The sequence below is a fragment of the Phyllostomus hastatus genome, unplaced genomic scaffold (genome assembly GCF_019186645.2).
Source record: "Phyllostomus hastatus isolate PE091 unplaced genomic scaffold, TTU_PhHast_1.1 phas_scaffold_28, whole genome shotgun sequence".
Lineage (NCBI taxonomy): Eukaryota > Metazoa > Chordata > Mammalia > Chiroptera > Phyllostomidae > Phyllostomus > Phyllostomus hastatus.
Window position 1 is genome coordinate 8,526,529 of NW_025334022.1, and position 282,384 is coordinate 8,808,912.

Consider the following 282,384-nt stretch of genomic DNA (forward strand, 5'->3'; position numbering starts at 1 on the left):
GCACTCACCCCCTTAAAGCCTTCCATCTGGCAACCATAAAAATGTTTTCTGTATCGATGAGTATTTCTTTTGTTTCTGCCTGTTTATTTTGTTTTTTAGATTCAATATTCATATACATGTATTTATTGCCATTTTATTATTCATGTTTTTTATCTTTTTTATTCTTGTTTTAAAGAAGACCCTTAAATATTTCATATAATATTGGTTTGGTGGTGATAAACTCTTTTAGCTTTTTCTTTCTGGGAAGCTCTGTATCTGTCCTTTAATTCTAAATGAGAGCCTTGCTGGGTAGAGTAATCTTGATTGTAGGTCCTTACATTCCATCACTGAACATTTCTTGCCAATTCCTTATGGCCTATAAAGTTTCTGTTGAGAGATCAGCTGACAGTCTTATGGGGACTCTCTTGTAGTTTACTAACTGCTTTTCTTTTGCTGCTTTTAAGATTCTCTCCTTGTATTTAATCTTAAGCATTTTAATTATGATGTGTCTTGGTGTGGGCTTCTTTGTGTTCATCTTCTTTGGGACTGTATGTGCTTCCTGTCTTTGTATGTCTATGTTCACTCTGCTAGGAAGATTATGCATGCTTGATCAAGACATAAAGCTTCTGGTTAAAACACCACCAGAATGGACATTTATTGTCCTTGCTTCTGTGTCCTGCTTAATATATTTCCATCAGCTGGAATAACGAATGTCTCTCTTATTAAAATATTTTATCATATAATATTCACATACAAAATATATACAATAATATAATGAACACACATTTATTCACCACTGTTCCTAAAAAAATAAAACTTTTCAAATATAATTGGCAACTCCCTATTTACCCTCTCTCTTATTTACCATTCCATTCACTTCCCCTCTCTCAAGAAATAACACCCTGATTTTGAAGTTTATCATTCCCAGGCACGTGAAAGCTCTTTCTTTCATTTCTGTTAATCTGTATTCATCAGTAATTTTAAACTTAGCACAAAACTCACCGTTGCAAATCTACCCCAATTTATTGCACCTCACAAATTTCTTTAATTTCTTTTGCCCAGCCTTTCATCTTCACTGTTTACTCTGTAATTCAATCCTTTATAACAGTACACTTCCTTTATGGGCTTCCTTGATCCCTCTAGTCAGCCCTGCTGTCTGTTCTGTTTATTCTGAAGAAAAAACATAGTTGACTTTTAAGTTAAAACAGTCCTGAATTCAAACTCTGACTCCATCACTTACTAGCTCTGTGACCTTGAAAAATCAACTCTTTTTTCTGGACTTCTAGTTCTTCACCTATGAGACAGGAATCACATGAAGTTTTCTGTGATGATCAAGTGAGATGGTGTATTGGAGTTTATCATTTCCATGCATGTGAATGTCTTCTTCAATGTATTGAAATCCATAGCCATCATCAATTTCAAACTTGTAGGTATCGATTTGGGTGCTCACACTCATTTGTTTCATCTGTTAGTTACATATTGTCTCCTGGCAAGCTATAATTGCTCCATGTGCATAAAAAAGGCCTGTCTTTCCAGAAAAGCTGTATGCTCATGAAAAGCAGAGAGGGAGTCACATAGAATGATAATGTAATTTATTACCCAAACCAAGACATTTTTGAGAGAGGTAGGGTGGCTATTAGCAATTGCAGTGGGTCCCAGCACAAACCTTGACTGTTCTAGGGTAACGAGGATATATGGTCACTCTAGTCATAGATCTCTTCAGCCCAATGCTAGGTAGGGAGTAAGTGCTTGTTCAATCAATACTGTACAGTAGAATTGAATGGCTTGCAGCCTCGGCAGTTAGCAAACATGGCTAATCTTGTATAGCTCATCCCTTCCTCCCTTTCTCTCTTGCATGCCCTTCTCCTTATTCAGCTTTATGTCACACCCAAATGGCACACCCATCATCCCAAATTAGCCATTATTAAAGCCATCCATTTGCAGGGCTGCAGCTAAAATGAATTGTGCTATTATTTCAGTTACAGCAATGAATGGTCGAACATCAAAAGCCATTTTGATTTTGCAGCAAGAAAGCAATCAATTATTGTGTCCAAAGCAGTGTTCCACTTTTTGTTAGAAAGTAAAATCCTCCCTTCATACCCAGTCATACACACACACTGCCTTAGGCCTCCCTTCATGATGCTTGAGAGTCCAGGAAAGGGAAGGACACATTCCTTCTACTAGTCTGGTACAACTTACCCTATCAAAATCTGGGGTCTTCTTGTATTTGAGGCTGAGGTATGAGGCTCCTCCTGGCCTCTGCCACTTTTCTCTTTTCCCTATCTTGATCCATACAGACCTGGTTAGCAAGCCAGCCTGGAGTAAGGTCTTGCCTCAGCCCCCTCCACTGCTTTGCTTACCAACAGTGAAGGCTGGCTTGTCAGAGGCCAGCCATGAGAGACCCAGCCATCTCATTTCTGGCCCTTTCTTTTTGAGTAACATAGTTCTCTGGACCACCACCTCAGTTACCCATTGCAAAAGTTGTTGATGGATGATAAAGTCTTGAGACAGATCATCTTCCAGAAAACATCTACATCTTTACTGCCTTGTCTCAAAGGAGTGATCTAAGCTCCCAGGGTAGATTGGGAGTGGGGTGATGGTGGAAACACTTCCTGGATTGAGTATTGATCACAAGCCCTTTCTGTGGTGTTAAATAATGACGATGGTGGTGAGGCTAATAGCAGGTACTGGCTTTTGAGAATTTGTACTGTGCTAGACATGAACTAAGTGGTCCAGGCCTGCACAACCATGGACTGCTGGAAAGATTAAATGAACTAAGATATTGCAGTCCTTGAGTGTGTATTTCCTGAGGGCTGCATTGAATCAAGTGCTGTGAGCTCTGCTACTTTTCATCACATCACAGTGCAGATCTGCTGCCTATAGTCAGAACTCCTCATTGATAGCCCCATCTTCCTGTCACCCCACTTTGCTTTAGGAGCCAGGCCTGAGAGTAAGACTCAACAGGAGTTTGTGAGGTGAAGCAAATTTCTCAGGCCCTTCTCCTCATCAACAGGTAGTAGGGAACTGGGATCACATTCATTTTCTGAAATTATAGAAATCATTTGCCTGTGCCCAGTGACAGAAATTACACAAGTCTCAGCCCTTCCCCCCAAGCCCCAGAAACAGAACTGTGTGCAGACTGTCAGTCTCATGCCTCTCTTCTCACATCCTTCTCCACCACTCTTAATCCTGCATTTCCCAATGTATGTGTGTGCATAGGCATGAGAATGCATGCTCACACACACACACATCCTCCCCACACACACCCTAAAGAAATTTTCTGGTGAGTTCTTCTTAAGAAAAAATGGGCTGCAAGGACAGAAACAGTTCTCAGGCATCAGTCCCAAAATAGTCACCAGCTAGCATATAGAGAATTGATCTATATATGCATTGGCTATGGGAACACAAGCAAGACTGTAAAGTATTTGATCAATGTTTTTGTTTATGTTTTAAACCTATTCTTACCATTACCATGAATTGGGTGAGTAGACATATTCTCTTCATTTGCAGGTGAGAAAACAAGTATGAGAGATAAGTACCTTGTCACAACTGTGTGACATATTAGAAAAGGTACTGAAATGACAAGTGTAGTCTTAAAATTTCTGATTTTTTTTTTCACTGTTAAGTCATCTCTGACTTGAGAGTACTTGTTTATTTGTTCTGTTGGGCCAGGAAGATCCAAGAATTACTAGAGTCTTCCAAGTAGCATCTGATTCACGTTCAAATTTGTATTTCTCTGTTCCAACCTTTTATCTCCCAATAGGGAGTGACAACCTTCGAAATACAAAAAGCTGTCCTTTTAAACAGCTATGATTTTTCACAATTTAACAGTAATACAAGCTTATTTCAGACATTTAAAAAGTGAAGACAAGCAAAAATACATACAAACTACAGTCCCACCACCCAGAGACAACTACTGTAAGCATTTTTTGTATTTCCTTTTTGCCTTTTTCTTGTGCATGCTTGTCTGCACAATGTGTACATATTTCATACCATATCTCCTGCACTCTAAGACACATATTCTTCATTTCTGAAATCAAGATGCATCTTAAAATGGATGTCAAAAGTGACTTGGAAATGGTCAGGCAGCAGAATCCACTGTGATATTGTTGTCATTGCTTATGTATGTGCAGACTTAGCTGGGCATAGAGGATCTCTGTTCATCTGATTGCCAGCTCAATTGAGTTATTTACATTGGTAGTACCACTCATGGTTAAATTTTTAACTTAAATTTGGATTTCTTCCTAATTGTCACTTAAAATGTCCTCTAAAAATTACACTATGATGCACCATTGAAATGAAAAATTTTTGTGTCTGCAGAAGATTGCCTGTCATACTCCAGATGATGCAATTAAAGGCAATAGAAATGGTCAAATCTCTTGGAATAGATCATGCAATTTTCAAGACAAGGAAAGATTGGTATGACCATTTCATGCATTGTGAAGGACTATTATTCAGGCATTGAACATCTATTTGTCAAAAGCTTTTGAGTGGCTTTCAAGAGAAACTGATTTCTAGCTAATGTAATTGAATTGAAAAAAAAAAGAAATAAAGAAACTATGAGTTTAATTAAACAGGAAAAGTAGAAAAACTCTACATGCTCTGATATAATCTTGTCACATCATCACAAGCTGGGGTTATGAAAAAGAGCCACAGAGCACCACAATATGCTGCATCACTGCAAATGGTCAAACATAACTCCAAAAAATCTTTACATTCTGAAATGTGAAGAAAGCTTAGACTCTACTTTGTTGGTATTACTGAAGAAGAAAGTGTTATATAATATATAATTCTATGGATGTATGTATGTTACTGTCAACAAAATAAAATTTAGATATATTAAAGTACTGTTTCCTTCCCCCAAATGATGAATAAACCAATGTCTTATAATCCACATCATCTCTCATTGGAAAAAATAGTTGGAATTATACTCTATGTACAGTCTTGGATTATGCCTTTTAACTTAATACTACATCATGAGCATTTTGAAAATTTGAAAATTTGAAAACATGATTTTGTGGCTTGCTATTTTTTATTATTTGACTATATCATAATTTTTAAGCATTCCCTTATTATTGGACATTTCATGTGATAAAGGACAGTGAGATCAATAGACCTATATTTTATCAGGAATTAGTCTAAAAACATAAAAATTGTTAAGTCTTGATACATATTGCAAAAATGCTTGCTATATATTGCAAAAATTATAAATTGCAAATTTACAATCTCACCTTCAGTGAATGAGAGTATATCTCCATCACTACATATTTTTCAAAACTGGAAAAAATAAGCTGTTGCTAATTTGACAGGCAAAAAAAGATAACATTTCTCTTATGTATAGTTCATTTATTACTACCAGGGTTATACACTTAAAATGTAATTATATATGCATATATATTTAATTTTAATAATAATATATGTATAAATTTATATATATGCATTTTGAATATGCTGATATGCCCATTTATTAATTTACGATGAGAAATGTAATTGTTAAATAGCTGAAAATGCTTGAGTAAGCAGATCAGTGAATTCTTTCCCTGTAAGCAAGTTGCTTAGGAAGCCAAATAAATTATCAAAAAGTTGCCTGGTGAGCATAAAATCAGAACAAGGGGATTTAGTTATCACAAGAGTATTCTCTCAGATTAGACAACTTGAAGTACTCTCATCAATTATAGAGCCAACTTTGCCAAGGAACCCATAATGTTGGGTTAACTTGGCCAATATCATTCTCTTGGATAGTTTTGGCTGGTAGCGATCATTTCTTTGATTCTAAGTGGCCAACTATTGTACTTTCTATTCACTCCAAGAAATGTACTATACAATTAATTTGGCTTCCTCTTACAGAATTACAACTGTATTCTAGTTCTGGCTCCTTTAGATTTGTTTTAGATCACCTTGAGCAGAGTTTTAACGGTTCCCTAAGTTTCCAATCACACATTTACAAGAAATTTCCTGATTGATTTCTAGTTGTCTTGCAGGTGAATTTTACTAGTTTAACTATCAGGTGGCAACTTTATTTGCTTCTTGTGGAAACGGGTAAAGTGTATATAGGGACCATGATAGAGCTGCTGCTCCTCTCCTGTTGAGATTAGACCTTTTTCAACATAACAGATTTCTGCCTTCTTCCCATCTCCAGAATAACCAATACTCTTTCTCATTCCACACATGCTATAACATACTTAATTCCTGCCCTCATTTCCAAAAGACTCATCTATTCTTCAAGATACAGTTCACATATTACTTCCTCTAAGACTGCATTCTTGAACCACCTCCATCCCAAAAAGAATACATCTCCACCAAACCAGCATTGCAAGACATGCTAAGGGTACTGCTTTAAGAAGATGAAGAAAAACAAAGAGGCAGAGGAACACAGGTACAAAAGGAAAAATAGCAATAAATATGTACCTATAAATAATAACCTTAAATGTAAATGCATTAAATGCTCCAATAAAAAGGTATAGGGTAGCTGAATGGATAAGAAAACATGACCACCATATATGCTGTCTACAAGAGACTCACATCAGACCAAAAGACGCACACAGACTGAAAGTGAAGGGCTGGAAAAAATATTCCAAGCAAACAGACATGAAAAAAGTGGCATGGAAATATTTATATCAGACAAAAAAGACTTTAAAACAAAAGCCATAAAAAGGGACAAAGAATGACACTACACAACTTGAAGGAATAATCCATCAAGAAGATATAACCATGTAAACATGTATGCACCTACATAAGAGCACACAAACATATGTGGAAAATCTTGGAGGACTTCAAGAGAGATATCAACAGCAACACACTCAGAGCAGGGGATTTTAACAACATATTGTCAACAATAGATAGATCTTCCATGCAAAGAATCAACAAGGATCTTGTGACATTGAACAACAATCTAGATTAATGGACTTAATTGATATATATAGAACCTTCAATATCAAAGAAGCAAACTATACATACTTTTCAAATGCACATGGAACATTTTCAAAGGTACACCTCATGGTAGGACACAAAACAAGCCTCAGCAAATTCAAGAAAATTGAAATCATATCATGTATCTCATATCAGACAACATACAATAGCTTTTGAGTTCACAATGGTTTGAAGCTAGAAACCAACCTCAAGGAAAAAATGCAAAAACATTCAAATTCATGGAGACTGAATAACATGCTATCGAATAATGAATGGGTTAACAATGAGATCAAGGAAGAAATCAGAAAGATTCTGGAAACAAATGAAATTGAACATACAACAACCCAAAACCAGGAGAGAGAAGATGGCGATGAGGTAGGAGGGAGAAGATTTGACTTCCTCCAACACATGGGAGAAAAACCTAGCTGATCTACAGAGGAACAGAGCAAACAGCCAACAGTACCCCAGCATATATGAAAATAAGAGACCAAAAATTATAGTGGACACTGAAAAACCAGATGGTAAGGAGAGTGCTTCAGGTCAATAAGGTCCCAGGGACCAGCTCTGGAACCAGGGTAGCTGCAGCCCCAGGCCCGGTGCCTACCCCAGGGTCTGCCACATAGTCCTTGGGAGAAAGCAAAGGTCAACTGCTCCCTCCCTCCCTGGCCATTCAAGGTTTAAACATCACTGGGAGAGCCTGGTTGCTTGAAGTGGCAGAGAGGGGAAAAAGAACAAATTGGCACACACAGGGGCTGTGATCACCCGCAGAATCTGTGGATGCCAGCTTGGGAGACTTGAGTCACCCAGTGATGGGCACTGACCCAATAGTCACTGGTCTGGCTGGAGAATTGGGCTGTACAGAGTGGCAGGCTTGAGTAGGAGGAATTTCTCAAAAAGAAAAACTGTTTGGGGAATACACTGGCAACAGCCACTCAGGCTCCTCCCCACCCAGCTGGGCAGCAATCCTGAGTTGGCGGAGAAGTTTGTGCAGAAGGCCCTGTGCACCCCAATACCATTAGGAAGGTTACGAACGCGCATATCCTCGGGACCAAGGCAGCCTGGCCCAGAGCACGTGCTGCACCCCAGACCACAGCAGTAACCCCTGAGGTAAAGAGCACTCTCAGGAAGATCTGAATCTGACGTCCAAGGTAGGGGGGAGAGGCATCAGGCTAGCTTTGGGGAGAGTGGATGCAAGACTGGCTGAGTGCAGATCCTGAAGGGAGAAGAGCCATACCAGTTGCCCCTCAGCCTACTGCAGCCAGCAAGACCAGAAAAACTGGTTTGGCCAGTTTGAAACCAACAAGAAGGTGTTTTTTTTTTAAAGTAATCTTTTATTTTTTAATTTTTATTATTGTTTTATCTTTCAATACCTTTTTCATTTCTTTCCTTCTTTCTTGTTTTATTCCTTCTTCCTTTCTTTCCAATTTTATGTATTCTTTCTTTCTTCTTCTGCTTTTTTTAAAATACCCACAAGTGAAACCAAAAAAACCTAGAACTGTGAAAAGACCAGAGTTGGACCCAAAGAGGGGGCATCCTAATAACTGAGACAGTGGGACAAAATTCACTTTGCTATTACAGAGAACCTGCAAGTTATTGCATATTTGTATTATTTTTTTCATTATTCTTACATCTTTTATTTTAATAGTATTTTTGTATTCCTCTTCTTCCTGTATAGTATTCTTTGCCTGGCTGGTTATATTGTATCATTTGACAGGTTTCCCCTATTCTTCATTTCACAGTCCTAATTTACTGTCCTTCATGTCACTTGTGTTCCTTTAGCACACTACTAAAGGTCCTATACTCCATATTCTTGTTATCCAGATCACATAGATTCTGTCATATTATTGTTGCTCTAATACTATTGTAAATAATACCTCTTCCATACAAGTGTAAATACTACACAATACCCTTCGCAGATCATTGCCCACATCAGTTTCCTAAACTCTATTATTGTAGTGGTTAACTCTGTTCTTTCACATACCACATCTTTTTACTATCCTTTACTCTCACCTTACCTCAGAATCTGATGTCCCACAACCTCACTGCTTTCTAGATCCAACTCACAATACTTCCCTCCCCAACAAGAGACTTATCTTTTTTCCATCCTTTCGAAGAAGTGGCTAGTTGAGTAGAAGATCATGCGAAACACTATACATAGCCAAAGGATCTCCTATCTCTTCTCTACAGGCTGCTACTGTAAATATCATAGAATAAATACTCTTTTGCTGTTTTAAACCATTTTGCCTTCCCCCTAAAACTGATCACAGAAAAGAGTAGGTAGAAGTGGTGAACACCATGTTACCCACTGAAAGAGGAAACCCAACAACATAGGGACCACCAACAGATAACAACTGAGGAAGGTGAAGGAGGGAGTGGAAACAACACAAACCTCAATCCAGAACCTATCTGAAAATACAACTAAATAGTGGAGAAACTACCCAGTACAAACAACTGAACAAGAGCAAGAGAGAATCCTCAAAACCTTCTACACACAGAAGAATCAACTTCAATACAACCTGCCCTCAAAATCACAAAAATATACAAGAGGTGCTTGACAGAGTAACCCTCATTTAAGCAGCTGGTGGGAAGGACCAACTAAAGAAAGACTCGACAACAATCAAAACACAAAGACAAACACAGACCAATGTAAATGACAGCCCATGACCAGTGAGCTCAGGAGATCAAGAGGACTGAAGCACTGAATCTCACAGGTATTCTATCACAGAAGTTCACATCATAAACCCAGGAAGCCAGACAAGATCAATTTAAGAAGCAGAGGCTAACAAGAAGAGTCTCACAAACAATGGGAAGACAAACAATCCCCAAATGAAAGGAAAGGAGTAAGGCTCACAAAGAATGCTAAATGAAACAGAGGCAACTCAACTAGCAGATATTGAGTTCAAAGCAATGGTTATCAGGAAGCTCAATGAGCTCACAATGAGCTACTAGAAACTACAGGGAAGCTGCAATGAACTCACTGAAAACTATATCAACATGAAAAAGGAAACAGAAACTATCAACAAGGGCCAAGAGAATAAGAAGAATACCATTTCTGAACTGAAGAACACAGTAGAAGGAATCAAAAGCAGAAACGATGAAGCAGAAGATCAGATCACCAATTAGAGGACAAAGTATAAAAAAACACACAGAAAGAGCAAGAAAAGGAAAAGAGCTCAGAAACAATGAAGAGGCATTGAGAGAAATGCAAGACAATATGAAACATAATAATATCCATATAATAGGGATACCAGAAGGAGAAGAAGAAGAGCAAGGGATAGAAAACCTGTTTGAAAAAGTAATGATGGAAAACTTCCCTAATTTGATGAGAGAAAAAGCCCCACAAATCCAGGAAACATAGGGAGTCCCAATCAAGAGGAACCCAAAGAGGCCCAGTTTGAGACACATCAAAATTAAAATGGTAAAATTCCAAGACAAAGAGAGAATCTTAAAGGCAGAGAGGGAGAAAAAGAACAGAACATACAACGGAGCCCAAATAAGGTTAGCAGCTGACTCCTCAATGGAAAGGCTCCAAGTCAGAAGAGAGGTTTTCCAAGAAATATTCCAAGTAATGAGAAACAGAGGTTTGCAACCAAGACTACTTTACCCAGCAAGGCTCTCAATCAAGATAAAAGGCCAAATAAAGAACTTCCTAGACAAAAGAAGTCTAAAAGAATACACCCCCACAAAATCAACCCTGAAAGAGATGATAAAGAGACTGATCTAAGGAAAGGAAGGAAAAGAGAAACATAGAGAGGAACACAGGTATGAAAATGGCAATGCACAAGTACCTATCAATAATAACCTTAAATGCAAATGGATTAAATGTTCCAATAAAAAGACATAGAATAGCTAAATGGATAAGAAAGCATGACCCACATATATGGAGCCTACAAGAGACCCACCACAGGACAAAAGACCTTCAGAGACTGAAAGGGAAGGGCTGGAAACAAATTTTCTGAGCAAAGAGAGGAAAAATATAGCTGGGGTAGCAATACTAATTTCAGACAAAAAAGACTTCCAAAAAAGGGCCATAAAGAGAAACCCAGAAGGTCACTTCATAATGCTCAAGGGAAGAATCCACCAAGAAGACATAAACATTATAAATGCATAAGCACCCAACATAGGAGCATCCAAATACATAAAATCTTAGAGGACTTCAAGAAAGATATTGACAGCAACACAATTATACTAGGCAATTTTAACACCACACTGTCAAAAATGGACAGATCTTCCAAACAAAATATCAGCCAAGATATTGTGGAATTGAACAATGCTCTAGATGAAATGGACTTAACTGATATGTACATAGCCCTTCATCCCAAAGAAGCTAAATACAAATTCTTTTCAAATGCACATGGAACATTTTCAAAGGTAGACCACATGATAGGACACAAACAAGCCTCACCAAATTCAAGAAAAGTGAAATCATACCACAGATTTTCTCTGACCACAAAGGACTGAAACTAGAAAGCAACCACAAGGGAAAAAACTTGAAACACTCAAAATTATGGAGATTTAATAGAATGCTATTAAACAATGAATGGGTCAAGTATGAAACCAGGGAAGAAATCAAAAAGTTCCTGGAAACAAATGAAAATGAACTCACAACAGCCCAAAATTTATAGGACAAGTGAACACAGTCCTGAGAGGGAAGTTCATAACAATACAGGCATACCTAAAAAATATAGAAACATTTCAAACAAACAACCTAACCCTATGCCTACAAGTACTGGAGGAACAACAATGAAGACAGCACAGAGCAAGTAGAAGGAAGAAAATAACAAAGGTCAGAGCAGAATTAAATGACGTAGAGACTAAAACCATGATTGTAGGTGTCAATGAATCCAGAAGCTGGCTTTTTGAAAAGATACAGAAAATCGACAAGCCTTTAAGCAGACTTATCAAGAAAAAAAGAGACAGGACCCAAATAAACACAATCAGAAATGAAAGAGGAGAGATTACAACTGACACTGCAGAAACATAAAGGATTGTAAGGAATTACTAAGAAGAACTGTATGCCAAGAAATTTGAAAACCTAGGTGAAATGGGCAAATTTCTAGAAAAATACAATCTTCCAAAACTCAATGAAGAAGAAGCAGAAAGTCAGAACAGGCCAATAACAGCAGATGAAATTGAAGCAGTAATCAAAAAAGTCCTGACACACAAAAGCCCTGGACAGGATGGTTTCACAGGAGAATTCTACAAAGCATTTAAAAAAAGAGCTAACCCCTATCCTTCACAGACTATTCCAAAAAAATCCCAAATGATGGAAGACTCCCAAACTTTTTTTGTGAAGCCAACATCATCCTAATCCCAAAAGTAGATAAAGACACAACAAAGAATGGAAACTTCAGGTCAGTATCACTGATGAACATACATGCCAAAATCCTCAACAAAATATTGGCAAACTGCATACAAGAATACATTAAAAAGATCATACACCATGATCAAGTGGGATTCCTCCCAAGGATGCAGGGATGGCTCAATATTCACAAATCAGTAAATGTAATACATCACATAAACAAAAGCAAAGACAAAAATCACATGATCATATCAATAGATGTGGAAAAAGCATTTGATAAGAAAAACACTCAGCAAAGTGGGAATACAGGGAGCATTCCTCAACATAATAAAGGCCATATATGAGAGACCTACAGCCAACATCATACTCAATGGGTAAAAACTAAAATCTTTTCCACTAAGATCAGTAACAAGGCAAGGTTGTCGACTTTCACCACTTCTATTCAATATAGTATTGGAAGTTTTAGTCACAGTGATCAGTCAAGAAAAGGAAATAAAAGGCATACATATTGGAAAGAAGGAAATAAAATTGTCATGACATGATAGTGTACATAGAAAATCCTATAGTCTCAAACAAAAAGCTCCTCAACTTAATAAATGAATTTGGCAAAACAGCAGGGTAAAAAGTCAATATCAAGAAATCAAAGGCATTTTTGTATACCAGCAATGAAACAACAGAAGGAGAAATCAAGAAAAAAAATCCCATTCAATATAGCGAAAAGGAAAATAAAACACCTAGGGATAAACCTAACCAAAGAGGTAAAAGATGTGTATGAAGAAAACTACACAACATTGAAGAAAAAAATCAAGGAAGTCACAAATAAATGGAAACATACACCAATTTCATGGATTGGAAGAAATAACATCATCAAAATGTCCATACTACCAAAAGCAATTTGGACATTCAATGCAATACCCTTTAAGTACCAATGACATATTTTACAGACATAGAACAAACCCTTCAAAAATTTAAATGGCACCATAAATGACCCAGAAGAGCTGCTGCAATTTTGAGAAAGAAGAGCAAAGTAGGAGGGATCTCAATTCCTGATGCCAAACTCTATTACAAGGTCACTGTAATTAAAACAGCCTGGTACAAGCATAAAAAGTGGCACATGGACCAGTGGAACAGAACACAGAGCCCAGAAATAAACCCAAGTCTCTAAGGCCAATTAATATTCGACAAAGGGGGCAGCAACATAATGGAGTGAAAATGGTCTCTTCAACAAACTGTGTTGGGAGAACTGGACAGCTACATGCAAATAAATGAAACTCAAGCACCAACTTACACCATACACAAAAATAAATTCAAGGTGGATAAAAGATTTAAATATAAGCTGTGACACCATTAAAGTCCTAGAGGAGAACATAGGCAGGAAAATCTCATATATTTAACGCAGCAACATTTTACTGTTATGTTCCCTAGAGCAAGGGGCTTAAAGGAATGAATAAATACATGGGATCTCATCAAAGTAAAAAGCTTCTGCACGGCTAAAGAAATCAGTATTAAAGTAAAAAGAGAACCAACTGTATGGGAAAACATATTTGCCAATGATACCTCAGACAAGGGTTTCATCTCCAAAATATATAAAGAACTTACATGACTCCACTCTAAGAAGGCAATTAACCCAATTAAAAAATGGACAAAGGACTTGAACAGACACATCTCCAAGGAGGACATACAGAGGATCCAGAGACACATGAAAAGATGCTCAGTATCGGTAGCTATAAGGAGATGCAAATTAAAACCACAGTGAGATACCACTTGACACTGGTCAGAATGGCCATCATAAAGAAACCAACAAACAAGTGTTGGAGAGGTTATGGAGAAAAAGGGACCCTAGTGCACTGTTGGTGGGATTGCATTCTAGTACAACCACTACGGACAGCAGTATGGAATTTTCTCAGAAAACTAAAAATCATTCTGCCTTTTGACCCAGCAATTCCACTGCTAGGATTATATCCTAAGAACCCTAAAATATCTATCTAAAAGAACCTATGCACCCCAATGTTTATAGCAGCACAATTTACAATAGCCAAGTGTTGGAAGTAACCTAGGTGCCCATCAGTAAGTGAATGGATCAAAAAACTATGGTATATTTACACAGTGGAATTCTATGCAGCAGAAAGAAAGATGGAGCTCCTACCCTTTGCAACAGTATGGATGGAACTGGAAAGCATTATGCTAAGTGAAATAAGCCAGGCATTGAAAGACAAATACCATATAATCTCACCTTTAACAGGAATCTAAACAACAAATCAAACAAACAATGGAAATATAAGCAAAGACTCTGAAATTGAGAACAGGCTACTAGTGACCAGAGGTGAGAAGGGAGGGAATTTCAGGTCAAATGGGGAAGGGTTTACACGAATAAGTATAAAGGACACATGGACAAAAACAAGGGGTGTTGGGAATTGGAGGGAGATTGGGAGCACTGGGAGGGGGGTGGTCTGGGATGGGAGTAAAAGACAGAAAACTGTACATGAACATCAATTAAAATAAAATAAAATCTTTACAAAAATAAAAGTAAATAACAAGAGACTCAGAGAAGAAAAAAAATACAACAAAACCTATGGGACACATGAAGGAAGTGCTGAGAGTGAAGTTCATAGCGATACAGGCCTACCTAAGAAAGATAGAAAATCTCAGATAAACACCCTAACCCTCCATCTACAAGAACTAGAGCAGCAACAACAACAAAAAAAACCCAGAGTTGGGAGAAAGAAAGGAAATAATAAAGAGCAGAGCAGAACTAAATGACATAGAGACTAAGAGCGAAATAAATCCAGGAGCTAGTTATTGGAAAAGATAAACAAAATTGACAGGCCTGTAATAAGACTCACCAAGGAAAAAAGAGAGAGGACCCAAATAAATAAAATCATAAGTGAAAGAGGATAAATTACTATGATACCACAGAAATGCAAAAGATCATAAGAAATTACTGCAAACAACAATATGCTAAGAAATTTGACAACCTGAGTGAAATGGACAAATTTCTAGAACATATTATCTTCAAAAACTGAATCAAGAAGGAGTAGAAAGCCTGAATAGACTAATAACAACTAGTAAAATTGATGCAATAATAAAAAAATTCCCAGCACACAAAAGCCCTAGACTGGATAGCTTCACAGGTGAATTTTATCAAACATTTAAGGAAGAGCTAAATCCTATCTCTCTCAAAGTATTCTAAAAAATTCAAGAAGAGGAAAGACTCCCAAACTCTTTTCATGGAGCAGTATTGTCTTTATTTCAAAACCAGGTAGACACAACAAAGAAAAAACTTCTGGCTAATATTGCTGATGAACATAGATGGTAAAATCCTCAACAAAATACTAGCAACCCAGATCCAGAAACACATTAAAAAGAACATACACAATGATTAAGTGGGATTTATCCCATGGATGCAAGGATGGTATAATGTTCGCAAATCAATAAAAGTAATACACCACATAAACAAAATGAAAGTTGAAAATCACATGATCATATCAATAGATACAGAATAAGCATTTGATAAAGTACAACACTCATTTATGATAAAAACGTTCAGCAAAGTGGAAATAGAGGAAGCACACCTCAACATTATAAAGCCCATATATGAGAAACCTACAGCCAACATCGTATCCAATGAGCAAAACCTAAAATCTTTCACCCTAAGATCAGGAAGAAGACAGGATGTCTGTTTTCACCATTTCTTTTTCTTTTTAACAGTATACTTCCTTTTTTAAGATTTTATTTATTTATTTTTAGAGAGGGAAGGGAGGGAGGAAGAGAGAGAGAGAGAAACATCAATGTGTGTTTGCTGGGGGCTGTGGCCTGCAACCCTGACTGGGAATCGAACCTGAGATGCTTTGGTTCACAGCCCGCGCTCAATCCACTGAGCTACACCAGCCAGGGCTGTTTTCACCATTTCTATTCAACATAGTATTGGAAGTTCTAGCCACAGCAGTCAGGCAAGAAAAAGAAATAAAAGGCATTCAAATTGGAAAGGAGGAAGAAAAAACTGTCATTATTTGCAGATGACATGATAGTGTCCATAAAAAACCCTATAGGCTCCACCAGAACACTCCTCAACCTAATACATGAATTTCATAAAATAATAGGATAAAAAGACAATATTCAGAAATCCAAGGCATTTTTGTACATCAACAATGAAATATCAGAAACCAAAACTAGGAAAAAATCCCATTTACTAGAGTATCAATAGAAATAAAATACCTAGGAAGAAACTATACCAAAGAGGTAAACAAACTGTACCTGGAAAATTACAGAACTCTGAAGAAAAAAGCTGAGGAGGCTACAAATAAATCAAAGCATATATGGTGTTCTTGGACTGGAAAAACTCACATCATTAAAATGTCCATACTACCCAAAGCAATCCATAGTTTCAACATGATCATTATCAAAATAGTAATGACATATTTCACATATTTAGAACAAATGTTTCAAAAAGTTATATGGAAACAAAAGTGACCCCATTTATCTGCGGTAATTTTGAGAAAGTAGAAAAAAATAGGAGGGATCACAATATTCGATATTAAACTATATTACAAAGCCACTGTAATCAAATCAGTCTGGTACTGGCGTAAGAACAGACACAAAGATCAATGGATCAGAATAAAGAGCCCAGAAGTAAACCCATGTCTCTATGGTCAACTAATATTTGACAAAGGGGACAGGAATATAAGATAGAGTAAAAATAGCCCCTTCAACAAATGGTGTTGAAAGAACTGGAATGGTACATGAAAACAAAAATGATACTAGACCACCAACTTATACCATACACCAGAATGAATGGAAAATGGATAAAAAACTTAAATATAAGTCACAACATCATAAAAGTCCTAGAGGAAAACATAGTCAGTAAATTTTCAGATATCCCATGTAGCAATATTTTCACTGATATATCCTCTAGGGTGGTGGAAATTAAGGAAAGAATACACAAATGGGACTACATTAAATTCAAAGCTTCTTCATAGGTTAAGAAAACATCATCAAAATGAAAAGGGAACCAACTTTATGTGGAAACATATTTGCCAATGATACCTCAGACTAGGGTTTGATCTCCAAAACATAGAAAAAGCTCACAGAACTCAGCACCAGGAAGACAAACAATCCAATTAAAAAATGAACAAAGGACACAAAAAGACTCTTCTGCAATAAGGGCATAGAGAGGACCCATAGGCATATGAAAAGATGCTCAGCATCACTAGCCATCAGAGAGATGCAAATTAAAACCTCAGTGAGATGCCACTTCACACCGGTTGGAATGAACATCATTAACAAATCAATAAACAACAAGTGCTGGTGATGTTATGGAGAAAAGGGAACCCTGGTGTACTGTTGGTGGGAATGCAGACTGGAGCAGCCATTGTGGTAAACAGTATGGTATTTCCTCAAAAGACTAAAAATGGAATTGCCTGATCAACAAAACAAAAAAAGCAAGCAAAATATAACCAAATACATTGAAATAAGGAACAAATTGACAGCAGAGAGGAGGGGCAAGTGGAATAATGGGGGAAGGGCCATCAAGGAGCATGTATAAAGGACACATGGACAAAACCCAAGGGAGTAGGTTCAAGGGTGGGAGGCAGGGGTGAGTAGGGTAGGGGTGGCATGGTGGAGTCAAAACGGAGACAACTGTACTTAAACAACAATAAAAAATAAATAAAATGGAACTGCCTTATGATCCAATGATTCCACTGCTGGGATTATACCCTAAGAATCCTGAAACACCAATTCAAAAGAACGTATGCACCCCAATGTTCATAGCAGCATTATTTACAATAGCTAAGTGCTGGAAACAGCCTAAGTACCCATTAGTAAATGGATGAACCAAAACACTGTGGTACATTTACACAATGGAATTCTATGCAGCAGAAAGAAAGAAGGAAATCCTATCTTTTGCAACAACACAGATGGAGCTGGAGCCTATTATACTGAATGAAATAATCCAGGAAGTTAAAGACAAATACCATATAACCTATTAGAGGAACCTAATGAACAAAACAAACCAGTGAGCAAAATAGAATCAGAGGCTTGGAAACAAGGAACAGTCTGACAGTGACCAGAGGGGAAGGAGATAAGGGCACAAAGAAGGGGAAGTGTCTAGCAAGGAACAGGTATAAATGACCCATGGACATGGACAACAGTGTGGGGACTGACTGTGGGAGTGAGGGGTGGGTGGGGCAGGAGAAAGCAACGGGGAAATATGGGGACAACTGTAATTGAACAACAATAAAAAAGGGCAGAAACAGCAAAAAAAAAAGCAGATCAAAATTTCTCTTGTCTAACAATGAATCTTTAGAAAACTAATTTACTTTTATTTAGCCATACTTTGCAGGAAAATGCCAAAAAAAAGGAGAAAAACACCTGCAGGGGAAATTTAAAAAAAGTAAGGCTTCTGTATATCCTCCAGAATGTTATTTGAATGCCATCAATATTACATATGGTTGGGGCAGGTGATGGAAACCTCAGTCCTTTAAAAAGTCTTTTAAACTAAAGAATGTGAAATCCTCTCTAGCTGGATACTTAATCAACAAATAACCTAGAATTGGATGGAGATAAAATTCTCTAGTCCACTGGCTTATTTATCATTAAGGTATAAATATCTTTCAGTTCACTTCTAGTGCTCAATAATCTTTTCCGAAAACCCCATTTGAACTCCCTAAGGTTTAGGATTTGGAAGAGAAAAGGGCTAAGTAGGAAGCTGTCCACAGAACATCTACTTTCTCTCCTGGTAAATCACTGCATAAAACCACATATCCTCTTGGTCTCATTCTTAGCTCCTCTCTGCCAGGTATAGGATCTTGAGTACTATAGATGCAGTTATAGTTCCACCATCACATAACCTGTGTGCCCTGTGAGGTTGTGTGTGTGGAACTTCCCTTAAATACAACTTAGGAGAGGTAGGGAAAAAGAAACCTGCTGGAGTACTTTGTCAGAAGTTAGGTTTTTTGTTTAGAGTGAACCAAGAAGACTGTTTTCTCCTTAAGCCTGAGCAAGACAGAACATCATAAACTAGGGAAGAATTTTGAGAAGGCAGAAATATGTAGACCATTTCAATCTCAACTTCTCCTTACAAAGAGGTAGGAGCATTGGATAAGAATGGCAAACTTAAGACTCATATCTTAGACAAACTGTACACCTGAAAGGATGATCCCAGAGAGAGAAGGTATATTAAGACAAAAAGGAGAAGGTATAGATGGATGTTGCAAACTACGAGGAATCCAAGGTCATGGACAGCCAGATGTACTAGTAATGCTGATAAGGCAAAGTTTTGAATGAGAAAGTAAAACAAAAACAAAAAGTCCAAGGCATTGGGGCTGCTCAGTTAGTAGAATGGGGCTACTGATATCTTTTTTGTCCCCAAAGTATATTTAGAATACAGGATGTTACAGGCAAGGGAATCAAGGACAAGCATTGAAAGAGAGGAAAGGGTTTAAAATTCTTTCTCCTAATGGGTATGCAAAAATTAAGGGGCATCCAGGCCATGGATATATTTGAAATGTCAGATGGGAGATTGCTTCTAAAACATCCCTGGAGTTGACCATGTAGATTAAACTCAAAACACAAAGACCTCAACCAGAAATGTAGCATCTATCTGGGGCCCCCAAAGAAGGAAAGGGCCAGAAATTTTAAAAATTAGTGCCTTGGGAGAGGTTATGTTGGTTCCTCAGTGAAAAAGAGCCCCAACATGAGGACAGGAAGAAAATTGAATGGAAGAGCTACACACTGTGAATAAAAGGTCCTACCTAGTGAGAAAAATCTAATGGAAGTGTGTGGGAAGGACTGATTAATTAACTGACTTGTATGAAGTCATATAATTATAAATCCCCACAATTATATTACAGTGACTCCAGTAGGGGCAACCTTTTGTTTCATAGCCCTTGAACACCTGAATCAACAGTGTATGCAGTACTCCTTCCCCCTCCATATGAGACTACCATCCAAAATTGACTGGAGATTACTGATCATAAGTGAGCATACGTGAAATTATACTAAGCCAGGGATATGTGGAATGAAAGGTGCAGGGAGAAAACAGGGACCTCAAGGTGGAGAGTCCATTTTTGAAACTGCTGATTGGCCACTCAGGTAAGAAAGGCATTATTAAAAAATATTCATATCAATTGCAGCCTACCCCTTCTTCCCAACATATTGCAGAGCTCCTTTAGACTACAGAAATATTACACCTGGTATTGGCAGAAAGACAGAATAGCAACTGGTCCAGAATAGCTTCTGGATATGTGGTCCAGAAGACAGCTGAAGCTGCAAGTTGGATGCAGAATGTGAGTAAAGAGTGAATGTCATAGATCCTATAAAGGGACATATCACAAAAGAGTCAATTTTTATTATATTGTTTGACCTAGTATGTTTGAAATATAGTAAACTGGTCAATACTATGACAAAATATTTTGGCTTGACAGTTCCTGATCCCTTAAATATGGGTGGCATTTCATTTAGGAAAATATCTGACCATTGCCAGAGGACATATAAAGCTGAGAGAGATACTAAAAACAGTTTTTCATAGTTCTCTTGACCTTTTTCTCAGCCTTGGGTTGATCTGTCAAGTTTTATTCAAATTGTATTTTCAGAGCCTTTAGCTGTTCTTTGAAGTGTTCAGAGAGGCAGTGGGCTATAGGGGTATGACCCTGAATTACATTCAGACCATCTGAGTTCTATGAAATGACAGAGCAAGGAAAAAAGTAGCTTAACCTCTCCAAGCCTCAGTTTACCTGCTCTGTCAAAAGGAGTAAATCCTCTTATGGCTAGTGATATTGAACATTTTTCATGTCTATGGGCCATCTGTATGTCCTCCTTGGAGAAGTGTCTATTCAGGTCCTTTGCCAATTTTTAATTGGATTTTTCTTCCTGGTGTTGAGTTGTATAAGTTCTTTATATATTTTGGAGATTAAAGTATTTTCCAGTGTATGATTGGCAAATATGTTCTCCCATACAGCCAGTTCCCTTTTCATTTTGATGATAGTTTTTTTAGCTGTGGAGATTTTTTTTTAATTTGCTATAGAGCCCCACTTATTTATTTTTCCTTTATGTCCTTTGTCCTAGGAGATATATCAGCAAAAATATCACTATGTGAGATATCTGGAATTTTACTGCCTATGTTTTCTTCTAGGATTTTTATGGTATCATGACTTATTTTTCCATTTTTTGTTTACTCTGGCATATGGTATAAGATGGTGCCCTAAGAATCCAGAAACAGCAATTCAAAAATATTCATGCACCTCTATGTTCATAGCAGAGCTATTTCCAATAGCCGAGATTTGGAAACAGCCTAAGTGCCCATCAGATGAGTGGATAAAAAAAAACACACACAAAAAAACTGTGGTACATTTAGGCAATGGAATACTATGCAGCAATAAAAAAGAAGGAATTCCTACCTTTTCTGATGGCATGGATGGAGCTGGAGAACATTATGCTAAGAGAGATAAACCAGTCAGTGAAGGACAAATACCATATGATCTCACTTATAAGTGAAAGCTAATGGACAAAATAAACTAATGAGCAAAACAGAACCAGAGGCATAGAGTCATAGAACAGACTTACAGATATAAGAGAGGAGGGCTGTGAAGGGGGAAAATTGGTGTAACTGTAATAGCATAAACGATTTTTTAAAAGGAGTAACATATCATCTACCACACAAAGTTGTTTTGAAAGTTAGCTGAGAGAAAATGGATGTGTTTTGTAAACTAAAATGCATGTTATAAATGTAAGGGATTATAAATTTATCATCACCATAGGTCAGGGTCAACAATCTTTTTTTTAATAAAGAGTCAGATAGGAAATATTTTAGGTTTTGTGGCCCACAAAATTATGTCACATATTGTTTTTGTTATTGTTGCTTTTGATCACCTTTAAAAATATAAAAACAATTCTGAGCTAATAGGCCTTACAAAACAGGCCCCTGGCCAGATTTGGCCTGTAAAATGCAGATTACCAACCTCTTCCCCAGATTATTGACATACCTCTGGGCTGATGATTTACCTTCTCTGTATTTTGTAAAGTTTCCCAGAAAGTCTACTCTCTTGACTGTAAGACAATAAGGATTATCTGAATCTTTCCATTTTATTGATATAATAATATTCACACAACATAAAATTCTCTATTTTAACCATATTAAAGTGTACAATTCAGTGGCTTTTAGTACATTCACGATGTTGTATGACCATCATCACTATATAATTCCAAGACATTCTGAGCACCCCCAAAAGAAACCCATACCATGCAACAGTTGCTTTCCTTTTCTCCCTTCCCCCAAACCCTGGTAACCAACAATCTGTTTTCAGTATCTATGAATTTGCCTATTCTGGACATTTTATATTAATGAAATCATACAATATATGACTTTTTGTGTCCAGTTTCTCTCATTTAACATAATGTTTTCAAGGTTGATTGATGTTGTGGCATGTATAAGTATTTTATTTCTTTACATGGCTAAATAATATTCCATTGTATGAACATCTTGTTTAGCCATTCATCAATAGATGGATATTTGAGTGGTTAGACTTTTGGATATTAAAATAATGCTGATATGAACACTTATGTACAAGATTTAGTGTGGGCACATGTTTTGATTTCCCTTGGGTATATATTTAACACTGGAATTGCTGGATCATAAGGTAATTCTATGTTTAACATTTTGATATGTGGTTTCCACAATGGCTGTCCCATTTTACATTCATTCCAGCAAAGTTTGAGTGTTCCAATTATTCCACATGTTCACCAACACTTATTATTTTCTGTTCTTTTTTAAATATAGCTACCCTAATGTTTGTGAAAGGGCATCTCATTGTGGTTTTAATATTGATTTGCATTTCCCTAATACCTAATAATGCCATGTGCTTAGTGCCTATTAGTATATCTTCTTTGAAGAAATGTCTACTCAAATCCTTTAAATTGACTTGTCTTTTTGTAGTTGAGTTGTAAGAGTTCTTCTGTGTATTCTATGACCTAGACCCTTGTATGTGAGTTGCTCCTCTTTTCCTTCTTTCTGAATTATCTGTCTTTTGACAGCTTGATTGTAATGTCTGGATTTCTGTCTCTGAATTTATCCTTCTTGGAGTTCTTGAGCTTATTGGTTATGTATTTCATTGCATTTGGGAATCTTGTCCATCACTTCTTCAAATATTTCCATACCATTCCCTATCTCTTTCAGGGACTACCATTGTGTATATAATGGTACATTTGATGGTGTTTCACAGGTCTTTGAGGCATTATTCATTTTTTTTCACTTTTTCTTTATGCTCCTCACACTAGATAATTTCAATTGTCCTATATTCACTATTCTTTTTCTTCAAGTTCAGATCTAAAGTTGAACTCCTCTAGCAATTTTTAAATTTAATTGTAGTTTTTAACCTGAGAATTTCTGGCTCCTTTTCTAACTTATATCTCTTTATTCATATCATATATCTGGTAAGATATCAGACTCATCATTTCCTTTATTTATTTGTACAAGGTTTCCTTTATCTGTTTGAGCATATTTAAGAGCTCATTTAAAGTCTTTATCTAATAAGTCCAGAGTTTGGGCTTCCACAGGGATGGTTTCTATTTTCTTTTGTCCTGCATATGGGCCCTACTATTTTGTGTGTGTGTGTGTGTGTGTGTGTGTGTGTGTGTGTGTGTTTAATTTTGCATGCCTTGTATTTTTTTTGTTGAAAACTAGACATTTTAAATATCATAATGCATCAATTCTGAAAATTATGTTGTCCCCTTTGTGCCTGATTTTCTGTTGCTGCTTGTTATGGTTGCTCTGGTTTGTTTGTTCAGTGACTTTTCTGGATGTATTTTCTGAGTTCTGTATATTTTTTATTGTATATGGCCACTTGTATCAGTTAAGTTAGCTTAGTGGTCAATTAGTGACTAAGAAGTAACAAAGTTCTCCTACAAAGATTCGCTCTCCCCTCTACCTGACTAATTATTTGCCTGCTTGTCATTACCTTTGATAAGTTTTCAGACCTCCAGTATATTTTATTCTAATAGCTGTGGCTACTTGTTCACTATTTTTATGGAAGGATGCGTCCTTGGATTTCCCTACTCCAAGTTTCACTTACTACCTGAATCTATAATTTTAAAGAGAAATATGAATCTTCAAATATATGCAGTTTTCTGGATTGGATAAGCCATCAAAATAATGGTATCATGTAACAAACTTGGACTCAAATCCTAGCTTTTTTATTTGTTATACAAAACACCTCTCTGGACTCAGTTTCCTTATCTGATAAATAGGAGGAATACAACTTACTCTACCAGGTTGTTGTGAAAATTAAACAGTACAATCTAGCTCACTAGGATAGAAATACATGCTTTACAAAGTACTATTTGGAAAGAGTATCACACTAAACCATTATGGATCATTACTATGTTAGCTTTAATTGGTATCTAAGGAGAAGATAGATGTTGTGAGAAATGTGACAAAGGACAGGTAAAATGGATTAAGTAGAGGAAAGCAACTTGGATGCTATCTTTATCTCCTAGGCAACTTGAGAAGCATTATAACATTGCCTAGAGGCAGGGGTAGAACAACAAGGCAGGAAAGACAACATTTTACTTTATAATTTTGTCTTAGATCAGTTCAGTGTTTACCACTTATAACTTAGCTTCACAGAAAACCTCTCAAACATACAAAAAAGCACAAAATAAGTAAAAGCAAAATCTCCTTTCCTTATTAATACCTCATTTGATTTCCTACTTCTCCTCCAAAAATTTCCTTACTTGTCCAATTTACAAATATTTCTTCATCTTTAAACTGACATCTATCTGTATCCTATTTTGGCATTAAATCATAAATTGCTTTTGTAACATTACAGTGTTAACTTTTCATGTATGTCAAATCAACTCATTCTCTACTGCCCCTCCTTTATTGTATGTACTATAATCTTCTTGAAACTGTATTTTGACATGTACTTATTTGTATCTGTTATAGTACTCAACACAGTGTCATAGTAGGTACCTAATAAACATTTTTGAAATATTTATAGCATCATAAAAATCTCTATCACAAAAAATAGATGGAATTATCTCAGCATATAGATGCCAAGGCAAATCATTTGAGGGAGGATTAGTTCTCTGAGCTCATTTACAAGCTTGACATGTTTCAACAGAGGGCACAATACTAAGAATGGAGCATAATTCTTGACCCAGATCTAAGAAATTCTCTTTCAAGAAGAACCTTCTATCTCCAAGTCCTACTTCTCTCTATTAATTTAGGGCTACTTCCTGCTATATCAAAATATCTAGAGCTCTTCTAGCCCAAATAACCCTGGTTTCAAAGTTAAAGTGCTTTGATGTAGCACCAGAACATTGTGTTGATTCTCCATCTCATACCTTTTAAGAAGCAAGGGAAACATTGCACATGCCCATTCTCCACAGTATATCCAGTCAGTTACCTCTGGAATGCTTCAGATCACTCCTTTAGTATCCAGGTTGTCAGAAAGTGATCATTAATTATAGGGACTCCTTCCCAGCCTCTTGGTTTCCTTACCCCTCTTGATTATATAGGGCAACCTGGCCCATTCTACAGAGCTTCTTCCTGCCATCATATTATTTACCCTTAATTATGAAAGCTTTTGCCTGGAAAGCTATGCCAAAGGTTAATGTGACTTCTCACACACCCTCAGATTCACTTTACTGGAAATAAACTCCCCAGAATGTTACTTAGATAGATATTTACCTTTATAACTTGAAAAGTTCATGTTTATGCTAGGGTCTCTGGGTGAATCTTACCATTGTTATTTTTCTTCTGTTGCCTCCCACCAGTCACAGCAGCAAAAAAGATCCAAAACACATTGAAATAAAGTAGGTCACTGGGATGTAGGGCTTGGCCTTCTGAAGGGCATGGATTTTTCCCTCCCATTTTTTTTTGTCACTGGACACTGGAAAACCAGGACATGGATGGCTCTCTAGGACTCTTTCATCTTGAATTTGAATGAGGCTGGCCCATGCTGAATCAATAATGATATTTGCTTTATGCTTTCCATACACCGTAATATGTTGCTCAGAGCAACATTGCTATTAAAACATGGGCTGGAGGGAAGTTTCATTGTATTGGAAGGGCAGTCACATTTTCTTTCCAGTTTAATTTTAATTCAAGATTTTAATTTAGCATTGTACTTTCTCTGAGGTTTGAAGTTTGGGAAAATAATGGATGGTCCACCATAGTATTTCAGGAACCAGATGGTAGCTTCTCCAGAGATGCCTCCTTCATCTAGAAGAACAAAAATACAAAAGTTTAAGTTGTGTCCTAAACATGGGAGAGCCATAGAGCTGGATGGAGAGCAAAGACTGGGCCAAAGACAGGGCCTGGAAGACTGGTTCAAAAGTACTTCCTCTGGGAAGATTTAATGGTTCTTTCTTTTGTATTTCCAGATCATTTAAAAATAAATGAAAATGTTACTTTATTTTTAACTACTCAATTAATATATGAATATATTCTTATTTTAAAGAATTCAAATCAGCCCTGGCTGGTGTAGCTCAGTGGATTGAGCGCGGGCTGTGAACCAAAGTGTCGCAGGTTCAATTCCCAGTCAGGGTACACGCCTGGGTTGCAGGCCATGACCCCCAGCAACTGCACATTGATGTTTCTCTCTCTCTCTCTATCTCCCTCCCTTCCCTCTCTAAAAATAAATAAATAAAATATTTTTAAAAAAGAATTCAAATCATGCAGAAAAAAAGATAAAGTCTTGCTTACCTACTTCTCCCAGAGGTCCAAATCCTTTCTCTAGAGGTTACAGCTGTTAACAGCTCGGTATATCTCCTTTGAGACTTCTTGTATGCACATGCAATCATATGTATGTATACATACACATACATTGAAAACATGTAATTTTTAACATTATAAATAATATCACACTGTATATTTCACTCTGCAACTTTTTTCCTTCTCTAAACCAGTGATTCTCAAATCTTAGTGTGCATCAGAAACTCAGATTTGTGGTTCCCAACTCCAGAGTTTCTGGGATGAATCCCAAGAATTTGCATTTCTAAAACATTCTCTGGTGAGCTGAAACTGCTAGTCCAGGGGCTACACTTTGAGAACCAATGCCTTAAGCACTATGTCTACAGATCTATCCATGAATACACATCATTCTTATAATTGCTGCATAGCATTCCATAATAGCATGTTGTATATACTTCTGTGATGTTTATCATGTAAAAGTATAGTTAACAACCATTTCTGCCACCATTTCCACCATCACTCTGACACCCACTCACAATAGAGTGTACTCTGTAAAAGAAGAGATTGTATCTTTGGTCTTTATAGCCCTCATAGAAGCTGGCATGTAACATGTACCAAATAAATTAAAGAATAAAATAAAGAATGGCCAACTGATATGAGGGGCTATTTGAAGCTGGGTTTGCATTTTAGGGGAGGTCCAGTAAGATATATGGTCACTAGACAACTTGTACTCCCTTTGAACTCTGATGGGACACTGATATATCAGTGGGAAGAATGTATGCATGTTAGGGTGGGGGATAAGGAATGTATATTTGAGGAAATAGCTTGTAAGGTGACATATATTTCCCACACCTCTTCCTCACTGTTCTACTACCTACTATCTGTCCATCTGCCTTGAAAAGAAAAGAAGTGGCTATATTAGGGTAAGATAAAATGTGTTCCTCTGTGTTCAGAGGCTAGTAATTTGCTGGTTACATGTTACCAGGCTTAGATATCACTCATCTTGCACTTTAGTATTCTCATCTGTAAGATGAAATGGAAATGGAAAAGGATATTCATTTCACATTTTGTATTTAGCACTTTTCATTTGAGAATCATAAAACATTTTTATTACTGTGGTCCTTACCTCTTTTGCCTCGGGCCTGACAGTTTGCCATCAGAGAAACATTTACTAGAGTCATATGCAGATACATGACATGTCTCCAGTGGACTTGCACTATGTCTCTCAGTCACATTTCATTACTAAGGTGTGAATTACAACCCTCTGCTTTATAGACGATATAATTAAAATCATTTATTTATAATATTACCTACTGCTAATGTGGCATCATGCTAAAATTTGAGGTCCATACAAAAATTTTAAGGTGAGCCCTGGCTGGTGTGGCTCAGTGGATTGAATGCCAGCCTGGAAACCAAGAGGTCATCAGTTCGATTCCCAGTCAGGGCATATGCCTGGGTTGTGGGGCAGGTCCCCACTTGGGGGCATGCAGGAAGCAACCACACATTGATGTTTCTCTCCCTCTCTTTCTTCCTCCCTTCCCCTCTCTCTAAAAATAAATAAATTAAATAAAAAAAAATTTAAAGTGAGATTTCTGTTCTCAAGGAGTTTATAGTTAGGTGTAAAATTAGACATTTACATATGAAACACTCAAGCAATATATGATATATGATTAAGTGTCAAATTGTATAGTATAAAGCAGTGTTGTCTAATACTACCAATGTGGCAATTGAGTAACTGAAATGTGACTAGTCAGAATTGAGGTGTGTTATAATGTAAAATACACATTAGATTTCAAAAACTTAGTACTGAAAAAGAATGTAAAACACCTCATTAAGAATTTTTAGATCTGAGATGAAGGAGAAGTAAATGAAAGCTACACTAAACTATTCCCAGGACCAATATGGATTTACAACTAAATTGTAGAGAAATCAATCTGAATAAGAAACTGAACGACAGCTTGAGAGAAGACTTATAACCAAGGACAGACAGAAGCAACCACTTCAGCACAGTGAGACTGCTAGGGAGAGTGGAGGAGGTGCAAGAGGGCTGGTTGGGTGCCCATGGGCAGTGGCTGAAGTTTCAGAGGGATATTTCAGAAGCCAGAAGATTCCCCCTGAGAAGTGTGGGGTCCAAATCCCAAATTGGACTCCCCAGCATATAGCACCAGAGCCAGAAAGGAGCCCAGATAACATCCACCTATGAAAAGCATCAGGGTTTTTGTCTGTCAGATAGAGATGGCGGGAAAGTCAGAGAGCTTCTTAAAGGGCCAACCCATAAAATTTGTCTTGCAGCCACTTACACTGGGCTCTGGCAGAAGGAGACCAGAGTGGACTAGAGATGCTTGAGGACATTCTGGGATTGGTGGCTCAGGGGAAGAGAACTGCAGGAATAGCTGCCAGTATCCCTGTGCTCTGTCATTCCTCATACTGCAGAAGCCATCTTTCTCAGGCAGAGCAGTCTTCTTCAAATGACAGCAGCATGAAGGGAAACAACTACCTCACCCACAGGAATTACTCTGCTGCACCTTGTGATGCCTAACCCAGGCTGTTGATTACACCTTGAGGTTCTATCATTGATTAGTTTAACAACTAAAGTGGCAAATAGAAAGAAGTAACTAAAATGGGAAGACAAAGAAACAGACCCCAAATGAAAGAACAAGAGAATTCTCCAGAAGAAAATGAGATGATACAAAGGCAAGCAATTTATAAGATATAGAGTTTAGAGTAATAATTTTAAAGATGCTCAACAGCATGAAAAAAGACACAAAATTCATAAAAAGGACTAATCAGAAATAAAAAATGCAGTATCTGAAATAAATAATACACTGGAAGGAATAAACAGTAGGTTAAATGAAACAGAGGATCAAATCAGTGATTTTGAAGACAAGATAGAAAATAATATCCACAAAGAGCAGCAAAAAGAGAAAAAAGAATTTTTAAAAAGTGAGGAAAACTTAAGAAACAATTTGGACAACATGAAGCATAACAACATCCACATCATGGGAATACCAGAATGAAGAGAGAGCAAGCAAGGGATCAAAAATCTAATGGAAAAAATAACTGAGAAGTTCCCTAATCTGGTGAAGGAAAAAGACATTTGATCCACTCATTTACTGATGGGCGCTCAGATTGTATTGGAAGAAACCTACGTGTCCATCAGTAAATGAGTGGATAAAAAAAATGTGGTACATTTACACAATGGAATACTATGCAGCAGAAAGAAAGAAGGAGTGCCTACCCTTCATGAGAGCATGGATGTACCTGGAAAGCATTATGCTAAGTGAACTAAGCCAGGCAGTGAAAGACAAATACCACATGATCTCACCTATAACTGGAACCTAATCAATAAAACAAACAAACTAGCAAAATATAACCAGAGACATTGAGATAAAGAACAAACTGACAGTAATGAGAGGGGGCAGGGGAGAGTGACAGTGGGGGAAAATAGGGGAAGGGTTGTCAAGGAACAGGTTTAAAGGACACATGGTCAAAGCCAAAGAGGGTAGGATCAAGGGTGGGAGTTGGAGATGGCTGTGATGGCAGGGGGCAGTGTTGGGGGGGGGGATGGAGATGACTGAACTTGAATAACAATTTAAAAAAGAAATTTATACCTGGTCAAAAAACGACCCACAAGTCCAGGAAATGCAGAGTCCCAAACAACTTGGAACCAAAGAGGCCTACACCAAAACAGGTCATAATGAAAATGACAAGGCTCAAAGACAAGGAGAGAATCATGAAAGTTGCAAAAGAAAAGCAGTTAGTTACATACAAGGGAGAACCAATTATACTGTCATCTGATTTCTCAACAGAAACATTTCATGGAAGAAGGAAGTGGTATGAAACATTCAAGGTAATGAAAAGCAAGAACCTACAACCAAGGCTACTTTACCCAGCAAGGTTATCATGTAAAACTGAGGCAGAAATAAGGAGCTTTCCAGACAAGAAAGGGCTAAAGGAGTTGGTTAACACCAAAGCAGTACTTCAACAAATGTTAAAGGGCTTTCTTGAAGAAAAAGAAGAAGAAGAAGAACAACAACAAAAACAACAACAGAGGAGAATAGTCTGACAATAAAATGGCACCAAATACATATCTATCAATAATCACCTTAAATATAAATGGGTTAAAAGCTCTAACCAAAAATCATAGGGTAGTTGAATGGATAAGAAAACAAGACCCATATAGTGATGCCTCCAAAAGACCCATCCCAAATCAAAATATGCACATAAACTAGAAGTAAAGGGATGGAAAAAGATGTTTCATGCAAATGGAAAGGAAAAAAATGAAGCTGGGGTAGCAGTACATATACCTGACAAAACAGACTTTAAAACCTATACTATAGTAAAAGACAAAAAAAAAAAAAGGACACTATGCAATGATAAAGAGAACAATCCAACAAATGGATATAACCCTAGGAAACATTTATGCACCCACCATACGAGCACCAAACTATTTTAATTGACATAAAGGGAGAGATCTACAGAAATACAGTGATAGTTGAGGATTTTAATACCCCATTGACTTCAATGGATAAATCTTCCAGACAGAAGGTCAACAAGGAGACAGTGGCCTTTAATCAGTAGATTAAATGGATTTAATTGATATCTTCAGAGCATTTCACCCCAAGGCAGCAGAAGATACACATTTTTCAAGTTCACAAGGAATGTTTTCTAGGATAGACCACATGTTAGGACACAAAAGAAGTCTCAATAAATTTACAAAGATTGAAATCATATCAAGTATCTTCTGTGACCACAATGTTCTGAAACTAGAAATCAATCACAAGAACACTGAAAAACACACAGACATGAAAGCTAAATAGCATGTTAGTAAACAATGAATGGGTCAATACTATGATTAAGGAAGAAATCAAAAGATATCTTGAAACAAATGAAAATAAACATACAACAATCAAAATTCCGTGGGACACAGGAAAAGCAATCCTAATAGGGATATTCATAGTATTACAGGCCTATCTCAAAAAAAAAAAAAAAAGGAAAAGCTAAAACAATCTAACTTTATACTTAAAGTAACTTGAAAAAGAAAACAAAGACCAAAGTGAGTATAAGGAAGCAATTAATAAAGATCAGAAGAGAAATAAACAAAATAGAGTCTAAAACAATGATACAAAAGATCACAGAAGACTCTTGGCCAAGATGGAGGTGTAGGTAGACACCCTATGCCTCCTCAAACAACCAAAAGAAGGACAAGAACAATTTGAAAGCAAAAAAAACCCAGAAATGACAGAAAATCGAACTGTATGGAAGTCCTACAACCAAGGAGTTAAAGAAAACACATTCATCCAGACTGGTAAGAGGGGTGGAGTCGGGCAGCCGAGCTGGAGAGGACTCACTGCAAGGCAGAGGCTGGCAGACCCAGCAAGGCAGCAGATTGTGGAACAGGGCATGCAAGGCTGCAGCTGACAGACAGTGTGGTCCCACAACCACATGCAGATAAACCAGGCAAAATAAAGGGGGAATGGAACGGACCGCACAACCCAGGGTCCCAGCACAGGGAAATACAGCATTAAACCACTGATTGAAAACACCTCTGGGGGTTGAGGTGGCAGCAGGAGACACTCCTAGTCTCACAGGAAAGTTTGTTGGAAAAACACACAGGATCCTAGAATGCACACAAACCCACCCACACATGAATCAGAACCAGAAGGGCCCAATTTGCTTGTGGGAAGTGGGGTAAGTGACTGATCCAGCAGAAAGCAGTGCAAGTGCCATTGTTCCCTCTCGGACCCCTTCCCCACATACAGTGTCACAGTGATGTGGGTTACCCTCAGCGATGTGGGTTACCCTGCCCTGGTGAACAGCTAAGGCACCACCCCTCACTACAAAAGAGGTGCATCAAGACAAAAAAAAATGGCTCAAAGGAAAGAACAGATCAAAGCTCCAGAAAAAATACAACTAAATGACTAAGAGGTAGCCAACCTATCAGATGTGCAGTTCAAAACACTGGTAATCAGGATGCTCACAGAATTGGTTGAATATGGTCACAAATTAGATGAAAAAATGAAGGCTATGCTAAGTGAAATAAAGGAAAATGTACAGGGAGTCAATAGTGATGGGAAGGAAACAGGGACTCAAATCAATGGTGTGTGGACCAGAAGGAAAAAAGAAACACCCAATCAGTAAAGAATGAAGACACAATAATTCAAAAACAAATGAGGAGAGGCTTAGGAACCTCCAGGACATCTTTAAACATTCCAACATCTGATTCATAGGCATGCCAGAAGGAGAAGAGGAAGAGCAAGAAATTGAAAATTTATTTGAACAAATAATGAAGGAGAACTTCCCCAATCTGGCAAAGGAAATAGACTTCCAGGAAGTCCATGCAGCTCAGAGAGTCCCAAAGAAGTTGGACCCAAGGAGGAATACACCAAGGCACATCATAATTACATTAGCCAAGGTAAAAATGAAGGAGAGAATCCTAGAAGCAGCAAGAGATGAGGGGACAGTCAACTACAAAGGAGTTCCCATAAGACTGGCAGCCGATTTCTCAAAAAAGACCTTGCAGGCAAGAAGGGGCTGGAAAGAAGTATTCCAAGTCAGGAAAGGCAAGGATCTACATCCCAGATTGCTCTATCCAGCAAAGCTTTCATTTAGAATGGAAGGGCAGATAAAGTGCTTCCCAAATAAGGTCAAGTTAAAAGATTCATCACTACCAAGCCATTATTATATGGAATGTTAATGGGATTTATGTAAGAAAAAGAAGATAAAAAACATGTACAGTAAAATGACAGCAAACTCACAATTATTAATAACCATGCCTAAAACAAAAGCAAAAACAAACAAAGGAAACAACTAGAAAAGGAACAGAACCACAGAAATGGAGATCACATGGAGGGTTATCAGCAGGGGAGTAGGAGGTGGAGAGAGGAGGAAAAGTACAGAGAATAAGTAGCATAGATGGTAGGTAAAAAATGGACAGGGGGAGGGTAAGAACAGTATGGGAAAAGTAGAAGCCAAAGATCTTATATTTATGACGCATGTACATGAATTGAAGTGGGGGAATGCGGGTGGGAGGGGGTGTGCAGGGTGGAGGGGAGTGAAGGGGGAAAATGCAACCACTTTAATCAATAGAATATTGATTAATATTGATAAGGCATAATCAATAAAATATATTTTTAAAAAGAAATATAACTCAGCTTAAGAAAAACGATAAGAGCATATCCAAAATAGTGGCAGAGTAGCTGGCAGCTCTGCTCATTTGCTCACAGACAAGGATCAAATTTGAAGTCAGAACACAGAGCAGAGAGAGTGAAAGCATCTGTGAGTGAGCACACATGCAGGTGAGAGCATGGAGAGTGCATAGGAGTATTCAGGAACTGGCCTGCTTGTGGGGCACCCAGAGGCAAATGGTCTGGGCATTCTGGGTGGACTGCCACAGTTGCCCAGGGTCACCACTATTGACAGGGTCCTTCACCAGGCACTGCTTGCCAGACACTACATGCTACACAGTTCCACAGGCCCCAATTTACAAAATGCAGCACAGCCGAGAAAATAGAGACAGTTGTAACAGGATGCTATCTTCTCTCCTGCAAAGCTGTTTAACATTCTTTTCATAGCCTTCAAGTTTAGGCATAATATAGCACCAGGTTTTCTAATATAGTTTATTTCAAATCTCATATATTGCTCTTTCATTCTCTTACTTCATACTACCTCCTTCCTCCTCCTTAGTATTTTTGTTTTAAATTCTGTTTTCTCTCTTGCTATGACTTGTTTCTATTTTGCACTCTTACTGTTTCTCCCCCTCCAGCCTCTCAAAACCATTTGTGATTATCATTAGTCATCTCCCATTCTTCTCTTGTTCTTAAAGTACCCTAATTCTCTTTTCACCTTTACAAATCTTTGCTCATAGGAAGTGGATGAAGTGGTTGCTGTTACAGTTCTTCAATCTGATTTCTAGATAGTCACTATCTTTGTATTTCAAACCTCAAATTTCACTGTTCTGCTCCCTTACTCCATTTTGTTTTCTTCCTGCCCTTCCCTTTTTTTTTCATTTTAAACATTAATTTTCTTCTGTTTTTGCCAGGTTTTCCTCCTGCACTCTTAGTATTCCTTCTCTATCTGTCCTGTCAAAATAACTTCTCTTTGCTTTAGAAATCTCTTAAGCTCTTCTGTCTTTCCTTTTAACCTCTTATTCCCATCCTACATATGTAAATCTTAGCTCACTGGTTGTTGATATTTTGGTGGTAGATATGTTTCTGCAATTAGGTCCATATTATTTCATATAGAGAGAGTTAGATAGATATAGATAGATAGATAATATAGATATAGATATAGATAGATATAGATTTGTTGTGGTTGTGACTGCCTGTTTTTTCTCTCATTAGATACATACATATATTTTTTTCTTTAAATTTCAGGGTTAACCTAATACTATATGCTTCCACTCTTTTAGTCTCTTCCACCTTCCCTCTTCTTTTTTTTAGTTACAAAGTAAATTTTATTTTATCTCCTGCTTTGCCTAGTCTCTATTCCTTACTTTTATTATTGCCTCTCTCTCTACCCTCACAAAATATCTTATCCTTCAGTTAGTCAACTCATATTCATTTTTCCTATTATAATAGTCTTAATCTCTTTACACCTTTATTAATATTGGCTCATTTGCTGTTGATAGTGTAATTGTGGGTGGGGGTTATTTTTGAAGGTGTGGATCTGTTTCCTGGGATGTTTGGTTTTTGTTCTGGTAGCACCCATACAACAGTATACAAGATGTGGACAGTGGAGTGACTCTCAATCCATCAGCTTGAGGGAAGAATCCATCAAAGAATGACCTAACAACAACCAAAATGTATATACAACCAGAGAGCCCAAATAAAAGGTGTAAAGGACACCAGAAGAGAATCAAGTTCACATTCCCAAGGAGACTGCTCCATTAAACATACCGGTCTCCTACCACAGAAGATCATACCACAAAAACAGGGAATCAAAGAAGATCAATGTAACACGCAGGAACAAGCAAGAAGAGTCACCAAAAATTTGGAGAAAAAGAAACAAACTCCAATCAAAAGAAAAGGAGGAATCCCCAAAAGACTGCTAAATGAAATTGAGGCAACCAAACTATTAGACACCAAGTTCAAAATAATGGTTATAAGGATACTCAAGTAGCTCAGTGAGAACTTCAAAGAACTCCAGGGAAGCTGCAAACTACACCAGCATGAAAAAGGACATAGAAACTATCAAAACAAACCAGGAAGAAATGAAAAATATAATCTCTGAAACAAAGAACTCAGTGGAAGGAATTAAAGGCAGGTTAGATGATACATAAGATCAAAATAGCAAGCTGGAGGATGAGGTGCAAAAAATTATCAGAGCAACAAAATGAAAAAGACTCAAAACAATGAAGAGGGATTTAGGGAAGTGCAAAACAACATTAAAAGTAATAATATCCACATAATAGATGTACCAGAAGGGGAAGAATAGGGGCAAAGGATAGAACACCTGTCTGAAAAAGTAATGAGAGAAAACTGCTCTAATTTGATGGTGTCCACTTTCACTACTCCTACTCAATATGGTGTTGAAGTTCTAGCCACAGCGATCAGAGAAGGAAAAGAAATAAAAGACATCCAAATTGGAAAGGAGGAATTAAAACTGTCATTGTTTGCACATGACATGATAGTGTACATAGAAAGCTGTATGAAATCCACTAAAAAATTACTCCACCTAAATGTGTTTGGCTGAATAGAATCCAATATTGGCATACAGTGTCAATATTCAGAAATTGAAGGCATTTCTGTAGACTATCAATGAATTATGAGAAACAGAAATTAGGAAAAAAACTCCACTTTCTGTAGTAACAGGAGAAATAAAGTACCTAAGGAATAAACTTAACTAAGAACATAAAAGACCTGTAGTCAGAAAACTACAGAACACTGAAGAAAGAAATTAAGGAAGACACAAATGAGTGGAAGCATATACCATGTTCATAGACTGGAAGAATTAACATCATTAAAATTTCCAAAATGGGACATCCAGACAAGATGGAGGTGTAGGTAGATACACTGTGCCTTATCACACAACCAAAAGAAGGACAACAACAAATTTAAAAACAAAAAACAACCATAACTGACAGAAAATTGAACTGAATGGAAGTCTGGCAATCAGTTATTAAGGAAGAAACATTCATTCAGACCAGTAGAAGGGCCAGAGGTGGGTAGCTGGGCAGAGAGGACTCACAGCAAGGCAGTGACTGGTGGACCAGGGCAGGCAAGGTGGTGCCTGGTGGACTGGGTGAGGAGGCAGGTGGTGGAAAGGGCAGTCCCACGTTTGTGTGTGGATAAACCAGGAGGAACAACTGGGGAGTGAGACCGATCACACAACCCAGGTTTCCAGTGCAGGGAAATAAAGCCTCAAAACCTCTGACTGAAAAAACCTGTGGGGATTGAGGTGATGGGAGAAACTCCCAGCCTCACAGGAGAGTTCGTTACAGAGACCCACAGAGTGCTAGAAGGTACACAAAACCACCCACTTGGGAATCAGCACCAGAAGTGCCCAATTTGTTTGTGGGTATCAGAGGAAGTGACTGAAACCTGGAAGAGAGCTGAACAAGCAACAGAGTTCACTCTCGGACCACTCCCCCACATACAGTGCCACAATGCAGTGACTTGGGTTGCCCCATCCTGATAAATACCTAAGTCTCTGCCCCTTATTATGCAATGGGCACACCAAGACTAAAAAATGGCCCAAATGAAAGAACAAATCAAAGGTCCAGAAAAAATACAACTAAGAGACGAAGAGGTAGCCAACCTATCAGATGCAGATTTCAAAACACTGGTAATCAAGATGCTTACAGAATTTGTTGACTATGGTCTCAAAATAGAGGAAAACGTGAAGGCTATGAAATGTGAAATAAAGAAAAATGTACAGGGAACCAACAGTGAAGAGAAGGAAACCAGGACTCAAATAAATGCTTTGGACCAGAAGGAAGAAATAAACGTTCAACCAGAACAGAATGAAGAAACAAGAATTAAAAAAAAAAAGAAGAAGAATAGAGCCTTAGAAACCTCCAGGACAACTTTAAATGTTCCATCATCCAAATCATAGGGGTACCAGAAGAAGAGGAAGAGCAAGAAATTGAAAAATTATTTGAAGACATAATTAAGGAGAACTTCCTCAATCTGGCAAAGGAAATAGACTTCCATGAAGTTCAGGAAGGTCAGAGAATCCCAAGGAAGTTGGAATCAAGGAAACACACCCCAAGGCACATCATAACTACATTACCCAAGATTAAAGAGAAGAGAATCTTAAAGCAGCAAGAGAAAAGGAGACAGTTACCTATGAAGGAGTGCCCACAAGACTATTGGCTGATTTCCCAAAGGAAACATTGAAGACAAGAAGCGGCTGGAAAGAAGTACTCCAAGTTATGAAAGACAAGGACCTATATGCAATCTACAATATCCAGCAAAGCTTTTATTTAGAATGGAAGGGCAGATAAAGTGCTTCCCAAATAAGGTCAAGTTAAAGGAGTTCATCATCACCAAGCCTCTATCATATGAAATGTTAAAGGAACTTATCTAAGAAATAGAAGAAGATGAAAAATGTGAACAGTAAAATGACAATAAACTCACAACTATCATCAACTGAAGCTAAAACAAAACAAAACAAAACAAAAACAAACTAAGCAAACAACTAGAACAGGAACAGAACCACAGAAATGGAGATCATGTGGAGGGTTATCAGTGGGGAAGGGGAGGAAGGGAATGGGGGAAAAGGTACAGGGAATAAGAATCATAAATGGTAGGTAAAAATAGACAGGGGGAGGTTAAGAATAGTATAGGAAATGGAGAAGCCAAAGAACTGACATGTATAACCCATGGACATGAAGTAAGGCAGGGGGGAATGCGAATAGGAGGGGACATGCAGGGTGGAGGGGAATAAAGGGGATAAAATGGGACAATTGTAATAGCATAATCAATAAAATATATTAAAAATAAAATAGAAAATAAGGAAAACAAAAATAAAATGTTCATAACATCTAAAGCAATCTATAGATTCAATGCAATCCCTATTGAAATACCAATGCCATGTTTGTTTCACAGATACAGAACAAATATTCAACAATTTATATGGAACCATAAATGAGGCCAAATAGGCTCAGGAATTTGAGAAACAAGAAAAAAGTAGGAGGGATCACAGTATCTGATATCAAACTATATTACAAGGCTTCTGTAATCAAAACCGTCTGGTACTATCATAAGAACAGACACATAGATCAATAGAATATAATAGAAACCCCAGAAATGAATCCATGTCTTATGGTCAATTAATATTTGACAAAGGAGGCAGGACATAACATGGAGTACAAATAACCTCTTCAATAAATGGTGTTGAGAGATCAGGACAGGTACATGCAAAAAAATAAAATTAGACCACCAAATTACACTATATACAAAAATAAACTCGAGATAGATAAAAAGCTTAAATATAAGTCATGACACTGTAAAAGTCCTAGAGGAGAACATAGGAAAGAAAATTGCAGATATCCCACATACTGATATTTTCACTGATATGTCTTCAAGGCAAAGGGTATAAAGGAAAGAAAAACAAAGGGAACTTCAAAATAAAAAATTCTGCATGACTAAAGAAAACAGTATTAAAATAAAAGGAACCAACTGTATGAGAAAACATATTTGCCAAAGATACCTCATACTAAGATTTGATATCCAAAATATATAAAGAACTCACATGACTCCACACCAGGAAGACAAACAATCCAATTTAAAAATGGACAAAGGCTCTTTGTTCTGAAAGGGGTAGCAGAGTGCATTGATTGTGGTGTCTGTGTGGCTTCCTCAGCAGACACAGAGATGCAGTTATTTGTGAAGACACTGAATGATTACACCATAACCCGTGAGACTGAGCCCAGTGACACGATTAAGAATGTCAAAGCTAGGAGCAGATTCTTTGAAAAGATAATAAAAATTGACAAGACTTTAAGCAGGCTCATCAAGAAAAAAAAGAGAGAAGACACACAATCAGAAATGAAAGAGGAGAGATAACCACTGATACCACAGAAATACAAAGGATTGTAAGGAATTTACATAGAAGAACTGTATGCCAAGAAATTTGAAAACCTAGGTGAAATGGACAAATTTCTAGAAAAATATAATCTTCCAAAATTCAATGAAAAAGAAGCAGAAAGCCTGAACAGACCAATAACAGCAGATGAAATTGAAGCAGTAATAAAAAAAACTCCCGACACACAAATCCTTGGACAGGATGGTTTCACAGGAGAATTCTACAAAGCATTTAAAAAAGAGCTAATCCCTATGCTTCACAGACTATTCCAAAAAATCCAAAGTGATGGAAGACTCCCAAACTCTGTTTATGAAGCCAGCATCATCCTAATCCCAAACCCAGATAAAGACACAACAAAGGAAGAAAACTTCAGGCCAATATCACTGATGAACATAAACACTAAAATCCTCAAAAAAATATTGGCAAACCGTATCCAATAATACATTAAAAAGATCATACACTATGACCAAGTGGGATTCATTGCAGGGATGCAAAGATGGTTCAATATTTGCAAATCAGTAAATGTAATACATCACATAAACAAAAACAAAGACAAAAATCACATGATCATATCAATAGATGAAGCAAAAGCATTTGATAAGGTACAGCACCTGTTTATGATGAAAACACTCAGGAAAGTGGGAATAGAGGGAGCATTCCTCAACATAATAAAGGATGTATATGAGAGACCTACAGCCAGCATAATACTCAATGGGCAAAACTAAAATCTTTTCCACTAAGATCAGGAACAAGACAAGGTTGTCCACTTTCACCACTTCTATTCAATATAGTATTGGAAGTTTTAGCCACAGTGATCAGACAGGAACAGGAAATAAAAGGCATACAAATTGGAAAGGAGGAAACAAAACTGTCATTGTTTGCAGATGACATGATAGTGTACATAGAAAATCCTATAGACTCCACCAAAAAACTGCTTGACCTAATAAATGAATATGGCAAAACAGCAGGATACAAAGTTAATATAAAAAAAATTAGAGGCATTTTTGTATACCAACAATGAAACTGCAGAAGCAGAAATCAAGAAAAAAAAATCCCATTCAATATAGCAAAAAGGAAAATAAAACACTTAGGGATAAACCTAACCAAAGAGGTGAAAGACCTGTATGCAGAAAACTACTCAACATTGAAGAAAAAAATCAAGGGACTCACAAATAAATGGAAACATACACCATGTTCATGGATTGGAAGAATTAACATCATCAAAATGTCCATCCTGATTGGGGGAAGATGGAGGCTTTACTCTAGGCAGCGTGTTTCTCAGCTTCTGTGAAGAGGAGGGAAACTCGCGGATCAGTGGAGAAACAAGGCAAGTGGACTAGGTTACCGAATCACTTTTGAGACCAGGACATCAAAAATTATTGCGATCACTGAAAAACCAGATGGTAAGGAGACTGCTTCAGGACAAAAGGGACCCAGGGATCAGCGTGGGGTCTAGGGGTGTGCAGTCCCCAGGCCCGGTGCTCCCGGGTCTGCCTTAGGGCTCCCGGGAGAGGGGAGTCGCTGCTCCCTCCCCTGAATATGGGGGTTGAGCAACTCCAGGGGAGAATGTGTTGCTTGAAGGAACAGATTGGCCAGTTGGACTGGGAAAAAAATCACCCAGGGACTGTGAACACCCACCCAGAGACCTGGGAGAAGTGAGGGCCTCCAGCTGACACGACCAGGGGTGGCCGGGAAATGCGCCCGCACCCCTAGGCCTGTGGGAATGCCGATCAGTGGAAAACACAGAGCCGGGAAGGGCTCGGCTTGCGCCCCATTGGGAAGCCTGACTCGAGTGCGCTGTGAACCCGGAAGGGTCGTGGAGTGGCGCTTAGGGCGATCCTAGAGCCCGAATCTCAAAAGTTTGGTGGAGGGGCTCACCCTTTTACGATTCCCAGAGAGGGCATAGTGAATCCCAAAACATCATGGGTGCCTCCTGAGATCATAGAGTTAGAACCCTGCAGGAACCCAGAGTCTGAAAGAATGGGACAGTGAGCTCCGGAGAGCGAGTGTTCTCGGGAGTGCCCAGGGTACCTGACAGGCTGGCTGAGATCTGGCTGGGACGAGAGAGAAGCATTTCAAAGGTCCCTCAGCCAGCGGAAGCCAGCAAGATCAGAAAAACTGGTCTGGCCAGTTAGAAACCAACAAGAGGTTTTTTTTATTTTGTTTTGTTTTGTTGATTTTGTTTTGTTTTTGTGGCTGTTATTGGTTGATTGATTTTATCTTGTGTTTTATGTGACATTTTATTTTTCAATTCTTACTATTTTTATACCTCGCAATCCCTTATGTTTCTCTCCCATTCATCCTAATATTATTCTTTCCACTCCATCTTCTGCTTTTCTTTCATTTTTTTTTAATCTTGCAAGTTACTGGAAATTTGTATTATTTTTTTCTCACTTTTCCGACATTTTTTATTTCAATATTTTGGTATTCTTTTTCTATCTGTATAATCTTCTTTGCTTGGCTGGTTATACTGTCATTTGATAGGTTCCCCCTGGTATCTCAGTCACAATGTGTTGATAATTTACTATCCTTCATCTGTGTTCCATTAATATACCTCTTAAGGTTCTATACTCTTTATTCTCATTATTTAGATCTCATCGATTCTGCCACAAGACTGTCACTTTACTATTACTGTTAATAAGACCTGGTCCATACAATTGTAAATACTACTCAATACCCCTACCTGATCTCAGCCCACCTTCCAAATTTCTGAACTATACTATTGTGGGGGTTGTCTCTATTCTTTTACACACTACTCCTATATACTAATCTTTAATCCAACCCTACCTTAGAATCTGACCTCCCACAGCCTCACAGCTTTCTAGATCCAACTAACAATACTCTCGTCCCCAAAAAGAGTCTTACCCTCTTTCCATCCTTTCTAAAACGTGGATAGTAGGGTGGAGGATCACGGTTAACATTATAAGGAGCCAAAGGATAACCCATCTCTTCTCTACTGGCTGCTAATGTAAATATCATAGTACATTGTCTTGCTGTCTTAAACCATTTTGCCTTACTCCTCCAACTGATCACAGAAAAAGAGTAGAGGGAAGCTGTGAACACCAGGATACATAAAGGAGATTGCACCACTGAATCTCACAAATATTCTACCACAGAAGTTCACACCATAATTACAGGGAATCAGAACAGATCAATTTAAGAAATAAGAAGAAAGCCACGAACGATGAGAAAACAAAGAAACAGCCCCTAATTGAAGGGAAATGAGGAAGTCTCAGGAAAAATGCTAAATGAAATAGAGGCAACTCAACTATCAGATAGTGAGTTCAAAACAATGATTGTCAGGAATGTCAATTAACTCACAATGAGCTATCAGAAATTAGAGAGAAACTACATCAATCTCACTGCAAACTATATAAACATGAAAAAGGAAATAGAAACTCTCAACAAAGGTCAAGAGGAAATGAAGAATACAATTTCTGAACTGAAGAACACAGTAGAAGGAATGAACAGCAGGATAGATGAAGCAGAAGATCGGATTAGTGAGCTGGAAGACAAAATAGAAAACAACACCCAGAAAGAGCAAGAAAAGGAAAAGAGGCTCAGAAAGAATGAAGAGGGATTAAGAGAAATGCAAGACAATATGAAACGTAATAATATCCGTATAATAGGGATACCAGAAGGAGAAGAAGAAGAGCAAGAGATCGAAAACCTAGTTGAAAAAGTAATGAAGAAGAACTTCCCTAGTTTGATGAGAGAAAAAAATCACACAAATCCAGGAAATATAGAGAGTCCCAATCAAGAGGAACCCAAAGAGGCCCACCTCAAAACACATCATAATTAAAATGGCAAAATTTCAAGACAAAGAGAGAATCTTAAAGGCAGCAAGGGAGAAACAGGAAGTAACATACAAGGGAGCCCCCAATAAGGCTAACAGCTGACTTCTCAATGGAAACACTTCAAGCCAGAAGAGAATGGCAAGAAATACTCCAGGTAATGAGAACCAGAGGTCTGCAACCAAGGGTACTATATCCAGCAAGGCTCTCAATCAACATAGAAGGCCAAATAAGAAGCTTCCCAGACAAAAGAAGTCTAAAAGAATACACCTCCACCAAACCAGCTCTGCAAGAGATTCTAAAGGGACTGCTTTAAGGAAGGGAAGGAAAAGAGAGAGAGAGAAACACACATATATAAAAGACAATGAATAAGTACCTATCAATAATAACCTTAAATGTAAATGGATTAAATGCTCCAATCAAAAGACATAGAATAGCTGAATGGATAAGAAAAAATGACCCACATATCTGCTGTCTACAAGAGACCCACCTCAGTATAAAAGACTTATACAGGCTGCAAGTGAAGGGCTGGAAACAAATCTTCCAAGCAAATGGACAGGAAAAAAAAAAGCCGGGGTAGCAATACTCATATCAGACAAAATAGACTTCCAAAAAAGGTCCATAAAGAGAGACCCAGAAGGTCACTTCATAATACTCAAGGGAAGAAACCACCAAGAAGACAAAAATATTGTAAATATATATGTACCCAACACAGGAGCACCCAAATACATAAAGAAAATCTTAGAGGACTTCAAGAAAGATATGGACAGCAACACAATTATAGTGGGAGATTTTAACACCCCACTATCAAAAATGGACAGATCTTCTAAACAAAATATCAACAAAGATATTGTGGCATGGAACAATACCCTTGATGAAATGGACTTTACTGATATATACAGATCCCTCCATCCAAAAGAAGTTAAATATACATTCTTTTCAAATGTACACGGAACATTTTCAAAGATAGACCACATGATAGGACACAAAACAAGCCTCAACAATTTCAAGAAAACTGAAATCATACCAAGCATTTTCTCGGACCACAAGGGATTGAAGCTAGAAACCAACCCCAAGGAAAAAAACCCAAAACACTCAAAATCATGGAGATTAAATAGCATGCTATTAAACAATGAATGGGTCAAGAATGATATTAGGGAAGAAATCAAAAGGTTTCTGGAAACAAATGAAAATGAATTCACAACAACCCAAAACTTATGGGACACAGCCAAGGCAGTCCTGAGAAGGAAGTTCATAGTGATACAGGCCCACCTAAAAAAGTTAGAAACATTCCAAACAAACAACCTAACCCTATGTCTACAAGAACTCGAGGAACAACAACAAAGGCAGTTCAGACCAAGCAGAAGGAACGAAATAACCAAGATCAGAGCAGAATTAAATGACATAGAGACTAAAAGCACAATTCTAAGGATCAATGAATCCAAGAGCTGGTTCTTTGAAAAGATAAACAAAATCGACAAGCCTTTAAGCAGACTCATCGAGAAAAAAAGAGAGAAGACCCAAATAAACACAATCAGAAATGAAAGAGGAGAGATTAGAACAGATACCACTGAAATACAAAGGATTGTAAGAAATTACCACAAAGAACTGTATGCCAAGAAATTTGAAAACCTAGGTGAAATGGACAAATTTCTAGAAAAATATAATCTTCCAAAATTCAATGAAAAAGAAGCAGAAAGCCTGAACAGACCAATAACAACAAAAGAAATTGAAGCAGTAATCAAAAACCTCGCAATGCACAAAAACCCTGGACCAGATGGTTTCACAGGAGAATTCTACAAAGCATTTAAGGAAGAGCTAACCCCTATCCTTCACAGACTATTCCAAAAAATCCAAAAAGATGGGAGTCTCCTAAACTCTTTTTATGAGGCCAACATCATCCTAATTCCAAAACCAGATAAAGACACAAGAAAGAAAGAAAACTTCAGGCCAATATCACTGATGAACATTGACGCTAAAATCCCCAACAAAATACTGGCAAACTGCATCCAACAATACATTAAAAAGATCATACACCATGTCAGAGTGGGATTCATTCCAGGGATGCAAGGATGGTTCAGTGTTCGCAAATCAGTAAATGTAATACATCACATTAACAAAAGTAAAGAGAAAAACCACATGATTATATCAATTGATGCAGAAAAAGCATTTGATAAGGTACAGCACCTGTTTATGATGAAAACACTTGGCAAAGTGGGAATAGAGGGAGAATTCCTCAACATAATAAAGGCCATATATGAGAGACCTCCAGCCAACATCATACTCAATGGGCAAAAATTAAAATCTTTTCCACTAAGATCAGGAACAAGACAAGGCTGTCCACTTTCACCACTTCTATTCAATATAGTACTGGAAGTTTTAGCCACAGCAATCAGACAAGAAAAAGAAATAAAAGGCATCCAAATTGGAAAGGAGGAAACAAAACTGTCACTGTTTTCAGATGACATGATAGTGTACATAGAAAATCCTATAGACTCTACCAAAAAACTGCTTGACCTAATAAATGAATTTGGCAAAACAGCAGGATACAAAGTCAATATGCAGAAATCAAAGGCATGCTAAAGGTATACCAACAATGAAACACAGAAGCAGAGATCAAGGAAAAAATCCCATTTAAAATAGCAAAAAGAAAAATAAAATTCCTAGGTTAAACCTAACCAAAGAGGTAAAAGACCTGTATTCAGAAAACTATATAACACTCAGGAAAGAAATCAAGGAAGACACAAACAAATGCAAACATATACCATGTTCATGGATTGGGAGAATTAATATCATCAAAATGTCCATACTACCCAAGGCAATTTACACATGCAATGCAATTCCTATTAAAGTATCAATGACATATTTCACAGACATAGAAAAAACACATCAAAAATTTATATGGAATTATAAATGACCCCGAATAGCTGCTGCATTTTTGAGAAAGAAGAGTAAAGTAGGAGGGAACACAATACCCGACACTAAACTATACTATAAGGCCACTGTAATCAAAAGAGCCTGGTACTGGCATAAAAACAGGCATATAGACCAATGGAACAGAATACAGAGCCCAGAAATAAACCCAAGTCTCTATGGTCAATTAATATTCGACAAAGGAGGCAGCAACATAAAATGGAGTAAAAATGGCCTCTTCAAAAAATGGTGTTGGGAGAACTGGACAGCTACATGCAAATAAGTGAAACTCGAGCACCAACTTACACAATACACAACAATAAATTCAAGGTGGATAAAAGATTTAAATATAAACCATAACACCATTAAAGATTTAGAAGGGAAAATAGGTAAGAAAATCTCAGATATTTCATCCAGCCACATTTTTACTGATATGTCCCCTAGAGCAAGGGACGTAAAGGAATGAATAAACAAATGGGATCTCATCAAAATAAAAGGCTTCTGCATGGCTAAAGAAAACAGTATTAAAATAAAAAGAGAACCAACTGTATGGGAAAACATATTTGCCAATGATACTTCAGACAAGGCTTTAATCTTTAAAATATATAAAGAACTTATATGACTCCACTCTAAGACAAGCAACCCATTTAAAAAATAGGCAAAGGACTTGAATACACACTTCTCCAAGGAGGACATACAGAGGATCCAGAGATACGTGGAAAGATGCTGAATATCTCTAGCTATCAGAGAGATGCAAATTAAAACCACAATGAGATACCACTTCACACCAATCACAATGGCCATCATAAACAAAGCAACAACAACAAGTATTGGAGAGGTTGTGGAGGAAAGGGAACCCTAGTGCACTGTTGGTGGGATTGCAGACTGGTACAACCACTATGAAAAACAGTGTGGAATTTTCTCACAAAAGTAAAAATGGATCTTCCTTTTGACCCAGCAATTCCACTGCTGGGATTATATCCTAAGAATCCTAAAACGCCAATCCAAAAGAACATATGTACCCCAATTCACCTGTTCATAGCCGCACAATTTACAATAGCCAAGTGTTGGAAGCAACCTAGGTACCCATCAGTAAATGAATGGATGAAAAAACTATGATACATTTACACATTGGAATTCTATGCAGCAGAAAGAAAGAAGGAGCTCCTCCCCTTTGCAACAGCATGGATAGAACTGGAAAGCATTATGGTAAGTGAAATAAGCCAGGCAGTGAAAGACAAATACCATATGATTGCACCTTTAACAGGAATCTAAAGCACAAAAGAAACAAACAAGCAAAATATAACCAAAGACACTGAAATAGAGAACAGGCTGACAGTGACCAGAGGGGAGAGGGGACAGAATTTCAGGGGAATTTAAGGGGATAATGGGAAGGGTTTACAGAAACAAATATAAAGAACACATGGACAAGAACTGGGGGCGGGGGGTGGAAATGGGAGGGAGGCGTGGAGGGATGGGTGGATTTCCTAGGATGGGAGTGAAGGACAGAAATCTGTACTTAAACAACGATTAATATAAAATTTAGAAAAAAAAAAGAATGTCAAAGCTAAAATCCAAGAGTTGGAGGGCATCCCTCCTGTCCAACAGTGACTGATTCTTGCATTCAAATGGCTAGGGGATGGCCGCACTCTTTTAGACTACACCATTCAGAAAGTGTCCTCTCTGAACTTGGTGCTTCATCTGCATAGTGGCATCATTGAGCCCTCCCTCTATCAGCTCACCCAAAAGTACAGCTGTGACAAGATGATTTGCCACAAGTGTTATGCCCACCTGCATTCCCGGACTGTCAACTGTCACAAGAAGTGTGTGCACACCAACAACCTGAGCTCCAAGAAGGTTAAATAAGGTTCTTCCATCACCTCCTGTGCCTTATAGGGTAGTCTTCTGACTAATCCCTGTGACCCTGGGGCCTTGATAAAGTTTCCCTTTCATTGACTGGAACAGTAAAAAAAGATGGGCAAAGGACCAGAACAGACACTTCTCCACAGAGGACATACTGAGGGCCCATAGACATATCAAAGATTGCTCAAAATCATTAGCCAGCAGAGATGCAAATTAGAACCACAATGAGATACCACTCCACACTGGTCAGAATGACCATCATTAATAAATCAACAAACAACAAGCACTGGCGATTTTGTGGAGAAAAGGGAACCCTAGTACACTGTTGGTGGGAATGTAGACAGTTGCAGTGACTGTGCAAATCATTATGGCATTTCTTCAAAAAATTAAAAATGGAGCTGCCTTTTGACAGTTCCACTGCTGGGATTATACCCTAAGAATCCTGAAACACCAATTCAAATGAACCTATGCAACCCAATGTTCATAGCAGCATTTTTTACAACATCCAAGTGCCGGACACAGCCTAAGTGCCCATCAGTAAATGAGTAGATAAAAAATCTATGGTACATTTACACAATGGAATACTATGCTGCAGAAAGAAAGAAGGAGCTCCTACCCTTCGTGACAGCATGGATGGAACTGGAAGTTGTTATGCTAAGTGAAATAACCCAGGGGGTGAAAGACAAATACCATATGATCTTACCTATATGTAGAATATACTCAACAAATAAAAAAAAATAGAGCCAGAGACAAGGAAGAAACTGACAGTTACCAGAGGGGAGTGTGGAGAAGGATAATGGGGGAAAGAGGGGAAGTGTCAAGTCAAGGAACATGTATAAAGGACCCATAGACATGGGCAATGGGTTGGTGATTGACTGTAGGAGCGGGTGGTTGGGCGGGGCAAGAGAGAGCAAGAGGGAAAAATTGGAACAACTGTAATTGTACAACAATTAAAAAAGGGAAAAAAATCCCATGCTCAAGACAAGATAGTATAATAGTTAACAAATATAGCCTCTTTGGTCGAGATTTTCTAGTTAAATCCATTTTTCCATCTATTTCCCATATAACCCCAGACTAATTACTTAATCTGTCTATGCCTTAATATCCTCATTTATCAGGTAGTAATAATAATAATAGTAGTACAGAACTTACCTCATAATTTTATTATGGGAATTAAATTAATTAATAAAAATTAAAAACTTAGAACAGTAAAAAAAATCAAAGTATCCAAGAGTTGGTTCTTTGAAGAGATAAAGAAGAATGGCAAGACCTTAACCATTCTTAGCAAAAAAAGAGAGAAAACCTAAATAAACAAAATCAGAAATAAAACTGAAGAAATAACAACTGACACCAAATACCTCAAATGATTGTAAGAAAATATTGTGAACAATGATATGGAAACAAACTGGACAACCTGGATGAAATGGATAAATTCCTAGAAACATACCATCTTCCAAAAATAAATGGGGAAGAATCAGAGAATCTGAATAGTGATATTACACCTAGAGAAATTAAAGAAGTAGTCAAAAACTCCCAACAAACTAAAGCTCTGACCAGATGACTTCACAGGTGAATTTTACCAAACATTCCAAGAACTAGTGCCTCTCCCTTTCAAACTATTTCATAAAATTTAAGGAGTGGGAAGGCTTCCAAACTCATTATACAAGGCCAGAATTATCCTATTTCCAAAACCAGATAAAGACACTACAAAGAAAGAAAATTATATGCCAATATCCCTGATGAACATAGACACTAAAATCCTCAATAAAATATCAGCAAACTGAATACAGTAATGCATGAAAAAATCACACACTATGATCTAGTGGGATTTATTCTGAGAAGGTGAAGTTGATGTAACATTCACAAAGTGATAAATGTGATTCACCACATTTTAAAAAAATGAAGTATTAAAACCATGTGATCATATCAATAGGTGCAGAAAACGCATTTGACAAAATCCAGTGCCCATTCATGACAAAAGCTCTTAGCAAAGTGGAATTACTGGAAACAAATCTAGACAGAATAAAGGCCATGTGACAAACCCATTGCTGGCATTATCCTCAACAGGCAAAACCTACAAGTGTTCCCCTTAGGATCAGGAACAAGACAAGGATATCCACTTTCACCTCTCTTATTCAACATAGCACTGGAAGTCCTGGGCATAGCAACCAGAGAAGAAAGTGAAATCAAATGCATCCAAATTGAAAAGGGAGAAGTAAAACTAACATTATTTGCAGATGACACGATACTATACAGAGAGAACACCAAAGATTCCACCAAGAAACTATTAGAACTGATTAATGAACTCAGCAAAGTAGCAGGATACAAAATTAATATCCAGAAATCAGTTGCATTTTAATATGCTAATAATGAACTAACAGAAAGAAAACTTAGAAAACAATCCCATCACAATTGCTACAAAAATAATACAATACATAGGAATAAACTTAATCAAGGATGTAAAAGATCTGTACTCCATAAATTATAAGACACTGAAGAAAGGAATTGAAGAACATATAAATAACTGGAAGCACATACTGTGTTCATGGGTAGAAAGAATTAACATTATTAAAATGTCCATACTACCCAAAGCAATCTATAGATTCAATGCAATTCCTATCAAGATTCCAATGACATATTTCACAGAGTTAGAAAAAATATTTCAAAAATTTATGTGGAACCACAAAAGGCCCCACATAGCAACAGCAATTCTAGAAAGAAGAACGAAGTTGGAGTTATCATGCTACTTAATATCAAGCTGTACTATAAAGCTATAGTAATCAAAACAACATGGTACTGGCATAAAAACAGACACAGAAATCAATGGAACAGAATAGAGAGCCCAGAAATAAACCCACACCTTTATAGTCAATTAATATTCAACAGAGGAAGCAAGTACATACAATGGGCTAAAGGCACTTTGTTCAATAAAGAGTGTTAGGAAAGTTGGACAGATGCATGCTGAAAAGTGAAACCAGGCCACCTTCTTACACCACACACAAGAAAATTCAAAATGGATTAAAGACTTAAGTGTTAGAAACCATAAAAATCCTAGAAGAAAATATAGGCAGAAAAATCTTGGATGTTCCTCATAGAAATTTTTTATCAGGTGTATCTCCCCAGACAAGGGAAACAAAAGAAAAATACATAAATAGGAATACATCAAAAGTTTTTGCACAGAAAAGTAAACATCATCAAAATAAAAAGACAACCCACAGAACTGGAGAACACATTTACCAAAACATCTGATAAGGGGTTAATATCCAAAATTTATAAAGAACTTACAAAACTCAACACTGAAAAACTCCCCAAATAACCCAATTTAATAATGGGCAGAGGACCTGAATAGACAGTCTCCAAAGAAGACATATGGATAGCCAGAAGACATATTAAAACATGCTCAATGTTACCAATCATGAGAGAAATGAAAACTAAGACCACTATGAAATATTATCTCACACCTGACAGAATGGCTATCATCAATAAATCAACAAACAACAAAAGCCAGTGAGGATGTGTAGAAAGGGGGACTCTTTTGCACTCTTGATGGGGATGCAGATTGGTAGAGCTACCGTGGAAAGCTCTATGCAGATACCTCAAAAAATTTAAAATGGATCTGGCTTTAGAACCAGCTATCCCACTTTTGGGAATATATCTGAAGGAACCCAAAACACTAATTCAAAAGAATATAAGCACCCCTATGTTCATTGCAGCATTATTTACAATCACCAAGATATGGAAGCAGCCCAAGTGTCCATCAGTAAATGAGTGGATAAAACAACTATGGGACATTTACACAATGGAATACTATTCAGCAGTAAAAAAGAAGAAAATTTTATCCTTTCTAATGGTATGGATAGAACTGGAGAACATTATGTTCTGTGAAATAAGCCAGTCAGAGAAAGACAAATACCATATGATTTCACTCATATGTAGAATCTAATAAACAATCTGCATCAATAAGCAAAATGGGGATGGATTCACAGATGGAGAGCAGTATGACAGGTAGGGCAGTGAGGGAGGTTAGGGAGTGAAGGCAGTGAGCAAAAAATAAAAAGGACTCATGGGCATGGACAACAGTGTGGTGATTACTGCTGGGAGGAAGATGTAAGGAGACTAAAAGGTAATGTAAAAAATTTAAAAAATAAAAATAAATTAAATAATATTTTAATATATTGGGTTAAATAAAATAGTTATACATTTATGTCTCCTGTTCCTTTTCCCTTTTTAAAATGTGGCCACTAGAAAAATTAAAATATTATGTATAATATTTTATATATCACATGTAATATCAAATACAAATGTCATATTTATAAAAAAAGAATATTATATAGATATTATATATATGCTCGCATTGTCTTTCTATTGAATAGAGCTGGTATAAATAATTAAGTGTTGTGAGAATCATAGAAAGAAAACATTAGTGAGCTGGAGTTGTCACATAGGAGTTAAGACTCTTGGATACAAATGATGAAAACTCAACACAGACAGCTTAATAAAACACATGCACCACACACATACAAATATTGGGAGGTAGTTTATTGGCTCAATCAACTAAATGATTCTAACTTCTACATGGTGTAGAAGTCTACAATGTGTATTTTGGACTTCAGGAGACTGTCTCATCTACCATGTGAAAACAACATAGTCAAAACAGGCAAAATTATTATGATGCTGTTTGAGCTATTTGTAAGCAACCCAATCAAGAAGAAATCTCTTTTCCTCCAGCTTCACTAGATAAATCCTCATGAGGGTCCTAACTAGCCTGGCCATGTCTGTGGTTAGGGGAAGCCATAGCCCTATTTCTAGGCAAAACTAGTCAAAAAGAGCTTAAACCAAAACAGCAAGAGATCTTATCTGTAAGGAATTTTTAAAATAGTTTTTCTGGCCCTGGCTGGCATAACTCAGTGGATTGAGCGTGGGCTGGGAACCAAAGTGTCCCAGGTTCGATTCCCAGCCAGGGTACATTCCTGGGTTGCAGGCCATAACCCCCAGCAACCGCACATTGATGTTTCTCTCTCTCTCTCTCTCTCTCTCTCTCTCTCTCTCTCTCTCTCTCTCCCCCCCTTCCCTCTCTAAAAATAAAAAATAAATAATTTTTTTTAAAAAAATAGTTTTTCCTCTTTAGTTTGCCTCTTTTAAAAAAAGATTGATATCATTACATACCCACCACAAAAACCAACTGAAAAATAATGACACCACCAATGTTGGTAAGGATGTAGAGAAACTCATTCATTTCCAACTACTCTGAAAAACACTTTGGCAGTTTCTTAAAAACTAAACATGCCATTTCCAAATTGCTCAGCAATTGCACTTATGGGCATTTATCTCAAATAAATAAAAATTTATGTTCACACACAAACCTGTGCATAAATATCAATCAGCCTTTTTCAGAATGGCCAAAAACTTGGAAACTCTGATGTCCTTCAACAGATGAATGGTTAAATAAACTGTGTAATATCCATACCATGGAATACTACTCAACAATAAAAAGAAACAAACTATTGATAAGTGTAGTAACTTGAATGACTCTCTAGGGAAATTTTGATGAGTGAAAAAATCCAAGCACTAAAAGTTGTACACTGTATGATTTCAATTATATAATATCCTTGGAATGACAAAATTATAGTAATTGAGAAGAGGTCAATGGTTGCCAGAGGTCAGGGATGAGGATATGGTGAGAAGTGGTGGTGAACTTGGCTATAAAACCACAACATCAGGGATCACTGTGGTATTGGAACTGGTCAGTACTTCACTGTGGTGGTGGATGCATGAGCCCACACAAGTGATAAAATTTTTTAGATCTACAAACAAATATGTACATACACAATGAGTACAAGGAAAATAAGTACAATCTGAGTAAGATTGGTAGGTTATATCATGTCAACATCCTGGTTGTGATATTATACTGTTTTGCATGATGTTACCTATTTGGGGTGTACATTTAGAAAAACTGGGAAAAGCATATTTAATTTACAATTCTATATAAAAGTTTCAATTAAAAAGTAGTCAGAGAAAAGTTAAGAGTAATAAAAGATCCTCAACCACAGAGTACTCAATGTATTAAAGCTTTTAATCTATTTACTTCTATCAGATGTTGCATCTTTTAGCACTGAACTTAATGTCTTTGCTTAAATGACTATACTTTTTCACTTGACCCCTATTTGTTACTGTGTGTTGTGAGCATCACACACAGCATGTCTTGGTCATATCCTGTATCATCTCATACACTTCTTCTGACATGTAGTATTCTTACTGGTGAACCATTTGCCCTTTCATGAGTCTGCTGACTTAAAAATAACAACATCAAAGGCACTGGCCAGGGCATCACACTGCCAGTCTCTCTTGATCTAATCTGGCAGCCTTATTTAGTCTTCCAGGCCAGGCCTTCCTTAAACTATGCCATTTTCCTTCATCTTATCTCTAGAAAGGTAGTCCAGAAAATTATTGTATTTTAGTGTGTGCTGGTTAAGAATGAGAGATTTGGAATTAGGCAGGCCTAAGTTTGAACCAAGAGTTTGCTACTTACTAGCTATGATGTGAGGCTACTCAGTCTTTTTCCTCACCTGCAAAATGAGGGCAATAATAATATCTACCTCATTAGGCTGTTGTAAGGATGAAATGAGATAATGTATTTCAAATACCCTGCATACAGCAATTAATTGCTCATTTGTTTTTATTCCAGTATACTTTCTCTTTCTGTCCTTAGACCTCACAGCATAGCAGGTTTGTACCAACAGGCTTTTTTGGGGTATCCAAGGCCAGGATCAATTTTTCAAGTCTTTTGCCTCCCAATGTCCTACACGCTTTTGCTACCCTGTGCCTTAATAAAGCTAAAACAGATGACTGGGCATTGTAATGGAAGAATGTGGCTACTGACCAGGAATAGCAGAAACTTCATTCCACCTTTGCTTGAGTCAGAAGCCTAGACAGTCCTACAGTCCTCTTGTCTACTCAGTCCTTGGGTGAGTTTAGCAATGTCCCACCTAGGCTGCCATAGGTAAAGGGTAAACATAAATGAACTGGTAGGCTTATCTTTTTTCCCAGTTGCACCATATCCCTCAGGCCCTAGAGGTCAATTGATCTTTCCTGTGTTAGAAATATAGTTACTTTACTAAAAAAATTATGAACAGGATGGTGGGATAATCTTTTCCCAATCCTCAAGGAGAATCTTTCAAAGCCAATTGGAGAAAGCAAGCCATGCCAACATTATCACAAACCTTTCTTTCCCCATGAAAGGTAACAAAGTAGGGTAATGGTTCTCAAAGTGTGGTCCCTGGGTCAGCAGCATCAGCATTACCTGGGAATTTGTTAGAGATACAAATTGATGGGCCCCATCACAGACCTTCTGAATCTATGTATTAATAAAATCTCCATTATGCTAAGTTAAATAAGCCAGGTGTTAAAAGACAAATACTATATGATCCCACCTATAAGTGGAACCTAATCAACAAAACAAACAAGAGAGCAAAATAGAACCAGAGTTATGGAAATAAAGAACTAACAGTGACCAGAGGAGAGAGGGGAGAGGGATAATGGGAGAAAGAAGGGGAAGGGTTCATCATGGAACAAGTATAAAGGACCCATGGACAAACACAAAGGGGAGGGGAGGATTGAATGTGGGAAGTGGGGGTAGGCAGGGTAGGGGAGAGTAATGGGGGAAAATGGGGACATTCATAATCAAACAACAATAAAAAAGTGAAAATAAAAAATATTAAAAAGAGAAGGTTTCCGTATGACTCAGATAAACACTAAACTTTGAGAGCCACTGCTGTAGCGATTAGGAGCACAGATCCTGAAGTCTCATTGCTTGGATTTAGCTCCATTACTAGCTGTATGATCTTGGGCAAGCTACTTATACTCCCATACCTTAGTTTTCTTATCTGTACGATGGGAATAATAGTACTCTTTCTCCTTGAAACTCCCATTTTTTTTCCTGTTGCACATCCTGAAAAATGTGAATCTGATCACTTCACTTTTCTGCTTAAGACCTTTCAATATTTTCTCTGAACAATTATTCAGAACAAGAATGAAATCTAAGTCCCTGACCCAAGCCAGTAAGCCCTCCATGATCTAAACCCTGCCTGCTTCTCCAATTTCTTCTTACATGACTTTACCTATTGTTCCTGACACTCCTGTCACACTATTTTTTTCTATATTTCTCCAACATGTCAAGCTCCTTCCTGCCTTCAGTCTCCTGTACTCACTATTCCCTCTTCTTTGAACATTTCCCCTTAGGTCTACAAATGGTTGGCTTTTTATCACTTGGATCTTGGCTCAAATGTCACCTCCTCAGAGAGTCATTCCCTTGCCAATCAGTCAAAAGTGCACCCTCCATCTCAATCACATCACTCCATTTTTATCTTATTCATAGCACTTATTAAAGCATTTGACATTATATATTTATTTGTGTGTTTGTCTCTGTGCACTAGAATGCAAGCTCCATGGAAGCAGAAACCTGTCTGTCTTGTTCACTGGTGTATACCAGTCTCTAGCACAGTGATGGCACATAAAAGGCTTTGGTAATTATTTGCTTAATTCATGAATATTGTGAAATAGTTGTAGTACTCTAAAAAGTGGTGTTTCTCATCTATATGCCAAAACATGCCAGGCATATGTTACTACATGCATGCTTATATTTACACTTAAACTTAGACTCTTTCATTTTCCTCTGAGCAATGTATGGCTCAATATATGTTAGAATTGTGCTCAGTATATGTTTATAGTATGAATAAATGAAGGAGTTAACTTCTACAACATTTTCTCTGTTTTGCCTAGCACAGAGATGATCCTGATCTTAGCAACAGTGATGATCCTGATATTTGCTTAGCCATTATATTACCCTGAATGGAAGGAAGAGGTGTACCCTCCAAGTGAAGAGAGCTACCAACATGTAAGAATGAAAGGAAGTAACAGTTAAAGCAGTTAACAAAGGCAGTTCCAGACTAAGCCTGCTGCCTCTTTGGGGTGTAGTTCTCAGGAGTGGAGGAGATGAAATGCTTTACCCATTGCAATGGATCTCAAACTTCAGTGCGTATTTATTTATAAGACAGCAGTGATTCTAATTCAGTAGGTCTGGGGTATGGGTGACCCCCCAGCCTGCTTTGTTCTAGACTTTCCCAGTTTTAGTACTGAAAGTCTCATGTCTGGGTAAACCCCTCAGTCTAGGCAAAACCCAGAAGATGTGTCAACTTAGTTCTGAGTGAATTATTTTAAAACAACACCCCCAGGTGTTTCTGATGCAGATGGTCCACAGGCCACATTCTGAGACACAGAAACACAGGTAAAATGCTTAATCATAACTTATCTCACTAACTCTTATTTCCACTCTGATACCAAATAATAGGGTTGGCTCAGCTGCTGCCATTCTTTTCCCAACCTAGCCTAAAAGGAACACTTTGTAAGGCTTCAATTGATTCAATGCAATTGAAAATGCAGGGCTAATTGATTAAACCTCTTACAGATGGAAAAACATTGAAATGCCTAAATTGTCTGAATACTTTAAAAACAGGGAGAAATAGCCAAATCGTATCACCCAAAAAGTTCTAAAATAATCAACTAAAAAGAGATCACTCAGGATATGAGTGGCATAGTGTCGTTTCTTCCCAGTCTGCTGACCTCTTTACTTCAATGGCCATGGGCAAAGTTGTTAAGTGATCTATGAAATGTTAGCTTTTCTATTATGGGTGAACATGCCATCACCACAATAAATTTGAATTCAGTCAATGAAAGGGTGTCAAAGGACACCAATTTCTTTTTCCTCAATCATCTCCAATTTTTGAAAAGATATTCTGTTCATTTGTCACTGCAACTTGAAATCCATTTCAGTTTCTTTACCTTATATTTCATAGCTGAAGTATTTATAAAAAAGCTGGGGTGAAGCAAGCCACCTACTTAAGTTGAAGGCATGCTTTCAATATAGATGTGATTAATGGTTTGTGCTACGTTTTGACAGGGATGTGGAGAAATTTGAACACTCATACATTGCTATGGGAATGTAAAATGGTATAGCTGTTGCAGAAAGTAGTTTGGCAGTTCCTCAAACAGTTCAACATAGAATCACCATATGACCCAGTAATTCTATTCCTAAGTATATGACCCAAATAATTGAAAAGAGAGACTCAAACAAATACTTGTATGCAAATGCACATAGCAGCACTATTTACAATAGCTGAAATGTGGAGACAACCCAAATGTCCATTGATAAATAAATAAATAAATAAATAAATAAGTTATGGTTTATACATACAATAGAATATTATTCAACCACAATAAGGAATAAAATCCCTTCACCCAGAGTGGAGATCAGATACATGCTACAACATGAATGAACCTTGAAGACATCATGCCAAGTGAAATAAACCAGATACAAAAAGGACAAACATGGTATGATTTCACTTATATGCAATATGTACAATAAGCAAATTCACAGAGACAAAAAGTAGTGAGAGGTTACCAGGGGCTTGGGAGAGAAATAAATGAGGAGTTATTGTTTAATGGATACAGAGTTTGTGCTCAGGGTAATTCAGATATTTTAGAAATAGATCATAGTAATCATTGTACAACAATGTGAATGCAATTAATGTCACAGGATTGTACACTTAGATGATTAATATTTTATGTTATATATATTTTACCACAATGAAAATGACCTGATAGTGACTAGGAACTAAGGAGTTAGGGGTAGCAGGGCGTTGGTAGAGAGAATGAGGAGCCTGTTGCCCTGAAGAAAATGCCTGATAAGCCTGCAGCTTTGAAGATAAGGATAATCTAGGGTCTGGAACACTGAAACAAAGGCACAGAAGGTGGCATATTAGGTGCCATTCAGATGAGTTATATAGGCAGTCCTTGGGAGCACACTTCCATAAGCTACAATGTACATGAATGGATAAGTGATCAACACAAGTCTTGGTAAGTAAAAATTTGAGTGAGTGAACAAAGGTCTAGGAGCCTAACACAGCATTTAGTAGGTATTCTAAAAAATTATGTTGCATTCTTGATTGATGGGAGATGGAGCCTTCAATAAGTATTTTTGAACAAATAGATTTAAATCGTTGCCTCTTTTTTAAAAAAGATGACTTTTCTCTTCATTTCTGGGGAATTCCTTGACACCATCCCTCAAAACTTGGCATAAACACAGCCTCCTTTGTGAAGCTTTTCTTAATTTCATGTCCTCCTACCCTAAATAGATGTGACTATTTATCTCCTGTGATGATGAGGAGTTATAGAGAGACATTAGTTCTGGGGTTTAAAGGATTATTGGCACTGGGAAGGGACAGCTAGGCTGGAAATGTTAGGAAGGATCACAAGTGTGCACTTGGAATTTGTACACAGGAGCTTAAGTTGCTGCAGAAGCGGTAAACTGAGGGTCAACCAATAACAAAGTAATCGAAGGAAAGTCCCCCTGATTGGTCAGAAAAATGAACACAAACTGCAAATTAGAGGTAAACCGGTAAACTGCTGACAAAGATACCCAGGCCTAGCCCCTGATGGGCCCCAGTTACAAATTCAAAACATGTAGCAGCCTCTCTCTTTCCCTTTATATAAATGATCTTGCCTCCTTCTGGAACACTATTTTCCCATCTCTGCATGTGGAAATCCTGCCCTGGTCTTCAATTTCCAGCTCAGACTGAAGCCCCTTTTATGAAGCTGTCTGTTTTCATGTCTTCCAACACGACGAGGAAGATGAGCCTGCTCCTATGGCAACAAAAAGGACATATGAGGGCATCAAACCTGGAGTGCAGGTCATTATTGGAGGAGCTAAAATAAGAGAGATGGGATAGTGCAGGAAGGAAGAAATTAGTTTTTGTATTAAGATTTCACACCTGAGTTTGTTCAGTTAATTGCAGTTACTATAAATAACAAAGTAACTAACTGGGACCTCTGACGGTAAGTGCTAACTAAAGCAATGAGGTAGGAAGATATGGATGGAGCAGAGGAGTTGGCAGTGATACATAAGAAGGGAAGGTAAAACTAGTAATCAGAAGAGGTAAGATTTGCACTCAGGCCCCTCTGACTCTGAAACCTATGACTCATCCTCCATATCAGTTGTTTTTAGACTTCAGTATGCATTTGAATAACCTCGAAAGCTGATTAAAATGCAGATTCCTGGGCCTTGCTCCAGAGAGTTTAATTCACAACATGGGGCCCAGGCATTGGTATTTTAATAAAGTCCCCAACAGATTCTAAACTTATTTGTCCAAAGACCACATTCTGACAAACTTTTCTTTATTTCCTGTATCAACGACTTCAATCCTTGACCCACCTTCATTATTCAGGTGTAGCAATCTGGTAAATGCTTCATTTTAGAAAAGACTGTTTTTTCCAATTGATTGGTCTTGGCACCTTTGTAGAAAATCAATTCATCACAGATGTATGGGTTTATTACTAAACTCTCAATTATATCTTAATTTATAATATATTTCTACCCTTATGCCAGTACCATTTCTTTCTATTGAAGTAAAGGTCACATGACATATAATTCAACATTGTAACCATTTAAAGTGTATAATTCAATGGCTTTTAAAACATTCACAATGCTGTGCAACCATCATGAATATCTAATTCCAGAACATTTTTATCAAATACACACACATAAAAAACAACAGCCTATACCCATTAAGCAGTCACTATTTGTTCCACTTTCCTCCAGCTCCTGACAATCACTTAATTGCTTTCTGTTTCTATGGATTTGTACATTATGGAAATTACATATAAATGGAAATATAGTATGTAGCCTTTTGTGTTACCAAGTTCATCCATCATGTAGTATGCATGAATACTTCCTTCCTTCATTTTTTCATTGTTGTTCAAGGACAATTGTCTCCATTTTCACCCCACCACTCTGCCCCACCCCACCTATCTCCACCTCCCACCCTGGATCCTACCCCCCGTTGGCTTTGTACATGTGTCCTTTAAACATGTTACTAGAGGACCCTTCCCACTTTTCCCCCCATAATCCACCCCATCTCCTCTGGTTACTGTCAGTTTTTTATTTATTTCAATGTCTCTGGTTATATTATACTTGCTTGTTTGTTTTGTCAGTTAGTTTCCACTTATAGGTGAGATCATATGGTATTTGTCTTTCACCACCTGGCTTATTTCATTTAGCATAATACTTTCTAGTTCCATCCATGCTATCATCAGTTAGGAGGCTTTTTACATTTGTAAGAGAACACACTCAGTGTAAAACCTATTCATAAATATACATATATATACACATAAATGTGTGTGTGTGTGTATATATATATATACATTTATACACATTTAATAGGATGTTTAATAAATGGAGATATATATATATGAAATGTATTTTAAAATCAAGCAGAAACATTGAAAAAATTTCTTCTAAAATAAATTCCAGACAATTAAAAGTAGAAGACAAAACCTTTAAACAACCAAAATCAAAATAAGTGGATAACATGTCCATGTATATACTACATGGAAATAAAAAAAAATCCTATTAAAATATTATTAAAAAGTTTCCCAGAAGTAAAGAATAACTAAAGCAATAGAGGATGTGGTTACTGTATATATAATGATGGAAGAAATGGCTAGATTCAATAGGAAATTCTTGAGAATAGCCATTAACCTGAAATAGAATGCCTATTTCTGAGTCCTTATGGTGAGGGTACTTATACACAGAGACACCTAAAAAGAGAGGGGAGAATCCCTTGATAAATACAGGTAAAGCAGTTTTGGTTGTTTTCTAATACCTGAATGAATAAATATATAATATTTAAAATACTATAAATAAAATTAAAAGAACATTTGGGGGAAATATTTGTAAAACATATTACAGATAACAAAATTTGATATTCTTAACACTGTGGAGGACATGGTAAAAAAAATTACAGCATATGTTGTGTGTATATGAGAGATACATTCATTACTACTAAATACTGAAATAAAAAAAAATAAAAACACTGTGAATTTTGCCTTTATTATATTTACATAATATAATACATGATTTTTTATTTATTTTCAGTTGCAATCTAGAAATTATTAAACAAAAAATATAAAACATAGAGAATAAACACTTTTCTTTTCAAATAATGGAAACATGGACATTGCTAAAAATATTATAACCAAAAAAGCCTTGAACATTACTTAATCAGAATCTTCAATAGCTGGCTTTGCAAAATGTTTGTATGAGTCATCACAAACAATATTGCTATGCTCAAGGCATAAATACTCTTCATAACACTGGCAAAAATATTTTGATAAGTGACTCATTTTGGATGCATAGCACCTAACACATCTTTTTCTGCTTGTCCAAGGAGTGGTATCTATGTTGTTGTAAGAATTTCCTTCAATTTGTTTTTGAAATTGATGAAGTTTCAGGTGTAAAAGCTTATGCACACCCATAGAGATTTTTGCATGCCTTTTTATTCATTTTCACACTTACTGTATTATGAGATTCTAATAAATATTGTTTACCTTATGTTCACATTGCTGTTCATCATGTGAACAGTTTGAGAAATGAATATTCCTGCAATATTCAAAATTGTGTAGAATATAATCATAGGCCATCTTCTGATGTTCCTGGCCACATTATATGGTCCTATCATTTGGTCCACACTGTCAACAACTGACTTCATTTGGTTGTGATATTCTATTGTGTCAGGGTTTTGTGAATCTAAATACACAGCACCATTGAAATGCATACTTGAAACTAAAATTAATTTTTCCCTTTTGGGGTATATGAGATAAAAGTGTACAGTCTCCACCAAAACTAAATAAGTTGCATTCTCCATCTGTTTTCAGAAGACATAAATTCAGGGGCAAGTTGGGATTTACTCTTATGAACAGTACCTATATATGAAAGTCACTTCTTTTTTAAGTTGGAGATAAGACTTACATCAATGAATCAGTTATCTACTGTAATATTATGTCCTGATAAGCAAATGGGTTTCTCAAGTACTGGTTTATTACTAATCAAGTAAGGACCTTTTGTCTTCTTCCTGGCATATATTTCAAGATTTCCTGTGTAAAATACTTTTGAATTGACCATAGCAAATTTTTTGTAACATATATAGTAGGTTTGGTTGGAATATATTGTCTAAACTCACATTTGCTTCTAAATCCAGGTAACATTTCATCCATTGTTACATTTTTTCCCATAGAGTATCATAATTTACAATTTTCTACAAATGCTGAGAAAATGTCTTTTGCAACCACTAATTTGTCCACTTTCATGTATTCTAAATGGATGTTTGTCATCCAACCTGATACAATTATGAATAAATCCAAGTTTCTGTAAAGCTATCATAAGTCTAAAAAGTTCAATCCCTCTGCCATCTGTAGACCGTAAATCCTGCACATTTCATCAAATTCTGTGGTGTAAACCAGCTAGATATGAGACCTAAAAATGCTTTCAGTGTGGCTTTGTCTATTCATTTAGCATCTCTTTTTCATGAAAACCAGCTGAAGATTGAATCGAGGTACTTATTTGTACATAATAAAATGAGATCTAAAATATCATTTGTGATGAAGCAGTTCCAAGCTTCAAGTTCTGTGTTGGCATTTTTTTTTGTATTTGGCTGAACTTACAGAAGTTGACACAAAATATTTTGTGGCTGCATTCTTATTTGTCTTATTGGATTTTTCTTCCATTGGATTCTTTATCCTTTCCAAAGACGTACTCTTCATTCATGTCTAATTCAACTTCACTTTCTTCACTGGAAATATCTTGCTCAGTATGGAATCTTCTGAATGAACTTCCACATAATCTTCATCTTCTAAATCACTTTCATTTTCACATTCAACTCTATCATTTTCATCATCGACTTGACTAGCATTTACTGAAGTTCAACATCTCTTGGATTATTGAATCAATATATTTTCCAGCCATTTTCAATGGTAAAGGAAAAACAACACTGATTTTAAATTCACATTAAAAAAAAACAACTACACCAACACTGACTTTGTAGTTTGCAATATCTTTCAGACAGAGCTTACTATTAAATATGACACACCCTTACAAAACATGTGTTATAGCCAAACTGATGGCTGAAACATTACTCACATATAAATGCACAGCTAGTCATGACCTTGAATGTATGCACCTGATATATGTAACAATATGTAAGAAAAGTGTTTGTTTCTATCTCTCAGATCAGCTATGGCTTCCAGAGGGTTAATATATAAGAAGCTCTCACAAGTCAAGAAGAAAATGTTAACTATTTTAATAGAAAATGATCAAAAGAAAAAAGTCACCACAACAATAATACAAGTGGTCAATAAATGTACGAAAATTGTTCAACCTCACTAGTGTGTCTGTAGTGTAATGCCTGACAATTACCTTTTTAAATTGTAAAGTAAATGACTAACATTAAGCTTTGTATTACCAAAGCACCCATTCCAAAGACACATATCCCAAACTAACACTTTTCTAGTACAAAAGTTATGAGCCAGGCCATTCACCTCACAAAGTTCTCCTTTGAGAAAACCCTGGGTGATCTAGATAAATAACTGCTTACTTTTCCTTTCCCAAGCATTAGTTCCTGCTCTTATGTTTTAAATTCACCAATGAAGATTGAACCTGGGATACTCTGGGCACATCAAACTCAACCCCAATAAAGACAGAACCACACACACTCTCTTTTTTACCAGTGACTTCTCTGTGTGACCCTGGCATTCCAAGTACCTGCCAGAACCTGTGTGTAATAAGCATTATTTTTTCAAATTCCCCTGATGGTTGCTGCTAAGGTGCACCTTGCCGTCATAATAAGAACCATACAGGCCAGTACAGGCACAGCATTGGCTCCAGTTGCAGAAATATCTAAGGGGGCATGCTGCAAGTAGTATGGCTAAAGTGAGTGCCCCAGGCATTCCTAGCTGACAGCATCAGTATTGAGAGGTTGAGAAAAGCACAAAACAATATGAAAGAAGGAAATTTGTAAAAATGGTATGAATCCAGCTTTCCTTATTAAATTGGAAATAATAGAAAGGAATAATAATATTTTATTCCTTAGAGTGTATCAAAATGGGTACTTGTATACTGTGGGGAAATTATACACTAGTGTTACTGAACACAAATGGGGTTCTGCTGCCCACTGCCCATAGAGAAACTCTTTAGGCAGAGGTTTGGTGAAAAAAGAAAGGAGTCTTTTACTCAAAAGCAACACAATTTTGGAAGAATGGCAGGCTTCTGCCTCAGAACTTATCCATTCCAGAACACCCAGAGAAAAATCCTGCCACCCTCTGCTAGAGCAGCCCAAGGCTGCATCTGGAGTTCCTTCTCCCATTTAAATATACCACCGTTTAGAAATCACAGGTGGCTGCAGCATGACCATTCAGGTGGCTTAGCTTGTTCCCATTTGCAGTCTAGACTCAGACTTCTCCCTGGAGTCTGCACGCATGGCCCACACAGCCAGCCACTGTGGCTTCCAATGCTGGGGGTCTGGGACCTACCAAATGAACACACGCCTTCCAGGGCCTACTTGTCTGCAAGTGATCCAGCCTGCTGGCAAGTGCTGCAACCTGCCAGCAGGTGCTCCTGCCCACCTATCCATACTTCAGAACCCAGAGGAAGAGAAGGGCAAGTCTCTGCCCTTCCTCCATTTGAATCTCCTGGTGAAAGCTTCTATACACTTCAAAATGGTCCAGCTCCCCAGCCAACTTCTCTTTTTTTCCCAGGCTAGACTGACAGATCTGCAACTCCCCTTGTTGCCTTGTTAACCTGTAGGTACATGTGCCTCTGTGTCTTACGGTTTCCCTTTCAATTAGAAACTGGAAGTAGGTAGGAGGGCTTTTTCCTTATGCAAACATTTTGCTAGCCTTGCCCATACTCCACACAATGACTTTCTCCACCTACCTCTCTGCATAGGAAGCAGAGAATCTGTGGTCATGTACCATGCTAGCTTGTTTACCTGGGAATGCGGGCTTTCTGGTGCTGCCTTGGGGCCCCTCTGCCCTGCACCCAGCATCATGATGGTATTAGTAGTACAAGCTTTTGCTAGGAAAATTGCATAGATTTATCAGAATATTTTAAAATGTGTATATCTAGCAATTTTACCTCTAGGAATTTAACCAAGGAAAAAATATGGGATGTGGATAACAGTGATGTTCATATCAGTATTACTGACATGGAAAAAATTACAAATAGCCAATACACTATTATTAGCCATTTAGAGTGAGTATATGTGTATGATGAGATTCCCTAAAACCATTAAAAATCATTGTAGTGGACACTATTATGTGGATCCACATCCTGCTTCAAGACAGAAGGACTTATTACTCTAGCCACTAGGAGGGCTGCTGGCAGATAGCCCTCAGCTGTCAGCCTTCTCTAGGATCTGCCCTCAGCAGAAGAGAGTGACAAAACTCAAAGGTTACATACCCTTCCAATGTGCAGCCTGCATTTGATATATAGTCAATGCTGGGATATAAAGGTTCAGCTTACTTGCTCCAATTGGGGACAATTCATGGAAGTTATTATAGAGTTACAGTTCCCTGTATGGTCTGCTCCAGTCTTGTGACTGCATTACTGCCCAACTTCTCCCTTCCGACAATCTTGTTTTCTTTCCTTCCTCTCACAGATGTTGATACCAAGTGCACCCTCCAATACACTTTTGCCTGACTTGAAATCAGATTTTTTGAAAATTCAATTTACAAAAATTATGTTGAAAATAATATTAACATGGGAAGATATTCAAAATAATTTTGCTAGTGAAGAAAGCAAAGTTTTGGAAGAGGAAGATGGCGATGAGGTAAGAGGGAGCAGATTCCACTTTTCCCTACACATGGAAGAAAAGCCTAGCTGATCTACAGAGGAACAGAGCAAACAGCCAACAGTACCCAAGCATATATGAAAATAAGAGACCAAAAATTGTAGCGGACACTGAAAAACTAGGTGATAAATAGAGTGCTTCAGGACAATAAGGTCCAGGGAACAAAGTGGGGAACAGGGCAGCTCAGCCCCAGGCCCAGCATGTACCGGGTCTGCCATAGGGTCTTTGGGACAGAGCTGGGTCAACTGCTCCCTTCCCAGCCAAACAAGGTTTCAGCAGCACAGGGAGAGACCTGGTTGCTTGCAGTCACAGAGATGGGAATAAGGAATAAGTGGCAAACACACAGGGGCTGTGAGCACCCACAGAGTCTGTGGATGCCAGTTGCGGAGAATTGAGAGTCACTCAGTGACAGGCCTTGACCCCGATAGTCCCTGGTCTGGTTGGAGAATTGGCTGTGTGAGAAGCCAGGACACTGTATAGAGCAGCAGGCTAGAGTAGGAAAAAATTCTCAAAAAGAAAAAGTGAAAAGAGAGACACTGTTTGGGGAATTCTCCTGCAGTAATCTCTCCTGCCTCCTCCCCACTCAGTGATGCTGAGATTGCACAGAAGGCCCTGGGCACCCCCAAAGCACTGGGAAGTGTGCGTGCCCAAACCTGTGGTGCCAAGGCAGCCTGGTCAAGCATGTGCGCACCCACATCCCAGACGACAGCAGTAACTCTGGGGAAAGTGCACTTTCAGGCAGACCTGGATCCTACACTCAAGGCATGGGAGAAGTGCCAGACTAGCTCTGGGGAGAGTGCGCATGAGGCTGACTGAGTGCAGACTGGTACTGCTGAAAAGCCATAGCAATAGCCCCTCAGCCTGCTGTAGCCAGCTAGACAAGAAAAACTGGTTTGGACAGTTTGACAGCAACATAAGCCTTTTTTGAAAGTTATTTTTTAATTATTATTATTTTTATCTTTCAATTCTTTTTTCCTTCTTTCTTGTTTTATCCCTTCTTTCTTGCTTTCCAATTTTATCTCTTCTTCTTCCTTCTTGTACTTTTTTAAAAATACCCACAGTGAGACAAAAAAACCTGGAACTGTGAAAAGACCAGACTTGGACCCAAAGAGGGGGCATCCCAATAGCTGAGGCAGTGGGACAAAATTCACTTTGACATTACAGAGAACCTGCAAGTTATTGCATATTTGTATTATTTTTTCATTATTCTTACATCTTTTATTTTAATAGTATTTTTGTATTCCTCTTCTTCTTGTACACTATTCTTTGCCTGGCTGGTTATATTGTATCATTTGATAGGTTTACCGTGTTCTCTGTTTCACAGCGTATTGCTAATTTACTGTCCTTCATGTCACTTGTGTTCCTTTAGCATACTACTCAAGGTCCTATACTCCCTATTCTTGTTATCCAGATCACATAGATTCTGTCATATTATTGTTGCTCTACTATTACTGTAAATAATAGCTGTTCCATACAATTGTAAACACTTCACAACACCCCTCCCAGATCTTAGCCCACTTCAGTTTCCTGAACTCTATTGCTGTAGTGGATAACTCTATTCTCTCACACCCTACACCTATTTACTATCTTTTACTCTCACCTTACCTCAGAATCTGACCTTCCACAACCTCACTGCTTTCTAGATCCAACTCACAATCCCTCCCTCCCCAACAAGAGTCTTATCTTCTTTCAATCCTTTCTAAAAAGTGGCTAGTTGGGTGGAAAATCATGCTTAACACTACACATAACCAAAGGATCTCCTACCTCTTGTCTATAAGCTGCTACTTTAAATATCATAGAATACTCTCTTGCTGTTTCAAACAATTTTGCCTTCCCCTTACAACTGACCACAAAAAGAGTAGGTAGAAGCAGTGAACACCAGGATACCCACTGGAAGAGGAAACCCAGTAACACAGGAACCATCAACAGACAACAAGAGAATAAGGTGAAGGAGGGAGTGCCACACAAACCTCAATCCAGTACCTATCTGGAAATACAACTAAATAGTGGAGAAACTACCCAGTACAAACAACTGAACAAGAGCAGGAGAGAATCCTCAAAACCTTGTACACATGGAAGAACCAGCTTCAACACATCCTGCCCTCACCAACACAACAAAATACAAGAGGTGGTGGGAGGAGTGACCCTCAGTTAAGCAGCTGGTGGGAAGGAACCACCAAAGAAAGATCCAACAACAATCAAAACACAAAAACAAACACAGAGCCAACGTATATGGCAGCCCAAGACAGTAAGCTTGGGAGATCAAGGAGACAGCACCACTGAATCTCACAGGTTTTCTATCACAGAAGTTCACACCATAAACCTAGGGAGCCACCACATCATTTTAAGGAGCTGTGGCTAACAAGAAGAGTCTCACAAACAATGGGAAGACAAAGAAACAATCCTCAAATGAAAAGAAAGGAGGAAGCCTCACAAAGAATGCTAAATGAAACAGAGGCAACTCAATAATCAGATATTGAGTTCAAAGCAATGATTATCAGGAAGCTCAATGAGTTCACAAAGAACTACCAGAAACTAGAGGGAAACTACAATGAACTCACTGAAAACTATATCAACATGAAAAAGGAAACAGAAACTATCAACAAGGACCAAGAGGAAATGAAGAATACAATTTCTGAACTGAAGAACACAGTAGAATGAATCAAAAGCAGGATCTATGAAGCAGAAGATCAGATCAGTGAATTGGAGGACAAAGTAGAAGAGAACACCCAGAAAGAGGAAGAAAATGAAAAGAGGGTCAGAAAGAATGAAGAGGGATTGAGAGAAATGAAAGACAATATGAAATGTAATAATATCTGTATAATAGAGACACCAGAAGGGAAAGAAGAAGAGCAAAGGATAGAAAACCTATTTGAAAAAGTAATGATGGAACACTTCCCTAATTTGATGAAACAAAAAGCCACAAAAATCCAGGAAACACAGAGAGTTCTGATAAAGAGGAACCCATAGAGGCCCACCTCAAGACACTTAAAATGACAAAATTCCAAGACAAAGAGAGACACTTAAAGGCAGCAGGGGAGAAACAGGAAGTAACATACAAGGAAGCCCCAATAAGACTAGCAGCTGACTTCTCAATGGAAATGCTCTGAGCCAGAAGAGAATGGAAAGAAATACTCTAAGTAATGAGAACCAGAGGCCTGCAACCAAGGCTAATTTTCCCAGCAAGGGTCTCAATCAAGATAGAAGGCCAAGTAAGAAGCTCCCAAGGCAAAAGAAGTCTAAAAGTGTACACCCCCACCAAACCAGATCTGCAAGAGATGCTAAAGGGACTGTTTAAGGAAGGAAGGAAAAGAGAAAGACAGAGAGGAACACAGGTATGAAAATGGCAATGAATAAGTACCTATCAATAATAACCTGAAACACAAATGGATTACATGTTCCAATCAAAAGACATAGAATAGCTGAATGGATAAGAAAGCATGACCCACATATATGCTGCCTAGAAGAGACCCACCACAGGACAAAAGACCTTCAGAGACTGAAAGGGAAGGGCTGGAAACAAATTTTCCAAATAAACGAAGAGAAAAAATAAGCTGGGGTAGCAATACTCATATCAGAAAAAATAGACTTCAAAAAAAAAAAAAAAAGGGCCATAAAGAGAGTCCCAGAAGGTCACCTCATAATACTCAAGGACAGAATCCACCAAGAAGACATAAACATTGTAAATATATATGCACCCACATAGGAGCACACAAATACATAAAAAACATCTTAGAAGACATCAAGAAGATATTGACAGAAACACAATTATAGTAGGGGATTTTAACACCATACTGTCAAAAATGGAAAGATCTTCCAAATAAAATATCAACAAAGATATTGTGGCATTTAACAATGCCCTAGATGAAATGGGCTTAACTGATATGTATAGAGCCCTTCATCCGAAAGAAGCTAAATACTCATTCTTTTCAAATGCACATGGATCATTTTCTAAGATAGATCACATGACAGGACAAAACACAAGCTTCAACAAATTCAAGAAAACTGATATCATACCAAGCAGTTTCTCAGATCACAAAGAGCTGCAGCTAGAAAGCAACACCAAAGGAAAAACTCAAAATCATGGAGATTGAACACCATGCTATTAAACAATGAATGGCTGAAGAATGAAATTAGGGAAGAAATAAAAAATTTCTGGAAACAAATTAAAATGAACTCACAACTCAAAACTTATGGGACACAACAAAGGCAGTCCTGAGAGAGATGTTCATAGCTATATGGGCCTACTTAAAAAAGATAGAAACATGTGAAACAAACAACCTAACAATACTCCTACAAGAACTTGAGGAACAGCAAAAAAGACAGCCCAGAGCAAGTAGAAGGAAGGAGATAACCAAGATCAGAACAGAATTAAATGACAGAGAGACTAAAAGCACAATTCTAAGGATCAATGAATACAGGAGCTGGTTCTTTGAAAAGATAAACAAAATCGACAAGCCTTTAAGCAGACTCATCAGGAAAAAAAGAGAGAAGACTCAAATAATCACAATCGAAAATGAAAGAGGAGAGATTACAACTGATACCACAGAAATACAAAGGATTGTAAGGAATTACTATGAAGAACTGTATGCCAAGAAATTTGAAAACCTAGGTGAAATGGACAAATTTCTAGAAAAATATAATCTTCCAAAAGTCAATGAAGAAAAAGCAGAAAGCCTGAACAGACCAATAACAGCAGATGAAATTGAAGCAGTAATCAAAAAATTCCTGACACATCCTGGACAGGATGGTTTCACAGGAGAATTCTACAAAGCATTTAAGGAAGAGCTAACCCCTATCCTTCACAAACTATTCCCAAAAATCAAAAATGATGAAAGACTCCCAAACTCTGTTTATGAAGCCAGCATCATCCTAATCCCAAACCCAGATAAAGACACAACAAAGGAAAAAACTCCAGGCCAATATTGCTGATAAACATACATGCTAAAATCCTCAACAAAATATTGGCAAACCGTATCCAACAATACATTAAAAAGATTATGCACCATGACCAAGTGAAATTCATCCCAGGGATGCAAGGATGGTTCAGTATTCTCAAATCAGTAATTGTAATACATCACATAAACAAAAGCAAAGACAAAACCACATGATCATATTAATAGATGAGGAAAAAGCATTTGATAAGGTACAGCACCTGTTTATGATAAAAACACTCAGCAAAGTGGGAATAGAGGGAGAATTCCTCAACATAATAAAGGCAATATATGAGAGATCTACAACCAACATCATACCAGATGGGCAAAACTAAAATTTTTCCACTAAGATCAAGAACAAGACAAGGTTGTCCACTTTCACCACTTCTATTCAATATAGTATTGGAAGTTTTAGCCACAGGGATCAGACAGGAAAAGGAAATAAAAGGCATCCAAATCAGAAAAGAGGAAACAAAACTGTCATTGTTTGCAGATGACATGATAGTGTACATAGAAAATCCTATAGATTCCACCAAAACACAGATGGACCAAGCTAATGAATTTGGCGAAACAGCAGAATACAAAGTCAATATCAAGAAATCAAAGGCATTTTTGTGTACCAACAATGAAACAGGAGAAGCAGAAATCAAGAAAAAATCCCATTTGATATAGAAAAAAGAAAAATAAAATACTTAGGAATAAACCTGATCAAAGAGGTAAAAGACCTGTACTCAGAAAACTACACAACACTGAAGAAAGAAATTAAGGAAGACACAAACAAATGGAAACATATACCGTGTTCATGGATTGGAATAAATAACATCATCAAAATGTCCATACTACCCAACGCAATTTATAGATTCATTGCAATACCTATTGAAGTACCAATGGCATATTTCACAGACATAGAAAAAACACTTCAAAAATTTATATGGAACCATAAATGACCCTGAATAGCTGCTACAATTTTGAGAAAGAAGAGTGAAGTAGGAGGGATCACAATACCTGATACTAAACTGTACTACAAGGCCACTATAGTCAAAACAGTCTGGTACTGGCATAAGAACAGACACATAGAGTGAAGGAACATAATAGAGAGCCCAGAAATAAACCCAAATATCTCTGGTCAAATAATATTCGACAAAGGGGGCAGCAACATAAAATGGAGTATAAATAGTCTCTTCAGCAAATGGTGTTAGGACAACTGGACAGCTATGTGCCAAAAAAATGAAACTCAAGCACCAACTTACATAATACACAAAAATAAATTCAAGGTGGATAAAAGATTTAAATATAAATTGTAACACCATTAAAGTCTTACAGGGGAACATAGGCAGGAAAATCTCATATATTTAACGCAGCAACATTTTCACTGATATGTCCCCTAGAGCAAGGGACATAAAGGAAAGAACAAAGAAATGGGATCTCATCAAAGTAAAAGGCTTCTACATGGCTAAAGAAATCAGTATTAAAATAAAAAGAGAACCAACTGTATGGGGAAACATATTTGCCAATGATACCTCAGACAAGGGTTTAATCTCCAAAATATATAAGGAACTTACACGGCTCCACTCTAAGAAGACAAACAACCCATTTAAAAAATGGGCAAAGGACTTGAATACACACTTCTCCAAGGAGGACATACAGAGGATCCAGAGACACTTGGAAAGATGCTCAATATCGCTAGCTATCAGAGAGATGCAAATTAAAACCACAATGAGATACCACTTCACACCAATGAAAATGGCCATCATAAACAAAGTAACAAACAACAAATGTTGGTGATGTTCTGGAGAAAAGGGAACCCTAGTGCACTGTTGGTGGGATACTGACTGGTGCAACCACTATGGAAAACAGTCTGGAATTTCCTCAGAAAACTAAAAATGGGTCTGCCTCTTTTACCCAACAATTCCACTGCTAGGATTATATCCTAAGAACCTTGAAACACCAATCCAAAAGAACCTATGCACCCCAATGTTCATAGCAGCACAATTTACAATAGCCATGTGTTGGAAGCAACCTAGGTGCCCATCAGTAAATGAATGGATCAAAAAACTATGGTACATTTACACAATGGAATTCTATGCAGCAGAAAGAAGGAAGGAGCTCCTACCCTTTGCAGTGGTATGGATGGGACTGGAAAGCATTATGCTAAGTGAAATAAGCCAGGAAGTGAAAGGCAAATACCATATGATTGCACCTTTAACAGGAATCTAAACAACAAAAAAAAAACATAGAAGCAAAATATAACCAAAGACACTGAAATAGAGAACAGGCTGACAGTGACCAGAGGAGAGAGGGGAGGGAATTTCAGGGCAAAAGGGGAAGGGTTAACAGGAGCAGATATAAAGGACACATGGACAAAAACTAGGGGGGGTGGAAATGGGAGGGAGGTGGGGAGGACTGGGAGGTGGGATGGGATGGGAGTAAAAGACAGAAAACCTACTTGAACAACAATTAAATTTTTAAAAAGAGTGAATCGTGGACATTGGCAGGAAATAAAATTAATTTTGATCTTGTAAAAAAATAGGAAAGCAACATTTCTAGCAATTTTTAGCAATATGACCAACATTAACTGAAAACCCTTTTTATACAAATTTCCATAAGTGAAAGACAAAATTTATACAAACATTCTTTTAATGGTATAACTAAGCTCACACAATAAATAAATAAATTAAATAAAGCTTCCAGATACCAGAAATGAGAGAAAATGGAAAATCAGAGTTGTATTCTTGTCAGTGGAAATTTTGGTAGCCCTGGGAAGGGAGTTTCAAAATTTAAGGACGACAGGGAAAAGGAGATGAGGTCTTGTGCCCAAGGTTTCCATAAAACAGTTCCTCTGGAAGGCTGTACTCTCCATAAAAGGTTAAACTAGAAAAATCTGAATCCGTGGAAGAACAAGAAGGTTTATCTGTCTCTGTCTAAGTCCTAGATGGAAGAAAATAGTTCCACAGAGAACAATAGCACAGATCTGTAACTCATGTCATTTTTAGGTTTTAATTTGCCTGCATATCCAGAGAATATTTACTCTGAAGCTTGTGGCAGAAACAAAGAAAAATTGTTTGCAGGAATGCTTCCTCAACGTAGACCACAAGAATTTTCACAATTTTTAAAGCTCCATTTAAAAATATATTGTAATAAAATACTACAAGAATAAATTATTGACCATGAGTATGAGTGAGAGTCAGTAGACACAATCACAAGCAAGATTCGAGTACTGAGTATCATTTAGCTGGGGGATAGGGCTATGAATGCTACCCAGAGTTTAGAACAAATAGATATGGGAAATATGACAGGCTAAAAGACATGAAGAATAGAATGAAAGATCTAACCTTAATCTGACAGGAGTTCTAGAAGGAAAATATAGAAAATGGGAGAAAGACAATATTCAAAGATAAAATGGCTGAGTATTTCTCAGAATTGACAAAAGATTTAAAGAGCAGCAGTGTCAAGTAAAGTAAAATTAAATCTATATCCAGAACTGTTAGTCAAACTGCCAAACACACACACACACACACAAAAACAAAGATAAAAATATTTAAAACTGCCAGAGGGAAAAGACAGATTACCTCCAGAGCAACAAAAATGATTACCTTCAAAGGAACAACCATGAGATAGACAGCAGACTTTAAAATTACAACATATAGGACAGAAAACAGGTAAATAATATCTTCAAAGTTCAAAGGGAAAATATCTGTCAACCTAGATTTCTAAACTCAGCTACATTATTATTCAAGAGTGAGGGCAAAGTGAATGCTTAGGCAGTGCCCATATGAGGTCTGTCCAGAAGGTTTCTAGCAATGTAATATGAAAATAGAGACACTTATTGAAGAAGATACCAGATACAAGAAACATTGTACACAGGACAATGACGCCTCAGTCCCCTTCAAAGTAGACAACTTGGGATCTCACACAGTTCTCCCAATTGCCATCAGCTACCCCATTGTATTTTCCTGAATCTCACTGGTGGTCTGAAATCTCTTCCTTCAAAGGTGATTTTAGTTTTGGGAAAAGTCAAAGGTCATAGGGCACCAAATATGGGCTGCAGAGAGGTTGAGTCACCAGGGTGATTTGATGTTTTGCCAAAAAATTCTGCATGAGACGTTATGCATGAGTGGGTGCATTGTTGTGATGAAACTACCAATCACCTGTTTCCCATAGCTGTGGCCTTCTGAATCATCTGAATAGTTTCTGTAGAGGAATGTTCAAGCTTAATGCAAAATTTGATGCAGATTCGTTGCTCTACTCACTCAGCCATTTTGTTTGAGATGACCACACAGTACACATGTTCATTCAAGGGTGTCTACCACCCCCACTGACTAGTAGAGTGAAGTTGTCATTGTTCACACATGCACATTCCAGTTCACTCTTCTTGGCTGCCAGGTTACATCAATGTCACACAAACACTTCTCAATATATTAACAATGGCTGGACATTTTACCAGACAGACCTCATAGTAAAATTGGGATGATAGATGAGCATGCCTCTGAGCAAGGATAACATGCAAATTTGTGAAGTGTTCCATATTTTGTGCAGTTCCCTGTTGTCCTCACACCCTTCACTGGTTAACACACATATACACAAACATAGAGTGAGGGTAATAAAAACATTTGTATAAATGAACTGATAGAATCAAGAACTCAGGAGCCCTGTTGAGAGAAATACTAAAGTATGTACTTCTGCAAGGAAGCACTGCTGTGGAAAAAAGAATGGTGAGCAAAAATATTAGTAAACATGTGAGTAGATGTAAATAAATATTGGTTATAAAAAACGATGAGGATAATGAATGATTTGGGGGTATAAAACAAAGTTAGAGAGGCATGGTTTGTTAAAGCTTTTTAAGCTCTTTAATTGTTTTTTGTTTGTTTGAATTGTTTTAATGGAGGGTAGAATGAATGAAAACCTAGCCATTTTAAGTAAAATAAAAACCTAAAACAAACAAAAAAACTAGTAGGAGAAAATGAATTAAAAAATTGAATACCCTTGCCAGGTGGCACAGTTGGTTGGAGTGTCATCCCATACATGGAAAGGTTGAGGGTTCGATTCCTGGTCAGGGCAAATACCTACACTGTGGGTTCAATCCCTGGTTGGGACACATACAGGAGGTGATCTATCAATGTTTCTCTTTTACATCAATGTTTCTTTTCCTGTCGTTAAAATTCAAAAATAAATAAACATATCCTTGGGTTAGGATTTGAAACACTGACTAATAAAAAGTCGGGGGGGGGGGGGCGGAACTAAGATGGCAGTGAGATAGGTGGGAACGGCTTCCACTTTCTCCTGCACACAGGTGAAACACCTAGCCAAACTTCTGAGGAACAGACTGAACAGCCAACAGCATCTCAGCATATATGAAAGTTAGAGGCCAAAAGATTGTAGAGGACATTTGAAAAATCAGATGGAATTTGTTCTGTGAAAAGAAAAGGGAGGCTCTCTGGGGTTATTTAGGGAATTCTTCCACAGCAGCTGCCCCCCTGCATCTCCAGCTGTGTTCCTGCAACACCGCAGCCTCAGCTACACACTCATCCCTGGTGCCACAGCCAGGGCTGGGCCCTTGCCCTCCCCCAGGCCACAGCAACAGAAGGCACCCACCTGCACCTGGGGCACCATCGGTGTGAGCTTGACCCCTCAGTCCCACCACTGTGCCGCCAGAGGAACAGAGGTGGCATGCCCATGACTGCTACCCTAGAGGTGCCTGACCACACCCATTGCCACAGCAGCAAAGGCTGCACATCCAGACCACTGCCCCAGCTGAGTGCACCCATGACCACCACACCCACCTCAGCAGCCACTGTGGTGCTCCTGCCATGTGGGGCCAGACTGGCTCCCTAAGAAGAAGAAAGAAGCATCCCCAGCAGAGAACAGCAGCAGGGCTCAGGGAGTTAGCAGTCCCCAGAAAGACTTAACTCAGTGGGGGAGCCAAAATACCCTGAAGAGACTCTGAGAGTTCCTAGCAGCTAAGAAAGCAAAGAGCGAGAAGGTGGTATGTAAGTTGACCCTAACTGGTGCACCTCAAGGACAGCACAGCTGATGGGCTGAAGTTGTAGGCCTGGTGCAGAGGGGCTCTGGGGGCCTGACAGTGAACTGAGCAACTGGGCTGGAGGCTGGGCAACTCTGAAGAGTGTGGCCCAGACCTGGCCCCAATCCTTACAAAACCACAGGAAGGAGGAAAATCAAAACCCAACCTCTCTAAGCCTGCTGCAGCCAGGAAGAACAGGAGAACTCGCTTGGTCAGTTTAAAACAAACAAACTAGCAGGAGGCTTTTTTCCCCTTTTTAAAATTTTATTTTTACTATTTTTTACTATTTTTTATTTTTCCCACAAGTGAGACAACAGAACCTGGAGATGTGAAAGGATCAGAGTCAGACCCAAAGAAGGATCATAACAACAACTGAGGAACTGAGACAAATTTCACTTTGCTATTCCAGAGAACTTGCAAGTTATCTTTTATTTGTATTATTATTTTTTTCATTATTTTTACTTCTTTTATTTTATTAGCATTTTTATTTCTCTTTTTGTTTACTTTTCTCTGTCTTGTTTGTTTAATTACATTGTTTACTGGTATTCCTTATTCTCACTTTCATAGTGTATATTTAATTTTCCTTCTTTCACTTCACTTGTATTTCAATAGCACACTACTCTAGGTCATGTACTTCCTATTCTTCTCATTGAGATCACATAGCTTTGGTCATATGATTGCTGTTCAATTACTATTGTAAATAATTGCTGTTCCATATAATTGTAAATACTACACAGCACCCAGATCTTAGCCCATTTCACTGTCTTCCAGAAATTTATTTCTGTTGTGGTTAACTCTATTCTCTCAAACACTACACCAATTTTCTACCATATGCTCTCACTATATCTCATAATCCGACCTCCCACAAGCTTACTCCTTTCTAGACTCAACCCACAATCCTACCCCCTTCTAACAAGAGTCTTATCTTTTTTCCACCCATTCTTAATGTTGGTTAGTTGGGTGAAAAATCACGGTTAACACTACACATATCCAAAGGATCTCCCATCTCTTCTCTATGGGTTGGTACTTTAAATCCCATAGAATACACTCCTGTTGTCTTAATCTATTTTGCCTTCCCCCTCCAACTGATCACATAAAAGAGTAGGTGGGGACTATGAACACCAGTATCCCTGCTGGAAGAGAGAAACCACCAAAAAGGGACCCCCAAAAGATAATAGTAAAAGAAGGTGAAGGAGTGAGTGGAAGCCACACTAACCTCCACCCAGGACTAATCTGGAATTACAACTAAATGGGGGAAGAATTACCTAGAACAAACAACTGAACAATAGTGAGAGAGAAACCTCAAAACCTTGGACAGACAAATGAACCAGCTTCAAAACAACCTGTTAGGACCCATAAAACAGCATATAAGACGTGGTGGGTGAAGTGACCCTCAGTTAATCAGCTGGAGGGAAGGCCCTAACAACAATCAAAATGCAAAGACATACAGAGAGCCAACATGAATGACAGCCCAAGACCAGCAAGTTTAGGAGATCAAGGGGACTGCATTACTGAATCTCATAGGTCACCTACCATAGAAGCACACACCATAAACCCAATGAGTCACAACAGATCAATTTAAAAAGAAGAGGTTAACAAGAAGAGTCTCACAAACAATGGGAAGACAAAGAAACAAACCACAAATGAAAGGATAGGAGAAAGCCTCAGAAAAAATGCTAAATGAAATAGAAGCAAGTCAACTATCAGATACAGAGTTCAAAGCAATGGTTATAAGGAAGCTCAATGAGCTCACAGAGAATTACCAAAAACTACAGGGAAACTATAGTGAACTCTCTGAAAACTATATCAATATGAAAAAGGAAACAGAAATGATCAATAAGGGCCAAGAGGAAGTGAAGAATACAATTTCTCAGTTGAAGAACACAGTAGAAGAAATCAAAAGCAGGCTACATGAAGCAGAGGATCAAATCAGCGACCTGGAAAACAAGGTAGAAAAAAAAAACCCCAGAAAGAGCAAGAGATTCAGAAAGAATAAAGAGGTGTTAAGGGAACTGCAAGACAATATGAAATGTAATAAAAATCTGCATAATAGAAATACCAGAAGGAGAAGAGGATCAAGGGATAGAAAACTTGTTTGCAAAAGTAATGATGGGAAACTTCTTTAATTTCATGAGACAAAAAGTCACACAAATCCAGGAAACACAGGGAGTCTCAATCAAGAGGAACCCAAAGAGGCCCACTGCAAGATACTTCATAATTAAAATGACAAAATTCGAAGACAAGGAGAAAATCTTAAAGGTAACAAGGGAGAAACAGGAAGTAACATATGAGAGAGCACCGATAAGCCTATCAGCTGACTTCTCAATGGATACACTGCAAGCCAGAAGAGAATGGCAAGAAATATTCAAAGTAATGAAAACCAAAGGACTGAAACTAGAACTACTCTATCTAGCAAAGCTCTCAATTAAAATGGAAGGCCAGATAAGGTGTTTCCCAGAAAAAAGAAGCCTCAAAGAATACACCTCCTCTAAACCAGCTCTACAAGAGATGCTACAGGGTCTGCTCTAAGAGAAGAAAAAAGAGTGAGAGACAGTGTAACACAGGAATGAAAAAATGGCAATGAATAAGTACCTATCAATAATAACCTTAAACATAGTTGGATTAAATGCTCCAATCAAAAGACACAGAAAAGCTAAGTAGATATGAAATCATGACCCACACATGTTGTCTACAAGAGGCCCACCTCAGAGCAAAAGACCTACATGGACTGAAAGTGAAGGGCTGGAAACAAATATTTCAAGCAAATGGACAGGAAAAAAAAAAGCCAGAGAAGCAATACACATATCAGACAATATAGACTTCAAAAAAAGAACCATAAAGAGAGACCCAGAAGGTCACTTCATAATACTCAAGGGAAGAATCCATCACAAGATATAAACATTGTAAATATATATGCACCCAACATAGGAGCACACAAATACATAAGGAAAATGTTGAGAACTTCAGGAAAGATATTGACAGCAACACAATAATAATAGAGGATTTTAACCCCACGGTGAAAAATGGATACGTGTTCCAAACAAAACCAATAAAGATTCTGTGGCATTGAATAGCATCCTAGATAAAATGGACTTAGCTGATATATATAGGGCCTTTCATCTCAAAGAAGCAAAATACACATTCTTTTCTAATGCACGTGGAACATTTGCAAAGACAGACCACATGATAGCACACACAACAAGCCTCAACATATTCCGGAAAAATAAAACCATATCAAGTATTTTATCTGACCACAAGGGACTGAAACTAGAAACCAACCTCAAGGAAAGAACTCAAAATCGCTCAAACTCATGGAGACTGAATAGCATGCTGTTAAACAATGAGTGGGTCAAGAATGAAATTAGGGAAGAAATCAAAAAGTTTCTGGAAACAAATGAAAATGAACTCACAACAATCCAAATCTTATGGGACACAGTGAAGGTAGTCCTGAGAGGGAAGTTCATAGCAATACAGGGCTACCTAAACAAGATAGGAACATTTCAAATACAGAACCTAACCCTACGCCTATAAGAACTTGAGGAAAAACAACAAAGACAGCCCAAGAGCAAGCAGAAGGAAGGAAATAACCAAGATTAGAACAGAATTAAATGCCATAGAGACAAAAAGCACAATTCTAAGGATTAATGAATCCAGGAGCTGGTTCTTTGAAAAGATAAACAAAATCAACAAGCCTTTAAGCTGACTCATCAAAGAGAGAGAGAGAGAGAGAGAGAGAGAGAGAGAGAGAGAGAGAGAGAGAGTGTGTGTGTGTGAGAGAGAGAGAGAGAGAGAGAGAGAGAGAGAGAGAGAGAGAGAGGACCCAAATAAATACAATCAAAAAAGAAACAGGAGAGATTGCAACTGATACCACACACATACAAAGGATTGTAAGAAATTACTATGAAGAAGTATATGCAAAGAAATTTGAAAACCTAGGTGAAATGGACAAATTTCTAGAAAAATACAATCTTCCAAAACTCAATGAAGAAGAATCAGAAAGGCTGAACAGACCAATAACAGCAGATGAAATTGAACCAGTAATCTAAAATCTCCCGACACAAAAAAGCCTTGGACTGGATGGTTTCACAGGAGAATTTTACAAAGCATTTAAGGGGGAGCTGTCCCTTATCCTTCACAGACTATTCCAAAAAATCCAAAATGATGGAAGACTCCCAAACTCTTTTTATGAAGCCAGCATCATCCTAATCCCCAAACCAGATAAAGACAGAACAAAGAGAGAAAACTTCAGGCCAATATCACTGATGAACACAGTTGCTAAAATCCTCAACAAAATATTGGCAAACTCCACCAGCAATAGGTTAAAAAGATCATACACCATGACCAAGTGGGATTCATCCCTGGGATGCAAGGATGGTACAATATTAGCAAATCAACAAACGTAATACATCACATAAAGAAAACAAAAGACAAAAATCACACAATCATAGCAATAGATGCAGAAAAGCATCTGATAAGGTATAGCACTGATTTATGATTAAAATATTCAACAATGTGGGAATAGAGGGAGCATTCCTCAACATAATAAAGGCCATATATGAGAGATCTACAGCCAACATCATAATCAATGGGCAAAATCTTAGAGCTTTCCCACTAAGATCAGGAACAAGACAAGGATGTCCGCTCTCACCACTCTATTTCAACATAGTATTGGAAGTCCTAGTCACATCAATCAAAGAAGAAAAAGAAATGAAAGTCATCGAAATTGGAAAGTAGGAAGCAAAACTGTTACTGTTTGCAGATGACATGATAGTGTACATAGAAAATCCTATAGACTCCACCAAGGAACTACTTGACCTAATAAGTGAATTTGGAAAAACAGCAGGATGCACAGTCAATATGCAGAAATCAAAGACATTTTTGTACACAAACAATGAAATATCAAAAAGAGAAATCAGGAAAAAATCACAATTGATATAGCAAGAAGAAAAAGTACCTAGGAATAAACCTAACCAAAAAGGTAAAAGACCTGTACCCATAAAACTACACAACATTGCAGAAAGGAATTAAAGAAGACAAACACATGGAAGCATATACCTTGTTTGCAGATTGGAAGAATTAATGTCATCAAAATGCCCATACTACCATAAGCAATTTATGGATTTGATGCAATACGTATTAATATACCAATGACATATTTCACAGATATAGAACAAACATTTCAAAAAATTATATGAAACCATAAACAACCCTGAATAGCTGCAGCAATTTTGAGAAAGAAGAACAAAGTAGGAGAGATCACAATACTTGATATTAAAATGTATTACAAGGCCATTGTAATCTAAACAGCTTGGTACTGGCATAAGAAGAGACACACAGACTAATGGAACAGAAATAGAGAGCCCAGAAATAAACCCAAGTCTCTATGGAAAATTAATATTTGACAAAGTGGACAGAATCATAAAATTGAGTAAAAATAGCCTGTTCAACAAATGTTGTAGGGAGATCTGAACTTATACATGCAAAAAAATAATGCAACTCAATCACCAACTTACACAACACACTAAAATAAATTCAAGGTATAAAAAATACTTAAATATAAGCTGTGAAACCAGCAAAGTCATAGAGAAAAACGTAGGCAGCAAAATCTCAGATATTCCATGCAGCACTATTTTCACCAAAATGTCCCCTAGAACAAGGGACGTAAAGGAAAGAATAAACAAATGGGATCTCATCAAATTAAAAACTTTCTGCTTGCCTAAGGAAAACAGCATCAAAATGTAAGGAGAACCAACTGCCTGAGAAAACATATTTGCCAATCATACCTTGCACAAAGTTTTGATCCCCAGAATATGTAATGAACTGACACAACTCCACTCCATTAAGACAAACAACCCCATTAAAAAATGGGTAAAGGACTTGAACAGACACTTCTCCAAGGAAGACATAGAGAGGACCTAGAGACATATGAAAGGATGCTCAGGTGCACTAGCCATCAGTGATATACAAATTAAAACCACAATGAGATGCCACTTCATACTGGTGAGAATGGCCATCATAAACAAATCAACAAACAACAAGTGTTGGAGACGTTGTGGAGAAAATGGAACCTAGTGCACTGTTGGTGGGAATGCAGACTGGTGCAGCCACTGTGGGAAACAATATGGAATTTCCTCAGAAAACTAAAAATGAAATTGTGTTTTCCCTGGCAATTCCATTGCTTGGATTGTACCCTAAAAACCCTGAAACACCAATTCCAAAGAACCTATGCACACCAATGTTCATAGCAGCACAATTTACAATAGCCAAGTGCTAGAAGCAACCTAAGTGCACATCAGTAAATGAATGGATCAAAAAACTGTAGTACATTTACACAATGGCATACTACACAACAGAAAGAAAGAAGGAGCTCCTACCCATTCCCACAGCTTGGATGGAACTCGAGAGAATTATGCCAAGTGAAAGAAGCCAGGTGGTGAGGGACAAATATCATATAATGTTACCTTTAAGTGGAACATAATCAACAAAACAAACATGCAAGCAAAATATAACCAGTGGCATTGAAATTAAGAGCAATCTGACAGTAACCAGAGCAGAGATAGGAGGGGATAATGGGGAGTAAGGGGGGAAGGGTTTTCAGGAATAACTATAAAGGACCCATGGACAAAACCAAAGGGGGTTGCAAGCAGGGGAGGGAGTTAGGGATGGCTGCAGTGGGGGGAATGGTGGGGGGGTAATTTCAGACAACTGTACTTAAACAAGAATAAAACAATTAAAATGAATAAATAAAAGTAAGCTATGGAAATTAAAGTAAAAATAATTCAAGGAGGAAAAAGTATAGAAAAAGGCAGAAAAGAGAAAAATCCCATAATAAATTGATGTAAATAAATCCAAATATATCCTTAATCACAATGAATGTGACTGGACTAAAACTTGTGAGTTTAAAGACAGAAACTTTGTTGCACTTTAAAATCCAAAATTTAGCTAATTTCTGTCTGTAAAAGACATATCTAAAAAATAACGTGTGGTAAGTGATGGAAAAATATATTCTAGGCAAATATTATCTGAAGTCAATGTAGCTATGTTAATGTTAAGCCAACATTACTTTAAAGCAACAAATATTTTTGGAATAAATTGTGTCATGGCACACTGATAAAAGGAATAATCCACCAGGAAGATATAGGAATTCTAAATCTGTCTGCACCTAAATATATAGCCCCAAATAATATAAAGAAGAAATTGACAGAATTATAAAATGAAACCAATAAATCTATCATCAGCGATAAATTATAATATACCACTTCATGTTGATAAAGCAGACAAAAATAAGAATGGAGCTTTGAACAACCCAATTTTTTAAAATTTTATTTTAATCATTGTTCAAATACAGTTTTCTCCTTTTTACTCCCAGTCCAGCCCCCTCTCCCACCCCTCCCCACTTCCCTCCCATTACCACCCTCCCCCTAGTTTTTGACCATGTGTCCTTTAAGTTTGTTCCCGTGAACCCTTCCCAATGTCCCCTGAAATTCCCTCTACTCTCCCCTGTGGTCACTGTCAGCCTGTCCTCTATTTCAGTGTCTTTGGTTATATTTTGCTTGCTTCTTTGTTTTGTGAACACAATTAAAAAAAATCTTGAATCTGTATACAGGGTAGGGAAATGTAGGTTTACAGTTGGGAGTATGTGAAACGTAGAGTTTGTGTATTGTTACTTATTAATTATTCTATTATTTTCCATATGAACAATGGTAAACCTACTTTATCTTCACCTTGTATATAGAATTCTGTGCAGAATAACTACAGAAACTTGTTCTTTAAAAATACACATAGATCATTTATCATGATCTTTATCATAATACAATAAAATTTGAATTCTTTGAAAGAAAACAATGATAAAAAGGAATACACTTTGAGTAAGAGTTCTGGCCAAGGTGGAGGCATAGGCAGAAATGCTTCATTTCCTTACACAACCAAAAGAAGGACAACAATGAACAAAAAAAACAAAACAAAACAAAACAAAAAAACAACCAGAACTGCCAGAAATTCAAACTGCATGGAATTCTGACAACCAAGGAGTTAGAGTAACATTCATCCAGACAGACAGTGCCACAGTGAAGCGATGTGAGTTGTCCCTCCCTGGCAAATACCTAAGGCTCAGCCCTTTACAACATAACATGTGTACCAAGACAAGAAAATATGGCCCAAATGAAAGAACAGATCAAAACTCCATAAAAATAACTAAGCAACAAGGAGATATCCAACCTCTCTGATGCAGAGTTCAAAACCCTGGTAATCAGGATGCTCACAAAAATCAGTGAGCTCGGTTGCAAAATAAAGGAAGAAATGAAGGCTGTAGGTAGTAAAATAAAGGAAAATATACAGGGAATGAACAGCGAAGGGAATCAAACCAGGAATCAAATCAACGATTTGAAACAAAAGGAAGAAATAAACATCCAGCCAGAACAGAATGAACCAACAAGAATTCAAAAAAATGAGAAGCTAAGGAGCTTCTGGGACAACTTTAAATATTCCAACATCCGGATCATAGGGGTGCCAGAAGAAGAGTAAGAGCAAGATATTGAAAACTTATTTGAGGAAATAATGAAGGAAAACTTCCTCATTCTGGCAGAAGAAATAGACTTCTGGAAAGTCAAGGAAACTCAGAGAATCCCAAAGAATATGGACCCAAGGAGGGATATGACAAGATACATCATAGTTAAATTATCCAAGATCAAAGATAAGGAGAGAATCTTAAAAGCAGCAAGAGAAAAGGAGAAAGTTACCTACAAAGGAATAATGATAAGACTATCAGCTGGTTTCTCAAAAGAAATCTTACAGGCAAGAAGCAACTGGAAAGAAATATTCAAAATCATGAAAGGCAAGGAGCTACATCCAAGATTACTCTATCCAGCAAAGCTATCATTTAGAATGGAAGGCAAATAAAGTGCTTCCCAGCTAAGGTGAAGTTAAAGGAGTTCATCATCACCAAGCCCTTATTATATGAAACATTAAAGGGGCTTATCTAGGAAATAGAAGATCAAATCTATGAACAGTAAAATGACAACAAACTCACAACTATCAACAACTAAACCTAAAAAACAACAACTAAAACTAAGCAAACAACTAGAACAGGAATAGAGTCACAGAAATGGACATTACAGGGAGTTATCAGTTGGGAGTGGGAGGAGTAGAATGGGGGAAAAAGACACAGGGAATAAGAAGCATAATTTGTAGGCACAAAATAGACAGGAGCAGGTTAGAATAGTATAGGAAATGGAGAAGCCAAAATACTTATATGTACAACCTATGGACATGTACTAAGGGTGAGGGGAATACTGGATGTGGTCGGGTGAAGGGAAGAGGGGAACAAAAAATTGGGATAACTGTAGTTGCATAATCAATAAAATATACTTTAGGAACATGTATAAAGGACACATGGAAAAAGCCAAAAGGGGGTAGGATCGAGGGTAGGAGGTGGAGATTGGTAGGGTGGGGCAGAGTGGTGGGGTGAAAATGGAGACAACGTTTGAACAACAATACAAAATCCTATTAGAAATAATAAATGAAATATACTTTAAACATATAAAAAATGAAATGTGGAAGAAAATTAAAAATTTTAAAAAATTACACTGGAAATTAAAAGTAGGTTATAAAACCAATAGGTGTAATATCATCCCATTTGGGGAAAAATAATATCCATGTTATGCATTGGGGAAAAGAGGTTGGAAAGAGCCACTAAAAATGGTAAGAGTGATTATTTATGGTTTCTAAGCTTAATGGTGATTTTTAGTTTGCTTATTTTTTAATTTTTATTGTTGACACTGTTACAGATATGCCCCTCCCCCACTTTGCTCACCTCCTCCAAATCCCTGACCCCCTTCCCTCTGGCTATCACCACACTGTTCTCTGTGTCTATGAGTCATGCATATATGCTCTTTGGCTAATCCCTTCACCTTTCATCTGGCCACCACCTCCAGTTTTGCTTTATTTATTTTTTCCTGTTTTTCTTTTTTAGATTTTATTTATTTATTTTTAGACATAAGGGAAAAATGTACATTTTTCTTCTGGTAATGCTGTTGAACATTTTCATGTGTGCATCAGCGTATCTTCTCTGGTGAAGCATCTATTCATATCTTTTGCCCTTTCTTTAAAAAAATTATTTATTTATTTTTAGAGAGAGGAAGGGAAGAAGAAAGAGGGAGAGAAAATCAATGTGTGGTTGCCTTTCACGTGCCTCCTACTGGGGACCTGGCCCTCAACCCAGGCATGTGCCCTGACTAGAAACTGAACCTGCAACCCTTTGGTTGGCAGGCTGGCACTCAATCCAGTGCCACACCAGCCAGGGCTATTTAATTTTTTAAACCATTTTTTTTACATTCATTTTTGTTCAGTTACACTTATCCTTCATTTTTCCCCATTGCTCTCCCCTACCCTGCCTGCCCCACTCCCACAGTCAATCACCCCATTGTCCATGTCCATGTGTCCTCTGTTCATGTTCCTTGACTTGCCTCCTCCTTTTTTCCCGTTATTCCTTTTCCCCCTCCCGTCTGGTCACTGTCAGTTTGCTCTTTAGTTCCATGTTGATGGTACTATTTTGCTCATTTGTTTTGTTGATTAGGTTCCACTTATAGGTGAGATCATATGTTATTTGTTTTGCTTTATTTTAAAAGAGATTTTCTGTGTTGTTAAAAGTTCTTATATGGAGCATGTAAGCATGTTTTTTTTTCTAATTAGAAAAAATATCAACAATGAACTTTACTTAGGATAACATATAGAATAATATCTTTTGCCTGGGCTAGTGCAATGCCTCCTAACTTGTCTACCCATTTCAATTCTTGCCTCCTAAGACATTCTTTTCCTTAAAGCACTTAGCATAAAATCGAAATTCCCAACCATAGCCTGCAATGTTCTATATGACACTGCTCCAGACTACATTTCCAGATTTACATCCAATCACACTCCCCAGGTTCACTCTACTCCAACCACACAGCTTTAATTTCTTTGAACTGGGCAAGTTTTTCTAGCCTGGTTCTTCATATTTGCCACCCATAGCCCCTAGAAACCCTACTGTTTTCCTTACCCCAAGACTCTCTTTGCCTGACTAAGTCCTAGGTGTTTTTCAAGTTCTAGCTGAAGTGTTAAATCCTTAGGGAAGCTCTTTGGGCTCTCCCTCCTCAGACTAGGTTTGGTTTCTATGATAGATATACTCAAAGCACTTATTTTTTCCTTCATAGCAGTAAAAACAAACTTGAACATATACATTTGTGTTTACTTGGTTATTGTTTTTCTCCCTTGATTAACTGTTTGTTCTGTGAAGACAGGGACCATACCCAGTTTTCTAATTGCTATATCACTAGCTCTTAATTCAATGCTGGATGGATATTTGATGAAAGAATGCATAAATGAGTGAATGAATAAATGACTGAATCTTCACAAATTTTCCTGGAAATTATTGTACCAAAAATTGAGGTAAAAAAAGATTGTGAAAGAGAAGGCTAATGATATGCCACAAACACCATTTTAACTCCCAGTCCTGGTAATGGCAAAGATTCACTGAAAAATGCTGACAAAATAAATTTCCTTTTGTATTCTCTTTTCCTATATTTGCATTAGTGGACTATTCCTCTTTAAAGGGAAAAGAAGTCCTGTGAATTAGCTTAAAAACAAAATAACAGTAGAGTTGTTACTTCTGATGTTAAGGACACAAGGACAGTGAAATAGGATGATCTGTAGATGAGTATAAATTAGTGTATTACAATTCATTGTCTTGAAGCTCTGTTTCATCATATAATTGATACAGTACCACATAACCATAGCCCAATACAAGTTGGCCTCATATGTTCTACCTTCTCTTCCAGAGACAACTTGTACACATTCAGTCAGCTTGAGTAATGACCGTCTTTGTAATTAGGGCCAGTACATAGGAAAAAGATACACTTTCTGATTTATTCACTGTTGCTACTCTAGGGAATAAAAATATTGGTTACAGTTTAGGATTTCTCCAGAGTTTACACATTATGGTATAATCTTAAATTCTTAAAATACAGCCTTGTAAAAAGATGCTAAGAAAGCAGTGCAGGATGCTCTTTTGATCCTGCAACATCGTGCAACATTCAGATCTAGCTTTCTTTCAGTTAAACCCACCTTCAACTCTTAACCTCCATAGAAGAAAGTCATGATGGTAATTTCAATGTCAAATTCTCTAAAAGAGCTTAGTGCTTTAACACAACCACTTTTTCCAAAGTCTCAGGTTTTTTTTTTAAATTTGATCTAGTCACAAACTAGATGCTTGATAGTTATCTACATAAGTAAGTCTAGAGAATATCTGCTAGAGCCCTAGCTGGAGTGGCTCAGTGGGTTGATTGCTGGCCTGCAAACTGAAAGGTTGAAGGTTCGATTCCCAGTCAGGGCACATGCCTGGATTGCAGGCCAGGTCCCTAGTAAGGGGCACGTGAGAGACAACCACACATGGATATTTCTCCCCCTCTCTTTCTCCTTCCCTTCCCATCTCGAAAAATAAATAAATAAGATATTTAAAAAAACAATATCTGCTTGAGTATTTAGTCCTTTAATAGTTCACATAGAAGCAATACATATCTTTCAGTTACTCATCTCTTCAGAATTTACTCCCATGTAACACCACAGTTCTACAATGATGTGTGAGGCAAAGTCACACAAACTTTAAAATATAATTTATCCATAAATAATTCTGAAATAAACTTACGCAAATCAGTAGAGAAGAGGTAGGGGACATTGGCATAATTCATAAAATAGATATGGCCAATTTAAGAATAAAGACAGGAAATGAGAGAACAGGATTTGTAAATAAATCACACTTTTCTTTATATTCCTTTTAAATATCAAGGATTTCAATCACTAAATATAAACACAGTATGCTGAAAGGCACTGTTAATAATTATTAGTGCGTAAAAGGAAAAATATTTTTAACCTAACTAGATCCAAGCACTGACAGCAGGACTGATGAAGCCAAATAATACAGTGTGCTCAGGAGTATTTCACATTCAAGTAAAACACGTTATCAGTATGGTGCACCAAACTATTTATAATCCTTTGTTATTTGTATATTCTAGAACAACAATGAGACCCTAAATGGAGAACAGTCAGTAAGTCATTTGATAAAATCAATGCAAAGACAACCAAATACACTTTTCTGGTGATAATAATGATCAAACGCTATGCAACTGATTGTATCAGGGCATAATTAAATGGCTTAAATGTTTAAGACTACCAAAATAAGTAGAGCAACTACTTCATGGTCATATCTGTTATTTAATTGATCATACAATAATCTAATGATTAACCTATAAGTTCTATCTGGTTATCACTATAAAAATGGAAGAGCTTATTAATATGAGAAAACAATGTTCTCTACCAGTATAACAGAAATGACTGTAAATGATCAGAACGACAGTATAATTGAAATTAGGCCCTTTCTGAAGTATGTCGGAATAATAAAGAGAAGATAGAAAATATTAACCAATCTTAAAAACTTTATATCAGGGTTATTTTGCCATGTTTTTGCTTCATTCATGCAGCTTCAGAAAAAATTAACAAAATCCAACTCTCTCTTCACATTTACGGTAACTTCAAGAGTTTCAGTTTCCAGGATATAGAAAGCTTTGGCACTGTTGCAATCCACAGGATGGGGGAGGTTCAGCAACAGTTTCCTAGACAAAAGCAAAACAAAAACAGAGAATCAGCTTCCTAAAGTAATATCAGAAGATATTACTTTTATAAGGCAATGGAAAGCAATATATACCATCTGAACATTAGAAACCAAAAACAAACAAACACTATTTAGATAATATAAGTACAGGATTAAAAGTATGCTTAAATAACATAAATTGTATACCAGGGTTTTGACCTTAAAAATCCTAGCAGTGGTCTTGACTTCTCCCTCTTTTTTTCTAAACTGTCCACAATTTGTATCATGGAAACATAGTCTTAGGCTATGTTTATAGGCATGGAAGTAGAACCATTGCAACTTTCAGCTAGTTGGATAGATCTACTGCCAGCCACACATAAGTGTGCATGAAAAATCTGAAAATTGGAATGGTTCTATAAGAACATTGCTAACACAATTTTAGCCTGTCTCTACTGAAGATGTAGTTATTGAAACTCAGGCCTGCAATGATTTCAATACCATATCAATGACAATACTTCCCTCTGCTTGCTTCTGATTCTTTCTATTGTACATTGACAAAAATTCCCTGTGAGGGATTACTGGTTTATTTTGCAGTTAATGGCTCAGTCACTGGATAGCTTCAGGGTTTAGACACATTGCTGGGATGTGATATACCTAATTCTGTCATAGTAGTATGAACCTGACTTATGCATGGGGTTGGCACATGCTGGTATCTGAAGAAAATTAAATGTATGAAATGCTTGTTACCTCACATTTTTGATAGAGAAAGCTTAAGTATCTCTATAAAAAGTGGACAGAGGGAGGAAGATGGTGGAGAGGTGGATGGGCGCTAAACCCACTTAACCCACTTGCTGGAACACCTAGCGAATCTTCTGAAGAACACAGTGAACAGCCAAGAGAATCCCAGCTGATATGAAATTTGGAAGACAAAACGTGCATAAGACGCTTAAAAAAAAGATGGTAAGGAGATTCTGTAGGCCGACAAGAAGGTCCCTGGGCCTTGTGACAGAGACCACAGCTGCTGTGGAAGCATTGGAGGAGAGCCAGGTCAGTGATAGCAACTGAGTGGCTCCCTGCCCTCCCAAAGCCAGGAAGTCTCAGACTGATGCCAACTGAGACCTGGACAAGTTAAGTTGCTAGGGAGATAAAAAGGCAGTAAGTGACAGACAGCTGCCGGCATACCCCCGCTGGGGTGGCAGTCACCAGCTGGGACAGTACCAGAGAAGTTGGGGAGTGGTGACACCTGGAGTTGAGAAGAGATGGGCCCAAATGGCCGTGACCTGGATAGATTCAGGACTGGTCAGAGAGTTGACTGTGTGGAAATCCAGGCGCTTGTTAGGAGCTGCAGGCAGCACCCAGGGGGACTTCTCAAAAAAAAAAAAAAAAAAAGAACCAAGGAGCCATGTAGGGACCTTGTGTTGGCAGGGATTGCATGTGCCAGCAGCCAGGCCAGAGAAAAGAGGTGGGGGGAGCGATTTGCTCCCACTCAGGGCACCTCATGGGTTGGTGAAAGGGTCTCAAAATGAGGTGGTTTATTGCCCAGATGGCAAAAATGTACAGAGTGGACAGGGAGGGCTCCATAGTGCTCTGAGGGCATGGGATGGAAACTGGGCACCTGTGATTATTGTATCCAGACTGAACCCCATCTTTGCAGAACCACAGGAAAGAAAATAAGGGATCTCAATCAGCCTCTTCCTGCAGGGTCCCGAAAGACCTGCAAAACTGGTTTGGCAGGTGTAAAATATGTAGGAGCCTCACCTCTTCCCAAAAGTAAGACAATAAGACCTGCAACTGTGAGAAAACCAGAGAAGGATACAGAAAGAAGTCAGTGGAGCACACCAACAGCTGAGATAAATTTAACTCTGATCTTTCAGCACTTGCATGTTTTCTATTCTCTTCTTCCTGTTTATATAGTTTTTTGTTTGTTGGTTTTTATTGTTTAATTTGTTTTTATTCTCCCTTTCATAATGCACTTTCATTTTCCTCCTTTCATTTCACTCATATTCCAAATAACCCACTACTTTTTTACTTTTAATTTTTATTCTTGTTATTCAGATTATATATTTCTTTTAAAAATATTTTATTTATTTTTAAAGAAGGGAAGGGATGGAGAAAGAGAGGGAGAGAGACATCTATGTGTGGTTGCCTCTCAAGTGCCCCTCAATGGGGACCTGGCATGCAACCCAGGCATGTACTCTGACTGGGAATTGAACTAGGGACCCTTTGGTTTTGCAGGCTGGTGCTCAATCCACTGAGCCACACCAGCCAAGGCCAGATTATATATTTCTTATAATACTATTGTTATTCCTGGTCTTAATACATTTTGTCATCCTGAGCTTTATTATTGTTGTGGTTAACTTTATTTTGTCACACACTTCTATCCCTTACTCTCACTATTCCTCCTCCATCTAACCTTGCATAAGCACTCTTCTTTCTGAAGTCATCTCATAATCTTTATTCTCTTCTAATAAGACTATTAATTCTTTTTCTACTTTTATAAACAGGGGAAGTAGGGTGAAATATCATGGTTATTGGTGTACTTCTGCAAAGGAACTCCTATTTGTTCACTACTTGTTTGCATTTTAAATCCCATAGAATACTCTCCCTCTGTTTTACCCTATTTTGCTTTAGCCCTGCCCAAGATCAGTTGAGTAAGAAATTTTATTTCAGTATTCTATCTCCCTTTTTTTCCTTGTTTTTCTTTTTACCCCCTCTCTCAACCAAGGCTTTACTCCTTCGTCTTACTGGATTCTTTCCCCCAACTTCTCAAAATCATTTTTCTTTTCTGTAGACATTTAATATTCACTCTTTGCTTGTCTACAACATTCTGATTCCTGTTCCACCTTTATTAAACATCATTCAGCAATCGTTGTTATCAACCCTGCTGTGGTTTTTATGCACTTTTGCTCCTGTTGGTCCAGTATCTTTTCAATTTTACTTCAAACCTCATAGTACACTCATCCCTCTTCTTACCCCATTGTTCCCATTGCCCTTTTGTGTTTTACTTAAATTGTAAATTTTGCTCTCTCCTTTTCTTTGCCTCAGTTCCAGCCCAACTCTTATCAGTTATCCTCCATCATACCACAGAGCAACATTTCCCCCTTTTCAGTCATCTCATATTCCTTCTGTCATATTTTAAAATCCACAATCTATCCATAATCTGTATTCGCCTCTATTAATCTTACTTTGATTGTGGTGGAGACTGCTGATATGATAATGGGGTTCTTTTTGCTGGTGTAGGTTGGGTTGTCTAGTACTACTGCTTTGTTAACCAATACCTGTACAACAGCATTCAAGACAAGGTGGGAGTTGTGAATACCAGTAAACCCACTGAGGGGAGAAGCCATCAATAAGTGAGTCACCAACAGGTAGAGCCCAAGTACAACAAGAGAGCCCACTCAAATGAAATAAAGGGCAACTCTAGAGCATCCAGGCAAGGAGATCTAAAAGACAATACCACTGAGTCGTACAGAACTCCTATCACAGAAGTTCACTCTTCGAAGTCAGCTGACAAAGCAGAGCATCTAGAATTACAGAAACAAACAAAAACAGTCACCTAAAATGGGGAGATGCGGAAAGAACCCTCAGTCAAAAGGAATGGAAGATTCCCCATTAAAAGAACTAAGAAATGGAGGCAAGCAAACTATCTGATATATAATTCAAAAGAATGGTTTTAAGGATGTTCAAGGAAGTCACTGCAACTACAAGGAGCTGAGTGGAAACTACACAGTATGAAAAAGGAAATAGAAACTATAAACAAGAACCAGGAATAAATGAAGAATATAATACCTGAAATAAAAAAATACTCTAGAAGGTATTACGAGCTGACTGGATGAAGCAGAGGACTGAATTAGTGCGCTGGAAGACAAGGTACAAAGAAATACCCAGGTAGAGCAACTGCATGAAAAAAGACTAAAAAATATGAAGATAGCTTAAGGTAACTGCAGGACAACAGGAAACACAGTAACATTCAAATCATAGAAATATCAGAAAGAGGAGAAAAGGAGCAAGGGATAGAACAACTGTTTAAAAAAAAAAAAACAATGACACATAACTTCCTTAACCTGGAGAGGGAAAAAGCAATGCAAGTTCAAGAAGCACAGAAGGTTCTAATCAAGATGAATCTAAAGAGGTCCACTCCAAGACACATTATAATTAATATGCTACACTTTAAAGACAAAGAGAGAATCATAAAGACAGCAAGGAAGGATCACATAAACAGGCTAGCAGCTGATTTCTCAATAGAAACACTAGAAGCTGGAAGGGAATGGCAAGAAATACTCCAAGTAATGAAAAGCAAAGGCCTGCAACCTACTACTGATATAGGGTGCAGCCAGGGTGGCCCCAAATAGGAATTTTTAATGGGGCCCAGAACTCAGGGTGTCCAGGAACTATTAGAAAAATATGTATATAGGATGCCTTTACCTCCACAAGTCTGAGCTGGAGGATGGGATGCCTGGAGCAGGACTATTGAAAGCTGTTTTCCATAGCAACAGTTTTGCAGTTAACCTCTGGCATGGTCATTTAACATATCTATAACTTTTAACTGTTTTTGTGGATATGTTAAATAGCTGTGGCCATGCTTTGAGCCAGGGGGATAGGAGTGATTTCAACCCCTGATGTAACTGGAAGGCAACTCCCTCTGGTTAGAGCACCCGTGTGAGAGCTTGGAGATGACTGGCTCCACACAATGAGGCCATGCCTACCTGGACTTACTATGGCAGCCCAGTAAAGCTGGAAAAATATAGGAATGCTGGCAGGTATAACTGATTGTGGGAGGACTCAGAAATGGGGCTGCAGAGGAAGATTGGCACTGGGATTCAAACCCAAGTGTGGCAGCCATGCCAAGGGGGTACCTCTCGGCTTTGGTGAGAGTCAGGATCACATGGGTTTGGGGTGCTCCCTTTTGCCACATGGCTTAGGAAGCAGGAGAGACCTTTCTGGGAAGAAAAGGGGTGAAAGGACTCTTGTTGGTGGGCAATGAGAAGGTGCCACATGGTTTTGGATTAACTGGAGATCATGGCGGTGACACAGCTGATAGTGCCAGGAACCATGGGGCTACCTAAGCCACAGATTTCTACTTCTTTTCCTGAGATACAGTACCCTGGACTGGGCAGAGTGAGGTGGAAGGACTGTGTGTGTTTGTGGATATTCTAAAGGAGTTTAGTTAAAATTTTAATGAAGACATTAAGTCATTACTCTAAATTTTTATAACTTTTTGAATAAATAATTCCTTTCCTTTTCACCAATCTCTGGCATTTTCCTTTTCACTCAATTCCTGGCAGTGGGTGACACAAACCTAGCATAGGATGGGGGGACACTGGAAGCAGAAAGGGGGATCCATTCAGTAATAGTATTTTGTTCCCCCACATCTGTTCTGTAACACTACTCTATCCAGCAAGGGTCTCAATTAAAATGGAAGGGGAAACAAGGAGTATCCCAGACAAATGAAGGCTGAAAGAATGTATCTCCACCAATTCAGCACTGCAAGAGATTCTAAAGGGACTGCTTTTTTTGTTTGTTTCATAAATTATTGTTGTTCAATTACAGTCATCTGCATTTTCTCCTCAGCCTTCCCCCCAACCCAGCCAAACCCACCTCCCTCCCTTGCTCTTACCCTCCCTCTTGGTTTTGTCCATGTGTCCTTTATAGTAGTTTAAAGGGACTGCTTTAAAAAGAGGAAGAAAAAGAGAGAGGAACATGTACAAATTGGGAAAAATGATTAAGTACCTATCAATAATAACCTTAACTATAAATGGATAAATTGCTCCAATATAAAGACACAGTGTAGATGAATGGATAGCAAAACATGACCCACACATATGCTGCTTAAAAGATACCCATCTCAAAAAAAAAAAAAAAAGGCCTACACAGCCTGAAAGTGACGGGTTGGAAAAAATACTCCAAGCAAAGGGACAGGAAAAAAAAGCTGGGGTAGCAATACTGGTATCATACAAAATAGACTTCAAAACAAAGGTCATAGGAAGAGACTCAGAAGGACACTTTATAGCACTCATGGAAGAATATATATATATAGTCTCCATTTTCCCCAATTCTCTCTCCCCTGCACCACCCACCCAAACCTCACACCCTCAATCCTACCCCCTTTGTCTTTGTCCATGGGTCCATTATATATGTTCCTTGACAACACTTCCCCTTCTTTCACTCATTATCTCCCTCCTCCTCCCCTCTGGTTATCATCAGTCTGTTCTATATTTCAATGTCTCTGGTTGTATTTTGCTTGCTCCTTTGTTTTGTTGCTTGAGTTCTGCTTATAGGTGAGATCATATGGTACTTGTCTTTCACCACCTGGCTTACTTCACTTAGCATAATGCTCTCCAGTTCCATCCATGCTGTCGCAAAGGGTAGGAGCTCCTCCTTTCTTTCTGCTTCATGGTATTCCATTGTGTAAATGTACCACAGTTTTTTGATCCACTCATTCATTGAATGGCACTTAGGTTGCTTCCAGAACTTGGCTATTATAAATTGTGCTGCTGTGAACATTGGGCTGCATAGGTTATTTTGAATTGGTGTTTCAGGGTTTTTAGGGTATAATCCCAGCAGTGGAATTGCTAAGTCAAAAGGCAGCTCCATTTTTAGTTTTCTGAGGAAATTCCATACTGTTTTCTATAGTGGCTGCACCAGTTGGCATTCCCACCAAGAGTGTATTAGGGTTCCCTTTTCTCCACAGCCTTGCCGGCTTGTATTGTTGATTTGTTTATGATGGCCATTCTGACCGGTGTTAAGGGGTATCTCACTGTGGTTTTACTTTGCATCTCTCTGGTGGCTAGTGATGCTGAGCATCCTTTCATATCTCTATTGGCCCTCTGCATGTCCTGTTGGAGAAGTGTCTGTTCAGGTCCTTTGCCCCATTTTCTAATTGGAATGTTTGTCTTCCCGGAGTGGAGTTGTGTGAATTCTTTATATATTTTGGAGATCAAACCTTTGTCTGAAGTATCATTGGCAAATATATTTTCCCATATGTTTGGTTCTCTTTTCATTTTGCTGATGTTTTCTTTAGTTGTGCAGAACCTTTTATTTTGATAAAGTCCCATTTGTTTATTTTTTCCCTTAGGTCCTTTCCTCTAGGGGACATATTGGTGAAAACACTGTTGCATGGAATATATGAAATTTTCCTGCCTATCTTCTCCTCTGGACTTTTATGATGTCATGGCTTATATTTAAATCTTTTATCCACTTTGAGCTTATTTTTGTGTATGCTGTCAGTTCTTGAGTTCATTTTTTTTTGCATGTAGCTGTCCATATCTTCCAACACAATTTATTGAAGAGGCTATTTTTACTTCATCTGATGCTTCTGCTCCCTTTCTCAGTTGTTAATTGACCATAGAGACTTGGGATTATTTGTGGACTCTGTATTCTGTTCCATTGATCTATGTGTTTGTTGTTCTTATGCCAGTATCATACTATTTTGATTATAGTGGCCTTGTAATATAGTTTGAGATCAGGTATTGTGATCCCCCCAATTTGCTCTTCTTTCTCAAAATTGTTGTGGCTATTCAGGGTCCTTTATGGTTCCATGTAGATGTTTACATGTTGGTTCCATATCTTTGAAATATGTCATTGGTATTTTAATAGGGATTGTGTTGAATGTATATATTGTTTTGGGTAGTATGGACATCTTGATGATGTTAGTTCTTTCAATCCATGAACATTGTATATCCTTCCATTTATTTGTGTCTTCCTTCATTTATTTCCTTAGTGTTGTCTAGTTCTCTGAGGACAGGTCTTTTGCCTCCTTGGTTAGGTTTTTTCCTAGGTACTTTATTTTCTTGTTGCTATAGCAAATGGGATTTTGTTCCTGATATTTCATTGTTGGGGTACAAAAAATGCCTTCAATTTCTGAATATTGACTTCATATCCTGCTGCTTTGCCAAATTCATTGTTAAGTCGAATCGATTTTTGGTGGAGTCCATAGGGTTTTCTATGTACACTATCATGTCCTTTGCAAACAATGACAGTTTTACTTCCTCCTTTCCAATTTGGATATCTTTTAATTCTTTTTCTTGTCTGATTGCTGTGGCTAGGACTTCCAATACTGTGTTGAATAGAAGTGGTGAGAGTGGACATCCTTGTCCTGTTTCTGATCTTAGTGGGAAAGATTTTAGTTTTTGCCCATTGAGTATGATGGTAGCTGTAGGTGTCTCTTGTGTGGCCTTTATTATGTTGAGGTATGCTTCCTCTATTCCCACTTTGCTGAGTGTTTTTATCATAAATGGGTGCTGTCCTTATCAAATGCTTTTTCCTCATCTATTGATATGATCTTGTGATTTTTGTCTTTCCTTTTGTTTATGTGATATATTACATTTATTGGTTTGTGAATATTGTACCATCCTTGCATCCCTGGGATGAATCCCACTTGATCATGGGGTATGATCTTTTTAATGTATTGCTGGATACAGTTTGCCAATATTTTGTTAAGGACTTTAGCATCTAGGTTTATTAGCAATATTGGCGTGTAGTATTCTTCCTTTGTTGTGTCTTTATCTAGTTTTGGGATTAGGATGATGCTGACCTCATAAAAATGTTTTGGGGTCTCTCTCTTATTTGTTTTTTTTGAATAGTCTGAGAAGGCTAGGGGTTAGCTGATCCTGAAAAGTTTTGTAAAATTCTCCTGTGAAACTGTCTTGTGTGTTCTGGGAGTTTTTTTGATTATGGCTTCTGTTTCACTAGCTGGCCAAAACGGAGAGTTTTGTGAATTAAATAAAGTGTTTATTTCTTTTGGTTGAATAATGTTAAATATCTGGGTACTATTAATAATTACAATGTAATTGTCATTTGACTGATATTAGTAGTCCATTCAGTTAAAATGAATTCACATGTTCTCTGCCCTATGAACAAAATGTCTTCTCTTATCTTTCTTAAAGCATGTAAACATAGTTTTACAGGATGTGAAAGTCAGAAACAAAAGAAAGTACACATGTGAATGTAAATAAATTCAAAAAGAAGACACAGATCACTTCTGGCATATATGAAGACAGAGGTAGACATACTTTGCCTCTGTGCATAACCAATAGAAGGAGAGCAACACATTTAGAAGCAAAAAACAACCAGAATTGTGAGAAAATGGAACTGTATATAAGTCTGACAACCAAGGAGTTAAAGAAGAAACATTCATTCAGACTGGAAGGAGGGGTGGAAAGAATTCATGCAAGGCATCGGATGGAAGACTGGGTGGGCAAGGCACTGGCTGGCACATCAGAATGGTCAAGGTGGCGGCTGGTAGTAACCCAAGGGTTCCAGTGTGGGGAAATACCTAAAAACCTCTGGCTGTAAAAACCAGTGGGCCTTGCAGTGGCACGAGAAACTTCCAGCTTCACAGAATTCATTGGAGATACCCACAGGGTCCTAGAACATACACAAAACCACCCACCTAAAAATCAGCACGAGAAGGGCTGAATATGCTTGTGAGTAGTGGAGGAGGTGACTGGAAGCCTGCCGAGAGCTGAGCAAATGGTATTGTTACCTCTCGGACCCCTCCCCCACATATAGTAGCACAACACAGATACTGGGTTGCTCTGCCCTGGCAAATACCTAAAGCTCTGCCCCCTATAATATAACAGCTGCACCAAGACTAAAAATTATGTCCCAAATGAAAGAATAGATCAAAGCTCCCCAAATAGAACTAAACAATGAAGAGACAGCCAACCTTTCAGATGCAAAGTTCAAAACACTGGTAATAAGGATGCTCACAGAAATAGTTCAGTATCATTGCAAAATTGAGGAAATAGTGAAGGCTATGCAAAGTGAAATGAAGAGAAATGTATAGGGAACCAACAGTGAAGGGAAAGAAACCAGGAATCGAATCAGTAACTTGGAGAAGGAAGAAATAAACATTCAACCAGAAAAGAAGGAAGAAATTTCAATTCAAAAAATGAGGAGAAGCCCTGGCTGGCATAGCTCAGTGGATTGAGCATGGGCTGGGAACCAGGCATCGCAGGTTCGATTCCCAGTCAGGGCACATGCCTAGGTTGCAGGCCATGGCCCCCAGCAACCGCACATTGATGTTTCTCTCTCTCTCTTTCTCTCTCCCTTCCCTCTCTAAAAATAAATAAAATCTTTTAAAAAAATGAGAAGAGGCTTAGGAACCTCCAGGACAACTTTAAATGTTCCAACATTCAAATCATAGGGGTGCCAGAAAGAGAAGAGGAAAAGCAAGAAATTGAGAAAATAATGAAGGAGAACTTCCCCAATCTGGAGAAGGGAATAGACTTCCAGGAAGTCCAGGAAGCTCAGAGTCCCAAAGAAGTTGGACTCAAGGAAGCATACACCAAAGCACATTATAATTACATTACCCAAAATTAAAGATAAGGAGATAATCTTAAAAGCAGCCAGAGAAAAGGAGACAGTTACCTACAAAGGAGTTCTCATAAGACTCTCAGCTGATTTCTCCAAAGAAACTTTGCGGGCAAGAAGGGGCTGGAAAGAAATTTTCAAAGTCATGAAAGGCAAGGACCTACATCCAAGATTACTCTATCCAGAGAAACTATCATTTAGAATAGAAGGGCAGATAAAGTGCTTCCCAGATAAGGTCAAGTTAAACAAGTACATCATCACCAAGTCCATATTATATGAAATGTTAAAGGGATTTATCTAAGAAAAAGAAGATGATCAAAAATATGAACGTTAAAATTTCAGCAAATTCACAACTATCAACAACTGAGCCTAAAGAAATACATAAACAAAAACAACTATGCAAACAACTAGAATGGGAATAGAATCACAGAAAGGGAGATTACATGGGGTTTATCAGCAAGGCGGGGAATAAGGGAGAATGTGGGAAAAGGTACAGGGAATAAGATGCATAAATGGCAGGTATAAAATAGACAGGGAGAGGTTAAGAATAGTATAGGAAATGGAGAAGCCAAAGAACTTATATATACAACCCATAGATGTAAAGTAAAGTAGGGAAATGCAGGTGGGAGGGGACATGCAGGATGGAGGGGAATAAAAGGAGGAAAATGGAAAAACTGTAATACCATAATCAATAAAATATATTTTTTAAAATTTAAGAAAATAAGATAACAGAAAAAGAAAACAGAAAACTCTGGATCAAAAGTAGGTTATTGGCATTAGAATTGCTAAGGCCCTGTGTATGACTCAGTATCCATGTGTATGAAGTAGGATTATATCTTCAAGTCAATTGGGGATGGACAGGGAGTTTAAAAATCATTCTCATAAAGACCTTCTGGTTCAGAGTTTTAGCTGGTAGAACACGGATAGTAGTAGTCCAGGCCAGGTCCTGACTTCTATTAGTTTTTTGCCCTTGGTATGATTAGCTAGAATAATAGGGAAGTATTATATCATCTGATTTAATGGATTAATATATTTATAAATAAATTTAATTGCAGATTATATAATAGCTGAGATGCTCTAAATACAAACCACAAAAAGAAAAAAGAAAACAAGACATTTTTCCAACAATATAATTTTAGTGAATAGTATGGCTTCAGAGAATGCTCCTGTGTTTAAGAAATAAGGTAAAAACCTAATTCTGTCTTTTGTCTTCTATCTTAATGATTTTTTCCCTTAAAGCCAGTACTTCTCTGAAGTGGTCATTTAATATATGAGTACAGTATGATTCAAATGACCTAATGCAGCCCACATTCTATACGGAAATGTGTATCTGTGTGAGTCTTTCATTTAGTAGGATCTCATAGATATCTGGAATGACAGCACCAAGAGCAGCTGCCTAAAGATTGATGAGGAAAATGAGAACTGCTAGAGGAATGGAAATTAACTCCATGGTGTTAGATATGTGTGTACTTTAACATGCACACAAATATAATGGAAGATTGTCCATTTTACTAACTTTCCTTGCAAAGGTTGGGTGCAAGAATAAATGTGTGTATAATATGCAATGAAAAAATTCCAATACTCCTTGAAGTGAATGTTAAGAACAGTCAATATAATTTTTATAACATGAGACAAACATGAGGATACATTTTTGAAATTACTATATAAATAATGAGAAATATTTGCTATTTTCTCATTGGGTATTCATCTGAAGATCATTTTGGGTTAAATGCATCTAGTGTAGAAATCAAGGTTAAGCTATGTGTATACATTGTGTTGTTTACACATATAAGTCATTTGTATGAGGGATCCACTTTTTTTTTCAAGCTCTAATATCAACAAAGTAGAGCTACAGGTACTGATAATGGAAAGAAGAGAACGTGTCAGTAGTTGACAGCTCCTCACACCCAATTAAAAATGTTGATGAGTTATGAAGAAAGGCCACTGTAGTCAACCAGAGTGTGCTCACTGCTATATATCCAGATGAAAGTGAACAAAGCAGTGAGATATTTAGATATTTTATCTGGCACACACCAGGTTCCATCGATTCCCTCTTTATAGCATTAATTTTGAGAAACAGGACTGATTCATATGGGTTTCAGGATAAACATTTTACATTATTTTTTACTGTTTGTCCTCTGTTTTTGGAACATGATTTGAACTTGTGTAGTAAAAAGACTACTTTGAGCCCTGGCTGGTGTGGATCTGTGGATTGGGTGCCAGCCTGTGAACCAAAGGGTTGCCAATTCAATTCCCAGTTGGGGCACATGCCTGGGTTGGAGGCCAGGTCCCCAGTAGGGGAAGTGTGAGAGGCAATCACACATTGATGTTTCTCTTCCTCTCTTTCTCCCTTCCTTCCCCTCTCTCTCAAAATAAATATGTAAATAAATATTTAAAAAAGATTATTTTGAAAATATCAAAATATTTAATTGAATCATTATATTATCATCTGTATCATATGTATTATTTTAAAATAATAGTATTCATACAAATAATTGTATTCATACAACTTGAGGATCTAGTGATAAATTAGCTCTTAGAATTTTTGTTTTAAGTAATTGATGACAAGAAATTTTGTTGATTTTTAGATGAATATAACTAAATTTATCTTAGAGCCCCACAATATCCAACACATTTAAAGATATTGTTTCTCTTATGACATCACTGTACAAAAAACATACGCAAGACTTACAATTTAAGGGATTTTCACCTCTAGTTATTTTTCCTGACAGATAAGCCAACCAATTTTAATGTCAAGGACTGTGTTTTGGTGATATCAACCTACTCCAAATGTACAAATGCACAGTAGAAAAAAATCTAGGTATTCCCAAATACATTCATGTTTATATTATGTAGATCAAAGATCTGAATGATTAGCTGGTTTTTTAACTTTTCATCAGACTTCATGGATGATGCAAAATAACTATGTACATTTAAAAAAAGAATATTGACTAAAAATTCATTAATATTATAATACAGTATTCTAGTTCTAAGTTTTACTCACTTATCAGGAGTACAAAGGTCAAGGATCATTTCCTGGACATTAATTCTAATCTCAGAAGGGTTTGTATTTGGCAGTTTAATTTTAACCTGAAAGAGAAAATGAGAAGAAAATGCTGTGGTCTTGAAGAACACTTAATTTGGAGAGTATAAGAAAATATAGGGAAATGAGAACTAATATTTATTAAGTCCCAGTTGGGACTTAATGTGCCAGGATACGCCCTTTCCTCATAACAATCTTGAGTAGCAGGGATCATTACCAACATTTTACAGATAAAGTAACTGAAATACATGGAAGTTTAGCGAGTGACCCAATAGTTTCTAATTTGACTAACATCTATCTGACTGAAAAGCTATATAGAAATACTTCAGTTACTTGCCTGTAGCCTTCATTGTCTGAAGGTGCATTCCAGTGTACCTGCTCAAGTTGAAGACCTTCAACTGCCTTTATATCAGTGGGCCCTTTGTATAAAAAAGTTTAGTTTTTATGTTAGGTACAGGTAGATGATGCCATCTGGTAGTCTACTGGTATAAGCTCCCATACCACATAGTGATAGTTACACTTCCTAGAGAAATATAGGAGTCTAGAAAGGTTGTTACATAAGAGAAATAAGAATCTTTCTTCCACATAAAATGGGAATATTTATTAGTTTGGTAAGATTTCACTTGAAAATGATTCACTTCAATTACCACAAGCCCCAGACATTATACTCCTGGATATATACCCAAGAGCATTAAAAACAGGTGTTTAAACAAAAATATGCACATAATGTTTTTGTTCACAGTAGTAGTATTCACAATGGCCAAAAGAGAAAACCACCCAAATGCATATAAACTAGTGAATAGATAACCCAAATGTAGTACATCCATAGAATGGAATATTATTCAGCCATAAAAAGGAATTAAGTACTATTTCAAGGATGAACCTTGAAATCATTAAACTAAGAGAAAGAAGCCAGGTACAAAAAGCCACCTATTGTAGGATTTTTATGTGAGATATCCAGAATTGGAAAATCCATAGAGACTGAAAACAGATGGGTGGTTGCAAGAGGCTGGGGAGAAAGAAAAGAAGAGTGACTTTTAAATGAGTATGGATTTCCTTTGGGCTGATGAACATGTTCTGGAATTATATATTGGTGATGGTTACACAACATTATGAATGTACTAAATTCCAGTAGTTTTATGTGTAATAGTCAAATTTTTATATGTAATAGGCAAATTTTATATTAGGTGTATTTTATCATAATACAAGGTCTCATCCCTCTAATTTAATTAATATTTTGATAGAAGTTGATTATTTATGTATCTGTCTATCTGAGATGTCATGATATATTATATACAAAAACAAAGAAAAACAACATAAGCTTAAGGTAAATTATGAAGCCCTATTTAAAATGATCTAAAAGACCTGAAATAGTGGACATCTAGCAATTTCAGAGCTAGAATGGCAAGGACAAAAAGCTAAAGGTTTTGAGGGCAATGCATATCAAATAACTAATGGGAAAAAATGGAGTTCCCTATAATAAGCTTAAAGGAGGCAATAATATTTTTGCAATATAAATTATGTACTCACACATGTCTGTGAGTTACAGCTTACTTTATTAACTGTGTATATGTAAATATAGGTAAATAGAGCTATAGAGGTCCTACTGTCTAAATATATCCTATCCTTCTCCTCACAGGAGATTCACTAGCCCCATCCTCCAGACTCCCCATTCTTCCTCCCTTGCTGAGCTCAGGCTTCTGGCATAATCTTGGACAGACTGAAATGTGTGGATATAGGATGGGGGTCATTTTTCCTTCACATGTCCAATTGGAACACAGCCCTTCATTCATATGGCCAAATCTTGGTCTGTTTGGGCTTGATAAACTCTGCTGGCCTCATGGTGATGCCTCCCTGAGAACCAGCCCCATCACAAAAGTCTGTAGCACCCAGTGGGTGGCAGCTAGATTTGGTATACCCAGGGACATTTGCTGAGTGGCTTCAGACCCAGTATGGGAACTGAGTTTGAACCTGTATCAATCTAGTGAACACCCTTACATGGTGACTCATTGAGACCTACCTCATGCACGTTGAATACCAACAGAGGCTCTTTCAGTGACTGAGGTTATCAAGCAACTGACTGGCAGAGGCATCCAGAGGCAGATCCCGGGGTACCTTGGAACTTTTCCTGACTTTCCCCTGCCCCTGGGCCCAGTGATAATAAAAACTGCCCCTTGTGCAGAGTTTGGTCCTTCCTGCACACAACTAGGCCCAGCAGAGGCAGCCCAAAACTGTGGAACATTTTGTAGCTCTGAACAGGTTGCCAGGGCCAGTTACAGGTGGAGTCAGATACTGCCCAGCACCAGAGTCCCCCCCTCTAGAGGCTCCAGAACAAATACAACCAGTGGCCAACTTTACTCAACATCAGAGCAGGATCCAATTAGCTTCACAAGTGGCATATCCAAAGAAAGATCATGGCAGGCACCACACCCTGCTGAGGTGAATTCTGCTTCATATGGTCAGCACCTGCACAGCAGCTCATACACTGTGGTTTTGGTTGATCCTCACAGTCAGCCAGCCTGAGGGTCAACCCCATACATGAATGGGGAAATAGTAATTAGACCTGATTAAAACAGAAGGAAACATATAACCCATATAAGGGACATTTCTGGAGCACCAAGATTAGGTGATCAAGAAACTACACCACTGGATACCACAGGATTCCTACTACATAAGGTCACCCTACCAAGACTGGGAGTTATAGAAGATCTACCTAATACACAGAAACAAACATAAAAGGGCAGCCAACATGGTGAGACAAAGAAATAGGTCTCAAATAAAAGAACAGGATAAATATCCAGAAAAAGAGCTAAATGAAATGGAGGCAAGCAATGTACCAGATATAAAGTTCAAAAAAATGGTTATAAGGATGCTCAAGTAACTAGTGAGGATGTCAATAAAGAGATAGCAAGCATTAAACAAATAGAAACAAAAAAATAGAAACAGTCAGAAATGAAGAATACAGTATCTGAAATGAGGGAATAAACAGCAGGTTGAATGAAGCAGAGGATCAAAGCAGCAATTTGGAACACAAGGTAGCAGAAAACACCCAGTCAGAGAAGCAAAATTGAAAAAAGAATTAAAAAATAAGGATAGTTTAAGGGACTTCTGAGACAACATGAAACATAATATCCACATCATAGGGGTACCAGAAGGAGAAGAGAGAGAGAGAGCATGGTGTTGAGACTGTATTAGAAGAAACAATGACAGAAAACTTCCCTAACCTGGAGAAGGAAAAAGAAACACCAATCCAGGAATTGCTGGGAGTCCCAAACAAGATAAACTGAAAGAGGCCCACACCAAGACACATCATAATTAAAATGGCAAAGATTAAAAACAAAGAGAGAAGTTTAAATGCCACACAGAAAGTTAGTTACCTACAGGGGAGTTCCCATAAACAGTCAGCTGATTTCTCAACAGAAACTTTTCAGGCTGGAACAGACTGGCATGAAATATCCAAAGTGATGAACAGCAAGGACCTATGACCAAGACTACTTTGCCCAGCAAAGCTAATATTTGAAATTGAAGGACAAATAAAAAGCTTCACAAAGAAGAAAAAGCTAAAGGAGTTTGTTGCCACAAACCATTATTACATAAAATGTTAAAGGGTCTTCTTGAAGAAGAAAATGTAGGAGGAGGAGGAGGAAGAGGAAAACCAGAGGAACATTGTTAAAAGAATAAAATGGCAATGGATGTGTATCTATCAATAATCACTTTACATATAAATGTCTTAAATGGTCCAATAAAAAGACATAGGGTACTTGAATGTAAAAGAAAACAAGACCAATATATATGCAGTCTAAAATAGATGCACCTCAGAATGAAAGATAGAGACTAAAAGTAAAGGATGGAAAATGATATATCATGCAAGTGGAAATAGAACAAAAAACTGGGGTTAGCAATACTTATATCTGATTAAGTAGAGAGAGACTATAGAGAAAGAGCTGGCTGACAGCTGTTGTGGGGTGGGTGTGGGGGCTAGGTGGAGGGATGGATGGATTGAGTGAAAAAAAACCCTATAGTAAGTGACAAAGAAAGACACTACATAATGATAAAGGTAGCAATCCAACAAGAGGATATAACACTCATAAACATTTATGCACCCAACATAGGAGCACCTAAATATATAAAACAAATCTTGATGGATATAAAGGGAGAGATTGGCAGTAATACAGTCATGGTAGGGGATTTTAAAATCCCATATACATCAATGGATAGATCTTCCATACAGAAAATCAACAAGAAATAGCAGCCTTAAATGATACACTAGATCAGGTTGATTTAATTGATATTTTCAGAGCATTTCAGCCCCAACCAGCAAAATACACATAATTTTTAAGTGCAAATGGAACATTTTCTAGGATAGACCATATGTGAGGACACAAAACAGGTTCCAAAAAATTTAAGAAGATTGAAATCATATCAAGCATCTTCTCTGACCATAATGGTGTAAAACTACAAATCAATCATGAGGAAAAAACTAAAAAAATGCACAAAGACATGGAAGCTAAAGGACAGTTACTAAAAAATGAACGTGTTAACAATGAGACCAAGTAAGAAATCAAAAGATACCTTGAAACAAATGAAAATGAGAACATAACAACCCAAATTTTAAGGGAAACAGTGAAAGCAGTTCAAATAGGGAAATTTATAGCATTACAGGCCTATCTCAAGACACAAGAAAAATCTCAAATAAACAATCTAATTTTGCACTTAAAAGAACTAGAAAAATAACAAACAAAGCCCAAAGTGAATAGAAGGAAATAATAAAGATCAAAGCAGAAGGAAATAAGATAGAATCTAAAAAATAGAAGGAAGAAATAAACATTCAACTTGAAGATAATGAAAAAATAAAAATTCAAAAAAATGAGGAGAGGCTTGGGAATCCCCAGGACAACTTTAAGTATTCCAACATCTGAATCATAGGGGTGCCAGAAGGAGAAGAGGAAGAGCAAGAAATTGAAAACTTATGTGAGAAAACAATAAAGGAGAACTTCCCCAATCTGGTGAAGGAAATAGATTTCCAGGAAGTTCACGAAGCTCAGAGAGTCCCAGAGAAGTTGGACCAAAGGAGAAACACACCAAGACACATTATAATTAAATTACCCATGATTAAATAAGGAGAAAACCTTAAAAGCAGCAAGAGAAAAGGAGACAGTTACCTACAAAGGAGTTTCCATAAGACTCTTAGCTCATTTCTCAAGTAAACTTGCAGACAAGAAGCAGCTGGACAGAGGTATTCGAAGTCGTGAAAGGAAACGATCTACATCCAAGATTACTCTATCCAGCAAAATGATCATTTAGAATGGAAGGGCAGAAAAAAGTGCTTCTCAGATAAGGTCAAGTTAAAGGAATATATCATCACCAAGCCCTTATTGTATGAAATGTTAAATAGACTTATCTAAGAAAAAGAAGATCAAAACTATGAACAGTAAAATGACAACAAACTCACAACTATCAACAAGTGAACCTAAAACAAAAACAAAAACAAAACTACGCAAACAACTAGAACGGGAACAGAATCACAGAAATGGAGATCACACAGAGGGTTATCAGTGAGGAGGGGGAGTGGAAAGAATGGGGGAATAGGTACAGGGAATAAGAAGCATAATGGGTAGGCACAAAATAGACAGTGGGAGGTTAAGAACAGTTTACTAAATGGAGAAGCCAAAGAACTTATATATATGACCCATGGACATGAACTAAGCGGGTGATGGTGAAGGGACAGACAGGGTGTACAGGGCAGAGGGGGTTACTGTGAATGAAGTTCAGGAAAATACCACAGGGCAGCTGATGGCGATTGGAGGAACTGTGTGAGACCCCAAGGTGCCTAATTTAAAGGTAACTGAAGCATCATTGTCCTATGTACAATGTTTTTTTTTTTTTAATCTTATAACTTCTTCAACAAATGTCTCAATTTTTCATATTACATGGCTGGATATCTTCTGGACAGACTTTATGTGTCTGTGTCCTATGGTTAATATTTTCATTAAATAAATAATCACCTTCTAATTTATGTTTTGAAAGTTTAAATGTTCATATTAGAGATACCTTAAGTCAGGGGTGTCAAACTCATTTTCACCAGTGGCCATATCAGCCTGATGGTTGCCTTCAAAGGGCCAAATGTAATTTCAGGACTGTATAAATGTAACTATTCCTTAATAGTTAAGCAAGAGCTCCGTGCTGCCACTGGGTAGAAACAAGGGATAAAATAAGGTGGAGGGCTGTATTTGACCTGCAGGACTTGTGTTTGCCACCTGTGACTTAAGTGAAAGAAATTAAATGTTTCTCAAAGAGGTAGTTATAGGCACTCTACCTCAAAGTAAATGAGTGTTTTACTGGACAAAGACAATTTTCACTGTAATCACATTCAGATATGACAGTTGAATTGAGGTGTTCTTTAGTTGCAGGATGACTCATGTCCCCTGGACCAAGAGATACAAATATTTGTTCTTTAGTCAGAAATGTTCAGAGCTTTCAAGAGAAAATATTATTTCCTCAGGTTTGAAATGGCATTTGAAGGAGGAAAAATTTTATGACTTTTTTGAAATGTAGATATAGCTTTTGGGTAGAATTTCAAAGTGGTTCTTGAAATAACTTGCAACTCTAGTGAAGGGTAATTCAGAAACAACTAATTTTTCCTTTTAAGGAAATAAAAATAGTGTACTAAAATGGCTTCAGAGGCAGGATGGAATAGGGAACAAATTAAGTGGAATGGTACATAATAATATCTTATAAAAATGAAGGTTCAATGAAGAATCTTAATAGAAAAAATCCTCCTGAAATATAGATAAAACTTCTTTAGAGATACTTTTAATGAACACCTTAAAATAGACATAATTATTTATTGACTTCTAACTGATTGTACCCAAGACCTGACTTGTTCAATATTAGTAAATATAGTATGTCACTGACCATGCAAAGTATCAATATTTGTCTCTATATAAAGGATGTAAATTGAATTCATTTCAAATAATAAATTATTTTAATAGGTAAACTAAGAAAAACTGTCAAAAATTTCATTCGGAAACTTGCAAACTTTTGGGAGCTCAAACTTTGGAGTCAAACTTGGTTTTGAATTCTGGTTCCATCACTTTTACTTATTATTAGTTCCATATTGTTATATAGCCAAAACAAATTTCAACCTCACACCCAATTTATGACTCAAAATAGCAATAGACATTTGTTGTCTCACATTTTCCATAGGTTAGGAATTGGGGACTTAGGATCTATCATGAGGTTGTAGTCAAGATACTGGCTATTGCTGCAGACAACTGAAAGCTTTACTGGGACTAAAGTTTCTGCATCCAGGATGGCTCACTCACATGGCTGTGGGTAGGAGGCTTTAGTCTCTGTAAGGCTTAGGGCTGCTTGAATGTCCCTATGATGACACAACAGTCTTCTCCCCAGAGTTAATGATCCAGGTAGTTAATGATCCAGGTCCTAGGTAGAAGCAATGCCTTTTTAAACATAGCCTCAGAAATTATATACTTTTTTTCCTATACTACACCATTGGTTATTCAGGGCAGCTCTATTCAATGTGAGAGGGGACTATACAAAGAGAATAATATCAGGAGGTGAGAACATTTGGGGGCCAGCTTGTAGGGTGGCTACCACAGTATCCATCACTAACTTAAGGTCAAACCTCTGTCTTCTGGTCTTGTGAATAACGAGTAACAGAAAAAAAGTCTACTAATTTAAGGTTTGTGAGATCCCCTCTTCTCACTTTCATTTTATCTTCAGGTAATTAGTCAACACTACTCATTTAGTCTCTATCTCTGGGAATTCACTTTGGGGATTTCCTGCAGATAGGTAAAGATAAGTCAAATCGCTTACAAGTTAATTTTCATGGTCCTTCATTTATTCTCTATGTGTTATAATGGACTTGGCTTAATATATCAAAGCCTTTGGGAGAGCTTTCATTAATGTGGGATTATCATTTTGAGTTTTAAATTCCCTCTTTCTTATCTTGTTTTTATGATAAATTTACACGACAAGACGGTTCCTGAAAAGATCATATTCCTATAATCTGAAAGTGATTAATACAGACTCCGTAACTCCTCAGATAAGTGTCTGTGATCGTATGTATCATAACATGTTTCAAAATTGAAATGAGAAGCTTTAATAGAAAATATTCTAAAGACTTCATCCATTCTAGATTTCCTCTTGAACTTCCACTTCCTGACTACCAAAACAGAAGAATAAATGAAGCATATCTTATATGTAACTTGGCTAGTCTATGCTGTTTACTGAAATTTCAGTGAAGCTTAAGATATGCAAAAGGGTTTGGACACTTTGGAAGATATTCTTATTTAATTTACGGGTTCTATATAGTTCAGCCCCAATCATTCATAGCCTCATCACCAATAAATGTCTTGAAACTTCCAGAACTGAAGTTATTATATTTTTATCTTTGTCAATAAACACAAGAAGCCTCAGATTCCCATGTCCTTTATTACCTAATAATTACCATCTGGATCTTCATATCGCCTGTTTTGTTTCCATTTTCTACCCCTTGGATTAGGCCCTCTAGAACACATAGTACCTTACCCCTTATCTCATAAGCCTCTTTGAATATTTTCTTCAACTTCTTAGTCTTATTGAAATCCAGATCTCCTTCATGACACTGCATCCCTTATAGCTTTCTTAATTGGTGCCTGTTTTATTTTCTCCCATCCTCCTTACATCGCTGGGCCTGAGCCTTTCCTCCAGCTTTTTAAAATAAATCTCATGTCTTCACACTATACTATCAATTTTTTTCTCCCATCCTCCTTACATCACTGGGCCTGAGCCTTTCCTCCAGCTTTTTAAAATAAATCTCATGTCTTCACACTATACTATCAATCACCCTCCTTGCTGCAATTATCTACAATTACCGGGTCACACCCTCACCCTATGTTTTCTAATAGTTCTTTATTCTCCATTGATATTTTAAACATTAACTTATGTCTTAAATCTTTGTCATTTAAATATCCACTTAGATAACCTTTCCAACATCTTAGCCTTACTTCTTCATCTCTTTCAAGTCTTTGCACAAACACTGCCTTCTCAGTGAGATGGTCCCTGACCACACTACTTAAAACTGCTGCCATAACCAACTCTAGTACTCCCTATCACTTCCCCCTTGTTCTTTTCCCCTCCATAGAATTTATCACCTTCCAATGTACAACCAAGTTTATGCATTTCTTTTGTTCATTTCTCTCTCCCACTAGAAGGCATGCTCTGTGAGGGCAATAATCCTTGTCTTTTGTTTACTACAGTATCTTCAGTACTTAGACTACCACATTGTAGGCACTCAGAAAATATTGTTGAATAAGTGAATAAATACAAGGATGGTTAAATATTAAGAAATATACCATAATTTACCAATATATCAATTCAAGGATGGTTCAATATTAGGAAATTTACCATAACTTACCAAGAGATCAAACCTAAAAAATCACGTGATTTCCACAAATGTTAAGAAGGCATTTGATCAAATTCATCATCTATTCCTGCTTATGACTCAATAATAGCAGAATAGCTAAATAGTTCCATAATACACAATGTCAAATTCAGTATCAGGCTGAATGAGGAAACACTAGAAACATTCTCATTAAAGTGAGAAATACAAAATAATAGCCACTATTTACCACTATTTTTAATTTTATTTTAATCATTGTTTCAATGTACAATGAAACAATGTACAATGAAAAAATCAAGTACATTTTTTCTGTCCTTTACTCCCATTCCAGCCCACCTACCCATCTCTTCCCACCTCCCTCCCATTTCCACCCCCCCCCTAGTTTTTGTTCATGTGTCCTTTATATTTGTTCCTGTAAACCCTTCCCATTCTCCCCTGAAATTCCCTCCCTTCTCCCCTCTGGTCACTGTCAGACTGTCCTCTATTTCAGTGTCTTTGACTATATTTTGCTTGTTTGTTTGCCTTGTTGTTTAGGTTCCTGTTAAAGGTGAGATCATATGGTATTTGTCTTTCACTGCCTAGCTTATTTCACTTAGCATAATGCTTTCCTGCTCCATCCATGCTGTTGTAAAGGGTAGGAGCTCCTTCTTTCTTTCTGCTGCATAGAATTCTGTTGTATAAATGTACCATAGTTTTTGATCCATTCATTTACTGATGGGCATCTAGGTTGCTTCCAACACATGGCTATTGTAAATTGTGCTGCTTTGAACATTGGGGTGCACAGGTTCTTTTGGATTGGTGTTTCAGGGTTCTTAGGATATAGTCCTCAGCCATTGAGAGAGAACCATGCTGCTTTGAGAAGGAGAGCCATGTGCAGCCCTGAGAATGAGAGCCATGCACAGTCCTGAGGGGGAGAACCGTGCTGCTTTAGGAGAGAGAACCACACGGCTTTGGCAGAGTGGGGACTCTTCGCTTCCCGCAGCCCTGAGAGGGAGAACCACGAGGCCTGGACAGAGTGGGGACCCCCACAGCTTTAGAAGGGGAACCACCATCTGGTTTTAGCAGAGATCCCGGCGACTCAGCGGAGGGTGCCGGGAACCCAGGGAGGTCTCCCAGTCAAGATGGAGGACTAACTAAGAACCAGAGGACTGTCTGAGCCATGGACTTCGTTTTCCTTTCCTGAGATATGGTACTCTGGACTAGGCAAAGGGGGAAGGAAGGAAGGACTGTGTCTGTTTGTGGGTGTTTTAAGGGACTTTAAGATTTTTGATGAAGACATTAGGTCACTACTTGAAGTCTGTATAGCATTAAATAAACATTTCCTTTCCTTTTCACGAATCTCTAGCATTGAGAGACGTCTTTCCTAGGGCGGTGGACATAACGGACCCGGGGCCTTCTTTCAATAATAGTATATTGTCTCAGGCCCCCCTTGTTCTGTTCTGTAACATCCCAGCAATGGAATTGCTGGGTCAAAAGGCAGATCCATTGGGATCTCATCAAAATAAAAAGCTCCTGCACAGCTAAAGAAAACAGTATTAAAATAAAAGGAGAACCAACTGTATGGGGAAACATATTTGCCAATGATACCTCAGACAAGGGTTTAATCTCCAAAATATATAAAGAAGTTACATGACTCCACCCTAAGAAGATAAGCAACCCAATTAAAAAATGGGCAAAGGACTTGAACAGACACTTCTCCAAGGAGGACATACAGCGGATCCAGAGATACATGAAAAGATGCTCAATATCACTAGCTATCAGAGAGATGCAAATTAAAACCACAATGAGATATCACTTCACACCAGTCAGAATAGCTATCATAAACAAAGGAACAAACAACAAGTGTTGGAGAGGTTGTGGAGATAAGGGGACCCTAGTGCACTGTTGGTGGGACTGCAGACTGGTACAACTACTATGGAAAACAGTATGGAACTTCCTCAGAAAACAGTATTTACCACTATTATGTAATGTAGTTATTAAGGCACTAACTGATGCATTTAAACAAGAAAGAAATATAAGGTAAAATTATCATTTTTCTTAGGGATAAATAACATTGCAAATTGAATGAACAGCAAGTAATCTGGAAATAATCTGACATATCGAAGGATCAGAAAGAAAGCCAGGATAGCTAGAACATAATGAACAAGGAAAAAATGTGGCATCAGATGAAACTGAAAAAATAGGTAGGAGTTGGATTATATAGGGCCTCGTAGGTCAAGAAAAGGAGTTTGGATTTGTTCTAGGTGCAGTGGGAAGCCATTGTGGGTTCTGAGCAAAAAGACTGTCTCTGAACACTGTGGACTGGTTCCTAGGAAACAAGAGTAGAAGGAGGGACAAAAGTCAGGAGGGAATCATAATGGTCCAGGTGAGAGGTGATAGTGGTTTGGAACATGGTGATAGTTGTGGTGGTAATAAAAATGAGAGGGATTTAGAAGACATTTTGAAAGTAGAACTAACAAGACTTGCTGATGGATTGTATATAAGGTACAAAGGGAAGAGAAATGAGGGGTGATTTAGGTTTTTAGCTTCTACAATTTAGGTGAATGCTGTTGTTATTTCCTGAGATAAAGAAGATCAATGAGAAAGAGGTTTGGGGAAGACAATTAAGAGTTTGGAGACTATTATTCTAAGTAAAATAAGATATTCAGAGAAAGACAAATACCATATGATCTCACTTATATGTAGAATCTAATGAACAAAATAGAAACAGAGGATTGGACACATGGAACAGGCTGATAGCTGGCACAGGGGAGTAAGAGGGAGGACTGGATGAATTAAGGTGAAGATATTAACCACAGAACATACATGCATAATTCACAGACAATGACAACAGTATGGTGATGGCAAGAGGCAAGGAGGTCAGGGGTTGGGTGTAGGCGGGTAAGGGTAGGGAATGTGGATATCTGTAATAGTGTTAACAATAAAAATAAAGAAAAAAAGAATTATATTTTGGACATTAGGTTTGAATAGCCTATTAAACAAGTGTGAGAGGTCAAGCCTAGAGAAATAAATAGTATTTAAAGCCAGGTGTCTAGATAGAAAGATAATAGAGAGAAAGGACAGAGGTATTTTTCAGACACCTAGAAAACTTCAGGCACAAGTGGAAGTACCAGTGATTTGCAACCAAAAGCAATGAGGAATGCCCTGTGATTCTGGAAGCAAACCAGGAGAGTGTTGGGTCATTAAAGAGAAAAAGGTGTTTTCAAGAAAGAAGTAATCAACAGTGTGTAATATTGCTGAGCGGTCACTGTCATACTGTTACAGGGTGCAGCCAAGAGGGGGGACCCCAAATGGGCATTTGAAATGGGGTCCAGAACTCAAGGTGTCCAGGAGATTTTAAGATGTCTCCATCCCCCCCACTGAGGGTGTGGGTTGGGGGAAGGGACAAATGGAGCAAGGCCATTGAGAGCTGTTTTGCATAGCAACAGCCTTTCAGCTACCCTCTGGCATGGTCATTTAACATATCTATAGCCTTTGGCTGGTCGCTTAGATATGTTAAATAACTGTGATCATCTGTGAGCCAGGGGAATGGAAGTAACTTCCCCACCAAGATGTGACTGGGGGCAGATCCCCCAAGCTACAGCGCCTGCATGGGAGCTCGGAGAAGATTGGCTCCAGGATATGGGGCCACGCCTGCCCAGACTCAAGATGGCAGCCCAGTAAAGCTGGAAGGATATGAATTCTGGCAAGTGAAGCCGAGTGTGGGAGGAGTCGGAAATGAGGCTGCTTTAGGAAAGAGAACCACGCGGCTTTGGCAGAGTGAGGACTCTCCCCTTCCCGCAGCCCTGAGAGGGAGAACCACGCGGCTTTGACGGAGTGGAGACTCCTGCATCCCAGAGAGAACCGTGCTGCTTTAGGAGAGAGAACCACGTGGCTTTGGCAGAGTGGGGACTCTCCCCTTCCCGCAGCCCTGAGAGAGAGAACCACGAGGCCTGGACAGAGTGGGGACCCCCGCCGCTTTAGAAGGGGGAACCACCACCTGGTTTTAGCAGAGATCCCGGCTACTCAGCGGAGGGTGCCGGGAACCCAGGGAGGTCTCCCAGTCGGATGGAGGATTAACTGGGAAGAACCAGAGGACTGTCTGAGCCATGGACTTCGTTTTCCTTTCCTGAGTTACGGTACTCTGGACTGGGCACAGGGGGAAGGAAGGAAGGACTGTGACTGTGTTTGTGGGTGTTTGTTTTAAGGGACTTTGGGATTTTTGATGAAGACATTAGGTCACTACTTGAAGTCTGTATAGCATTAAATAAACATTTCCTTTCCTTTTCACGAATCTCTGGCATTGAGAGATGTCTTTCCTCGGGCGGCGGACATAACGGACCCGGGGCCTTCTTTCAATAATACTATATTGTCTCAGGCCCCCCTTGTTCTGTTCTGTAACAATACCTTTAATTTCTCTTTTTCTAATTTTGTGAAGGACAACTGTTCATTTTTCAGGAGTACCCCACCCATCGAAGGATTTAGAGCATCCTTGGCCTTTGAGTATTAAATGCCAATAACATCCTATAACTAAAAATGCCTCCAGCCATTTCTAAAAGTCCCCTAGGAGCCCACACCATTGTTACTTTTTTACTATTTTCTCATTAGCTTTAGTGACACACAGTAAGCACTCAATAAATATTACCCGAGTGAATGAGTTGATCCTTGTCATCAATTGAAACATTCTTAAGTCTTTCCTATCCTAAACACACACACACACGTCCAATCTTTTGGCATCTCTGGGCCACACTGGAAGAAGAAGAGTTGTTTGGGGCAACACATTAAATACACAAACACTAACAAAAACTGATGAGCGAATAAAGGGTTTTAAGGAAGTTTATAATTTTGTGTTGGACCACATTCATAACCATCCTGGGCTGCATGTGGCTCACGGGCTGTGATTTGGACACCCCTGCTTAAATCCTGTCTCCTTTCAACACGCATGTCCTCTTTTTCCTATTTTCCCCTGCTAAACTTCCTCAAAGAACAATCTATATTTGCTGCCTTTGCATCCTAACTTCCTATTCACCCCTCAGCTTTCTTCAATCCTGTGTTGGTCCCTACCACACCACTGAGGCTGCTCTCCTCACCAAAAGACTTCTTAAATGACAGATCTAAAATTTCCTTCTGCACCCTAATTCTGCTTTACTTCTCTATAGCAGTAGCTGCTATTATGGTTTCCCTCATCTCTGTATATTCTTCTCAGCTTCTCTTCCTTTATCCATTCCTCATATGCTGGTATTTTCTAGGGTCAACCTGTGAATCTGCTTGTATTCACATGTTTAAGTCAGTTCTGGTTCAGAGAGGCTGGATCATTTGATTCAGATATTTTGATGAAACTTCCTCAAAATGACAACATCAAAATGTATTAAAATTACTGATTTTTTATCACCAAGTAATGTATATAGGACATCCTATACCTTTACTTCATTCCTGACCTTAAGAAGCCCATCTTCTGCCAGCACCTCTCCCTCTCCCTCCTTCTCTCTCTCTCTCTCTCTCTCTCTACACACACACACACACACACGATATCTTCATTATTATGGGGACTTATTTTCAGCTCTACTAATTAGAAATATATTAAGTCTATACACTTAGATTAGCTTTTAAGGAGTATCCCTCTACCCTCATTATGAAAGTGGGTTATGGTATTAACTACAAATGTATGTATATTACTGAGGTACCTATTAGAAATTTAATTGAGGGTTTACTCTGTGGGCTGATAATAAGGAATTTTATGTATTATAGCACAAATATCCTTCTCCTTGCCACACACTCTGATATATAACCAATCAAACCAGGTTACCATAATCAGAAAGCCTCCAAAAAATGCCCATTCTATGGAATTTTAAATGGAAAAGAGAATCTATTCCATTATCAATAAGCCAAATATATTTATTTATTAAAAGTAAACACATATGACTGCTTTATCCAGTATTTGAGAAGCAGGCCATGGAAGAAGCAAGTGAATTCTCAGGATGGGTAGACACTTTGCTCAGAATGATTGATAGCATTTTCTAAGGTGAATATGTGAGACAAACATGTGAGTCCTGATTGTGTCTGGCAAATAGTGACAGACTCTTATCCCATTCTTGACTCTCACTTGATTACCAATGAGATTTAGAGATGGAGTAAGGTTCATATATCAGTGAGGAGGTGACAATGAAAAATAAAAACCCAGCTTAATGGCTTATTTCTTAGGTCACATCAAAGTGTCCCCTAATCAATATAGATCCATTAAAGTAGGAGTACCAAAATGTTGTGTATACACTGAAGCTGAAAAAAAAGTATCAAGCTATCTGTAGGTATAGCTTGCAGCTATAACTCTTCCCTTCTCCTAGAACAAACAATGGATCATTTGGCAGAATATCAATAACCATAGCCCCATTTATTTTTGGATTTTAGAGATAGTCTGTTGTACATCACCCATGGGTGAAAATGGGAATTAATTGACCTAGTCCCCCCTGCACCCATCTCCTTTCCTGTCAAAAACAGACAGAGAAAGACAAGTACCATATAATTTCACTCATATATAGAAGCTAATGAAAATGAACTAAGAAGCAAAATAGTGACATACTCATAGACAAAGAGTAGGCCAACAGCTGTCAGGGATAGGGATGGGGAGATGGAGGGACTGAACAAAAAAGAAAAAAGAAAAACTCATGACCAAGGACAACAATGTTGTGAGAGCCATGGGGATGGGGCAGAGGGAAGTGGAGGAGGGTATAGGAGGTATAAATGCTGATGGACAGAGACTTGACTTGGGATGGTGAACACACAGTACAGTGTGCAGATGATGTGTTGTAGAATTGTGCACCTGAGGCCTATATAATTTTGTTAGCCAATGTCATCCCAATAAATTCAATGAAAAGGAAAAAATAGTCCTACATATCTTTGATACCTAAAGTTCCTTTTCCCATACTTTCCACCTGGCACTCAAGAGATCAATGATCTCAGTCAGACCTGTTTCTCAGGGATAGGCAGGTTCCCATTCTTTGTTTCCCTAACTTGTTTCTATGACAGATTTTTGGCTGCCAGCATCATATCTCCAAAGCCATGCTACTATCTCAACCTCACTTCATTTATTCAATTCCTCTTGGTTTTCAATACCTGGTCAGGAACTGGATGAGAATTTACAATGCCTCTGTTTGAAATCTATTTCTGATTATTTTTAAAATATATTTTTATTTTTATTTTTTATTGTTGTTCAAGTACAATTGTGTCTATTTTCCCACCACCCCTTTCCCCTGCCCCACCCACACCCACCCTCAATCCTACCCAACTTTGGCTTGACTCCATCACAAGGGTCACACCTATTGTTTCAAGTTTGTCCCATTTCTGCAAATTTCCTAGTATCCCTATCAACAACTCCTCCTCTCCAAGCACACACATGCTACCTGAAATCAGTTCTAATTCATTCCAAGTCCAATTCAAAGCCATCAATCTATGAAAATATTCTAACCCTTGGAGGGGGCAAACACAAACTCTGAGAATCAACATCTCCAGTTCTTATCTTTGAGTTCAACATAGATTTGTATTTCTAACAACCTAGTAAATACTTGCAACATAATTTCCTACAGGTAGTTCAAACTCAGAATGACCCAAACTTATTATTTTTCCTAAAACTTTGTCTTCTTTCTTTTGCATTTCATATTTGATCTCCACAACACAAACAAAAACACCCTTTGGTGATTGTTATTCCAAAAGTAATAGATAGTAATTGTAAAAAATGTGGAAAACTGAGTAAGAAGAAATACATACCATCTTTGAGACAACCATCCAAAGATAAACCACTTTACATTCCATACCTTGATTAATGCCATCACCATTCACCTAGTCACCAAAGCTAGAAATCTGACTCCTGTTTTTCCTTTACAAGTCACATTTGACAAGTTGCTAAATCAATGCTACCTCCAACATCTCTGCTGAAGCCATTCTTTTCTATCTTTTTTGTCATAATCTTAGTTCTTTTACTTCTCTCACCTGAACAAGTGCAATAGTCTATCATCTGATTTTTCTACTATCAGTCTTCAAAACTCACACTTACCTCTTAGCGTAATCTCCACTAAATTCTTCACCATAATCTGCCAGTAGAGTTGTTCTGAAATGTGCATCTAATTAAACTCACTTGCTTTAAAACATTTAATAACTCTAATACCCACAAGATAAAGTCCAAATTTCATGGTGTATTAGTTGCTCAGGCTGCCATAACAAAATGCTATAGATGGGAATTCTGAGCATGCTGGACATCCCAGCATCATTGGTTTCTAGTGAGAGCCTGTGGACAGCTGCCTTCTCACTGTATGCTCACAAGGCAGGGTGAGATAGCAAGCAGAGCAAGTTATCTTGTGTCTTTTCATATGAAGACACTGATATCATCCTGAGAGCCCCACCCTCATGACATCTTCTAAATATAATTACTTACCAAAGGCTCTATCTCTGAATACCATTACACTAGGGGATACTGAATTGGGGTGGGTGCAATTCAGTCCATAGCACATGGTATGATAGCTGCCTATTCTGTTTTTATATTTTATTACTGCATGCATTCTGAGGCTCAAAAAAATGCCAAATAGTGGTCAAATATGTCATTTACTTCCATAGAACTATACCTTTGATCATGCTGTTCACTCTACTTATACCACTTTTCCACCCTAAAAAACTGTTATGTCCTTCAAATGTGCACGTCTGAGAGATGGAGATGGCAGTGATATGGGTGGGAGCTGAGCCCACTTGCTTGTGCACCCAACTGGGACACTTAGCAGATCTTCTGAAGAAAAGAGTGAACCACCAACAGAATCCCAGCTGATATGATGTTTGGAAGCCAAAATGTGCAGAGGACACTTAAAAATGGGTGGTAAGGATATTTTGTAGGCCAACAGGAAGGTATGTGGGCCATATGCAGGAAAGGCTGCTGAGGGAGCATTCGAGGAGAGCCAGGTCAGTGATAGCCACCAAGAGGCTCCCTCACCTCTCAGAGAAGGGAAGTCCCAAACTCACACCAGCAGAGACGTGGACAGGTAAAGTTGCTGGAGGTTAAAAAGGCAGTAAGTGACACATAGCTAGCAGCATAACCAGCTCCGGTGGTGTTCGCAGACTGGGACAGTACCAGAGAAATTGGGGAGCCTGATGACACCTGAGGCTGAGAGAAGAGATGGGCTGCGACTGGTAGTGACTCAGATAGACTCTGGACTGGTCAGAGAGTTGACCTGTGTGGAAAGCCACACACTTGTTAGGAACGTCATGCTATACCCAAGGGGACTTCTAAAAAAAAGAACTGAGCAGCCATGTAGGGACCTCACGAAAGCAGGAAATGTGTGTGGGCAGAGGCCCAGCCAGCAAAGAGGGAGGAGTGGGGGCCCAATTTGCTCCAACTCAGGGCACCTCATGGATTGATCAAACAGGGGCAGCAGGGGCTTGGAGGGGCAGCAGCTCCCAGACAGATTTCTTCAATAGCAGAACTGGGCCACCTTGCAGGGACTTAATGCAGCCAGGCCAAAAAAGGGAGGGAGGGGGGCACGATTTTCCCCCACTCAGTAGTGCACCTCACGGATTGATCAAAGGGTCACAAAATAAAGTGTATTGTTGGTGCTGGCCTGGTGAAAATGCACGTAATGGATAGTGCAGGCTGCACAGTACTCTGAGGGTGAGGGCTGGAAACTGGGCACCTCTGATTACTGTAGCCCAGACTGAGCCCCCATCCTTGGAAAACAACAAGAAAGGAAAAAAATGTAGCTCAGCCCCCCTTTGCCTGCAGGATCCTGAAAGACCTGCAAAACTGGTTTGGTGGGTGTAAAATCAGCAGGAGGCTTTTTTTTTTTCTCTAAGTGTAAGACAATAAGACCTAGAGCTGTAAGAAAACCAGAGACAGATCCAGAAAGAAGTCAGAAGGTGAATACCAACAACTGAGGCAAATTTCACTTTGCTATCTTTCAAACTTGCATATTTTAAATTTCTCTCCTTTCTGTTTATTTAGATTTTTTTGTTTTCTTTGTTGGTTTTTATTGTTTGATTTTTTATTCTCTCTTTCATATTGCATTTTAATTCTTTAATTTCACTCATATTCCAAACAACACACTACTCTTAGTCTTTTACATTTTATTCTTTTTATTCAGATTATATATTTATGTTTTTTTTTTTACAATTTTTATTTAATTTTAGAGAGAGGGAGAGAAACACTAATGTGTGGCTGCCTCTCATGTGTGCCCAACTGGGGACCTGGCCCACAACTCAGGCATGTGCCCTGACTGGGAATTGGACCAGTGACTCCTTGGTTCACAGACTGGCACTCAATCCACTGAACCACACCAGCCAGGGCCAGATTATATATTTCTTATCATACTATTGTTATTCCAGATCCCACACAGCACCCCTTCCTGGTCTTAATCCATTTTGTCATCTTTCTGAGCTTTATTACTGTCATGGTTAACTTTATTTTCTCTCACATTATGCCAAGTTTCTCTCTTACTCTCACTATTTCTCCTCCATCTAACCTCACATAAGCACTCTTCTTTCTTAAGTCAACTCACCTTCTTTTTCTCTTCTAATAACAGTTTTTCCTTTTCAATTTTTATAAACACTGGCTATTTGGGGTGAAATATCATGGGCATTGCTGTACTTCTCGAAAGGAACTCCTATTTGTTAACTACTTGTTTGTACTTTAAATTCCAGAGAATACTCTCCTGCTGTCTTATTCCATTTTACCTTCACCCTGGCCATGATCAGTTGACTAAGGATTTTATTTCATTCTTTTCTCTCTCCCTTTTTTTTCTTTATTCCTAGTCTCTAACCCTGGGTTTTACTCCTTATTCTTATTAGTTTGTTTCCCCCATTCTCTCATAATTGTTTTTCTTTACTGTAGACATCTCATATTCACTTTTTGCTTTTCAACAACATTCTCATTCCCACATTTATTAAACTTCATTCAACCATCTATATTATTGACTCTGTCTGTTTTTTTGGGGGGGGGGATTTTGCACCCATTGGTCCAGTACCTTTTCAAATTTACTTCAAACCTCATAGTACAGGGGTGTCAAACTCATTTTCACCAGCGGCCACATCAGCCTCATTGTTGCCTTCCAAGGGTGGTGTAATTTTAGGACTGTATAAACGTAACTACTTTTTAACAGTTAAGAGAGAACTCACTACTGTTTCTGGGTTGGAAGAAGATGCCAGGCTGGATAAAACAAGGTAGAGGGCTGAATTCGGCCTGCGAGACATTTGTTTGCCACCTGTGGCATAGTATATTCTTCCCTCCTCTCACCACATTGTTCCCATCTCCCTTTTGTGTTTTACTAACATTGTAAATTTTGCTGTCTCCCTTTCTTCAGGTTGAATCTCAACTCTTATCAATTCTCCTCCCTCTTACCACACAACAACATTGTTGGGCATTTTCCTTTTATTAGTCATCTCATACACCTTTTGTCATATCTTATAATATCCACAATTTGTCTTCACCTTTATTAATCTTAGTTCAAATGCAGTAGAGATGGCTGATGTGGTAAGGGGGTTCTTTATGCTAGTATAAATTTGATTTTCTGGTAATAGCTCTTTGCTAACCAACAACTGGACAATAGCCTACAAGACAAGGTGGAGTTGAAAATAGCAGTAAGCTCACTGGAAGGAAGAACCCATCAGCAAAGAAGCCACCAACAGCTAAAGCCCAAATACAACAAGAGAGCCCACACAAACAGAACAAAGGGCAACCCTAGAGCAACCAAACAAGGAGATTAAAGAGTATGCAACACTGAATCCCACAGAACCTCTACCACAGAAGTTCACCCTATGAAGACAGATGGCAAAGCAGAGCATCTGGAATTTCAGAAACAAACAAAAATAGTCACCTAAAATGGGGAGACAAAGAAAGGACCCATAATGAAAAGGAATGGAAAGTTCCCCAGTAAAAGAGCTAAATGAAATGAAACCAAACAAACCATCTGATACAGAATTCAAAAGAATGGTTATAAGGATGCTCAAGGAGTCACTGGCAACTACAGGGAACTGAGTGGGAACTATAACAGTATGAAAAAAACCCAGAAACTATAAACAAGAGCCAGGAAGGAATGAAGAATACAATATCCGAATAAAAATACTCTAGAAGGGATTACAAGCAGACTGAATGAAGGAGATAACTGAATTAGTGAGCTGCAAGACAAGGTATAAAGAAATACCCAGGCAGAGCAGGAAGAAATACTAAAAAAAAATTATGGAGATAGCTTAAGGGCACTGCAGGGCATGAAACACAACATTTGAATCATAGGAATACCAGAAAGAGAAGAAAAAGAGGAAGGGATAAAACACTTGTTTGAAAAAACAGTGACAGATAACTTCCCTAACCTAGAGAGGGGAAAAGCCATGCAAGTTCAGGGAGCACAGATGATCCCAATCAAGATGAATCAAAAGAGGTCTACTCTAAGACACATTGTAATTAAAATGCCAAATTTGAAAGACAAAGAGAGAAATTTAAAGGCAGCAAGGGAGACACAGGACGTCACATACAAGGGAGCTCCAATAAGGCTAGAAGCTGACTTTTCAACAGAAACACTACAAGGCAGAAGGTAATGTCAAAAAATACTCCAATAATGAAAAGCAAAGGTCTGAAGCTAAGACTAGTCTACCCAGCAAAGCTCTCAATTAAAATGGAAGGCAAAATAAGGAGTTTCCTAGACAAAAGAAGGTTAAAAGAATACACCTCCACCAAATCAGGATGGCAAGATATGATAAAGGAACTGCTATGAGAAGAGGAAGAAAAAGAGTGAGAGAGAGAGGAACACAGGAACACAGGTGGGGAGAATGAATAAGTATCAATAATAACTATAAATGGATATAAATGGATTAATTTATAAATGGTTAAATATAAATGGATTAATTGCTCCAATATAAAGACATAGGGTACCTGAATGGATAAGAAAACATGACCCGCACATATGGTGCCTACAAGAGACCCACCTCAGAACAAAAGACCTACAGACTGAAAGTGAAGGGTTGGAAAAAATATTCCAAGCAAATGGAAAGGAAAAAAAAGCCAGGGTAGCAATACTTGTATCACACAAAATAGACTTCAAACCAAAGGTCATTAAAGAGACCCAGAAGGATACCTCAAAATACTCAATGGAAGAATCCATCAAGAAGACAGCATGTAAACACATATGCACCCAACATAGGAGCACCCGAATATATAAGGAAAAGCTTGGAGGACTTCAAGAAAGAGATAGACAGCAACACCCTTATACTAGGGGATATTAAGATCCCACTGTCAATAATGGATAACTCTTCCAAACAAAATATCAACAAGAATGTTCTGGCATTGAAAAAAAAAATGCCCTAGATCAAATGGAATTAACTGATATATACAGAACCATTCATTCCAAAGAAGCAAAATACACATTTTTTTCAAATGCACATGGAATATTTTCAAAGATAAACCACATGATGGGACAAAAAACAAGCCTCAACAAATTCAAGAAAATTGAAATTATATCAAGCATGGTCTCAGACCACTAGGGCTTAAAATTAGAAGCCAACCTCAGGGAAAAAACTCACTCATTCAAATACATGGAGATTTAATTGTATCCCATTAAATCATAAATGGGTTAACAATGAGATGAAGGAATAAATAAAAACTTTCTAGAAACAAATGAAAATTAATACACAACAGTCCAAACCTATGGGACACAGTGATGGCAGTCCTGACATTGAAGTTCATTTCCGTACAGGCCTACCTAAAAAAGATAGAAACACTTCAAATAAACAACCTAACCTTACATCTACAGGAACTGTAGGAACAACAAAGCCCAGAGTGAGTAGAAGGAAGGAAATAACCAAGGTCAGGGCAGAATTAAATGACACAGAGAATAAACAAGTAATTCAAAAGATCAAAAAAATCCAGGAGCTGGTTCTTTGAAAAGGTAAACAAAATTGACAAGCCTTCAAGAAGACTCATCAAGAAAAAAAACAGAGAGGACCCAAAAACACAACCAGAAATGAAAGAGGAGAGATTACAACGGATACCAGAGAAATGCAGAGGATTTTAATAAATTACTATGAACATCTCTATGCCAATTAATTTGAAAACCTAGGTGAAATGGACGAATTTCTAGAAAAATATAATCTTCCAAAACTGAATGAAGAAGAAGCAGAAAGTCTGAACAGACCACTAAGAGCTGGTGTAATTGAAGCAATAATCAAAAACTCCCAACACACAAAAACCATCCTGGAGCAGTTTCACAGGGTAATTTTACAGAACATTTAAGGAAGAGCTAACCCCTGTCCTTCACAGACTATTCCAAAAAAATTCAAGAAGGGAGATGACTCCGAAAGTCTTTTTGTGGGCTCAGCATCATTCTAATCCAAAAACCAGATAAAAACACAACAAAGAAAGAAAACTTTAGGCCAATATCACTGATGAACAAAGACACTAAAATCCTCAGCAAAATATTGGCAAACTGCAACCAGCAATACATTGAAGAGATCATATTCCATGATCAAGTAAGATTCATGCCAGGGATACAAATTGGTATGATATTTGCAACTCAATAAATGTATCATCATATAAACACTGTAAAAGACAAAAAAACACATGATCATATCAATAGGTGTGGAAAAAGCATTTGATGAGGTACAGCACCCATTTATGATAAAAACACTGAACAAAGTAGAAGTAGAGGGAGTGCACCTCAGCAAAATAAAGGCCATATAAAAGAAACCTACAGCCAACATTATACTCAGTGGGAAAAAACTAAAATCTTTCCCAAAGATCAGGTACAAGACAAGGATGTCCGCTTTCACCACTTGTATTCAACATAATATTGAAAGTCCTAGCCATAGCAATTAGACAAGATAAACAAATAAAAGGCATTTAAAATGGAAAGGAGGAAGTAGACCTGTCATTGTTTGCAGAGGACATGATAGTGTACATAGAAAACCCTATAGACGCCATCAAAAATACTACTGGGCCTAATAAGTGAATTTGGCAAAACAATGGGATATGAAGTCAATATTCAGAAATCGAAGGCATTTTTGTACACCACCAGTGAAGCATCAGAAACAGAAATAAGAAAAAAAGTTTGATTTCCTATATCAACTATAAAAATAATGTACCAAAGAATAAACCTAACCAAGGAGGTAAAAGACTTGTACTCAGAAAACTACAGAACACTGAAGAAAGGAAATAAGGAAGACACAAATAAATGGCAGCATATACTATGTTCATGGATTGGAAGAATAATCATCAAAATGTCCACATTAAGAAGGATCACAATACTTGATATCAAACTATATTACAAGGCCACTATAATTAAAACAGTCAGGTACTGGTATAAGAACAGACTCATAGATCAATGGAACAGAATAGAGAGCCCAGAAATAAACCCATGTCTCTATGGTCATTAATATTTGACAAAGGGACAGAAGCATAAAATGGAGTAAAAATAGCCTCTTCAACAAATGGTGTTGGGAGAACTGGACAGCTGCACGTAGAAAAATGAAACTCGACCAAGAACTTACACCATACACAAAAATAAACTCAAAGTGGATAAAAGACGTAAATATAAGTTGCATCATTATAAAGGTCCTAGAGGAGTACATAGGCAGAGAAATCTCAGATATTCTATGCAGCAATATTTTCACTGATATGTCCCCTGGAGCAAGGTATGTAAAGGAAAGAATAAACAAGTGGGACTTCATCAAAATAAAAAAGCTTCTGCATGGCTAAGGAAAATATCAGCAAATGTAAAAGGGAACCAACTGTATGGGAAAATATATTTTCCAGTGATACCTCAGAGAATGGTCTGATCTCTAAAATGTTAAAGAACTCAGTAGATACAAAATAGACAGGAGGAGGTTAATAATAGTATGGGATATGGAGAAACCAAAGAATTTACATGTACACTACATGGACATAAACTAAGGGGTGGGGTGAATGTGGGTGGGAGGGGTGGTACAGGGCAGAGGGAAATAAACAGGAGGAAAATGGGACTACTGTAATAGCATAATCAATAACATATATTTTTTTTAAAAGCTAAAACGAAGTCTGTAAGATTTTTGAGGATAGAAAAAAAAGAACTTACATGACTCCACTCTAGGAAGACATACAACCTAATTAAGATAATGGGCAAAGGACCACTTCTCTATGGCGGACATACAGAGGGCCTAGGGACATATGAAAGGATGCTCAACCTCACCAGCCATTAGAGACATGCAAATTAAAACCACAATGAGATACCACTTCACACCGCTCTGAATGGCCATTATACACAAATCAACAAACAAGTGCTGGTGAGGTTGTGGAGAAAAGGTAACTCTAGTACACTGTTGGTAGGAATGCTGACTGGTGCAGCCACTGTGGAAAACAGTATGGAATTTCCTCAGGAAACTAAAAATGGAACTGCCTTTTGATCTGGCAATTTCACTGCTTGGATTATACCCTAAGAGCTCTGAAACACCAATCCAAAAGAACCTATGCACCCCAATGTTCATAGCAACAAATTTACGATAGCCAAGTGCTGGAAGCAACCAAGTGCCCATGAGTAACTGAGTGGTTCAAAAAACTATGGTACATTTATTTACACAACAGAATACTATGTAGCAGAAAGAAAGAAGGAGCTCCTACCCTTCAGGATAGCATGCATGGAACTGGAGAGCTTTATGCTAAGTGAAGTAAGCCAGGAGGCAATAGACAATTACCATATTATGTCACCTATTAATGTAACCTAATCAACAAAACAAACAAGCAAGCAAAATATAACCAGAGACACAGAAGTAAAGAACAAGCTGACAGTGACCAGAGGGGAGTGGGGACAGGGATAATGGGGGGAAAATGGGGAAGGGTCATCAAGGAACATGTTTAAAGGACCCATGGACAGACCAAAGCAGGGTAGGATTAAGGGTGGGCAGTGGGAGTTGGTGGGGAAGGGGAGAGCTGTGGGGTGAAAATGGAGACAACTGTACTTGAACAACAATGAGAAAAATAGGATTTGTAATAAAAATGTGCAAGTCAGATGCCACCTGTACTATGAAGTGAGCTTGGTTTTCCTCTTCTTTGTGCCTGTATCATTTTGTACATAGTTCCATCAATTTCAAATTGCCTGCATGAAAATTGTAGTTCTTCCAGATTCTAAATGTGTGACCTTAAGCAAGTTTCCTCTTTGTGCTTCAGTAATCTCATTAGTAAAATGGGGATAATAGCACTGATTTCATAGAGTTTTGGTGTGGGGATTGATGAGTTACTATGCACAAAGTTCTTAGAGAAATTCCTGGCTCCTAGTAAGCATTATATAAGTTATTTGCTATTCTTATTGTATTAAGTGAAAACAACCAGAAAAATCACTTTTACTCATAGACTATAAATGTATTGAAATGGCTTTACTCTGACATTCTGGTGACTGTGCACTATTTACATAGACAACGTAGGCAAGGCTAAATTGTGGTCCACCCCAGGTCTTGGCAGAACATAGTGATCCTCTCACAAGTGGGAAGATAGGCAGTCTTGTGAGGAGTTGCTTCAAGGCTCTTTTTTATCTGTCTTCCTTCCTTGTGGGAGGCTCCCTATTTTGCAGAAGGCTACCAGAAGGCAAATTCTCATCTCACCCCCTGGTTACAGTGAGGCATAGGACTTTTCTGTTCCCTTCCCCAAACCGTGGGTATATATGCTGGCTATCAGGAATATCAGGAGCTGACACTGTGCTGATCTTATTTATGCTGTATGTGTAAGTAATAATCTATACCCATTTGATTGCATTGTTTCCTTATTGCATGGATCTATGAAGGTCTGTGCTGTTGCTTATGGCCTGCTTGATCTGATAGTAAGCTCTTTGGGAGAAAGAGAAACTTATCAATTTTTTCAACACTATATATATTGAGTGTCTGGTCTATAGTAAGTGCTTAGTAAGTATTTGTTGAATTTTCAAAAGATATAGCAAACAGTGATAAATACTATTCAATCATATATAGTCAAGGATAAATATCAAACCCATTATAACCAAAGAAAAAATAAAATAAAATAAAACCAAACAAGATAGGGGTATTCTACTCATGAGGTTTAAAGAAAAACATAGACATGTCACATAGGAGAAAAAAGCCCTCTAGTTCCCTTATTGTTTTTCCATTAATTTATATGGGCATTTTATACCTTGTAAGCTTGACTTTATTTTCTGAAATGAACTGTAATCTAAGGAAGAAAGGCTAGATTATCATCTTTATGTTCCAAGCAACCCCAGATTTTTTTCTCCTAGGAGCTGCTGCATGGGTGATAGTAACCTTTTAACCAAGATGAGGGTGCTTTTATGTATTTTATATGTTGGGTTTTCTTAGAGAATTTTACTTGAAGAAAATGGTTGACAGCTAAAAACAAGGCAAAACAAAACAAACTTGCAAGCCACTGGCCTAACTCTAGCTCTAAAATTAATGTACAGTATGATGACTGTAGTTAATAATACTGTATTGAGTAAGGGGAATTTGCTAAGAAAGTAGATTTCAGGTGCTCTCACCATACACTCACACAAATGGTAACTATGTTAGATGATGTGTTAATAGCTTGACTGTAGTAATCATTTCTCTATGTATATGTATATCAAATCATCATGTCGTACACTTTAAACACACACAATTTTTATTTAAAAATAAAATGTCTATGTATAGATTAAGGCAAGGGAAGTTTGTTAGCTATAAACTCAGGAGTACAGCAGCAGGCTGAATTTGGATAGTGGAGCTCTTTGGATTGGGGTATGATGGAAAGAATGGAAGGCTTGCTGAAGATATACATATCAGTAATGCAGAATTTTGTTTAGTGTAATTGCTTTATTTAGGACTCATATATCCTGCTTTCTTATTTGGAGTTTGGGAAGGGTGAAATACAGGGTGATCCTCATAAATTTTTAAACCCCAAATCACTCCTTGTACATAAACAGATTGTCTGTACTACTATTAAAGCTTCCTCAGCTTAAAAAATGTCCCTTTCTTAAAGTCTCTGGGTTGAACTGTTACATGTACACCATGTCCAGGACCCAAATAACATATTTAGTCAATTCTAAGGTGCAATTTTCCCTGTATTTTAATATTTCTGATATTGAGATATAACACAAAATCAACATGTGCATTTAATGTGGTAGCATACCTATTTTCCTTTATTATTAAATAAATGTCACATTTGCAATTTGATGATGTCTTAGATTTGAGAAAATGACATATAATCAACAAGAATAATAAGCTTGTAAATTTGAGCAAGGAATACTTGAGGTAATGTCAACCACCTTTTTCATCTGTGTTTTGCCTGTGGGGTTAAGCAATGATAGTGGATGCCATCATTAATATGTCTATGGGATAAAATTGAAGCTACAAATGAGGGCTTTTTTTTTCTTTTTTGAGTCAGCTTACCAGTATACCACTATCTACAATTATTCTTTTATTATTGTTATAGTCACTGCTTACTCGAATAGGCCATGCTACTTCATGCCCAGTTACCATTCCACATGCTCTTACCTCCACTTGGAATGTCCTTCTTGGAATGTTGTCCACTGTAGAAATCCTATCCACCCAAATAGAGTTGATCCCTTCTGCTTTATGTCATTGTGTACCTGACATACGCCTCTAAATATATACTGACCATATTGAACTGCAGTGATTTATTAGGTGTCCATTTCCTTTACTGGAAGTTCCTTGAGTATAATTGTTTCTTATTTATCTCTGTATATCTAGTACTTAGGAACAGTGCCTGGTACATAGTAGTAGTCACTATCTTCAAAGATTGAATATATAAAAAGAAAGAAGGAAAAAAGAACAATATAATGTGGTAAAGTTCCATTACATCAACAAATGTTTCATTTGCTGCTGCCATTCAGTAGTGTTCATTCCTTATACAAACCCTCTGAACTGGTGGTAGACATATAATTGTCAACACTGAGTTTAATTGTTAATAATAAAACAAGACATTTATGTCTCCCTCATTAATTATAAGTTCATTGGAGGGAGGTATCAAGTCTATTTCTGTATATACTTTTGAGTTTTAGATTGTATATTCCTATTCTGAGGTGTGATTTAGTTTCCAAGATGCATCATTCAGTATACCTTTATCATTAATACTAGTGGCAATTTGCGTAAGAGAAATGGAAAGGCCCACAACAGTTTTATTTATTTAGGGCCTAGAATTTCTCCAGTGTTTAGAGCAATCCTTAATATTAGACATCAAAAACATAATTTTACAGTAATTTAAGAGAGAGGAATTTGAATATTACTACTAAAACCCTGGGAGCTAATTATTTCAAGATCACTTGAAACCTTAACTCATTCGAGTTTGAAAAATCTCTTGAGGTACTTAAAGTCACTATTCCCATTATGTTACTTGATTCAGTTTAATGTCTTAGATCTTGCTAATGACATTAAAACTGAATTTCATGCCAAAGAGAGGTTCTATTTGTCATGTGCTTAAGGAAAAATATTAAGTATCTCCTGTGGGCACCTCAGTACTCTATACTATACTGTATTGTAAGAGAGGGAGGGGAAAAGATTGATGCACAGCCTCTGATCTCAAAAAATAAATTCTTAGCACCAGAATTACTAGTGTATATTGTCAAAATGGGTTGTATTCTACACTTTTCATTAGACATAGACTTTTCAACAAGATTATCACAAGGCTCAGATAAGCAAAAATAAGGTGTATTCTATTGATATTGTTGGTGTTGCATTGTAATTATACAGAAATGGTGGCTTGGCAAAGGATGCTATCCAATATGCTGTGGTGTCATTCAGATTAGGAAGCCAAGTGACACTTTAGATGTCTTTTTTAGGTATATGTTTAGAGTTTTAAAATCAGAAGTTCCAAATATTAAGAAAAAATTCCTTTTTAAATTTCCCAATGTAAACCAAGTCATCAAAAGAAATAGTCATAAGAGAGAAGACAGATTTAGGGAAGGAAATATTTCATTTTCATTGCCTGTCAACTCATTATACATTACCAACCATTCAGATGGTATGCATGAAATAGAAGTAGAATGAAAGAAATTCAGTCCAATCAGATTGGGCTGTTTAATAGGAGTAGAAATAGTGTATTATATCATATGGTTCTATTATATTTATTTGTAAATCTTATCCACGTGTAAGGTTAGTTTATTTTGTGCGTATTTACCAAATTTAAACTGTTCCATTATTCCCTTAGTACTTGAAACATATCAACCAATATTTTTAAAGACTTTACAGTCTTGCCTACAGTGTTATATATACAATAGGCAGTCAATTTAGCTATAATGGTCATAAAATGGGGAAGGGAGAGAGCTTACCACTAGATCCTCACAACACGCTGTTGAAGTGTCCTTTTTCGTCAGTCCTAGGAATATATCCTCAGTTCCCACCTGCTGTTTGTATATAATATCATACCTGAAAAAGTCATTGATATAGAAACTCAAATGAAAGAGAAATTTCCTGTCATAGAGAAGAAAACTAGAGACTTATGAGAACATGCCATTGCAATAAAAATAAAATGACTGCCCTGGCAGGCGTAGCTCAGTGGATTGAGCGCAGGCTGCGAACCAAAGTGTCGCAGGTTCGATTCCCAGTCAGGGCACATGCCTGGATTGCAGACCACGGCCCCTGGCAACCACACATTGATGTTTCTCTCTCTCTCTCTCTCCCTCCTTTCCCTCTCTAAAAATAAATAAAATCTTTAAAAAATGACTAAGTAAAATTCTTACAGTTTTTTTCAGGCATATAGCAGAACATAAAGAAATAAAAATCTAGAAATTTAGTCAAAAATACCTAACTCTGTAAAGCAGGATTTATATCATATCTACTTCTTTTCTAAAATGAAGCTGAACTGTTTTAGAGCTAAATAAAATGGACTGAGAAAACTTCTAATAAGAGTCTCATAAGATTCGATGTAGAAGAAAAAAAGGAAGACCCTTTCCAGGAAAACAATGGCTCAGAAAAATAGTGGGCCCATAACACAGGATTTGATGGATAGATAGAAACTCTCCACCGATAAATTTAAGCGACAATGAAGAGTTCGAAAATCCAGGTTAAGTACCATTTCTGTCATTTGCCATGTGATTTTCATCAAGTCACAAACTCATGGCATCTCGGTTTCTACATTTGTACAATTTATGGAAGAGGGTGAGTTTGAATTAAATGATCTCTTTTTTCTATCTCTAGAATTCTACAATAGAAACACTGGTAATGTAGTCAGCACAGCTACACTATAATGTTTAGAATCTAGTCCTATAGGATTCTTAGTTCAATGAAAGATTTTCCTCACACATGACAATTCACAAATCTTTCCTTGGCCCCAAACTTGGGCCCTTAGAGATAGGATGGCTTATGGAAGCACTAAGACATAGTGTACCCTATTATTTTACATGGAATGAAGTAAGCAAATAGTTACAAATGACCTTTTCTATTTAATTTAACCTAATGGAGAATGGTAAATCACTGGACAGGAAGACTAAAGGAGTACAACGACTCTGACCGCTAGCAAATAGGAATGGCCAAGAATGAAAAGAGGATTTCTCTGAGTTGAAACAAGAATAATAAGTAGCTATTTGATATGGGGTGTTTCTTTTCTTAATAGACTATAACTTCTACCAGATATTTACAAAGATGAAGCCAGGTTAAACAAAATAGAAAGGTATTGATCCATATGCCCATGATTCCCAAACAGATTTGCTCTAGCTGCTGCTGCTCTTCTCATCTCCAGAAGCAATTTTTTCCTATTGCCTACTCTACCCATTTGCCTGGATCCAAAGGCACCTCACTATCTATACACCCAAAACCAAACTCATCACTTCCCCTCCACCTATATTCCCACTTGCAGTTAATTACCCCATTATTCACCCTGTCACCCAAGCATCATTTTTGACACTTTCCTCTCATTCATTAAATCTAATCAAATATCAAATCTGACTTTAAAACTCTGTAAAATAAAGACCCTAATGTTTATCTTTGGGGTAGTGACTTATATTGGGCCCTTATTATTTTTTTATTTGGCCACTAATCATTCTTCTTTTGTGAATGCCCTGTCCATGTCCTTTAACCATTTTTTCCCTCTTTACCTATTGGGATATTAGAAGTATAATTGCATGAGAAAGAAAATAAAGATTTTTAAAAAATCTTCAAAAGCCATTTTCTTCATATCCTGACTGAATTACTTATTACTGTAAAGCTTTCATGGATGTTCTTTCTACAGAACATCAAACAAGAAAGGTGTTATTATGCTAAGTGAAATAAGCCAGCCAGAGATAGACAAGTGCCATATGATTTCACTCATATGTGGAATCTAATGAATAAAATGAACTAACAAGCAAAATAGAGACAGACTCATAGAGAGCAGGCTGTCAGGGGGGATTAGGGGCTGGTGGGGTGGTGGAGGACTGAACAAAAAATTACAAAAGAGAAAACACTCATGGGCACAGACAACAGTGTGGTGATTGCTGGAGGGAGTGGGTAGGAGGAGGTGGAGAAGGGTATAGCGTGGATAACTGTGGATGGAAAGAGACCTGACTTGGGGTGGTGGTGAACACACAATACAGTGTACAGCTCATGTTTTGTGGAATTGTGCACCTGAAACCTGCATAATTTTGTTAACCATTATCACCCCAATATATTTAATAAAAAGGAAAAAGAAAAACTGAAAATTTACCCAAATTTGGGGCTGGCCTCATATGGATGTTTGACATTTATTAGACAATATGACAAATGAGTGACTTCTTTTTTAAAAATATATTTTACTGATTATGCTATTACAATTGTCCATTTTGTCCCCTTTATTCCCCTCTGCCTTGCACACCCCCTCCCATCCCCATCCCCCCTCCATTACTTCATGTCCATGGGTCGAACATATAAGTTCTTTGACTTCTACATTTCCTATGCTATTCTTAACCACCCCATGGCTATTTTCTACCTACCATTTTCTACCTACCTCCCTAGGTATTTATTCCCTTTACCTTTTCCCTCATTCTCCCCACTCTGCCTCCCCTCTGGTAACGCTCCACATAATCTCCATTTCTGTCATTCTGTTTCTGTTCCTGTTCTAGTCATTTGCTTAGTTTTTTTTTTTTTTGTTTCAGTTGTTGATAGTTGTGTTTATTGTAATTTTATTCTTCATAGTTTTGATCTTCTTTTTCTTAGATGAGTTTCTTTAACATTTCATATAATAAGGGTTTGGTGATGATGCACTCATTTAACTTGACCTTATCTGGGAAGCACTTTACCTGCTCTTCCATTCTAAATGATAGCTTTGCAAGATAGAGTAATCTTGGGTGTAGGTCCTTGCCTTTCATGACTGTGAATACTTCTTTCCAGCCCCCTCTTGCCTGCAAGGTTTCTTTGGAGAAATCAGCTGAGAGTCTTATGGGAACTCCTTTGTAGGTAACTGTCTCCTTTTTTCTCGCTGCTTTTCAGATTCCTTCTTATCTTTAATCTTGTGTAATGTAATTATGATGTGCCTTGATGCATGCTTCCTTGGTTCCAACTTCTTTGAGACTCTCTGAGCCTACTGGACTTCCTGGAAGTCTATTTCTTTCACCAGATTGGGGAAGTTCTCCTTCATTATGTTTTCAAATCAGTTTTCAATTTCTTGGTCTTCCTCTTCCTCTTCTCCTTCTAGCACCCCTATGATTTGGATGTTGGAATGTTTAAAGTTGTCCCAGAGGTTCCTATACTTCTCCTCATTTTTTAAAATTATTGTTTCTTCATTCTGTTCTTGTTAAATGTTTATTTATTGTTTAAATCATTGATTTGAGTCCCTTCACTGTTTGTTCTCTTTATTTCACTCTGTATAGCCTTCACTTCTTCCTCTATTTTGTGACCGTACTCAAGCAATTCTGTGAGCATCCTGATTACCAGTGTTTTGAACTGTGAGTCTGATAGGATGGCTATCTCTTTGTCACTTAGCTATACATTTTTTTCTGGAGCTTTGATCTGTTCTTTCATTTGGGCCATTTTTTCCTTGTCTTGGTGTGCCTGTTATGTCGTAAGGGCAGAGCCTTAGGTATTCACCAGGGTGGGACAACCCACACTGCTGTGCTGTGGTGCTGTATGTGGGGGGGAGCCCGAAAGGTTACAATGAGACTAGCTCACCTCCCTGCCAGCTTCCAGTCCCCTCCTTCCCTACCCACAAGCAAATTAGGCTCTTCTGGTGCTGATTCCTGGGTGGGTGGGTTTATGTATGTTCTAGGACCCTGTGGGGCCCTCCAATGAACTCTCCTGTGAGGCTTGGAGTTTCTCCTGCTACCTCAACCCTCAGAGGTTTTTTCAGTCAGAGCCTTTGAGTCTCTATTTCCCTGCACTGGAACCCTGGGTTGTGTGGTCCATCTCACTCCCCTGTTGTTTGTCTTGGTCTATCCACATGCAAATATGAGACTGCTGGGTCCTCCAGCTGCTACCTTGCCACAAGTCCTTTCTGCCCAGCTGCCTGTCTCTGGCCCTCCTACTGGTCTGCATGAATGTTTCTTCCTTAATAACTTGGTTGCCAGATTTCCATACAGTTTGATTTTCTGTCAGTTTTGGTTGTTTTTTGTTTTTAAATTTGTTGTTGCCCTTCTTTTGGTTGTGCAAAGAGGCACAGTGTATCTACCTATACTTCCATCTTGGCCAGAAGTCTAGTAACTTAATTCTTATCTTTCATATGGATGTGTGCATACTGTATAAACATAACAGATTTACTCTCTTCATTCTTAAAATGCAGACTGAAGTGTTTTAAAATCCCATTTGATTTTTATGAAGGTTACAATTTTTGACATTGTTTATTTGAAAGCTGGATATTTTTTTTTCCAGTTAATTATCTGCCATCTCTGACAGCTTCTATTTTCAGAACTGACTTAGAAGATAGAAGCATAGAGTTTCTTTATTTGTTTGAGGCATTGGACACAATTTTATAGTTATAGTTAATGTGGAACATTGAGTAATTAAAAACAGATCTTTGACATATAAATGTGGTATAATAATTTAGTTTGTATGAATGTTTGTAATTTAATAGGTTATTTTCTTACTGTTAGTTCCACATTATATAAGTAACTGACATTAAACATAAATATATAACAGAAAGGACTGTATTTTTCATTTTTGTTAGATAATAAGTGAAAGGAAGGTCTTATGTTTTATTGTTTGTTTCTGCTTTAGCAGGGAAAAAGTCATCAATTACACATGCCTTCTGTGTGTTACTGTAGTTTTATCTTTCACATGGTAGAAGTCACTTTATAGATCTTGTCAAAAATAGAATGGTATCAGATGACACATTTAGTTTAAACCCCTAAATGCATTCTTGACTTTATTTGACTTACTCTGGTATTTCTCTAGCATCCCACATGTCAGTGTGTTCTGCTCCTTCTGGAACTTCTTCTGGATTCCAGATGGCCTCGCTAGTTTCATCACTGGTTTGAGGAATAACTGTAAATAAAGGGAAGAGAAAGCTGAAGCTGTTGCCCATTTCCCCTCAAAATTGCTCTTGTACACTCAGTTGGGGATCACAAAGTAAAACATTTCTTACTTGTATTTTCTATTTTTACCAAAAACAAGCTAAATTAGTAACAACTGATTATTTTTTAAAATGCATAATCTTAGCCCTGGCTGGCGTAGCTCAGTGGATTGAGCGCGGGCTGTGAACCCAAGTGTTGCAGGTTCGATTCCCAGTCAGGGTACATGGCTGGGTTGCAGGCCATGACCCCCAACAACCGCACATTGGTGTTTCTCTCTCTCTCTGTCTCCCTCCCTTCCCTTTCTAAAAATAAATAAATAAAATCTTTAAAAAAATGCATAATCTTTATTATATTTTTCCATTACCATTTAGGCCCCTTATACTCCCCTCCTTTAAGCAATTAACACACTGTTATCTATGTGCATGAGTCCTTTTTCCTTTTTGCTCAATCCCTCCACCCCCTACCCTCCTGCCTCTAGCTGTCATCTTGCTCTCTGTATATAAGTCTGTCTCCGTCTTGCTTGTTAGTTCAGTTTGTTCGTTAGATTCTGTATATGAGTGCAATCAGTAACAACTGATTAAATATTTTTATCAATACACAACCAATACTTTGTAGAGTTATAATAATAATTGTAGGAAATTTAGAAAAGACATTTAAGGAAACAGAAGAAAATAAAACAATCTATAATTCAATTACCTGGAGACAATGAACGAGAGCATTTTGATGTATATCTTCCAGTCTCTCTCTCCCTCCCTCCTTCTCTTTCATGTGTGTGTGTGTATAACATATATTTAATATATTAAATGACATTGTGTTTAATATAATATAAAATATATTTGCAATGAAACAAATAGAATCACTTGTAAATATTTTTATATAAAAGAACAAATCAAACACATACTTCGGTTTAGGTAGAAATGTCTTATCTTGCATTGTGTTTTATTGTATAAAAGTCATTTGATACATGTTTTATTCAAGCATAACATAATTTTTAAGATACACCATCAGTTAAAAAACTTAAAATGTTAATTTTTTAATCCAGTATTTTCCTCATGTAGACATCAGCTTTAAAGAAACTCTGTCACTTGTCCTTTATGTAGAATTGAGCAGGTACCTGAGTCTCTACATGTCAACTCAAACTGTTTAAAAGTAAACAGGCATATAAAACCCCGCTTACATTTGTTCCAACTATTAGGGCAGCAAATGGATGCTTAGATTAGGTGCAGAACATTAGCTGGAGTCATGTTAAGCATCCCTCCTCAAATTCACCTGATTTTTAATTCTGCTGACCTTTAAAATTTATCTGCTTCTGTTTATAGCATAGGCTTTGTAAAGCCTAATTACAGATTTTATATATAATGCTTTACATATTACTCATTGTCCTCAGAACTGAGAGATTATTAGACCTAGATTATCAGAAATACAGAGAGCACAGAAATACATCTAAATTCAACTAGTGTTCCATGGAATGAATATCTCTTGAATGAGGTAAATATACTCTTGAGTAGTAATAACTAAAATTTTAAAATCATCCCCTCAGACCTCATTTTATCCATTATTTAAAATATTTTTTTCAGATAAAATCTTATACAATTAGCTAAATTGATGAGAGGACTTTACTTCCTTTCTATGCCCACCTTCTGGTAACTGTGATCTTGACCAACAGAATTAGAGCCTTTTATAAGTTTTTCATTAAATTTTAAAATTTTTATTTATTGATTTTAGAGAGACAGAGAGGAAGAGAAAGAGAAACATCAATGTGTTGTTCCACTTATTTATGCATTCATTGGTTGATTCTTGTATGTGCCCTGACCAGGGATCAAACCTACAACCTTGGTGTATCAGGTCAACACTTAAACCAACTGAGCTACCCAGCTAGGACAACCCTTCTAGTTTTTAAGATGTATAAAATGCTCAGGTCCATGAAAATGTATAAGCCAAATTACTGGGAATACATTCAAAATATTTATTCTAGTTATTGGACTTGTGACTCTTATAAGTTACCCCATGGGTTTTATTTTATAAGCAGTTCAATGTAATATAAAATTGTGTAGTTCTCTTGGGAACACAGATCACTTCTATTTTGCTTTCTACTGTAGTCTCAGAGATAATCATATTTCCTAATGCATACTAGGCTCTCAATAAATATTGATTGAATGAAATAAAGAATGAATTCTGTGAAACTGCCAGAATATAGTAGGGTAGAAGGTGAAGAAGCTAAACATCTTGGTAACTAAATCCTGAGTAGTAAGTTACTTAACTACATGTGACTGGTGGCCTTCCATCTCAGGAAATACGCCAAAATATGAATAATTAAAGGCAAATTAATTTCCATGACTAGAAAAACAACTTACCTGTAACAGTAGCGTAAAAGCAGCATCTTTATATATAAATGACTGTTCATCATTTCTACAATTGAGTTAATCTTTAATAAGTGCTAGCGTTAGTATTATTCTCCCTATAATTTTCTTCCCAAAGGAAAGAATGTACTACTTATTTTGGCCCATATACTCTATTAAATAACTTACCTTTAAGCTCTTCTTGTTTTGGTGGTCCAATATGCCCAGGATCCATGGCTCCAATCACAGATGAACATTTAAACTGGGAGAGAAGGAAAAAAGCCCAACTTTTTGTACTACTTGTATATGTATGTGACCAGTAATACTTTAAACCTCATATGCTTTCCAGCTAAGATTTCATAAAGCATTTAAGTTTAATTACCTATAGTTATTATACAACAGAGAGCCAGATGTCAAGTATTATTTTGATGTGTTTTACTTGTCTTTCAAAAAGTATTTGGTTTAATAGAGTCTAAGGCAGAATTGATCTTTGATCAATCTAATCCCCAGCTCCAACTCAGTGAATTATGAATTCCTGGGGTCAGGGGAATGAACTACATTCATCTCTTTGAAGGTTAAAACCAAGTATTAATATAAGAGCATCAACACCTTTGGGCATAGGCAATGTCTGGTCACAGTTAGATGGGAGACAGAAGTATGGGAAAGTTTTATAAAAACAAAAAACAAAGCATTAAATAGAGTCTAAGTATTTAGACATCAAATGACTCATTCAAAGTCTTGATTTCTCCTGGCTGAGATGGAGGCATAGGTAGAAACACTTCACTTCCTTGCACAACCAAAATAAGGATAACAACAAATTTAAAAACAAAAAACAACAAGAATTGCCAGAAAAATTAAACTGCATAGAAGTCCAATGACTAAGGAGTTAAAGAAGAAATGTTCATCCAGACTGCACCACAATGCAGTGACATGGGTTGCCCTACCGTGGTAAATAAATAAGGCTCTGCACCTTACAATGTAACAAGTACACTGAGACCAAGAAATATGGCCCAAATGAAAGAACAGGTCAAAACTCAGAAAAAGAACTAAGCGGTGAAGAGATAGCTAACCTATCAGATGCAGAATTCAAAACACTGGTAATCAGGATGCTCACAGAATTATTTGAGTATGGATGTAAAAACAGGGGAAGAAGTGAAAGCTATACAAAGTGAAATGAAGAAATATATACAGGGAACCAACAGTGAAGGGAAGGAAACCAGGACTCAAATAAATGATTTGAAGCAGAAGCAAGAAATAAACATTCAACCAGAAAAGAATGAAGAAACAAGAATTCAAAAAAATGAGGAGAGGCTTGGGAACCCTGGGACAACTTTAAACGTTCCAACAACTGAATTATAGGGGTGCCAGAAGGAGAAGAGGAAGAGGGAGGCATTGAAAACATAATGAAAGAGAACTTCCCCAATCTGGTGAAGGAAACAGACTTCCAGGAAGTTCAGGAAGCTCAGAGAGTCCCAGAGAAGTTGGACCCAAGGAAGCATGCACCAAGGCACATCATAATTACATTACATAAAATTAAAGATAAGGAGAGAATCTGAAAAGCAGCAGGAGAAAAACAGACAGTTACCTACAAAGGAGTTCCCATAAGACTCTCAGCTGATTTCTCCAAAGAAACCTTGCAGGCAAGAGGGGGCTGGAAAGAAGTATTCACAGTCATGAAAGGCAAGGACCTACATCCAAGATTGTTCTATCCAGAAAAGCTATCTTGTAGACTGGAAGGGCAGATAAAGTGCTTCCCAGATAAGGTGAAGTTAAAGTAGTACATCATCACCAAACCCTTATTATATGAATTGTTAAAGGAACTTATGTAAGGAAAAGAAGATCAAAACTATGAAGAGTAAAATGGTAACAAACTCACAACTATCAACAACTAGACTTAAAGAAAACAAAAATGAAAACAAAAACAAACTAAGCAAACAACTAGAAAAGGAACAGAATGACAGAAATGGAAAGCACACTGAGGATTATCAGTGGGGAGGAAGAGGGGAAGGAGGGGGGATAGGGAATAAGAAGCATAATTGGTTTGTACACATTAGACATGGGGAGGTTAAGAATAATATAGGAAATGTAGAAGCCACAGAACTTATATGTAAGACCTATGGACATGAACTAAGGAGGGGAAAGCTTGTTGGAGGTGGGGTGCAGGGTGAAGGGGAATAAAGGGGAAAAATAATAGGATAACTGTAATAGCCAAATCAATAATTAATAAAATGTACTTTTAAAAAAAGTCCTGATTTCATCTTTTACTTCTTTGCTGTAGGTATGAAACACTGCTTCATCTCACCACTTCATATTATAGAACTAGAAAATTTAAACAGCAAATCCAAATTAATACTGTCAACTATATGCTGAACTACTATAAGTCTTCATACAGGTTCAAGGTTATTTTGCCATAGTCTGCACAAGCATATATATGCCCACAGGACTGCCCCTGATGCACCAGTACAGGAACAGCTTTCTTTTTTCAACTATGCCTAACACATATTATAACATCATTATAGTGGCAAGCACTTCATTGGTCCCTCTCAGCGGTTCTTTGCTATTTGAAGAAAATCTTATTTTAAAAATTTGATTGTTCTTGTTGATGTAAGATTCTGTGCTCTAATTCACTTCATTTGCTGGAAGTCAAAAAATTTCTTATCTCCTTGGGTCCTGGGAAAGTAGCACCTCTAGCTCGTTTTTCTAAGGCCTCCGTAGCAATCTCCCAAGGCTTAATACACTCCTGTTTGGGCAAGAGAAATAGTGTCTGTCCTTGAAAGCTGGTAAAAAAAGCACCTGGGACTCTTTGTGCTAAACTATTCCAACAGCTATAAATCAGAAATTAATTTATAACGTCAAAAGTTTCTGAGACAGTAAAAATTCCTTTTCAAAAGGTGCTTCGAAAGTGCTATGTATGTGGTTAATGTTACAGACATTTTAATATGAATATCCCAAGAAAATACTTTGTACATTTTTTCTTTTTAAGCACTAAAGTCATATAAACTTGTAGTGCTTCTCTTAAATTATTAATCACTGGAATACGAATAGTCAATTAGGGTAAAGCATTCTTGGAACACGAGAGCCTCTTGTTTTTTTGAGTGCCTCCTTCAACAAAAAAAATTAAAATCTGTATAAATGAAAACTTGAACATTTCTGAAAAAATTGGTATGCCTTCCATGGACAGTGATGATTGGATCAGTATATCATAACATGGGTGTTTCAGTTTATTAACTTAATGAAAATAATTAAAAATATAACTTTGAAGTAAAAGATGGATCAGGGTGATAAAATTAGATGATAAAATTAGATGATAAAATCATCTGGCAAGTATTTTCTACAAGACTATCATGTCAGCCTTCACTATGAATCCATACCCAATTATCTGAGCAATTTATCACTGCATTTCATGCCACTTTGCAATATGTAAGAGAGTCAGAACATCCTTGTTACAATGTCTGTGAAGAGCAGCGAATGGTATTTCCCACAGTCTTTAAGATCCCTTTGTGAATTAAAAAAACAAAACAAAACAAATAAAACAACAGATGTACTATCTTCCCAATCTGCCAGATTCTTCACAATTCATGGTGGGGATAGATGAACCAATGTGTATGCAACAGTTCTAATGTTATTTTCAGAGACTGTATTTTCAAAATACATTACTCTTGTAATCATGCCATAGTTACCAAGGTTAATGAGTGAAAAAACTACTTTTGCCTGGAAAATTTACTAGTTTATTAAAACCATTAATTATTCTCCTACTGTTCTGATAATCCAATTCTGTATCTTGTAATGATATCTGTACTGAGGTGTCTGAATGACCAATTATCTCAAAATTGCTTATAACCCAGATATACAGAATCACACATTATTATAGTTTTCCTCTATAAATTATACAGTTTGGCAAAATAGTCCTAGTCTCTCTATTCTCATAAGCACTCATCATTATCCAAGAAACAACTCTAGATGCAAATAACTATGTCCATACTAAAATGCCAAAGGGAACAGGCTTTGTTACCAGAGTCATTCCTTATTTCTGAATCTGTTTCAAATATAATTTCTACTTCTTGTTCAAGAGCACTGTTTCTCAAGTACTTAATATACTTGTTGTATCTGACATAACCACACCTTTCCCAGGATGTATCATTCTATTTCAGCCGAGTCAGCAAAAATGAGCTTGCCTTCCCAAGTTCACTGATACATGCTCATAACTTTTTCTCCTGTGTCTTATTTGTTGTAGATATTTAAGGTGTTATTAACATCCACTTTTTCCTTATTTTTGACCTCTACTAAGACTTTTCCCTGTCTCAAAAGTCTTGATTTCTGGTTCTGGCTCCAAGCTGACTCAGTTCCCCTCTTCTACAAATTTTATTTCCATTGTACATCTTATTTGATTCTACTCTGTTCCACCTAAGCTCTTCCTGAAGGGTGGAAGCTAGGTCCACTGTGCATCTGAGCCATTAAATTTGCTGCCCATTCTGATTATAATAGTTTTTCCACACAATGACAAAGAATTTTGGCAGGAGCAAATTGATATGCACTTTCATGGGAGATAGTTTGCTTATGGTAAACTTGTCATAATAATGAAAAACTTTATTAAAAGTAGTGAAAGCAAATAGATATATTCTACTATAGTATAAGATTTCTGCCCCAAATTTTGTTTGTCTTAGGCAGTCTAATAGCCAAAGTTTGCTGATATCTAAGGAGTAGGAAGTGGAGATTGGGGGATTACATAAAAATGTATTTTGATTATACTGGGAATATTAGCAGTAACTGTGGAGTGCTCAAAGGTCAGCTCATGGAACTCTTCATATTCAAAATGTTGCCCATCTTTGTTGCTGCCAGTTTCCCTGGGGTTACCTGTCCTGACTCCAAATGCTATTCAACTATGTAATTATATTCCACAGCTCTGTTTGAGCATGTACCAGGAAATCAATTTTAGTAGGCTGTGGGTAGTTCATCCCCTTACTTGGCTCAAAATATTTTCTGTTCTGTTTCATCTGTAGACAAATAAAAAATAAGGGGACCGAATTTGGGTGGTATAATTAATACTGTCTAGTTGAAATTATTTGTTTTATAGAAATACTGTCTATGCTTTAACATTCTAGCTATCACACTTTGTAATGATCGTCAAGCATCCTTTGGCCATAAATACAAATGACAAACATTTTGAAATGTGGCTATTGTTACCATGGTTACAGAATGATTTTTTTTTCCTATTTAGCATTCAGGTAGTTTAGAAAAAAATATATAATTATGTTTTCTAGAAATGTATTAAAGGTTTTACTGTCATGAATAATCAGCTCTGTGACCTCTTGCAAATACATCAAATGACATAGCCTTACTCTTAGAGTAAGGTTGGAACAAGTTGTTCAAATACAGTTTTACAGTATATTGTGAACAGAACTAATTGATCTGTAAGTACAACCACCTGTTCGGACTCAAAATCATCCTCTTCTTCAGGATAAAGTAGCTTAGAAAGGGCTTGCAGAGTTGAAACTGAAGAAATAGTTTCAGTTTCCATGTTTTCTAATTTTATGTTTTCGGTTTCTGTATATTCAGGTTCCATATTTGCCAGTTTGATATTCTGAGGAAGAAAATAATCAGAAAGAGGTATTTTAGTTTTCTATTTTATTTAAGACATGTTTTTTTATTGTCATATCTCCCTTATTTCCCTGGGTCACTCCATTATTTCTTATTCTTCCTTGAAAATCCTTGTAAACTCCTTCAGTTATATATGTAGTTAGCTGACTCACAGACCGGGGCGGCAAGTAAAGTCAAGTATTCAGCTTACTTTACTCAAACTTCATGCTCAACTTAACAAGCATTTATTGAGCACCTACTATAATGGTTCTAAGGTTTAGTGTGCCTAAGAATACTTGTGGAGCCCTGGCTGGTGTAGCTCAGTGGATTGAGCACGGGCTGGGAACCAAAGTGTCCCAGGTTCGATTCCCAGCCAGGGTACATTCCTGGGTTGCAGGCCATAACCCCCAGCAACCGCACAATGATGTTTCTCTCTCTCTCTCTCTCTCTCTCTCTCTCTCTCTCTCTCTCCCTCCCTCCCTCCCTTCCCTCTCTAAAAATAAATAAATAAAATCTTAAAAAAAAGAATACTTATGGAGTTGTTTAAAAATGCAGATTTTAGCCTTACCTCCAGAGAGAGTGGAGTCCATGTTATATAGAATGTACATCATTATTGTACAAGAAACATACTTGTGTAAACTACCTTTTTATCTGTCTTATATATGCTGTCTCATGTAAGGCTGTATATTCCCTTTAATGAACTGAAAAGAATGTTTGTTGTGGGCTATGACTCAAGGAACTTACTTCGCATTTTGCCTCAGCTAAGCCTGTACCTTCTGCTTTATTTAAATTTTTAATTAACTGTAGATGATATCTAGCATTTTGTTACCATTAGAGAACTCAAATGGGTTAGTTCACAAAATAGAAACAGATTAATAGATACAGAGAACAGACTGACAGCTCTCAGAGGGGAGGGGTAGAGGAGTTGGGTAAAAAGAAGTGAAGGGATTAAGGAGAAAAAAAACATTGAATAAAGACAACGATATGGTGAGTACCAGAGAGGAAGGTGGTAGAGGGTAAAGGAGGATAACTGGTGATAGAAGGCAACTTGACTTGGGCTGGTAAATACACAATACAATATACAGATGATGTATTATAGAATTGTACCTCTGAAACCTATATAATTTTGTTAACCAATGTCACTCCCCAAAATTTAGTAAATTTTTAAAAAGAAAAGCAAAAAGAAAAAAGTTCACACAGAATAAATTGTTTTGTTGATTATAATAATGATACTGTATAAGTGCATTGTGAAAATTTTAGGAAATAATACATTAAAAGTATAAATAAGAAAATCACAACTACATGTAATCCTACTAACCTGACATCACTCTTTTAAATAATTTCTACAGTTATATTTGGAGTAGGAATTCAGGATCTTTAAAAATCATGGAAGTGTCAGACTTGAGTGACTAACCTGAATAAATACTGTAGAATTAGGCCTATTTTTAGTGATTTAGGCATAAACGTAACAGGAATCTTTTTTATATTTCTTCTGATATTTTAAATATTGTTTTATAAAATTAATTCACATGAAACATTACTTTAGTGCTATAATTAAATCGCTAATTTTTTTTCCATTGTGTCTAGAACAGGAATACAAAAGGGATTCTGAAATGTGTACTGGCATAATCACCTGTCAAAATCAATCTGCATGCAAATGGTGTTTTACAAACATTGTTTTATTTTAACTATTATTTTAATTTTCATTTTTAAATGGAAAACTGATTTTAATGATTATAGGAGATGTCAAGAATATGAATCAAATGTTAAATTGTCCTGTACATCCAAGTATAGAAGCAGTATATCACAGTGGTTAAGAGTAAGGGATCTTGAGTGGTTGGGGGGAAATGCAGACAACTGTAATTGAGCAACAATAAAATAATTATTAAAAAAAGAGTAAGGGATCTGGAGTCATGCTGTTTAGATTTGTTATGTATCATTTACTTCCTAGCTCTGTGACTTTTGGCACATAATTTAAACTTCCAGTGTCTCATTTTTATTATCTATAAAATGAGAATAATAATAATAGTGCTACCTCATAGGGTTGTTACAAGGATTAAGTAGTTCAATACTTGTAAAAGAGCTTGGAACAGTGCCTGGTGCACAGTCAGCTCTCGACACATGTTAGGTATTATTGGCTTTTTAAAAATTTTATATTTCTGGGCATGAATATCACTTCTAATAATTATGTTGAATAAGTTAATGATAAAACTCATTTCATCAGAAACTCACTAAATTGGAAAAAGTGAAATTAAGAGGTAAAAAAACCCAATCTTTTCTCACAGTATGGTCTGGTAGTCTGCTATGGAAATGAATAATATTTACTTAACATTAAAAGCAAAAAGTTTAAAACATTTTCTACCTTTGACAACAAAAGGGGGAAATCGATGCAAATATCAGATGCAATCATATAATTACTATTCTGAGTTGAGATTGTACAGTGAGAATTTAAAAAAACAAATACAGCAAAAATTCTTTTCTTATTTCAGCATTACCTACCTAATAAAATTGTGATGCCATTTTATGCAACATTTTTGAACGAGTTTGCTACATTGTGAAACCCTATGTAAAAATATCATTATTGCCTGGCACATAGTGCCAGAACCCACAGATACTTGATGATGAGGTTTGTGAGATCTCAATGGTGGGCTGGTGAGAGGGGGAATAAACTGAAACCAGTAGAGCTAACATGGAAGAAGGGTATTCAGAAGTTCCAAATATAGTGTCTGAGATGGTAATCAAAACTTTTATTCATGTGTCCTGATTTGCTAGGCAGAAACATGGCCAGGGGAGTTTCAGGATATGATCAAAGTTTCAGGGAAGGAAGGTTGAATTGTCAAGGTTACAGGGAGGCCCACTTAGGGTGAAGTAAGACCCTGGCCCATAGGTGGGGGGATAGGAGGCAGGGTTTAGTTTATGAGGATTGTGGGAGAGTTTGCAGATAGATCAAGTTATAGAATAGGGCAGGACTAACAGTCACAGCTAGGAAAGGGAAAACAAACCAGGTACTGCATCAAAGGCTTTCTCATGTCACCTGGGCATCCACAGTACAAGTTATAAAGAAAGCCTGTGCTTCAGTTGGTACACTGGATACTGGATTTAGGGAAAGTAGATTAATTATAAATCCCCACACTGGGAAGAAGCCCTGGCCTGGTTCTCATTTGGTGAGAAGCAGTACAGTGTAGGTGGTAGGAAGCTATACCTGTAGGCTAAATGTCTTCAATAACTGAAACTGGCATGTAGTCAGCAGTTGATGAACATTGAATGAAGTACGATTAACTTCATACAAATTTTATATTTTAAAGTAGTCCCTTTCCACAATCTGTTTGTGGGAAGTGAGGGAAGTGACAGAAAGTGGGATGAGAGTCGAGTGAGCAGTATGTCTCCTCTCTGACTCCTCCCAAAAAGACAGTGCCACATCTCAGCAAAGAGGGTTGCCCTTCCCTGGCGAATACCTAGGCTCCACCCCTTACCACATAACAGGTGCACTGAGACAAAGAAATATGGCCCAAATGAAAAAAAAAAAAAAACAGATCAAAACTCCAGAAAAAGAACAAAGCGGCGAGGAGACAGACGACATATCTGATGCAGAATTCAAAACACTGGCAATCAGGATGTTCTCAGAAAAGACTGAGCTCTATCGTAAAATGAAGGCTACACAAAGTGAAATAAAGCAAAATATACAGGGAAACAACAGTGAAGGGAACGAAACTGCGACTCAAATCAACAATTTGGAACAAAAGGAAGAAATAAACATCCAACTGGAACAGAATGAAGAAACAAGAATTAAAAAAAATGAGGAGAGGCTTAGGAACCTACAGGACAACTTTAAGTGTTCCAACATTTGAATCACGGGGGTGCCAGAAGGACAAGAAGAAGAGCAAGATATTGAAAACTTATTTGAATAAATAATGAAGGAAAATTTCCCCAATCTGACAAAGGAAATAAACTTGAAGGAAGTCCAGGAAGCCCAGACAGTCCAAAAAAAAATGGACCTTAGGAGGAACACACCAAGACACATCATAATTAAGTTACCCAAGATTAATGATAAGGAGAGAATCTGAGAAGCAGCGAGAGAAAAGGAGACAGTTACCTACAAAAAAGTTCCCAAAATGCTATCAGCTGATTTCTCTAAAGAAACCTTGCAGGCAAGAAGGGACTGGAAAGAAGTATTTCAAGTCATGAAAGGCAAGGACCTACATCCAAGATTACTCTATCCAGCAAAGCTTTCATTTAGAATGGAAGGGCAGATAAAGTGCTTCCCACATATGGTCAAGTTAAAGGAGTTCATCATCACCAAGCGCTTATTATATGAAATGTTAAAAGGACTAAGCCCTGGCTGGTGTAGCTCAGTGGACTGAGCACGGACTGCGAACCAAAACGTCGCAGGTTTGATTCCCAGTTAGGGTACATGCCTGGGTTGCAGGCCATGACCCCCAGCAACTGCACATTGGTGTTTCTCTCTCTCTCTCTACCTCCCTCCTTTCCCTCTCTAAAAATAAATAAATAAAATCTTTAAAAAAAGGACTTATCTAGGAAATAGAAGATCAAAACTATGAAGACTAAAATGACAACAAACCCACAGCTATCAATAACTGAACCTAAAAACAAAACAAAACAAAAACAAACTAAACAAACAACTAGAACAGGAACAGAATCACAGCAATGGAGATCACATGGAGGGTTATCAGTGGGGAAGGGAAGGAGAAGAATTGGGGGAAAGATACAGGTAGTAAGAAGCATAATAGGTAGGCACAAAATATACAGGGGTAGGTTAAGAATAGTATAGGAAATGGAGAAGCCAAATAATGTATATGTACAATCCATGGACATGAACTGAGTGGGTAGGGGAATGCTGGAGGGTAGGGGCAGTGCAGGGAGGAGGGGGGTAAAGGGGATAAAAAATTGGGATGACTGTAATAGTATAATTAAAAATACATACTTAAAAATAAAATAAAGTAGCCCTGGCTGGTGTATATCAGTGGATTGAGTGCAGACCTGTGAATCAAAGGGTTGCCAGTTCAATTTCCAGTCAGGGCACATGCCTGGGGTGCATGCCAGGCCCCCAGTAGGGGGTGCACAGGAGGCAGTCACACATTGATGTTTCTTTCCCTCTCTTTCTCTTCCCGTTTCCCTGCTCTCTAAAATTAAACAAATAAAATCTTAATAACAATAATATAAAATAAAGTAGTTCCTTTGGAAGGGTATGCGCTGATAAAAATTATGTTATCAATGCTCAAAATATTTTTGAATTCCTTAATATGTACTACCAAAAACATAGGTACCATTATGATATGACTCAGTTTCATAACACATGAGATTTATCTCCAAGTAATTTCTAGATATATCTAGATATCACATCTACTTTCAAAATATGAAGATTTGCTACAGTGAGGATATTCAAAAGAATGTATTACTGGCCTCAAGGCAATTCTAACAGAGTAATTTCAAAGTATTATGAGCAATAACAAGAACATTAAAATGAGTGGGTAGTCTTCCAACTGCTTTAAAGGGGATGCCACTCCTTGGGACATATATGTTTGAGTGTATTTGTTAAACAAATCACACACAATAATTTATAGTAACATTCTATTTATCTGAAGCATATTATGAATTGGACTTTTTAAATTCCAAGTTATGTTGGCTTAAAATAACATACATTTGTACTAAGCTAAATTAAAGTTATCACAATATAATTGGCACTTTAGCGAAACAACTGTATTAAATCCACTGTAAAAATAATCTGTAAACACAATATGATAAATCATGACAGGTTTGTGGATATTAAATTTTGAGACAACAAAAGAATCACCAGTAGCATCAAAAGAGGAAAACAAGGTGAATTCTTGAAAAAATTCTAAATTTAATGGAACTAAGATTCTACTAGCTTTTTAGAATTCTAACACATTACAAATAATTTAGTAGGATTTATTTAAAAGATATTAAAGATATTCATTTGACATAGATAACATTGGTAAAACTAAGTCAAGATGTTTCTTTATGAACTATGCAGTGTTACTTATTTGTAGAGCTATGTTATTTGTAAATTTGATACACATTAAGTTTATCTTGAGACTGGCAGTCAAGGTTCTTCAGGATATTACCCCAACTTAATTTTCTTCCCTTCCCTCCTATAATTCTCCTACATGTAATTTGCATTTTGTTAAAAACTGAACTATTTATTAAATATACCCAATAATCTTCTGCCCTCGGAATATATTCTTCCTTTTGCCCAGACTACTCAGGCAGTGTAGTGCAGGGATAAAAATATATTCTAGAGTCACAATGCTTATGTTTGAATCACATTGCCACTTAAATAGGCCAATAAATTTAAACTAAGAAAAATTTAAGTAGGAGTTTCATTTAAAATGTATTACTAAATCTTTTACTTAAGATTTGGTTATTTGGAAAATAAGTTTTCTGGGCCCTTTGTTTTTATTTCTTTCACTTTCCTTTGCTAAGCCAATTCCAATGGAAGCATATTCCAGACAGAGTTTCTGATTTTCCTATATCAACCGGAGCCCTTAGGGCCGCAGTGAGCTAAAGAGCTGGTCACTTCAAAACTGGCTCATTACCAAAACATTGGAACCAGTTAGGGACTATACAAGCTCAACCAGAATAGCTTCAGACCAATAGCACTGAAGCAATATCAATAACCTGGTTGTGAGGGTTAGGGTCATGCTTTCTATTTGATTTGCCTCCATTCACAGTGTCAATGGTGATGGCTCTGTGACTTGAACTAATTGGAGAGAAGTCCAGGTTAAATTAGTGAAAACTGTGGTTTTTAGACTATTCAAAAAATAATGCTATTTTATAAATTTAACTATATGTAGTAAATAAAATAATAATAAAGGATCTCCAAATAGAATCCTTTGGGAAATTGTTTAACAGGTAAATCCATACTCCTTTATAAAGCACTATTTATAGCTGAATATCTCCAAGTATTCAAAAATCCATGTACTCTCTTAAATAAACTTGGCATTTGTTTTGCAACTTTACTTACATAATGCCTTATTTAGCAATACCGGTATTAATATTCTTCAGAAAACACAAAAGTAAACATCACCTTTGCCTATGTCTGAATTAAATTATAATATACTGGCTAATTATTTCCCCTTTTTTACATTTTTTTCACAACTATACACATCCATGAATCTGTGTCCGTTAAAATAATTCATCTTTATGTTTACAAAACTAAGAATGGGTTCTTTTTTTATGTCTCTAAATTTCACTGCCACTCAATGTACCAAGGCATGAAGAACTATGAGGACTTAAAAGAGTTTTGTAACAAACTTAAAATATATTTAATGGAAGATGATTTTTGAAAGTACCTGGAATTTTTCATAAACCTAAAGGTCAAAAAATGAGCTTCTTTTTGATTTTAGCCAAACTTAACACACTTGTCATTAACTTTTCCTGTTTCTCTGTCTCATTCTCATGTTTCACCTCTATCTAAAAAGTAGTTGGGACAAAAAGTTTTCCTTCAGTACTTTGAAAAATTTCCCCAAGAGTCCTGTTTTCTCCATATTCTTTAGGAAATAGTCTCTGTCCTGAATCCTTTGCACAACAGGAAACTCTTAGGAGAAATGACCCCTACCTCTTGTTCAAATTCAGTTTTCTCCCCTCACTCAAATTTCATTTTTTGATAGTTTCTTACCGGATGACAGGGCCGTACTTTCCCAATTAGCCCTTGATGAGTAGCAGGTTTGATAGGTACAAGTTGTCTTTATACACTACACTCCAGTCCACTAAGTATGGACTGACTGCCTCTCACTCCTCAAGGGATCTGATCAAAGTCGGTTAGAACCCGCAGGCCAGGACGTTCACGTTCTAGAACACCAAACGTCGTCCAAGTAACAATGGCACAGGCTAATTTTTTTCAGCATTATACTCCCTAAAAATTATATTCCAACCAAGGCGTGGTGGTCCAGGGTAAATCATGCCTATACGTGTAAAACTCCCACTTGGAGCACCCAGATTTACCCAGGACACGTAGTTTTGACTCTCAAATTCGTGTTACAATCGTCTTAAGTGTGTGAGTGGAGTACAAGGCTTTGAGAAGCCTACACTTGCTTATTGCTGCTTTCTGACATTCGATCAGCACCCATCCCCTGTATGGTAAAACTGCCCCCTCTCTAATTCACATTCTGATAACACTGAGTTTTGTTAAAGCTTTTTGCTTCGAGTGTCTCGGGCAGGGGAATTTAGGATTTGTTCTAAAATCCTAAAAGCTGCGACTTGCAGCTTTTGGGGTGGGCGGCGGGGGCTATTTCTCAGCGTTAAGTACCTAGAGTTCTCCCCACTTTTCTCTGATAGCCACGGGATCTGAGGACCCTTTGTTTCCACCCCCTTGTAAGGTATGGGTTCCTCACCTGGGTCAGTTTTCTGGTCACAGGCTAGGCTCAGAAAATAGCCCAGAGCTCTGCGTCTGTTGCCTGGGTAACAATTTTGTTCCCCGCACCCCCCCCCCCCGCCCACCCACCTCCGGGTTTCCGCTTGACTTTCGTGGCCAATCGTGGAAGAGTCTCCTTTGAAACAATACTAAAATCAACCAATCCGAGCGCTTGCCAGTCAAGGTCTATGGCTGCCCTTTCCTCCTTACTAGGTCGACCAGCTAGACTCTGTCTTGGCCAACGTCACTCCAGCGGGAACTGTCTTCTGTGGAGTCCGGTTATTTCCGGCCACAGTAGAGCCCAGCCCGCCTTTCTGGCCGCTACCCAATTACTTTGGGGTGTTGATAGTGATCGGCAGTTGCGCTAGCCACCAAGGGTTTTCGCTTGTCCGGGGTCTTGCGCAGGCTTGTTCTTCATTAAACTTTTCCAGTACCCGGATTCCAGATTGGACAACTCCAGAGTTGCCGGAGCGGAAGGGTAGGCTCCGTGGTCCGGCGGTTCAGAGGTTTTCGGCTGCTCTACACTTGCTCCCCAAGACTCCTTCCCACCCTGAGACAGAGACAAGAGTTTTGGTTCCGCCCTGACTTAGTGCTCATGTGTGTAGAGTGAGATCGCACTCCCCCCCCCCCCCCCGCGGCTGTGGGCAAGTCTGTGTCTAGAGCCGCAGTGGGAGCACCCCTTCGGCGGTCACGTGGGTTCTGTTAGGCACCAGCTGGAACTCTCCGTGGCTCCCACTTCCCGGGACATCGCAGGACCCGGTGGCCCGCTTTCCCGCCTGAGAGTGGAGAAATGCAGGTGCGCTTCTGTCTTGTCACTTTCTGGCAATCAGAGTATCTTTACTTAGAGGTACACTAGTGACCGTAGGATCCGACAGATTCCGTGGTTTGGTTTTAATCAAAGGGGTAAAACAGAGATGGCTTTGGAGTATTGGAACTGATTAGCTCTGTTCGCTGGTGGGGTCCAGCATTCCTTATTTGAGTTTTGTAAGCAAGAAGAGATAGAATGATTTTAACGGATGGTTACTTTTGGTTATCCAGGGCTTGGAATTCGATAACGAATTAAGTAAAATAATTTCCTTCTTTCTGCTGTCATGTTTTTCTAACTTTCACCCCATATGGGGAAGGGGATAGGGAAGCTTGACTAATGTGTTTATTCTACTTGTTACCATGGTAAACAAACAAAAACGGAGGTAGAATAGTCATTTTTCTCTAAAGCCAAGTTATTGGCTTTTTGGCCAAATTACTTGTACCATAATACCCCTTATTCCTTCTCCCTCTTTTTCTTTTGTTTTGTTTCTTGATCTTTATCCCTATAGATGATCAGAGTTTAAGTGTCTTTTGTTTTGGCTAGGTACTTAAGGAGCTTAAGTTATATGTGTTATGCTATCTCCTTGCTTTTTTGTTTCTGTTCCACCTCATTTTGCAATATTCTAAGTCCATAATACCTAGCTCATGCTTTTCAGACCTTTTGGAAGTGATTCACAGTTAGTAAATAAATTCTATGTTGTGGCCGAGCACATAATACAGATATATAACTGATATCTGTTTTGCAGAATAAGTACTTAGTACATGTAGTGGACTCAAATATTTTCCATTATATATACTTTTAAAATGTAGATCACAACCCACTAATAAATTGTCATTCACAGGTTGAAAAACGCTGGCCCTTAGACCTTTGATTTTCAAACTTGTGTGTGTTTAGGAATTAATTAGGATATTTGTTACAAATGTGGATTTCCTTGTCTCACTCCCGGAACTGGTTCTGTGGTCTATGGTGGTTCATGTAGAATCTACAAAGTACTTGGTACAGGGCTAGGCTCACAAGTATTCAATAAATAGTAGTTTTCTTCCTGAGAAACAAATACTTTTTATCTTTATGGATATAATCACCACCTCAAGGTTTGGCCTGCTCTTGGCAAGGTGAAATACAATGCTTAAGCATTGTAATCTCCAGGGTTGATGAGTTAAGAAGGTAGGAGATGGGTCCTGGATCTGAGATAAATCTTCAAGTATTTGACTTCCTTGAAGAATTTTGTAAATACAGAAACTTAGGGCTTGAGGAATACTAAATTACAGAGGTTCAGTAAGATAGAACTCACTTGATTGAGTCTAATATTCCTGTCCATCGTGCTTTGATAGCAGGTCAGATCTAGGGGCAGAAGTTGAACTAGGATGAGGGCTTCCCTGTATTGCCTATCCCAGAAACAGAGGTAAAAGATTTTCCAGCTTTTGACTTCTAGGTTGACTTTAGAGTAATGAAAGTTGAGAGATCTAAAAGTTTAAAAAAATACACCTAAAAGTTTCTGTGGGTTACAGCTATGAAAGAGTGATATAGTTTAGATAATTATTTTATAATATATAGATAAACTGCTTTAAAACACTAGTTAAATAATTTATTAAACTAGCATTAAAGAAATTAAAGATGAGAAATTTATTTTGATTTGGCTACCAAAATAACTGATATTTCTATTCTCCTTTGATTGTATGTGTATGTACCAATATTTTTACATAATCTTCATTTTTGTTTATAAAATATTTATTCCTTTTATTTGATACTGTTGTGGAATTTTTTCCATGTTGATAGTCTTCATATTTTTCATTATTAATAGTAGCCTAATAGTTCATAAAATGAGATGACCATAATTTACTCAGTCTAGATAAACCAACAAAAGATTTATTTCTAGTTATTCCATGCAATCTTTAGCACTGTAAAGTCTTGGCTGTTTAAAACCATTTATATAACTTTCACTTTTAATGAAACTCAAGAGGAATCCTAACAGGAAAGCCAGGTATACAGACAGGAGCTGTGAGTTTTTTTCCCCCTTGAATGTATAGATTTGCCTGTAGGTTTCTATGTGCTGGAGTAGCAGGGATTAACCACAGTATTCATTATACATATGAGACTTAGGTTGAATACATTTTTAAACTCATAAATATAAACATTTTCAAAATTATTTTCTATAAAAATATGAATTATAGCAGATTGAAGCAGATTTGAGTGACACAGTAACACTCAAGCTGGTTAGCTTTCTTTATGAATACATTTTCCAAAGATTATATGAGTGTGTATTCATTTATAATTAAAAAATTTTGGTACTCACCTCCTCCCACAACCACATCAAACTTATAACTAAATTACAGAACAATCATCATTCAAAACTGCCTGAAATATACATGAATGGAAGTCCTATGACTAGGGAATTAAGGGAAGAAGCCACATAGAAACTGGTAGGAGGGGCAGAAACGAGAGTGAAGATGTAGAACAGGATGGTCTCTCACCCACATGTTGCAGATCAATTTTGTGAGGAGTATCTTGGTGGCAGAGGTCCCATCCTGACGAATAACAGGTCCCAGCTCACACCAGGCACCCCATCCCAGCATTCCAGTGCCATGAATAGAAATCCCATAACTTCTAGCTGTAAAAGTCAGTGGAAATTGAGGCTGTGAGAAACAGAGGGCTTCTGCAGTCCTAGGCAGTTCCTTTGAAAGGGCCCACACATGGAATTACTCAGACTTACTCCCTCTGAACTCCAGCACTAGGGCAGCAGCCTGAAAGGCACCAGAGACATATGGGAGGTTCTGAATTGTCTGGCATCAGGGAGAGAGCTGAGGGATGGCTTTATCTGATACAGAAGTGCTGGCAGAAGCCATTGTTCCTTGGCTGGGCCTCCCTACACAGAGCCAGAAGGCTGGCGCCATATCTGAGACTACATCAACCTGGCTTACACTGTTTACGCTGCTCTGGTGATTCCCTAAAACCCCGCCCCACCCAACATTCTGGCCCACCCAAGCTGTTTCTAGTGGCTTTTCCATACAAATGGCCTGGCTTGGCTCATGCATTAGATACTCCTAAAATATTTGAAACAAGCACCATCTGGCCCCAGTGTGCTGGTATCTCTTGCTAACTGGCCCCAGGCCTGGCACTAACAGGAGCTGACCTTGGTTTGCAGCTAGGCCTTTCCCGGGTACCACAAAGCCCAGCACAGGTAGCAGTCACCTGCAGATCGCTTTGTAGCTCACGCCAGGTGGCCCCAGGCAGAACTTAGGTGGTGGCTGACCTTGGCCTGCACTTCTCAGGCAGTCCCAGGCAAGTGCACCCAGTTGACAGTTTCAGATAGCTTTGAAGCATCACCACCCAACCACCTCCACAAGTGACACACTCAGGGGTGGATTCAATGGGCACCAGAACCCCACTGAAGTAAGTGCTACTCTGTGGGTTTGGCCTTGAACATTTGATCCTTCATGGTGGTCAGAGGTTGATTGGTGGTGAGGGTCAGAGCCAGTGCTTGCAGCTGATTGACCTGAGGTAAATCCCTTCCATTTACATGCCAATAGCAATCAAGACCCAACTACAACCCAGGAGGGTATAGACGTTAGGAGGGTATACACAGCCCACACAGGGTGCACCTCAAGTGCCCAGCTTGAGTGATTGGGAAGGCTGTGCCGCTGGACTCTACAGAACACATACTACATTAGGGCACTTAACAAAGCCTGAGAGCCATAGCAGCTCTACCTAATACATAGGAACAAACACAGGGAGGCTGCCAAAATGAGGAGATAAAGAAATATATCTCAAATGAAAGAACAAAACAAAACTCTGGTAAAAGAACTAAACAAAATGGAGACAAGCAATGTACTAGATGCAGAGTTCAAAATACTGGTTATAATGATGCTCAATGAACTTAGTAAGAATCTCAACAGCATAAAAAAGGACCAGTCAGAAATGAGGGATACACTAACTAAAATGAAGAATAACTTACAGGGAATCAACAGTAGAGTAGATGAACCTGAGAATCAAATCAGCAATTTGGAATATAAGGAAGCAAACAAAACAAAACAAAACACCAAAAAGAAAAAAGAATCCACAAAAATGAGGATAGTGTAAGGAGCCTCTGGGGCAACTTCAAGCATATTAACATTTGCATCATGCGGATGCCAGAAGAGGAAAGAGAACAAGAAACTGAAAACTGCCCTGGCTGGTGTGGCTCAGTGGATTGAGCACCGACTTGCAAACCAAAGGGCCATCGGTTCCATTCCCAGTCAGGGCACATGCCTGAGTAGCAGGCCAGGTCCCCAGTGGGACAGCATGAGAGGCAACCACACATTGATATTTCTCTCCCTCTCTTTCTCCCTCCTTTCCCCTCTGTCTAAAAATAAATAAATAAATGAAAAGAAATTGAAAACTTATTTGAAAAGAAGACTGACCAAATAGCTTCCCTAACTTGGTAAAGGAAATAGACATAGAAGTACAGGATGTACAGAGAGTCCCAAACAAGATGAACCTAAAAAGGCCCACACCAAGATGTATCATAATTAAAATGCAATAGGTTAAAGACAAAGAATCTTAAAAGCAGCAAGAGAAAAGCATTTTGTTACCTATAAGGGAGCTCACATAGACTGTCAACTGTTTTCTCAAAAGAAACTTTACAGGCCAGAAGGAATTGGCAAGAAATATTCAAAGTAATGAAAAGCAAAGACCTACAACCAAGATTGCTCTATCCAGCAATACTATCATTCAGAATAGGACACATGAAGAGCTTCCCAGACAAGAAAAAGCTAAAGGAGTCCATCACCACTAAACCAATATTATATGAAAATGTTAAAGGGTCTCAAAGAAGAAGAAGGAGAAAGAAGGAAAAGATAAAAAATGTGAACAATGTGGCAGTAAGTAAATGTAAATCAACAGTTGAATCAAAAAGACAAAATAAATGAACAAGCAGAACAGAAACAGACTCATAGATACAGGAACATTTTGGCAGATGCCTGGTAGGAGGGGCTTTGGGGGGAGTGGTGAAAAAGCTGAAGGGATTAAGAATACAAATTGATAGTTATATAATAGTCATTGGGATGTATAATACAGCCTAGGGAATATAGTCAGTAATATTCTAATAACTGTGTATGGTATCAGGTGGGTATGAGTTTTATTGGGATGATCACTAAGTTCTATAATGTCTTTAATCACTGGGGTATGCACTTGAAACTAATATAATATTGTATGTCAATTCTAATTGAAAAATAAAAATGATTAAAAATGCAAATATAAATAAAAGACATCTGTAAAATTTTTTTAAAGGTGGCAATTATGATGATTGGGAAAATAAAGTTATAATTGACCTACATTAGCATATCTCCTTTTTCAAAGCAATATATTATCTTATTTTGTATCGTAACATTTAACCAGAAAAGTAAAGACTGTTATACACCATCATCCATGTGTTACCAAAGATTTAACAGTTGTTAACATTTTGCCATAATTTCTTTAGATATTATTTTTTAAAGAACTAAAACAGCTCTGACTGGTGTGGCTCAGTTGGTTGGTTGGTTGGTTGGTTGTCATCCTGCACAGCAAAAGGTTGCTGGTTTGATTCCCAGTCAGGGCACATGCCTGGGTTGTAGATTCGGTCCCCAGTTGGGGCAGGTATGCGAGGTAACTATCAATGCTTCTCTTCCCATCTTTCTCCCTCCATTCTCCTCTTTAAAAATAAATGAAATATATATATATATATATATATATATATATATATATATACACAACTAAAACATTATAGCTACTTCTTTGTGCCCCTTCTCAATCTCATTTCCTTCCCATCTCAGAGATAATTGTTCTTCAGAAGTTGTTAATGTATTTTTCCTGTTTTTAAGTGCACTCAAATGCAGATGGCTGTAAATTGTAATATATTGTTTTGTATGTCTTTTAACATGAACATAAATGGTATACTGTACTTAGTCTCCTGTAACTTGTTTTGGTCAGTATTGTTTTGAAATTTATTTATATTGACATTATGTGGATAAAGTTATATTTTTGCTGTGAATTATTTCATCATATAATTATGCCACTTTATTTTTCCAAATTTACTGAGATGTAACTGCCATATAACATTGTATAAGTCTAAGCTGTACATTGCAATGGTTTAATATACATACCTGTTGTGAAATGGTTACCACAATAAGGTTAGTTAACATATTCATCAAGGCTTTTTTGGGATGTAAGCATTTAAGATCTATTCTCTTAGCAACTTTCAAGTATATAATACAGTATTGTTAACTATAGTCACCTGCTGTACATTGGATCCTCAGAACATGTCTTATTTAGCTAATTGTATTATTTTAATATTATATAATGTATTATTATAAGATTGGCTATTAATTAGCTATTATTTATAATAATAACTATTGTTTAATAAGGGTTTATCATGTGCCACATGCTGTCCTAATTTATCTCTTTTAATTTTCACCTGAAAAAGATGTTTGTACTATTTGACCATTATCTCCCTATTTCCCTGGACTCTGGCAGCCACCATTGTACTCTTTGTTTCTGTGAATTAGGCCTTTTTGATTCCACATGTAAGTGAGAGCATAGTTGTCTTCTCTGACTTCTTTCACTTAGCATAATGTCCTCAAAGTCCATTCATGCTGTTGCAAATGACAGGGTTTCCTTCATTTTCATTCTTGAATAATATTTCTTTATATGTATACACACACATATACACATTTTCATATACCACATTTTTCTTATTCTGTCCTCTGTTGATGGACACTGTTGATGGACACTTAGGTTGATTTTATGTCTTGACAATTGGGAATAATGCTTCAATGAATATGGGGTACAGATATTTATTTATGATAGTGATTTCATTTCTCTCAGATAAATACTCAGAAGTGGGATTGCTGGATCATATGGTAGTCATATTTTTAATTTTTAAAAGAACTTCCAGCCCTGGCTGGTGTGGCTCAGTGGATTGAACATAGGCCTGCGAAGCAAAGGGTTGCTGGTCCGATTCCCAGTCAGGGCATATACCTGAGTTGCAGGCCAGGTCCCCAGTAGGGGGCACACAAGAGGCAACCACACATTGATGTTTCTCTCCCTCTCTTTCTCCCTCCCTTCTCTCTCTAAAATTAAATAAATAAAATCTTTAAAAAAGAAAAAACAAGAACCTCCATACTATTTTCCATAGTGGCTCTACTGATTTGCATTGTTACCAAACAGTGCATAAGGGCACCCTTTTCTCTACATCCTTGCCAACACTTGTTATTGCTTGTCTTTTGGATTAATAGCAATTTTAATAGGCCTAAGTTGTTATCTCCTTGTTTTGATATGCATTTCCTATATGATTAATGATGTTGAGCACCTTTTCATGTACCTGTGACCTTTTGTATATCTTCTTTGGAAAAGTGTCTATTCAGGTCCTCTGTTCATTTTTTAATTAGATTATTTGGGCTTTTTAAAAATAATAATATTTCTTTATATGTATATACACACATATACACATTTTCATATACAATATTTGAATATTTGCAAATATTTTCTCCCATTTTGTAGATTACCTTCTTATTTTGTTGATAGTTTCCTGTGCCATGCAGAAGTGTTTTTGTTTGATGTAGTTCCATTTGTTTATTTTTTACTTTATTGCTTTTGCTTTTGGAGTCATATCCCAAAATTGTTGCCTAGGCCAATGTCTTGCAAGCAATGTATGCTTGTATAGAGATTTTATGAATACTGTGCTTCAAAATTCTCCAGTTTTTTGTTTGTTTGCTCTATTTCTCCAACATTTTGGGAAAAATTCTTCTTAAGGTAGGTTTGCCTTTCAGAGTGTCTCTTCATTTGAATGCTAATTTTTCTTTCTTTTTTTTCACAAGTTCTCTCTGGTGTTTTCCTCTCTTCCCTTTCTCCTTCCCCCTGTGTATAACGCTTTTCTCCACTGCACTGCTCTCTTGGGTCCTCTCTGCCCCCTTACACATAGCCATGCTTTCTATTTGGGTCTCTCAGCCCTTCACACCCACTCTTTCTTGAGTATCTCTCTCTCATACACATATTCTGTCTTCTCTTGGGTCCTTCTCAGCTCCTCCAAGATTCTGCCCCTTTTTTTCCATTTCATATGTGTATTTCCACCAGAAATGTATGAAGATCCCTGTTTCTCCATATCCTTACTAATACTTATTATTTTCTGTTTTGTAAAAAAAAAAATAGAGCTTCAGCACAACGTGACAGGTAGGGAGTACAGTGGATGCGGGAGGGCTGTCTGGGTACCCATCAGCAGTGGCTGAAGCACCAGAGGGATATTTGAACAACAGGTTGGAGCCTCCTAAGAAATGTGGGGTCTAAACCATAAGCTGAGATTCCCCAGCCTAGACTACCAGAGCTCGAAAAGTAATATTCCACTGCCAAAAGTGGCAGGGTTGCTCTCTGACAGAGATGGGTGGCTGGGGATGCAAAGAGCCGTGTAAAGGGTCTGCACATAAATTTTCATTTGCAGCCACTTACCCTGGGCTCTGGCAAAAGAGGGGGAAGAGTGGACTTGAGATGCTTGAGGAGAGACAGGACAGAGGCTTTCCAGAGAGAACTGAGACAGTACCTGCTGGGATCCCAGTACTGAGTAATCCTCCATACTGCAGCAGCCATCTTGCTCAGGCAGACTACTCCCCTGTGAGTGGCAGCAGCCTGAGGGGAAACAATAGCCCTGACCCCAGGAGGGTTTCTGTCAGGGTTATTCTGTGGTCCTTAAGCCTGACCGCTGAGTTCAGAGTGACTAGATTAACACCTGAAGGTGTCATCTAGAGACAGTAGACCCCTGGTAGTCACTAACAGGCTGCCTATGGTCAGATGGGGTCAACATCTGACATCAGCAGAGGCAGATCCAGAAAGAAAAAACAGTGGTAAACACTAGGTGCTACTGAGACAAAATCCACCATGGTCTTCTCTATGATTTGCAGTATTCTCTTTCCTGCAAATCTTTCTAACATTCATTTCTTGTCCTTCAGGTATGGGCATATTAAGACACTAGATTTTATACTATAGTGTCTTAATTCACATATTTTGCCCCTACCTTCTCTTACCCCATTTTACCTTCTTCTTTCCTCTTATTATTTTCCTTTTAAATTTTGTTTTCTTTTTTGTTACAATGTGTTTCCATTCAATACACTTACTATTTCTCCCCCATCAAACCTCTGAAAACCTATTTTCCTGTCAATAATCATCTCACATTAATTTTTCTGCTCTTAAAATACACACATTCTCTCTCCATGTTTAGCAGTCTTTGCTCATTAATTGTGTATAGGGTAGTTGTTGCATTTTTTTCAGTTTTATCTCTAGATCTTCACTAATTTTGTATTTCAAATCTCAAATTTTACTGTTCCGCTCTCCTACTGTTCTTTTATCTCTAATTTTAATTTTTCCCTATCTTAGTCTTTTTTAATCTTTTTTCCTTTTCATCCTGTCCTGTTTTCTTTTTTTTTCTTTTTTTATTTATCTCAGCTTTTAATTTTTTCCCAGACTTAGCCTGGTTTTCGTTCCTCCCTCTATCATCTCTAAATCACTTGCTTTCCTCTAGACATCTCTTAAGCTTTTCTTTCTTTCTTTCTTTCTTTCTTTCTTTCTTTCTTTCTTTCTTTCTTTCTTTCTTTCCTCTTATTTCCATCCCACCTATATTAATTTTAGCTCACTTGTTGTTGATAGTGCTGTGGTGGATCTTTCTGATTTGGTTCCTATTTTTTATTATTTATTTACTTTTTTTCCATTTCTTCTTCTCATTTTATTTTATTTGATTGTAATTTCTCTTTAAACCTAATACTATACACTTCCCTTCTCTTACTACATTCTGACTTCTTCATTCCCTTTTCTATTTATGATGTAAATTTTATTTTCTCTCTTTGCATTGCTCCAATTCCCTCCTCTGATTAGTGCTCCTCACTCTATGCTCTCAAAATCACTTTTCTTTCAATTATTCATCTCATATTTGCTCTCCATTCTTATAATATTTTTTTTTCATATATTTTATTTAGGTAAAATTCGCACAGTAACAATTGTTAAGTATACAACTCAGTGGCATTCAGTGCACTCAGAGTGTTGTGCAACCACCACTTCTCTCTGGTTTTAAAACATTTTCAAAACACTCATCCCAGAAAAACACTCAATAATTATTAAGCAATCATTCCTTACTCCCCTCCCGCCGCCCCTGGTAACCACTGGTTTCTTTTCTGTCTCTATAGATTTGCATATCCTGGATATTTCATAAAGAAGGAAGCATACAGTATGTGAACTTCTCTAACTTCTTCTACTAAGCAGAATGTTTTTGAAGTTTGAGCAGGTTGTACCATGTATCCATACTTCATTCCTTTTAACAGATAAATAATATTCCATTGTATGGTTATAGCACAGTTGGTATATCCATTTACTTGTTGATGGACATTGGGGCTGCTTCCACCTTTTAGCTACTATGCATAATGTGGCTATGAACATTCACGTACAATTTTTGTGTGGGTATGTGTCTCTGTTTCTCTTGGGTATATACCTAGGAGTTGCATTGCTGGCTCCTACAATAATTCTATGTATAATTTTTTTGAGGGACCACCAAACTGTTTTCCACAGGAGCTGCACCATTTTACACTCTTACCAGCGATGTATGCCTACTCCTATTTTTCCACATTTCTACCTTTCTCAAAAAAAAAAATTATAGCCATCCCCATGGGTGTGAACTGGTATCTCACTGTAGTTTCTGTTTACATCTCCTTAATGACCAGTGATGTTGAACATCTTTTCACATACTTGGTGGCCATTTTATATGGCAGTTTCCACTTTTTCTTTGGAGATATGTCTATTCAAGTCACTTGCCCATTTTAAAAACTGAGTTGGTTGTCTTTATGTGGTTGAGTTATAAGTTCTTCATTCATTTAAAACAAAAATTTCAAATATTTATGAAGTCCAGTGTATCTATTTTTCTTTGTTGCCTGTGCTTTTAGTGTCAAATCTAAGAATCCATTGAATATTCTTAATCTCTTGACACCCTTATGAATACTGGTTCATTTGCTGTTGGTAGTGGGATTGCGGATGGGAGTTATTTTTGTGGATGTGGGATTGTTTCCTGGGCTTTGTGGTTCTGTTCTGGTAGCACCTGCACAATAGCATACAAGATGTGGTAGTTGGAGTGGCCCTCACTCAACAAGCTGGAAGAAAGGACCCACCAAAGAATGACACTACCACAATGAAATTCAGAGAGCCAACATAAAAGGTATAAAGGACACCCCAAGTGTCTGTTACATTCAGGAGATCAGAGAGACTGCACCATAGAATCACACAGGTCTCCTAGTATAGAAGATCACACCACAAAGACAGACAGTCAACGTAGATCAATTTAAGAAGCAGAAGCAAGCAATAAGAACCTCTCAAAAAATGGGAAGACAAAGAAACAATGCCCCATCTAAAGGAAAGGAGGAATTCCCAGAAAGAGTGCTAAATGAAATAGAGGCAAGTAAACTATCCGATACTGAGTTCAAAACAGTGGTTAAAAGGAAGCTCAATGATCTTAGTGAGAATTATGAAAAACTACAAGGAAGCTACAAGGAACTAACTGTGAACTACATCAGCATGAAAAAAGAAATAGAAACTATCACTGAATCAGAAGGAAATGAAGAATACAGTTTCTGATTTGAAGAACACAGCAGAAGGAATCGAGAGTAGGATAGGCCCTGGCTGGTATGGCTCAGTGGATTGAGCACCCACCTGAGAATCAAAGGGCTGCTAGTTCAATTCCCAGTCGATGCCCATGCCTGGGTTGCAGGCCAGGTCCCCAGTAGGGGGCATGAGAGAGGCAACCACACATTAATGTCTCTCCCTCTCTTTCTCCTTCCCTTTACTGCTCTATAAAAATAAATAAATAAAATATTTAAAAACTGACATAGAAAAGGAAGCTTCATAATACTCAAGGGAAGAATCCATCAAGAAGACATAAATGTTGTAAACATATATACAGCCAACATAAGAGGGAACAAAAACATAAGGAAAATGTTGGAGGACTTCAGGAAAAATACAGACAGCAACACACTTATAGAGGGGATTTTGACACCCCACTCTGAACTTGGATAGATCTTCCAAACAAAATATCAAGAAGGATATTGTGGTACTCAATGATGCACTAGATCAAATGGATGTAATAGATGTATAAAGAACCATTCATTCCAAAGAATCAAAATACATAATCTTTTCAAATGCACATGGTACATTTTCAAAGAGAGACTACATGATAGGACAAAAACAAGCCTCTGAAAATTCAAGAAAATTGAAATCATATCAAACATTTTCTCAGACCACTATGGCTTGAAATTAGAAACCAACCTGAAGGAAAAAATATCAAAAACATTTCAATTCATAGATACTGAATAGCATGGTATTAAACAATGACTAGGGCCTTGGCTGGTGTGGCTCAGTAGATTGAGAGCCAGCCTGTGAACCAAAGGGTCGCTGGGTTGATTCCCAGTCAAGGCACATGCCTGGTTTGTGGGACAGGGCCCCAGTAGGGGGGCACAGAGAAGGCAGCCACATATTGATGTTTCTCTCCCTCCCCCCTTCCCTTTCCCTGCTCTCTAAAAATAAATAAATAAAATCTTAATAACAATAAAATAAAATAAAGTAGTTCCTTTGGAAGGTTATGCACTGATACAAATTATGCTATCAATGCTCAATTTCTGACGTTCTGAATAATGGTTATTCTGTAGTTTAGTTGTAATTTTGATGTGGTTGTATGTGGGGGTGAGCTCTGTTTACTTAGGCCACCATCTTAGCTTTCTTCTATGTAGTGATTTTTTTGAATTGTAATTTGAAATCCATTTTATATTCACTCTCTGGGCCAGCTAAGAGACTGCTCCATAAATATCCCTGATGTATTGATCTTCTAGTGACAGCAAGGAGAACCCAGGCTTTATATTTTGGAAAGCTTTTATATAGTACTTTACATTAAATTAGAGAAAGTAATATATGTGGAGGACCATTTGTAAATTTATTGTAATATATTTAGTTACTTAATTGAACTGCAAGAATTTTAGAGGTGAATAAACTGAGATTCCAATGCATTTAAAGTGACTAACACAGTCTAATCACCAAAAGAAAAATGAAGCAACATTAATGGCAGTGGCACTCATTAAATTTTTCTTTTCTGTCCAATAGTTTATCTAATTCAGCAAGCCCCATTTATGTTGGACTGCTAGGCAGGGAACACCTATCTTCCCATTTCCAGGGTCCTTTTCAGTGAATGCCAATAATTTCTTTTGAGTATAGTGGATTTTCTGCAGAAGCCTTTTACCATCCATTATTTCTTTCTTTGAATATGTGTGCTTGCATTAAGGTATCCAATATAAAACCATAAGGTGAGACCAACATAAAAAGCTGTAGCTTTGTTAACTTTATGCTGTACAGTTAGGCAGTATGGATAAGGAAAGATCACTCTGAAGATAGACTAGACGTTGGCTGGAGGAATTCAACAATAACAAAGACAGATGTTCCTACTCTTAGCCAGATATGGGAAGTACATACTTGTTTTCCATTTTTACTAAAGCAGTGCTATGTATGCATAGGGAAGTTAAAGTGTGCAAAGGTTTGCACACTTTGTTAAAAAGGATAGAGAATACTGATTAATTTCAGGTTTTGTTAGAAAAACATGGATTTGTCTGTATATTGAAAGAAAGAATTCAAGAGAAACTCAAATACTAATATAATTAGAATATATAGATTTAAGGCATAGGAAAACTAAAGGTAATAGAGTAAATTCCATCAATTCAGATATTCAGAAAAAGATAAAAGATATATAAAACATGGCAAATTGAAAAACAATAAAATGGAAGAAGTAAGTCCTATTGTATCAGTAGTCACCATAAATATGAATAAATTAATCTCATTAAGAGAGTCTTAGATGGGATTTAAAATTTTTCATCTTTGCTATTTACTAAAACCATACATAAAATGACACAGAAAGGTTAAAAACAAGGGGATGGAAAATAATACACAAGACAGATACCACCTGAAGGAAAATGATGAAGCAGTATTAATGGCAGACAGAATGTATATAATTCAGGGAAATTTAGTAATAAACAAATGTTTCACACTGTTGAAAGGAAGGAAATCTACCAAGAGATTACCAACCGTGGTTTTATGCTCCTAGCAACATAATCTTGAAATATTGTGTTGCATTAAACAATCTAAAAAGTCTGTTTAGTTTTTTTCCATAAGAGTTTACTTTTAAAAAAAATTGTTGTTCAAGTACAGTTGTCTCCATTTTCACCACACCACACCCCTGCCCCACCCATCCCCACCTCCCACCCTCAAACCCACCCCTTTTGGCTTTGTCCATGTGTCCTTCATACATGTTCCTTGATGTCCCCCCCTTGTCCCCTATTATCCTTCTCCTTCCTCCTCATTTGTTACTGTCAGATTGTTTTTTTATTTCAATGTCTCTGGTTGTATTTTGCTTGCTTGTTTGTTTTGTTGATTAGGTTCCACTTATAGGTGAGATCATATGGTATTTCTCTTTTACCACCTGGCTTGTTTCACTTAGCATAATGCTTTCCAATTAAAAGACAATTTTTATTTTCACCAATAACCTTATTGATTTGGATATTTTGAGTATGTTAGCTATCTCCCATTATTGGCTTCTAGTGGGTAAAAGCCAGGAGTGCTGCTAAATATCTTCTAATGCATAAGACAGCCCCACAGCAAAGAATTATTTGGACAAAATACCAATAGTACTGAGAAACTATGCAAACCATTTTTGAAATGTTCGATCAGTCACAACACCTTCTCCATACACTACACAAATCTTGCATTTCAGTCATGTTTTTTTACCTTTCTTGAAATAATAAAGAAAAATACACTGAAAATGTTGTGTATCTTCCATCTTCAGTATTAAAATGGCTGCACAAAAATTCTCCAATTTTAATAAAAAAAACACATGCTGATGTGACAGCTGTTACAATACAATCTAACAAAATTGTTTCCACTGAAGTTAATCACAGCTAAGCACTAGTAGAGCTATCGTATGAGAAAAATTAAATGAACTCTTTGGCAAACCCAGTATATAAAAAAAACCAATGGGATTATAATGAGAAATTATAATCCCTGGTAATAACAGAAGACTTTTTTAAAACACATTGTCAGAAATGATCTCACCTATAAGTGGAACCTAATCAACAAAACAAGCAAGCAAAATATAACCAGAGACATTGAAATAAAGAACAAACTGACAGTAACCAGAGGGGAGGGGAAGAGGGATAATGGGGAAAAGAAGGGAAAGGGTCATAAAGAAATATGTATAAAGGACACATGGACAAAGCCAAAGGTGGGTAGGATTGAAAGTGGGAGGTAGGGATTGGTGGTGTGGAGGGGATTGCTGGGGTGGAAATGGAGACAACTGTACTTAAATAATAATAAAACATAAGGAAAAAAATAGTTAAGCAAAATAGGTTGTTTAAAAGTATATGTATATGAACAATTTAGATGTAAATGAGATGGAAGGGAGAAAATCTTTAGCTTCAAATTCTTAGTGACAAAAATGGATTTTTAGTTCAAAAGTGATTTTCTCAAGTTTCTAAGGTAGGAAAAATTTAAAAGTTCATGCATATTTAACAGGGAGTTTCTTAGGTTACTTCCAAAAGAATAGAAATTCCACAAATGCAAAGGCACACAAAGAAAATTCCACCTTTTAATGGCTATCAGAAGACTTTTCTTTGGCCTGCATTATGACTTTGATGACAATATCTAAATCTGAAAGTGTCAATTTCTCTTACAGTACCAATCCATGGTTTGACAACAATGAGTTTTTCTGACATTTAAAGTGTTATGTAAATATATATTATAAATTTATAATGTATAACTAGATATTACATAAGATATATACTAATATACTATTATTGTAATATAATTTATAATACATAATCTCATGAGAGTGGTTCCTAGCACTAATAGAGCTAGTACAGCTCTACTAGTAGAGCTACCACTTTAGTCTAGTAGACTAAATACACCAAGTACTCTTATCTGCCTAGAATGTCTCTCATTCTGTGCCTTCCAGGACTGAGTTATTATACTTCAAATAACCATTTGGAGCTTACATGTTTGAAGTTTTAGGTGTATATATGATTTAGCAACATGTCATAACTAACACATTCAGATAGATATTGTCCTTCAGAGTTACCCTTGGGAAGGTGTTCATTTATACCCATGACACTAACTTTACTAAAGATACCATATTTCAATTTTAAGTATTACCGTTTTTCATATTTTAACATCTCTGAAATTGAAATGAGTCTTAACAGTTGATAGGATTTTACAATCCCTTTTGACAGGTGATAGTTAGGACACGCTAGTTGTTCCTGCATCTATAATCAAAACTTGCACAATGAGTGGCTTGAGTGAAAATCCCTGAGACAAGAGGGAATCACATTTAACTCCTAGAAACCAATGATTTTGAGGAGAGAATGGAGATTTATGAATCACATTTAATTATCGATTATGCTGAAATGGGAGACAAAAGGAGGCTAATCTATACATTTGTATAGCTGGCTCGAAAGATAGTAAAAATGGCTTTTAGTTCTCTTGTGACTGAAGAAACACTGAAGTAACAATGCTTTTGGAGAAGAAAGATGTCAAGGAGTTTGGGTTGAAAATTGAGTTTGAAATATTTTTCTTAGTGTATGCATATTTGATTGAAATCTACATTGAAAAGAGCTCTTTCAAAAAGTATAAAAAATTTAAGTAATAGGGAGTAATTGTGAGAGGTTGGTTTTTTTTCTTGTGCAAAATATTGGGGCTCTTAAATTGAAGAAATATTTTTTGAAACTGATTTCTGAGAAGTGACTTTCAGAGCTATTGTGAAAAAAACTGATTTTTAGTCACATCCTTGTATAAATCTTGATAGGGATAGAATTATAAATACACAATGATTTTTTCATTGGCATATAAAAGGTATTATTCCATCATCTTTTAACATTTATTGTTGCTAATGAAGAGCCTGATGTCATTCTTGTTATTACTCCTGATTAGGTAAATCTGTTTTTTCTCACTGGTAATATTCAGATTTTTCTCTATACTTAATATTCTAGGGTTTCAATATGTTGTATACTAAGGTCTGCCCAGAAAACGTCCAACCATTGTTAACATAATGAGAATAGTTAGCCAGGCATCAATGTAACCTGGCAGCCAAGGAGAGTGGACTTGAATGCACATGCATGAAGACTGACAACTTCACTGTACTAGTCATTGGGGTGGTAGATGCCATTGAGTGAGCATGTGTACTCTGTGGCCGTTGTATTAAAAAATGACTGAGTGAGTAGAGCAACAAATCCACATCAAATTTTGAATTAAACTTGAACATTCCTCTGCAGAACCTATTGGGAAGATTCAGAGGGCCACAGATATGGGCAACTGGTGATTGGCAGCTTCACCAGGACAATGCACCTGCTCATATATCACATCTCTTGCAGAGTTTTTTTGGCAAAACATCAAATCACCCAGGTGACTCAGGCTCACTACAGTGCAGATTTGGTGCCCTGCAACTTCTGGATTTTCCCCAAACTAAAATCGCCTTTGATTATAGTGGTCTTGTAATATAGTTTGATGTTAATATTGTGATCCCTCCTACTTTGCTCTTCATTCTCAAAATTGCTGTGGCTATTCTGGGTCGCTTAAGATGTCTTTCTCCAGAGATATCTTTAACTATGATCATTATAATGACCTTGAATATACATTAATCCCTCCTGCATCTCAGAGTTTTTAAGAGAGCACTCTTTTAATGCCTTTCTATGCAAATCTAGTTGGACCTTCTCCATATCTTTCAGTAGTACTTGATAGTCCAATGAAAGCTAGAGTATTCCTTCTGGAATTCTCCCCTATTCTTTTAGCTATCTAATAATCTGTAACTGTAATATCTGGCTATCTTTTGTTCTGTATTGAAATGAAATAATGTGGGACTTTGGCCAAGTTGGAGGCATAGGTACATACACTATGCCTCCTCACACAACCAAAAGAACAACATGTTTAAAAACAAAAATTAACAAGAACTGCCTGAAAACCAAACTGTATGGAAGTCCAACAACCATCGAGTTAAAGAAGAAACATTCATCCAGACGGGTAGGAGGGGTGGAGATAGGCAGCTGGGGCACAGAGGACTAACGGCAAGGTGGTGGCTGGAGGATTGGGGTGGGTGAGGCGACAGCTGATGGAGTGGGGGTCCCACATTGCATGTGGGTAAACCAGGAGGAACAACAGTGGAACGAGACAGACCAAGCAGCCCAGGGTTCTAGTGCAGGGAAATAAAGCCTCAAAACCTCTGACTCAAGAACAACCTGTGGGGGTTGAGGTGGCAGGAGAAACTCCCAGCCTCACAAAGAGAGCTCATTGTAAAGACCCATAAGGTCCCAGAGCATACACAAACCCACCCACCTAGGAATCAGCACCAGTAAGGCCCAACTTGCTTGTGGGTAGTGGAAGAAGAGACTGAAAGCTGGCTGAGAGCCCAGCAGGCAGCATTGTTCCTTCTCGAGCTCCTCCCCTACATACAGTGTCACAATGCAGCAAAGTATGTTGCCCTGCCCTGCTGAATACCTAAAGCTCTGGCCCTGGCTACATAACAGGTGCACCAAGACAAAAAAAAATGGTGCAAATGAAAGAACAGATCAAAGCTCCAGAAAACATACAACTTAGCATTAAAGAGATAGCCAAGCTATCAGATGAAGAGTTCAAACCACTGGTAATCAGGATGCTTACAGAAATGGTTGAGTATGGTCACAAAATAGAGGAATAAGTGAAAGCTATGAAAAGTGAAATAAAGGAAAATACAGGGAACCAACAGTGAAGGGAAGGAAACTTGGACTCAAATCAACGTTTTGGAGAAGGAAGAAATAAACATTGAACCAGAACAGAATAAAGAAACAATACTTCAAAAAAATTAGTAGAGGCTTAGGAACATCTGGGAAAACTTGAAACGTTTTAACATCTGAATCATAGGGGTGCCAGAAGAAGAAGAGGAATAGCAAGGCATTGAGAACTTATCTGAAAATATAATGAAGGAGTACTTCCCAAATCTGGCAAAGGAAATAGACTTCTAGGAAGTCCAGGAAGCTCAGAGAGTCCCCAAAAAGTTGGACCCAAGGAAGCATGCACCAAGGCACATCATAATTACATTACCCAAGTTTAACGATAAGGAGAGAATCTTAAAAGCAGCAAGAGAAAAGGAGACAGTTACCTCCAAAGGAGTTCCCATAAGACTATCAGCTGATTTCCCAAAAGTTACCTTGCAGGCAAGAAGGGGCTGGAAAGAAGTATTCCAAATCATGAAAGGAAAGGACCTACATCCAAGATTAGTCTATCCAGCAAAGCTATCATTTAGAATGGAAGGGCAGATAAAGTGCTTCCCAGATAAGGTCAAGTTAAAAGAGTTCATCATCACTAAGCTCTTATTACATGAAATGTTAAAAGGACTTATCTAAGAAAAAGAAGATAAAAAACTATGAAGAATAAAATGGCAACAAACCCACAGCTATTGACAACCGAACCTTAAAGTAGAAAAACAAAAACAACTAAGCAAACAACTGGAACAGGAACAGATTCACAGAAATAAAGATCACATGTTGGCTTTTTAGGGGGAAAGGGAAGGGGAGAAAATGGAGAAAAGGTACAGGAAATAAGAAGCATGAGTGGTAGGTACAAAATAGGGGGAGGTTAAGAATAGTATGGGAAATGGAGAAGCCAAAGAACTTACATGTACAACCCATGGACATGAACTCAGCAGGGGTGGGGGGCGTGTGCTGGTGGGAGGATGGTACAGGGCAGAATGGAATAAAGGAGGAAAAATGGGACAACTATAATAGCATAATCAGTAACATATTTAAAAAAGAAATGAAATAATGTATAGAAAAATATATAAACTGTTAGTATTTAAAATGTAATTTGACAGGAGCTATGTAACCTAACTGCCAGAGAATGTTACATTGATATTTTCCTTTTTCTGCATAGAATAATTGCACCAAAATTAAACTTTGACAATACTGTTTTTACATAACCTGCAGTGATTACAGTGGTTTTGGGCTGGGTACACACACTCTTACTATTGCAGTAACAAACACTGAATGCCCATCATACCAGGTAACATCATCTACTTTTTTGCTTTTGGCTCTCCTACCCTATCTGCTATTCAGCCTGGAACTGCTACAGATCTCTCACTAACAGGGGAAGAGCATCTCAGACTGGGAGTACCAGATTCTCCACAGGGAAGGAAGCTCAAGCAACAGCATTTGCAGGACTACCCCTTATTCCTGCCACTGAGGCATTGTAGAACAATTGCTATACAGCAAATTGCTCCTTTCAACCTTGGCACCCAGTCCATTGGTAAGGTTCAAACTTTGTTCTCTAATGGAGAAGCTTAGTATTCAAGACTGATGTTGAAATTCTTGTGTGATTGCTTTACATATGAGTATAACTCGCTTCTCTTGGTGGAGATTGTTGTCATTGATGAGCGTGATAGAAATTAAGTCAAACTGTTGGTTCTCACTTTGCTGTTTTAGGTTGAGAACCAAGCAATGCGTGTGTGTGTGTGTGTGTGTGTGTGTGTGTTTTAAAGTTACCTTCTAAGAACCAGCAGTCTGAACAGACTGGCATTTAGTAATAATAGATTTGAAATGTTTTATTTAATCATTTAATGCTTGTGTTTAGCAAATGTATTCTTGTTCACAACTTGTTGATATGTTCTCTTTTCTTTTTTTAAAATAAAACTTATGAAATGAAATTTATCAGAAGGTGCAATAGAACAGGGAAGAATATCTTTGGAGTAGTATACAATTTTAGACAATATTAAAATAGCAATGCAATAATAAGTCAGTTATATGGCATGGTTGGGGTATGGTAAAATAGTGTGGCTGCTAGACACATCTGACATGCATGGGTTATAAGCTTCCAAATAATTAGGATTCAGGGGAAAAAAGAAAAGAAAAGAAAAAAAGAAAAAAAGATAGGATTCAGTAAAATACATGTATCCTCTATTGAACATTGATCAGAAGACATTTAGAATCTTGCTAAAGCAAAATGTAGTCAATAAAGAGTTCTGGTTTATAAGATATATAAATTTGGTTTCATTGTAGATATCTTTGTAAGCATCATCTTCATTTACATTTTCTAGTTACTAGTAAAGCTGATATTTCAAATTAGTTATTAATTGTTTTTGTGTGTGTGTGTGTGGAGGGGAGAGAGAATTCTCTGTCTTGTGCTATTTTCTAATATGGTGCTCATTCCTTTCTCACTGACATAAGAAGTATTTTTCCCAATTTGTTTGCTTTTTATTTTTTGTAAGAATTTAACAGATATTAAAATATTTTAAGTTTTAAATTAAGTCTTTTATTTTTATCTAATTGTAGGTAGATATTCACTTGTAAGAAATAATACAGAGAGATCCTACAGACCCTTGCTAATTTTCCCCTAGTGGTAACATCTTGCATAACTGTAATGCAGTAATCTCATCCAGGATATTGGTATTGATAGTAAAAATATAGAATAGTTCTGTCACCACAAAGAATCCCCATTTTGCCCTTTCATAGCAACACCCACTTCTCTTTGCTCCCACCCCCATTTAAACTTGGCAACCATAGCTCTGACTGATGTGACTCAATGGGTTGGGTATTGTCCCACAAAGTAAAAGGTCACTTGGTTGAATTCCTGTTCAGGGCACATGCCTGGGTTGTGGGCGGTGTCCCCTGTTGTGGCATGGGTGGGAGGCAACTGATCAATGTTTCTCTCACATATCAATGGTTTTCTCCCTCTCTTCTTCCCTCCCTTCCCCTCTCTCTAAAAATAAATAAATAAAATATTTTAAAAATAGAGAGTTCTGGCCAAGATGGAGGCATAGGTAGAAATCCTTCACTTCTTCACACAATCAAAAGGAGGATAACAACCAATCTAAAAACAGTAAACAATCATAAGTGCCAGAAAATCAACCCGCATGGAACTCCAACAATGAAGGAATTAAGGAAACATTCAATCAGACTGGTAGGAAGGAGATGGGCAGCCAGGCCTGCTGAAGAGACCTGTGGCAATGAGGGAGGAGACTTGCGGCAAGGAGGTGGACCTCAGGAACAGAGCTGGCTGAAATGACCCTCAGTGAAGCATCAAACCATGCAAGTGAGGCAGGGCTGGCTGAATGGGAAACTAAGACTCAAAGCTAGCAATAAACTACAGTGGGGGTTGCCACGGTGGGAGAAACTCCCAGTCTCACATGAGAGATTGTTGGAAAGTGGGGCTACAGTCGAGCAAGTAAGCTGCATTGTTCCCTCTCTGACCCCTCCCCCACAGACAGCGCCACAACCCAGCAAAGAGGGTTGCCCTGCCCTGGTGAATACCTAAGGCCCCACCCCCTTATAACTTAAGAGGTGCACTGAGACAATGAAATAGGGCCCAAATGAAAGAATAGATCAAAGCTCCAGAGAAAGAGGTAAGTGATGAAATAGCCAACCTATCTGACGAAGCGTTCAAAACTCTGGTAATCAAAATGCTCACAGAACTGATTAAACTTGGTTGCGAAATGAAGGAACAAATGATGGCTACCCGAAGTTAAATAAAGCAAAATATTCAGGAAACTAACAGTGACAGGATGGAAACTGGGACTCAAATCAACAATTGGGAACAAAAAAGAAGAAATAAATATCCAACTGGAGCAGAATGAAGAAAGAATTTTAAAAAATGAGGAGAGGCTTAGGACCCTCTGGGACAGCTTTAAACGTTCCAATATCTTAATCATAGGGGTGCCAGAAGGAGAAGAACAAGAGCAAGAAATTGAAAACTTATTTGAACAAATAATGAAAGAAATCTCCCCCAATCTGGTGAAGGAAATAGACTTCCAGGAATTCTAGGAAGCCCAGAGAGTCCCAAAGAAAGTGGACACAAAGAGGGACACACCAAGGTACATCATCATTGAGTTACCCAAGATTAAAGATACATAGAGAATCTTAAAAAGCAGCAAGAGGAAAGGAGAGAGCTACCTACAAAGGAGTGCCCATAAGGCTATCAGCTGATTTCTTGAAAGAAACCTTACAGGGAAGAACAGGCTGGAAAGAAGTATTTCAAGTCATGAAAGGCAAGGACCTACATCCAAGATTACTCTATCCAGCAAAGCTTTCATTTAGAATGGATGAAGCAGATGAAGTGCTTCCCAGATAAGATCAAATTAAAGGAATTCATCATCACCAATCCCTTATTATATGAAATGTTAAAGAGACTTATCTAAGAAATAGAAGATCAAAAACTATAAACAGTAAAATGACAACAAACACAACTATCAACAACTGAACCTAAAAAAAAAATGAAAACAAAAACTAAGCAAAGAACTAGAACAGGAACAGAATCACAAATGGACATCACATGGAGGGTTTTCAGTGGGGAAGGGGAGGGAAAGAATGGGAGGAAAGTACAGTGAATAAGAAGCATAATTTGTTGGCATAAAATAGATGGGAAGAGGTTAAGAATGGTATAGAAAACAGAAATCAAATAACTTATATGTACAATCCATGGACATGAACGAGGGTGGTGGGGAATGCAGGAGCGTTGGGGATGCAGGGCAGAGGGGGGATAAAGGGGGAAATACTGGGAAAACTGTAATAGCATAATCGATAAAAAACTTAAAAAAATAATATTTTAAAAATAAAACCTGGCAACCATTAAGCTGTTCTCCATTACTATATTTTTGTTATTTTTAAAATGCTGTATAAATGGAATTATATAGTATGTAATCTTTTTGGAATGTTTTTTTCTCCACTCAACGTAATTTAAAGATTCATCCAGATTGTTTTGTTTATTGATTGTTTTTTTTAACTGCTTTATAGTCTTATTCCATGGCATGGATGTACACAGTTTGTGTTAACAATTTGCCCATAGATGGACATTGTTTCCACTTTTGCAGTATTATGAATGAAACTGCTGCAAATGTTTGTGTACATAAGTCTTTATTTCTCTGGAATAAATGCCCAGGAGTGCAATTGCAGAGTCATATGCTAGTTGCATATTCAGTCTTATAAGAAGCTGCCAAGCTGTTTTCCAGAGTGGTTGTACCATTTTACATACTCCTCAGAAAGTATGAATGATCCAATTTCTCTGTATCTTCACCATCATTTCGTATTAGAAATATTTTTCATTTTAGCCATTCTTGTAAATAGTGATAGCATATTGCAAGTTTTGTTTATATTTCCTTAAGTTCTAATGATAATATGGCATTTTTCCTGTGAATATTCATCATCTACATATTTTGTTTGTGAACATCTGCATATCTTGTCTTTTTTAGCCAGAAAAACATCCAAATATAGCAATGTATATGTGGGTCCTTTTTTCAGAGTGATTTGGGAAATATTTTTACAAGACAAAAGTGTTCTTCAACTGCAACATTTTCCCTATCATTAGATTTACTCTTAAGTATTTCTTCTTTTTTTAAAAGTGATCATAAATGGTACTGTATTTTTAATTTCAGTGTTCACTTGTTTGTTGATAGTATGTAGAAATATAATTGATTTTATATACTTATCTTGTATCCTGTGACTTTGTTGAACACACTTATTAAAGGAGGTTGTATGGAGACTTTTTTTATTTTAGAGAGAGAAAGGAAGATAGAGAGGAAAAAATATCAATTTATTGTTTCACTTATTTATGCATTCATTGGTTCATTCTTGTATGTATCCTAACTAGAGATTGAACCCACAACTTTGGCATATTGGGACAACACTCTAACCAACTCAGCTACTGGGCCAGGAGTTTGGAGATTTCTCAGGACTTTCTACATAAATTGTTGTCACCTGCAAAGACAGACAGTTTTATTTCTTTCTTTCCAATCTAGATGTCTTATTTTTTTTCCTGATACTATGTTGGATAATAGTGATGAGAGCAAGAATCCTCGTTTTTCCCCAATCTTAGGGAGAAATATTTAGTTTCTTACCATTAAGTGTGGTGTTCGCTGTAGTTTCTTATAGATGCTCTTCATTTAGTTGAGGATGTTCCCCTCTATTCCTATTTTTCTGAGATTTTTTTTTACCATGGCTGGGAGTTGAATTTTGTGAAATGCTTTTTCTTCATTGGTTGATATGATTATGTGCATCACATTGATTGATTTCTAAAATATTATACTTACCTTGCATCCCTAGAATAAATTTTGCTTGGTCATGGTATGTAAGCCTTTTTATAAAATGCTGAATTTTATTTACTTATATTTTGTTAAGGACTCTTGCATTCATATTTAAGAAGGAAAATGCTGTGAAGTTTTCTTTTTTATATTGTCTTTTTCTAGTTCTGGTTAGGATATAATAGTGGCTTCATAAAATAAGTTGGGAAGTGTTTGTCTTCTTTTATTCTCTAAAATTAATTCTTTAAACATTTGGTAGAATTCTCCAGTGAAAGCATCTGAAGTTGGAGATTTGTTTTTTTAGGAGTATTTATATTACACATTAAAATTCCTCAATAGACCTCAAATTATCTATGTCATATTAGTGAATTATAGTAGTTTGTGTTTTTTTGAGGAGTCTGTCAATTTCTTCTTCATTATTAAATTGGGAGCATAATATACTTTTGATGTCTGCTTGGTGTGTTGTGATATCTTGTTTCATTCTTGTTACTGGTTGGTTATTTGTATCTTCTCTCTTTTTTTCTTACTAAGGGTCTGTTAATTTTATTGATCTTTTCCAGAAATCAGCTCTGTCTCATTGATTATTTTTCTATTGTTTTTGTTTTCCATTTCATTGATTTCTGCTTCTTATTATTTTCATTCTTTTGCTTGCTCCAGGTTTATTTTCCTCTATGACTAGGTTCTTCAGGTGGGAGCTTAGATTATTAATTGGAGATTTCTTTTGTATATAATTTTTATTAAGATACAATTAACATTAGTTTCATGTGTAAATTATAATGATTTATTATTTGTATATATTGCAAAATTATCACTCAGATTCTAATGATCACACAGATTCATCACCACACATAGTGACAAGTGTTTCTCTTGTGATGAGAACTTTTAAGAGGTTTACTTTCTTAGAAACTTTCAAATATACGATACAGTATTGTTAACAATAGTCACCGTGCTATACATCTATTTTTTTCTAATGTGTACATTTTCTGCTATGAAATTTCTCTATTAGTATAACTTTAACTGTATGCCACCAATTTTGATGTGATATATGTTTATTTTCTTTTTTTACATTTAAGTAATTTTATTTTATTTTTTATATTTTTCCATTACCGTTTAGTCCCCTTATACCCCCTTGCCCTCTGCAGTCACCACACTGTTGTCCATGTCCATGAGTCTTTTCTCCTTTTTGCTCAGTCTCTCCATCTCCTACCCTCCCCCAACACATACATATTAGCTGTCATCCTGCTTTCTATGAGTCTGTTTCAATTTTGCTTGTTAGTTCAGATTGTTCATTACAATCCTCATATGAGTGAAATCATATGGTACTTGTTTTTCTCTAACTGGCTTATTTCTCTTAGCATAATGCTGTCCAGATCCATCAATATTGTTGCAAAAGGTAACATTTTCTTCTTTTTTATGGCCCTGTAGTATCCCATTGTGTAAATGTCCCATAGCTGTTTTATCCACTCTCTATTGATGGACACTTGGGCTGGGTCCATATCTTGGTGCTTGTAAATAACACTGAAATGAACATTGGGTGCTTGTGCTCATTTAAATTAGTGTTTGGGTTCCTTTGGCTATATTCCCAGAAGTAGGATCACTGGGTCAAAAGGCAGATCCATTTTTATTGTTTTGAGGTATCTCTATACTGCTTTGCATTGTAGCTGCACCAATCTGCATTCCCACTAATAGTGCAAAAGGATTTTCCTTTCTCCACATCATTGCTAGCACTTGTTGTTTGTTGATTTATTGATGATAGCCATTCTGACAGGTGTGAAATGATATCTCATTGTGTTTTTAATTTGCATGTCTCTAGTGATTAGTGACCTTGAGCATCTTTTCATACATCTGTTGACCATCTGTATATCCCCTTTGGAGAGGTGTCTATTCAGGTCCTTTGTCCATTTTTTAACTGGATTGTTTGGTTTTTGGTGTTGATTTTTGTAAAGTCTTTATATACTTTGGATATTAACCCTTTATCAGATGTATCAGCGAATATGTTCTCCCATTCTGTGGATTGTCTTTTTATTTAATTGATGTTTCCCTTTGTTCTGCAAAGGTATTTTAGTTTGATGTAGTCCCATTTTTATTTTTTTCTATTGTTTTCATGCCTGGGGAGATATATCAGATAAAATATTGCTATGAACAATGTCTGAGATTTTGCTGCCCATGTTTTCTTCTATGATTTTTATGGTTTCAGGTTTAACATTTAAGTCTTTAATACATTTTTAATTCATTTTTGTGTGTGGTATATAAGAAGGTGGTCTAGTTTCACTTTTTGGAATGTATCTGTCTAGTTTTCCCAACACCATTTATTGAATGAACTATCTCTAGCCCATTGTATGTGCTTGCTTCCTTTGACAAATATTAGGTGACTGTAAAGATGCAGGTTTATTTCTGAGCTCTCTATTTTTTCATTGATCTATGTCTGTTTTTGTGCCAATAATATGCTGTTTTTGATTACTATGGCCTTACAGTAGAGTGTCATATTAGCCAGTGTGATTCCTCCAACTTTATTCTTCTTTCTCTGGATTGCTGTTGGTATGCGGTATCTTTTGTGGTTCCATATAAATTTTGGAAAATTTATTTTAGTTCTGAAAATACATAATTGGAATCTTGATAGGATTCCATTGAACATATAGATTGCTTTGGGTAGCATGGACATTTTAATGATGTTAATTCTTCCTTTCCATCAACATGGCATGTGCTTCCATTTATTTGAATCTTATTTAATTTCTTTCTTCAGTGTCTTGTAATTTTCCAAGTACAGTTATTTTATATCCTTGGTTAGGTTTATTCCTGGTATTTTATTCTTTATGAAGCAATTGTGAATGAGATTGTTTTCTTAATTTCCCTTTCATAGTTTGTTTTTGGCATATAAAAATGTAACTGATTTCTGGATATTAATTTTTTACCCTGCTACTTTGTTGAGTTCGTTGATCAGTTCTAGTAGTTTGTAGAATCTTTGGGGGTTTTTATGTATAGTAACATGTCATCTGCCAATAAAGACAGTTTTACTTCCTTTCCAATTTGGATGCTTTTTATTTCTTCTTCTTGTCTGATTTTTGTGGCTAAGACTTCCAGTACTATGTTGAATAAGAGAGAGGAAAGAATACATTCTTGTCTTGTTCCAGATCTTAAGGGGAACACTTGTTGCTGCCTGTTGAGTATGATGCTAGAAGTGGGTTTGTCATATATGGTCTTTTTATATTTAGGTATGCTCCCTCCACTCCCACTTTGCTGAGAGTGTTTATAACAAATGGGTGCTGGATTTTATAAAATGATTTTTCTGCATGTATTGATATGATCATGTGGGTTTTATTCTTCATTGTTTTGTGTAGTGAATCACATTTACTGATAGGTGAGTGTTGTGCCAACCCTACATTTCTGAAATAAATCCCACTCAATCATGTTGTAAGATCTTTTTGATGCATTGGTGTATTTGGTTTGCTGATATTTTGTTGAGGATTTTAGCATCTGTGTTCATTTGGAATAATGGCCTATAATTTTCTTCTTTTGTAATTTCATTATCTAGTTTTGAATTAAGAAAATGCTGGCCTCCTAAAATGAGCTTAGGAGCCTTCCCTTCTCTTGAATTTTTTGAAATTCTTTGAGAAGGAGAGATGTTAGTTCTTCTCGAATTGTTTGGTAAAATTCAACTGTGAAGCCATCCAGTCAAGGGTTTTATTTGTTTGGAGATTATTATTATTATTATTATTATTATTATTATTATTATTATTGCTTCAGTTTCACTAGGTGTAGTCTGTCTATTCAGATTCTCTGATTCTTCCTGATTTAGTTTTGGAATATCATACGTTTGTAGGAATTTATCCATTTTGTCCAGGTTGTCCAGTTTGTTGGCATATAGTTGTTCATAATATTTACTTAAAATCCTCTGTATTTTTTGTTGTCAGTTGTCATTCCTCCCTTTTTGTTTCTGATTGTATTTATTGGGGTTCTTTCCCGTTTTTTCAACCTTTTCAAACAACCAACTCTTGAATTCATTGATCTTTTGTATCATTTTTTAGACTCTATTTTGTTTATTTCTACTCTGATCTTTATTATTTCCTTCCTTGTATTCAATTTGGGCTTTGTTTGTACTTCTTTTTAAAGTTCCTATAAGTGTACAGTTAGATTTCTAAATTGAGATTTTTCTTGTTCTTTTCTTATAATTTTAGTTTTATTTTTGAGATAGGCCTGTTATGCTATGCATTTCCCTCTTCTTATTGCTTTCCCCGTTTGCCACAGATTTTGGATTGTTGTATTCTCATTTTCATTTGTTTCAAGGTTTCTTTTGGTTTCTTCACTGATCTTGTTGTTGACACATTTATTGTTTAATAACACATTTTTAGCTTCTATGCTCTTGTGTGTTTTTTCAGTGTTCTTGTGATTGATTTCTAGTTTTACAGCATTGTGGTCAGAAAAGATGCTCGATATGATTGTAATCTTTTTAAAATTTATCAGGATTTGTTTTTTGTCCTAACATGTAGCCTATCCTAGAAAATGTTACATGTGCACTTGAAAAGTATGTATATTTTGCTGTTTAGGGGTGAAAGTCTCTGATATCAATTAAGTCTGTCTGATCTAGTGTGTCATTTAAGGCTCCTGTCTCCTTTTTGATTTTCTGCCTGGAATATCTATACATTGAAGTCAATGGTGCATTAATTCCCCAACTATGACTATATTTCTGACAATCTCTCATTTATGTCCATCAAGATTTGCTTTACATATTTAGGTGCTCGTATATTGGGTGTGTAAATTTTTCCTAGGATTATATCTTTTAGTTGGATTTTTTCCTTTACCATTTTGTAGTGTACTTCTTTGTCTCTTACTATAGCTTTTGTTTTAAATTCTATTTTGTCGAATATAATTATTGCTACCACAGCTTTTGTTCCTTTCCATTTGTATGAAATATCTTTCTCCATTCCTTTACTTTTAGTTTGTGTACATCTTTATATCTGAGGTGGATCTCTTAAAGACAGGATATATATGGGTCTTACTTTCTTATCCATCAGCTACCCTATGTTTTTTGGTTGGAACATTTAAGCCATGTACATTTAAGGTGATTATACACACACACACACACACACACACACACACATTTATATGGTACCATTTTATTGTTAAACTATTTTTGTCCTTTTCCTTTTTTCTTCTTCTCCTTTTCCTCTTCTCTTTCCTCTTCTTCTTCTTCCTCCTCTTCTTCATCCTTCTTTTCTTCCTCTTCTTCTTCCATTTCCTCGTCCTATTTCTCTTCTTCTTCTCCCTTTAGCATTTGTTGCAGTACTAGTTTGGTATTAACAAACTACTTTATCAGCTTTTTCTTCTCTGTGAAGTTCCTTATTTCTCCTTCAATTTTAAATAATAGCCTTGCTGGGTAAAGTAGCCTTGGTTGTAGGTCCTTGCTTTTCATCACCTTGAGCATTTATCACTATCTTCTTTGGGCCCAAAATGTTTCCGTTGATTAACCAGAGGGCAGTCTAATTGGTGTTCTCTCATATATAACTACCTGCTTTTCTCCTGTGGCGTTTAGGATTCTCTCCTTGTCTTTAAGCCTTATTTTATTATGATGTGTCTAGGTGTAGGCCTCTTTGGTTCCAAGTTGTTTTAGCCTCTTTGAAGTTCCTGGACTTGTGTCTTTTTCCTTCACCAGATTAGGGAAGTTTTTAGTCATTATCTTTTCAAAAAAGTTCTCGATCCCTTGTTTACTCTCTTCTCCTTCTGGTATTCCCGTGATGTAAATGTTGTTACATTTCATGTTGCCCAAAATGTCTCTCATTTTTAAAATATTATTTTTTCTTTTTTCTGCTCTGTTTGGGTGTTTCTTTATACGTTGTCTTCCAAATCACTAATTCTACCCTCTACTTCCTGTAATCTACTCTTTATTCCTTCCATTGTATTATTTATTTCAGATACTACATTCTTTATTTCTGACTGTACCTTTTTTATTGTTTCTGTGTCTTTTTTCATGCTGTTGAGTATCCTTATAATCATTACTGTAAACTTTCTGCCTGATAAATTGCTTGCCTCCATTTCATCTAGTTCTTCTTTTAGAGAATTCTCTTGTTCTTTCATTTGGGCTCTGTTTCTTTGTCTTCCTATTTGGCTGCTTCTCTGTATTTGTTGCTCTGTATTAGGTAGATCCACAAACACTCTGGTGTAGATGTTTGTCAGACACTGCTTGTGATTGGCCCTGGGAAACCTGCTTGGAACTATCAGTGATCCACAGTTTGTGGCTTCCTCTACTGGTCTCCTTTGTGTGCAAAAGTGACCAGACTGTGCACAAAGGCTGTCTTTTACAGCACTGGGCCTCAGGGTGGTTCAGCTAAAATCTCAGCTCCCAGAGATTCACCTTAGTTGTTAAACTTATTCAATCATATGGTCTCAACCTATATTCTTCAGGAGCCCTGCTTATGGTCTACAGGGTGAGGCAGAGTAATTCCTGTGGGTGGGGCTATCGCTTTCCCTCAGGCTGATACCATTCAGAGAGGAGTGCTCTACCTGAGAAAGATGGCTTCTGCAATATGGGGAATGACTCAGCACAGGGATCCTGGAGGCTGTTCCTTCAGTTCTCTCCCCAGAGCCACAAACCCCAGACTCTCCTTAAGCATCTCTGGTTCACTCTGCCCTCCCTCTGCCAGAGTCCAGGGTAAGTGGCTGGGAATGGATTTTTGTGCATTGGCCCTTTAAGAGGTCTCTGCATCTCCCGCAGTCTCTCCCTGGCCAACAGAAACCCTGCTGCTTTTCACAGCTGGATGATATCCGGGCTCCTTTCTGACTCTGGTGCTGTAGGCTGGGGAGCCCAGTGTGGGGTTTAGACCCCACACTTCTCAGGGGAACCCCATGGCCACTGAAAAACCCCTTCCGACTTTCAGTTGTCACCCATGGGAACCCACCCAGCACTCTCACATCTCTTCTGAACTCCGTATCATTCACATTGTGGTGAAGCTGTTTCTTCTGTCTGTCCTTGGTTATAAGGCTTCTCTCCAGCTAGTGTTCAGTTAGTTATTCGGGATGATTTCCCTGCAATTTAGTTTTAATTCCACTTTGATCCTTGGCGGAGGTTTATGAAGCTTCCACTACCCCTTCACCATCTTGGGTCTTCACATATTTTCATTTTCATTCAGTTCAGTGTGTTTTTTAAAGTTTCCCTTGAGACTTCCTCTTTTACCCATGGGTCATTTAGACATGTGTTTAGTTTCCAAAAGTTTAGAGATTTTTTCTGTTACTTTCTGTTACTGATTTCTAGTTTGACTCCATTGTAGTTAGAGATCACACTCTGTATTATTTTTATTCTTTAAATTACTTGAGGCTTGTTTTGTGGCCCCAGGGTAAAGTCTATCTTGGTATATGTTCCATGGGCACTTGAAAAGAATGTGTATTCTACTTTATTGGCTTGTACTCTATAAATGTCAATTGGATTCTGATGGCTAATTGTTTCACTGTGTTCTTCTATATCTTTGCTGATTTTCTGTCCAGCTATTCTATCAGTTGGTAATTGAGTGGTGTTATCCTCTAACTGTAATAGTAGATTTTTCTGTTTTTTCTTTTAGTGTGATCAGTTTTTGATTCACATATTTTGAAACTCTGTTGTTTGGTGCATGCAAGTGACTGCTAAGACTTCTTGGGGGTTTGATCCTTTATTTAATATCATTCTGTAATACCCACCTCTGTCTCGGGTAATTTTCATCACTCTGAAGTCTACTTTATCCATTTCTACTTCTTTTAGTTAACACTGTGTGGTATATTTTTCCTACTTTTAATGCTCAACCTGCCTTTGTCATTATTTTTGAATGAAGTTTCTTATAGATAACCATACAGTTGAACTGTGTTTATTTTTTAAGATTTTACTTATTTATTTTTAGAGAGAGGGGAAGGGAGGGAGAAAAAGAGGGATAGAAACATCAGTGTGTGGTTGCCTCTTGTGTGCTCCCTACTGGGGACCTGGCCTACAAGCCAGGCATGTGCCCTGACCAGGAATCAAACCAGTGACCATTTGGTTTGCAGGTTGGCACTTAATCCACTGAGCCACACCAGCCAGGGTGAGTTGTGTGTTTTTTTAATACTCGGCCAATCTTTCTTTAATTCATGTACTTAGGCCATTTATATTTACTGTAATTATTGCTGTGTTTGAGCTTAAGTCTTCTAGTTTATTTTTGGCTTTGTTATGTTTTCCATTTCTCCATTTCCTGCTTCCTGCCTTCTTATTGATTACTTCAACATTTTTCAAAGTTCCATTTTGGCTTATCTATAGTGATTTGTAAAGTACTTCACTGTATAGCATTTTTGGTAGTTGCCATAGGTATTATATATACATAACTTATCGTAGTCTACTGATGTCATTTTACCAGTTTAAGTATAGGACCTCCCACCCCATATGTCCCATAACCCTTCAATATTTGTAATATAATTCTCTAAATATCCCATCTATATACATTTAGAACCATATCAGGCAGGGTTATAATGTTTGCTTCAACCATCAAAATTTTTTTAAAAAACGCAAGAAGGAAAGCCTATTGTGTTTATGCATATTTTTTCTCTTCTGTTTGTTTTTTTCTCCATCCTAACATTTCAAGATTCTTTCTTTTATCATTTACTTTCTGTTTAGAGAATTTTAGGTATATTTTAGGATGGTCTACTGACAGCAAATTCTGGGTTTTCTTCTGAATGTCTTGGTTTCTTCTTCATTCCTAGATGATGTTTTTTGCTAAGTATAAGATTCTAGGTTGGCAGTTCTTTTCTTTCAGCACTTGAAAAATGTTGTGCTCCTTCTTTCTTGCCTCCATCATTGCTGCTGATAAATCTTCCATTCAAATATTTTTTCCCCATATAGGTTACATGCCTTTTTCTCTTTCAGTTTTTCAAGATTTTTTCTTTGTGTAATGTTCTTAAGTTTAATTATTATGTATCTTGGTTTGGATTTCTATTATTATATCATTCAATTTGTTGATTCTTATTTCTACCCCCTGTGTTCTGCTGGGTCCTTTAACTAGCTTTACATTTTGATTGTGGTACTTTGCAGTTCTCAAGTTTCCATTTGATTCTTCTTCATATCTTCTGTTTCTCTGCCGATGTTTTCTTCTTCTTTTTTTTTTTTTTGGCTGAGGCTATTTTTTCATGTGTTTCAAGTGTGTTTGTAATAGTTTGTTGATGCATTTTTATCATGGGTGCTTTAAAAGTCTTTGACATATAATTCTAATGTTTCTGTCATCTTGGTATTTTCCTTTTTCATTTATTTTTAGATCTTTATGGTTCTGGTGGGATGCATGATTTTTAATTGAAACCTGAGCATTTTGATATTATGTTATAAGATTCTGAATCCAATTTCAACCTTTTTCTTTAGCCGGCTTTATTTGACATTGCTCTGGTAGGGGAAGAAGAGGTGCTGGTTCACAACTTCAATGTTGGAGTAAAACTTCATTTTCCTCACATATATCCCATTGCTACTTAAGTTGAGGGTTTTCTAGTTACTTCCAAGTCAGGGCGGGAGTTTCCGATTCTGATATGGTTTTCACTGACACTGTGAGATAGATTTCATTAACTGGCAAGGATGAAAACCTGGCTACCTACTTGACCTTCTCTAACATCACCCAGACCTGGGTATTGGGATACCTCATCACAGCTTCACAAGGGTAGAAGTCTAGGCTCCTTGTTTAGGGTTTGATGGTATAGGTAGGAGTGTTTGGTTGTAGTACAGTGATTATTGTCTCAAAGTGTTCTTTCTTGTTAGCCTTCCCTGTTCCTTGTCTTTTTTCTACAGAGCAGGATTTTTTTTTGGGGGGGGGGGTGTTTTTGTTTGTTTTGTTTTGCTTTTGGACTGTATTCATTGGTGTTCCTGGGATGCCAGCCCATTCAACTCCAATCTTGGGAAATACGAGGCAAAAACAAAACCTATGGAACTTACCACCATATTGTTCTTTCAGTCTTAGGATCCCTAGCTGCTTTGCCGCCTTCTGTCCACTTTCCAGGATCTTCTTATGTTTGTTTTACATATAATGCCTAGGGGTTTTAGTTGTATTTAGCAGGAGGAATAGGGGAAAAGTAAATATACTCTATTTCCAGGAGTTGGAAGTCATTAAGGTTTTAAGTTTTATATTGTCAAATCTCTTATTCTTCTGAGTTTCTCTTGGACTTATTTATATAGGCCTTTTCCATCTCAAGAGTCTTAACTTTTTGTTATTTTATGGTTTATATATTTAGGAATCTTATTTTTTCTAAATGATTAATGAATTAAACCTTTGTATTTCATTAAATAGCCATCCATTCTTCCCCTGTTGATTTGAGATGCTGCCTTCCTCATATACCAAATTATTGTATATGCTTGCTGTGCTTCTGGACTTCCTATTCTGTTCTATTTATCTCTCTTTTCTTGTTTTGCTATCACCACTTTAGTTATTATAGCATGCCCTGCTATTTTGTAGTTTAATTCTACCTTCTCTCATTCTTTTAAAAAATTCTTGCATATTTTCTATGGTCAACGATTTGTTACTATAGTCAACGTTTTCTTCTGTTCTTAAACATCAAGGAATTACATCTGATCTTGTTATCTTTATAGCACTAGATGGAAGAAATTATGATATTGAACCCTTTTTCTACTTTAGTGGGTGTCAACTGGAGGTGATTTGCCCCCTCTCTCAAGGAATATTTGGCAATCTCTGGAGACATTTTTAGTTTTCAATACTGGAGAGGTGTTACTGGCATCTAGTGGGTAGATCCCAGGTATACTGCTAAATATCCTATAGTGCACATAAAGAAAACTTTTTGTCCTCCACATATAACACTCCTGGCACCAAATGGATATCCTGTTATTTAGCTATGAATTGTATGTTATTCTCATTTCACCCAAGTCTTCAACTCTCCCAACACTAACTAGATGTCTTATGGTTCAGTTATGATGATCATTACCTGGAGTTAGTGTAGCCCTTACATGTTAAAGTCTTATTCACCTAAGCTTGTTTCCCGTTTCAGATACCAATTGCCTGTACTTTTGACCAACTGGCTATACATCAGGAAGTTCCCATGACCCCCTCCCTTGGTTGGATAATTTGCTAGAACAGATCACAACTCTGGAAAAACACTTTACTTACAATTACTCATTTGTTATAAATGATACAACTTAGGAACAGCCAAACAGCAGCAATGCATAGGGTAAGGTATGGGAGAACAGCCCAAATCTTCCATGTACTCTCCAGGTGCCTCACCCTTTTAGTACCTCCTTGTGTTCACCACTCAAAAGCTCTCCAAAACTCTTTATTTATGGTTTTGATGGAGATGTCATTATGTAGGCATGGTTGATTAGATCTTGGCCCCCGGTGATGTAATTTTTCTATAGCTCTTCTTCCCTCCCTGGAGGTAAAGGAGTGGGGCTAAAATTTCAACCCTCTAATCACTTGGTTGGTTCCTTTGGTACTAGCACCTCATTTTTTAAATGGGTTTAACAACTAAGATTGAGGATATCACCCTTTGTGGTATCTGTTGTTCTGTATTCATAACACTGTGAGTGTTTCTAATGCTTTGTGCTGGCTGAGTTTTATTTTTTTATTGTTTAGTTATAGTTGTCCCACATTTTCCCCATTGCTCTCCCCTGCTCTGCCCAACACCTCATTCTTAAGGGCTTTCTAAGGTTTACCTCATTAACATATACTACGAGTGGTTGAAAAGGGCTTGTTACAAATAACTGAAGAGACTCTGTTCTCTCTTATTGCTCTAGGAACTATGTTACAACATAAAGATGCTCCTATAACTCTTATCACTTTGGAAATTACAAGGGTTTTAGGATCTCTGTACAGGAAAGGGAACAAACACCAAATATACATTTCTTATATCCCAGCATAGGATAGTCCTTCACAACAAAGAATTATTTGGCTCAAAATGTCAGTAGTGCCATGTTGAAAAACCCTGCTCTATTCCTGTGATTAGGGAAATGAAACTGTCTCTTGAATAGTTGCTTATTTAAGTGCAAGATTCCTTTAACTTAAAAACAAATCATATTAAATGGTATTTGCTTCCCTGGTTACCTCTGTTATTTAAGGTCAGGCCCCTGAAATTATGCCAGTACTTGAGAATTTAAAAATACAGGCATAAATCAAGTGCAGATTTAATTAGCACTAGTGAAGAGGTTTCAGTAGTATGGCCAGAGACAAAATAAATAAAACAAAAATCTATAGTTTTCCCATGTTTAAACAGTACTAATTGGGAAATATAATGGAGAAAGGTCCCATTAACAATTTCAACTGAAAGTATAAAATGCCTTGGAATGAACTTTAAAAATACACATGACCTGTACTTTTATGAAGATAACCTCAAAATTTTACTGAGAAATGTATAAAGAAGACATGAGTAAATGAAGAGACCACTGAATACACAGACTCAATAGTGTACAAATTTTCATTTATCCCCAAATTAATCTATACATTTAATATAATTTTTGTAAAACCACATTGGGAATCTTTGCGAAAAGGAAAAGAGAAAAGGACTTGACATGATTCTAATGAATAAATGCATAAAACTAAGTTATCTCTTGTTTTTTTAAAAAAAAGCAATGATGGAGTGCTTGTAGGAAAATATATGAAAATGTATTATAAGTTTATTCTCTTCTGTAAGTTTAAAATATTATGTAATATAAAAATAAATGAATACTAGTGGCACAGTAATTGAAACTCTCATGAAACAGAGAGAGAAAAAAACTGAAAAAAATTAAAGTACAGAAACAAATCTGAGTTTATGAAGATAAGATTTCAAATCGGTTTGGGAGAGGGTGGAGTGATGAACTAATTGCAATAGCTGGCCATTTGGGTGATTTTGGGTGAAGGGGATTAATTTCTGCCTAAAAAGATTAATCATAATCTATACTAGGTGAATTAAAGGTAGAAAATGAAACCATAAACATTTAAAAAGCGTGGCTGAATATGAAAATGTAAATATTTCTTGGGTTGGGGAGAGGACTATTTGTTTGCATATAATTTAAAAATATATAATACAGTGAGTCAAATGGTTTAAAATAAAACTATAAATGGTATAAATAAGTATACTCTTGCCCATCTACCCTGTATTATTCACATCCCTCCCTCACCTCCTCTATTCAGCTAACCACAGTAATTGTACATATCCTTCCAGAATTTCTTCATGGATTTGCTAGCAAATAAAAATTCTTAGCCCTCTACCTTTATTTTATATATATATTATATATATATTATATATATATATCTAACAATATATATATCTAATATATATCTAGTGGTACAATCTAACCACTATCCTAAACCTTGCTTTTTAAACTTTATACAATTATTTTAAGCATTTTAGAGATCTTTTTCACATGAATCAGTATATAGAGAGTTTCTCCGGTAATTTTAACAGCATCATAGAATTCCATGGTCTGGTTTATTATAATTTATTTATCTAGTTCCTTGCTGATGGGCATTTGGGTTGTTTCTTCTTTTGCTAATACAAAAAGTAATGCCCTGGATATCATTTACTTGTCAATTTACAAGTGTACAATTACATCTTTGTAAATAAATTTCCAGAAGTATTGCTAGTTTAAAAGATATGCATTTGTAATTTTAAAAACATTCTCCACCTGTTTTCAATTGGGATTATACGGTAATTTTATACTCCCATTAGGAAGCTTGAAGGCTGCCTGCTTCTTCACAATGTTCTTAACAGGCAGGGTGTGTTACTTTTTATTTCTTCCCATCTGTTAGGTGAAGTTGTTCTCAATTTAGTTACAATATGTAATTTTCTTCTAAAAATGAGGTTGAACACATTTTGTTTTTTTAAGAGGAAAGCTTTTTGAAACATTATATGGAGACATAAACCATAAAGGAAAAAGTGATGGATAGATTTGACCACATGAACAATAAAAAATTAAAGGATGAAAAACAGCTTTGGAAATTTTTGCAACATTTAACTAAATAACCTTGATATAAACATTTATTAAGATCATAATAAGAATATTGTACTCCAGTGAGAAAATGGGAAGGTGACATGAACAAACAATTTTGAATGAAGAAATGAAAGTAGCCATTAAAAATTTAGCTTCTCTGAGTATAATGAATTATAAATATTAAAACACCTTTTCTATAAAATTATTTATTTCTTTAAAAGTATACATGTAGTGCTTCTTCTAAATGAAATATAGGAATTGTCCAAATACACATTTTAAATAATTGAAATGTGTGGTGGTGTTCCCATTTCCTTCCCAGCATCTCCTTTGTATCACCTTCACCCAGTGGCCCTAGATGTTTTGGGTAGGAGAGTCATATGTCATATATTGCCATCAGCTGTTCAACAATTGGATGCAGGCAGCAATAGATTCAAATGCAGTTACTTATTAAGCAGTTTTTCCTTTAGAAGAGTAAATGGATCATCTGTAATTATGTGTTGGCATCTGGAAAAAATTGGTACAATTCAGCAGAAACATTTACTGAGCACTTACTATCATGTATCATGTACAATAATCTACAGTAAGAATGAAAAGATGAACTTTGTTTTCAACTAATAAATTAATATATTATACTTAATTTTTCCAGCTTTATTTCTTTTATAGCTTTTTTTTATTTTTTTTAAAGATTTTATTTATTTATAGAGAGGGAAGGGAGGGGGAGAGAGAGAGAGAGAGAGAGAGAGAGAGAGAGAGAGAGAGAGAGAAACATCAATGTGCGGTTGCTGGGGGTTATGGCCTGCAACCCAGGAATGTACCCTGGCTGGGAATCGAACCTGGGACACTTTGGTTCCCAGCCCGCGCTCAATCCACTGAGCTACACCAGCCAGGGCTAACTTTTATTTTAAATTTTAAAGCAAAAGGCAGAACACTTGTTTTCTGAAACTTTATTCCAGACTTTCTCAGTTTTATTATTATGATTAACATACCATACAATTTACCCATTTTAAGTGTACAATTGGTTTTTAGTACATTCACAGAGTTATATAGCCATTACCACAGTTAATTTTAGAACATTTCAACACAACCTCCAAAGAAATTCTGTACTTGTTAGCAGTTACTGCCTATCCACCATCCCTGGTGACCACTAATCTGCTTTCTGGCTCTATGTAGTTCCCTATTCTGGACATTTGATTTAAGTGGAATCATATAATGTGTGGTACTTTGTGATTAACTTCTTTTTTTTTAAAGATTTTATTTATTTATTTTTAGAGAGAAGGGAAGGGAAGGAGAAAGAGAGGGAGAGAAACATCAATGTGTGGTTGCCTCTGGTGTGCCCCATACTGGGGACCTGGCCCACAACCCAGGCAAGTGCCCTGACTGGGAATCGAACTGACAGCCCTTTGGTTCTCAGGCCGGTGCTCAATCCACTGAGCCACACCAGCCAGGGCTACGATTAGCTTCTTATACTTAGCATTATGTTTTCAAGACTTGTCCATGTTTTAACCTGTATCAGTACTTGTTTTCTAAGTACTTGTTATGGCCAGGTAAAATTCCATTGTATGGGTGTTCATCCATTCATCACTGGATGTTCAGTTGGGTTGTTTCCACCTTTTGGTTGTTATGAATAATGTTGCTGTGATCATTCCTGTACACATTCATATGTGGATATATGTTTTTATTTCTCTTGTGTAGATGCCTAGGAGGGAATTACTGGCTCATATGTTAACTCTATGTGTAACACTTCGAGGAGATGCCAGAAAGTTTTCCAAAGAGGTTACATACACTACTTTATACTTCCATCAGCATCATATGAGTTTCCAGTTTTTTCACATCCTCACCAATAATTGATATCTTTCTTTTTGTTTAATTATAGCCATGCTACTTACTATGAAGGGGTATCTCACTGTGTTTTTTTATTCAATTAAATTTACTGGGGTGACATTAGTTAATACAATTATGTAGGTTTCAAGTATATAATTCTATGATACATCACCTGTATATTGCAATTGTGTGACCACCACTCAAAGCCAAAACTTTCATCACCAGATATTTGCCCCCTTAAATCTCTGCTTACCCCCCAACCCCTTCTGTCTGGTAACTACCATACTGTTTTCTGTGCCTATGAGTTTTTGTTTGTTTTTCTTATTTGTTCATTTGTTGCTTTCAGTTTTATATCCCACCTACGAATGAAATTACATTGAGTATGTTTTCACCTGTTAGATGGCCATTTGTACTAGCGATGTTGCATTTTTCTACCAGTTTTTGGTATTCACATCTGACCACAGCGTGGAAAAGATCTTTGCTTTTAAGGATTCATGTCACTAGGTTTCATTTACCTGGATAATACAGCATAATCTCCCTATCTCAAGGTACTTAACCTTGGCTGTTTTTTTCCCTTTTTATTAAATTTATTGGGGTGACACTGGTTAACGAAATTATCCAGGTTTCAGGTCACAATTTAACAAGATTTAATCTGTACACTGTATCGTGTGTTCACCACCACAAGTCGTGTCTTTGTCCAACACCATTTTTCCTCTATCACCCCCACCTCACCAGCAATCACCACACTGTTTTCTGTGCCCATGAGTTTTTTTCTCTTTTTTTCTTATCCCTCCACCCCCAGCCTTGCCCCTCTGACAGCTGTCAGCCTGCTTTCCTTCTATGAGTCTGTCTCTATTTTGCTTGTTACTTCATTTTGTTCATTAGATTCCACATATGGGTGAGTGAAATCCTATAGTACTTGTTTTTCTCTGACCGGTGTATTTCACTTAGAATAATGCTCTCCAAGTACATCCATGCTGTTACAAAAGGTACGATTTCCTTCCTTTTATGGCTGAGTAGTATTCCATTGTGTAGATTTACCACAGTTTTTTCATCCTCTCATCTATAGATGGACACTTGGACTGCTTCCGAATCTTGACTATTGTAGATAATGCTGCAATGAACATGGGTTGCTTATGTTATTTTGAATTAGTGTATCGGGGTTTTTTTAGATATATTCTCAGAAATTGAATCACTGGGTCATAAGGCAGTTCAGTTTTAATTTTTTTGAGGAAACTCCATACTGCATTTCACAGTGGCTGCATCAGTCTGCATTCCCACCAACAGTGTAAAAGTATCCCCTTTTCTCCACATCCGCACCAGCACATGTTTGTTTATTTATTGATGATAGCCATTCTGGTAGGTATGAGGTGATATTGTGGTTTTAATTTGCACTTCTCTGATGATTAGTGATATTGAGCATCTTTTCATATGTCTGTTGGCCATCTGTATGCCCTCTTTGGGGAAGTGTCTGTCCAGGTACTTTGTCCATATATTTTTAAAGGTTTTATTTATTTATTTTTAGACAGAGAGGAAGTGAGGGGAAAAGAGAGGGAGAGAAACATCAATGTGTGGTTGCCTCTTGTATGCCCCCTACTGGGGACCTGGCCTGCAACCCAGGCATATGCCCTGACTGGTAATCAAACAAGCAACCCTTTCATTCTCAGGCCAGTGCTCAGTCCACTGAACCACACCAGCCAGGGCTCTTTGTCCATATTTCACTAGATTGTTTTCTGTGGTGTTGATTTTTTTAAGTACTTTATAAAGTTTGGATATTAACCTTTGATTAGATGTATCATTGTTGAATATATTCTCCCATTTAAATGGATTGTCTTTACATTTTGTTGATGGTTTCCTTTGCTGTGCAAAAATTTTTTAGTTTGCTGTAGTCCCAATTTTAAAATTTTTATTTTGTTCTCTTTCCCTGGGGAGATATGTGAGAAATAATATTGCTACAAGCAATGTGTGAGATATTATTGCCTATGTTTTCTTCTAGGATTTTTATAGTTTTGAGTCTAACATTTAAGTCTTTAACCCATTTTAAGTATTTCTTGTGTGTGGTATAAGAAGGTGGTCTAGTTTCATTTGTTTTGCATGTATCTGTCCAATTTTCTCAGCACCATTTATTGAAGAGACTATCTTTACTACGTTGTATGTTTTTGCCTCCTTTGTGAAATATTAATTGACTATAATGGTGTGGGCTTATTTCTGGGCTGTCTATTATATCCTATTGAACTATCTGTCTGTTTTTTAAACTATGCATGTTATTTTACTTGTAACCTCATGTATTAAGATGGGACACTTTTAATTTAGTACTTAGAAATTAATAATTAAAATTCAAATGTAAGTAATGTCTGAAGTTACTAAGATAATTTACAATAAAACTATAATTCTGTTTCTACTTATTGGAAATACAATAATTCAAAATGGGCCAACCTAAAATGTACCTTTAGCAATAGAATGTGGGTATAAGTTAGCAAAGTATTAAGTAAGATTCCAGGGAACCTCTAAAATTACTTTTAAGAACTTCAGAACTGATTATATATTAAAATATTAACTATAAGTTTAAGTTTATTCATGTATGACCTTATTTAAAGCAGTGTATGTATACTCACTAGCAAAATTCACATCAATAAGATATTTTTCAAGTATATTCTTTTCCAGATATTTCACTACGTTAGACTAGGTGTTCCAGTGACTAGTCTGAGTTTCTTTTGAGACATAAGTCTTTAATGAAGACATGTTTCTGAAAATAAGGCAGTTTCTACAATCTGCATATGAATAGAAAACAAATCTTTGGTTTTTAGTTAAAGTGGCAGGAAGGATTTTGCAAAAATAAATACTAAAGAGCCAAAGCAATGAAAAGGCTCTTAGTAAGCAATGGGAAACTCCAAACCCTGTCAAGGTCAACAAAGCACCTAAGGCAAGTCAAGTTCGGATGATCCAATCATCTGCCTTAGAGTTCTAATAATATATTTACAGGATTTTTATCATCTGAAGAATGTGAACCTGAAAGGGTAATGTCCACCTGTGAGCATTGTGAAAAAGAAGAGAGTCACAAGAGTTGATAAATGGGAGTCATATTGGAAATCAGCTGTTCTATCTTACATATTTATAAATGAGGAAACAGGCCCATTCATGAAACTAGTGACACCAGAGCTGTATTTCTAGATTTCTAGTCCATTTCTCTTAGGGTAGCACAAATTGTAGATTTTCAGTTTCATTGGCTAGTAAAACCAAGTGTGGAGAGTTTCAGAGATGTGAATTTGAGAAAAAATAAATTCCCATCAAATTCCCAAGGACACATTGGAAATGTATAATAGTTTATGTATTAATTCTTTTATATCATGTGTTAGACAATTTAGCTAATATATTAATTGACATATACAATTCCTTTTAATTCTATCTAAAAATAGCAGACCAACATTAAATGAGAACATTATATAAGATTCCATTTGAACGTATAAAAGGCCATGGTAATAAATTGTGAACCACCACTTCTTGGGAGAAAGAACACATCCACTGTCCAGTTCAGAGAGAAAACCACTGGCTGTTACCTGGTAGACTGTCCACTCTTCAATGGGGAAGATGGTGCTTATGATTTAAAAACTTTCTACAAAGCTCACATACAAACAGTCCACTCTAGATTTGTTAACTATTTAAGGCTGTCATTTTCAAGTATAAAGGTTTAGTGTTTTGTTAGGTAGCTAGATGGCTAAGAAAGGACCTGGAACCAGAAAAGTACAATTAAGGGCTTTTATTCTAGGTGGGACACTGCGATCAGGCAGGTGGGGTCCAAACCGAGGACAGCCCAAAAGGAGAGGGTGGCAGGGCTTTTAAGGTGTGTAGCAGACCCTTGGGGGAGGGTGAATCACCCTGCTGATCTGCTCCAGGTGTCCTGGGTATCTGATCAGGGAGGGCTGATTCTATAGAAAATTCGGAGAAGGGAGTGGGCAGTGAGGATTCAACTGGTTTCCAGCAGGATGCCAGTGGCTGTGCCTCAGTTGCTTCTGATATGGGGAATCTCGTGGTCAGGTATTTAACTAGTGATGTATACCTTCTTTATTTCAGCATAGGTGATGGCTTAAGTCCATGTCCCAGTTCACTCTAACACATTCTATTACCCAGTCTGTACAACAGGCATAACTATAAGCTGAAGTCATGGAAATCAATACATAATGACATAACAACAAAGACATAAAATCATAATTTTGGCAACAGCATTTTTAAATGTAGAAAAGGCCAGAAAGAGGGAAATATATGGATTAGATTATGCTTCTCTCTGAACTACAATGGTTTGTTCACACCGAAACTTTGTCTAACATTATTGTCTGTTGCATGGCATTTGGAATAAGGCAGATCCACAGCAGACCAAACAAGGAAGCTTAATTAGATAACAGATAATTAAGATGGTTTATCTACAACATAGTTCAATGGCTTGTTCACCCAGAAAAAGGTTAGAAATGGTTAAAGTTTACTAAAACTTCACAGATAACATGAACAAGATTTTTTTTAACAAAAACAAAAACAGGACCTTTCACTTAAGGGCCAACATGCATTGCTTATGGATGAAATAAATCAATATTATTTACCTCTGGCTTGGTGTAATATTGTGAAATATTACACTCTGGATGAAAAAAAATGGGTATCTGGAAGCCAGTATTTTATTTAACTTAAACTGTAGATTTTTGATAGACATTGTAGTTCTGTAACTTGTGCTATGGTTCCAGTGTCTGCATCTGAAAGGTGACATCAGTTTTATAATGGAAGCAATTGTTTATTTATTCACTTTTATGTTTTTATTTTAATTGTTGTTAAGTATAGTTTTCTGTTTTTTATTGTTGTTCAAGTACAGTTGTCTCCATCTTATTTATTTATTTATTTATTTTCAGAAAGAGGGGAAGGGAGGGAGGAAGAGAGGAGGAGAAACATCAAAGTGTGAGAGAAAAACATCGGTTGCCTCTTGTATACCCCCAAGTGGGGACCTGGCCTGCAACCTAGGCATGTGCCCTGACCAGGAATTGAACCAGTAACCCTTCAATTTGCAGGCTGGAGCTCAATCCACTGAATCACACCAGCCAAGGAAACAACTGCTTTGTTATAAATTCCATGTAACATGCTTGAATTCTAGGTCTTTTCTCTTTAATACAATTTAAAGTTTCTTGTGGTTTGATTATCATACACACTTATCATTTCATTTGATATACAAGCCAATGTGGAAATTCAAAAACAGAATTACCAACTTTAGAGAGCTAAATTGAGTCCAAGATTATGGCAAAGTCTGACCCAGATTTTTAATTTGTAATTTTAGCATGTTTCTCATGCTGTTTGGGGAGCATCAAACTAAATTTGCAGTTGCCAGAAGCCTTATTACAGTTGAATGCATATTAAATAAACATGTACATTTTTAGTGTTAATGATAAATGCAGTTCTGACCTTATAACAATTTGGCATTCTTTAAGAAAACACATTAAGCTTTAATATAAAAATATTTAGGTTACACTTAACTTGTGTTCAATTAATAATAAAGCACTTTTTCTCTTTTGATTTCATACATGCTCTCCTCTGGTATGGCCCTCCCATCTTTTGTACACTTGGAATGACCTTTGGCTATGTGGCTGGCCTTGTTATTTCACCACTGTCAATGTACTGGAATTGAAAGTGATTTACATACAAGAACAATAAATTATAACAAAGGACGTTTTATTTTGTGCAGATTCCATGAAGACTGCTGAAATGTATATGATCTAAGCGAGGCATTTCCATTTACAGCACCATTTTAGTGTAGTTATATGACATGATTGTATCTTTTTAAACTGAAACCACTAAGATATTGTACCTTCTAGCTGAAATAAAGTATTCATAATAGATTGTGGCTTTGGGTGCTGTTTGCTGCTTCTTGGATCTTTAAGAATCATTCTTAATGAGTTTTATAGAATTCTGAGGGCAGGATTTTTTTTCCTTTCAAATTTTAAACTGCTTCAGTATTCAGTATTTATAAGAGGTCTGAGTATAGCTTTAGCACTTCATATGATTTCTTAGAGAGAAATGGGCAGTTTCCTTGGCCACTGAAGATGTTTCTCACATAATCAACAACAGTTTATACTTGATTCTTTTATTTTTACTGTGTGTTTCTTTGGAGTTAAAATAGCTATGATAGCCTCACAAAAATAGTCTTCAAGCTGACCATCCACACAGCAGCGTGCTCCTGTCTCTTTTGCTAGTTTCTGTCCTTGTTCCACACATACAGGTTTTTCTTTCCTGTCACTCATTCTTGCTCAAGTTTTAGGATCACCTTGGAGATGAGTTCCTATTAATAAAAAGGGTATATTTGGTGCACTTTCCTTAAGTTCTGGTATCCTCTCCTCTTTCATAATTGAGGCTGGATTTACCACAGAGAAACGTATAAGGAAGGCATCACTTATTAGATAAGGGCCCCAGACAATCATAGGCTTCCTGTCTGGCTGTGTCATAGAGTCCCAGGAAGTACTGCTTGCCACCTAGGGCGACCTGACTGTGTAGTGGTCTAACGCTGAATACATACTCCTCCAGGAATGAGTCATTGGCATAGCTCGTGAGTAGGCACATCTTGCTCACCGTTCAGTCACTGACCACAACACACTTAAGCATCAGTGCACCAGGTGCCTGGTGCACAAGCCATGCTGTGGCTAGCCAGCCTCCAGGCACAGTCCCTCCCTCTTACCCCATGAACTGACACCAGGCTTAACCCCAGCCTGCCTAGGAGGTCGGCTGCCACTCCACGCAGCTGGGGGAGAGGGCATGGGCCTAGGTGTGCCAACATCTCAGTAACTGCCCAGGCCACTGTCCAGATACCTGCCTAGGCCATGGGTATTGTGCCTGCCTGCTGCTCCCGTGCTTGGTGCATGTGTCCTCTCTCTGGCCAGGCCTCTGAGAAGAATCTGCTGGGTCATAAGACTGTGCAGCCATGGGGGGATGGCAACTCTAGGGAGAGCAGAGAAGGAAGGGGTCAGGTAGCTTTCCTCTCTGCTGCTCCCTTGCCACTACCATGCTATTTTGATAACTACGGCCTTGTAGTATAGTTTGATATAACGCAGTGTGATACCTCCAACTTTGTTTTTCTTTCTCAAGATGGTGTGGCTATACCACACCACAAAAGATCTTTTGTGGTTCCATATAAATTTTTGGAATATTTTACTTCCGTAAAATACACCATTGGTATTTGATAGGAACTGCATTGAATCTAGATGTTTTGGATAGTGTAGGCGTTTTAACGATGTTAATATTTCCTGTGCATGTACACGGTATATGCTTCCACTTATTTGTATCTTCTTTAATTTGTTTCTTAAAGGTCTTACAATTTTCCAAGTACAGGTCTTTTACATCCTTGGTTCAGTTATTTCCTAGGTATTACTTCCTTTTTGAAGAAATTGTAAATGAGATTGTTTTCCTAGTTTCCCTTTATGTTGTCCATTATTGGTGTATAAAAATAAAACCAATTTCTGTATATTTATTCTGTATCCTACTCTTTACTGGATCCATTTTTCAGTTCTAGTAGTTTTTTGGTGGTATCTTTAGGGTTCTCTATGTACAGTATCATGCCATCCGAAAACAATGACAGTTTTACTTCTTCCTTTCCAATTTGGATGTCTTTTTAAATTTTTTAAAAATTTTAATTGTTGTTCAAGTACAGTTTTCTGGCTTTTATTCCCATCCCAGCCCAACCCCCCAGCCCTCCCCACCTCCCTCCCATTTCCACCCCCCTCCCTTGTTTTTGTCCATGTGTCCTTTATACTTGTTCCTGTAAACCCTTCACCTTTTCCCCTGAAATTCCTTCCCCTCTCCCCTCTGGTCACTGTCAGCCTGTTCTCTATTTCAGTGTGTTTGGTTATGTTTTGCTTGTTTTGGTGATTAGGTTCCTGTTAAAGGTGAGATCATATGGTGTTTGTTACGCAGCAACATTTTCACTGATATGGCCTCTAGAGCAAGGGACATAAAGGAAAGAATAAACAAATGGGATCTCATTAAAATAAAAAGCTTCTGCACAGCTAAAGAAAACAGTATTAAAATAAAAAGAGAACCAACTGTATGGGAAAACATATTTGCCAATGATACCTCAGACAAGGGTTTAATCTCCAAAATATGTAAAGAACTCACATGATTCCACTCTAAGAAGACAAGCAACCCAATTAAAAAATGGGCAAAGGACTTGAACACACACTTCTCCAAGGAGGACATACAGAGGGCCCAGAGACATATGAAAAGATGCTCAGCATCACTAGCCATCAGAGAGATGCAAATTAAAACCACAATAAGATATCACCTCACACCAATCAGAATGGCCAACATAAACAAGTCAACAAACAAGTGTTGGAGAGGATGAGGAAAAAAGGGAACCCTAGTGCACTGTTGGTGGGAATGCAGACTGGTACAGCCAGTGTGGAAAACAGTATGGAATTTCCTCAGAAAGTTAAACATGGAACTGCCTTTTGAGCCAGCAATTCCACTGCTGGGATTATACCCTAAGAGCCCTGAAACACCAATCCAAAAGAACCTATGCACCCCAATGTTCATAGCAGCACAATTTACAATAGCCAAGTGTTGGAAGCAACAAATTTGGATGTCTTTTATTTCTTCCTCTTGTCTGATTACTGTGGCTAGGACTTCCAGTACTGTGTTGAATAAGAGTGGTGAAAGCAGACATCCCTGTCTTGTTCCCAATCTCAAGTGAAACATTTGTAGTTTTTGCCCATTGAGCATGATATTGGCTGTGGGTTTGTCATATATGGTCTATATTAGGTTGATGTGTGTTCCCTCTCTTCTCACTTTGCCGAGAGTTTTTATCATAAATGAGTTCTGGGTGTTATCAAATGGTTTTTCTGCATCTATTGATATGATCATTTTTATCCTTCATTTTGTTTATTTGGTATATCAGATTTATGATTTTCCAGTATTGTGCCAACCTTTCATCCCTGGAATTAATCCCACTTGATCATGGTGTATGATCTGTTTAATGTATTGCTGGATCTGGTTTGTTCACATTTTGTTGAGGATTTTAGGATATTGGCCTATACTTTTTTCTGATTTTTTAAAATTTTGGTTCAGCCTAAAAAAACAAACTAAACAAACAACCAGACAGGAACAGAATCATGGATATGGAGGTCACATGGAGGGTTATCAGCTGAGAGGGGAAAAGGGAAAATGAAAGAAAGGGTGCGGGATTTAAGAAGCACAAATTGGTAGGTACAAAATAGACAGTGGGAAGTTAAGAACAGTATAGGAAAGGGAGAAGCCAAAAACTTATATGCATGATGCATGCACATGAACTAAGGGGGAGGACTACTGGAGGGAATGAGGGTACCAAGCAGAGGACGGCAAAGAAGGGGAAATTGGGATACTTGTAATAACATAGTCAATAAAATATATTAAAAAGGTAAAGAAAAAAAGAAGGTTCTATGGAAAGTAACCTCACAGGGTGATTGGATCATAAATTCCTAACTGGGCAGATCATGGTGGGTAGTCAAGCCCCAGTCATATAAGTTCTTTAGTAAAAGGTTTCTTTGCCCTAAGTAAGGCCTGTCCACTGTTGCTGTGCATCTAGGTTAACATACGTCTGAAATACCAGAAGCAATGGCCCTGGAAGGGGGTATTAACCTTCAAGACAGTACTAATCTTGTTAACTATCCTGTAATCTGATCTCTGCATTGCTTCCTCCCACCTTCCTGGGATCTTCCTTTTGTTCCCTCCTTAATTTCAAATACTTAAAAGATGCCGCAAAACTGTTATTCTCCGGAGCATTTGAGGTCTTGCTCCCCAGCATGTGCCATCAGTTTGACTCAAATAAACTCGTAAAACTTAAAAAAAAATTGGTTCAGTTATAGTTGTCCCAGACCTTCCCCATTGCTCTCCCTTGCCCTGTCCCCCCAACTCCCACAGCCAGCCCTCCCCCATTATCCGTGCCCATTAGTCCTCTATTCATGTTCCTTTTCTTTCTTTGTAGTGTCTTTATTTGGTTTTGGAATTAGTTTAATGCTGACCTTCTAAATGAGCTTGGTAGTCTTCCCTTCTATTGAAATTTTTGGAATTGTTTGAAAAGGATAGGTGTTCTTTTTTGAATGATTGGTAAATTCACTTGCAAAACTATCTGGTTCACAACTTTTGTTTTTTGGGAATTTATTGATTATTGTTTTAATTTCACTGAGTGTAATCTGTCTACTCAGATTCTCTGATTCTTCCTGATTCAATTTTGGAAGATTGTATGTTTCTATGAATTTATCCATTTTTTCCAGATTGTCCAATTTGATGACAGATTTGTAATATTTTCTTGCAACGTTTTTAATTTCTTTGGTGTCAGTTGTTATTTCTCCTCTTTTATTTCTAATTTTATTTACTTAGGTCCTCACTCATTTTTTTTTCTTATTGAGTCTGGTTAAAGGTTTGTCAGTCTTATCTATCTTTTCAAACAAGCAGCTCTTGATTTCATTGATATTTTGTACTGCTTTTTTAAACTCTTATTTTGTTTATTTCCTCTCTGATTTTTATTATTTCCTTCTTTCTACTCATTGTGGGCTTTATTTGTTGTTCTTTTTCAAGTTCCTTTAAGATAAAGTTAGATTGTTTATTTGAGCTTTTTCTTGTTTCTTGAGATAGACCTATAATGCTATGAATTTTCCACTTAGGACTGTTTTTGCTGAGTACCACAGATTTTGGGTTATTGAGCTATCATTGTCATTTGTTTCAAGGTATCTTTTGATTTCTTCCTTGATCTCATTGTTAACCTATTCACTGTTTAGTAACATGTTATTTAGCGTCCATTTCTAATTCCATAGCATTCTTGCCAGAGAAGATGCTTAATATGATTTCAAATTTCTTAAAATTCCTGAGACTTGTTTGTGTCCTAACATGTGGTCTATCCTAGAAAATGTTTTATGTGCACTTGAAAATAATGTATAATCTGCTCCTGTAGGCTGAAATGCTCTGAAGATATCAATTAAATCCACCTGATCTAGTGTGTCATATAAGGCCACCATTTCCTTGTTGATTTTCTGTCTGGAAGATCTATGCATTGATGTCAATGGGGTGTTAATATCGTCTACTATGATTGTATTACTGTCAATCTCTCCCCTTAAGTCCCTCAAGATATGCTTTACATATTTAGGTTCTTTACATATTTTATGTTGCATCAAAATTTGCTTTAAGTATTTGCTTCATATATATTGGGTGTGTATATATTTAAAAGGGTTATATCCTCTTATTGGATTGTTCTCTTTATCATTATATAGTGTCCTTTGTCTCTTACTATGTAGCCTTTGTTTTCAAGTCTGTTTTGTCAAGTATAGGTGTTGCTACCCCTCCCTTCTTTTACTTTCCTTTTGTATGAAATATCTTTTTCCATACCTTTACTTCTAGTCTGCATGTATCTTTTGTCCTGAGGTGAGTTTGTTGCAGACAGCATATTTGGGTCATTTTTTGTTATCGATTCAGCTACCTTATGTCTTTTGATTGGAGCATTTAAGCCATTTACACTTAAAATGATTATTGCTATATACATATTTATTGCCATTTTATTCTTTTAACTATGTTTCTTTGTTTCTCCTCCCCTTCTTCTTCCTCCTTCTTCAAGTAAGCTCTGTAACATTTGTTGTAATACTGGTCTGGTTCCTTTAGCTTTTTCTTGTCTGGATAGCTCTTTATTTCTCTGTCAATTTTAAATGATGGCCTTGCTGGGTAAAGTAGTCTTGGTTGTAGTTCCTCATATTTCATCACCTTGAATATTTTATGCCAGTCCCTCCTGGCCTGAAATGTTTCTGTTGAGGAATCAGCTGACGGTTTATGGGAGCTCCCTTGCAGGTAGCTAACTGTCTTTCTCTGTGGCATTTAAGTTTCTCCCTTTGTTTTCAATACTTGCCATTTTAATTATGATGTGTCTTGGTGTGGGCCTCTTTCAGTTTATCTTGTTTGCATTTCCCAGTGATTCCTGGACTGGTGTTTCTTTTTCCTTTCCCAGGTTAGGGAAGTTTTCTGTCATCATTTCTTCTAATACATTCTCGATACCATGCTCTCTCTCTTCTTCTGGTACCCCTATGATGTGGATGTTATGGTTCTTGTTGTTTCAAAGGTCCCTTAATCATCCTCATTTTTAATTTTTTTTTCATTTCAGTGCTCTGTTTGGGTGTTTTTTTCATACCTTGTCTTCCCAATCTCTAATTGGATCCTCTACTTAATTCAGCCTATTTTTTATTCTTTCCAGTGTCTTTATTTCAGGTATTGTCTTCACTTATTTTTTATGGTTTCTAAGTCCTTTTTCATGCTGTTGATCATCCTTATAACCATTACTTAGTAATCTATAGCTGATAAATTTCTTTCCTCTATTTTATTTAGCTCTTTTTCTGGAGATTTCTCTTGTTCTTTTATTTGGGGCCTGTTTCTTTGTCTCTTCATTTTAGCTGGCTCTTTTTGTTTGTGTCTATGTCTTAGAAAGCCCTTCCATGACTCCCAGTCTTCATGGGGTGGCCTTATGCAGTAGGTGTCCTGTGGGGTCTAATGGCACAGTCTCCTTGATCACCTGAGCTGGGTGCTCCAGGAACATCCCTTGTGTAGATTTGGGCCCTCCCCTTGTAATTGAGTCTTGATTGCTATTAGGTTGTTCATATGTGGAATTGACCCTGAGGCTAGCTGACTGTGAGACTCAAGCTTGTTCACTGAGTGTGAGTGGCTGTGCAATTGCTGACCATGTGAAGCAGAATTCACCTCAGGAGATTTGGTGCCTACTGAGATATCCCTTTGGATATGTTGCTTGTGAAGCTTATTGGATCTTTGATACGTCAAAAGCTGGCCGCTTGGGTGTGTTGGTTCTGCATCTCTTGGGAGAGACTCTAGTGCAGACCATTGTAAGATGCTGCCTGTGACTGACTCTCAGCAACCTATTTGAAGGAGTCTCAATGTGGCTTCTCTAAATCCTTGGTTATGAGACTTCTTCAGCTAGTCTTCAGTTGGTTGTTCAGGATGATTGTTCTATAATTAAGTTGCAATTCCACTTGGCACCTGGGAGTAGGTGAGTGTGGTAGATTCCACCTATTCCATCTCCATCTTGAATCTCCTTGGGTACTTAGCCTTGGGTCTTGCCATGTGCTCACGTTGGATGACCCTTCCTGCTTCAGATTTACCAAAAGCATTCATCAAGAAAAGTTAGCAAAACTTCAGGCTCAGGTCTGGATAAGGGCCAAGGTTGCAACTCACAGAAAGAAGGCAGAACATAGAACAGCTACAGCTGATGACAAAAAAAAAATAACAACAACAAAAATCTCAGAGTTCTATAAAAAAACTGGCTATGAATAATATAGCTGGTATTGGAGAGGTAAACATGATTAAGGATGATGAAACAGTTATTCATTTAAAAAATTTCAAAGTCCAAGCTTCCCTTTCTGCTAACACCTTTGCAATTACCAGTCATGTAGAAGCCAAATCAATCAAAGAACTTCTTTCTGCAATATTAAGTCAACTTGATGCTGGCAGTTTAACAATTTTAAGAAGTTAGTTGAATAGTTCCCTTGGCAATGTTACAGATCTTGTGGAAAATGAGGCTTCAAAGAATGAGGCTAGCTAAAATCTTTTCTGGTGTTTGGAAGCTGGCACGGTCTATACTTAACATATTGGCTGTGTAGTTCCAAAGTCTTACAGACACAGAGAACACCAGTTGTTACCAGGTCTGTAATATATTTTGTACATTAATGATGCTGTTTGTTTAGCATTTTTTAGTCATTTGATTTTGCATTTTGCTTTTCCTCTCAGGATCTGTTCTTTTGGTCCAAGTATGAAGTGTTGGTGTAGTTTGAAGGTATTTTGATTTTTTATTCTTGTTTTTTTGTTTGGGATACTTCTGGTGTGTATATGTTTATGTATGCATGTGGGTATGTGTATATACAGTGGAGATAAACAGTTCTATTTATCCTTCTTTTCCCACCAGTAGAAAAAAATCTTTACAGAAAAAAAGGTACTTAATCATAACTGTAAAGTGTCTTTTGTCAACTAAGGTAATGTGCATATATAAGCCTCTGGGTATTCAAATGTGGCCATTTTGGGGGACCATTTTTCTATCTACCACATCTTCTTAAGTATATTACATTTTTGGATCCATAAACATGAGATACAATGGTATTTTGGCACTTGGTGATTCATTCTAGAACATTTTTTTTCTCATCAAAATGCTATGAGTATAGGGTTTGATGAGTTGTGAAACCTAGGAGTATCAAGGTATGACTGTATTTCCATTCATTTAGTAAAAGATGAAAGATTTATATGATCTGAAGAGAAAGCAGAGTATTCCATTCATTTAGGATGTCTTTCATTTCTTTCAGTGTTGTTTTGTGTTTTTCTGGGTACAAGCCTTACATTTTTTTTAGATTTGTTTCTCAGTATTTTATTCTTTTTGAGCAATCATGAATGGAATTATATTTTTATAAATTGATCTTGTATCCTGCAACTGTGTTGAATATGTTTATTCTAATACATTTTTATGGATTCCTTAGAATTTTCTATATCCATGATCATATCTGTGAATAGAGATAGTTTTATTCCTTCCTTTTCAATCAGGTTGCCATTTATTTTGCTTTCTTGCCTAATTGTCATGGCTAGAACTTCCAATGTATTGTTGAATTAAAGTAGTAAGTGCACATATCCTTGTTTTGCTCTTGATTGCAGCGGGAAAGTATTTGATGTTACCTGTGTGTGCTTTTTGTAAATGTCCTTTATCATGTTGAGGATTTCCCTTCTCTTCCTAGAGTGTTGGATTTTCTCAAATGTTTTTTTTCTGCTTCCTTTGAGATAATCTGTGTTTTTAAAAAAATAATAGGGTAATTGAGGTATCATTCACATATCTTAAAAACTCAGCCCTTTAAAGTATATAATTCAGTGGTTTTTGATATATTCACAGAGCATGAAACCATCACCACTATGTAATTCCAGGATATTTTCATCACCCCCAAAAGAAGTCCTGTTTTCATTAGCAGCATTCCTCATTTTCCTCTTCTCCCTGCTCTTTACAAACAATAATATATTTTCTGTCTATGAATTTGCTTTTTCTGGACTTCTCATATAAATTCAATTATACAGTAGGTGGTCTTTTGTGTCTGACTCCTTTCATTTAGCATAATACTTTCAAGATTCATGCATGGTATGACATGTATGAGTACATAATTCTTCTGATCTAAGGAGGAGGGCTATTTTCCACTTTCTCTTTCCCTAGTTATAAATGGTGCTCATGAAGTTACATGCCTCCTCTTCCTGCTTGCTACCAAAATCTGCTTTTTTTCTTAGAGAGTCCTTTGACTTGAACTTCCTCACACTCTATTTTTAATAAAGTCAATTCTTTTGGGGAGAACTCCATTCTAATGGATGGCCTTTATCCCTGGGCAAAATCTTTGAACGAGTACTTTGGGCACTGGGCAGTGACACTTGCCTTTGGTCTTCTTGCTAATCTCTTCAGGCATGGAACCTCAGCCCTACATTGCAATCATGGTAAGGATGATGGCACCCCAATATTCTCAGTCTGCTGGGCCTAGCACAGAGCCTCTGTCCTGTAGGTGGGGGCCAACTTAAGGAACGAAGTCCCTCAACTTTTGGCTATATTCACAAGGAATTTCAGCCCTGTAACTGTGTTGGAGGTGATGAAAAATGCTGGCTGCTTGCTCCTCTCAATGAAATACTGTATTCTTTCTTTGGGAGCTGTGGAAAGAGGGAGTCCAGCCTTCTTGGCTACTCATGCCTGAAGTATAGCTTCATGTAAGCAGATGAGCATGTGTAGCTCATCAAAGTTAGCAGGGGAATGGAAGCAAGAAGGAATTGGGTTGCGGTTCATATGCCATAGACCCTCACTGGTATTACTGAGTTTTAGTAGATTTTCTTGAATAAATATTGCTTCATTTGCTGCATACATTTAGGACAATTTCTAGAGATTTTAAATGTTTTTAAAATATATTTTTTACAAGTTACAGTTGTTTCACTGGGCAGTGGGTCCCCAAGAATTCGTATGTCACAATTCTGGAAGTGGATCTTCCTCTTATGTTTAATTTTTTAGCAAAGTAGAATTTCTCTGTTACAATGGTAGTAGAGGAGTTGCTGTACTAAATCATAATGAAGTATTTTTTAATTTTATTTTATTTTAAGATTTTATTTATGTATTTTTAGAGAGGGGATGGGAGGAAGAAAGAGAGAGGGAGAATCAATGTGTGGTTGCCTCTCACATGGCCCCCACTGGGGACCTGGCCTACAACCCAGGCATGTGCCCTGACTGAGAATCGAACCTGCGATGCTTTGGTTCACAGCTCACGCTCAATCTACTGAGCTATGCCAGCCAGGGCTTTTTTTTTTTTTAATCAGGCTTTTACTATATCACATTTATTAAATTTCAGAGTAGCTGATTTTTCTTGCTTTGTTTTTATTTCTGCATATAAATGAATGCTGTTATAATGGTGTTTTAAAATTATTTTTATGGATGGTCTAAGATAGTGGTCTAGTTTCATTCTTTTGAATCTGGCTGTACAGTTTTCCCAACACCATTTATTGAAGAGACTTTCCTTTCTCTATTGCATATTCATGGCTCCTTTGGCATAAATTACTTGGTTATTTATGTGTGGGTTTATTTCTGGGTTCTCAATTCTGTCCCATTGGTCTGTGTGTCTATTTCTGTCAATACCATGCTGGGGAGTGTGATACCTCTAGGTTGCTTTTTTTCCCTCAGGGTTTCCATGGTTATTTGGGGTCTTTTGTACAAGTTTCTATACAAATTTGAGAATTTTCAGTTCTATTGCTGTAAAAAATGCCATTGGGGTTTTGGTAGGGATTGCATCAAACCTATAGATTGCTTTAAGCAATATCAACATTTTAACAATGTTAATTCTTCCAGTGCATAAAAGTGGAATATCTTTTCATTTCTTTGTGTTTTCTCCAATTTCTTTCAACAATGTCTTGTAATTTTCAGTGTGACATATTTTTATGTTTTATACTTTGATTTTTAGGTTTGACTCCAGCAACTACTGTTGCCACCACTACTAGTTCAAGCACCATGCTGTTTACATCAATATCAAATGTTCCCACCTCCATTGTTCTTACTGGATTCTCATGTAAGTTACTGGTTGCAAAACAAGTATTATCATTTTGCATCAAGTCACTTAACTCAATTTTCCAATATAAGCTATGAATCTCCTGCATCTCATAAATTGTCATTATGCTTGGACCCATCTATAAGTGCTGATATCAGTAACTTTGTTAAAGAACCTAGTTGTCATGGCTGTAGCTGTGAGTTTTGTATTAACATGATTATTACAGCTTACAATGATCATTTTAAGCATATGATTAATTATCATTTTAATGTTTTGAAACAACTTCAAATGTTTTGAACAACTATTCAACTAATGTGAATAGGAAGAGTGGGAGTTTTGGCAAGTATTTCTGAAGGGAAGAATTCTTATTACCCATGTGAAAAAGATAACATAAGGAAATAAATGCTGTGGAAGTCTTGCTATAGCAATATATTCTATATAGACAAGGCTTGTGGTCCTTACATTTTACCTATCAGAAGTGTTATATGACAAAAGGACCAGCTGTAGTTTTGGGTTTTAATCGACACTATGTGATGTCTCATGGCCTCTCCCCTTGAAGGGAACATCTGGACCCCTGAACCTAAGTGGGGCATTAATTATCTTGTAACAACAACTTCTTTGCTATATATCTTCCATTAGTAGAATAATGGCAAATGTTGAGAATATTGAATTCTGTATATGTGTTAGGCAATTCTTTTTTGTAGGTCTATAAGCAGACTGTGCTTTCGAGGTATCTTCCCAGGGCCATGATGTTTATCCTTAGTTTTTGTTACTGTAATGCTAGCTGTAATATGGTTCCCCTAAAGCCCTATTATAGAAATATTGTTACCATACCTGGGAATAAAACTTGACAGGAATTGCTGATGCCTAGATGAGCATGAAAAATAGTGGCCTACTATCCCCACCCTCTTGTGCAATTGGCATAGATAAACATTAAAATTGCTGGTTACTACTTGAGCTGTATTTTCTGCTAAGTAGACTTCCAAATTTGAGATATTACTGAGATTCTTGAAAGCTTTTGATAAATGTAAGCAATATCCTTCTCAACTACAATAGATATTGTGAATATGATGATGTCTGAGGTTGGAAGTTAAAATTATTGAATGAATTCCATTTTTAATAAAAAACTTGCCCTTTTACCTTTGATAGTTCTTTTTCCTTTTCTGTGTTTGGTGCCCTTGCCTACAAAATGAAATCTTAAACCACAGTATTTTTTTTAAATTAACTTTAATAAAATATAACTATATATCATAAAATTAACTTACTTTGTACAATTCAGCATTTGTAATTATCATTATTATTCAGTTTTAGAACATTTTTATCACCCCAATAAGATCATTCATCCCAAGACAAGTACTAATCTATTTTTTGCCTCCATAGATTTGCCTTTTCTGGACATTTTATATAAATGGATTGACCATAGTCCTGCCCAGTGTGACTTAGTTGGTTGGAGCATTATCCAATAACTGAAAGATTAGGGATCTGATATTCTGTCTGGGTGTATGTGATACCTGGTTCCAGCACATACAAGAGGCAGCCGGTTGATGTTTCTCACATCAATGTTTCTCTCTCTCTCCCTACCTTTCTCTTTAAAAGCAATGAATAAAAAAAAGAATCCTGATTTGAAGATAAATTTTTAAATGGATTTGATCTTAGTTTTTTTTAAGTTTAGCCAAAAGTCTCTTCAGATGAAAAAGTCTATATAAATTTCTCACTTTTTTATTAAACGGGTAATAGGTACTATTATGTTTTTCCCCATAAAGTTGGTGCCCCAGTAAATTCGGCTGCAATGCTTGGTGATATATAACTTAGGGATTTGGATTAAAATTCCCTGAAGCAGGTGGAGCAATATCTACCAAGATTTAAGAATTATTGGGATGTGTTTGGATGATCATTGGAAGTATACTGTATAACAAGCAGTAAGTAGTTTGTATTCTGTAGCTTTCAGGACTAACTAGGTTTTGATCATCTCATCAAAAGATATGCCTCTATTGATAATTACCAATGAGTAGAATGAGACAATTGATATCTATGATATTACTCCTTTGAGATAACTACAATCAAAACTTCTATCAAATTCTTGTCAACTTTTAAATTTAAGAATTTTTATTATTGATCATAGTGTTTAAATTGATGCAATATGTTGTGATTAATAGTTTTTTTCCTCTAAAAGTTAATTTTTGATCTACATTAAAGTTGTCCCTCTCCTAAAGCTGATTATAAGAGTTTCTTTATACCTATATACCCATTCTAAATTTATTTCTTCCAGTTAGGAGCTAGTTAGGTTGTAGGTTGAAGAAAACTTGGTTACCCATTGCCTTATAGCTATGGTGAGCTGGGTGGTTAGGAGACAGTTGCTACTTAAATCTGTCACTTATATCAGACTACATTTTAAGCAAGTCTTGTTTGTTTTTACCCTAAACATTTGATTAGGGCTAAAATTAATCTTTCTGCAAACCTGGCATAAAGTAAAAGTCAATCCCTTTTAACCTTAAAGTAATTATTCCTAAACAAAGACATACAGCCATCTATTTATATATTCTTCTGCGAAACCAACACTTAACTGAGTTTGTACTGTGTACTACACCACCTGGCCAATCTATGAGAGTTGTGAAAGGAGTGTCTTGAGAACTTTACAAGTTACCATATTTGCAAACAAAACAAAACATAATTTCCCCCATAAAATGCTGAACAAAAAACTGATTATTTCAGTCATGTTGAGCCATTGTAATATGAATTGGTAGGCTTTTTGGTGATTCTGCCATTACCCAGCCCCTACCTATCTAAGTCTAAAATTTCTTCCTGCAAACTACTATCTTTGCTACTAGCTCATCCATTATTGCCGTTTTATTCAACCGTACTTTATGTTTTACCCATCTCTTCATCAGCTATATCTCAACTCCATACCAGCTACCCTGAGTTGTTTCTTCCCCCTACTCATCTTATCTTCTGCCCAAGTGTGTTTACTTGCTCAGCCTTTAAAAAAAAAGATTTTATTTATTTCAGAGAGAAGGGAAAGGAGGAAGAAAGAGAGGGAGAAAGACATCAATGTGTGGGTGCTTCTTGGGCACCCCCTACTGGGGACCTGTCCTGCAACCCAGGCATGTGCCCTGACCGGAATTGGAACTGGTGACCCTTTGGTTCGCAGGCCTGCACTCAATCCACTCAGCCACACCAGCCAGGGCAACTTGCTCACCCTTTTAAAGCAGCAGTTTTCAGGTGTCTGACTACAAATTTATAGCCATTGGGGATGATTCTTTACCCTAGATATAATCAGCAAGTTTTAAGAGAAGTTTGTCATCATTCTCATCTTTTGTATGAGTCTGTGAAGGTAATGATGTCTCTTCATTGCATGGAGGAAGATACGCAGTCATTGATCAGGAACAGGATAAGAAAATTGGATAGTAGAATATTTGAAAGGCTGTTTTCACTATTTTATATGATGATTTTAAGGCCATCAGAATGAGATTTATTTAGATGTAAATCCAAGTTGGGTGTACGATTATTTTCTGTTATTTATAGAATTGTTTTTCTTTTACTACACAGGTATGTAGAGTTGACTATATTTAGTTTAGACCAAAGTTGTAGCTTGCAAAATCAGACTGTGATAGAAACTTCATTCTCAAATCCATTGGTTCTTCTGGTATTAATTGAAATATTATTATCTCTTATGGCAGAGCTAATTTATACCTTTTTAAAATAGCATAAAAAAGAAATGAATACTATATAAAACATTTAAATAATCATACAAATTTTTATGACCAAACATTCCTTTATGTTTAGTCTGAGAAGTTTTAGTTTCCTGAAGGTATCACATAACATCTCTGGAAGGTGTTTTGTTTGTCTGTATAGCTCTTTCTTTAATGATAGGCATGGTAATTACTTTCTTATTATAAAATCCATATTCATGTGCAATAGACATAGAGACATATATTACTTCCTATAGAGAGGACTGTTGGTTCTTTTCAGCTTCTTTTCAAGTACATACAGACATATATTAAATGTGTTTGTTTTACAAAAATGTAAAAAACACATACATACAATCTTAGAATTCTGTCCTTGTCAGGAAATGCAGACAATTTTTTCCTATAGAAAATTTCACAATTTTTACATTTTAATTTTCATTTTAAATGTTTTTAATTACAGTTGGCATAAAATATTATATTAGTTTCAAGTATACACCATAGTGATTTAACATTTATTTAATTTACAAAATGATCACCCCAATAAACCTAGATTACTTTTTGAAAAATTTTCTTCGAGTAAAGATAAACTCATTTACAAGGACTATTATAAAATGTCATGACATATGACTATGAAGAATGTCACACAGGACCCAAGCAGTAGTCTCTCCACCTTTTTTTTTTTAACAAATACTTGTTTTTTATTGTATTCTACCCATTACCATTTAACCCACTTATTCCCACTCCTACATTCACCACACTGTTGCCATGTTCATGAGTCCTTTTTCCCTTTTTTGCTTGATCCCTCCACCCTCTCACCTCCACCCCTAATAGCTGTCATCCTGCTCTCTATCTATGAATCTGTCTCTATTTTGTTTGTTAGTTCAGTTTGTTCATTAGATTCCACATATGAGTGAAATCATACGGTAATAGTCTTTCTCTAACTGCCTGATTTCACTTAGCATAATGTTCTCCAGGTCCATCCATACCGATGCAAGGCACAAAAGTTTCTTCTTTTATTCAGCCAAGTAGTATTCAATTCTGTAAATGTCCCATAGTTATTTTATCCACTCATGTATTGATGGACACTTGGGCTGCTTCCAAATCTTAGCTATCGTAAATAACACTACAAAATAACACTACAAAGAACACAGGGGTACTTACGTTCTTTCAAATTAGTATTTTGGGTTTCTTTGGATATATTTTCAGAAGTGGGATTGTTGGATCAAAAGATAGATCCACTTTTAATTTTTTGAGGTATCTCCATACGAGTTCCCACAGTGACTGTACCAGTCTGCATTCCCACCAATAGTGCAAAATGGTTCCCCTTTCTCCAAATCCTTGCCAGCACTTGTTGTTTGTTGATTTACTGATGATAGCCCTTTGACAGGTGTGATATGGTATCTTGATATGGTTTTAATTTGCATTTCTCTGATGATTAGTGATGTTGAACATCTTTTCATACATCTATTGGCCATCTGTATGTGTTCTCTTTGCAGTAGTGTCAATTCAGGTCCTTTGCCCATTTTTTAATTGGGTCATTTGTGTTTTTGGTATTGAGTTTTGTAAGTTCTTTCTAAATTTTGGATGTTAACCCCTTATCAGATGTATGAGTGAATATATTCTCCCATCCTGTCAATTGTCTTTTCATTTTGTTGTTGGTCTCCTTTGCTGTGCAAAAACTTTTTAGTTTAATGTAGTCCCATTCTTATTTTTTTTTCTTTCGTTTCCCATATCTGGTGAGGTGTATCAGATAAGATATTGTTATGAACAATGTCCAAGGTTTTATGGCCTTTATTGTTTCTTTTAGGATTTTTATGATTCCGGGTCTAATATTCAAGTCCTTAATCCATTCTGAATTCATTTTTGTGTGTGGTGTGAGAAGGTGGTCTAGTTTCATTTTTCTGCACGTATGTGTTCACTTTTCTCAAAACCATTTATTGGAGTGGAAGAAGATGGCAGAGCCGTAGGAGGGAGCAGGTTTCACTTCCCCCTACACACGGGAGAAAAACCTAGCCAATCTACAGAGGAACACAGCAAACAGCCAACAGTACCCCAGCATATATAAAAATAGGAGACCAACAATTATAGCAGATATTGAAAAACCAGACGGTAGAAGCTGTGAACACCAGGATATCCGCTGGAAAAGGAAACCCAACAACAAAGGAACCACCAACAGATAACAGAAGAAGCTGAAGGAGAGAGTGTAAGCCACACTAACCTCAATCCAGGACCTATTTGGAAATACAACTAAATAGTGGAGAAATTACTCAGAACAAACAACTGAACAAGAACAAGAGAGAATCCTCAAAACCTTGTACACACAGAAGAACCAGCTTCAACACAACCTGCCCACACCAGCACAACAAAATACAAGAGGTAGTGGACAGAGTGACCCTCAGTTAACCAGCTGGTGGGAAGGACACGCCAAAGAAAGAACAAACAACAATCAAAACCCAAAGACAAACACAGAGCCAACTAAAACAACAGCCCAAGACCAGTGAGCTCGGGAGATCAAGGAGACAGCAGCACTGAATCTCACAGGTATTCTACCATAGAAATTCACACCATAAACCCAAGGAGTCAGAAGAGATAAATTTAAGAAGCTGAGGCTAACAAGAAGAGTCTCACAAACAATGGGAAGACAAAGAAACAATCCTCAAATGAAAGGGAAGGAGGAAGCCTCACAAAGAATGCAAATGAAAGAGAGGCAAATCAACTATCAGATATTGAGTTCAAAGCAATGGTTATCAGGAAGCTCAATGAATTCACAATCAGCTACCAAAAACTACAGGGAAGCTACAATGAAATCACTGCAAACCATATCAGCATAAAAAAGGAAATAGAAACTATCAACAAGGGCCAAGAGGAAATGAAGAATACAATTTCTGAACTGAAGAACACAGTAGAAGGAATCAAAAGCAGGATAGATGAAGCAGAAGGTTGGATCAGTGAGCTGGAGGGCAAAGTAGAAAAAGAAACACAGAAAGAGAAAGAAAAGGAAAAGAAGCTCAGAAAGAATGAAGAGGGATGAAGAGAAATGCAGGACCAAATGAAACATAATAATATCTGTATAATAGGGATACCAGAAAGAGAAGAAGAAGAGCAAGGGATAGAAAACCTATTTGAAAAAGTAATTTTGGAAAACTTCCCTAATTTGATGAGAGAAAAAGTCACAGAAATCTAGGAAACACAGAGTGTCCCAATCAAGAGGAACCCAAGGAAGTCCACTTGAAGACACATCATAATTAAGATGAGAAAATTCCAAGACAGAGAGAATCTTAAAGGCAGCAAGGGAGAAACAGGAAGTAACATACAAGGGAGCCCCAATAAGGTAAGCAACTGACTTCTCATTGGAAACACTCCAAGTCAGAAGAGTATGGCAAGAAATATTCCAAGTAATGAGAACAAGAGGCCTGCGATCAAAGCTACTCTGCCCAGCAAAGCTCTCAATCAAGATATAAGGCCAAGTAAGGACCTCCCCAGACAAAATAACTCTAAAATAATACACTTCCACCAAACCAGCTCTGCAAGAGATGCTAAAGGGACTGCTTTAAGGAAAAGAGATAAAGAGGAACAAAGTTACGAAAATGTCGATGAATAAGTACCTATCAATAATAACCTTAAACATAAATGGATTAAATGTTCTAATCAAAAGGCATAGAATAGCTGAATGGAGAAGAAAGCACATCCCACTCATATGCTGCCTACAAGAGACCCACCTCAGGATAAAAGACCTACACAGACTGAAAGTGAAGGGCTGGAAACAAATTTTCCAAATAAACGGACAGGAAAAGAAAGCCAGGGTAGCAATACTCATATAAGACCTTATGATCATATCAGATCATATCAGATCATATCAGAAATTATATCATATCAGATATAATAGATTTCAATAAAACAAACAAACAAACATAAAAAGAGACTCAGAAGGTCACTTTATAATACTCCAAGGAAAGAATCCAACAGAAGACATCAACACTGTAAATATATATGCACCCAACATAGAAGCACCCAAATACATAAAGAAAATTTTAGAGGACTTCAAGAAAGATATTGACAGCAACACAATTATAGTAGGCAATTTTAACATCCCACTGTCAAAAAAGGACAGATCTTCCAAAGAAAATATCAACAAAGACATTATGACATCGAAAAATGCCCTACATGAAATGGACTTAACGGATACATAAAGAGCCCTTCATCCCAAAGAAGCTAAACACACGTTATTTTCAAGAGAACATGGAAGATTTTCTTTTTTTTTTCACATGGCAACATGTAGAAAGTTTACTATTTCAGCTTCCACAAAGCTGGTGATCATCAGGATAATTTCCTCCTCAAAATCACATGCAAAGCCTGAAACAAGATATTTTCTAGAAGCCAATAAATTGTGTCCTTCCCACCTCAAAATCAAAAAAGAAAAAAGCAAAAGAGACAGTACATCTATACACACAGATCCTTAAGAATTGTTCAGCCACATTTGGTGCTTGCCCTCTAAGCAGAGACACATACAGCCCCACATCCCATCCATCAGACAGAGATAATCCTTGGATATCACTGCTAGATAAAAAGAAATGTATTCGAACCAAAGAACCTAGATATCATTCAATAGATGAGAGGATTAATTTTTCCCTTCTTCAGAGAGGGCTTTTTATTCCCTTTTCTGACTATAATTTTTATTTAAATCATTCTTTAAGTACAGTTTTCTCCCTTTTACTCCCAATCCAGCCCACCCACCCAACCCTCCCCACTTCCCTCCCATTACAAACCCCCTTAGTTTTTGTACCTGTGTCCTTTAAATTTGTTCCTGTAAACCCTTCCCATTCTCCCCTGAAATTCCCTCTTCTCTCCCCTCTGGTCACTGTCAGCCTGTCCTCTATTTCGGTGTCTTCGGTTATATTTTGCTTATTTCTTTGTTTTGCTGTTTAGGTTCCAGTTAGAGGTGAGATCATATGGTATTTGTCTTTCACTGACTGGCTTATTTCTCTTAGCATAATGCTTTCCAGCTCCATCTAAACTGTTGCAAATGGTAGGAGCTCTTTCTTTCTTTCTGCTGCATAGAATTCCATTGTGTAAATGTACCATAGTTTTTTGATCTGTTCATTTACTGATGGGCATCTTGGTTGCTTTCAGCACCTAGCTATAGTAAATTTTGCTGCTATGAACATCGGGGTGCAAAGGTTCTTTTGTATTGGTGTTTTAGTATTCTTAGGATATAGTCCCAGCAGTGGAATTGCTGGGTCAAAACCCAGATCCATTTTTAGTTTTCTGAGGAAGTTCCATACTGCTTTCCATAGTGGTTGTACCAGTCTGCAGTCCTACCAACCGAGCACTAGGGTCCCCTTTTCTCCACAACCTCTCCAACACTTGTTTTTTGTTGCTTTGTTTATGATGGCCATTCTGACCGGTGTGAAGTGGTATCTCATTGTGGTTTTAATTGGCATCTCTCTGATAGCTAGCAATATTGAACATCGTTTCATGTGTCTTTGGATCTTCTGTATGTCCTCCTTGGAGAAGTGTCTGTTCAAGTCCTTTGCCCATTTTTTAATTGTGTTGTTTGTCTTATTAGAATGGAGTCATATAAGTTCTTTATATATTTTGGAGATTAAACCCTTGTCTGAGGTATCATTGGCAAATATGTTTTCCCATACAGTTGGTTCTCTTTTTATTTTGATTCTGTTTTCTTTAGCTGTGCAGAAGCTTTTAATTTTTATGAGGTCCCATTTGTTTATTCTTTCCTTTATGTCCCTTGCTGTAGGGGACAAGTCAGTAAAAAAGTTTCTGCATGAAATATCTGAGATTGTCCTACCTACGTTCTCCTCTAGGACTTTAATGTTGTCAAGGTTTATATTTAAGTCTTTTATCCACCTTCAATTTATTTTTGTATAAGGTGTAAGTTGGTGCTCGAGTTTCATTTTTTTTTCCACATAGCTGTCCAGTTCTCCCAACAACATTTGTTGAAGAGGCTATTTTTATTCCATTTTATGTTGCTGCCTCCTTTGTCAAATATTAATTGACCATAGAGACTTGGGTTTATTTCTGGGCTCTCTGTTCTGTTCCATTGGTCTATGTGCCTATTTTTATGCCAATACCAGGCTGTTTTGATTACAGTGGCCTTGTAGTATAGTTTAGTGTCAGGTATTGTGATCCCTCCTACTTTACTCTTCTTTCTCAAAATTGCAGCAGGTATTTGGGGTTGTTTATGGTTCCATATAAATTTTTGAAGTGTTTGTTCTATGTCTGTGAAATATGCCATTGGTACTTTAATAGGTATTGCACTGAATGTGTAAATTGCTTTGGGTAGTATGCACATTATGATGATATTACTTCGTCCAATCCATGAACACAGTATATGTTTCCATTTGTTTGTGTCTTCCTTGATTTCTTTCCTGAGTGTTAGGTAGTTTTCTGAATACAGATCTTTTACCTCTTTGGTTAGGTTTATTCCTAGGTATTTTATTTTTCTTTTGGGTATTTCAAATGGGATTTTTCCCTTGATTTCTCCTTCTGCTGTTTCATTGTTGGTGTACAGAAATGCCTTTGATTTCTGAATATTGACTTTGTATCCTGCTGTTTTGCCAAATTCATTTATTAGGTGAAGAAATTTTTTTTGTGGAGTCCAAAGGATTTTCTAGGTACACTATCATGTCATCAGCAAAAGGTTAGAGTTTTGTTTCCTCCCTTCCGATTTGGATGCCTTTTATTTCTTTTTCCTGTCTGATCACTGTGCCTTAAACTTCCAGTACTATACTGAATAGAAGTGGTGAAAGTGGACAGCCTTGTCTTGTTCCTGATCTTAGTGGTAAAGATTTTAATTTTTGCCCATTGAGAATGATGTTGGCGGTACGTCTCTGATATATGGCCTTTATTATGTTGAGGAATGCTCCCTCTGTTCCCACTTTGCTGAGTGTTTTCATCATAAATGGGTGCTGTACCTTACCAAATGCTTTTTCTGCATCTGCTGATAAGATCATGTGGTTTTTGTCTTTGCTTTAGTTTATGTGATGTATTACATTTACTGATTTGTGAATATTGTACCATCCTTACATCCCTGGAATGAATCCCACTTGGTCATGGTGTATGATCTTTTTAATGTATTGTTGGATGCGGTTTGCCAGTATTCTGTTGAGGGTTTTAGCGTCAATGTTCATCAGTGATATTGGCCTGAAGTTTTCTTTCTTTGTTGTGTCTTTATCTGGTTTTGGAATTAGGATGATGTTGGCTTCATAAAAAGAGTTTGGGAGTTTCCCATCTTTTTGGATATTTTGGAATAGTCTGTGAAGGATAGGGGTTAGTTCTTCCTTAAATGCTTTGTAGAATTCTCCTGTAAAACCATCTGGTCCAGGGCTTTTGTGTGTTGGGAGTTTTTTGATTACATATTCAATTTCTTTTCCCGTTATTGGTCTGTTCAGGCTTTCTGCTTCTTTTTCACTGAGTTTTGGAAGATTATATTTTTCTAAAAATTTGTCCATTTCACCTTGGTTTACAAATTTCTTGGCATACAATTCTTCATACTAATTTCTTACAAGCCTTTGCATTTCTGTGGCATCAATTGTAATCTCTCCTCTTTCATTTCTGATTGTGTTTATTTGGGTGTTCTCTCTTTTTTTCTTGATGAGTTTGGTTAAAGGCTAGTCAATTTTGTTTATCTTTTCAAAGAACCAGCTCTTGGATTCATTGATCCCTAGAATTGTGCTTTTAGACTTTATGTCATTTAATTCTGCTCTGATCTTGGTTATTTCCTTCCTTCTGCTTGCTCTGGGCTGCCTTTGTTGTTGTTCCTTGAGTTCTTGTAGATGTAGGGTTAAGTTGTTTGTTTGGAATGTTTCTAACCTTTTTAGGTGGGCCTGTATTGCTATGAACTTCCCTCTCAGGACTGCCTTGGCTGTGTCCCATAAGTTTTGGGTTGTTGTGAGTTCGTTTTTCATTTGTTTCCAGAAACCTTTTGATTTCTTCCCTAATATCATTCTTGACCCATTCATTGTTTAATACCATGCTATTTAATCTCCATTATTTTGCGTGTTTTGGGTTTTTTTCCCTTGGGGTTGGTTTCTAGCTTCAGTCCCTTGTGGTCCTAGAGAATTCTTGGTACGATTTCAATTTTCTTGAAATTGTTGAGGCTTGTTTTGTGTCCTCTCCTGTGGTCTATCTTTGAAAATATTCCGTGCACATTTGAAAAGAATGTGTATTTGGCTTCTTTGGTATGGAGGGCCCTGTATATATCATTGAAGTCCATTTCATCTAGGGTATTGTTCCATGCCACAATATCTTTGTTGATATTTTGTTTGGAAGATCTGTCCATTTTTGATAGTGGGGTGTTAAAATCCCCCACTGTAATTGTGTTGCTGTCCATATCTTTCTTGAAGTCCTCTAAGATTTTCTTTATGTATTTGGCTGCTCCTATGTTGGGTGCATATATATTTACAATATTTATGTCTTCTTGGTGGATTCTTTCTTTGAGTATTATGAAGTGACCTTCTGGGTCTCTCTTTATGGCCCTTTTGTGGAAGTCTATTTTGTCTGATGTGAGTATTGCTACCCCGGCATTTTTTTCCTGTTCATTTGCTTGGAAAATTTGTTTCCAGCCCTTCGCTTTCAGCCTTCTTCAGGTCTTTTATCTTTAGGTGGGTCTCTTGTAGGCAGCATATGTATGGGTCATGTTTTCTTATCCATTCAGCTATTCTATGTCTTATCCATTTATATTGAAGGTTATTATTTATAGGTACTTATTCATTGCCACTTACGTACGTGTGTCCCTCTTCCTCTCTCTCTCTCTCTCTCTCTCTCTCTCTTCTCCTTCCTTTCCTTAAAGCAATCCATTTAGAATCTCTTGCAGAGCTGGTTTATTGGGGGTGTATTCTTTTAGACTTCTTTTGTCTGGGAACCTTCTTATTTGGCCTTCTATCTTGATTGAGAGCCTTACTGGTTAAAGTAGCCTTGGTTGCAGACCTCTGGTTCTCATTACTTGGAATATTTCTTGCCATTCTCTTCTGCCTTGGAGTGTTTCCATTGAGAAGTCAGCTGTTAGCCTTATTGGGGCGCCCTTTTATGTCACTTCCTTTTTTTCATTTGCTGCCTTTAATATTCTTTCTTTGTCTTGAAATTTTGTCATTTTAATTATGATGTGTCTTGTGGTGGGCCTCTTTGGGTTCCTCTTGATTGGGGCTCTCTGTGTTTCCTGGATTAATGGGACTTTTTCTGTCATCAAATTGGGGAAGTTTTCCAAAATTACTTTTTGAAATAGGTTTTGTATACCTTACTCTTCTTCTTCTCCTTCTGGTGTCTCTATTATACAGATATTATTACATTTCATATTGTCTTTCATTTCTCTCAATCCCTCTTCATCCTTTCTGAGCCTCTTTTCATTTTCTTGCTCTTTCTGGGTGTTCTTTTCTACTTTGTCCTCCAATTCGCTAATCTGGTCTTCTGCTTCATCATTCCTGCCTTTCATTCCTTCTACTGTGTTCTTCAGTTCAGAAATTGTATTCTTCATTTCCTCTGGCTCTTGTTGTTAATTTCTATTTCCTTTTTCATGTTGATATAGTTTACAGTGAGATATTTGTAGCTTCCCTCTAGTTTCTGGTAGCTCATTGTGAGTTCAGCCTATGCAGTTGAGCTTCGTGATAATCATTGTTTTGAACTCAATATCTCATAGTTGAGTTGCCTCTATTTCATTTAGCATTTTTTCTGGGGCTTCCTCTTTTCCCTTCATTTGGGGATTGTTTCTTTTTTTTTTTTTCGTTGTTAGTGGGACTCTTCTTGTTAGCCTCTGTTTTTTAAATTGATGTGTTTTTGTTCCCTGTGATTATGGTATGAACTTTTGTGGTTGAATACCTGTGAGATTCAGTGGTGCAGTCTCCTTCGTGTATCCTGGTGTTCACAACTTCCCCCTACTCTTTTTTTGTGATCAATTGGAGTAGTAAGGCAAAATGTTTTAAGGCAAGAAGCCAGTATTCTATATTTATAGTAGAAGCCAGTAGAGAAGATATGGGATATCCTTTGGGTACTTATAGTGTTAACCATGATCTTCCACTCCACTAGCCATGTTTTAGAAAAGATGGAAAGAAGATAAGACTCTTATTGGAGACAAAAGGATTGTTAGTTGGATCTAGAAAGCTGTGAGGCTGTGGGAGGTCAGATTCTGAGGTAGGGTGGCAATAAAGATTAGTATATAGGAGTAGTGTGTAAAAGAATAGAGACAACCCCCACAATAATATTGTTCAGGAAATTGTGAGGTGGGCTGAGATCAGGTAGGGGTGTTGAGTAGTATTTACAATTGTATGAACTAGGTCTTATTTACAGTAATATTAAAGCAACAATCATGTGGTAGAATCTATGAGATCTAGATAACAAGAATAAGGAGTGTAGAACCTTGAGTGGTGTACTAATGGTACACAAATGAATGATAGTAAATTATCAACACACCATGACTGAGCTAACCTGGGGAACCTATCAAATGACAGTATAAGCAGCCAAGCAAAGAAGATTATACAGAAAGAAAAAGAATGCCAAAATAGTATTAAAATAAAAATGTCAGAAAAGTGAGAAAAAGATAATGCAAATTTGCAGTAACTTGCAAATCAGAAAAAAAAAGGGAAAAAAAGCAGAAGGTGGAATGCAGGAGAGATAAATTTGGAGTGGAAGGAATAATACTAGAATGAAAGGAAGAGAAACAAAAGGAATTGAGAGATATAAAAATAATAATTTAAAAATAAAAAGTCACTTAAAAACAAGATAAAATTAAATAATCAACCAACAACAACAGCAAAACAAAGAAACAAATAAACAGAAAAACCCACCTCTTGTTGGTTTCTAACTGGCCAAACCAGTTTTTCTGGTCTTGCAGGCTTCAGCAGGCTGAGGGGCCTTGCGAATGCTTATTAGAATGCTTATTACTCTTCCAGTCAAAACTCAGTGAGTCTCTCTGGTACTATCCCCAGGGCCAGCAGGGCGCTCTCCCCAGAGGCAATCTGACTTCCCCCTGCTTGACTCTGGGCCCTCCGGAGCACGCTCTCCAGAGCTCACTGCCTCCGTCTCCCGGGCTCTGGGGCCCTGCAGAGCTCCTGCGTCTTTTCCGTATTCACGGTGCAAGCTCCGGGGATCGCAAGGAGACTCGACCTTCCCCCAAATTTCAGCGCAGTGGGCTCTATGTTCTCAGTAAGCACCCGCGTCTTTTCTGGATTCACGTGCAAGCTGCGGGGTTGCGAAGGGGGCTGCGCACGCTTCCACCAATTTCCACGTTGCCAGTTCCAGGAACCCCCAAAATGCAGCGTCCCTTCCTGGTTCACAGCGCAAGAGTAGGGAAACCCGAAAGGGCGCTCGCTTCCCGGAGTTCACTACTGCAGGCTCCAGAAACCCGCGAACCCCGCACCCTTTCCTTATTCAGAGATGCGAGGTCTGTGTTTTCCACAGATCAACACTCCCACCAGGCTGGGGGCTTAGGCGCATGTCTAGGCCGCCTCTGGTCATGCTAGCTGGGGGCACTCACCCCTCCAAGGGCTATGTTTGGGTCCCAGAAGCCCTGCGAGACTTTCTGCCAGTCCAACTTCTCTCTCTGTGCCTTCAAGCAACAAGGTCTCCCTTGGTGTTGCTCAACCCCCGTTGTTCGGGGAGGGAGCAGCGATGCTGCTCTCCTGGGTACCTTGAGGCAGACCCGGGAGCACCGGGCCTGAGGGCTGCAACCCTCCGGTCCCTGCGCTGATCCCTGGGTCCCTGTTTCCTGAAGCAATCTTCTTACCATCTGGTTTTTCAATGTCTGCTATAATTTTTGATGTCCTGTTTTCATAAATATTTCGATATACTATGCTCCTTGCTCTGTTCCTCCGCCAATCGCAATTTTTTCTCCCCTGCACAGAGGAAGGGGTTCACTATTCCTCCAGCTGTTGCGGAAAATAAGTCACACACGTGGGGAAGATGGCGAGGCAGGAACCTTTATTTCGCGCGGGATCAGAGGGGTTAACTACCCAAATCCTGATCAATAAGCTTTGATCTCCCAGGGTTTAAATAGCCCAGGGCTTCCTGCCTGGGCTATTTTGCTTCCTAGGAAGCAAAGTTACAGAAGTCAGAAGCCCAGAAGCCGAGGGGTTAGGGAGTTAGTAGTTAGGGAGTCAGGTCTGGATACCATATATGGAAGACAAAGAAACAAGGCACTGTGAATTTTTGCAGGTGTTACAGAGAGTGCTGCTTATCAATGAAACTGCAGAACACAGAAGCTTATCATGGGGTTTTTCTTTTCCTACCACATTCCCCCCTTTGATGCTAAACAGCACTGGTGTCTGTTCTAGCATCATTGTCGTAGTCCGCATATTCACTCTCCATTTGAGTTGGCTGGAATCTCCAATAGTGGTGTCTCTGGAGAGAAAGGATCTTGGCGGCAGCTTGTTGGGTCACTGTTGCTTCTATCTGTTGCACTACCGTGCTCAGTAAACAGGGTCCTATAGTTAATGCAAGAAAGAGGATGATAAGAGGGCCTAAAATAGGGGCCAAAATAGGAAAAAGGATTGATTGCCACCAGGAGTGGGTTTTGGCAGGGGAGCTCATGCTTCCCAATCTCCGGCGAATGTCCTTTAGTTTGCCAGTATTTTCCTCTACTATTCTACTTTCGTTGACGTAGTAACAGCATTCTTCCTGTAGGAAAAGACAAGTTCTCCCCTTCTCTTCGGTGAGTAAGTCTAGTGCCCACTGATTTTATTGGGCTATCCGAGCTAGGGAAGTTATTTGCCTCTGCAATGAGGCCATAGATAGTGCTGAGGCATCCATGGCCTGATTTAACTCTTCCCGGAGCTCCTTGGTGGATTGGAGGCTGACTGCTAGTCCTGAACTCCCCAGTCCCGTTCCGATGATTAAAGTGGTAAAACTTAACCCGACCATCAAGGGGAGAAGGACTGCTCGCTTCTGACGTTCTTGGGCAAGCAGGGTACTCAACTCGCCCAGTTGATATGAGCTGGGGGGCTAAGGCCACGAGATAGCAAGCGGTTGGGATGGTATGATTTACCGACCAGTAGAGAGTCCCCTTACAGCAAAAGAAAGTTCCTGGTGGGCTGGTGATGGATCCGGAGGTTGGCAATGTCTGATCGCAGGAACCAGGTGGTCCGTAGCACTTCAGCGCTCCGATGGATGAGTCCTGGAATAGAGGAACACCTTGGAGAGAAAAGGGTTCTGGGGTCTGAGCTTTGGAAACAGTGAGGGGTTGTTGAAGTGGAACTGCAGTCAGTGGTGGCCTGTTAAGATATTCACATAAGAAACAGTCATTGTAACTGCCTGGACTGATTAGATTAAGTAGCTGCGCCCCCTGCTGTATTAGTTTTATCCAAGAGAAAGGTCCTACTGTTTTTTGACCCAAGTTTCTAGTTAGTGTCTTTTCTTGATCTCCTATGACTGACTGGATGTGATAGATGGTATTTAGGGCAGGGTTTTGTGCTTTTCTGACCTTTACAATAAACATGTCTCCAACCGGCCCGCTATGCCACATATTTACATAAATTTTCCCTTTTACTCCCCTTTCCCATTCTTTGTCATTAGGGTCCTGTATTGGAAAAATTATCTGGTCCCATATAGTTGCAGAGTGAAACCGACAACTGTTGTATGGACATCCTCCATAAGTGTCTCCCCACCTTTTGCAATAATCTTCTGTCTGATCCTTTAGCAAGCAGAGGGCGGGGGATAGACCCCACCATCCTTTTAGGGACTCGAAGTCAGCGGTTTTGATGGTGAAAGTCATGGGTCCTCTGCAGCCTGAGTTGGGACAGGTCATAACTCCCACGGTATGGGTTATGGCATTATTGCTTTTTTCATAGGTTTCCCTAGCATAGAATCTCCAGACATATGGCTGCTTTAGCGCTAATCCAGATAAAACTTGGGTGCAAAATAATATTTCTAAAATTCTGCTCATGGCTATCTGCTAAAAGAAACAGTTTAGATATACAAAAATGGAAATCACACAGAAATATGCAGCAGCCAAAAGAGAATTTTCAATGAGTCCCCAGTCTTTAGGAGTTACAGAGACCAGTATTATCCTGAAGATTCCTGCCGCCAAGGTCATAGAGGCTAGGAACTCAGCCAGGCATTTGTCCATAATCTTGGTGTCAGGCTGCAACCTCCCAGACGTCCTGGGCTCCTGAAGTCTTCCGTAGTCGCAGCTTCAAGGCCGGCACCCGCTGCTCAGCGGATTCTTTTCCTGGTCCTTCTGGCCCAGCCGCTGCCTTCACCTGAGAATGGTGGATCCGTGGCGTGATTCCTGCGACCTTAAGGGCAGTAGGGGTAGTTAAAAGTACCAAATGAGGGCCCGTCCACACAGGTTGGAGAGGCTCCTTTTTCCAGTCTTTTACCCATACATACTGCCCTGGACAGTGTGGATGTGCTAGCCCCCCTCGGGGTTTAGGTTCAAACCCTAATTGGGCTTCTCCTATCTGGTCTAAGGCCTTTCCTAGCTGTTCTAAGTACCTTCTTTGTCCTATCTCCCCTTGTACTGGTAAATTGCTAGGTCCTGTTATTCTCACTATGGGAGTGGGCCTTCTGTATGCTAACTCACAGGGGGTATACCCTGCCTGATTTGGGGTACTCCTAACTCGGAGCAGGGCTGTTGGAAACAAGTCTGTCCAGGGAAGCCCCGTCTCTTGGCAGAGTTTTGCCAAAGTTTCTTTCAGTGTTCTATTCATTCTTTCCACTTTCCCCGAACTTTGGGGCCGGTATGCAGTGTGCAACTTCCACCTTATATTTAGCAGTCTTGTTAAATAAATCCTGCACCACCTGGGAAATAAAAGCTGGTCCGTTGTCACTTCCTAGGCTTAGAGGTAGTCCATAATGGGGAATTATTTCTCTTGGTAGAACTCTGGCTACCTCTCTGGCTCTTTCAGTCCTGGCTGGGAAAGCTTCGACCCAACCTGAGAAGGTACATATGAGGACAAGCAGGTACTTATATCCCCGGCTTGGTTTGACTTCAGTGAAATCCATCTGCAGGTCTTCCAGGGGTTGAGTTCCCTGGTACTGTATTCCTGGTGGGACCCAATTGTTTCCTGCTGCATTGTTCTTTGCGCAAGTTACACATCTGGCTGAAACATTGGCACATAGTGCGGCGAGGTTGGGTATGTATAGATACCTTCGGAGCAGGTTTTCTAGGGCTGTTTTCCCTAGATAGGTCAGGGTGTGACAATTCTGGACTACCTGCGCCGCCTGGCTCTGGGGCACATAAATTCGTCCGTCAGAGAGCCTCCACAGGCTTTCTGATGTTTTGGATGCCCGATTCTGCCTGGCCCATTGTTCCTCAGCCATCTGATAGTCGTGGGTGTTTAAGGGGGAACTGAGCAAAGGGCCCACTACAGCTTTTGGAGAGTCTTGTCTCTTAGCAGCAGCTTTTGCAGCCTGATCCATGAGCTGGTTCCCTACGGCTTCTTCTGTGTTGCCCTTAATGTGTCCCTGGCAGTGCATAACTGCTACCTGAGCCAGACTCCATACGGCCTCCAGGAGTCGGAGGATTTCGGTTTTGTTTTTTATTTCTTTCTCTTCGGCAGTCAATAGCTCTCTTTCTCTATAGATGGCCCCATGTATGTGGAGGGTGGCAAAAGCATACTTGGAGTCAGTGTATATGTTGACCCTCTTTCCCTTGCTTAGTTCCAGGGCCCGAATGAGGGCATAAAGTTCCACCCTTTGTGCCGACCACCCGGAGGGCAGAGGCTCCCCTTCAAGGATTTGGTCCTTTGTCGTCACTGCATACCCGGAAATCCGCTCCCCCTTCTCAGTTATAGTACTGCTCCCGTCTGTGTACAGGTTGAGTTCCCCCCGAGCCAATGCTGGTCTCTTAAATACGGCCTGCTGGCATATATCTGATCCGTGATCTCCTCACAGTTATGGTCAGGTTCCCCGGTTTCTGCAGGTAAGAAGGTGGCTGGATTGATTTTGCGCACCGCCTTTAGATGTACTTGGGGGTTTTCCTGCAGCATTCCCTGGTATTGAGTAAGCCGGGGGTTGGATAGCCACCGATGTCCCTGCCCCTCAAGAAGGCTGTGTACTGCATGCAGCACATATAAGCTAATTTCTTGCCCCAGGGTGAGTTTGTCAGCTTCTTGGAGGAGGGAAACATTGGCTGCTATGGCCTGCAAGCAGGGTGGCCATCCAGCTGCTACGTTATCCAGCTGCTTGGAGAGGTAGGCTTCTGGGCATTGCCAAGGTCCGACTTCTTGAGTCAGAACCCCCAAGGCTACTTTCTCCTTTTCATGAACATAAAGAGAGAAAGGCTTATCGGGGTCGGGTAAGCTGAGGGCCGGGGCGCTAACCAGAAGTTCTTTTATTTTCTCAAAAGCGCCATGTTGCTCTGTTCCCCAATTAAATGGTGCAGTCTCTGCCCCTTTAAGGGCTTGATATAGCGGCTTTCCTATTTCCACATACTCTGGGATCCATATTCGACAAAACCCCACGGCTCCTAAGAACTCCCGGAGCTGTCTTCTGGTCGTTGGGCTGGATTGTTGATTAATCACAGCCCTCCTCTTAGTTCCCAAAGTCCTCTGCCCCTGGCTTATTCGGAAACCCAGGTATCAGACTTCCTTCAGACAAATCTGGGCCTTCCTTTTAGACACCCGGTAGCTTCTCGATGCCAGGAGCCAGAGCAGGGCTCGCATTCCTTCCCGGCACTCATAACGCCCTGGCCCTGCCAACAGTAAATCATCCACGTACTGAAGCAGAACAAGACTAGGATGCTGCTCTGAGAAGGGCTTCAGGTCCCGGGCTAACGCTTCACTGAATATAGTGGGGGAGTTCTTGAACCCCTGAGGCAACCGGGTCCAGGTTAATTGGGTCTCTGTGCCTGTGTGGGGATCTTCCCATTCAAATGCAAATATTGGCTGACTCACAGGGGCCAGGGGTATGCAAAAGAAAGCATCCTTTAAATCTAGGCAGGTAAAATGCGAGGCAGTCGGGGACAGTTGACTTAATAGCGGGTAGGGGTTAGGCACCGTTGGATGCAGAGTCAGGGTGACCTCATTAACGGCCCTGAGGTCTTGTACAGGGCGGTACCCAGTCCCATCTGGCTTTTTCACGGGGAGGAGCGGTGTGTTTCATTGTGATTGACAGGGAACCAATATTCCTTCAGACAAGTACTTATTTATTACCCCTGATATGCTTAGCCGGGCCTCTTTAGATATATGATATTGTTTGAGGCAGTGGGGCTGAGCCCCCGGTTTTAAGTCTGTTATCACCAGGGTTCAGCCGGTGGCAAGTCCTGGTGGGTTTCCCTCTGCCCACACATCAGGAAATTCCTCCGTGAGAGAATCTTGGCTGCCTATGCCTCTATCTTCTTCATAGATCCGGTATTCTTCCTCCCAGGTCATAATGAGGGCCACCATACTCGCACTACCTAATTCGAGTGTGGCTTGTCCGGAGGGGTGAAAGGCTATCTGTGCCGAAAGCTTACTTAACAAGTCTCTGCCTAGGAGGGGCACAGGGCATTCGGGTAGGTAGAGGAATTCATGGCAGACCTGGTGCCCTCCCAGCTTGATTGTCCGGGCTTGACAAAATTTCTTTGGCTCACTGGGCCGCCCTGTGGCTCCTATGATGGAAACTTCCCGGCCTGATGGCAGAGCCACAGGGGCGGTGACTACCGAATGCTCTGCTCCAGTATCTATCATGAAAGTCAGTGGTTGGCCCCCCCACTCTGGCTTGGACCATGGGCTCGTGGGGGCTGAGTTTCATTGAGCCCAGTCCTGCTCATTCAGTATCCAAACTCACTAGACTGTGGATCCCAGGGGCTGGGCGAAACACCAGACCCCCCTTCTGCTTCCGGTTTGGGAAATCCCATTTCCAGTGGCCCCTTTCCTTACAGTAGGCACACTGGTCTTTGTCCACTTTAAAATGGCCTTTCTGCCCTTTCTTCTGTGGGCCCTTTGTCATGGCCGCCAGGGCGGCTGCCAACAGTGCTGCTTTTCTTTTCTGTTTTTCTAAGGCTGCGGTCTCAGCTACCTCTTCTCTATTGTTATAAACTTTGTTTGCCACTTCTATTAACTGGCTAATGTTCATGCCGGCAAAACCCTCTAATTTCTGCAGCTTTTTGCAGATATCGGGTGCCGACTGAGTCATGAAAGCCATATTAACTATTCACTGGCTATCTGGACTCTCAGGGTCCAAAGGAGTATATATTCTGTACACCTCAGTTAGTTGTTCTAGGAAATCTCCTGGGCTTTCGTCTGCCCCTTGCATTATATTGGAAACCTTAGCCATGTTGGTAGGTTTTCTGGCTCCAGCCCTGACCCCTTGTAGGATGGCCTCCCAATATTGGTCAAGACCTAATCTCCCTTGCTCTGTATTGTGGTCCCAGTCCAGCTGAACTTCTGGAGCCACTGCTTGGGCGTACTGTGTGGGATCGACAGTGCCTGCTGGGGCATGGGTTTCAAGATATCGATGGGCCTCCTGCAAAGTCTTGCGCCTCTCCTCCGTGTTAAATAGCGTTAACAGGAGCTTGCGACAATCATACCAAGTGGGCCGGTGGGTCTGCATTATGGATTCCATTAAATCAGTCAGAGCCTGCAGTTTTTCCAAATATGAGGGCGTGTGGTACTTCCAATTAAGGAGATCAGTGGTGGTGAATGGCTGGTAATAAAAAAACCACAGGTCCCAGCCTAAATGTCCCATCATCTGCCACCTGCCCAGGCCCCCGAGCCTCCCTCAGTGGCATCTGATAGGCCTGGTGATGTCTTAGCCAGGTCATGATTGGCGACGGTGCAATTTCCAGGAGCCTTCATGGAGCCTTCCTGGGGCCTCCCCCTCCCTTTGTGGGGCCTCCTCCAGTGGGGGCGAGACTGATGGGGGAGGAGTGTCTGGCCCTAGTGGAGTGGTGGGAGGTCCCCCGTGTGGCGGTGGAAGAAAGGGTTGGTCATCCTCGGGGTGCCCCTGGTGGATCGGATGCTTTGGGCCCCTAGCCATCAGGATCTGGGTTTGGGGTCCAGACTTCTTCTTCTTCTGTCCTGTGGCGCCTAGACGCTTCAGGGCTGCTTTAGCGCACTGCTGGAGCCACTTAGGCATGTCCTGAGCTAACTCCTGCCACTTATCTATGTAAACATATTGATCTGGGTGTCCTGGCTTCCCGGTGACTATCAGGTGAACTGCTCTAATTATACTCAGCTTAAGGGTGCCCTCAGGGGGCCAGCCTACCCCAAATGAGGGCCATTCTGAGGTACAGAAAATTTCCAGTTGTCCTGGGTTCATCGGGGCATCTTGTCCTTGGAACCGGCAAAATTCTGAAGCATACAATCTTAAGACGGTTGACGATCCAGCCCCCATGTCTCTCACCCTTACGATGCAGACAAAGGGTAAGGTGATCTTTCGCATGCCTGCCTGGCCTGTCCTCTCACGAGAACTTAGGTGGTCTTGACTAGAGATTGCCCGTGTAGAATCTGGGTTAACAACTGTTATGCCGTAGGACCAACCCAGGAACCGCAGGTGAGGGCCCAATCAGACTCCGTAACCTGGCTGTCTCATGGAGTCACAGACACATTCACACACAGCCACACACAGACGTTATAACTGTTCTTCCCCCTAGTAGGAGTCCGATGGTCTGGGCCTTGGCCCAGACTCCTGAATTTTCCGGCTGAGAGGTGATCAATCTCTTTCTGGTCTCAGGTCTGGTCCCCGGGGCACTTACTGATTCTGATTGGTGCCTCCGACAGTTCCTGGTTCATCTCTCTCCTTCCTCCCGGGTCTTAGAACAGTCGGGGATGCGGCACGGGAGTCTCCTCCCCGGGAAGCCCGAAACTACCGGGGCACGTGCTCCTTCCCCTGCGTCAGGGCTCCCCTGCCAAACCCCCAGATTGCCTTCTCCAGAGGCAAAATGCCTGTTTCAAGTGAGCATTTTCCAGTCAGGGAACCAAAATGTTGCGGAAAATAACTCACACACGTGGGGAAGATGGCGAGGCAAGAACCTTTATTACATGCAGGCTCAGAGGGGTTAACTACCCAAATCCTGATCAATAAGCTTTGATCTCCCAGGGTTTAAATAGTCCCGGGCTTCCTGCTTACGTGGGGAAGCAAAGTTACAGAAGCCAGAAGCGGAGGGGTTAGGGAGTTAGTAGTTAGGGAGTCAGGTCTGGTTACCATATATGGAAGACAAAGAAACAAGGCACTGTGAATTTTTGCAGGTGTTACAGAGAGTACTGCTTATCAATGAAACTGCAGAGCACAGAAGCTTATCATGGGGTTTTCCTTTTCCTGCCACACAACTAAGCCGCTATCTTAGGACCTTAAATATTTTCAAAGATAGACCACATCATAGGACACAAAACAAACCTCAACAAATTCAAGAAAATTGAAATCATACCAAGGATTTTCTCCAAACACAAGGGACTGAAACTAGAAATAAACCCTAAAGAAAAAAACCCAAAACACTCAAAGTCATGGAGATTGAATAGCATGCAATTAAACCATGAATGGGTCAACAATGAAATTAGGGAAGAAATCAAAAAGTTTCTGGAAACAAACAAAAATGAACTCACAACATCCCAAAACCTATGGCACACAGCAAAGGCAGTTCTGAGGGAGAAGTTCATAGTAATACGGGCCTAACAAAAAAAAAAAAGATAGAAACATTTCAAACAAACAACCTAACCCTATGCCTACAAGAACTCGAAGAAGAAAACAAAGCCCAGAGCAAGTAGAAGGAAGGAAATAACCAAGACCATGACCGAATTAAATGATATAAAGAGTAAAAGCACAATTCTAAGGATCAATGAATCCAGGAGCTGGTTCTTTGAAAAGGTAAACAAAACTGACAAGCCTTTAAGCAGGCTCATCAAGAAAAAAGGAGAGTGGACCCAAATAAACACAATCAGAAATGAAAGAGGAGAGATTACAACTGATACCACAGAAATACAAAGGACTGTAAAAAATTACTATGAAGAAATGTATGCCAAGAAATTTGAAAACCAAGGTGAAATGGACAAATTTCTAGAAAAATATAATCTTGCAAAAGTCAGTGAAGAAGAAGGAGAAAGCCTGAACAGACCAATAACAGCAGATGAAATTGAAGCAGTAATAAAAAATCTCCTGATACACAAAAGCCCTGGACCAGATGATTTCACAGGAGAGTTTTACAAAGCATTTAAGGAAGAGCTAACCCCTATCCTTCACAGACTAGTCCAAAAAAATCCAAAATGATGGAAGACTCCCAAATTCTTTTTATGAAGCCAGCATCATCATAATCCCAAAACAAGATAAAGACACAACAAAGAAAGAAAACTTCAGACCAATATTGCTGATGAACATAGATGCTAAACTCCTCAACAAAATATTGGCAAACCACATCCAACAATACATTAAACAGATCATACACCATGACCAAATGGGATTCATCCCTGGGATGCAAGGATGGTACAATATTTGTAAATCAATAAATGTTATACTTCACGTAAACAAAAGCAAACATAAAAATTGCATGATCATATCAGTAGATATGGAACAAGCCTTTTATAGGGTAAAGCACCCACGTATGATAAAAACACTTAGCAAAGTTGGAATGAAGGGAGCATTCCTCAACATAATAAAGGCCATATATGAGAGACCTACAGCCAACATCATACTCAATGGGCAAAAACTAAAATCTTTTCCACTAAAATCAGGAACAAGACAAGATTGTTCAATTTCACCACTTCTATTCAACATAGTACTGCAAGTTTTAGCCGCAGCGATCAGAGAACAAAAGGAAATAAAAGGCATACAGATCGGAAGGGAGGACACAAAACTTTCATTGTTTGCAGAGGACATGATAGTGTACATAAAAAATCCTGTAGAGTCCATAAAACTGCTCGACCTAATAAATGGATTTGGTAAAACAGCAGGATACAAAGTCAGTATTCAGAATCAAAAGCATTTTTCTATACCAAAAATGAAACATCAGAAGCAGAAAACAAGACAAAAATCCCATTTGATATAGCAAGAAGAAAAGTAAAATACGTAGGAATGAACCTAACCAAGAAGAAAAAGAACTGTATGCAGAAAACTACACAACACTGAAGAAAGAAATCAAGAACAATGCAAACTAATGAAAACATATACAGTGTTCATGGACTAGAATAATTCACATCATCAAAATGTTCAGACTACCCAAAGCAATTTACAGATTCAATGCAATACCTATTAAAGTACCAATGGTTTATTTCACAGACATAGAACAAACACTTCAAAAATTTATATGGAATCATACATGACCTCAAATAGCTGCTGAAATTTTGAGAAAGAAGAGCAAAGTAGGAAGGATCACAGTACCTGATACCAAACTGTATTATAAGGCCACTGTAATCAAAACAGCCTGGTACTGGCATAAAAACAGGCACATGGACCAGTGGAACCGAACAGAGATCCCAGAAATAAACCCAAGCCTCTACAGTCAATTAATATTCGACAAAGGGGGCAGCAACATAAAATGGAATAAAAATAGTCTCTTCAACAAATGGCATTGGGAGAACTTGAGAGCTACATGCAAAAAATATGACACTTAAGCACTAACTTACACCATACACAAAAATTAATTCAAGGTGCATAAAAGATTTAAACATAATCTGTGACAGCATTAAAGTCCTGGAGGAGAACATAGGTAGGAAAATCTCAGATATTTCACACAGCAACATTTTCACTGATATGTCCCCTAGGGCAAGGGACATAAAGGAAAGAATAAACAAATGGGATCTCATCAAAATAAAATTTTTTTCATGCCTAAAGAAAACAGTATTAAAATACAAAGAGAACCAACTGTATGGGAAAACATATTTGTCAATGATATCTCAGACAAGGTTTTAACCTTCAAAATATATAAAATACACGACTCCACTCTAAGAAGACAAGCAACCCAATTTAAAAATGGTCAAAGGACTTGAACAGACACTTCTCTGAAGAGCACATACAGAGGATCCAGAGACACATGAAAAGATGCTCAGTATCAGTAGCTATCAGAGAGATGCAAATTAAAACCACAGTGAGATACCACTTCACAGTGGTCACAATGGCCATCATAAACAAAGCAATAAACAACAAGTGTTGGAGAGGTTGTGGAGAAAAGGGGACCCTAGTGCACTGTTGGTGGGACTGCAGACTGGTACAACCACTATGGAAAACAGTATGGAACTTCCTCAGAAAACTAAAAATGGTTCTGCCTTTTGACCCAGCAATTTCACTCCTGGGACTATATTCTAAAAACCTGAAACACCAATCCAAAAGAACCTATGCACCCCAATGTTTATAGCGGCACAATTTATAATAGCCAAATGTTGGAAGCAACCTGGGAGCCCATCAGTAAATGATTGTATAAAAAACATTGTACATTTACACAATGTAATTCTATGCAGCAGAAAGAAAGAAGGAGCTCTTACCCTTTGCAACAGCATGGATGGAACTGGAAAGCATTATGCTAAGCGAAATAAGCCAGGCAGTGAAAGAGAACTACCATATGATCTCACCTTTACAGGAACCTAAACAACAAAAGAAACACACAAGCAAATACAACCAAAGACACTGAAATAGAGAACAAGCTGACAGTGACCACAGGGGAAAGGGGAGGGAATTTCAGGGGAGAAGGGGAAGGGTTTACATTAACAAGTATAAGGGACACAAGGATAAAAACTACAAGGGAGGTGGAAATGGGAGGGAGGTCGGGAGGGCTGGGGGGTTTGACTGGGATGGGAGTAAAAGGCAGAAAACTGTACTTGAACAACAATTAAAAAAGAAAAAAATACATTTATTGAATAAACTATGTTTAGTCAATTGTGTGCATGCTTTCTTCTTCTGTTGAATATTAATCAGTAACAAAGGTGTGGGTTTATTTTGGGGCTTTGTATAGTATTCCATTGATCTATGTGTTTGTTTTTATGCCAGTACAATGCTGTTTTTATTACTATGGCCTTGTAGTATAATTTGATATTAGGTAACATAATGTCTGCTTTCATCTCTCTTATTCAACATAGTACTGGAAGTCCTTCTCTGCCACAGCAATCAGACAGAAAAAAGGAATAAAAGGCATCCAAATTGGAAAGGAAGGTGTAAAATTGTCTTTATGTTCAGATGACATGATACTATACACAGAGAACCCTAAAGATTCTACCCAGAAACTACTAGAACTGATAAGAATTGTTATTTTTTTAAAAAAATATTTATTTTGAGAGAGACCGAAAGGGAGAGAGAAAGAGAGGGAGAGAAGCATCAATGTGTTTCTCTCGTGTCCCTTACTAGGGACCTGGCCTACAACCCAGGCATGTGCTCTTACTGGGAATCAAACCGGTAACCCTTTGCTTCACAGGCTGGCCCTCAATCCACTGAGACACACCAGCCAGGGCATGACAACAGTTGTTCTAAAGGCAGCTTTAGGGACCTCCTGAATCTAGTATTGCATAAACATAATGCTGTTATTTTCCTTTGTCTACTTTTTTATAACTTCCCATTGGTTTCCTCACCTCTTTTTCTGCCTTACTGTTTTAGCTTACTTTTAATTTTGACTTGCTTATGGCCCCTTTTTTTCTACTTCATGTTCTTCTATCACTCTTTTCAACTGCCTCTGCTGTAGGTCTGATTCTTTCCACACTTTTGGAAATATGTCCAAATTTCTGCTAGAATCTGATTCTTTCCATACTGTATTTCTAGAGATATTTCCATATTGCTACTTAAAGTGAAATTCTTTCTATAGTTCTGAATTTTTGAACATAAGATTCTGACCTATGTTATCCCTGTTTGGCTACAGCTATTTATGCCATACCTTCTCATAGGATGCCAGTAGCATATAGGATGGCTCCTGTACTCCAGATGGCCATCCTTGTCTGAGTCACATATGAACTGGGATTAAAAGACAGAGTTGGTGGAATGAAGTATGGGTGTCTGAATCTGATCTCTCAGCAGGAATGGAATAGGTCAATTCCTTTAGAATAATCAATGTATGTTGGCAGGCACCATGATGTATGTATTTATCTAGTACAGCCACTAACTTGAACATACTGCTAAATGGGAAATCTAGGCTAATGTAAAACGAACAGTGGTGTACACGTTATAATATATTTTTTAACATTTTTGTTATAGAGGCAGCATTTATTAATTATAAGAACATTTGAAAAAATACAAGGAACCAAAAAGAAAAAAAATGTTTCCAGTTTCCCCAGCCACAATGTTCTGAGCTTATTCTTTATGTACTTAGTGTTTAGGAAAAAGCAAAAGTTCTATAGAAGTTCAGAAAACCAAGATATAATGGTGATTAGAAGAGAAGTAGCCAATAAACAAGCAAAGGAGAAATTTGAGGTAGGCCATGAAGTATACTGATGATTTTGCCTTTAAATGGGTGTGCCAGCTAAGATGAAGGCTTGGGCAGAAATGCTTTGTTTCCTTGCACCACAAAAAAAAAAAAAAGGATAACAACCAATTTAAAAGTAATGAATAATCAAACCTGCCAGAAAAACATGTGCATGAAAGTCCAACAACCAAGGAATTAAACCAACATTCATCCAGATGGTAGTAGGTGTGGAGACAGGCAGCTGGGTAGAGAGGACTTATGGCAAAACTAGCTGGAGAATCGGTGGGGCAAAGCAGCAGCTAGTGGACCATGCAGGCAATCCCACATTTGCACACAGACAAGCCAGGGGAAGCAACAGGGTAACAGGACAGACTGGGAAACCTATGGTGTCAGCGTGGGAAACTAAAGACTGAAAATCCCAGGCTGTAAAAAAAATCTGTGGGGGTTGTGGTGGTGCAAGAAATCCTCAGCCTCACTGGAGAATTCCTTGGAGAAACCCACAGGGTCCTAAAATGTACACAAACCCACCCACTTGTGAATCAGCACCTGAAAGGGCACAATATGCTTGGGAGAAGGGAGGGAAGTGACAGAAAGTGGGACAAGAGTGGAGCAAGTATTGTTCCCTCTCTGACCCCTCCCCCACAGACAGCACACAAGGGAGCAAAGATGGTTGCTACAACCTGGGGAATACCTAAGGCTTCGCCCCTTACAATGTAACAGATGCACCAAGACAAAGAAATACCACTCAAGTGAAAGAACAGATTAAAAATCCAGAAAAAGAACTAAGTGAGGAGGATATAGACAACCTTTCTGATGCAGATTTCAAAGCACTGGTAATCAGGATGCTCACAGAATTGATTGAGCTGGGTCACAAAATGAAGGAAGAAATGAAGGCAACATAAAGTGAGAAAAGCAAAATATACAGGGAACCAAGAGTGAAGGGAAGGAAACTGGGACTCAAATCAATAACTGGAACAAAAGGAAGAAATAAGCAACCAACTGGAACAGAATGAAGAAATAAGAATGCAAAAAAGTGAGGAGAGGCTTAGCAACATTTGAGACAACTTTAAGCATTATAACATCTGAATCATGGGAGTGCTGGAAGGAGAATAGGAAGATCAAGGTATTGAAAAATTATTTGAACAAATAATAAAGGAAAACTCCCCCAATCTGGCAAAGGAAATAGACTTCCAGGAAGTCCAGGAAGCTCAGAGAACTCCAAAGAATTTGGACCAAAGGAAGAGCACACCGAAACACATAATAATTAAGTTACCTAAGATTAATGATGAGAGAATCTTAAAAGCAACAAGAGAAAAGGAGACCATTACTCCTACAAAGGGAGTAACTTATGGGACTCCTACAAAGGAGTTCCCATAAGGCTATCAGCTGATTTCTCAAAAGAAACCTTACAAGCAAGAAGGGGCTGGAGAGAAGTATTTCAAGTCATGAAAGGCAAGGACCTACATCCAAAGATTACTCTATCCAGCAAAGCTATCATTAAAATGGAAGCACAGATAAAGTGCTTCCCAGATAAGGTCAAGTTAAAAGAGTTCATCACCAAGCCCCTATTATATGAAATGTTATAGGAACTTATCTAAGAAATACAAGATCAAAGACTATGAAAAGTAAAATGACAACAAACTCACAACTATCAACAACTGAACCTAAAAAAAATAAAAATAAAAAAAATAAAAACTAAGCAAACAAGAAGAGGCACAGAATCACAGAAATGGAGGTCACATGGAGGGAGATCAGCAGGAAGGGGGCGGGGGGATAATAGGGGGAAAAGGCACAGGGAATAAAAATCATAATTGGTAGGCACAAAATAGACAGGGAGAGGTTAAGAATAGTATAGGAAATGGAGAAGCCAAAGAACTTACATGTATGACCCATGGACATAAACTGTGGGAAGAGGAACGCTGTAGGGTGAGTGGGGTGGTGTAGGGAGGAACAGGTAAAAGAGAAGACAAAAAATTGGAACAACTGTAATACCATAATCAATAAAATATACTTAAAAAGAAATATACTAGTGATTTCATCTACAGAGGGCAGGACATTCTGGTAGAGATGCAATAGATAAAAGACACATAGGAGAGAATTCTGTGCTGTAGATAAAACTGTGAGAAACTTTTATCTATTAGAGTGGTAGAGATGCATGCCTTGTATGGGCTGCAATGTAGAGAAACAGGTACTCTTTCTATTCATAGGAATGTAAATTGGCAAATCTTTTTCATAGGGCAATTTAGTAAGATACATTTAAATTTAGAGCATGCTGACAATTTGACCCAGCAATTTCGTTTCTAGGAGTTAATTACACAATGTACTCATGTATGTAAGTACAAAGATGGATGTACAGAGAGTTGTGTATAATTGAAATTATTCTTTCTTTTAAAGCTTAGTAGAACTTGCCTGGCTGGCATAGCTCAGTAGATTGAGCGCGGGCTGGGAACCAAAGCATCTCAGGTTTGATTCCCAGTCAGGGCACATGCCTGGGTTGCAGGCCACAGCCCTCAGCAACTGCACCTTGATGTTTTTTTCTCTCTCTCTCCCTTCCCTCTCTAAAAATAAATAAATATAATTTTAAAAAAGCTTAGTAGAACTTGCCAGTAAGGTCATCTTGGTCTGGAGTTTTCTTTATGGGAAAAGTTTTGAGGATTATTCAATTTTGTTATTGGTCATAGGTCTGGTTAGGTTGTAAATTTTATTTTTCTATGTTTTTATCCAGGAGTTTTACTTTTCAGCAGGAAGGTTAATCCAGATGCCTGCCTGGCTATGCATAACTTCATATTACAACAACGTTAAGTTCAGATTCATACAACTTTGAGTTTAATTCACAGTTAAAATAATGATTCTATAGTTTTTGCCCTGAATCAAGGACTAAATAAAAGTCTCTTTTCTTGCTAACATTATACATTTTATTTTCCAGCTTTACCATCAATGACTACCACAACCACTATCACTACCACCACCACTATTACCACCACCACCACAACTATCAGTGGCTTTACCTTCAGTCAAAAACCACTATTATCAGCTGAGATTAATGACAGTGTTCCAGTTGTTTCTGCTTCCACAACTTTTACTTTGACTGTTAAGTCAGTCCATTTGAAAATTTTTATGAGTTTAATTTTTTTATCAAGTATAGGCATAATTTGCTTGTATAGCTTCAGAATAGTGTTTGAAAATTAGGTAAATGACTGAAGAGTTGAACGAGCAGTTAGAGAAAGGATTTCTGTAGTTTAGGAAATTGAACACTAACAGGATACCTTTGTCTTCTGAATACCATTATAATAAAATTATTACTGTTACTAATAATAGCTAACATTTATTATATAATTACTATATGTTTAATAATTTGACAGTGCTTTACAAATTTCATATCACTTAATCCTCACAGTAACCCTATAAAATAGGCACTATTTTTGTTCCCATTTTATAGATGAGAAAATTCGAGCACGTAGAGATTTTATAGTCTGCCCCTGGTCACACATTTGGTAATGGTTGAGTCTGTATTCTTATAGTCTATGTTGTGTTCCTTTTCATTTCCTTGTTTTTTATTAACTTTTTGTGTTGAGATAATTGTAGAGTCACATGTACTTCTAAGAAATAATACAAAAAATTCTGTCTTTGTACCCAGTTTCTCCCAATAATAACTCTAGTACATTATACGTGCAGAATATTGACATTGATAGTCAAGATACAGAACAGTTCCATCACCACAAGGATCCCTCCTGTTACCTGTTTCCGTTTTTTGTTGTTGTTCAATTACACTTGTCCACATTTTCCCCCATTACTCTCCCCAGCCCTACCCACCCCCACCTTCCACATTCAGTCCTGTCCCCCATTGTCTTTGTCCATGGGTCCTTTATACAAGTTCCTTGACTTGCCCCTTCTTTTCTCCGTTTCCCCCCTTCCCCCTCCCCTCTGGTCACTGTCAGTTTGTTATAACCACACTCACTACCTTCCTTTCCCTGACCCTGCAACAATTAATCTGTTCTCCATTTGTATAATCTTGACATTTTTAGAAATGTTATTCAAATGGAATCATAGAGTATGCAATTTTAGGATATTCGTTTTTCTTCACTAGGCATAATTAATTGAGATAAAGTTGTCACGTGTATCGAAAGATTGTTCTTTTTTATTTCTCAGAAGTATTCCATGGTATTGTGGATGTACCATAGTTTGTATAACTGTTCACCTATTGATGGATATCTAGGTTGTTTCTAGTTTGGGGCTAATATAAATAAAACTTCTGTGAACATTGTTTACATTTTGTTTTGTAAACCTAGTCTCATTTCTCTGGGATAAATACCCAGGGATTGCTATGGAGGATGGGAAGTACATGCTTATTTTTTAAGAAACTGCCAAGTTCCTTTTCAGAATGGCTGTGCCATATTATATACTCAACAGCAGTGTGTGAGGGATTGAGTCTCATTCTTGTCAAGATTTGGTGTTGTCACTGCTTTTCTTAAAAAATTCTATCCCTTTTAATAGATATAAAGACTTCTCATTGTGATTTTAATTTATATTTTTCTTCTGGTAATGCTGTTGAACATTTTCATGTGTGCATCAGCATATCTTCTCTGGTGAAGCATCTATTCATATATTTTGCCCTTTCTTTAAAAAAATTATTTATTTATTTTTAGATAGAGGAAGGGAAGGAGAAAGAGAGGGAAAGAAACATCAATGTGTGGTTGCTTCTCATGTGCTCATTACTGGGGACCTGGCCCACAACCCAGGCTTATGTCCTGACTGGGAATCGAACAGGTGACCCTTTGGTTTGCAGACCCGTGCTCAATTTATTCAGCAACACCAGCCAGGCCCTCTTTTGTCCTTTTATTGTAAAGAAAATATTTATTTTTAGAGAGAGGGAAGAAGGGAGACAGAGGAGAGAAATATCAATGTATGATTGCCTCTAGTGCACTCTCTACTGGGGACCTGGCCTGCAGCCCAGGCATGTGCCCTGACTGGGAATCTAGTCCATGACCCTGTGGTTCACAGGCCAGCACTCAATCTACTGAGCTACACTAGCCAGGGCTTTATTGTCTTTTTCTACTTGAAATTTTTTTACTAAGTTTTAAGTGTTTTATATATTCTTGATACCAGAACTTTATGCATTATAATATTTTCTCTAACTCTGTAACTTGTCTCTTTATACTTTCAACATGGTATTTTGCCAAACAAAAGTCTTAGCTGATGAGGTGTAACTTACCAGTTTTTCCTGTAATGATTTATTCATTTAGTTTCAAATGTAAGAGCTCTTTGTCTAACTCTAGAACCCAAAGATGTTTTATTCTAAAAGTGTTATAGTTTTACGTGTCATATTTAAGCTCATGATTCATTTTGAGTTAATTTTTGTGTAAGATGTGAGTTTCAGATTGACATTCACTTTTTTTTTCATTTGGGGATGTTCAATTTTTTTATCATCATTTATTGAAAGGCTATCTTCCTCCATTGAATCACTTTTATACCTTTCTCAAAAATCAACTGGACATGTTTGTGTTAAATATTTTTTCTGCCTTAATTGATACAATCATTTAAGATTTTTCTTTGTTAGGTTGATGGTATGGTGAATTGCATTGATTGATTTTCAGATGTTAAACCAGCCCTACATATGTGGAATAAATACTACTTACTGTATATATTTTTTATTGTTGTTCAAGTACAGTTGTATCCATTTTTACCCCACCATACCCCTCACCCCCCATCCCCACCTCCCACCCTCGAACCTACCCACTTTGGCTTTGTCCATGTGTCCTTTATACATGTTCCTTGATGACCTTTTCCCTATTATCCCCTATTATCACACTTCCCCCTCCTCTCTGGTTACTGTCTGTTTGTTCTTTATTTCAATGTCTGTGGTTGTATTTTGCTTGCTTATGTGGATAATTGTTTAATATATTTTTGGATTCAGTTCCCAGTATTTTGTTTGAGGACTAGCTGTATCTAAGTTAATGAGAGATATTGGTCTGTAGTTTTGTTTTCTTTTTTTAATCTATCTCCAGTTTTGATAGCTAGATAATACTGGTCTCAGAAAATGATCAGGAACTATTCCCTTCTCTTCTGTTTTATAGAAGAAAATGTGTAAAATTTGTGTTTATTCATTAAAGTTTGGCAGATTTCTCCATTGAAACTTCTTGGACTGGGTATTATTTGGGGAAGCTTTTAAATTATCAATCAGGTTTTTTTTAGTGTTTCCAGGACTATTCCAATTATCTGTTTTTCATCTCCAATGCATTTTAGTAGTGTGTGGTTTTAAAGGTATAGGTCTATCTCTTCTAAGTTTTCAAATTTATGAGTATCAAGTTTGTAGTATTCTGTTTTTGTTCCTTTAATAACTGTAGGGATAAAAGGTCTGTCCAGAAGGTGTCCAGCCATGTAATATAAAAAATAGAGACATTTATTGAAGAAGATACAAGATACAAGAAACATTGTACATAGGACAATGACACATCAGATAGACACCTTGGGACCTCACACAGTTCTCCTAATCTCCATCAGCTGCTCCATCATATTTTCCTGAATCTCATCGACTGTCTACAATCTCATCCCTTTCAAAGGTTATTTTAGTCTTGGGAAAAGCCATAAGTTACAGGACACACCAAATCTAGGCTATAGGGGGGCTAAGTCACCTGCATGATTTCATATTTCACCAAAAAACTCTGCACAAAATGTGATGCATGAGCAGGTGCATTGTTGTGATGAAACTGCCAGTCACCATTTGCCCATAGCTGTGGCCCTGTGAATCATCCATAGTTTCTGTAGAGGAATGTTCAAGTTTAAAGCAAAATTTGATGCAGATTCATTGCTCTACCCACTCAGTCATTTTGAATGTGATGTCCACACAATACACATTGTTTTACTGAATGGTGTCTACTCCTCCCACTGACTAGTACAGTGAAATGATCCTTATTCCCCCATGTATATGCCATTCTACTCTCCTTGGATGCCGGGCTACACAGATGTTGTACAAACTGTTCTAGTGGTATCAACAATGGCTGAATTTTTTCCTAACAGACCTTGTATTTCTGTTTTATTTCTTTTTTCCTTTTTTTTATTTTAATCATTGTTCAAGTACAGTTTTCTCCCTTTTACTCCCAATCCAGCCAACCCTCCCAACCCTCCCCACTTCCCTCCTATTACCACCCTCCCCCTAGTTTTTGTTCATGTGTCCTTCAAATTGGTTCTTGTGAACCCTTTCCATTGTCCCCTGAAATTCCCTCTTCTCTCCCCTGTGTCACTGTCAGCCTGCCCTCTATTTTGGTGTCTTTGGTTATATTTTGCTTCTTTCTTTGTTTTGTTGTTTAGGTTCCTCTTAAAGGTGAGATCATATGGTATTTGTCTTTCACTGCCTGGATTGTTTCGCTTAGCATAATGCTTTCCAGCTCCATCCAAGCTGTTGCAAAGGGTAGGAGCTCCTTCTTTCTTTCTGCTGCAAGAATTCCATTGTGTAAATATACCATAGATTTTTGATCCATTGATTTACTGATGGGCATCTTGGTTGCTTCCAGCATCTAGCTATTGTAAATTTTGCTGCTATGAACATTGGGATACATAGGTTCTTTTGTATGGGTGTTTTAGTATTCTTAGGATAGAGTCCCAGCAGTGGAATTGCTGGGTCAAAAGGCAGATCTATTTTTAGTTTTCTGAGGAAGTTCCATACTGTTTTCCATAGTGGCTGTACCAGTCTGCAGTCCCTCCAACAGTGCACTAAGGACCCCTTTTCTCCACAACTTATCCAAAATTTGTTGTTTGTTTCTTTGTTTATGATGGCCATTTCGACTGGTGTGAAGTGGTATCTCGTGCTTTTAATTTGCATCTCTCTGATAGCTAGTGATATTGAATATCGTTTCATGTGTCTTTGGATCCTCTGTATGTCCTCCTTGGAGAAGTGTCTGTTCAAGTCCTTTGTCCATTCTTTAATTGGATTCCTTGTCTTCTTAGAGTGTAGTCGTGTAAGTTCTTTATACATTTTGGAGATTAAACCCTTGTCTGAGGTATCATTGGCAAATATGTTTTCCCATACAGTTGGTTCTCTTTTAATTTTGATACTGTTTTCTTTAGCTGTGCAGAAGCTTTTAATTTTGATGAGGTCCCATTTGTTTATTCTTTCCTTTATGTCCCTTGCTGTAGGGGACAAGTCAGTAAAAAAGTTTCTGCATGAAATATCTGAGATTGTCGTACCTACGTTCTCCTCTAGGACTTTAATGTTGTCACGGTTTATATTTAAGTCTTTTATCCACCTTCAATTTATTTTTGTATAAAGTGTAAGTTGGTGCTCGAGTTTCATTTTTTTTTTCCACGTAGCTGTCCAGTTCTCCCAACAACATTTGTTGAAGAGGCTATTTTCACTCAATTTTATGTTGCTGCCTCCTTTGTCAAATATTAATTGACCATAGAGACTTGGGTTTATTTCTGGGCTCTCTGTTCTGTTCCATTGGTCTATGTGCCTGTTTTTATGCCAGTGCCAGGCTGTTTTGATTACAGTGGCCTTGTGGTATAGTTTAGTGTCAGGTATTGTGATCCCTCCTACTTTACTCTTCTTTCTCAAAATTGCAGCAGGTATTTGGGGTCGTTTATGATTCCATATAAATTTTTGAAGCGTTTGTTTTATGTCTGTGAAATATGCCATTGGTACTTTAATAGGTATTGCACTGAATGTGTAAATTGCTTTGGGTAGTATGGACATATTGATGATATTAGTTCTTCCAATCCATGAACACGGTATATGTTTCCATTTGTTTGTGTCTTCCTTGATTTCTTTCCTGAGTGTTAGGTAGTTTTCCAAATACAGGTCTTTTACCTCTTTGGTTAGGTTTATTCCTAGATATTTCATTTTTCTTTTTGCTATTTCAAATGGGATTTTTCCCTTGATTTCTGATTCTGCTGTTTCATTGTTGGTGTACAGAAATGCCTTTGATTTCTGGATATTGACTTTGTATCCTGCTGTTTTGTCAAATTCATTTATTAGGTCAAGCAGTTTTTTGGTGGAGTCTATAGAATTTTCTATGTACACTATCATGTCATCTGCAAACAGTGACAGTTTTGTTTCCTCCTTTCTGATTTGGATGCCTTTTATTTCTTTTTCCTGTCTGATCACTGTGGCTAAAACTTCCAGTACTATATTGAATAGAAGTGGTGAAAGTGGACAGCCTTGTCTTGTTCCTGATCTTAGTGGTAAAGATTTTAATTTTTGCCCATTGAGAATGATGTTGGCTGTACATCTCTGATATATGGCCTTTATCATGTTGAGGAATGCTCCCTCTATTCCCACTTTGCTGAGTGTTTTTATCATAAACGGGTGCTGTACCTTATCAAATGCTTTTTCTGCATCTGCTGATAAGATCATGTGGTTTTTGTCTTTGCTTTGGTTTATGTGATGTATTACATTTACTGATTTGCGAATATTGTACCATCCTTACATCCCTGGAATGAATCCCACTTGGTCATGGTGTATGATCTTTTTAATGTATTGTTGGATGCGGTTTGCCAGTATTCTGTTGAGGGTTTTAGCGTCAATGTTCATCAGTGATATTGGCCTGAAGTTTTCTTTCTTTGTTGTGTCTTTATCTGGTTTTGGAATTAGGATGATGTTGGCCTCATAAAAAGAGTTTGTGAGTTTCCCATCTTTTTAGATTTTTTGGAATAGTCTGTGAAGGATAGGGGTTAGCTCTACCTTAAATGCTTTGTAGAATTCTCCTGTGAAACCATCTGGCCCAGGGATTTTGTGTGTTGGGAGTTTTTTGATTACATATTCAATTTCTTTTCCTGTTATTGGTCTGTTCAGGCTTTCTGCTTCTTTTCCATTGAGTTTTGGAAGATTATATTTTTCTAGAAATTTGTCCATTTCACCTAGATTTTCAAATTTCTTGCCATACAGTTCTTTGTAGTAATTTCTTACAATCTTTTGTATTTCTGTGGTATCTGTTCTAATCTCTCCTCTTTCATTTCTGATTGTGTTTATTTGGGTCTTCTCTCTTTTTTCTTGATGAGTCTGCTTAAAGGCTAGTCGACTTTGTTTATCTTTTCAAAGAACCAGCTCTTGGATTCATTGATCCTTAGAATTGTGCTTTTAGTCTCTGTGTCATTTAATCTGCTCTGATCTTGGTTATTTCCTTCCTTCTGCTTGCTCTGGGCTGTCTAAGTTGTTGTTCCTCGAGTTCTTGTAGATGTACGGTTAGGTTTTTTGTTTGGAATGTTTCTAACTTTTTAGGTGGGCCTGTATTGCTATGAACTTCCCTCTCAGGACTGCCTTGGCTGTGTCCCATAAGTTTTGGGTTGTTGTGAGTTCGTTTTTCATTTGTTTCCAGAAACCTTTTGATTTCTTCCCTAATATCATTCTTGACCCATTCATTGTTTAATAGCATGCTATTTAATCTCCATTATTTTGAGTGTTTTGGGTTTTTTTCCTTGGGATTGGTTTCTAGCTTCAGTCCCTTGTGGTCCGAGAAAATGCTTGGTATGATTTCAATTTTCTTGAAATTGTTGAGGCTTGTTTTGTGTCCTCTCCTGTGGTCTATCTTTGAAAATATTCCGTGCACATTTGAAAAGAATGTGTATTTGGCTTCTTTGGTATGGAGGGCCCTGTATATATCATTGAAGTCCATTTCATCTAGGGTATTGTTCCATGCCACAATATCTTTGTTGATATTTTGTTTGGAAGATCTGTCCATTTTTGATAGTGGGGTGTTAAAATCCCCCACTGTAATTGTGTTATTGTCCATATCTTTCTTGAAGTCCTCTAAGATTTTCTTTATGTATTTGGCTGCTCCTATGTTGGGTGCATATATATTTACAATATTTATGTCTTCTTGATGGATTCTGCCTTTGAGTATTATGAAGTGAACCTCTGGTTCTCTCTTTATGGCCCTTTCTTGGAAGTCTGTTTTGTCTGGTATGAGTATTGCTACCCCAGCCGTTTTTTTTCCTCTCCTTTCGCCTGGAAGATTTGTTTCCAGCCCTTCATTTTCAGCCTGTGCAGGTCTTTAATCCTGATGTGGTTCTCTTGTAGGCAGCATATGTATGGGTCATGTTTTCTTATCCTATCAGCTATTCTATGTCTTTTGATTGGAGCATTTAATCCATTTACGTTTAAGGTTATTATTGATAGGTACTTATTCATTGTCTTTTATGTATGAGTGTTCCTCTCTCTCTCTCTCTCTCTTCCTTCCCTTCCTTAAAGCAGTCTCTTTAGAATCTCTTGCAGAGCTGGTTTGGTGGAGGGGTATTCCTTTAGCCTTCTTTTGTCTGGGAAGCTTCTTATTTGGCCTTCTTTCTTGATTGAAAGCCTTTCTGGATAAAGTAGCCTTTGTTGGAGACCTCTGGTTCTCATTATTGGAGTATTTCTTGCCATTCTCTTCTGGCTTGAAGTGTTTCCATTGAGAAGCCAGCTGTTAGCCTTATTGGGGCTCCCTTGGATGTTACTTGCTGTTTATCCCTTACTGCCATTAAGATTCTCTCTTTGTCTTGAAATTTTGCCATTTTAATTATGATGTGTCTTGAGGTGGTCCTCTTTGGGTTCCTTTTAATTGGGACTCTCTGTGTTTCCTAGATTCATGTGACTTTTTCTCTCATCAAATTAGGGAAGTTTTCCTTCATTACTTTTCAACTAGGTTTTTGATCCCTTGCTCTTCTTCTTCTCCTTCTGGTATCCCTATTATACGAATATTATTACGTTTCATATTGTCTTGCATTTCTCTTAATCCCTCTTCATTCTTTCTGAACCTCTTTTCCTTTTCTTGCTCCTTCTGGGTGTTGTTTTCTACTCTGTCCTCTAGCTCGCTAATCCGATCTTCTGCTTATCAATCCTGGTTTTCATTCCTTCTACTTTGTTCCTCGGTTCAGAAATGGCATTCTTCATTTTCTCTTGGCCCTTGTTGAGAGTTTGTTTCCTTTTTCATGTTGATATAGTTTGCAGTGAGATTGTTGTAGCTTCCCTCTAGTTTCTGATAGCTCATTGTGAGTTCATTAACTTCCTGATAATCATTGTTTTGAATTCACTGTCTGATAGTTGAGTTGCCTCTATTTCATTTAGCATTTTTCCTGAGGCTCCTTTCTTTCCCTTCAATTGGGGATTGTTTCTTTGTTTTCTTGTCCATGGGTTTCTTCTTATTAGTGTCTGTTTGTTAAATTGATGTGTTTTTGTTCCCTTTCTTTATGGTGTGAACTTCTGTGGTAGAATACTTGTGAGATTCAGTGGTGCAGTCTCCTTTGTGTATCCTGGTGTTCACAACTTCCCCCTACTCTTTTTTGTTATCAGTTGAAGGAGTAAGGCAAAATGGTTTAAGACAGCCAGACAGTATTCTATGATATTTACATTAGCAGCCAGTAGAGAAGAGATGGGTTATCCTTTGGCTACTTATAGTGTTAACTGTGATCCTCCACCCCACTATCCAAGTTTTAGAAAGGGTGGAAAGAAGGTAAGACTCTTATTGGGGACGAAAGGATTGTTAGTTGGATCTAGAAAGCTGTGAGGCTGTGGGAGGTCAGATCCTGAGGTAGGGTGGCAATAAAGATTAGTAAATAGGAGTAGTGTGTAAAAGAATAGAGACAACCCCCACAATAATATAGTTCAGGAAATTGCAAAGTGGGCTGAGATCAGGTAGGGGTGTTGAGTAGTATTTACAATTGTATGAACTAGGTCTTATTTACAGTAATAGTAAAAAACTGTCTTGTGGCAGAATCTATGAGATCTAGATAACAAGAATAAGGAATATAGAACCTTGAGAGGTGTATTAATGGAACACAGATGAAGGGTAGTAAATTATCAACACACTGTGACTGAGATACCAGGGGGAACCTATCAAATGACAGTATAACCAGCCAAGCAAAGAAGATTACACAGAAAGAAAAAGAATACCAAAATACTATTAAAATAAAAAAAGTCGGAAAAGTGAGAAAAAGATAATACAAATTTACAGTAACTTGCAAGATAAAAAAAAAAGCAGAAGATGAAGTGCAGGAGAGATAAATTTGAAGTGGAAGGAATAATACTAGGATGAATGGAAGAGAAACATAAGGAATTGAGAGATATAAAAATGATAAGAATTGAAAAATAAAATGTCACTTAAAACACAAGATAAAATCAATCAACCAACAACAGCCACAAAACAAAACAAAACAAAACAAAAAACCTCTTGTTGGTTTCTAACTGGCCAGACCAGTTTTTTTTATCTTGCTGCCTTCAGCTGGCTGAGGGATGTTTGAAATGCTTATCACTCTTCCCAGCCAAATCTCAGTAAGTCTCTCAGGTACTGTCCCCAGGGCCAATCTGACTTTCCCCTACAGAACCCTGGGCGCTCCCGAGCCTGCTTGCTCTCCAGAGCTCCCTGCCGTGTTCTCCCGGCTCCGTGGTCCCCACAGGGTTCCTGCGACTTTTCAGTTTCAGGATGCAAGCTCCTGGAATTGCATAGAGACTTGCCCTTCCACCAGATTATGCCATGGCGAGCTCTATCATCTCAGGAAGCACCCGTGACATTTTGGGATTTGCTGTGCCATCTCTGGGGATCATAAAAGGGCGCACCCATCCACCAAATTTTTGAGTTTCAGGCTCTAGGAATGCACTAAGTGCCACGTCCCTTCCGAGTTCTCAGCTCAAGAGTCAGGATTCCTGAGGGGGTGCTCGCTTCCACAGTTCGGCACCACAGGCTCCAGAAAACTGAGAATGCCCACGCCCTTTCCTGAATCGGAGCTGCGATGTCTGGGTTTTCCACTGATCCACACTCCCACCGGGGTAGGGTTGCGGGCGCACTTCTAGACTGCCCCTGGTCTCCGCTGGAGGCACTTACTTCTCCCAGGGCTATGGGTGGGTGTTCAGAGCCCCTGGGTGATTTTTTTCCAGTCCAACTGGCCTCTCTGTGCCTTCAAGCAACAAGGTCTCCCCTGGTGTTGCTCAACCCCCCTAGTCCGGGGTGGGAACAGCGACTCTCCTCTCCCGGGTGTCCTGAGGCAGACACGGGAGCTCCAGGCCTGGGGACTGCAACTCCCCCGGTCCCCGCGCTGATCCATGGGTCCCTTTTGTTCTGAAGCAGTCTCCTTGTTACCGAACAGAACAAGGGGGGCCTGAGACAATATACTATTATTGAAAGAAGGCCCCGGGTCCGTTATGTCCGCCGCCAGAGGAAAGACATCTCTCAATGCTAGAGATTCGTGAAAAGGAAAGGAAATGTTTATTTAATGCTATACTAACTTAAAGTAGTGACCTAATGTCTTTATCAAAAATCCTAAAGTCCCTTAAAACACCCACAAACACAGTCACAGTCTTTCCTTCCTTCCCCCTTTGCCCAGTCCAGAGTACCGTATCTCAGGAAAGGAAAACGAAGTCCATGGCTCAGACAGTCCTCTGGTTCTTAGTTAGTCCTCCATCTCGACTGGGAGACCTCCCTGGGTTCCCTGCACCCTCGGCTGAGTCGCCGGGATCTCTGCTAAAACCAGGTGGTGGTTCCCCTTCTAAAGCTGTGGGGGTCCCCGCTCTGTCCAGGCCTCGTGGTTCTCCCTCTCAGGGCTGCGGGAAGGGGAGAGTCCCCACTCTGCCAAAGCCGCGTGGTTCTCTCTCTCTCAGGGCTGCGCATGGTTCTCCACTCTGTTAAAGATGCATGGTTCTCTTTCCTAAAGCACCACCCTTCTCTCTGGGATGCAGGAGTCTCCACTCCGTCAAAGCCGCGTGGTTCTCTCCCCTAAAGCAGCATGGTTCTCCCTCTCAATGGCCGAGGTCCTCCCTATTCTGCTAAAGCCGCATGGTTCACCTCCTCAGGGCTGCGCATGGCTCTCCTTCTCAAAGCAGCATGGTTCTCTCTCTCAGGGCTGTGCATGGCTCTCCTTCTCAAAGCAGCATGGTTCTCTCCTGGGATGCAGGAATCTCCACTCCATCAAAGTCGCGTGGTTCTCTCTCTCAGGGCAGCGGGAAGGGTAGAGTCCCCACTCTGCCAAAGCCGCGTGGTTCTCTCTCCTATGGCTGCGGGAAGGGAGAGTCCTCACTCTGCCAAAGCCGCGTGGTTCTCTCTCTTAATGGCTGCCAAGTCTGGCTTTTAAATCCCCGCAGCCAATCTTCCTCTGCAGCCTCATTTCTGACTCCTCCCACACTCGGCTTCACATGCCAGAACTCGTATCCTTCCAGGTTTACTGGGCTGCCATCATAAGTCTGGGCAGGTGTGGCCCCATGTCCTGGAGCCAATCTTCTCCGAGCTCCCACGCAGGCGCTGTAGTTTGGGGAGATCTGTCCCCAGTCACGTGTTGGTGGGGAAGTTACTTCCATTCCCCTGGCTCAGAGATGATCACAGCTATTTAACAAATCCATACAACCAGCCAAAGGCTATAGATATGTTAAATGACCATGCCAGAGGGTAGCTGCAAGGCTGTTGCTATGCAAAACAGCTCTCAATGGCCCTGCTCCATTTGTCCCTTCCCCCAACCCACACCCTGGGTGGGGGGGCATGGAGACATCTTAAAATCTCCTGGACACCTTAAGTTCTGGACCCCCATTTCAAATGCCTATTTGGGGTCCCCCCTCTTGGCTGCACCCTGTAACATCCTTACCGTCTGGTTTTTCAATGATCGCTATAATTTTTGATGTCCTGTTTTCAAAAATGTTTCGGTAACCTAGGCCACTTGCTCTGTTCCTCCACCGATCCGCGAGTTTCCCTCCTCTTCACGGAAGCCGAGAATCACGCTGCCTATGATGTGCGTGGGGTTACCGGCCAGCAGTGACCACGGAACGCTGCGGATGGCTCGACGATAAACACGCGAGAAAAAACACATGCACAGAAACAGACTAGTTTCTGTGGAGAAGTAGGGACGAAATGGCTACCCCCCCGATTTACAGTCCATACCTGCTTTTATTAGGATCATTCTGCATAATAATTCAGGTAAAGTACAGTACTCATTAGGGGGAAGTAAGGAACTATAGAAAACAAGGAATTCTGCCGGTCTATTGAGTCGGGGTCAAAGAGCTGTAAGACTGAGGAACAAACTAACTTCCTCCTTGGACCCCTCTCATTCAACTGAGAGCATTCTAAACAAAGAAGGTTTCACAGTAATTTACATGTTCTTTCTTAGGCCTGATCACCCAGGGAATCTGCCCTTTTCAGCACAGAGCTTCACCACCCTGTCATTGTTTCAGGCTTAGGTGGAGCAAGGGAACTAAGGCAACCAAGAGATAAGGAGATTTTCTCCCAGACGCTGAGAACTCAGGCTATGTCAAAGCCGAGGAGCGAGGGTCCATCACCCCCTTTTGCTGCAGCCCCCCAAGTCCTTCTTTTGGGGAGCCTCCCAAAGTAATTGTGCCTGTCTTAGGTCGTTCCCCCCTTGGGGAATCTTACCCATCTTTGGCTAACCAACCAAGCTTTTTGGGGTTCAGTTATGAATAAAGCAGCAGAAGCAGCATTCCTGCCAGGGAGATAAGGTTTTGTCTCCTTGCTGGCTTACGGTTCCAAGGGCGTTCCCTTAGCCTTAGCCTAGGCGGGGGTTTCAGCTTCTGATACCAGTCAGGGCGGTTCCCAACATCCTAGAGTAAAGACGCCATCTTTCCCAGCTCTGTTTTATTTCTGATAGTGGTGTTTTGTACCTTTCTTTTATCAATTGTGTTGATCTTTTCCCAAAGAAGCAAGTTTTGTTTTATTGACAAATCACTATTGTCATTTTCAATTTTATTAATGTCTACTCATTATCGTTTCTTTCCTTCTGGCTATGTTGGGTTCATTTTGCTCTTTTTTTCTAGTTATTTAAGTATGAACTTTGTTTTTTGGTGGGCGGGGCTTATAGTGTATTAGGATGTAATTTAATTAACAATAATAACACAAAGAAGGAGGTAAGTAGCAGTCCTTAATTTAAACTGACTCCATCCCCAAGTAGAGTGTAGCAGCTATATTGCAGTAAAATTGTGTATTATACATTTGAAATTAGTTGATATTTATACTAATCATACAGTCTTTAAATTAAGATGTTAATTGTAATCCCCATGGCAGCCAATAAAAAAATAACTTTATGAAAGCAAATGAAACAATAAGAAAATTAAAATGGTATTCTGTAAAATATTTATGTAATACAAAGAAAACAGTAATGGAGGAATGGAGGAACAAAAGGAATAAGACATGGAGAAAACAAATAGGAAATAGTAAATGTAACTTCTACCTTATCCGTAAGTACATTAATAACAAATGTATTTAACATCCCTTTAGTAGGCAGAGATTGGAGAATGGATTAAAGAAAATAATCTGACCATATACTGCCTACAGAAGACACTTTGGATTCAAAGACACAAATGTCTGAGTGATACTGATTGCAAAAAGTTGGATGCGAAAAGATATACCAAGCAAAATACAATCTTAAGACAGCCAAAACTGTTATACCAATATCATACAAAATAGACTTAAAAACAAAAAAAGTTACTAGAGATAAAGAGGGACATTTTATAATGATAAAAGAGCCCATACATCAGGAGATATAATAATTATAAACATAGATGCACCCAACAATAAAGCTCCAAAATACATATTTTGTAAAAAACTGGCAGAACTAGAAGTTCAGATAGATAATTCAGCATTAAAAGTCAGTGACCTTCGCAGGCATGTTCAATAATGTCCTTTTTTAAAGTATTTTATTGTTCAATTGCAGTTATCTGCATTTACTCCCCACTACTCCCTCCCTCCACAGCTAAACCAACCTCCCTCCCTCACTTCCATAAGGTATGAACTTTGATTATTGATTTCAGACATTTCATCCTTTCTAATGTAAGCATTTAGTACTATAAATATCCCTCTTATTACTGCATTAACTGTGTACATATTTAGGTATGTTGTATTTTCATTTTCATTCATTTCTATGTACAGTTGACCCTTCAACAATTTGTGTTTGAACTTCATGTGTTGACTATACATGGATTTTTTCCTCCATAAAAACTGTAAATGTACTTTTTCTTCATTATGATTTTCTCTATAACATTTTCTTTTCTCTTGCTTACTTTATTGTAAGAATACAGAATATAATACATATATAAGATATGTTTTAATCGTCTATTTATATTACCAGTTAGGCTTCTGGTCAACAGTAAGCTGTTAGTAGTTAAGTTTTCAGGGAGTCAAAAGTTACACGTGGATCTTCCACCTGAAATGAATATAAAATAATATTGACTGTCAACTATAACTAAAAAACAAACAAACAAACCAAAGTTGCACATGGATTTTCAACTGCATGGGGTGGTAGTGCCCCTACCCCCATGCTGTTCAAGGGTCAACTAACTGTACCTATAAAATTTGTTTTATGAATTCCTCTTTGACCCATAGATTATTTAGGATTGTGTTGTTTAATTTCAAAGTGTTTGGAGATTTTTCTTGTTTTCTTTCTATATTGATGTCTAGTTTGATTCCATTATTGTGTGGTCTTTCTTGGTGAATATTCTTTTTTATTTTTATTAAGATTTTATTTACTTTTTAGATAGAGGGGAGGGAGGGAGAAAAAGAAGGAGAGAAACATCAATGTGGGAGAGAAACATTCATGAGTTGCCTTTCTCACTCCCCCAACTGGAGATCTGGCCTGCAACCCAGGTATATGCCCTGACTGAGAATTGAACTGCTGACCTTTTGGTTCACAGGCCTGCACTCAATCCACTGAGCTACACTAGCAAGGGCTCTTGGTGAATATTTTATGGGCACCTGGAAGTTATGTTTTCTGCTGTTAGGAGCAGTGTACTATAAATGATAATTAGATCCTATTTTTTTCATGGTATTTTCAGATGTGCTTTTAAGGTTTTTCTTTCTTTATCTTTAGTTTTCAGAAATTAAATATTGTATGTATTGATTCTGGTTGGTGCTGGCTCAGTTTTTTGAATGGTTTATATCTTTTGTCAAATTTGGATTTTTCAACCTCTATTTTTCAGAATACCTTTTCAATCCCATTCTCTCTTTTCCTCTCTAATGTATCATCCTTTGATGTTATGAATTTTACCTCTTTTTTGTTACTGTCCTCCAGAGTCCTTGAGATTATTTTGTGTGTGTGTGTGTGCCGATTTTCTCTCTGCTGCTCTGTAAATTCTACTGATGTAGCCTCAAGTTCACTGATTCTCTACTCTGTCATGTCCTATCTAGTAGTGACCCTACATGTGAGCTTTTTCAGTTATTTTCTTTTTCAGTTCTATAATTTCCATTTGGTTGTTTTTCATAACTTTTATTTCTTTGGTGAGGTTTCCTATTTTTCATTTGTTTCTAGAGGATTTATAATTGCTGTTAGACAATTTTTGATAGCTTTTTTCAAATGCTTTTTGGATAATTCCATCATCTGATACCTCTTAATGTTGGCATCTATAGATTGTCTTTTCTCTTATGGGTTGTGATTTTCCTGGTTCTTGATATGATGGGTAATTTTCAGTTGTATCCTAGATATTTTCTGTATTGTGTTGGGAGAGTTGGAGACCTATTTAAATCTGTTTTTTTTTCATCAGGCAGTTCTTTTGTTGAGGTGTAGTGCGAGTGTTGGGTGCATTTGCATGTTCAGCCTCCCACTGGACTCTGATCATACCACTCCAGCAAAAGTGGAGCACTGATTCACACTACCTAGTGTAGATGAGTAGTATGGAAATTTAGCCCCACCTTTTACCCTACTGACTGCTTTCCCATGTAAGAGGGTCCTTGTGTTATACCACTTCATTGCCTTTCAATGGGAATGTAAGCTCAGCTTTCTGCTGGTCCCCTAGATGCCCAAAACCAAGGACAGTGGATGACTAACTCATACTACTTAGTTGCTACAGGATAGAGGCAGACTTTTAGCTTCCTACTGGGCCCCACTGACACAAGAGGAGAGAAGAAACAGGATGTCAACTATTCTGCCTCATATCACTTTTTCCAGCCTCATTGATGCTGGGTTTGTATGGAAGTTTATGTCTCTAGTGGACTTCACTGACAGAGGCTCTGGGAAGAAGAGGGACAGAGTGCTGATTATCCCTGTCTTGTTCAGTCTTGGTTTTACCAGTGGGTATGGAGGTTAAGCATTCCAGTGAGCCTTGCTGACACCAGTGAGCCGTGCTGGGAAGTAGAGGCCTTACTAGCCCATAATTACATTACCTTTTTTCAGTCTCAATGATCACAGATGGGTATAGAGATTAGCTCTTCATTGGGTCCCACTGACATTAAAGACAAAAGCTAAAGACTACCTTATCCTGTCTTTACCTTATTAAGCCTTATTGCTGCTTGGTAGAGATTTAGGTTAATTTTGTCACTGGACTGAGATGACAGTACCCTGGTAGGAATATTGAACTTTGCCTGCCTCTGCTGGACATGGAATTGATGATTACTTCTCCAACCCATCCTGCTGATATTTGCCCCAGCAGAAGAATCAGAATATTGCCTGGTTCCACCAATCAGAGGACCAAAAATCAACTACCTGCTCAGCCTTTTTAATACCATCTTGCAGGGGAATAGGAATTTTGTTTGGTTCTGCCTAATGAGGGATGTAAGATTATTGCCAACCTGCCTACACAGTTTTGAGAATACTGCTTAGATCTGGTATGGATCACCTTGACTGAAAGCTGAGGAGAGAGGGAGTCCTATCTCTTTGACCACACCCCATGCAGAATGGAGTTATTGTCATGCTGTGCTGAAAAAGAAGAAAGGGAGCAGGTTATGGCACAACTTTAGCTGTTCCTAATGAGATTCAGTAGATTTTTTTTAATAAATCTGTATTTACTATATTTCTAGAGGTTAATTTCCAAACACTTTGAATAATTGTTTTTAAAATAATCTTTACCAGTTACAATGGTTTTTGGGGGGAGCAGGTCTGAGAAACTCTTTATGTACTACTTTCTTCATTAAGTCCTCCAATGTGTTATACATTTAAAAATCTGATCATATTGCATTCTTTTTTTTTAGTTCAATCATAACTCCTGTGATGACATATCATTAGCTGAATGATCTGATAGATATATGGCACCTTGAGTTAGAGGATCAAAAAAGTACTTTCTTCAACAGGCCACCCAGGTCAGTGCTTGGAACTGTACATTGACTGAGAGTGTTGAGAAGGCTAGAAAATATTCTCATTAATCTGCCTGCATTGTACAAGTATTTTCAGATGAACAAAAGAGAATAGATTTGTGTTTAATGGTTCATTTTCTATCATAATATTGATAATCAGCTTAAAATATTTTTCTTTGGTGATAAATGCCCTAAATTGGGAACACTTTCATATTTATACTGTATATGAGAAAATTAATATTACTTTACAATGTAAGTTCAGATACTTACATTATTATATTTTTATTTTCCTTCACAGATAACTATTTTACATGGAGAAGTGAAGTTGGATCAGAAAAGGTGAAACCTTAGATTCCCTAGCCTGAAAGATTAAAGATCTATCTCTTCGTTTTTGTTTTCTAATTGTAGTTGATTTACCCTTAGTTTGTCATTCTAAATTACTTTCACTAGCTCTTCTGTTGACTTGAGGTTTTTCTCAGGCTGAGAAAACAATTGGATTTTGTCCTGTCATAGCAGAAGGAACTAGAAGATACCCTGATCCCTTTAGAGGAATCTTTGACAGACCAGTGTAGGTCTGTTTATCTGAAATATGCAGATGAGGAGCCTGAGAGGAAGTAAATAACTGGGTAAAGATCAAGGAATGGAGCAGGACTTAGCTACTAAAAAAGGGGTGGGGGATGAAATTGAAAGGCCAGGAATAAAAATTGGTAGAAAAGGACAAGTTCTTGTAGTTGCCATTTATCAGCTTATTTGAGTATTTTCTATTTATCTTTTCAGGATGCTTGAAAATAAAGTAACATTCTGGCAGTTTTGTTTTAGAGCATTTTATAGACTGCTAATAATTTCAAGTTTGGCATGCATTCTCCCTCCCAGAAGTATGCCCTTGCCTCTCCCTTTCCCTCTTCTTCCCCCACAGGTATGCATCTCCTGAACTCTAAAAGGTCACGGGAGGCTTGCAACCAGGGGAGCAATAGGCAGTGGCAGCTCATCTCAGGCTAATCTCCTGAACCTGTCTCTAAGATCCTTTTTTCTCTGAGCCTCCAGTGAGTTGAGAGCAGCCTTGCCTCAACCCATTTCTTCCCCACAGTGTTTCTAGAGAGCCAAAGCAGCCCCACTTAGTCTCCTATTGTTTCTTCTATCCTAAGCCCTTCCTTGTTTCACTGTCCCCAGCTTTAATAAACATATAGTCAAAATCACCTGGACTCATGTTTTTAAATCTTTCTTGCACAAAGTCCAGAACCCATTCACTACAGGCAGTTTGAGGCAGACTCACAATGGGCCTGGTCCCTGTCTGGTAACGTTCTCTGGCAACCCATATGGGACCTTGTTTCCTGAAGCTACACAGCCCAGCTGGTTCACTTCTTAGACTATCTCTGTACCTTTCAACTTTGACGGTAACAACTGGTGCCATTTCAGCATCAACATCACTGGTAACATGGTGCTGTGACTTGGATCACCTTATTGCACTTCTTGATCTCACTTTGGAAGCCCATCTGTATCACCTCCTCCTAAAATGAGACTCAACAATTTACTGAACTGACTTATATTCAGGACTAAATAATTGAGTCAAAGAAATATGGAGCAATCTACCAACTTCACTTCTGGAATGTAAACCTTTATTCTTTAAAAGGAAGGAGTGAAGGCACCAAACTTCTGTCACTTTGAAACTGCTTTCCCTTTAAAATTGGCCAAAAGGTTCAGGCAAGAAAAACCTGCTTCTGGAAGATCTTAGGATATTCCTCTTAGCCTAATTTGAATGAACTATATAGTACAACAAAGGACTTCAGGCAGATGACACACCTTTGTCCAGAAAAGCCCGTTCATCTAATCTGGGACACTGTAAAGTTGGTCCCTACCGCTATCACCTGGTTCTTACCTATCCTCAGACCTTTAGTTACTATAATTGTCCTTTACATTATTATGTAATGCCTTTCTAACCTGCTTGTCAAATTTGTCATCTCTAAAATACAAAAATTCCATATCAAGATCATGATGTTTCAGGGACTATGGCCCATTTCTAACTTTAGAAGACTCAGCTAACAGCCTGTCTGTTCCAGTCTGGTATCCCATTCTTTTGTCTCCCTTAGATCAGGCAGGAAGAAACTTCCTTAACCTACATAGGCAGGGACCATTGGCCTTGTCAGCAGGAAGCAGTTACAGAAGACAGACCCACTTCCCTCATTACCCCTGATAGATTTTAGGATGGAAGTCTCTGATGGGAGAATGAAGCAGGATAGTAAGAAACTAGGAAAATTCCTTGGCAAGTAAAATGGGGAAACTGAGACAGATAGTTGCAGAAACTGGCCAAACAATTTACAGCCAGATAAAGAAGGTCACTAGAGTGAAAAGCCCTGGGTGCCTGGCAATAGTAAAAAATAGTGTCAGACTTTGCCCCCAGGGTGGCCTTTCCTCCTCTGGCATATTGCTGGCCATGTGGTTTAGAAATATGGAGCAATCCCCCTCACCTTTCCTCCCTGGAGATAACATCTAGATCTCAGTTATATTTCAGTTCCAGGCCCAGAAAAGCATCAACACCAGGTGGGTGATACTAGGGCCAGCTGCAGTGACTATGACCAATCAGTGGAGACCACAACCCCGAAAAGATACACCTGGAAAAGTTGATGAATATTCTATTGAGATCCTTTCCTGAGACCTCCTCTAAACTCCCAGCCTTTAAAACCCTCAAGACAGAGGACCCATCATGCACTATCCCTCCTGGAGAATGCCTGTGTCGTTCCATTCCCCCTCTTCTTTACCCATAGGTGTGCATCTCCTAAAGTCTAAGGTACCTCAGGAGAATTGCAGCCAGAGGAGAAGTGAACAATAGCAGCTTGTCCTGGGTTAATCCCCTGAACCTGTGCCAAAGGCTCCCTTTTCTCTGATTCTCCAGTGAGCTGACAGCAGCCCTGCCTTGGCTTGCTTCTTTCCCATAATATTTCTAGAACCAAAGTAGCCATGCATAGGCTCTCTCCTGTTGCTTTTTCTATCCTAAGCCCTTTTTCATTTCACTGTTTCCAGCCTTAATATGTACTCTCAAAATAAAAAAAAAATCATCTATATATATAATCACTGTAAAGTTTTTATATTCGTCAGGTTCTTAAATTAGAAATACAAATTTTATGTATGTATTTTATGTATGTGTTGTCATAGTATTGTAAGATATTTATGGTCTATTTATATTGACTTTTTAAAACTTTTCATTGAATTTGTTGGAGTGAAATTGATTAATAAAGTTATATAGGTCTCAAGTATATTGTTCTATAATACATCATCTGTATATTGTATTGTGTGTTCACCACCCCCCACAAGTCAAGTCCTCTTCCATCACTATTTATCCCCCCTTTGCCAGCTTCTACTTCCCCCTCTTTCCTTCTGGTTATTTGTATTGACTCTTAAACCTAATGTTCATGCAATCGCTTCAATGATAAATTGTTTTCTATTTTAAAAGCAATTTGTTAACCTGGGGGCAAACTGCATAGCTTTCAAAAATTGAATGGTTTTATTAGTGTCTTGGGCTGAATATAATTTATATGTGTCCAATTCAGTCTTTACATTCAATCGATATATTGCCAATGTTCCCACAGTAACTTCATCTCTCTGGAACTGAGGTTTGGTATTCAGGCCAAATTGTCAAATGTTCTTGGGAGAACTTGTATGAATGTGCTATGTAAGCTAGGTTGAGATTAAATCAGACTCATTTTCTCAGTGACTTATTAGTGAGTTAAGACTGGGCTTATTTTTAAGAGGTTTGCAAGTTAACATATTGTAGGTAAATTACATGTAGTGAATGCACCTAATTTGTATGGACCCTTATTCTGTTTCTGATTTTTTATTTCATCTTTTGTGAGTCTTATGTTTACATGTCATTCTATGCATACCACCACTTTTTTTTCTTTGAAATTTACAAAGTTGTGGTTTTGACCATGCGATCCTAATTATTGTTTGAAGAAATAATTGAAACATTAGGGGTTTTTTTCTGTTGCTTTTATGGAGTCAGATATATGATATGATGGAATCTGTACTAGATTCTTCAACAATGTAGACAAACAGTACTTTGGAACAGAAAGACAGTTTATAGTTATCAATAAATATAACTGAATTATTTTATCTTTATAGACATTAAGGTTGAAAAACCCTCTGGTCACTTTAATTCTTACAAATGCATCTATTGATTAAGTTAAGTGTGTGTATGTATAAATAGTTTGAGTGGAAATCTTGAGAATTTAGGCAGCTAATCAAATTTGCTCTGAACTTAGCAGACTTGTCTTCTTTTGATTATTGTGAATATCATTCCTCAAAACATCTTTTGTTAGTTGATGAAATGTATTTATATAAGATTTTACTCTGAAAATTTATGTATTCAAACTCATTGAAGATATCTCTGCACTTACTGAATACTGCTAATATCACTTAATATGTCCTGCGGGTTTATTTTGACAACAAAAAGTTTCTCTTTTTTTATTTCAGAGATCATTTTTTTTTTAAACATTTTTTAAAGATTTTATTTATTTATTTTTAGAGAGGGAAGGGAGAGAGAGAGAGAAACATCAATGTGCGGTTGCTGGGGGCCGTGGCCTGCAACCCAGGCATGTGCCCTGACTGGGAATCGAACCTGTGATGCTTTGGTTCGCAGCCCACGCTCAATCCACTGAGCTACACCAGCCAGGCTATTTCAGAGATCCTTTGCTTTAGAACATTACCAAGAAGGTAAATAGGTGACTGGAAAAATGGCAAGGTGGTAAAAGCCTTCACCTATGGAGTCTTTTTAGAATATGGTAATAATGTCATGTATGCTGCATCCATAAAAAATGTGCCATTAATCATAACTGAGATCCACTGTGAAGGTAGGGGAATTAAGGCAAATCCATTTGGCGGTATCATTTTGGCTGGTCAGTAATGACACATCAGTGGAGAAAATGTTTCTTGTTAATCCCCTGATTTTACTTGCCTTTTCAGTTACAAATTAACAGAAAACACAGATGCTCAGTTGAAACTAATGTCCCAGGATCTCAAGGACATTATTGAGCACCTGTATATATTTGGAAGACTTGCTGACCCTACAGACATGGTGTGTCAACTGCATTATTATGGTTCCTTTAGTTAGTCACCGTTTCCTGTCCTCTCTAGTTCTCATTATCTCCCTTGCAGGGGTGTCCAACCCACAACCCATGGGCTACATGCAGCCCAGGAGGGCTATGAATTCGACCCAACACAAAATCATAAATTTACTTAAAATCCTTTTTTTTTGCTCATCAGTTTGTGTTAGTGTTTATGTATTTAATGTATGGCCCAAGACAACTATTCTTCCATTGTGGCCCAGAGATGCCAAAAGGTTGGACATTCCTGCTAGAGATATGAACCTCCAGGGTGCAGTTAGTGTGGGGCAGGAAATATTCAATGGCAAATTAGGCTGTGAGTTTTTTGTGATTATCCCCAGGAGGTTAAAAAAATGACTTTCTTCCCTAAATAATTTTGGGTCTTCTCCCTGTTCTTCATATAACTAAATCTGTCACTGTATTTATTTTTCTGTTCACTAACTCATTACCTAGTTCATTCTTCTTTTTATATATTTATCTTTATATTCATATAAATGTGAGCATAGATGTTTGAATCTGTTAAGTATATCCAGGTAATTCTTAATTTATGATTAGGTGATAAGTCAACTATTTCAGACTTAAAATATATTTTCCATATAAACTTTGTTAAATATGATCAATTAGGTTTCCACCAGTTTCTACTGAAATTGTATTATAGCATGAGAAAACCCAGCCAAGGCTCCAGTTAGAGACTTGAGAAGTTTCAGATTAATTCAGTAGTAAAAGTGGATTTTTTTTCCTTTGTATGTATTCTAATTAGAGAGCTTAATTCCTCTACCTTTCCATATTGTCTTAGCAGCTAAAGAAGTCTTCTTTTTCCCTTGCTCCTACTATGACACAAATAGTAAGAGGAATCACCCATTGCAGGAGCTCCCAGTGTACTTTCAATCAGTTGATTATAATTAAGAGTGAAGCCAGGATTTGGGTAGGTGAATGACATATACGAGGTCTTTCCAGAAGGTACCCAGCCATGTAATATGAAAAATAAAGACATTTATTTAAAAAGATACAAGAAACCTTGTACATAGGACAATGATGCCTCAGTCTCCTTCAAGTTGGCACCTTGGGGCTTCAGACAGTTCTCCCAATTGCCATCAGCTGCCACCTTGCATTTTCCTGAATCTCATCGATGGTGTGAAATCTCTCCCCTTTCAAAGGTGATTTTAGCCTTGAGATAACCCAGAAGTCGCTGGGCACCAAATCTGGGCTGTAATGGGACTGAGTCACCTGGGTGATTTGACATTTTGCCAAAAACTCTGCATGAGACATGATGCGTGAGCAGGTGTGTTGTCGTAATGAAGCTGCCAATTACCAGGTGCCCATAGTTGTGACTTTCTGAATCATCCTAATAGTTTCCATGGAGGAATGTTCAAGCTTAATGCAAATTTTGATACAGACTCATTGCTCTACTTGCTCAGTCATTTTGAATGTGACCACCACACAGTACACATGCTCACTCAATGGCATCTACTGTCACCACTGACTAGTACAGTGAAGTCATCATTGATCATGCATGCGCATTCCAGTCCATTCTCCTTGGCTGCCAAGTTACATATATGCCAACCAAACTGTTCTTTTTATTAACAATGACTGGACTTTTTCGAGACAGACCTCGTATGTGTATATAATTGGTAATTATTCTTTAGTAAGCTCTTTGTCTAATTATATACAGATGGGTCTTTGCTGTAGCATAATTTTAATGCACAGATAAGTACATGCACAGTTAGACATGAAGCAGAGCTTATATTTAGTCTTTGTGTTGAATTAATATGTGATCGAGCAGAATAAGTAAAAAGAGACTGTAATCCTAACCTTACCCATTTTCTCTACTTAGCTTTGGATTATTTTATTTTATTTTATTTTATTTTATTTTATTTTATTTTATTTTATTTTATTTTAGTAGTGGGGAGTAAATATAGTTTCAGGCTTTTGTTTTTGTTTTTCCTTGCCAGGGATATTGGCAAGGAAATGGGAGAATGAAAGGATAATTGCTGCTTGATAGCAGGATAAAATAAGCAAGAGATCAGCAACAATTCATCTATTTTCTCAGATAGTATAAATCATTACACACTAAGCAGAGAATACATTTGCTGAAAAATAATATTTTATAGATAATTTATTCTAGCCAGATCAACAAAGCTTCATTGCTATGGGCCATATAACAAGGTAGAAAAGTAGCAACTCTGTTTAACAATATTCAAAGTGATGAGTTACCTCTTTATTTTGACCTTTTTTAGGGGAGGTGGGAAAGCCCACCTAATAGCAAAAATTTTTATTAAGCAAGTCCATAATATGGTGTATGATACTCAGTCACATTTCCTTACAAAAACTCATTTTTTTGCTACAAAATATATTTCTATTTGTTATTGTAGAATACACTAAATTTTCTGTTATCACCACATGCACTGTTATCACCACTGTTTTTCTAAGTGTCGAAACATTTTCATTTCCTATTTTCACTAACACCCTTGACTTTGCTAGAAAATTCATTAAGTGTTCTAAAAGTTTTTCAATGTTTAGTATTATTTATCACAAAGTTAATACATATATTTGTTCAATGTGTTTTTTATTTTTATTTTTTCAAAGACTTTATTTATTTATTTTGCAAGAGAGGGGATGGGAAGGAGAAAGAGAGGGAGAGAAACATCAGTGTGTGGTTGACTCTTGCGTGCCCCCCTACTGGGGACCGGGCTCACAACCCAGACATGTGCCCTGACTGGGAATCAAACCAGCAACCCTTTGGTTCCCAGGCCCTCACACAATCCACTGAGCTCTACCAGCCAGGGCAATTCAATGTGCTAAGCTTAGAAAATATGGAAATCTGTGAAGAAAATTAAATCATCTATGTTACTAGTACTCTGCTAAGATATTGGTTTATTTCCTTCAAGTCTTTCAAAGATGCTGGAAAACATGGATTTAATGACTCTATAATATTTTATAAGAGATAACCTTACCAAAATATATTTAATCATTTTTTATTGATGGAGGTATTGTTTCCAATTTTTTGCCATGTAATGACTAGTTATGCTTAGATTTGATTATTTCTGGATGGGTTCCAAGAAGTGGAATATACTGGGTTAAAAAGTATGAATATTTTGACTTTTAATATATATTGCAAAATTTTACATTTTGAAGGGTTGGGTGAATTTATATTATTAGCTGTATATGAATGTATCCTTGCCACATACTTGAAAACTGAGTATTACCATTTATTATTTATCTCATTATATATTATTTATTCTTTTATTTATTATTTATTGTTGTTCAAGTAGAGTTGTCACCATCTTCCCCCCATTATGCCCCCCCACCCCATCCATCCCTACCTCCCACCTACAAACCTACCCCCTTTAGCTTTGTCCATGTGTCCTTTATACAGGTTCCTTGATGGCCCTTCCCCTATTTTCCCCCATTATCCCTCCCCCTCCTCCCCTCTGGTTACTGTAATTTTGTTCATTTCAATGTCTCTGGTTGTAATTTGCTTGCTTGTTTGTTTTAATTATTAGGTTCCACTTATAGGTGAAATGATATGGTATCAGTTTTTCACTGCCTGGCTTATTTCACTTAGTATAATGCTCTCCAGTTCCATCCATGCTATCACAAAGGGTAGGAGCTCCTTTCTTTCTGCTTTATAGTATTCCATTGTGTAAATATACATTTTTTTGATCCACTCATTTACAGGTTGCTTCCAGCATTTGGCTATTGTAAATTGTGCTGCAATGAACATTGGGGTGCACAGGTTTTTCGGAACAGGTGTTTCAGGATTCCAGCAGAGGAATTGCCAGGTCAAAACGCAGTTCCATTTTTTAGTTTTTTGAGGAAATTCCATAGTGTTTTACACAGTGGCTGCACCAGTCTGCATTCCCACCAACATTGTGCTAGGGTTCCTTTGTCTCTATAACCTCGCCAGCACTTGTTTGTTGATTTGTTTATGATGGCTATTCTGACCAGTGTGAAGTGGTATCTCATTGTGGTTTTAATTTGCATCTCTCTGATGGCTCGTGATGCTGAGCATCTTTTCATATGTCTCTGGGCCCTCTGTATGTTGTCCTTGGAGAAGTATCTGTTCAGGTCCTTTGCCCATTTTTTAATTGAATTGTCTATCTTCCTGGAGTGGAGTCATGTGAGTTCTTTATATATTTTGGAGATCACACCCATGTCTGAGGTATTATTTGCAATCATGTTTTCCCATACAATTGGTTCCCTTTTCATTTTACTGATGTTTTCTTTAGCCATGGGAAAGCCTTTTATTTTGATAAAGTCCCATTTGTTTATTTTTCCTTTATGTCCTTTGCTCTAGGGGTCATATATATATATATATATATATATATATATATATATATATATATATATAATGTTTCATCCCAAAAGGAGCAAAATACACATTCTTTTCAAGTACACATGGAACATTTTCAAAGATAGACCACATGATAGGACACAAAACAAGTCTCAACAAATTCAAGAAAACTGAAATTATATGAAGCATTTTTCTAGACCACAAGAGCTTGAAACTAGAAACCAACCTCAAAGAAAAAACTCAGAAACATTCAAACAGGTGGAGACTGAATACCATGCTAGTAAACAATGGATGGGTTAAGAATGAGATCAAGGAAGAAATCAAAAAGTGTCTGGAAACAAATGAAAATGAACCTATGGGACACAGTGAAGGTAGTCCTGAGAGGGAAGTTCATGGAAATACAGGACTACCTAAAAAAAGATAGAAACATTTCAAATTAACAACCTAACTCTACATCTGCAAGAACTGCATGAACAACAGCAAATCCCAGAGCAAATAGAAGGAAGGAAATAACCAAGATCAGGGCAGAATTAAATGACACAGAGACTAAAAGAACAATTCAATGGATCACTAAATCCAGGAACTGGTTCTTTCAAAAGATAAACAAAATCAATAAGCCTTTAAGCAGACTCATCAAGAAAAAAAGGGAGAGGACCCAAATAAGTAAAATCAGGAATGGAAGAGGAGAAATTACAACTGATACCACAAAAATCCAAAGGATTGTAAAAAATTACTATGAACAACAATATGGCAAACAATTGGAAAATCTAGGTGAAATGGACAAATTTCTAGAAAAATGTAATTTTCCAAAACTGAATCAAGAGGAAGGAGAAAGCCTGAACAGACTGATAACAGCTGGGGAAACTGAAGCAGTAATAAATATAACTCCCAGCACACAAAAGCCCTGGACTGGGTGGTTTCACAGGAGAATTTTGCAAAGCATTTAAGGAAGAGCTAACCCCTGTCCTTCACAGACTATTCAAAAAAATCCAAAAAGATGGGAGTGACCAGAATGTCAGTGGCTAGAACCACTGAGGAATGACTCAGTTGTCTTACTGTCACATATTTTCCTATAATGAGGTGGATTTGGGGGATATCAAAATGTAATTAGGGCTGTAAAGAAAGATTATAGTGATTTTCCCCCATCTGGATTCTCTTTGCCATAAATGAAATCTCAAGGCTTTCAAGGAGTGCTTTCTTATTAATAAAATTAAGATTGTTAGCTCTACAAAGGACTTGACTTTATATAAATTAAAAGAACTGTGCCCCAGAGAGGTTAAATGACTTCCCTAAGAACACACAACCAGTTAGTGGCAGAGCTAGGACCAGAATGCAATTTTCCTAATTACCAGAACAGTATTCTTTCTACCATGTTCTTAAAAGAATTCTAATGTAGGCATTACTGCATATGAAAACAAATTTGAATCATGTACCTAACAGGAAAAGATGAGAGTATGATGAAGGTTGTACAAGTATATTAGGTGGGATATAAATACCAGGTGTCTGGGTAAATTTCTCAGGCAACACAGAGTAAAAAGTGGAAGACAATGGAGAATAATTATTACTGGGAATTACTTTTCTACTAAAAATTCAGTTGAGCTGCAGAGACAGTGAGATCTTCTATAGGTTCTCAACTAAGGCAAGGAGGCCATCATAGAGAATGGGAAATGGCTTGATAATTCTTGATACGGTGGGCTCCTTTTTGCTGTTCCCACACAAGGAACCTTTCCTTTTCATATCAGGAAATGACATGAGCAAGTAGTAGAGAGTGGCAGGGTTTAATCATACTGTCTAAGAATATTTTCATTTTGGTTGTTGGTGGCTTATTTGGCTTTGTAATAGTTAATGGGATCATATCGCTAAATGGTCAATAGACTGAGAAATTTTAAGGTTAAAAAAATTCTCAATGAGCATTTATTCACATACAAATAAGAGTTACAAAAAACTAACACATGTGTTACTTTAACAATAGAAATAGCATATTGTTTTTACTAAAGAAAAATCTCTAATGTATTTTTAAAAATGATTTTACAGTTGAAATCCATATTTTAAAATATTTCTGGGGTATGTTTTTATGATTTAATATATTTGACATTGGTACATTTTTTCTACGGTAAAACAGAGCAACTGTTATGCTAATAGGATCATGCATTTAACTTTAAAAAATTAACTTATCTCTAAAAGTCACTTGGAAATCATGCATTATACTTTAAATCTTAAAATATTACACTGTCCAATCAACTTGTCAATATCCATGAGTAAGGTAAAGAGAACCAGGCCTTTTTCTTCCTCTAACCTACATAAAACTGTCTGTGATGGGAGTGAATTAGAAAAGGGTTGGAGATTACTATTAAATTAGGGAGTATCTGAACATGTACCCTTATTGACCAGTTTTCAAATTTGATATTTATCCATTGTTTAACATTATTTATGCTTCTTTTCCTCCTGATTAGTGTGGATAGTTGAGATTTAATAGTAACTGGTCCAATACCAGTTCCCTCTTTTGTCTTTCTCTTTCTAAAAGTTTACAGCATTATTTTGAGGTTGGTTGATGGCAATGCTGCAGTCACACATCTGTCTTCTAAGTAGTCACTGAAACTGCAGTAACTCCAGCTATTCTGGTACCACTTATGACAGAGTTAGTAATTGATCTCAGCCAATTTGTTATTCATTTTAAATAGATGGAGCTATGCCCTGACCAGTGTGGCTCGGTGGGTTGGGCATCGTCTCACAAAGTGAAAGGTTGAGGGCTTGATTCCCGATCAGGGCACATGCCTAAGTTGTGGGTTCAGTCCCTGGTTAGGGCACGTACAAGAGGCAACTGATTGATATTTCTCTCTCATCAATTTTTCTCTCCCTCTCTTTCTTTTTCCCTTCCCTTCTCTCTAAAAATAAAACAAAAAAATAGTAAATATATGGAGCTACTTCTTTTAGAGAGAGAGGTAGGGATGAAGGATAAGCATTTTTTTTTTGTTTGTTCACATACCAAAGCATTGTGTCCATTAATATTTACTAAACATCACAATAAAGGGATGGGCAGTGGAAAATCTTAACACTTGCCATTATTGAAAGTTCCTTGCATTTTGCTTCTTTCATGAAGTGTCCCAAAGCTTCACAACTTTGGGACACTTTGCATAATCATTGTAGTCTCGAATGAGTTAGAACTTCATAAATATTTAATAGCTGCTGACAACATTTTGACTGCTATTCAGAGCACAAAAGAATTCTTAGAGTAACTCCCATAGATTTTGCACTGGAAGCATCAGTATTTTTTCCAGGACATAGAAGAGGTCAGTGGATGAAGTGACTTCTAAATCATTACAGTAACACTAGAACTTACTGGTAAATCTCAATGTACTGTCTGGAATCTGGAGCCTTGGACTAAATCATCTCTAAGGTTCCTTCTGACTCTGTTCAACATGATATTGTTAAATACATATTAATTAAATGATGAGAAATAATCCATTGTTGCCTGTAATTTTAAGGTAACATTTATGTAAGATTCTGGAATCTTGAGCCCCTCCTAACCATTGTTAAAGGCCAGCTAAGATTAGCTGAAGGAGAATTTTTTTAATTTATTGTGTTTACACTTTCCTAGTGCTTGACCACTTCTCTTGTTCTTTGAAAAACATGTTATGGTTGTTATATATAACAGCATTTATGCTATCTCATTTTGGGAATATGAAAGGCATGTACAGTTGTTTACACATAATATTAGATGAGTTATGCTATCCCTCTTCAAGAAAAGATTTTTGGTTTTAGAATCTTCTTCCATATCTGGAAGTTACAGTTGCTTCATACTATATTCATCAGAAGTGTGCTGTAAACAAAGCACCCAAAAAGAATAAATCCTGAAAATATGTCTATGTTAAGGAGGAGTTTCTGACTTAATTAAACTTTGTTAAATTGTCTGAAAGACAAATGATGCATATTTCTCAATTTGTCATAAATTCTTCTAGGGGTAAAATTACCTCCTGCTAACATTTCTGTGCCCATGAATAATATCTAGAAATCTCAAAGCTTTTTTTTATATACTGTCTGATGATGTCCTTTTAAAATGGGGAGAGGGATGTCATGGGAAAGAGAATAGCTATTATTTCACAGTTAATAAGTTTGGAAGAGCTAGAAATAGCCTGGTTTTCTTGTAGTGCAATTTTCTGAATGTTTGTCCCCTGGTACCTACCACTTGGTCTGGCTACAGTCATGCACATGTGTACAGAGTACTTCCTTATGACCTTGCTTTCCAGTCCCAATTTCAGCCTATGTGAGTATATATTTTTAGCCATTTATTCTCCACTCATCTCACCTAGTAGTTTTGAAGTGTAGTGTGAACCACATCAGTACCAAGAGGCTGTATGTTTTATTAGAAGTTGTGTACAAGTCTGGTATGATGGCAAGTATAGTTTGTTTTTTTTAATTTTTAATTACTTCATTGTTGTTCAATTACAGTTGTCTGCATTTTACCCCCACCCCAGCCAATCCCACCTCCCTCCCTTGCTTCCACTTTGCCCCTTGGTTTTGTCCATGTGTCCTTTATAGTAGTTCCTGAAAGCCCTTCCCCACACTGTCTCCTCCCCCTCCCCTCTGGCTATTGTTAGATTGTTCTTGATTTCATTGTCTCTGGTTATATTTTGTTTGCTTTTTCTTTTGTTGATTATGTTCCAGTTAAAGGTGAGATCAGGAACAGAACCACAGAAATGGAGATCACATGGAGGGTTGACAACAGGGGAGTGGGAGGAGGAGAGAGGGGGAACAGGTATGAAGAATAAGTAGCATAGATGGTAGGTAGAAAATAGACAGGGAGAGGGCAAGAATAGTATGGGAAATGTAGAAGCTAAAAAACTTATGACACATGGACATGAACTAAAGGGGGAGAATGTGGGTGGGAGAGGGTGTGCAGGGTGGAGGGAAATGAAGGGGGGCTAATGGGGCAACTGTAATAGCATAATCAATAAAATGTATTTTTTAAAAAGGTGAGATCATATGGTATTTGTCCCTCACCACCTGGCTTATTTCACTTAGCATAATTCTTTCCAGTTCCATCCATGCTGTTGCAAAGGGTAGGAGATCCTTCTTTCTCCCTGCTATGTAGAATTCCATTGTGTAAATGTACTCTAGTTTTTTGATCCACTCATTTACTGATGGGCACTTAGGTTGCTTCCAGCACTTGGCTATTGTTAATTGTGCTGCAATGGACATTGGGGTGCATATGTCATTATAGTCTGGTTTCACCCTTTGCCACCTTCCCAAGGGACAAGCACACTAGCAGTCTTGGTGTATTTTTCCATTCCTTTATTGATTAATATGTCCATTGGACATTTTGGATGAACAGCAGAATTCAGTCCCACCACCACATAGGATTTACCTGGTGCTGGCTATGATATGACCCACACTAATACTTCCCATGAGATTTTTGATCAACGTGTTAGTTCACAGGGTAGGAAATACAATGTTTTCCAGTAACTTCTCTTTGGCTTTATCTTCTAACTTGAGCATGGCAATATGGCCAGTTTAAATATGTCTGTACCTACTGGATAACCTTGGAATATTTCCTCATAGATGACCACACTGTCAAGTGACCTTAAAACCACACTTTTCATAGTACTGTATAGTCACTCTATTCTGAGGTATTATCCCCATTTTACAGATAGGAAACTAGCCTCAATAGGTTAAAGAAACTTATTGAAACTCATATAGTCTTTAACTTGACAAAGCAAAAATTCAAATCCAGATTGCCTACTGTGCTATGTTGTCAGTAACTGTGGGAACTGAGAAATCCAAACATTGTGACACCACCCCTGCCAAACTCATGATGTTTTCCTTTGGTTTTGTGTGATCTAAAAAGTGTTTGATTTAATTTAAAAATAATTAGGTAATATAATCATGTAGTTCAAAATTCAAAGAGTACAAAAAGATATCAAGAATTTTTCCCACTCTTACCTCACCATCCAGTTCAGTTCTACCTGGAGACATTTGCTTACTACTTGTCTGTGTTTTCCCAGAGATATTTTATGAATATATAAGCAAACACATACACATATTCCCCCCTGCTTTTATTCAAATATAAGCATACTATATACCTTGTTCTGCACTTTGCTATTGCAATAAATATATGTTAGAGTTGTTCGGTAGCAGTCCATAGAGAAGTTGTTCATCTTTGGGACTGCTGCAGTTTTCCATTGAATGTATATATCGCATCATAGACATTTCATTTGTTTTCAGTATTTTGTTATAAGTAACGTTGCAGTGAATATATATACACATACATACATTAGGATACATAGCACTGAGAATACCATTCATACGCATTCAATTACCATGCTAAAGGGAATGTGTATTTATGATTTCAACTGCTGTCCACAGAGGTACCAATTTATGTTCCTACTAGCAATGTACTGAGAATGCCTATGTCCCCACAATCTCAACAAAACAAATGTGTTCTCAAACTTGTGGATGTTTACCAATATGGTAGGTCAAAAATGTCACTTTAGTGTGCTTTTTAAAAATAAACTTTGTTTTTTAGAACATTTTGGGTTTACAGAAAAGTTGCACAGCACAGAGTTCTGTATACCTCCACTCAGTTTCCCTTAGTGTTAACATCTCAACATAACTATCACAGCTCATGAGCCTTATCATTAAGTAAAGTTCAAGTTTATTCATATTTCCTTAGTTTTTACTGGGGCCCTTTTTCTGTTCCAGGATCCCATCCAGGATACCACATTATCTTTAGTCATCACCACATCTCTTTTGGTTCCTTTGGCTCTGACAGTTTCTCAGATTTTCCATGTTTTTTGATGAACTTGATAGCTTTGAGGATTATAGGTCAGGTGTTTTTATAGTCAGTGTACTTTGAAATTTCCATGTCACTTGTGAGATTATACAACTTTCTTTTCACATATTTAAGATCATTTTTATTTCCATTTCCGGGAACTAAGAGCTCATGCTCTTAAGCACTATGCTATATCCCTCTCTTGATTCACTATAATTAAAATGTTCGCAGGCCTGAATACATATGGAATTCTGAGTTTCAGGAAGTGAATGTCTTGTAAGCCTCTGTTACAAGAGGAGAACCATTATTGCAAGTGACGTCGTCAAACTTCTGGCTGCATTGATGGATTGACCCTCAGGTTGACCCTACTGAAAACAGCAGGTAAGCCTATGGATAATAAGTCCTTGGGAGCAAAAGCATGGCGAATA

The 282,384-nt window shown here is 37.7% G+C and overlaps 1 protein-coding gene and 2 pseudogenes across 2 annotated transcripts; 1 reads left to right on the plus strand and 2 right to left on the minus strand.

The window, feature by feature from the left end:
* Positions 1-39,697: 39,697 nt before the first annotated feature.
* LOC123805125 lies at positions 39,698-48,481 on the plus strand (annotated as a pseudogene).
* A 42,191-nt stretch (positions 48,482-90,672) lies between these two features.
* Positions 90,673-157,632, minus strand: DNAAF6 (dynein axonemal assembly factor 6). Of its 2 annotated transcripts, none has more exons than XM_045817522.1 (7): positions 157,320-157,632; positions 148,686-148,841; positions 143,450-143,522; positions 140,787-140,892; positions 135,795-135,891; positions 105,105-105,190; positions 90,673-91,808 (listed from the first exon to the last, which is right to left on the minus strand). In XM_045817522.1, the coding sequence occupies exons 2-7, from the start codon at positions 148,821-148,823 to the stop codon at positions 91,679-91,681; spliced, it is 630 nt and encodes a 209-aa protein (XP_045673478.1). In that variant the 5' UTR covers positions 148,824-148,841; positions 157,320-157,632; the 3' UTR covers positions 90,673-91,678. The 2 variants fall into 2 exon arrangements, with proteins under 2 accessions (XP_045673478.1, XP_045673479.1); XM_045817523.1 differs by lacking the exon at positions 157,320-157,632 and adding an exon at positions 157,210-157,294.
* Positions 157,594-216,038, minus strand: LOC123805027 (annotated as a pseudogene).
* Between the last annotated feature and the right edge of the window lie 66,346 nt (positions 216,039-282,384).

Bases quoted from the DNA above. Each gene is read 5' to 3' on its own strand.
- DNAAF6 (XM_045817522.1), bottom strand. From the start codon at position 148,823: ATGGAACCTGAATATACAGAAACCGAAAACATAAAATTAGAAAACATG. The intron at 105,191-135,794 runs GTAAGCTCTCTC...TTTCTCTTTCAG, and splicing joins CGTGTTGTGAGGATCTAGTG to GTTAAAATTAAACTGCCAAA. The intron at 91,809-105,104 runs GTGAGTAAAACT...GCTTTTGTCTAG, and splicing joins GACCTTTGTACTCCTGATAA to GAAACTGTTGCTGAACCTCC.